Source organism: Coregonus lavaretus (genome assembly GCF_964263955.1).
Source record: "Coregonus lavaretus genome assembly, chromosome: 15".
Lineage (NCBI taxonomy): Eukaryota > Metazoa > Chordata > Actinopteri > Salmoniformes > Salmonidae > Coregonus > Coregonus lavaretus.
In genome coordinates, this window is record NC_140002.1 from 17,272,588 (window position 1) to 17,560,945 (window position 288,358).

At 43.2% G+C, this 288,358-nt stretch overlaps 2 protein-coding genes across 2 annotated transcripts in view; both read left to right on the top strand.

The window, feature by feature from the left end:
• Positions 1-30,379: 30,379 nt before the first annotated feature.
• LOC311142021 (protein turtle homolog B-like) lies at positions 30,380-239,788 on the top strand (the record flags this gene model as incomplete). The annotated part of the gene is made up of 21 exons (XM_084177567.1): positions 30,380-30,443; positions 90,821-91,012; positions 109,981-110,127; positions 136,630-136,781; positions 145,951-146,068; positions 149,512-149,653; positions 174,351-174,496; positions 179,254-179,396; positions 180,511-180,651; positions 180,896-181,015; positions 181,914-182,064; positions 186,695-186,818; positions 195,119-195,294; positions 195,695-195,921; positions 203,995-204,079; positions 207,703-207,867; positions 208,014-208,059; positions 221,517-221,603; positions 226,940-228,619; positions 238,348-238,478; positions 239,574-239,788. 21 exons carry the CDS (start codon positions 30,380-30,382, stop codon positions 239,786-239,788), a joined length of 4,452 nt encoding a protein of 1,483 aa, XP_084033693.1.
• Positions 239,789-256,830: 17,042 nt separating this feature from the next.
• The window catches only part of LOC311142740 (rho GTPase-activating protein 32-like), a 247,376-nt gene continuing 215,848 nt past the window's right edge, over positions 256,831-288,358 (top strand). The window contains exon 1 of the mRNA XM_084178401.1: positions 256,831-257,305. The gene's annotated coding sequence lies outside the window, so the exon portion shown is untranslated. The remainder of the gene's footprint in view (positions 257,306-288,358) is intronic.

A 288,358-nucleotide genomic window follows, 5' to 3' on the forward strand; every position in this document is an offset into this window, starting at 1 on the left:
GCCAACACAGCACACTCAAATTCCACAACTCCTGTCTTCTCACAACAGTTTCCCCAGTAGGGGAGAGTGGGTTAAGTTGAGCCAAAGAGTTAGTTGAGCCACCCCTTGTTTCTAAGAAACCATACACAAAATTAATAATGTGAACAACTATTTAGAAAGAGGTAATCATTTCATGGAATCTGTGAAGGAAGAAACCACATGGAATTTTTTTAAAGCAAGTTATGTCCAAAAAACTGATTTTCACAAAGTCATATGAATTGATGGTGTTATAGGTTTCATGATGCTTGTATCGAAACCAAAGTAGATCGTTGTAAGATTTTTTTATGTATCAGTTGGGGTCTCTATAGGCTATAATATGAGGTCCTAAACCTAGCATTAAAGTGCATCCTTCTAGGAGTGTGGGCTAGTAGTTTGCCTTGGGGTAAGTTGAGCCAATGGCCACCATACCCCATACAAATTACGATTACATTGTGTCTGTTATATGCATAATGTGCATAGTATTTTCGCAATGTGTCATGCATATGAACTCAAGATAGTGCATTTTTATTGTTACAGAGCATACATCATCATGCCCCATGTATACAAACATAAAACAAGCAGGGGTCTCGCCCCCATTGAGGTTCTTGAGATAGCAGCCAAGGAAGTGAGAGAAGGGAAGAAGTCCATTGGAGCAGCAGCAAGGGATGACAAAATAGAATGACACTGAAGAGGTACATTGACAAAAAATAAAACGAACATGCACCTGTGCGAAAGAGAGGCCATAATAGTGCAGCAGAGGCACACAAAGTATTGTCGGATGACATGGAGTCTGAGCTTGCTAAACATATCAAGAATCTAGCGGACCAGTTTCATGGGCTTAGTAGCCTCAAATGCAGAGAACATGCCTATGAATTGGCACATTTAAATAACATTCCTGTCCCAGACAACTGGTCAAGAAATGGAAGGTTAAGTGATTTTGAACAGAGAGATATATATCTGAAAGTAAGCATATATTTAAGATATACAATATACCATGTAATTCAACTTTGACCTACTAGCACCATCACTGAATGTCACAGGATACCTTCACCCACTTACCTCAAAGCAGCTCAATTTACCCTGTCCCTAAGCTCAACTTACCTCATACCCGGGGTAAGATGTGCCAAGAGACCACTTTTTTTGGCTCAATATCTGCAAGTCTACCTTTAAGGTGTTTTGGTTGTTTTTGGTTCTCTGCAAGGGCTGTTCAGAGTACAAAGGGTGGCATCTGTATTGTAATGACTCATTCAATAAGAGAAACCTCCAAAAACGACATTTTTTAAGATTGAAGTTCCAGAGGTCTTCCTCTCTAATACACAGCGTGTACACAAGGGTACCAGCCAAACTCAAAAAATGCCAGAACGAGAATTGTATTAGCTTTCTTGATCATAGATCAATGCCATCGACCACATGGGCTGGGTTAGATTAATTTGTCATTTATTTCTCTGAACGGTGCTAGCATGTTTGAGGAGTAACTAAAACTATAATGTTAACAGACCAACAGACATAGACAAAGATAACAAACTCCATTGTGTCAGAACCCAAACTGCAGGGATTCAGGGAACACCAACTAGCTCAATCAGAGGAGCACAGATCCTTCACTGCTCCATTCCTGTTGTAAAAGATTCCCTTGCAACCATGGGGGCACTGGGCTTAGCTTCAGCCAGCCAGCCGGCAAGCTGTTTATCGGCCCTCCCTTTCTATGTCTTACAATAACCAATCATTTGCATTTGTTGAGTCGACTGCAGTTAACATTTCACAAGGCACAGGACGGCCCAAATGGATCCCTGAGCGCGGATAAGTGACGGAGTCGCGCAAACGACTCTTTCACTGTCCTTTCGAAATATGCAAATCTTCTAATGGTGCGGAAAAACACAGAACTTCTGCGGGTACACAAAGAGACAAAAGTGTATTGTATCTTCGCAGATCTGTATTTTTTATTAATGTACACTACTAGTCAGAAGTTTGGACACACCTACTCATTCAAGGGTTTTTCTTTATTTTGACTATTTTCCACATTGTAGAATAATAGCGAAGACATCAAAACTATGAAATAACACATATGGAATCATGTAGTAACCAAAAAAGTGTTAAACAAATCAAAATATATTTTATATTTGAGATTCTTCAAATAGCCACCCTTTGCCTTGATGACAGCTTTGCACACGCTTGGCATTCTCTCAACCAGCTTCATGAGGTAGTCACCTGGATTGCATTAGTTAATTTGTGGAATTTATTTCCTTCTTAATGCGTTTGAGCCAATCAGTTGTGTTGTGATAAGGTAGGGGGAAAGATAGCCCTATTTGGTAAAAGACCAAGTCCATATTATGGCAAGAACAGCTCAAATAAGCAAAGAGAAACGACAATCCATCATTACTTTAAGACATGAATGTCAGTCAATACGGAACATTTCAAGAACTTTGAAAGTTTCTTCAAGTGCAGTCGCAAAAACCATGAAGCACTATGATGAAACTGGCTCTCATGAGGACCGCCACAGGAATGGAAGACCCAGAGTTAACTCTGCTGCAGAGGATAAGTTCATTAGAGTTACCAGCCTCAGAAATTGCAGCCCAAATAAATGCTTTACAGAGTTCAAGTATCAGACACATCTCAACATCAACTATTCAGAGGAGACTGTGTGAATCAGGCCTTCATGGTCAAATTGCTGCAAAGAAACCACTACTAAAGGACACCAATAAGAAGAAGAGGCTTGCTTGAGCCAAGAAACACGAGCAATGGACATTAGACCGGTGGAAATGTGTCCTTTGGTCTGGAGTCCAAATTGGAGATTTTTGGTTCCAACCGCCGTGTCTTTGTGAGACACTTTTTTGGTTACTACATGATTCCATATGTGTTATTTCATAGTTTTGATGTCTTCACTATTATTCTACAATGTAGAAAATAGTAAAAATAAAGAAAAACCCTTGAATGAGTAGGTGTGTCCAAACTTTGGACTGGTACTGTACGTATTAAAGCCTCTACTCATTATATTGTCATGCTAACATGAAAGTCAGCGTATCAAATTTGTTCGTTAGCTTTATGTTTGGAGCTCTCACTTTACCGACATGGGACTTAGAGAAAAGACTTTGGCGAAATGCCAAAGCAGTATGAGAATGTTTAAACTCCAACAGACATACAGTATTATGGTATGTAGGGTGAATATATCCAATACCTTGAAATCCCATGATGTATTGTAATTTCTTTAAAGTTGACTTGCAAAATGTATCTCCTCTCAAATAGGTGAATCGAGGGCAAAGCATTATACGCCTCTCATTCTTATGGGCCTCCGTTGTGTGTGACACTCCGGATTGGGGTTGAGGGGAGCAATCTGGATTGGCTGCTGGCTCTCTGCCCTGACCAACCTTTTCCCAAAACCCAGGAGAGCAGAGGGTCCAGCTGGTAAGAGGCCGCAACGAGGTCCCCCCGCTCCCCTATGGCCCACCATGGTGAGAGCACAAAGACTGAACAGCAGCCCGCCTTCACACACACATACACACACGCACAGACAGACTCACACACACAGTATCCAGGTCATGTGGCATGGTGACACATGTCTATGACAGACACTGGGATTCATTTCCACTGAGCCTTCCTATGTTGAGAGAAACACAAGATATGGCCCGATTTAACATCCGATGAACCTTACATTTGTGAGCTAGTACAAAACCTGGATCATCTTTTATAGTTGATGGGAGAGTATTGGTCTGCACATATTTGTTGTCTCTCATGGTCTGTCTCTTACATTTATTTTCACACAAGGCAAAGCAGTGAGGCTGTAGCTACAGTCCTATTGAGGACAATGGCTCAGCTCACAGCCAAGCACTTTGTAAGGAACACAAACTCCAAAGTATGAGTGCTGAACTAGAGTCTGTTGAAGCGGCTCATATGTTTTGGGGTCTTTTTGAATTTCCATTTTCAACTCGCTCGGCTATGGCTGTATGGACTTGGATGTGAAGTGCTCCTACTGTTTTTAGGACTTATATGTCTGTCCCCTGGGATGTGGGGACATGAGCCGTGTTGTCCTGATGAATCGTGACAATGCTTCAGGCTCTGTGTCTAGGGTTCTTGTTAATCATAATGTACTGGGGATTTGGGCATGCAGAGACGCATTAAGGCAGGCAATAAGGGCTGTAATATTACTGCTCTTACTTACAGGGTTGTTAGGAGAGCAAGCTTTTAGAGTGCCACTCAGAAAGGAAAAGGAAATGCTTTTGGCAAATATTCTCCCACCAACTGCATGCAGATAAAGTACAGAGACTTATGGCACATCCTGAAGTTCTGTAATTTTCAACTATGCAAAATCATCCCCAAAACAATGTTTTTTTCCATTGGCTATTGTGATACCCAAAATGGACTTTTGGAATTTACCATCTCTCACTTTGGCAAATGCCAACCATGTACTTACTGGGCATATTTGGTATGCCTATTCATATTTATATATTATTATCTTCCTCATCTATTTTTAAAGCATACAATGATAAATAATGAGTAGGACCATTAAGAGGTGGGATGCAAAAACATCAAGGGAACAGTTGAAGCCCAACTCATTACTTTTTAAAATCTTAATTATGCATACGTTAGATGTACTGTAGACAGGGCCGCCGTCAGAACGAATCAGTTGGACAGGCATTTGATTTCCATAGGCGGACACGTTTTTTTTTTCAAGGGACCTCCTACAGTGCATTCGGAAAGTATTCAGACCCCTTGACTTCTTCCACATTTTGTTACGTTATGGCCTTATTCTAAAATGGATAAAATTCATTTGCAGCTCCATCAGGGTTATCTTTGGTCTCTTTGTTGCCTCTCTGATTAATGCCCTCCTTGCCTGGTCCATGAGATTTGGTGGGCGGCCCTCTCTTGGTAGGTTTGTTGTGGTGCCATATTCTTTCAATTTTTTATTAATGGATTTAATGGTGCTCTGTGGGATGTTCAAAGTTTCAGATATTTTTTTATAACCCAACCTTGATCTGTACTTCTCCACAACTTTGTCCCTGACCTGTTTGGAAAGCTCCTTGGTCTTCATGGTGCTGCTTGCTTGGTGGTGCCCCTTGCTTAGTGGTGTTGCAGACTCTGGGGCCTTTCAGAACAGGTGTATACAGTGGGGAGAACAAGTATTTGATACACTGCCGATTTTGCAGGTTTTCCTACTTACAAAGCATGTAGAGGTCTGTAATTGTTATCATAGGTACACTTCAACTGTGAGAGACGGAATCTAAAACAGAATCCAGAAAATCACATTGTATGATTTTTAAGTAATTAATTTGCATTTTATTGCATGACATAAGTATTTGATACATCAGAAAGGCAGAACTTAATATTTGGTACAGAAACCTTTGTTTGCAATTACAGAGATCATACGTTTCCTGTAGGTCTTGACCAGGTTTGCACACACGGCAGCAGGGATTTTGGCCCACTCCTCCATACAGACCTTCTCCAGATCCTTCAGGTTTCGGGGCTGTCGCTGGGCAATACGGACTTTCAGCTCCCTCCAAAGATGTTCTATTGGGTTCAGGTCTGGAGACTGGCTAGGCCACTCCAGGACCTTGAGATGCTTCTTACGGAGCCACTCCTTAGTTGCCCTGGCTGTGTGTTTCGGGTCGTTGTCATGCTGGAAGACCCAGCCACGACCCATCTTCAATGCTCTTACTGAGGGAAGGAGGTTGTTGGCCAAGATCTCGCGATACATGGCCCCATCCATCCTCCCCTCAATACGGTGCAGTCGTCCTGTCCCCTTTGCAGAAAAGCATCCCCAAAGAATGATGTTTCCACCTCCATGCTTCACGGTTGGGATGACGTTCTTGGGGTTGTACTCATCCTTCTTCTTCCTCCAAACACGGCGAGTGGAGTTTAGACCAAAAAGCTCTATTTTTGTCTCATCAGACCACATAACCTTCACCCATTCCTCCTCTGGATCATCCAGATGGTCATTGGCAAACTTCAGACGGGCCTGGACATGCACTGGCTTGAGCAGGGGGACCTTGCGTGCGCTGCAGGATTTTAATCCATGACGGCGTAGTGTGTTACTAATGGTTTTCTTTGAGACTGTGGTCCCAGCTCTCTTCAGGTCATTGACCAGGTCCTGCCGTGTAGTTCTGGGCTGATCCCTCACCTTCCTCATGATCATTGATGCCCCACGAGGTGAGATCTTGCATGGAGCCCCAGGCCGAGGGTGATTGACCGTCATCTTGAACTTCTTCCATTTTCTAATAATTGCGCCAACAGTTGTTGCCTTCTCACCAAGCTGCTTGCCTATTGTCCTGTAGCCCATTCCAGCCTTGTGCAGGTCTACAATTTTATCCCTGATGTCCTTACACAGCTCTCTGGTCTTGGCCATTGTGGAGAGGTTGGAGTCTGTTTGATTGAGTGTGTGGACAGGTGTCTTTTATACAGGTAACGAGTTCAAACAGGTGCAGTTAATACAGGTAATGAGTGGAGAATAGGAGGGCTTCTTAAAGAAAAACTAACAGGTCTGTGAGAGCCGGAACTCTTCCTGGTTGGTAGGTGATCAAATACTTATGTCATGCAATAAAATGCTAATTAATTACTTAAAAATCATACAATGTGATTTTCTGGATTTTTGTTTTAGATTCCGTCTCTCACAGTTGAAGTGTACCTATGATAAAAATGACAGACCTCTACATGCTTTGTAAGTAGGAAAACCTGCAAAATCGGCAGTGTATCAAATACTTGTTCTCCCCACTGTATATACTGAGATCATGTGACAGATCATGTGACACTTAGATTGCACACAGGTGGACTTTATTTAACTAATTATGTGACTTCTGAAGGTAATTGGTTGCACCAGATCTTATTTAGAGGCTTCTGTTGTATTTTTGACTTTATGTTTTCTTTTACCCCATATTGTCAGGGTAGCTGTAGGTGGGTGTGGTGGTGGAATCAAGCGCAGGACGCACGAAGTAAGTCAAACAACTTTAGTGGTGTAGCAAATAGCACAGCACGAAAACAAATGCCCTGAGGCGAGAAACTCCGCACACAGGCGAAATAAAACGGGCGCACTAAACACGTGCGACAAAATACTCCAAAGTACAAATGGAGAGCAGCTCAACCGAGCAAACTGTAGAGACACAAGCCATACGCATGACAGTGAAAACAATAACACACAACACTAGACAAACACAACGAGAACTTATAGGACACTAATTACACTAAACGATAACAGGTGTAACAACAATCAGACAAAAGCAAACGAACATAGAAACATGCAACGGTGGCAGCTAGTATTCCGGAGACGACGAACGCCGAAGCCTGCCCGAGCAAGGAAGAGAGGCAGCCTCGGCCGAAACCGTGACACATATATAACTCTGTGTTGTTGTTTTTATCGCACTGTTTTGCTTTATCTTGGCCAGGTCGCAGTTGTAAATGAGAACTTGTTCTCAACTGGCTTACCTGGTTAAATAAAGGTGAAATAAAATTTAAAAATAAAATTCATAGCAAGGGGGGGTTAATACATATGCACGCACCACTTTTCCGTTATTTATTTTTTTGAATTTTTTGAAACAAGTAATTTTTTTCATTTCACTTCACCAATTTGGACTATTTTGTGTATGTCCATTACATGAAATCCAAATAAAAATCCATTTAAATTACAGGATGTAATGCAACAAAATAGGAAAAACGCCAAGAGGGATGAATACTTTTGCAAGGCACTGTATGTCTTTACGATAGATGTGGTACAAGAGTGGATGTTGTTAGAGGGGTTACATCCTGCCTGGACCTCACAATGGCTTCTAACTCTATTGCATCTATGTGTGAGTGTAATGTAATTAATGATTCTACAGTTGGAAGTGATCATTTCCTGATTTCGTGTATCATGAACTTTGATGTTACTATTCCAGATAGGGTACGATTCAGAAGATGGTGCTTTCATAAAGCAGACTGGGAAAAGTTTGGTGATCATTGCTTAAAGTCTGTTGGACAGTTGTCTTTAGAGAGGCTGGTTGATGTATGTGCTGCCTCTGTAACCTCTCTGATTTTGAGTGCTGCGAATGTATATGTAACAGTGAGTGAAGTGGGTGAGAAAAGAAAGGTGGTTCATTGGTGGACTGAAGAGTGGACTGAAGAGTGCACTGCGGCTATTCGAGAAAGAAATAGGGCTTACAGAGTGTTGCGTAGGAATATGACTCCTGAGAATCTAGTTGATTTCCAAAGGAAGAGAGCTTTAATACTTAGGGTCATTAAGTCTGTCAAGAGAAATGCATGGAGACAGTTCTGTTCTACAATAGGCAGGGGTACTCAGCTGGGGCATGTATGGTCTATGTTGAAGAAGATGACTGGAAGAAGCAAGTCCACTCGAATTTCAGTTTTGGTTGTGGGTCAAAAAATGGCCGTAACTGATCAAGAAAAAGCTGACTTGTTGGGGAAGACATTTCATAGTGGGGTTACTTTGGATGAAGTATATAAGCAATACAGGTGTGAGATTTTAAATGCTCATGTTAATGTGTATAAGAAAAGGGATCCTGTTGACTCTTCTTTGGATGCTGATTTTACCATACATGAGATGCATTCAGCCTTAATAGGCTGTGGATATACAGCCCCAGGTCATGATCAGTTGTGCTGTGTAATGTTTAAGCACCTACCTGATGAGGTCATACATGTTCTCCTGGGATTATTTAATAAGATTTGGAGTGAGGGGTTTATACCTTCTGGTTGGAAACGTGCAGTAATATTACCTTTTGTAAAGCTTGGTAAGGACCCTTCATGTGCTGATACTGATAGGCCAATAGCACTGACCTCTAACTTGTGTAAACTGATGGAAAAAATGATAGTCAATAGATTATCATATTTCCTGGAACATAGAGGTTTATTGAGTCAATGTCAAAGTGGATTCCGTAAAGGGAGATCTACTTTGGATGCATTAGTAAAGTTGAGCAATGAAGTTGAAAAAACTCTGGTCATGAATGAAGTAATGGCTACTATTGTTTTTAAATTGAAAAGGCTTATGACACTATGTGGAAAGAAGACATACTGATAAAGATGGAAAGACTTGGTATTAGTGGAAGATTATATAACTGGGTTTTGGCCTTCTTATTTAATCGCTCTTTTCGAGTTAAAATAGGATCCATTTTATCTTATGCCTATGGTATTCCTATGCCTATGTTCAACATTATGATTAACGATGTGTTTTCAAATGTAGGTAGTAGTATTGGGGCTTCCCTATATGCTGATGATGGAGCTATTTGGAAGAGGAGAAGGAATGTCTCATGTGATCAAATCTATTCAACAAGCTATAGTGGATTTTGAAAGATGGTCGATTGACTGGGGTTTTAAATTGTCAGTGGCGAAGTCTTGTTGTATGTTCTTCTCGAAGAAGAAAGTTGCTGATAATATACAGTTGTTTCGGTATGGGCAGCCTATGGGGAGGGTTTCTAAGTACAAATATTTGGGTCTATGGTTCAATGAGCGATATACATGGAAAGATCATGTCATAAATGTTGAAACAAAGTGTAAGAAGGTGCTGAATCTTATGTGCTCGGTCTCTGGTTATGAATGGGGTGCTGACAGACAATCTTTGATGGATATTTCTAGAGCTCTGATCAGGACGACAATTGATTACGGGTGTATAGTTTATGGAACAGCGGTGAAGACTTGGCTTCAGAAGCTGGACAGAATCCAGTATATAGCTTTAAGGATATGTATTGGTGCATTTAAATCAACATCTGTATGTGCCTTTCTAGTGGAGGCAGGTGAGATGCCTTTGGATATATTGCGTAAAAAATTGTCATTAGCTTATTGGGTTAGGTTGAAAAGCTGTGAGGTTGAGCATCCCACTGCTACTGTTCTAGATGACTGTTGGGAATATACTAGTAGACAAGTCAGTGGTTGTGGTTGGACAGTTGGAAAGCTTGCTGATGAGAGTGGTTTGAGGGAGTTAGAGGTTGTTCCTTCTGTGGTGATAGGGGATGTTGCTCCATGGTTACTCCCAGATCCTGTTGTTGATCTAACCTTGGTAGAGAAAAGGAAAGAGTGGTCAGAAGTCAGTGATATAGGGAAACTGGTTGACAATTACATTGGAAGAAGTATTTATGCTTTTTTACCGCTTTTCATAGATGGTGTCACGAATTCAGCCGAGGCTGCCCCATTTGTTTTGTCTTGTCTTGTCAATCACACACACCTGGTACTCATTCCCTCATTAGTCTGTGTATAAGTGTTCCCTCTGCCCCCTTGTCCTTTGTGAGTGATTGTTCATTGTGAGAGTGAGTAGCTCGGTTGAGCTACTCGTTCCTTGTATGTAGCCAAGGTGGATTTTTCCCTTGTGCTAGTTTCGTTTTGACGCTTGCTGCGCTTTATTCATGTACACTGAATAAACTCTGGATTTCGGTGTTTTACCTCCTGCGCCTGACTCGGTCATTCACACCTTATCACAGAATCACTCAACTCTATGGAGTCAGCAGGAGAGGAGCACATGCCTGGAATAGTGGCAAGGGTCCAGGAACATTCCACTATGCTGGCCAGCTTGGGGGAAGCGATGGATCGGGTTCCTCAGGTCGTCCAACGCCTGGAGAGAAGAGGAACCGATCCGTCAAGACCAGCTGGCCAACCGGATCCAGCCACCTACATCACAGCATCCAGAGGGATCCAGATATCTCGACCACGGGCGTTCGATGGGACGCCGGCTCTATGTCAGGGATTCCTTCTCCAACTGGAGCTGTACTGCTCCAGTGTCAGGCCGGCGCCATCAGATCGAGAGCAGGTGTCCGTCCTCATTTCCTGCCTCTCGGGGAAAGCCCTGGAGTGGGCCAACGCGGTTTGGAGATAAGGAGGAGCCGCGTTGGAGGACTACAGGGACTTCGCCTGCCTATTTCGGGCGGTTTTCGATCACCCGCCCGAGGGTCGAGGGGCGGGTGAGCAGCTGGTCCACTTGAGGCAGGGGACGAGGACAGTACAGGAGTTCGCGCTAGAGTTCCGGATTCTGGCAGCAGGATCCGGGTGGAACGAGCGGGCCCTGATCAACCAGTTCCGGTGCCATCTACGGGAGGACGTCCGACGGGAGCTAGCCTGCCGTGACACCAGTTTGTCTTTTACCGAACTGGTGGACATGGCCATTCGTCTGGATAACCTGCTGGCAACAAGAGGACGTCCTGGAGGAGGTCTGCCCGTTCCTGCCCCGACCAACGCGGATCCAGAGCTCATGGAGCTGGGTGGTACCGCGCACCGAGAGAGCGGAAGACGACAGCGCCAGTGCCAATCAGATGACACGAAGGGACATTCCACCACACGTTGTCGTCAGCGCTCTTTTGGGTCAGGAGGCTGCCGGCAGGGCAATCTGGCATCACCCCAGGTATTGAGCACCCACACTTGTTCAGAGCCCTCTGCTGCGCACTGTACCATACCCATATACTTCCCTGATTACATGAGAGTTCCCAAATGTAAGGCGCTAGTAGATTCAGGCGCAGCTGGGAACTTAATGAATAAAACTTTTGCACGCCGCCAGGGCATTTCATTAGTTCCACTATCCATTCCATGCCCCATCAGAGCACTTGATAGTTGACCATTAGGGTCCGGGTTGATAAAGGAAGTCACGGTACCAGTCACCATGATCACACAGGAGACGCATTGTTAGCAGGTCACTTTTGCCATCAGTGAGTCTCCTACTTTCCCTGTGGTGTTAGGTATTCCGTGGCTAGCACTCCACAACCCCACTTTCTCATGGCCGCAGAGGGTTCTCACGGGGTGGGCGCGAGAGTGTCAGGGTAGGTGTCTGGGTGTTTCCGTTGGTGCAACCACGGGGTGGAAAGTCCAGACGGTGCCTCCACCATGCGCATTCCCCCCAAATACCATGATCTGGCACACGTTTTCTCCAAGAATAAAGCAACTAAATTGCCACCTCATCGGGCGGGGGATTGCGCAATAAACCTTCGGGTAGACGCTGTACCTCCCAGGAGTCATGTGTAACCCCTGTCGCAGGCAGAGACAGAGGCTATGGAGACATACGTCACCGAGTCCCTGCGCCAGGGGTATATACGTCCCTCCACTTCACCCGCCTCCTCGAGTTTCTTTTTTTTGTGAAGAAGAAAGAAGGCGGTCTGCGCCCGTGTATTGACTATCGACCACTGAACAGGGAGATTATTAGATTTAGTTATCCTCTCCCCCTCATTCCGTCAGTGGTTGAGTCATTGCATGGAGCGCGCTTCTTCACGAAATTAGATCTCAGGAGTGCGTACAACCTGGTGCGTATCCGAGAGGGAGATGAGTGGAAGACAGCATTCAGCACAACCACGGGGCATTATGAATACCTGGTGATGCCCTATGGTTTGATGAATGCTCCCTCAGTCTTCCAGTCCTTTGTGAACAAGGTGCTTGGTCACGGTGTAGTGGTCTACATCGATGACATCTTGGTGTATTCCGCTATGCGCACCGAGCATGTGTCCCTGGTTCGCAAAGTACTGGCCCGACTGTTGGAAAATGACCTTTATGCTAAGGAAGAAAAGTGTATGTTTTTCCAGCAGTCCGTCTCCTTCCTCGGATACCGCATTTCTACCACAGGTGTGGAGATGCAGGGCGACCGCATTGCAGCCGTGCGTAATTGGCCGACTCCAACCACGGTAAAGGAGGTGCAGCGCTTCCTTGGCTTCGCCAACTATTATCGGAGGTTTATCCGGGGCTTTGGCAAGGTCGCAGCTCCCATTACATCTCTGTTGAAGGGTGGGCCGTCCCGGCTCCGCTGGTCTGCTGAGGCTGACAGGGCCTTCAGTAACCTGAGGGAACTGTTCACCTCGGCCCCGGTACTGGCCCACCCCGATCCATCACTACCATTCGTAGTGGAGGTGGATGCGTCCGAGGTTGGGATGGGAGCAGTCCTGTCTCAACGCTCGGATACGCCACCCAAGCTCCGCCCCCTGTGCGTTCTTCTCAAAGAAGCTCAGCCCGGCGGAGCAGAACTACGGCGTTGGTGATCGGGAGCTGTTGGATGTTGTCCGAGCTCTGACCATGTGGAGACATTGGCTCGAGGGGGCGAAACACCCATTCCTCGTCTGGACGGACCACCGTAACCTGGAGTCCATCCGGGCAGCGAGGAGGCTGAACCCTCGCCAGGCCAGGTGGGCCCTATTCTTCACCCGGTTTGATTTCACACTGTCATACATTCCGGGTATGAAGAACGTGAAGGCAGACGCACTGTCCCGGCTGTATGATACAGAGGAGAGGCCCAGAGACAATACCCCATACTGCCAGACTCATGCATTGTGGCGCCGGTAGTATGGGCGATGGACGCGGATATAGCGCAGGCATTACACACAGATCCATCTCCACCGCAGTGTCCAGCTGGGCTGCAGTACGTGCATGCGCTTATCTGTGATCGTCTGATCTACTGGGCACACACGTCACCCTCCTCTGGTCACCCAGGTATCGGTCGTACAGTGCGCTGCCTGACCGAAAAGTACTGGTGGCCTACCTTGGCTAAGGATGTGGGTGTATGTTTCCTCCTGCTCAGTGTGCACCCAGAGTAAGACACCTAGGCACCTCCCAGCGGGTAAGTTAAAACCTTTACCAGTTCCACAATGACCATGGTCTCATTTGAGTGTTGATTTTTTAACTGATCTGCCTCTCTCTCAAGGGAACACCACCATCCTGGTCGTTGTGGACCGCTTTTCGAAGGCCTGCCGCCTCCTTCTTCTGCCCGGTCTCCCCACGGCTCTGCAAACTGCGGAGGCCCTGTTTACACACGTCTTCCGGCACTACGGGGTACCAGAGGATGTCTGACTGAGGTCCCCAGTTCACGTCAAAAGTCTGGAAGGCGTTCATGGAATGTCTGGGAGTCTCGGTCAGCCTGACCTCTGGGTTCCACCCTGAGAGTAATGAGAAGGTGGAACGGGTAAATCAGGATGTGGGTAGGTTCCTGAGGTCCTATTGCCAGGACCGGTCGGGGGAGTGGTCGGTGTTCCTGCCATGGGAAGAATATGCCCAGAACTCTCTCCGCCACTCCTCTACGAACCTAACGCCATTTCAGTGTGTTTTAGGTTATCAACCGGTTCTGGCACCGTGGCACCAGAGCCAGACCGAAGCTCCTGCGGTGGATGACTGGTTTCGGCACGCGGAGGAGACGTGGAATGCTGCCCATGTTCACCTCCAACGTGCCGTGCGTCGTCAGAAGGCCAACGCTGACCGTCACCGCAGTGAGGCCCCCGTCTTTGTACCGGGGGATCGGGTCTGGCTCTCGACCCAGAATCTGCCCCTCCGCCTGCCCTGCCGGAAGCTGAGCCCATGGTTTGTAGGGCCGTTCAAAGTCCTGAGGAGAATCAACGAGGTCACATATAGGTTATTACTCCCCCCTGATTACCGTATTAACCCCTCGTTTCATGTGTCTCTCCTCAGGCCGGGGGTGGCTGGTCCGCTCCAGGAGTCTGAGGTGCGGGAGGTCCCTCCATCTCCTTTGGACATTGAGGGGGCGCCGGTGTACTCTGTCCGTTCCATACTGGATTTGAGGTGCCGGGTGGGGGGCCTTCAGTACCTCGTGGAGTGGGAAGGGTACGGTCCGGAGGAACGGTGCTGGGTCCCGGTGAGGGATATCCTCGATCCCTCTCTGTTGAGGGACTTCCATCGTCGCCATCCGACTCGCCCTGCTCCGCGTCCTCCTGGCCATCCCCGAGGCCGGTGTCGGCGCGCTGCTGGAGCTGCGTGTCATGGGGTGGGGGGTACTGTCACGAATTCAGCCGAGGCTGCCCCTCCTCCTTGCTCGGGCAGGTTTCGGCGTTCGTCGTCACCGGCTTACTAGCCACTACCGCACCATTTATCATCACTCCATTTGTCTTGTCTTGTCTTGTCAATCACACACACCTAGTACTCATTCCCTCATTAGTCTGTGTATAAGTGTTCCCTCTGCCCCCTTGTCCTCCTTTGTGAGTGATTGTTCATTGTGAGAGTGAGTAGCTCGTTTACTCTTTCCTTGTATGTAGCCAAGGTGGATTTTTCCCTTGTGCTAGTTTCGTTTTGACACTTGCTGCGCTTTATTCATGTACACTGAATAAACTCTGGATTTCGGTGTTTTACCTCCTGCGCCTGACTCACAAGTCATTCACACCTCGTCACACTTTCACCACTTTTAGTCTTGAAATCTTTGGTTGTTTACTACACTACTTTACTCACTCTGTTTAGCACATGGCCTCACATGAATCCTTAAAGAGATGGATGGGACTAAGGCTTAAGAGTGTGTGAATGATGCTGAATAGGTGTAGACAAAGAAGAGCTCTCCAGTAGGTGTACCAAAACATTCAAGGGCCATTTTCTAAAAAGTGGGGTTACAAGTTTATAAACTTTCAAAGCATAATTACTTTCCCATTGTTCCTCAACTGCAGTGTATGATATACAATTTTGTAGCTCTGAGTCTCTACTTTTATCCAATGTAAAAAACACAATTTAAAATATTGCTACATAAGACCGAATCGAGGCTGTGGGGCACAAATGGTGCAGTTCTATGCAATCTTATAGCCATACCAACTATATCAATATCAACCATCAGACAGGGCCTGCAACCGCCTTTTGAACGTAGCTTGTTTGAGATCTGGGCTATGCAGACAAATCCCGACATTCTGGTATTGTCAGGAGCGACATGTATGCGGTGAGTGAAGTCAAGCGCAGGACACAGAGATACTAGCAGACGTACTTTACTAATAGTAAAGAACAAAACAAAACCAACGAACCGGGAGGGAAAAAACAACATACACGTAATATGACAAAAGCGATGCCGATACCGCCTAGACACAAACAATAACACACAAATACCAAACGTGAGACAAGGGTAATTATAGGATCTACAATCAAACATAATAGACAACAGGTGTAACCACTCAAGACAAAACAAGACAAACATCGATCGGCAGTAGCTAGTACTCCGGGGACGACGAACGCCGAAGCCTGCCCGAGCAAGGAGTAGGAGCAGCCTCGGCAGAATCCGTGACAGGTATTGACTGAAACTTGGATCTCTGGGGATTTTCTGGACGCTGATATTAATATTGAGGGTTATCATGTGTTCAGAGCTGACAGACAGGGTAGAGGTGGCCATCTTCATAAAAAAATATTTATTTTACGAAATCAGAAGTTATTATCCTGGGTGACTTGAATTATGATTGAGAAATGCAGTTTTCAGACAATCTAAAAAAACATGTGTAATGATCTAAACCTAACCCAGCTGACTGATGACTAAGCCTACACTGGTGACTAAGCCTACACTGCCCAACCCTAAAGATCCTTCGAAGTCAACTCTGATTGATCTTATTTTAACGAATACACCAGAGAAATATGTTTCTACTGGTGTCTTTGCCCAAGACATTAGTGACTGTTGCCCAGTTGTGTTAGTGATATGAGAATACAAAAGTCTAAGCCTCGTGTCATCACAAAGAGGAAATGTAAAAACTTCAGTGAAGTCTTTTTTACACAATCTTTATTTTAGTGACCTTGATTGTATTTCAGCTATCCCTGAACCTGATTTAGCTTTGAGCCTTGTTTGCAGATGTCTTTAATACTATTGTGGATAATCATGCTTCCTTCAAATAATTAAGGGTTAAAGGTAGATTGAATTCCTGGTACACTCCGGAATTATCAGAAGTCATTCATAAAAGAGATTATGTTTGGGTCAAGGTCAGGAACACAGGATTAGGCCTGACTGGGAAGCTTTTAAGCAATTGAGGAATCATTGTGTAAAAAATATCTGAAAGGCTAAATCTGATTATTATGTAACCGCTCTTTCAGATTCTGTAAAACTGTCAAATCCCTGAAGGGTTCTACTTCCTCCTCTCTGCCACAACAAATTAATTCAGACACTGGCCTCATTACGGAATCACCATTTATTTCAGCGGGATATATCTTTGAAATAACTTCTAAGCCTATTCACAATGATATTGGGCTGGATGCTGTTAGGGGAAACTTGCTGAATGATTAGAGAAATTATAGTCAAAGCTTTTCTTTTAGGCTATTTACAGAAAAATAACTCCTGGGTGCTTTGCTAGCAATGGAAAACAAGAAATTCACAGGAGCTGACCAATTTGGATCCTGGTCTGCTTAAGTGTGCAACGCCCATCATTGTTGGCTCAATAACTCACATTTTTTATTTAACATTGTTATCAGAAAATATTCCAAAAGTATGGAAATCAGCTCTTGTGCTGCCACTCCATAAGGGCGGGGATAGTAGTGATCTTAATAATTATCGCCCCATTTCAAGGCTTCCTTGTCTAGCTAAGATTCTCGAATCCTTCGTAAATATACAACTTTGCTATTTTTTTATCTGAGAAATGTATTTTGAATGTAAACCAATCAGGGTTTAGGCCTGGACATAGCACTATTACAGCAACCACTTTAGTTGTTAATGATCTTATCAAAGCTTTAGACCCTAAAATGAAATGTGTTGCTTTGTTTGTGGACCTGTTAAAAGCTTTTGATAGTGTTAATCATGCTATTTTATTGACTTAAGTTGTCCTCGATAGGCCTGAGCTCTGACGCCTGTTCATGGTTTTATATTAGTGACAGATCTCAGGCCATTGTGAGTGATGGGGTTAAGTCTGCATTTCTTTAAGTGCATAAAAGTGTACCACAGAGGTCGATTTTGGGACCTATTCTCTTCACTATTTATATAAACACCATTGGTCAATCTGTTTAAAAATGTTAAACTTAATCTATATGTGGATGATACTATTATGTATGTTATTGCCCCAACTACTGATCTGGCTGTGTCAAAACTACAGTCAGATTGTATAGCTATGCAGGAATCCCTTGCTGATTTAAAACTTGAGCTTAATACGGGCAAAATGAAATTCATATAGTTTTTTACTCTCGTAAGAATGTTTCAGATTAATAAGATGTTCACTTACAGTGCCTTGCAAAAGTATTCATCCCCCTTGGTGTTTTTCCTATTTTGTTGCATTACAACCTGTAATTGAAATTGATTTTTATTTGGATTTCATGTAATGGACATACACAAAATAGTCCAAATTGGTGAAGTGAAATGAAAAAAATATATTGTTTCAAAAAATTATAAAATATAAATAACGGAAAAGTGGTGCGTGCATTTGTATTCACCCTCTTTGCTATGAAGCCCCTATATAAGATCTGTTGCAACCAATTACCTTCAGAAGTTGCATAATTAGTTACATTGCACACAGGTGGACTTTATTTAAGTGTCACATGATCTGTCACATGATCTCAGTGTATATATATACCTGTTCTGAAAGCCCCCAGAGTCTGCAACACCACTAAGCAAGGGGCACCACCAAGCAAGCGGCACTTTAAGCCGTACACTCCACAGAGCTGGGCTTTACGGAAGAGTGGCCAGAAAAAAAGCCATTGCTTAAAGAAAAAAATAAGCAAACACATTTGGTGTTCGCCAAAATGCATGTGGGAGACTCCCCAAACATATGGAAGATGGTACTCTGGTCAGATGAGACTAATATTGAGCTTTTTGGCCATCAAGGAAAACGCTATGTCTGGCGCAAACCAAACACCTCTCATCACCCCGAGAACATCATCCCCACAGTGAAGCATGGTGGTGGCAGCATCATGCTGTGGGGATGTTTTTCATCTGCAGGGACTGGGAAACTGGTCAGAATTAAAGGAATGATGGATGGCGCTAAATACAGGGAAATCCTTGAGGGGAAACCTGTTTCAGTCTTCCAGAGATTTGAGACTGGGACGGAGGTTCACCTTCCAGCAGGACAATGACCCTAAGCATACTGCTAAAGCAACACTCGAGTGGTTTAAGGGGAAACATTTCAATGTCTTGGAATGGCCTAGTCAAACCCCAGACCTCAATCCGATTGAGAATCTGTGGTATGACTTAAAGATTGCTGTACACCAGCGGAACCCATGCAACTTGAAGGAGCTGGAGCAGTTTTGCCTTGAAGAATGGGCAAAAATCCCAGTGGCTAAAGGGGCCAAGCTTATAGAGACATACCCCAAGATACTTGCAGCTGTAATTGCTGCAAAAGGTGGCTCTACAAAGTATTGGCTTTTGGGGGGTGGTGAATAGTTATGCACGCTCAAGTTTTCTGTTTTTTTGTCTTATTTTACATCTTCAAAGTGGTAGGCATGTTGTGTAAATCAAATGATACAACCCCCCAAAAAATCAATTTTAATTCCAGGTTGTAATGCAACAAAATAGGAAAAATGGCAAGGGGGTGAATACTTTCGCAAGCCACTGTACTAATGCTCTTGTTTCCATCATATCTTCCACAATAGTACCATTAGCATCTGTATGTGTGCTTCCTCATAAACTATTATGTGCATTAAAGTCGCCGCACCATATCTCTCTAGAGCCCAATTCTCCTGATATTTCATCAAACATCGCTACAGATAGTTGACGACAAGGGTTGTAAAAATTAACTAACTTAATATTACTACCTGCACTGTAGATGTCCTCCATCACACATTCATATTCAGATGGGACAGTTTTATTACGATATACAAGACCTTCTCTTATGAACATAGCACAACCACCACCCTGTCCAACTGATCTATCAGATCTGATTGAACAATAACCAGGAATAATAAAATCAAGATGTTGTCTAAGCCATGTTTCTTGAACACATATCACATCAGGTTTGATCTCTAAATCTATTACATATTTCTTAAACTCCTGACCGTTAGCAGTAAGGCTTCAGGCATTCCACTGAAAGATAACAAAAACTATAACTCTAATTATCATCATACTGAGACATTCCATCATTAGTGTTATTAGGAATCAACATATCAACAATCATGGCGACAGTAACATTTGTAATTTCTAAAAACTCTGTTGCTGCTTCCATAATGATCTTCAACTTGGCAGTTCTTCTTTCCACAAATGCAATCAGGTTGATTATCTTTCCAATGAAGGCTATAAAGTCAATCTGATTAACTATTAAGGTGTCCTTTGAAACAACACAAGAGCAAGATTTCTGAGCAGGTCTCGTATCCGTGTTTGGACAACATTTCCTACAGTAGGTCCAATTATTCCAGGAGTAACCCTATTATCTCCATCATTCTGCCTAATAGTTCGACCAACTGGTACCCCCCTCAGCTTAGCCGAAACTCCAGGGACATGACTTGTGATTTTCTTCCCCATGAGAGTTTTCAGTTTCAGAATCTCCCCTTGCTGAACATGGTCAGCACAGAATAATAACAGTCTACCATTACCAATGAACCAGGCTACTGTGACTTCCCCTATGTTAAAATGGCCAGCTTCTGTCTGCTGATTCAAGCCATCCCTTCTGGTTAGTTCTAGTGGGGCAGCTTAGTCTACCATTCAGAGGACCCCCACTTTTGTTTGTGTCTTATTGGTCAAGGCCAAATACTTATCACCACATCTCCTTCAGCCTATCAGTGGCCTTGATCCCCCGAACTTCAGTTTCAGTTAGTCTGTGACCCCAGCACGCTGTGTGGTCAGAAACATGCTTTCCCCATCCTGATGAGCACTTCCACAGTTTTCCCTCCTGCTGAACTTTACCTCCTGTGGACTGAATCCCTGTATGTCTGATGTTTAATTGAGCGTGCATCTAAACATAAGTGCCTTGAGATCTGTGTCATATTATGTGGAGCTAAGTTTTGTGGTCTATTGTGTGTAATTACCGTGTGTTGAGCTTGTTAGCTAGCTCCCGCTAGCGTTAGCACTACCGTTAGCATTTTGCATTGGAATGCATTGGCATTTTAGCATGACTGTTAGCGATTAGCCATTTATTAGCATTAATCATTTATGGTGCTAGGCTAATTTCTATTCTATATAAATCACTCATGCTCATTGTAATTATATTATGTATACATTCCAACATTACTGTAATGTTTATTTGAGCGCATTTGCCTGAGTATCCAATAGTCTGTTTAGAGTCCAATAGTCTGTTTAGACTATTGCCATGTGACTAGGCCTTATGCCTGCTGTAGTGTATAGCCCTTGCTGTCATATATTTACCTGTGCTAGCTTATACAGCCATGTCATCATATTATAGCAGTGTTATAGCCTACGTTTTCTTTCTCCTCTTTCCTTTCAGAACCACATACAGTGAGGGAAAAAAGTATTTGATCCCCTGCTGATTTTGTATGTTTGCCCACTGACAAAGAAATGATCAGTCTATAATTTTAATGGTAGGTTTATTTGAACAGTGAGAGACAGAATAACAACAAAAAAATCCAGAAAAACGCATGTCAAAAATGTTATAAATTGCTTTGCATTTGAATGAGGGAAATAAGTATTTGACCCCCTTTCAATCAGAAAGATTTCTGGCTCCCAGGTGTCTTTTATACAGGTAACGAGCTGAGATTAGGAGCACACTCTTAAAGGGAGTGCTCCTAATCTCAGTTTGTTACCTGTATAAAAGACACCTGTCCACAGAAGCAATCAATCAATCAGATACCAAACTCTCCACCATGGCCAAAGAGCCCTCCAAGGATGTCAGGGACAAGATTGTAGACCTACACAAGGCTGGGATGGGCTACAAGACCATCGCCAAGCAGCTTGGTGAGAAGGTGACAACAGTTGGTGCGATTATTCGCAAATGGAAGAAACACAAAATAACTGTCAATCTCCCTCGGCCTGGGGCTCCATGCAAGATCTCACCTCATGGAGTTGCAATGATCATGAGAACAGTGAGCAATCAGCCCAGAACTACACGGGAGGATCTTGTCAATGATCTCAAGGCAGCTGGGACCATAGTCACCAAGAAAACAATTGGTAACACACTACGCTGTGAAGGACTGAAATCCTGCAGCGCCCGCAAGGTCCCCCTGCTCAAGAAAGCACATATACATGCCCGTCTGAAGTTTGCCAATGAACATCTGAATGATTCAGAGGAGAACTGGGTGAAAGTGTTGTGGTCAGATGACACCAAAATGGAGTTATTTGGCATCAACTCAACTCGCCGTGTTTGGAGGAGGAGGAATGCTGCCTATGACCCCAAGAACACCATCCCCACCGTCAAACATGGAGGTGGAAACATTATGCTTTCGGGGTGTTTTTCTGCTAAGGGGACAGGACAACTTCACCGCATCAAAGGGACGATGAAAGGGGCCATGTACCGTCAAATCTTGGGTGAGAACCTCCTTCCCTCAGCCAGGGCATTGAAAATGGGTCGTGGATGGGTATTCCAGCATGACAATGACCCAAAACACACGGCCAAGGCAACAAAGGAGTGGCTCAAGAAGAAGCACATTAAGGTCCTGGAGTGGCCTAGCCAGTCTCCAGACCTTAATCCCATAGAAATCTGTGGAGGGAGCTGTATGTTCGAGTTGCCAAACGTCAGCCTCGAAACCTTAATGACTTGGAGAATATCTGCAAAGAGGAGTGGGACAAAATCCCTCCTGAGATGTGTGCAAACCTGGTGGCCAACTACAAGAAACGTCTGACCTCTGTGATTGCCAACAAGGGTTTTGCCACCAAGTACTAAGTCATGTTTTGCAGAGGTGTCAAATACTTATTTCCCTCATTAAAATGCAAATCAATTTATAACATTTTTGACATGCGTTTTTCTGGATTTTTTTGTTGTTATTCTGTCTCTCACTGTTCAAATAAACCTACCATTAAAATTATAGACTGATCATTTCTTTGTCAGTGGGCAAACATACAAAATCAGCAGGGGATCAAATACTTTTTTCCCTCACTATAGTTAATGTCAGTTCTCACTGGACATGCTTTTCAATTATCTGATCCATAAGTGGTCAGGTGTGTGTGAATGTGGACATCTTCTTCCATTAAACTCCCCTTAACCTGGACATCCGCCTCATCCTTGTTCTGACCGGACATTCTGTAGTGGTTGCTACCGGCCTTAAACCAGCACCTAAAGTTTCTTATTACATTCATGGTCCTTCGATTCTCTACAACCCTACCTCTATTTTTCACCCTATCTCTCTCTTAACGGCATTGGTTAATCGAATAGGGTGTAGATGATACCCCGTGGTTGCATCAAACACGATTACAACTTTCCACTCCGACACATCATTACTTTTGTTTTTCACTACCTTCAACCTCTTCATGGTCTCAACACTAGAACTGCCACTGCTGTCAGCTTCGCTTATAGCAGGGCTATTATTTTTTATTTTACTTTTCACCACAGACCATCCAGGTCCATGACTTTCATCATCCCCACCCATACCATCAGAACTATCATCCATGTCGACCACAGTCCAGCACAGCTGTTACTAAAACCGCCTACCACAATATAGAACCATTTCGCTTCCTTGTTTGAAGTCGAATCTCGCCTCTGCCTCCTGTCCTATTTCTCAATTGCCTAAATAGCTGCCAATCAGCTAACGAGACAGATTGTCTAGTCTTGGCCCAGGCTTGATTTCTTATCAAGAGGTCTGAGAGTACAGGAGAGTACCATGGGTTAGTTCGGGTTTTTGCCTCTGAATCGCTTGAAGGGGGCATGTTTATAAGCCAGAGAGGTCAAAATTGATGAGAAAAATTCAAGTGTCAAAACAGGGTCTGGTATGCAGCTAGTAGAAAAAAGCTCTGAATAATATAGATCATGAATGAACGCCTGGGGCAAGAATGAAAAAAACAAACATTCTCTTCACAATTATACAAGGGTCAGAGTTTTTCAATTTGGTATCTCTAATCCAAGCAATAGGGCAGTGGTCGCTGATATCATTAGCAAAAACACCACTAGCCAAATACTTATGGCAACGGTTAGTCAGGATAAGGTCAATCAATGACGAGTTTGCTCGGTTCTTTACATTAATCTGTGTGTGTTTCTTTATCAGCTGAGTCACAGTGAACTCAAGATGGACATTCTTACATTGATCTGAGGCATGTGTAAGCCAATCAAGATTTAGATCTCCTAACACAACCAGTTCAGATACCAGAAATGTTTTAAATAATCAGAAATAATACCAACAACCTCCACCAAAGCGGCTGGGGGGGGGGGGGCGGTAGATCGCAGTAATAAATATATGCATATTTTGGCTTATGGCCACTTTTATACACATATTTTGGGGACAGAGATGCTAAGAGAGCATGATGCCATAAGAGAAGATCTTACATAAATAGCCCCCCCTCCAACCTTTTTTTGTCTATCACATCTGAAAATGTTGTAGTCCGCAATGGCAACGTCCTTATCCATAATCAAATTATTTAGCCAGGTCTCTGAGATAACCAGAACATCTGGGCTAGTGTCATGCACCCAGACATCCAGAAAGTCCAGTTTAGACATCAGGCTTCGCACATTTCTATGTAAAAGTCCAAGCCCTCTGCGAGATTTGAAAACGGCAGGAGTATCCATGGTGACACAAGAGTCAATAGAACTGGATGAGCTAGCTACAATAGGCTTCCTGATTGGATTCAAAGTTGCAGAGCTAATAGTAGAATTCAGGTAAATGTACACAATATTACTGTTGACGATACCCCTATGCTTATGAGCACATGTAGCAAAATGATAGCTTGATATAAAGCTATAAATAGCATAGGTGGAGATAACAACAGTGGGTTCCTTAAAGGTGCTAACAGAGCTATGAATAGAAATTAAATTAACAAGCACAGAATTACTATTTACAATACCCCTATGAACATAGCAAGCTGTGGCGGAATGATATCGCTGCGATTTAATGGGAGTAAATACCTTTGAGGAGCTTGATTTGATCAGTCAATGCTTCAGGGCTGCCTTGTAGTGTTTGGACATGATCCAGGCACCCAAATGATTAGGGTGGATCCCATCCTCCTTATAGAGCATCCTCTGCTTCCAAAAGGTGTCAAAGTTGTCTACAAAAGTTACACCCAAGGAGCTGCAGTAGTCATGTAGCCAGTTTTGAAGTGCTAGTAGCTTACTAAAACGTTCACTACCTCGACCCAGCGAGGGCACATGGCCAGAAATGATAGAACGTTTTTTGGTATCCAGCAGAGACCCAATCAATTCTTTCAAATGCTGTTTCAGACGTTCCGAGCTAACATTCCTAAAGTCATTAAATCCCACATGGACTACAACAGCATCAATCTCTGTGTGCTGACATAGAACGGTGGGGAGCAGACTAGTAATATCCTGTCCTCGAGCCCCGGGGTAGCACAGGGCTTTTGCTCCAGAAACCGAGAGGTTTCTTCCCATAGAGCTGCCAAAGACAACAGTTGGCGAGATGGAAGAGGAAATCTGCCCATTCCCATGCCTCGCATGATTCAGGAGAACTGTCGAGGACCTGCGAGAGGTGGAATCTCACACGCCCGCAACTCTTGGCACCCTGTTCGAGCCCCCCATAACCAACAATGCCTCAATCACCATAGAAGCCACCGGAGAGGGACTCAGAACAGGGGACGAAGGCGCAGGTACCTCCAGATCCGATCTCGAAGCGGAAGCCCACCGGGATGAAGGCGGCGGAACCTCTGGATCCAGGGCGGCGAAGATGTTTGAAGTCTGTATCCGGTCCGGGCTTCCGGCCAAGGGGGCCCCAATTGCAATTGCTTTCGACTTCCACTGCGAGTGACGTGCCTCCATGGCTGGTTGGCAGGGTGAAGAATAGGAACATCCACTAAGTCATCCAGAAGCATCCTACTAATTCCATTTTCCAGGGAAGGGGGAGACCCCTTCGGGGAGGGATCCCTGCAGAGCACCGGCCAGTCGGTTATGGAGAGACGACATGGCTGCGACACTCCCATTAGTTCAGAGTGGCGTCCAGCTACTGGAGTAGAAGAGAAAGAGAAAGTAGGCGGACGTGGATTCCGCAGTAGCTTGTGTAAGTTCACTACTTGTTTGCTAAGAGTAGCCACTTCACCTTTGTAGCCCTCTGCGAGCAAACAGTTGCTACATTGAAATTCCGGACTGTCCACATTGTCCCGGAATAGAGCAAAATAAACACAGCTCCTGCAACGTTGAAACCATTCGTTAGCAACCTCCATTTGAAACTACAGGCTAGCTAGGCTAACTGGGCTTCCGTGTCTCTCTTCTTGACAGGAATTTACTAAAAGTTTGCTATAAGCTACAGTGGGTTGGCAAATACAGCCCGCACCCCACTTCCCGAAACAAGCACAGCCCGTAAAATGGCAAATACACAAGCAACACACACCTGAGTCACACACCAGTACGGCAAACAGAGAGAAAACGGAGGACTTGCTCACTGTATGCATCCTGGCTGCACATACATCAACTCGCAAGGTGGTGCTGTAGAAGCAAGCAGTAAATTGCGGGGCCGTGAGCCAAAACACCTGTCAACAAGTTAAGGAGAGACCGGTAGAAGGAGTATTCGCTTACCAACGAACAGCGTGGCATGAACGAGCAGCATGGCGTGAACAATACAGCATGTCAGATCACTAATCTTTGTGCCAGTTATGATTATTTTTATATGCGCATTTTCGTGGAACATTTACATAATAACGTTTTCATTTCTCAATCATTGTCACTGGGTAAATCATACAAATCTGAATTAAAATGATTTTAAAATAAATAAATAATTATTATTCAACTAATGCGAGAGCACCAGCCTCTGCCATATGGACACATTTATACACCGTGATCCATTGGCGGCTAAAGAAATGAGCGCATGGAACTCAGAGATAGCCTATAGGCCAATGCAGCAGTAGGTCTATAACTTCCATCTTTAACTAAGTAAAATACATACAGTGCCTTCAGAAAGTACTCATACACCATTACTTATTTCACATTTTGTTGTTACAGCCTGAATTTAACATTTATACAATGTATTTATTTTCTCACCATTCTACACACAATACCCCATAAAGACAAAGTGAAAACTTGTTTTTAGAAAATGTTGCTAATTTATTGAAAATGAAATATAGAAATATCTAATTTACTTAAGTATTCACACCCCTGAGTCAATACTTTGTAGAAGCACCTTTTGAAAGTGATTACAGCTGAGAGTCTTTCTGGGGGTATTCTGTGTAGGCCAGTGACAAAAAATCTCAATTGTATCCATTTTTTATTCAGGTTGTAACACAACAAAATGTGGAAAACGCAAAGGGGTGTGAATACTTTCTGAAAGGCACTGTAGGCCTAAAAACAGTAGAAAATATCCTGATGAAAATTCAGGTTCTTTCAATCACATTTATCTCTCTACTCTGCCTGTCTGCCTCCCTTTCTCTGTCTTGACTTGAGCTGTACCTAGAGAACTTGCAACATTGTATCAACTAGCCTATTCCGGTTCCTCTGAGTTTCTTGCGCCAGTGATCTCAGAACAGACAGCTGTTTTTTATGATGTTTCCACTGGATATATACTGTATATATATTTTTTTTTTTTTGCTCTTTCACACCGAGGCTTGGTGATTATCGAGTCCGGGAGAGTGTTGGAAAGAATGTTCAAATACTGTGAGGAACTATGATCATTCGCAATAGATGTGAAAAAAAAAAAAAAAGACTGTTGACTTACTCAGTGAGGTGAAGAGAAAAATGACTGAGAAGCTCAGCTTATTAGTGGTGGACGTGGTGAGTTAAGACAATCAGAAATTAGATATCCCCAAATAGGCACTTTCCTACATTTGCATGCAGCAGGCCAGGTAGGCCTACTTCTATCCGTGCTCAGGCGCATGCTCCCTCAGTGAGAAACCAGAAACATGCTCATTGCTTACATGGAGCACAGAGAAAGACAATGAAAAAATTGACAACTCGTAAAGCATGGTTATGAAATAAACCAAAACTTGTTTCTCACAAGTGTAGCAGGTTGTGAACAACTTTCCACTCCGAGAATGAGAAAAGTAGGTAAATTACTGTAATTAACTTTTAACAAGTGACACTGACTCTTACCAAACAAGAGACTGCCGTTATTTTTATATTACGTATCAGCAGGTCTTATTATTTTATATCATGCCTATTAATGAGTGCCTTTTAATCACGTGTGCTGTGTGTTGTTTACAACGATTGCCTTTTACTTAATTTCTGACATTCTCACGTGTGAAATTGAATTGCATGAACTATTTGTTTGCTTGAATGGTGTGCTGTGATCCCCCAGATTGGCATGGACTACATTAGGGATGGCCAACAGGCAGCCCGTGGTTTTGAAAGTCCTCGGATCAATTCCCCCCTCAAAACAAAGAAGTAGAATAGTAGAATACACAAGTTGCAATTTCGAAATGTTGTTGTGCATCAACAGTTTTTCTCATTGTGTCAGTCACTAATAGTGACTGCCCAGTTCCCAACAACTGGATGTTCTGGTTTTCTGGGGAAATGGAAAGAGAGCCTGTGATGCGACTTCCGCTTTTGGACATTAACAAGGCACTCCATCCTAAATCCTCCTACACATTTACTGGATTGGTTGAACAGCGCAGAAGAGAACCACCCCCAACAGTTTTTCTTCTTGTCGTCAACACCAGTATGTAGGGGATCTGGTTTCAGGCGTTTCTTTACGCCTCCTACATTAGGTTAACCTGTGATTGAAATGCACTGTATACAACATCGTGTGGTGGACACAAAATACAGATTTTTCGTGTGTTTGTCACTAATTTCGCATAAGTAATTTGTCTATTGCACGATAATATGTGATAGTGGGTTGTTTCATTAGGCAACCAGCAGAATATGAATCACTCCTTTAAAAGTTCAGAGCTTATTAAATGGCTTTAAACTGTACAATCAATCACGTTAGGCTAACAGTGTGCAAAAGTAAATCTTATATAATGACATGTTTACATTGATTAGGTAAAATATTTAGTTTTGTCACTTAGTTGAAAGGGCTGTAGTTTTGTAGGGCAATAAACATATATATATATTGTCATGCATTAAACTTTATTTGTCCCCGGTCCGAGTGCATTTTGATGCCAAATAATTATTGGGCCCAGCACGTAGAAATAAACATTGAAGATGAGAGATACAGTGCATCTTGGATAAGTGTCAACCTGACTGCTGCCCAGCTGTAAAATGTCATATAGAGGCTGGCATATTGAGGGTCAGAAAGCATTGGCAGACCACCAATGCTTCCATTAAAAACGGCTGAAGTCGCAAACCATTTCCACTGTACTAGGCCTACTAGTCCACAATTACAACTGAAGTAAGGATGTACTGTTATTTGCATAGTGCTCCTTTGCTAATCATACACAAGTTACTTTCCTACTAATTGTTTTAACACTTTTAATACTAATATTTTCTCCCAATAGTTTATAAATTGTGTATTATGTGGTTTAAAATCCACTGGACTAAACAAATATTATTAAAAGCTCTTATGATGGTATTTAAACCCTCACAAGTTCAAAAAAAGCTCATTACTCCAGATTAATTGGCACCTTTCAAAGTGTGTTCTGCATGTAGGCTACACTAATATACCTCTGAAATCTTCTGTCAACACTGGTAACGCATTCGGCTACAAATGCATTCATAAAGCCTTTATAACAGCCTGCATAGGACATTAACCAATCATATGGTATAGTACACACAACACAATCAAAAGCTCATCCAATAAATGCTGTAATTATATCAATGGTTAATAACTTATTACAAAAGTGTAATAGCCTACTATGACTGGTGAGCTAAATATTAGAATAGCTCTTCTCCGGTTAACGGTGGAGATACAGAATAGTTGTGCGCAAGCAATGACAATTTGACCTATGGAAAGGGAAACTATCCTCAGAAAACATGAATTAAACTACCGAGACGTGTTCTTCACGGACTTATGGCAGTATCGTTGGACGTTGGTGTAGCTCTACTATTGAACCTGCCAGTAAAGGGCTATATCAGGATGACGCATGTTGCGCTTCGGTTGATGGCAATATTGAATTTAATTTTTGAATGTTGAAAATAATGCAATATTCCTGAAAGCCATGAATCAGTAGAAACAATTTCAGTTAACGTCTGTGTCAATAAATGATTAGGGTATCATAAAGTAGCACTTTGGTCCTCTCACCGTCAAGAGTGTAGGCGCGCGCGCAGGTTGCACCTGCAAGTTTTTGCATAAAGTCCGGTGAAGATGGAATACATATTTGGAATCCTAACTCTCCGCTGGTGTTAGTGGGTGCAATTATGTTTGAGATAGGTCCTGGACCGAAGATGCAAGCTCCTCTATCTCTGTTATTGCGCATGATTCTGCGGCTTACAACTTCACGCTCCAACTCACCTTGAAACAGGGCTCGTCTGGTACTCTGGTAGTGCCTCCAGAGCGACAGTGGAGAAACCAATCCACGCCCCAAACCCTCCCACACTCACCAATAAAAATAACGCGGAGGCGGATCTAATAGCTAAATTGTCATGCTTGGTTTCATGTTAGATTTGCCATCTAGCACCGTCTGGTCTCCTCTCACTGTTGCAGGTGCTCTGTCTCAGCGAGAGAGGATGCGAAAGGAGTGCAGGGGAGGGATAGAGAGAAGGAAAGCGCCAGTGAAAAAGTCAGCAGTATGGTGCAGGGCATGATTAAAATGATATCAACAGCAGCAGATAGCGCGTTTATTGACCTGGGGGCTCCGCAATGAAAGGTTTATTGAAAGGGACACTTTGAGATATGATGAGCTTTCTTTTTGGTTGGCAATAGTACTATGATTTGGTATGTGGCCACTTTGATAGCAAGTGTATTCAGCACCCGAGGAACGGCAGCTCAAGGTGAGTTGAAGTGCAATATTTTATACTGCTTGTTGCTCAAGTTTTATTGTGGATATGTTAACTGAGGTATATGGCTTTCGGAAGATTGGTTGTTTGCCTGTCTTAAATGTTGTCCACAAATGTTTAACAAAAGTAGGCAAATTGAGATTTATTAAATTGGATATCCAATGTGTTAGAACTGCTTGCACCTGTTTCTAAGTGTCATGATTCCACCTGGTCTCAGAGTATTGCCTATTATTTTGTACGTAAATCCGAGACACTCAATTTAGTATGATATGTTACGTTTGGTTACATGATGAGACGAGCACAAATTAGGAGGAAAAGTAATACAAATTCATTTAATTAAGAATAGCCACTCCATGTCCGGTATCAAAATTAGGATAATGGGGGTGGATAATAAGAAATTAAGAGCACTAATCATGCTAAATATCACTAATATAATCACTAATATATCTAATAATATGGTTTGGGCATGGATTGTCATGGTGCTATAAACTCATTTGAATAACCCTCTTTAGGTAGCTGCAGAGGCGCGTGCAAAGCACCATCCTGATTCTCAATAGTGTCGTAAGCTACAGTAGGCATACTGACTGGACTATAGCTTTTTGCATGTTTAAAAACCAACCGAAATTCTTAGTGGTGTTGTAAATGGTTAGTTCAGAGTGTTATACTTTCTAAAACACCCGTCCTGTAGAGTTTCCTTATGACTTCCTTCATCGCGAAAGGCAGGCCTACTTGTATGTTTGTGCCACCAACTATGGTGATACAGAGTGTCTTGCCAATACAGGTAAAGTGATAAATGGATACATTTTCATCCCAATATACTGGTCTTATAAATGGATTCAATTAGCCCAGTACTTCCATCTTTGTCCACTGGGTGGAGGGCTTTTTGATAGTATCAAATTGCTGCGACATGGTACATGGAACAGTGTGTTGAAGTATGGTCAAACATGCCCAAGTAAGTTTATACTGCATATATCCATTGATAGTTGACAGTTCATTTTTGGATTGATAATCAAGAGGTCGAGTTTACGTTGATAGTTAGCCTTTGCTACTGTGTAGATAATAGTTACACGTAGCCTACAGCATTCATTACAGTAGTAGTATATCTTCCTCTCGCATGTAGTCCCATTCAATGCAGTAGCAGCCAGGCAGGCAGCAGACTGTTGTCATTGCCAAGAAGACGAGGACAGTACAGTGAGTGACACTGTGCTGCTGGTGTCATATGCCTCTGGGCGACTGAGGACTGACTGTCTGTCACCTTGCTCTGCCGCTCATGCGCTCTTCTGCATATGTTCCCCGTCTCCGGCGTTACGGACGGACAGTCACTGAGCTCTAGAGCTGTACACACTCACCTACACACACACACCAGCGGAATCTGCGCTGTACTCCGTCCTTCTGCCAGAACACTGCCATCTCAAGCTGTCAGCTGGCAAACACCACCCTCGACTCTGGCCAGCGATAACCCTGGACGCAAGCCAGACTGCTCTCTCTGTTCCTCTTTTCTATTCTCTCTGTCTCTCTCTGCCCCCCCCCACACACACACAATCTCTCACTCTCCCCATCTTAACTCTACTGTCTCTCTGTCTCCTCTCTCTTGTCTGTGCGTCCAACCCCCGCCCCCCTCACACCCTCCATCTCTCCCCCATTCTTTGGTCTCATGTCCTTTCTCTAAATTGTCCTCCCCTCTACCTCACTCGCTTCGTCTGTCTATCCCTCATTCTGCCTATCTCCCTAGCTCTCCACACAAACTCAATACCCCCCACCACCATTTAAGTTGGCTGGCTCTAAGCAATATGGGATGGCAGAGTGTGAGGCATGGGAGCATGGAGAGCATTGTTAATGGAGGCCTGGAGGGGTGCGTGGCAACCGTCTGCTCCTATCCACACTCCACTGGTTACGTCCCCCACATAGCCCCCCTGAGGGAATAGTGAGTCTTTAACCATGATATGAGCATATGTCCACTAACAGGATGGTGCGCTCGCCCCGTTAAACTGATTATGACTAAGCTGTGAGTTAAATGCCACTCTGGTGCTCGACCATAATGCACATGGCACGGGTACAGAGTGGGTGGGTTGTGTTGGGGCAAGGGGCGGGTTGGAACATCACTTGCCCCCCAGGATAGTTTCTCAGGTCTGTGTGTCTTGTGTGTGTGTGTGTGTGTGCGTGTGTGTGTGGGCGTCTGTGCATGTATTTGTGCTTGCACGAGTGGGCTATATGTCTTGTGTGTGTGCAGACCGTGTAGGGAGAAGAGTGTAAACACACAGGAAGAGATTTAGTTAAAGGTATAACGTTAGAGATTTCAGTTCCTAATACTTATACTGCCTCATAGAGCCATTGCAAAAAAAAATAAGCTTCAGTGGTATGTTTACACATTGCAAAAGAGCAGATTGGCAAGAGTGAGCGACTGTTGATGACCTCACAGAAACCTACAGAGTAGCAATCGATTTCATTGTTAAGGTTCGGTATTAGGTGTGTGTGTGTGTGTGTGCGCGTGAGAGAGAGAGACTAACTACATTTCCATCCAGTTTTTATGCGAGTATAGTCATACTGTATTTTAAAAAATCACGACAGCTGTGATGGAAACAGGTAGTTTCGGTACAATTTTAGATAATTTGTTCGTTCGATATGGTGGGATCTTTTTGTGTTGGTAAAATTCATAATGCAAGAAATGGTGGTGGAAACGCTTTTATTCGCAAATATTGATATAATAACCATATCGAAGTAAACTTGGAGTCACGCGATAATATGGTGTGTGGTCCTCCCACATTGACTCGGGAAACCATGCAGTTTATTAGGCTACAGATCAAATTCATTATGATGAACTTCACAGGGTGGTGAAAGTGCAAGGTGATGAGCTTATGCACACAAAAAATGACATTTTGGACAGTAATTACATTTTGGACAGAAGTTACACCTAATGGAAACAGGTAATTTTTACTATAGATTATTATTACAGATTTAATTAATTTACTTGTGTTATTCAAACACTATTGAATTGAGAAATAATAATTGGAAATGATTATGTCAGATTGACAAAATGTATTTAAGTATTCATGTTTCTAACACAACTGGGTCAAATACCTCCAAAATTCATCAATTACTCCTTTCCAATAAATATCAAGGGTCTTATTCTGGTGATGATCGATGCTTGGCTGCTGTATGACAAATACAAATCATCTCGCTCTTTTGTCCATAATAATCTCATCATGTAGTAGGCTACCCGCACTATCTGTGAGCTGTTGGCTAGAGCGCGCGTGCCAAGACCATATGATGCAACATTTTTTGTGACAAAACCATCAGTAGAGTTGAAAATGCGATGGAACCCAATTTAACTTGTATCGGTACATGGGAATTTAACTGCAAAAGTAATTTTTATGTGCACTACGCCATCACGCAGACTTTTAACAAGTCAGTTTTATGGAAACACATCTGGTGGGAAAATGCCCATATTGTTTTTATGTGTATTTTAGAAAATGTGCATGAAAATCGGTCACCAATTGGATGGAAATCTAACTAGTTAGAGTGAATTTGTATTTGCATGTGTGATGTATTCATATGTGTGTGCGTGAGGTGTGTGCATTTATGGCATTCTAAATAGAGATTAACATTGCTGACAGGTTTTAATCATGACTTGGATATTCAAGTGACATGGTCACTTTGTCAGTGGTCCAGATACACACAACAAATCACATAACATATGTTGTATTTCATACTACAGTATATTTTGTATCAGTAGCCCTTTACAGTCATACCCGTATACGGGTTGAAAATGGCAGCGTTGGGCACTGATAAGCACCTTCAACTTGAGTTACTCAATGAGAGGAGGCAGCACTGAGCTAGCCTGCAACGCCACTTCCTGGAGTAGCTCAAACTGAGCATGTTATGTCTCCATGGCTCAAAAGACCAATTAGTGGAGAAAATATCAGAATTGCATGTGTAAACGCAGCCCATGAGACGCCATCTTAACCAAAATAATTTGGCTTCAATGTGCTATTGAGTCTTCACATAGGAATGTATGGTGACGCGTGATTGATAGCTTTGTCCATTCATATACTGTATACAGTCATTGGTTTTGACTGACAGACGTTTTGAACTTGAGCACTGCAAGCGACAAGAAGTTGCCGCATCCATTCAGCTAATTGGGCAACTTATGCAAATGTTTTGTTGTCCAAGTGAGGGAAATGCTGTAAATTAAGAGGACTCGATGTGTTTTGAAAGATGAGACGTTGAGGATTATAATAAATACTGCTTTGACCATGGTCTTGGGAAGATTATTATTTGTATATACTGTATATTTTTTGAATTATCAGGGTTGCTGCAGCACCCTCAGCACCCCTACTTCCTGCGGCTATGGCTTTGACATCATACAAGCTAGCCAAACACAGTGGGTGTTTCTCAGTATGCATACTACAGTGCTCCACACTCTCATGCTCCAAGTCCATTCTCCGACCACGTTCTCTTGAGTACGTTCTTGGGAGGACAAGAGTGTGAGAAAGCATAAAACAATACATTTGAGAAGCACTCACACGCCCCCTACTGTATTACCTCACGCTTCAGCTCCATATTCACTGAACCTTCTTCCAAGATATACACAAAGCAAACGTTTTAATTCATAATTATCAGCTAGATATGTGAATCGTAATAATCTAGCTAGCCAGCTAGTTAAACAGAAAAAAATGACCTACAACTAATGTTATGAAAGGTAGATGTACATTTTTCATGGGTAGCTACCAATTCTTCGTGGTTAGCTAGCTAGCCAGTTAGCCCTATTGACTTACTATGGACTTACCCATTCACTGAACTGTCTTCCAGCCAGGACAACAATGGCAATCGAGACGAAACAAGTTTTACACAAAGCAACTGTTTTACTTCATAACTATCAGCTAGCTATATGTGAATTGTAATAATGTAGCTAACCAGATAGTTTAACAGGCAAAAATGACCTAGAACTAATATTATGCAAGATAGATTTCAATTCTTTGTGGGTAGCTAGCCAACAATTATTTGTGTCTATCTGGCTAGCTAACAGTACTAGTAGCTAGCCAGTTAGCCCTATTGACTTATTATGGTCTTGCGATCTACGGTATGTAGGCAGGTAAACATGCCAAAATTAACACAGCATGTATTTATTAACGTATCAAGATAAAATATTGTAGTCAGGCAACATATGAGATGTGACTAGGCAACATTTCATTCTGAAGGCGGAGTGTATTTTCTCTCGCTTCAGCTTAAATAATGTCCGCCATTGATTTCAAGAAATTCTGCGTCATTTTTTACATGGTTGCGTCATATTTCTTTGCATACTTTCCGTTGAAGCTTACATCGATGCATGCTTCAAAATATGTGCAAACGGAGTATGCATTCGAGAAGTGCCCACTGTGCTCCGTTTTCGCATACTTTGATTTGGACTCATACTCCGACCCTCCCGTGCTCCAATTTGCGTGCTCGGAGCACGGTAATATGCATTTTGAGAAACATCCAGTGAGCCCAAATGTGCACTTCACATTTCCATATCATAAAACCTATGTCATATACAGTGTCAACGTTTATGATTACTATGTTTGATGTACAGTTACAAGAGGACAGGCCGTCATATACTGGGTTGTTCTGAACAGAATGAGCCTATGTTTGTCTATTGTGAAGAAAATTTGACGGGGAACACACACCTGAATTCAATCATAACTACTTTCTATGCGCACTAAAATTACAATCTGTTTCTCTGAATTGCCTTATGAAAGCCTAACACTGTAAGATCGTATTTTATAACATAGCTAGTCATGTTGGCAATAGAACAATCTTTCAGTTGATGCCCACCTGACCCAGATTGTGATTTATATTTGGCTGTTTTTGGATTGCGTGAAAAACAACAGTAATTGTGTGATGGCGGGGATGCAGAGTTGTGTTCCAAACAAAACAACTGTGCTTGTGCTAGTTCCTCAAAGGCACAGCTAGGAGAGCTTAAAAAACACCTTATAGTTGAAGACTCTTCTTTGAGTCATAAAAGTGCATTGAAATTACTTAGGAAATGTGCACACTTTGGAGAGGTGTGGGTCACTTGGAGACACCAGTTAGTCCTCTCACTCAAACCCTTGTCAGTTGTTGTCTTATGTTGCACCTACCCCACATTTTCCATGAATATTCTTATCATGTTACTGATAGTGTGTAGCTCAGTTGGTAGAGCATGGCGCTTGCAACGCCAGGGTTGTGGGTTCGATTCCCACGGGGGACCAGTATGAAAAAAAAAAATTATGCACTCACTAACTGTAAGTCGCTCAGGATATGAGCGTCTGCTAAATGACTAAAATGTAAAATTGTATCCAGAGTATTTTAAAATTTTGTTATCAACAAATGCGGCGAAAAGTACAGTAAATGTAAAATGCACATAAAATCAACAGTGTACTGTTTCTGTTAAAATCAAATCAAATTGTATTGGCCACATGCGCCGAATACAACAGGTGCAGACATTACAGTGAAATGCTTACTTACAGCCCTTAACCAACAGTGCATTTATTTTTAATAAAAAAAGTTAAACAAAACAACAACAAAAAAGTGTTGAGAAAAAAAGAGCAGAAGTAAAATAAAATAACAGTAGGGAGGCTATATATACAGGGGGGTACCGGTGCAGAGTCAACTAGTTGAGGTAGTTGAAGTAATATGTACATGTGGGTAGAGTTAAAGTGACTATGCATAAATAATTAACAGAGTAGCAGCAGCGTAAAAAGATGGGGTGGGGGGGCAGTGCAAATAGTCCGGGTAGCCATGATTAGCTGTTCAGGAGTCTTATGGCTTGGGGGTAGAAGCTGTTGAGAAGTCTTTTGGACCTAGACTTGGCACTCCGGTACGGCTTGCCGTGCGGTAGCAGAGAGAACAGTCTATGACTAGGGTGGCTGGAGTCTTTGACAATTTTGAGGGCCTTCCTCTGACACCGCCTGGTATAGAGGTCCTGGATGGCAGGAAGCTTGGCCCCAGTGATGTACTGGGCCGTACGCACTACCCTCTGTAGTGCCTTGCGGTCGGAGGCCAAACAGTTGGCATACCAGGCGGTGATGCAACCAGTAAGGATGCTCTCGATAGTGCAGCTGTATAATTTTTTGAGGATCTGAGGACCCATGCCAAATCTTTTCAGTCTCCCGAGGGGGAATAGGCTTTGTCGTGCCCTCTTCACGACTGTCTTGGTGTGTTTGGACCATTATAGTTCGTTGGTGATGTGGACACCAAGGAACTTGAAGCTCTCAACCTGTTCCACTACAGCCCCGTCGATGAGAATGGGGGCGTGCTCAGTCCTCTTTTTTTTCCTGTAGTCCACAATCATCTCCTTTGTCTTGGTCACGTTGAGGGAGAGGTTGTTATCCTGGCACCACACGGCCAGGTCTCTGACCTCCTCCCTATAGGCTGTCTCATCGTTGTCGGTGATCAGGCCTACCACTGTTGTGTCGTCGGCAAACTTAATGATGGTGTTGGAGTCGTGCCTGGCCATGCAGTCATGGGTGAACAGGGAGTACAGGAGGGGACTGAGCACGCACCCCTGAGGGGCCACTGTGTTGAGGATCAGTGTGGCAGATGTGTTGTTACCTACCCTTACCACCTGGGGGCGGCCCGTCAGGAAGTCCAGGATCCAGTTGCAGAGGGAGGTGTTTAGTCCTAGGATCCTTAGCTTAGTGATGAGCTTTGAGGGCACTATGGTGTTGAATTCTGAGCTGTAGTCAATGAATAGCATTCTCACGTAGGTGTTCCTCTTGTCCAGGTGGGAAAGGGCAGTGTGGAGTGCAATAGAGATTGCATCATCTGTGGATCTGTTGGGGCGGTATGCAAATTGGAGTGGGTCTAGGGTTTCTGGGATAATGGTGTTGATGTGAGCCTTTCAAAGCACTTCATGGCTACAGACGTCAGTGCTACGGGTCGGTAGTCATTTAGGCAGGTTATCTTAGTGTCCTTGGGCACGGGGACTATGGTGGTCTGCTTGAAACATGTTGGTATTACAGACTCAGTCAGGGACATGTTGAAAATGTCAGTGAAGACACTTGCCAATTGGTCAGCACATGCTCGGAGTACATGTCCTGGTAATCCGTCTGGCCCTGCGGCCTTGTGAATGTTGACCTGCTTAAAAGTCTTACTCACATCGGCAACGGAGAGCGTGATCACATAGTCATCCGGAACAGCTGGTGCTCTCATGCATGCTTCAGTGTTGCTTGCCTCGAAGCGAGCATAGAAGTGGTTTAGCTCGTCTGGAAGTCTTGTGTCACTGGGCAGCTCGCGGCTGTGCTTCCCTTTGTAGTCTGTAATAGTTTTCAAGCCCTGCCACATCCGACGAGCGTCAGAGCCGGTGTAGTACAATTCAATCTTAGTCCTATATTGACTCTTTGCCTGTTTGATGGTTCGTCGGAGGGCATAGCGGGATTTCTTATAAGCGTCCGGGTTAGAGTCCCGCTCCTTGAAAGCGGCAGCTCTACCCTTTAGCTCAGTGCGGATGTTTCCTGTAATCCATGGCTTCTGGTTGGGGTATGTACGTACGGTCACTGTGGGGACGACATCATCAATGCACATATTGATGAAGCCAGTGACTGATGTGGTGTACTCCTCAATGCTATCTGAAGAATCCCGGAACATGTTCCAGTCTGTGCTAGCAAAACAGTCCTGTAGCTTAGCATCTGCGTCATCTGACCACTTTTTTATTAACCGAGTCACTGGTGCTTCCTGCTTTAGTTTTTGCTTATAAGCAGGAATCAGGAGGAGTTATGGTCAGATTTGCCAAATGAAGGGCGAGGGAGAGCTTTGTATGCGTCTCTGTGTGTGGAGTAAAGGTGGTCTAGAGTTTTTTTTAAAGTCCCCGGCCACTAGGAGCGCTGCCTCTGGATGAGCGTTTTCCTGTTGACTTATGGCCTTATACAGCTCATTCAGTGCAATCTTAATGCCAGCATTGGTTTGTGGTGGTAAATAGACAGCTATGAAAAATATAGATGAAAACTCTCTTGGTAAATAGTGTGGTCTACAGCTTATCATAAGATACTCTACCTCAGGCGAGCAAAACCTCGAGACTTCCTTAGTATTTGATTTTGTGCACCAGCTGTTGTTTACAAATATACACAGACCGCCACCCCTTGTCTTACCGGAGTCAGCCGTTCTATCCTGCCGATGTAGCGTATAGCCCACTAGCTGTATGTTGTCTATGTCGTCGTTCAGCCACGACTCGGTGAAACATAAGATATTACAGTTTTTAATGTCCCGTTGGTAGGATAACCGTAATCTTAGGTCATCCCATTTATTCTCAAATGATTGAAGATTGGCTAATAGGATTGATGGGAGAGGCAGTTTACTCGCTCGCCGTCGGATCCTTACAAGTCCACTACTACTACTAGTACTACGTCCACGATATCTCCATCTCTTCCTCATGCGAATGACAGGGATTTGGGCCTTGTCGGGTGTCTGTAGGATATCCTTCGCGGCCGCCTCATTGAAGAAAAAATCTTCGTCCAATACGAGGTGAGTAATCGCTGTCCTGATATCCAGAAGCTCTTTTTGGATATAAGAGACGATGGCAGAAACATTATGTACAAAATAAATTACAAATAACGCAGAAAAACACACATAATAGTACAATTGGTTAGAGGGCTGTAAAACGGCAGCCATCTTCTCCGGCGCCATTAATTCACTCTTGTATTGAACTGTTGTGTCCTTACCTTTGGTCTAATACTTTTTCCATAATCTCCCAGCTGTTCCCTTTCAATTGCTACCATGCTTATGCATTTCATATTTCTTCTGTAAGAAACATTTCAATTTAGCCCTATCCATATAGGCCAATTCTCACGAGTGTAAAGGGTTAACAGCTTTTCCCCCATTGATATATGGTATGGCTGCACAGCTCCTCACTTTAAGATGTTGGATGGGCTATGATATCTTATCTGGCCCCGATTCCATTTCTACGCTCTCAGCACTTCAAAGACTGCTTCCTGTCTGCAATGTACTTCCTACAGTATGCTCTCTTGCCCTCTTCTGGTATCATTGCCAGGTGTGTGCGTGTGTGTGTGTGTGTGTGTGTGTGTGTGTGTGTGTGTGTGTGTGTGTGTGTGCGTGTGTGAACATGAGTGTGTGTGTGCAGGTCAGAGTGAGGATCCTGTCTGGATATGAGGGTGGGAAATTGGGATTGGGAAAATGGCACAGAAGCAACCCTATGCCCTCAGATAAAGTATTCCTCTAATGCCTTCCTTCAACTGCCCTGGGCCAGGTTTCCCTATAGCAATTAAACTTAGGCTTACGAGTGTTTTAATGATGCATCTTTCCTACAACAGCCGAAGATGTAACATGCATTTCCCAAAACACCACACAGAGAGAACATTCGCTAAGTCCGTTGTTGACTCATTTTCAGTTATTTGAAAAGGAAATAATCTCCCAAATATCACTATTTCTAAAACAAGCCATAGAAAGTTGGTTGCAATTTCAATTTAATCCTCCAGAAACGACAGAACAAATAATGCAACAAATATTGTGGTTAAATTCAAATATACTAATTGACAAAAAACCTTTATTTTTTGACAGAATGTTTAAAAAAGGTATAATCTTCGTAAATGATATCATCGGTAGGACTGGTGGAGTTATGTCGCACATGCAGCTAACAAAAACATATCGAAATGTCTGCTCTACCCAAAATTACAACCAAATAATTGCAGCCTTACTGCAAAAGTGGAAGAGGAAAGTGGAAGGGGGAGAAAGTAAGGAACTTGTCTGTCAGCCTTGCATTAAAGAACATAATTGGTTAAGGAAAACTGTGATAAATAAATAAGTATATCAGTTTCATTTAAGGACCAAAGGATTGACAGCCGTCCCATATAGATTGCAAAATAGTTGGGAAGAGATTTTTGACGTACCGATCCCATGGCATAGTGTTTATGAACTGACACGCAAAACGACACCGGATTCAAAAATTAGAATCTTTCAATTTAAATTATTATATACAATTCTTGCTACCAATAGAATGTTATTTATATGGGGGATACAATCTTCCCAGCTCTGCAGATTTTGCTGTGAAGAGACAGAATCATTAGATCATTTGTTTTGGTTCTGTCCATTTGTAGCTTGTTTTTGGACACAGGTCCAGGAATGGCTAAAATATTGCAATATTTACCTGGAGCTAACCTTGCAGATAGCATTACTGGGTGATCTGAAAAGTCATAGTCAATCGATCAATAATATAATAATACTTTTAGCAAAAATGTTTATTTTTAATTCACAATCTGTAGAAGCAATGAGAATAGAAAGGTTCAGAACTTTTGTAAAACATCACAGTACGGTTGAAATATATATGGCAAATAGAAATCCTATATGGATGGTGTTAAGAGATAGATGGGTGGTGTTGAATGGAGTTGAAGGATGGGACTAATAACAAATAACAACAAATAATAACAAGATAACTAAAAATGTAAGCATACTGTGTCCATAATAAGTATATAGGTTGTATGTTGGGAGCTTTTGGGAAAGAGCACAGTTAGAAATATATGGCATATAGAAGCAAACCGGATGGACATCATGAAAATGATCGGAGAGGTTGAGAGTAGAAGAAGTTCAGGAGCAAAAACAAAAAAAACAAATAAAATATAATTATTGTAAAATTGACTGTGTCCATAAGGTGTATATAGTAAGTATAGGCTGGAAGTAGAGGCCTGGGCATTGTTGTTCACTAATTTACCCCAAGTAGGGAAAGGATGGCAGGGTTGAAAAGTAATAAAGGGGAGTATATATATAAAAAACATGGGGGATTGGAAGTGATGCAGACAATTACATTGATAGAAGTTACAATCTATCTGTAATATTAAGCTGATCTACCCCCCCCCCCCCCCCAAAAAAAAATATAATAATAATAAGTCCGTTGTTGAGGCACATGTCAATACTGATAGGATCGAAAGAATGGCAGCGCTGCTCTCGGATCAGCGTTCTCCTTTTCAAATCTTACCTTAACATTCAAATGATTCCACAATACTGACGATGGATCAGCTCCTAGAGAGATATCACCTATGGCTACAAATATTGAGGCAGCTTATTCTAACGCTTACCGTAATGTACTAAATCAAGATCATTGCGCACGTTAAAACACTATATATACAAAAGTATGTCGACACCCCTTCAAATTAGTAGATTTGGCGATTTCAGCCACACCTGTTGCTGACAGGTGGATAAAGCACACAGCCATGCAATCTCCATAGACAAACATTGGCAGTAGAATGGCCTCACTGAAGAGCTCAGTGACTTTCAATGTGGCACCGTCATAGCATGCCACCTTTCCAACAAGTCAGTTCGTCTAATTTCTGCCAGGCTAGAGCTGCCCCGGTCAACTGTAAGTACTGTTATTGTGAAGTGGAAACGTCTAGGAGCAACAACAGCTCAATCACGAAGTGGTAGGCCACACAAGCTCACAGAACGGGACCGCCGAGTGCTGAAGCGCGTCGCACGTAAAAATTGTCTGTCCTCAGTTGCAACACTCACTACCGAGTTCCAAACACAGGAGGTTGGTGGCACCTTAATTGGGGTGAACAGGCTCGTGGTAATGGCTGGAGCAGAATGATTGGAATTGAGTGGAATTCCATTCGCTTTGTTCCAGCCATTATTATGAGCCGTCCTCCCCTCAGCAGTCTCCACTGGTTCCAAACTGCCTCTGGGAGCAACGTCAGCACAATAACTGTTCGTCGGGAGCTTCATGAAATGGGTTTCCATGGCCGAGCAGCCGCACACAAGCCTAAGATCACAATGCCAAGCGTCGGCTGGAGTGGTGTAAAGCTCGCCGCCATTGGACTCTAGAGCAGTGGAAACGCGTTCTCTGGAGTGATGAATCACGCTTCACCATCTGGCAGTCCAACGGACGAATCTGGGTTGGGCGGATGCTAGGAGAACGATACCTGCCCCAATGCATAGTGCCAACTGTAAAGTTTGGTGGAGGAGGAATAATGGTCGGGGCTGTTTTTCATGGTTTGGGCTAGGCCCCTTAGTTCTAGTGAAGGGAAATCTTAATGCTACAGCATACAATGACATTCTAGACAATTCTGTGCTTCCAACTTTATGGCAACAGTTTGGCGAAGGCCATTTCCTGTTTCAGCATGACAATCCCCACATGCACAAAGCGAGGGCCATACAGAAATGTTTTGTTGAGATCGGTGTGGAAGAACTTGACTGGCCTGCACAGAGCCCTGACCTCAACCCTATTGAACACCTTTGGGATGAATTGGAACGCTGACTGCGAGCCAGACTTAATCGCCCAACATTAGTGCCTGACCTCACTAATGCTCTTCTGGCTGAATGGAAGCAAGTCCCTGCAGCAATGTTCCAACATCTAGTGGAAAGCCTTCCCAGAAGAGTGGAGGCTGTTATAGCAGCAAAGGAGGGACCAACTCCATATTAATGCCCATGATTTTTGAATGAGCTTTTCGACGAGCAGGTGTCCACATACTTTTGGTCATGTAGTGTATATTGAGGCAAAAATTACAAACAGTAACATACAAATATCTAAATAAAACTCAATTGAATGAACATGAAATTGATTTCAATATCATTGAAATATATAGGTCTATGTAGCCTATACTGTATTTATCTTTTAATACAGTCATCTCTGTTTTCCTTTGAAGCTTCTTTATATCCTTCGCTTGTTAGTAACAATTACAAAGAAATGGGCAACTTTGTATATGTAGTCATATTCGTTCTGAAGTTAACGGCGGTCACAGAAAGACAGATAAACATCTGGATTTTGCATTTAGGATAAAAAAGCCTCTAACGCCGGTCTACGAGTTGTCTAAGGCAAGTCGTTAAATAACGAGTGGTTTCAAGAGCAACTTTAGCAATGATGGTTTTGGGAAACAACTGAGATATTTAACGCTGCTCCTATGAAGGTTCTAACAATGAACTTGGCCTTAAAGAGAAACCTGCCACATCATCATGATGATACAAAATGATGATGTGGCTGGTAACACTTTGTTTCTTGAAAGTCCAGTATCTTGAAAACTTGACTGCTGACATCCAAAACATTTTGGGACTGTATCAACAGTGGACTAATGAAAAAAATACTAAAAGATCGTTTTCGAGTGGAGAAAATGCTTTTGGGAAACCGGGCCCTGGTTTGGAGGTCGCACTTAGCAGTAGCTCTCGAAGAGTGAGACCTTGGCCAGTATTTGAACCTGCATAGGTTCATAGGTCCTTCAATACATTTTTGTAGAGATATTTTTGCACATGGTTCTTTATTATGCTACTACGCATCTAATGAGTAGTTAACCAGTATGAGAAAGAAGTCAGTTATGGAGAGATGTGGGTCACTGCTTATTAAGATTTTCTTGAAATTTTTCTTAAATGCTTAAGGAATTTGGTAGAGCATTAAGAGCATAGAGCATTAAGGAACACATAAAGCTACTTTTCATCTTTCCTCCAGTTCACGGTTGTTTATGCTCGTTAGCATGGTAATCTGCTTTGGACAGAGTACATGTCCCATTAAAGGGAGTCCTTCACTCTGTTTGAGCTTGATGGGAAGTACAGTAGCAGCCTCCCCTCTCGCCCAGGGCCATAAAAGTCACCAACCTTCAGACATCAATCTGCTGGTATTTGGACTACGAAAGATTGACTCAGGGGTCCTCAGCCTCCTGGGATCCAGACTCCATTTTGGGTCACTGAGAGAACCAGTTCTCTGGTTGAGGTGACTTCTTGGACCACCTGATGCTAGAGAGCACTGGTGAAAGATGCTCCAGATAAAGATGGATGGGGGCCTTGTCGAAAATCTTCAATTATGCATGATTCTACTCCACAGAGCTTTAGTGTAGTAGTAAGGTCAGTGTGTTACTATTTCGGTCTTGTCAACACTGAAAACCACCCAGTTCACGTTAGCAACATAGTAAATTGCTATTTTATTCATGTTGCAGGAGTGGATAACACCCACTATTTTACCTGTCTGTTTCCCCTCTCCATGTCTGCTAGACGTTTAACCATTTGGAGTAGAAAATTGCTAATTGATCGATAAGGTAGCACATGTAGCCCTGTCTCAGTGTTTCATGTTGTTAGTATGATTTCTATGATTAGCTATAGCCTTGTTGGAAGATGTATTTTGCAGCCAGGAGTGCTAGGACAACTTGTCAAACTGCCTCAAGGTCAAGCAAGTGTCTTGTGTCTCAAAGGACAAAGCTGTGGCATTCAATGTCTTAACAATATCTTGCTCTTCAAACAATGTCTTTCCACAGCAAAGGAAGACAGGAATCCACATTACATTTTTTGTCTGGCAGATTAGTGGCTTCATGCATGCGTGCATGTTCTCAAGTGTTTGGCGCCCCACCGCCCAAGTCTCTGCAGGGAAAAGCTCAAGTCTCTACAGGGAAAAGGACTTCCTCACCTTGTAACTTCCTGCATGCCTTAAATTGTGTATCAGCCAGGAGAGAAGGTGGAGAAGAGGAGTCTGGGTGCACTGGTGCTTTTGTGTGGAGGGAGACGTTCAAGTAGTGTCTTGGCCCGTGTACTGATCTCCTGAAGGATGGAGACAGGTGCTTAATGCTACACTTGCCTTAATATGCATTGACAGGCCCACTCCATGGCCCACAGAAACCTGCGGTGGGATTGCACATGGAGCCGCAGTTGCTACAGGCCTATTACCTGACTCACAGTCGACTGAAAGTGTGTTTTAGAGGAGCATTTGCACCCTCATATGTTTGCGAAACATCTCCTCTTGTCGCAGCTCAGTCACATTTAAGCCGTCCAAGCTTGTAATCACTTGGGCCAAAGGCTGCAAAGTGAGAATACAGATCAGGCATATTGTCCAGAATATCAATTGTTGTGGCAAAGGCATTGGCTTTTTCAAGGGTGAGAAGTCCCACACCCTGTTTGAACTAAGCGTCTTTCTTGGCTTTTCAGTTCATTGACTGCTTGGCTGTCGATGACGTGAGTACTCTCCTCACTCCTACTGAACTGTCCTGTCTTGATGGGCACAAGCTTGATGTGGGTTGCTAAACGCCATGCGCTGGTGGTTGGCCATCTTGCCTGTGCTGCAGTGATCCGTTTGAACTCATTTAAACCATGAGGTCACTACCCAGGCCACCAGGGCCCCCATGGAGGGCCAGGCTGGTAAGGTAACGCTCCTCTAACTGTGTTTGTTTGAGATCACACCAATATAGAGGGATTCTACAGTGGGGACTATGTATTAGTAGGACAAAATATAAATAACAGCCAGGCCCTGCCAGGGTCCGTGGATTGTAGAGCGCTGTTGTCGATTTCACAAAGGTGAACATCGATTCATTCTCTGTTGGTGCCATGGACCCAAGTGACTAGCGTTTGCCTACCCAGTACCCAATAATTGAGTGTCAGGGAAGTGCATGGGTTAAAATGTTGTGATGTTCTCCATCAGAGATCAAATCAGATCAGCTGTAGGCAACATCTTGAGTTTCATCACAATCTTCTGTATTGCAATGTTTTATGGCATACATTACTGTTTCTATGCGTTTTAATGTTACATTAATTCCACTATGTTACATTTATCCCATTGATCAGTGCTAGACCCCTAGTAAAAGGGCGGGTGAAAATGATTAATATTACCTGACAGGAACAGCTGGGATGAATTAGACCCATCCAGTGTCAAATCCACATTTGCTGATTAAGGCTAAAGTATTGGAGGTAATGGAACTGGACATCATATAGCAGTGGCCTACTGATTAATAGTGTTGGGCCAGTAATCGAAAGGCTGCTGGTTCGAATCCCCGAGCAGACTAGTTGAAAAATCTGTTGATATGCCCTCGAGCAAGGCACTTAACCCTAATTGCTCCTGTAAGTCGCTCTGGATAAGAGCATCTGCTAAATAACTAAAATGTAAATATAGCTGAAATGTCTGTCCAGAAGTTGAAAGCCTAGTTCTCTATAGTCTGATTGTCTGTCCCTCAGCCAAGTTCTTTGTCAATTATCTGCCGTATAGGATGAGGAGCATACAGTCCAGTGATGGCTCAGTGTGTGCACCCAATGTGTTTCTTTTGGTGTGTGCATATGACATGTGTGCATCATTTTTTTTGTATGTGTACGAGTTGTGCACATGTGTCGGTATGTGCGGAAGTGGGTACATAGGTCTGTGTGCTGAGGGGTGACTGTTGTAGATTTGTTTCTATTGCATGCATGCGCCTTTGTGAAGTGTGTGTGTGTCTGAGTGTGTGTATTAGAGCTTATGTGTGAGGGTTCATATGCATCGATGCGATGAAAAGCCTCACAACTCCAAGCCTCCATCTGAATTTAGCAGAGGCTGGCATTTGCGGCAAATGCAGAAACACAGGTCCCCAAGCATGGCAGCCCACTAATTGCCTGTAATCCACACCTCTTTGGCAGCGGCCTCGCCTATATCCAGCAGCATGTATTACTCGCCATCATACTGTACACTCAGTCCCACACACTAAACTACCTGTTTTTTGGAGTATATGCAACCAAGCACCACCACTACCTCTAGCCGGGGTTATCTGGCAGCTTGGGCCAACTCTGCGGCAGCTGTCCAGACGCAGAATAAGAAGATTAAGACATCTTATCCTCCATGCCCGCAGTTTGAGGGCCCATGATTAGAATTTCACGCTAGTGTTCGTTACCTAATTGGCCTGTGTGCTTCATTTGCTTCCGGCCTTCGGTTGTGGTGGTAACAAAATTGGGAAGCGCGGGAGAACAAAACTGCATTCCGTGGCAATCCTATTTTAGAAACAGCTTGCGATGTGCTGTCTGTGCACAAACTCGTGCCAATATACTGATGTTGGAGGGAGCTGTGTTGCAGATTACAATTAGACGCCTGTTGGATTTAGGCCAGTGTATCTCCCCGAAAAAATTATATCAGGGGCTAGTGGGCTTTGGTGTTCTGCTATTGATGACCTATTGAATTTAAACTAACACTTGAGAACTGATTATTGATGTAACTTAACTACACTATCTGATAGACCAGTCAGTAACGTCCCACAGAACACTATGGTACTGGTCTATGGACAGGGGGGTTTAGAAACACTCATAATTTAAAATAAATATATATATACACTACCAGTCAAAAGTTTAGACACCTATTCATTCAAGGGATTTTCTTAATTTTTACTATTTTTTACATTGTATAATAATAGTGAAGACATCAGAACTATGAAATAACACATATTGAATCATGTAGTAACCAAAAAAGTGTTAAACAAATCTAAATATATTTTATATTTGAGATTCTTCAAATAGCCACACTTGATGACAGCTTTGCACACTCTTGGCATTCTCTCAACCAGCTTCATGAGGTAGTCACCTGGAATGCATTTACATTAACAGGTGTGCCTTGTTAAAAGTTAATTTGTGGAATATCTTTCCTTCTTAATGCTTTTGAGCCAATCAGTTGTGTTGTGACAAGGTAGGTGGGTATACAGAAGATAGCCCTATTTGGTAAAATACCAAGTCCATATTATGGCAAGAACAGCTCAAATAAGCAAAGAGAAACAACAGTCCATCATTACTTTAAGACATGAAGGTCAGTCAATACGGAACATTTCAAGAACTTCGAAAGTTTCTTCAAGTGCAGTCGCAAAAACCTTCAAGCGCTATGATGAAACTGGCTCTCATGAGGACCGCCACAGGAAAGGAAGACCCAGAGTTACCTCTGCTGCAGAGGATAAGTTCATTAGAGTTAACTGCACCTCAGAAATTGCAGCCCAAATAAATGCTTCACAGAGTTCAAGTCACAGACACATCTCAACATCGACTGTTCAGAGGAGACTGCGTGAATCAGGCCTTCATGGTCGAATTGCTGCAAAGAAACCACTACTAAAGGACACCAATAAGAAGAAGAGACCTGCTTGGGCCAAGAAACACGAGCAATGGACAGATGCATATCTGTATTCCCAGTCATGTGAAATCCATAGATCAGGGCCAAATGAATTTATTTCAATTGTCTGATTTCCTTATATGAACTGTAACTCAGTAAAATCTTTGAAGTTGTTCTATGTTATGTTTATATATTTGTTCAGTATATATACAATGCCTTCGGAAAGTATTCAGACTCCTTGACTTTTTCCACATTTTGTTACATTACAGCCTTATTCTAAAATGGATTAAATATACAAAAATTCTCAGCAATCTAAACACAATACCCCATAATGACAAAGCGGAAACAGGTTTTTAGAAATGTTTGCAAATTCATAAACAATAAAAAAACAGAAATACCTTATTTACATAAGTATTCAGACTCATTGCTATGAGACTCGAAATTGAGCTCAGGTGCATCCTGTTTCCACTGATCAGCCTTGAGATGTTTCTACAACTTGATTGGAGTCCATCTGTGGTACATTTAATTGATTGGACATGATTTGGAAAGACACACACCTGTCTATATAAGGTCCCACAGTTGACAGTGCATGTCAGAGCAAAACCCAAGCCATGAGGTCAAAGGAATTGTCCATAGAGCTCCGAGACAGGATTGTGTCGAGGGAAGGGTACCAAAAAATGTATGCAGCATTGAAGATCCCCAAGAACACAGTGGCCACCGTGGCCATCATTCTTAAATGAAAGAAGTTTGGAACCACCAAGACTCTTGCTAGAGCTGGCCGCCCGGCCAAACTGAGCAATCGGGGGAGAAGGGCCTTGGTCAGGGAGGTGATCAAGTACCCGATGGTCACTCTGACAGAGCTCTAGAGTTCCTCTGTGGAGATAGGAGAACCTTCTAGAAGGACAACCATCTCTGCAGCACTCCACCAATCAGGCCTTTATGGTAGAGTGGCCAGACGGAAGCAACTCCTCAGTAAAAGGCACATGACAGGAAACCTGGCACCATCCCTACAGTGAAGCACTCCCGAGTGGCGCAGTGGTCAAAGGCACTGCATCACAGTGCTAGCTGTGCCACTAGAGATCCTGGTTCGTATCCAGAGTCTGTCGTGGCCGGCCGCGACCGGGAGACCCATGGGGCGGCGCACAATTGGCCCAGCGTCGTCCAGGGTAGGGGAGGGAATGGCCGGCAGGGATGTAGCTCAGTTGGTAGAGCATGGCGTTTGCAACGCCAGGGTTGTGGGTTCGATTCCCACGGGGAGCCAGTATGAAAAATAAAAAAATAATGTATGCACTCACTAACTGTAGGTCACTCTGGATAAGAGCGTCTGCTAAATGACTAAAATGTTTTTTTTTTTAAATGGTGGTGGCAGCATCATGCTGTGGGGATGTTTTTCAGTGGCAAGGACTAGGAGACTAGTCAGGATCGAGGCAAAGATGAACGGAGCAAAGTTCAGAGAGATCCTTGATTAAAACCTGCTCCCGAGCGCTCAGGACCTCAGACTGGGGCGAAGGTTCACCTTTCAACAGGACAGTCTCTGAATGTCCTTGAGTGGCCCAGCCAGAGCCCGGACTTGAACCCGATCGAACATCTCTGGAGAGACCTGAAAATAGCTGTGCAGCAACGCTCCCCATCTAACCTGACAGTGCTTGAGAGGATCTGCAGAGAAGTATGGGAGAAACTCCCCAAATACAGGTGTGCCAAGCTTGTAGTGTCATACCCAAGAAGAGTCGATGCTGTAATCGCTGCCAAAGGTGCTTCAACAAAGTACTGAGTAAAGGGTCTGAATACTTATGTAAATGTGATGGAACTCGGTAGTGAGTGTTGCAACCTAGGACAGACGATGTTTACGCATTACGCGCTTCAGCACTTGGCTGTCCTGTTCTGTGTGCTTGTGTGGCCTACCACTACGCTTCTGAGCCGGTGTTGCTCCTAGACGTTTCCACGTCACAATAACAGCACATACGGTTGACCGGGGCAGCTCTAGCAGGGCAGAAATTTGACGAACTGACTTGTTGGAAAGGTGACTTTCTATGACGGTGCCACGTTGAAAGTCACTGAGCTCTTCAGTAAGGCCATTCTACTGCCAATGTTTGTCTATGGAGATTGCATGGCTGTGTGCTCGATTTTATACACCTGTCAGCAACGGGAAGGGGTGTCCACATACCTTTGTATATATATAGTTATATATATATTTTGTTTAAAAATATTTGTTTCTGTTTTATTGATATACCCTAGACAGAAATGAGCAGGGAGACAAATAGAGGGAACAGGGACCGGTGGGGCAGGGATTCTATCCCACACAGGTCGGGGATCACATAAGCCTCATCCAACCTCATGCATAATATTGTCATTATTTTTTACATTTGTCATTCAACACTCCAGACTGTGACTCGGAACTGCGAATCTCCTCAATGCTGAACTTTGTCAGTGGGAGGCAGACAGTTTTATCCTCGATACACGGTGTCCTTCTTTTAGAGGTTGACTGAAGCTGGAGGCGTCTGCCTGTCTCAAGTCCTTTTTTTCTCTCAGAGGAATCCCGGGTTGTCAGTGTTCTTGTTCCCATCAGAGCCCTGGGCAGGCTCACACAGAGACACACTCACAGAAACAAACACAAGGAGAGAACACTGCAACACTGCTTTCTCTGTCATCGCTCTGTGAGCCCAGCCACTGTCAATCACTCACACAGACAGAAAGGCATGCAGGCAGGCAAGGCGGTTAGAAGAGCCTTTGAACTGCATGCGCTCACTCACTTCGGTCAATGCTTTTCTCCATTTGCTAGGCAGAGCAATGCTCTTTGGAGTCTGTGTGTGTGTGCGTTCATGCACGCGTGTGTGAGCCCTGAGTGCGAGTGTATCTGCAGGTTTGCAGTGTACAGTATCTGTGCCAGTGTGTATATCTGTGTGTTGTGTGTAGCTTGCACAGGGCATTTTGGCACTGTGTCTTCCCATACGCAGAGCGTTTGCGTGCACAGTGCTGTGCCTCTTCCTCCGCCCCCCAACCCCCCTGGCTGGCCCGCTTCCTCCCCCGTCTCATCTTACAGCTGGCCACTGATGCAGCGCAGTCAGCTTCCTCCTTGCCGGCTCCTCCAGCCCCATTAAACATTCATGGGACCCAGGCCATGAGATACCATGGCCCAGCCCCACTGCACTGCACTCAGCCAGAGAAATTAGCTCGCCTCCCTCCCCTCGGCAAAGACCCGGAGCCCTCCAATTCATCCATAGACGGTCTGGATTGAATAAGACACGTTTCTGTATTCCAGAAAGGGACGCAATGGAGTGTGCTCCATAGTGGTGTATTTGGCTGGTCATCGTAGAATAAGACTGGTTCTCCATTGGCATATGAGAAACTACAGTAGTAGAATATCTCTTGAATAGATTCACCTTGCAGTGCATTGATCTGTGCAGTAAGCGATGCACATCTTCCTGTCATTCTCTAGAAACGGATCTATCCTACAGTATGTCGGCAACTTTCATCCATCCACCCCCCCCCCCCCCCCCCCACCCCCCTATCCATCTACATCTCTCTGCCGTGCTGTAGATGGGTCCAGTAGTTAAATGAAGGGCCTCCACTCTTGACTTCACCATCCCTGCTCTCTGTATTGAAAGTACTGGGTCTGTGGCTGTGGTAAGCAGAATGTGTACAAGTGTGTCTGTCTGTCTGTCTTCTCAGGTTCCTAACCTCTTTGGCACAGTGTTTAACTGGACATAACTGTACACACATACTTATCCAGCACACACCACAGCTTTTGGACGCATGCACACACACACACACACAGACACACACACACACAGACACACACACACACACACACACACACACACACACACACACACACACACACACACACCCTGTGGTAGTACGGGTTGGCTTTTGGATACATGAGCTACTCTATCACACTGAGAAGTCCCAGAGCACCAACAGGAGCAGACCTCAACATCACTCTCATTCTGTTTACGCGGACCCTCAACAGGCTCACAGCCAGGGTCAGAGCCAGAGTTAAAGGAGTATGTGTGTGTTGGCCTTGATTATGTGTGTGCCATTGGAAGTGGTCAGTTATTGTTTTATGTCGCTTTACTTACTCAAAATCCACCGTAACCTCACTCCACAGCTAGCTTGAAATGTCGCAGATGGAGCTATCCAATTGGTACCTATGTGTAGCTCAAACGGTTTGAACGTTGTCAAGCAGGCGGTCACGTGTGTTGGCGAGGTAGAGGAGTCTGGTTCAAGCCCATTCAGAGGCAAGTTCAAGGATGCACTGCTATATGCTAAGCTAGCACGCTGGTGCCGTTTACCTGGATCTAGAGTTGGGGTCGCTGTGGAGCGAGTTTAAAGGGGGTTAGTGTAACAGAGTTAAGAGTGTACCGTAAGCTTTACAATTGGTACTTTTTGTTAGGGCTGTGTTGATCATGGAATTTTGGATGACGGTTATTGGCCAGCCAAATGACCGCGGTCACCGCAATAACCCGTTTGAATAGAAAAAAAAGTAAAAAAATACACATTTTCTCCTCTCCTCCGCTCCTGGCTGCATGTGGTGCCATAGAAATAAAATGAATAGAACAGGCTTCCCCATTCAAGTCAATGATGGCATAATGAGTGGACTGGCGGCCATTGAGAGTGTACCCATAGGAGCAAAGCAGGAAGTAAAAGCAGGAAGCATACCCATCGATATGTGCTGGGATTTGTTCATTCAACTCAACTGACATACCAAAAAAATACATTCCATTGCATGAGCAATTACCATGGACATTTTTGCATCACAATACCAGGCAGCCAATGCGAGTGTACCCAGTTTACCAGTCAAATTGCCAGGATTAGAGGTTTCAAGCAAGGAACTTCCTGCACCTTCGTCGCTGGGGGTGCCTGTGCCTGCGGCCGCAGTGTCTACTACTACGATTTCAAAGTGGACGTCGGCAACCTTCCGTCCCTGCTCTGGATCAAGCGGGATTCTCCATCTGTCGGAGGCCTGCATCCTGTGAAGCGTGGGAGTGGGCGGATTTCCTCGTCTTTCTCGCCAGCCGTGATTTTGGGCAGCTCCATGGTAAGAAATGTGACCGTTCCTGGTGCAAAAACAATGTTCTATCCCGGAGCTCGAGTAAATTACATTACTAAGCTGCTCCCGAATGTACTACGTCAGGACATGGAAATCAATTCTATCATAGTCCATGTGGGTTTTAAAGACATTATGAAGGGCAGCTCTGAACATTTGAAACTGGATTTTAAAGAGCTGATTGACTCTCTGCTAGACACTAACAAAAAAACCATAATATCTGGCCCTGTGCCCTCTCTGAATCGTGGCATTGAACACTTTAGCAGGATTCTTGCTCTTCACAACTGGCTACGTGATTGGTTGACAATTTCGATACCTTTTGGAAACTAAACACGTTTTATAAGGAGGATGGGATCCACCCAAATCATTTGGGTTCCTGGATCCTTTCACAGCATTATAAGGCTGCGTTGAGACAATGACTTAGCAATGACCCAAGCCCAGCTCAGCTAATCCCTACCACTGTGACGCAGAGTTGTCGGTAGACACAATGTAGGTAACCTGGTTTGTGTCCCTCTAGCTGCCCTGGGTGCCTCTGCTGATCCTGCAGCTGTTGTGTGCAGTGATCATGTGCCTAGGAACCAGATTTATACTGTGTCGGTAAACACAATGTGGGTAACCTGGTTTGTGTCCCTCTAGCTGCCCTGGGTGCCTCTGCTGATCCTGCAGCTGTTGTGTGCAGTGGTCATGTGCCTAGGAACCAGATTTATACTGTTAGCACTGAGCCAGTGTGCAAATGTACATTACATCAGGGGCATCGGTAGACACAATGTGGGTAACCTGGTTTGTGTCCCTCTAGCTGCCCTGGGTGCCTCTGCTGATCCTGCAGCTGTTGTGTGCAGTGATCATCTGCCTAGGAACCAGATTTATACTGTGTCGGTAGACACAATGTGGGTAACCTGGTTTGTGTCCCTCTAGCTGCCCTGGGTGCCTCTGCTGATCCTGCAGCTGTTGTGTGCAGTGATCATGTGCCTAGGAACCAGATTTATACTGTTTGCACTGAGCCGGTGTACCCGAGGAGGCAGTCCACTGTGTGCAGCTCACCCTGCACTAACATAAAGAACATGAGCACATCTCCTGCTGCTAAGCCTCCCAGTAAAGCAATAAAAACAAGTAAGCATCCCAGAAGAAAAGTGCTCAAAATAGCCTACGTTAACATATGTAGCTTAAGAAACGAGGTTCATGAAATCAATAATTTGCTAGTAACAGATGGCATTCATATCTGACTATCTCTGAAACTCACTTAGATAATACCTTTGATGATACAGTGATAGCAATACAAGGTTATAACATTTACAGAAAAGATAGAAATGCCAATGGTGGAGGTGTTGCTGTTTGTATTCAGAACCACATTCCAGTGAAGATTAGAGAGGATCTCATGTTAAATACTGTTGAAGTAATATGGCTACAGGTTCATCTGCCTCACCTAAAGCCAATTCTGTTGGAAAGCTGCTATAGACCACCAAGTGCTAACAGTCAGTATCTGGATAACATGTGTGAAATGCTTGATAATGTATTTGAAATCAATAGAGAGGTATACTTTCTGGGTGATTTAAATATTGACTGGCTTTCATCAGGCTGCCCACTCAAGAGAAAGCTTCAAACTGTAACCAGTGCCTGCAACCTGGTTCAGGTTATCAGTCAACCTACCAGGGTGGTTACAAACAGTACAGGAATTAAATCATCAACATGTATTGATCATATCTTTACTAATGCTGCAGAGATTTGTTTGAAAGCAGTATCCAAATCCATTGGATGTAGTGATCACAGTATAGTAGCCATATCTAGGAAAACCAAAGTTCCAAAGACTGGGCCTAATATTGTGTATAAGAGGTCATACAATAAGTTTTGTAGTGATTCCTATGTTGTTGATGTAAAGAATATATGTTGGTCTGTGGTGTGTAATGAGGAGCAAACAGACACTGCACTTGACACATTTATGAAATTGCTTATTCCAGTTACTAATAAGCATGCACCCATGAAGAAAATGACTGTAAAAACTGATAAATCCCTGTGGATTGATGAGGAATTGAAAAATGGTATGGTTGAGAGGGATGAGGCAAAAGGAATGGCAAATAAGTCTGGCTGCACAGCCGATTGGCAAACGTATTGCAAATTGAGAAATCATGTGACTAAACTGAATAAAAAGAAGAAGAAACAACACTATGAAACAAGGATAGATGACATAAAGAATGATAGTAAAACACTTTGGAGCACCTTAAATGAAATTTGAGGGAAAAAGGCAAACTCAGCTCCATCATTCATTGAATCAGATGGCTCATTCATCACAAAACGTATGTGTTATGGCTTTACACCCCCTGCTATAATGTGGATAAAGAGTTACTTGTCTAACAGAACACAGAGGGTGTTCTTTAATGGAAGCCTCTCAAACATAATCCAGGTAGAATCAGGAATTCCCTAGGGCAGCTGTCTAGGCCCCTTGCTTTTTTCCATCTTTACTAATGACATGCCACTGGCTTTGAGTAAAGCCAGTGTGTCTATGTATGTGGATGACTCAACACTATACACGTCAGCTACTACAGCAACTGAAATAACTGCATTAGTTTCGGAATGGGTGGCAAGGAATAAGTTAGTCCTGAATATTTCCAAAACTAAAAGCATTGTATTTGGGTCAAATCATTCACTAAACCCTAAACCTCAACTACAGTTGAAGTCGGAAGTTTACATACACTTAGGTTGGAGTCATTAAAACTTGTTTTTCAACCACTCAGTGTAATGAATACTCGGACAGAGTTGTAAGATCCAATCGCAGAATTGCGATGCTTTATTAGAGTACAGACAAGGGAATAGCTTAATCGTGGTCGGGCGAGCTGTGGTCAAAACCGGGCCAGGCAGAGACAGGCAGAGGTACCAAGGGAGCGGGCGTAGTCGTAGTCGAGGGCACAGGCACAGGATCAGAGTACGGTAATCACTGGGATAGACAAGCAGAGGATTAAGCAATTCGGGGAGTCAAACAACGAGGCACAGGTCGGATACACTGGTAATCAAAAACAACAAACTCTCTCTCTCTCTCTCTCTCTGAACAAAACGCTTAGCAAGTCACAATGGAACAATACCTCGCACCGACTGAACTTCTGAGCACACCTTATATCCTACAGTAATTACTGACAGGTGTGCTCAGAACTCAGGTGAAACAGATCGAGTCTGATGACTCCCCCTCTCTGTAGATCGGGGAAGTGTCAGACTCTGTCTAGACCCAGCCAAACCCCGATCCCTTACAGTATCCCCCTCCCCAGGGCCGGCTCCTGACGGCCTTCTACCTCTACCGGGTGGTCTTCCTCTGGGTCAGGGTCCTGGATGATCTGGGTGTTCAGCATGGAAAGTGGCCTTGAGAGCGGGATCCAGTATGTCCTTAGCAGGGATCCAGGACCGTTCCTCAGGTCCATATCCCTCCCAGTCCACGAGATATTCGATGCCCCCTCGTCTCCGTCTTGACTCCAGTATCTCGTGGACTGTATAGGTGGTGTCCTGTTCATCCTCCAAAGGTGGTGTAGTAGGTTGTTGAGCGATTGGGGGGTACATCGGGCTATAGTGGACAGGTTTCAACAGGGAGACGTGGAACGTAGGGTTTATCCTGTAGTGTCGAGGGAGTAACAGACGGTAGGTGACAGGGTTAATACGTCTTAGTACCTTGAAAGGCCCGATGTACCTGGGTTGGAGCTTCTTGCAGCTCCGTCGGAACCGCAGGTCTCGGGTAGACAGCCACACTCGTTGCCCGGGTTGATAAGTGGGAGTAGGTCTCCGGCGTCGGTCGGCGTAGGTCTTTTGCTGTTGTGAGGCCTGACTGAGATGTTGATGGGCCGTCTCCCAGACCTGCGCACTCCGACGGAACCACTCGTCCACAGCCGGTACCATACCGGGTGCGGTATCCCACGGGAACAGGGGTGGTTGATACCCTAGAACACACTGGAAGGGCGTTAGACGTAGGGAGGTGTGAATGAGTGAGTTCTGAGCATACTCTACCCAAGGAAGGAATCGGCTCCACTCTTGCGGCTGCCGCGAACATTGTTGCCGTAGATATTTCCCAATTTCCTGGTTGAGCCGTTCTGTCTGCCCATTGGCCTGGGGATGATATCCGGAGGTGAGGCTCACCGAGATGCCCAAGCGTTCGCAGAATGCCTTCCATACCCGGGATACAAACTGGGGTCCCCGGTCGGAAACAATATCCTCCGGAACACCAAACTGCCGGAACACCTGGTTAAACATAGTCTCAGCCATCTGAGTGGCGTTAGGTAAACGGGTCATGGGTACTAACCGGCACATCTTGGAGAATCGATCGATGACCACGAGAATTACAGTATGGCCCTCTGATTCTGGTAGATCGGTAACAAAGTCCATAGCAATGTGCGACCAGGGTCGTTGAGGAGTTGGCAATGGCATCAGCTTACCCTCCGGTAGTGCACGAGGCGCCTTGGACTGAGCACATACTGGGCAGGATAATACATAGTCTCTGACGTCATCTGTGAGGGAATCCCACCAGTATTTTCGGCTGATGAGTCATGTAGTTCGAGTGATTCCGGGATGACCAGATCCCAGCGACGTGTGGCACCATTCCATCAGTTGAGGTCGAAGCGGAGCTGGTACAAACACCTTAGACACCGGGGTTTCTGGAGGGGCTGGTTCCGCTTGTAGGCTCTCCTGAATAGTGTCATCGATAGCCCACCTCACAGGACCAGCACGGCAACTCATGGGGAGGATAGGTTCTGGTTCCACGGGTCTTTCCGCGCGCTCGAACCGTCGGGAAAGCGCGTCCGCCTTACCATTCTTGGACCCGGGGATATAAGAGACAGTGAATCGGAAACGGTTGAAGAATAAAGACCACCTTGCCTGTCGGGAGTTCAGTCGTTTAGCACTGTGAAGATACTCCAGGTTGCGGTGGTCCGTGAGCACTTGGAACGGATGATCTGCTCCCTCCAGCCAATGTCTCCACTCCTCCAGTGCTAACTTCACCGACAGTAATTCACGATTTCCCACGTCGTAGTTCTGCTCGGCCGAATTCAGCTTCTTAGAAAAAAAAGCACAGGGTCGTGATTTAGGCGGCTCACCTTGGCGCTGGGATAGCACGGCTCCAACTCCAACCTCCGAGGCGTCCACCTCCACGATAAACGGCAAGGTAGGATCCGGCTGACATAAAATGGGAGCGGTGGTAAAGCGTTGTTTCAACGTCTCAAAAGCACGCACTGCCCCCTCCGTCCAGTTCAGACCACGACCCTTGTAGCTGGTCATCGCCGACAGCGGAGCTGCGGTTGTGCTGAAATTACGCACGAACCGTCTATAGTAATTGGCAAACCCTAAGAATCTCTGGAGCTCTTTCACCGTCTGGGGTTGAGGCCAGTCTCGTACAGCTTGCACCTTGGATTCATCCAGTTTTACCCCGTCGGGAGTGAGTATGGCCCCAAGGAAGGAAATCGTAGTGACATGGAATTCACTCTTTTCGGCCTTCACGAACAGAGAGTGTTGTCGGAGTCGGTCCAGAACCTGTCGTACATGGGACACATGTTCACTCAGAGAGTTAGAGTAGATTAGGATGTCATCAATGTACACTATAACAAAGCGATCAATCAAGTCCCTGAAAATGTCATTCATGAACGCCTGGAACACAGAGGGCGCGTTGGTAAGTCCATAGGGCATGACACAATATTCATAATGTCCTCGATGGGTGATGAAGGCGGTCTTCCATTCATCCCCTTCTCTAATGCGCACCAGATTGTACGCACTCCTGAGGTCCAGTTTACTGTAGATGGAGGCCTGCCCCACCTGCTCGAGGGCTGCTGGAATCAAAGGAAGAGGGTAACGATTTTTAATGGTAATATCGTTCAAACCTCGATAGTCTATACAAGGACGCAGTCCGCCATCCTTTTTCTTAACGAAGAAGAAACTGGATGCGGCGGGAGACGTAGATGGGCGAATGGCCCCTTGCTGTAGTGCCTCATCAATATACTTGCTCATAGATTCTCGTTCCGGCTGTGACAAAGGGTAGATTCTTCCGCGAGGAGGTGTAGCCCCAGATAGCAGATCAATTGCGCAGTCCCAGGCCCGATGCGGTGGTAACACGGTAGCCCTCTCCTTGGAGAACACCTGCGCGTAATCCTGGTACTCTGTTGGAACAACAGTAGACACCGCACCCTGCGCATCCTCCACAGTAGACGTTTTGCAAGGTAAATTGAGGCACTCTGCCCTACATACCTCACTCCAAGCAGTGATATCGCCAGATTTCCAGGAGATGACCGGATCATGGGTAACGAGCCAGGGGTGGCCGAGAACTAGCGGCTCCCGTGGAGCGGAGATGACGAACAGAATGATGTTCTCATGGTGCAGGGAGCCCACTTGTAACTTTATTTCCTCGGTACGGTGCATAATGAACCCAGTGCCCATGGGCTCACCGTCTAGCGCATTGACTCGCAGGGGAGGTTGAATTGGGATAAGTTGAACTCCCAATTCTTCAGCGAGACCCACATCCATAAAACTGGCAGCCGCCCCGGAATCAATAAGACCTTCCAACCTGCGCACTCTCTCTCCAACAGATAAGGTAACTGGCACATACATTTGTTTAGATGTAATGTTGAAAACGTCAGTCTCACTCACCGGTTTGGCAGTTCCGAGGCGATATTCTGGGGTACGGTTTGGTCATACCGGACATTGCCGAATGAAATGACCCGACTGACCACAATACAGGCATAGTCCGTCTTGCCGACGTTGTTGTCTCACCGAACCTTGTAGGGGTGACCGTCCCAGTTGCATGGATTCCTCCTCAGATTCTCTCCTCCGCTCTGTCGATTGCTTAGGACCAGTGACCGAGGGCTCCCGGACTGTGGATACCTTGTGTTGCACTATCAGATTATCAATAGAGATGGCTATGTTGATAAACTCATGTAGCGCAGTGATATCTCCCCGACAAGCCAACTCTGTCTGTACTTCTTTGCGCAGCCCTCTTCGGAAAACGGTGAGCAAAGCCGTCTCGCTCCATCCGCTACCGGCTGCTATAGTACGGAACTCTAAAGCGTAATCGGCTACTGTGCGACGGCCCTGCTGAAGTTCGCATAGTTGGTCTCCCACGCTACGCCCAGATACTGGGTGGTCGAACATCTCTTGGAACAGTCTTTTAAACTGAACTTCCGCATTCAACTCGGGGACCTCAGCTGCCCAAAGCGCAGTAGCCCAATCCAGTGCTCTTCCCGTTAGCAGAGAAATCATGAAATCCACCCTGCTACGGTCATCGGGAAACATAGTACAATTATAGGACATATACAGGGACGTCTGGAGTAGAAACCCCTGACATTTGCCAGGTTCCCCGTCGTACCTTGTCGGTAGAGAAATCGGAGGTGCATGACGAGGACTGACCGTGCTCGGGGTGGTGCCTTCAGCCGCACCAGCGTTGAGTAGCTGCAGGAGTTCATCCATCCGTTTCTCCTGTATCTCCCATCGCCTCTGTAATTCCGCTGGATCCATGGTTGGGCGAGGTATTCTGTAATGAATACTCGGACAGAGTTGTAAGATCCAATCGCAGAATTGCGATGCTTTATTAGAGTACAGACAAGGGAATAGCTTAATCGTGGTCGGGCGAGCTGTGGTCAAAACCGGGCCAGGCAGAGAGAGGCAGAGGTACCAAGGGAGCGGGCGTAGTCGTAGTCGAGGGCACAGACTCAGGATCAGAGTACGGTAATCACTGGGATAGACAAGCAGAGGATTAAGCAATTCGGGGAGTCAAACAACGAGGCACAGGTCGGATACACTGGTAATCAAAAACAACAAACTCTCTCTCTCTCTCTGAACAAAACGCTTAGCAAGTCACAATGGAACAATACCTCGCACCGACTGAACTTCTGAGCACACCTTATATCCTACACTAATTACTGACAGGTGTGCTCAGAACTCAGGTGAAACAGATCGAGTCTGATGACTCCCCCTCTCTGTAGATCGGGGAAGTGTCAGACTCTGTCTAGACCCAGCCAAACCCCGATCCCTTACACTCCGCACATTTCTTGTTAACAAACTATAGTTTTCGCAAGTCGGTTAGGACATCTACTTTGTGCATGACACAAGTAATTTTTCCAACAATTGTTTAGAGACAGATTATTTCACTTATAATTCACTGTATCACAATTCTAGTGTGACAGAAGTTTACATACACTAAGTTGAAGGTGCCTTTAAACAGCTTGGAAAATTCCAGAAAATGATGTCATGGCTTTAGAAGCTTCTGATAGGCTAATTGACATAATTTGAGTCAATTGGAGGTGTACCTGTGGATGTATTTCAAGGCCTACCTTCAAACTCAGTGCCTCTTTGCTTGACATCATGGGAAAATCAAAAGAAATCAGCCAAGACCTCAGAAAAATTCTTGTAGACCTCCACAAGTCTGGTTCATCCTTGGGAGCAATTTTCAAATGCCTGAAGGTACCACGTTCATCTGTACAAACAATAGTACACAAGTATAAACACCATGGGACCATGCAGCCGTAAACTTCCGACTTCAACTGTACATATCGTAATGAATAATGTGGAAATTGAGCAAGTTGAGGAGACTAAACTGCTTGGTGTAACCCTGGATTGTAGACTGTCATGGTCAAAGCATATTGATACAACAGTAGCTAAGATGGGGAGAAGTATGTCCATAATTAAGCGCTGCTCTGCCTTCTTAACAACACTATCAACAAGGCAGGTCCTACAGGCCCTAGTTTTGTCGCACCTACAGTCGTGGTCAAAAGTTTTCAGAATGACACAAATATTAATTTTCACAAAGTCTGCTGCCTCAGTTTTTATGATGGCAATTTGCATATACTCCAGAATGTTATGAAGAGTGATTAGATGAATTGCAATTAATTGCAAAGTCCCTCTTCGCCATGAAAATTAACTTAATCCCCAAAAAACATTTCCACAACATTTCAGCCCTGCCACAAAAGGACCAGCTGACATCATGTCAGTGATTCTCTCGTTAACACAGGTGAGAGTGTTGACGAGGACAAGGCTGGAGATCACTCTGTCATGCTGATTGAGTTAGAATAACAGACTGGAAGCTTTAAAAGGAGGGTGGTGCTTGAAATCATTGTTCTTCCTCTGTTAACCATGGTTACCTGCAAGGAAACACGTGCCGTCATCATTGCTTTGCACAAAACGGGCTTCACAGGCAAGGATATTGCTGCTAGTAAGATTGCACCTAAATCAACCATTTATCGGAACTTCAAGGAGAGAGGTTCAATTGTTGTGAAGAAGGCTTCAGGGCGCCCAAGAAAGTCAGGACCGTCTCCTAAAGTTGATTCAGCTGCGGGATCGGAGCACCACCAGTGCAGAGCTTGCTCAGGAATGGCAGCAGGCAGGTGTGAGTGCATCTGCACGCACAGTGAGGCGAAGACTTTTGGAGGATGGCCTGGTGTCAAGAAGGGCAGCGAGGAAGCCACTTCTCTCCAGGAAAAACATCAGGGACAGACTGATATTCTGCAAAAGGTACAGGGATTGGACTGCTGAGGACTGGGGTAAAGTCCTTTTCTCTGATGAATCCCCTTTCCGTTTGTTTGGGGCATCCGGAAAAAAGCTTGTCCGGAGAAGACAAGGTGAGCGCTACCATCAGTCCTGTGTCATGCCAACAGTAAAGCATCCTGAGACCATTCATGTGTGGGGTTGCTTCTTAGCCAAGGGAGTGGGCTCACTCACAATTTTGCCCAAGAACACAGCCATGAATAAAGAATGGTACCAACACATCCTCCGAGAGCAACTTCTCCCAACCATCCAAGAACAGTTTGGTGATGAACAATGCCTTTTCCAGCATGATGGAGCACCTTGCCATAAGGCAAAAGTGATAACTAAGTGGCATGGGGAACAAAACATCGAAATGTTGGGTTCATGGCCAGGAAACTCCCCAGACCTTAATCCCATTGAGAACTTGTGGTCAATCCTCAAGAGTAGGGTGGACAAACAAAAACCCACAAATTCTGACAAACTCCAAGCATTGATTATGCAAGAATGGGCTGCCATCAGTCAGGATGTGGCCCAGAAGTTAATTGACAGCATGCCAGGGTGGATTGCAGAGGTCTTGAAAAAGAAGGGTCAACACTGCAAATATTGAGTCTTTGCATAAACGTAATGTAATTGTCAATAAAAGCCTTTGACACTTATGGAATGCTTGTAATAATACTTCAGTATACCATAGTAACATCTGCCAAAAATATCTAAAAACACTGAAGCAGCAAACTTTGTGAAGACCAATACTTGTGTCATTCTCAAAACGTTTGACCACGACTGTAGACTACTGTTCAGTAGTGTGGTCAGGTGCCACAAAGAGGGACTTGGGAAAATTGCAGTTGGCTCAGAACAGGGCAGCACGGCTGGCCCTTGAAAGTACACGGAGAACTAACATTAATGACATGCATGTCAGTATATCCTGGCTCAAAGTGGAAGAGAGATTGACTTCATCGCTGCTTGTTTTTGTAAGAGGTGTTGACAAGCAAAATGTACCGAGCTGTCTGTTTAAACTACGATCACACAGCTCGGAAACCCATGCATACCCCACAAGACATGCCACCAGAGGTCTCTTCACAGTCCCGAAGTCCAGAACAGACTATGGGAGGTGCATAGTACTACATAGAGCCATGACTACATGGAACTCTATTCCACATCAGGTAACTGATGCAAGCAGTAGAATCAGATTTAAAAAACAGGTAAAAATACACCTTATGGAACAACAGGGACTGTGAAGAGACACACACAAGGGTATAGACACATGCATATGCACACATTGTGATATTGTTGTATGGTGGTATTAAAAATTGTATTTTAGATAGGTAGTGGTGTAATAATGTCATAGGGGTTCGATAGGGTTCGATAGTGTCCTGTAGGGTTGTGGGTTCGATTCCCACGGGGGGCCAGTATGAAAAATGTATGCACTCACTAACTGTAAGTCGCTCTGGATAAGAGCGTCTGCTAAATGACTAAAATGTAAAAATGTAAATATGATGTACTGTTTTATATTTTGTTTTATATGTAATGTAAGTGCTTTATATGTTTGGACCCCAGGAAGAGTAGCTGCTGCCTTGGCAGCAGCTAATGGGGGTCCCTAATAAATACAAATACAAATACAAAATTAAAATACTAGAAAGGACATGAACCTTCTTATGATGGTATGAAGGTCAGCCATTTTGGTCAGGGAGTGGGTCAACCATGGTTTGCCAGTGCTGTGATAAGATAGTGTATTCAATCTCTCCCTATCCCAGTCTGTTGTCCACACTTGTTTCAACATATCCACCATTATTCCTGTACCCAAGAAAGCGAAGGTAACTGAACTAAATGACTATCTCCCCGTAGCACTCACTTCTGTCATAATGAAGTGCTTTGAGAGGCTAGTTAAGGATCATATCACCTCCGCCTTACCCAACACCCTAGACCCACTACAATTTGCATCAGGGGCGCAACTTTTTATATCCAGTCAGATAAAGACTCCAAGCAGCCTACCTGACCGCTCGGAGCCGTACGCATGGTCCTAAAGCACACCGTTGCCTCGTTTTGTATCACATTCCAATGATAAACTGTGGGGGGACAAAAATGCTATTTCAAAATGTGGGGGGGGCATGTCCCCCGACCCCCGTGAAAGTTGTGCCCCTGATTTGCATACTGCCCCAACAGATCCACAGATGACGCAATCGCCATCGCACTGCACACTGCCCTATCCCATCTGGACAAGAGGAATACCTATGTAAGAATGTTGTTCACGACTAGAGCTCAGCCTTCAACACCATAGTGCCCTCCAAGTTCATCACTAAGCTTGGGGCCCTGGGTCTGAACCGCGCCCTTTGCAACTAGGTCCTGGACCTGACGAGCCAACCCCAGGTGGTGAAGATATGCAACAACACCTCCGCTATGCTGATCCTCAACACGGGGGCCCCACAAGGGTGCGTGCTCAGTCACCTCCTGTACTCCCTGTTCACCCCTGACTGCGTGGCCACGCACGTCTCCAACTCAATCATAAAGTTTGCAGACAACACAACAGTGGTAGGCCTGATTTACCAACAATGATGAGACAGCCTACAAGGAGGAGGTGAGGGCCCTGGCGGAGTGGTGCCAGGAAAATAACCTCTCCATCAACGTCAACAAAACGAAGGAGTTGATCGTGGACTTCAGGAGACAGAAGAGGGAGCACACCCCTATCCACATCAGTGCAGAGAGTGAAAAGCTTAAAGTTCCTCTGCGTGCACATCACTGACAACCTGAAATGGTCCATGCACACAGACAGTACGTTGAAGAAGATGCAACAGCGCCTCTTCAACCTCATTCGGCTTGGCCCCTAAGATCCTCACAAACTTCTACAGATGCACCATTGAGAGCATCCTATCGGGCTGTATCACCGCCTGGTATGCCAACTCCACCGCCCACAGCCGCAGGGCTCTCCAGAGGGTGGTGCGGTCAGCCCAACGCATCACCGGGGGCACACTGCCTGCCCTCCAGGAGATCTACAGCACCCGGTGTCACAGAAAAGCCAAGAAGATCATCAAGGACATCAACCACCTGGGCCACTGCCTGTTCACCCCGCTATCATCCAGGAGGCGAGGTCAGTACAGCTGCATCAAAGCTAGGGACCGAGAGAATGAAAAACAGCTTCTATCAAGGCCATCATACTGTTAAATAGCCATCACTAGCACATTAGACTGCTGCTGCTGCCTATTGAAATCACTGGACACTTTAAGAAATAGAACACTAGTCACTTTAATAATGTTTACATATCTTACACTACTCATCTCATATGTACAGTGGGGAAAAAAAGTATTTAGTCAGCCACCAATTGTGCAAGTTCTCCCACTTAAAAAGATGAGAGAGGCCTGTAATTTTCATCATAGGTACACGTCAACTATGACAGACAAATTGAGAATTTTTTTCTCCAGAAAATCACATTGTAGGATTTTTTATGAATTTATTTGCAAATTATTGTGGAAAATAAGTATTTGGTCATCTACAAACAAGCAAGATTTCTGGCTCTCACAGACCTGTAACTTCTTCTTTAAGAGGCTCCTCTGTCCTCCACTCGTTACCTGTATTAATGGCACCTGTTTGAACTTGTTATCAGTATAAAAGACACCTGTCCACAACCTCAAACAGTCACACTCCAAACTCCACTATGGCCAAGACCAAAGAGCTGTCAAAGGACACCAGAAACAAAATTGTAGACCTGCACCAGGCTGGGAAGACTGAATCTGCAATAGGTAAGCAGCTTGGTTTGAAGAAATCAACTGTGGGAGCAATTATTAGGAAATGGAAGACATACAAGACCACTGATAATCTCCCTCGATCTGGGGTTCCACGCAAGATCTCACCCTGTGGGGTCAAAATGATCACAAGAACGGTGAGCAAAAATCCCAGAACCACACGGGGGGACCTAGTGAATGACCTGCAGAGAGCTGGGACCAAAGTAACAAAGCCTACCATCAGTAACACACTACGCCACCAGGGACTCAAATCCTGCAGTGCCAGACGTGTCCCCCTGCTTAAGCCAGTACATGTCCAGGCCCGTCTGAAGTTTGCTAGAGTGCATTTGGATGATCCAGAAGAGGATTGGGAGAATGTCATATGGTCAGATGAAACCAAAATATAACTTTTTGGTAAAAACTCAACTCGTCGTGTTTGGAGGACAAAGAATGCTGAGTTGCATCCAAAGAACACCATACCTACTGTGAAGCATGGGGGTGGAAACATCATGCTTTGGGGCTGTTTTTCTGCAAAGGCACCAGGACGACTGATCCATGTAAAGGAAAGAATGAATGGGGCCATGTATCGTGAGATTTTGAGTGAAAACCTCCTTCCATCAGCAAGGGCATTGAAGATGAAACGTGGCTGCGTCTTTCAGCATGACAATGATCCCAAACACATCGCACGGGCAACGAAGGAGTGGCTCAGTAAGAAGCATCTCAAGGTCCTGGAGTGGCCTAGCCAGTCTCCAGACCTGAACCCAATAGAAAATCTTTGGAGGGAGCTGAAAGTCCATATTGCCCAGCGACAGCCCCGAAACCTGAAGGATCTGGAGAAGGTCTGTATGGAGGAGTGGGCCAAAATCCCTGCTGCAGTGTGTGCAAACCTGGTCAAGACCTACAGGAAACATATGATCTCTGTAATTGCAAACAAAGGTTTCTGTAGCAAATATTAAGTTCTGCTTTTCTGATGTATCAAATACTTATGTCATGCAATAAAATGCAAATTAATTACTTAAAAATCATACAATGTGATTTTCTGGATTTTTGTTTTAGATTCCGTCTCTCACAGGTGAAGTGTACCTATGATAAAAATTACAGACCTCTACATGCTTTGTAAGTAGGAAAACCTGCAAAATCGGCAGTGTATCAAATAATTGTTCTCCCCACTATATATATATAATTTTTCATTTTTAAATAGCACCCCTTGTGTGCACTTCTGGTAATACTGTACACCCCGGGTAGGGTACAGAAACAGTATGACGGTATGAACATTTTAGATACCGCCCAACCCTAAGGGCTACTGCTTCTGCCGCCGGGCTAAAGTTAGCAAAGTTGTTTCCCTGAGCCGCGTGGGGAGGATCAAGAACGAGCTCCTCTTCCTCCATGAAAAAGTTGCAGACTAAGAGGATTAGACACGGTCAACATTTTGCCAACAATATGGGATTTGTGTCCTTTGTCTGCCATAGATCCCATCAGGTTTTATAATCTTATTTAGGAGAATGTGTTTATCTCTGCCATTGTGAGGTTTGCAATCCCCCCTCCCTGGACGCTGGCAGAGAGTACATGCTGATGAGGCACACTTTTAGCCGTTTATGGCTGGGATAGAGGTTTGAGCCAAAGGGATGGCCTGTGACATGGTGTGTGTGTAACGGCTGAGCGAAAAAGAGTCTGAGATGAACAGAGAGAGAGAAAGAGAATGAGATCCCGCTATAACCTGGCTCTCCATTTAGGCTCCCACGGTTTCTGGAATGCCTCTCTTCCCTCGTCTCGTTCCCCCCGCTGACGTGACCTTCACAGAGGCGTGACAGGCACTCCATTATGACCCAATCAACGGCCGTGACCAGACGAGCAAAGTCACATCCTTGAGTGGGAGACACCTTTCATTACCATTACGGAGACCGCTGGCCGGTGGTGCCCCTGTTGGAGCACCGGCAGCGTGATTGATATGACCAATGTCTCCTTGCTGCCCTCTATTGCAACGCCACATCTTGATATACTTTCTGTAGATTCTGGGCTGAACAAATACTAGTAATTTCTGAAGAGATAAGGGTTATACTAGGGTTGCCATACAGATCGATATTGACAGTCATAATCACTTCCCTGGTTGACATTGACAATGCAATGTTTGAAATGGGCGATTCCACTGCAGGATAGGCCGAAAATATTTTGGGTATCTCAGATTGTTCTGGCAATTCTCACAGAAACTTCATTGGGAGAACGAATGTTTGACATGCTTTTTACATTTGTATCACAATTTTCTTTTTGAAAATCATAAAAGTGGTCATTTTAGGCCCTTTATAGACCTATACATGCCTCCTGTAAGACCCTATGATCTGTGAACAGTACATGATACAGACAACATCTTGTTGTCATTATACTCCTTATAGTGTGCTCTAAACTTGGAGCATGCAACAACGCAGCATGCAACAATTTCAAATATTTATTCAGTTACAGTTCATATAAGGAAATCAGTCAATTGAAATAAATTCATTAGGCCCATTAGGATTTCACATGACTGGGAATACAGATATGCATCTGTTGGTCACAGATACCTTTTAAAAAATGTAGGCGCGTGGATCAGAAAACCAGTCGGTATCTGGTGGGTATCTGGTGTGACAATCATTTGCCTCATGCAGCGCGACACATCTCCTTTGCATAGAGTTGATCAGGCTGTTGATTGTGGCTTGTGGAATGTTGTCCCACTTCTCTTCAATGGCTGTGCAAAGTTTCTGGATATTGGTGGGAACTGAAACACGCTGTCGTACACGTTGTTCCAGAGCATCCCAAACATGCTCAATGGGTGACATATCTGATGAGTATGCAGGCCATGGAAGCTTCCAGGAGCCATGCATTATCATCCTGAAACATGAGGTGATGATGGCGGATGAATGGCATGACAAAGCCCTCAGGATCAATTCAAATTGCCATCGATAAAATGCAGTTGTGTTCGTTATGCCTGCCCATACCATAACCCCCACTGCCACCATGGGGCACTCTATTCACAACGTTGACATCACCAAACCGCTCGCCCACACAACACCATGCTGTCTGCCATCTGTCCAGTACAGCGTGCCAGTGGCCATCGAAGGTGAGCATTTGCCCACTAAAGTCGGTTACGACACCAAACTGCAGTCAGGTCAAGACCCTGGTGAGGATGACGAGCATGCAGATGAGCTTCCCTGAGACGTTTCTGACAGTTTGTGCAGTTTTATCAGCTGTCTGGGTGGCTCGTTTCATACCATCCCGCAGGTGAAAAAGCCGGATGTGGAAGTTCTGGGCTGGCGTGGTTGTGAGGCCGGTTGAACGTACTGCCAAATTCTCTAAAACGACTTTGGCAACAGCTTTGGTGGACATTCCTGCAGTCAGCATGCCAATTGCATGCTCCCTCAAAACATGAGACATCTGTGGCATTGTGTTGTGTGACAAAACTGCACATTTTAGGGTGTCCTTTTATTGTTCCCAGCACAAGGTGCACCTGTGTAATGATCATACTGTTTAATCAGCTTCTTAATATGCCACACCTGTCAGGTGGATGGATTATCTTGGCAAAGGAGAAATGCTCACGAACAGGGATGTAAACAAATGTGTGCACAACAGTTCAGAGAAATAAGCTTTTTGTGCATATGGAACATTTCTGGGATCATTTATTTCAGCTAATGAAACATGGGACCAACACTTCACATGTTGAGTTTATATTTTTGTTCATTGTAAATCAAAACGTGTCAACACGGCTCATAGTGTGCTTACAGGAGGCATGTACAGTGGGGAAAAAAGTATTTAGTCAGCCACCAATTGTGCAAGTTCTCCCACTTAAAAAGATGGGAGAGGCCTGTAATTTTCATCATAGGTACACGTCAACTATAACAGACAAAATGAGAAAAAAAAATCAAGAAAATCACATTGTAGGATTTTTTATGAATTTATTTGCAAATTATGGTGGAAAATAAGTATTTGGTCAATAACAAAGGTTTCTCAATACTTTGTTATATACCTTTGTTGGCAATGACACAGGTCAAACGTTTTCTGTAATCTTCACAAGGTTTTCACACACTGTTGCTGGTATTTTGGCCCATTCCTCCATGCAGATCTCCTCTAGAGCAGTGATGTTTTGGGGCTGTCGCTGGGCAACACGGACTTTCAACTCCCTCCAAAGATTTTCTATGGGGTTGAGATCTGGAGACTGGCTAGGCCACTCCAGGACCTTGAAATGCTTCTTACGAAGCCACTCCTTCGTTGCCCGGGCGGTGTGTTTGGGATCATTGTCATGCTGAAAGACCCAGCCACGTTTCATCTTCAATGCCCTTGCTGATGGAAGGAGGTTTTCACTCAAAATCTCACGATACATGGCCCCATTCATTCTTTCCTTTACACGGATCAGTCGTCCTGGTCCCTTTGCAGAAAAACAGCCCCAAAGCATGACGTTTCCACCCCCATGCTTCACAGTAGGTATGGTGTTCTTTGGATGCAACTCAGCATTCTTTGTCCTCCAAACACGACGAGTTGAGTTTTTACCAAAAAGTTATATTTTGGTTTCATCTGACCATATGACATTCTCCCAATCCTCTTCTGGATCATCCAAATTCACTCTAGCAAACTTCAGACGGGCCTGGACATGTACTGGCTTAAGCAGGGGGACACGTCTGGCACTGCAGGATTTGAGTCCCTGGCGGCGTAGTGTGTTACTGATGGTAGGCTTTGTTACTTTGGTCCCAGCTCTCTGCATGTCATTCACTATGTCCCCCTGTGTGGTTCTGGGATTTTTGCTCACCGTTCTTGTGATCATTTTGACCCCACGGGGTGAGATCTTGCGTGGAGCCCCAGATCGAGGGAGATTATCAGTGGTCTTGTATGTCTTCCATTTCCTAATAATTGCTCCCACAGTTGATGTCTTCAAACCAAGCTGCTTACCTATTGCAGATTCAGTCTTCCCAGCCTGGTGCAGGTCTACAATTTTGTTTCTGGTGTCCTTTGACAGCTCTTTGGTCTTGGCCATAGTGGAGTTTGGAGTGTGACTGTTTGAGGTTGTGGACAGGTGTCTTTTATACTGATAACAAGTTCAAACAGGTGCCATTAATACAGGTAACGAGTGGAGGACAGAGGAGCCTCTTAAAGAAGAAGTTACAGGTCTGTGAGAGCCAGAAATCTTGCTTGTTTGTAGGTGACCAAATACTTATTTTCCACCATAATTTGCAAATAAATTCATAAAAAATCCTACAATGTGATCTTCTGGATTTTCTTTCCTAAATTTGTCTGTCATAGTTGACGTATACCTATGATGAAAATTACAGGCCTCTCTCATCTTTTTAAGTGGGAGAACTTGCACAATTGGTGGCTGACTAAATACTTTTTCCCCCCACTGTATACTGAGATCATGTGACACTTAGATTGCACACAGGTGGACTTTATTTAATTAATTATGTGACTTCTGAAGGTAATTGGTTGCACCAGATCTTATTTAGGGGCTTCATAGCAAAGTGGGTGAATACATATGCACGCACCACTTTTCCGGTATTTATTTTTTAGATTTGTTTTTAACAAGTCATTTTTTTAATTTCACTTCACCAATTTGGACTATTTTGTGTATGTCCATTACATGAAATCCAAATAAAAATCCATTTAAATTACAGGTTGTTATGCAACAAAATATGAAAAACGCCAAGCGGGATGAATACTTTTGCAAGGCACTGTATGCCTATTCAGTCTACGTAGCTAAAGGTAACGGTTACCTTGCTGCTTGTAACATCAAAGTGAGTTATGATACCTGTGAGTTTTATTCACAGGGCCAAGTGAGAGATTGTTATTTGGGTTCAGCTATGATAGTACCATTTGGAGGAAACCTTCCTTTAGTCTGCTCGCTAACAGTTTGCCTCTCTGCAAGCTGCCCCCCTGGTACACCGTCTCTGCCCTGTTGCCCTCTACCTACCTCAGAACAGACTCACATGCCAGCTTATTAGATACACCCATCTAGTACCGGGCGGACCCCCCTTTGCCTCCAGAACAGCCTGAATTATCTGGGGTATTCTACAAGATGACGAGGTAAGTACTCGTTACATTTTGAATGCATAGCAGGACAGGAAAATGGTCCAATTCACGCAAGAGAACATCACTGGTCATCCCTACTGCCTCTGATCTGGCAGACTCACTAAACACACATGCTTCGTTTGTAAATTATGTCTGAGTATTGGAGTGTGCCCTTTGCTGTCCGTAAATTTAAAAAACAAGAAAATGGTGCCGTCTGGCTTGCTTAATTATAGTTTTACTTTTACTTTTGATACTTAAGTATATTTTAGCAATTACATTTACTTTTGATACTTAGAACCAAATACTTTTAGACTTTTACTCAAGTAGTATTTTACTGGGTGACTTTCACTTTTACTTGAGTCATTTTCTATTAAGGTATGACAATTGGGTACTTTTTCCACCACTGGTTGTGCGTTCCGAGATGCTGTTCTGCAGACCACTCTTGTACTGCACCGTTATTTGTCTGTTCGTGGCCCGCCTGTTAGCTTGCACGATTCTTGCCATTCTCCTTCGACCTCTCTCATCAACAAGCTGTTTTCTCCCCCATAGGAATGCCGCTGACTGGATGTTTTTTGTTTGTCACACCATTCTCGGTAAACCCTAGACACTGCGTGAAAAGCCCAGTAGGGCAGCCGTTTCTGAGATACTGGATTCGGCGTGCCATACCACTCTCAAAGTCGCTTAGGTCACTCGTTTTGCCCCTTCTAACGTTCAATTGAACAGTAGCTGAATGCCTTGATGCCTGTCTGCCTTCTTTATATAGCAAGCCACGACCACGTGACTCACTGTATGTAGGAGCGATCCATCCATGAACGGGGTGGTGTACCTAATAAACTGGCCGGTGAGAGTACATGGTTCTTCACTGTGTAGTTGGACTTGGGTACCACTAGAAATGTCATGTTATTTCTTCATGTATTGTCTCTGGTTGGAGTCGTAGCTAGCTTGTGTGCTTTGGGTGGTACCCTTATGCTGGCTGGGTTTGCAGAAAGGGAGGTAGTATATACATTTGCATAGTGTTATGTAGTGTCAAACTTGACCACTCAATTGCCAATCTTTAAGCCCAACAAGAGTTTAGACCAGTTGTGCCAAACACTGGTCAAGGGCTAATAGTGTCTGGAGATTTTACTTAGTCAATGATTGGCCAAACTTTCAAATTTAATTTGGTTCTCTTCATCTTGGACATCTCATAGAATGTTGTACATTGAAGATTTGTGACGTACTCAACATTTCGACTGATATCATGTCATGCAACCATGCATTCTTCAAGTCATTCCACTACAAGTTATGTGTTCCCTAAAATCCTTGTCAAAGGTGAATCAGACCAATACCTCCAACAGTAACCCTTGAGTGAAGAACCTTATGAGGCCAAACGTTTTGGCGCTGTCAATAAAAGACGCACACTGCATTAGTGTCCATTCATAGTGCCTCTCCACTGCCTACTTTTATTGATGGTATTGATGCTCATCTTATCTGCCCTAACGACTTCCTTAATACAAATTCACACCCTCTTTCAGTGCTCCTCTGCTCTCAGAGTGCGGACAGATCCTATCTCACATAAGCTCCAATAAATAACCATAGTAGAGTAGCATGTTAGCGTTGATGGACCTCTAATTACGAAAGATGGGAGGAGGCAGTGAATAACTCAACCATGCAGCGTTGATTAGCATTTTAGAACCCGATGAGCGGCTGCTCCTTTGCGCAGGTTGATTACTTCACCTTAACCTGTTCACCGCTTCTGCAGCGGCATCCTTTATGATGGATATTGCTTCTGACAGCTCTGTTAATGCCATCTCCTTGCCCCAATTCCCTCTACTTTGCCATGTGGTCCCCCCTGCCATCTCATTTCCCTATAATGCTCTTATATGATGTGCATGACTTCACTTTGCAGTTGCCCTGTTGATTCATGGTGCCTACAATCCTTGGAGGACATTGGTGACTCTGTTGATACTGAGTAAAACAAACTGTGTCACTGGACTAAGGTCAGACAGAGGGGTTGTTAATATTCCAGGAAATTATGTTCTCTGGTTTTTAAGCTTTACTGACCATCTGAAGCTTTACAGCAAAGTCAGCAGGTCAGAAAACATTGCAGAAAAGTATATAAGGAGATTTGCTTGAAAGAATCAGTATGGTCAAAAATCTTACTCCCCACTCTAATTTGCATACAGTGCAATTTATTACCATCAAGCCTAGGGAATTGTGTGACAGTGAGCAGTATACCATCACCTGCTGATGAATGTAAAGGCTTGGGACTGCCGAGATATCAGGAGCAATTAAAAAGACTGCAAATGAACTGGAAAACTGTATTGCTCTTAAACAGAGTTTGCACTTATCAGGAGTCAACTGTATTCAGGAGGCAACAGAGAACTTGCATGCAGAAATTTCAGAGGAAGTGGTATTTGAACCTGTTGCCTGCTTCCATTAAAGATCACACCATGGAGTGTCTTTGAAGAGGACAAAGAAACTGGGTCTGATTTTGAGCCTCTTACCCCCTAGTGTCTGGACAGAATTAAGGCCAATAGAATTGTTTGGAGTTGCACTGACAGTCCCGATTCTCCACCCTTTTCCCGAAGTGTGCATTCAAAGGCTATCTTGCATGGATAAAAAAATATACACTACCTGTCAAAAGTTTTAGAACACCTACTCATTAAAATAGCCACCCTTTGCCTTGATGACAGCTTTGCACACTCTTGGCATTCTCTCAACCAGCTCCACCTGGAATGCTTTTCCAACAGTCTTGAAGGAGTTCCCACATATGCTGGGCACTTGTTTTTATATTTTTACATTTTTAGTCATTTAGCAGACGCTCTTATCCAGAGTGCATACTATTTTTTTATTTTTTTTTCATAATGGCCCCCCGTGGGAATCGAACCCACAACCCTGGCGTTGCAAGCGCCATGCTCTACCAACTGAGCTGCTTTTCCTTCACTCTGCGGTCCGACTCATCCCAAACCATCTCAATTTGGTTGAGGTAGGGGGATTGTGGAGGCCAGGTCATCGGATGCAGCACTCCATCACTCTCCTTCTTGGTCAAATAGCCCTTACACAGCCTGGAGGTGTGTTGGGTCATTGTCCTGTTGAAAAACAAATCATAGTCCCACTAAGTCCAAACCAGATGGGATGGCATATCGCTGCAGAATGCTGTGGTAGCCATGCTGGTTAAGAGTGCCTTGAATTCTAAATAAATCACAGACAGTGTCACCAGCATAGCACCCCCACACCATAACACCTACTCCTCCATGCTTTACGGTGGGAAATGCACATGCGGAGATCATCCGTTCACTCACACCGCGTTTCACAAAGACACGGCGGTTGGAACCAAAAACCTCAAATTTGGACTCCAGACCAAAGGACCGGTCTAATGTCCATTGCTCGTGTTTCTTGGCCAAAGCAAGTCTCTTCTTATTATTGGTGTCCTTTAGTAGTGGTTTCTTTGCAGCAACTCTGGGTCTTCCATTGCTGTGGCGGTCCTCATGAGAGCCAGTTTCATCATAGCGCTTGATGGTTTTTGCGACTGCACTTGAAGAAACATTCAAAGTTCTTGAGATTTTCCAGATATACTGACCTTCATGTCTTAAAGTAATGATGAACTGTTGTTTCTCTTTGCTTATTTGAGCTGTTCTTGCCATAATATGGATTTGGTCTTTTACCAAATAGGGCTATCTTCTGTATACCCCACTACCTTGTCACAACACAACTGATTGGCTCAAACACATTAAGAAAGAATGAAATTCCACAAATTAACTTTTAAGAAGGCACACCTGTTAATTGAAATGCATTCCAGGTGACTACCTCATGACGCTGGTTGAGAGAATGGCAAAAGTGTGCAAAGCTGTCATCAAGGCAAAGGGTGGCTATTTGAAGAATCTCAAATATAAAATATATTTTGATTTGTTTAACACTTTTTTGGTTACTACATGATTCCATATGTGTTATTTCATAGTTTTGATGTCTTCACTATTTTTCTACAATGTAGAAAATAGTTAAAAAAATTAAGAAAAACCCTTTTTAGTATATGCTTACACCAATCTTATGCTTTTAAATCCATGACGGGGAGTGTGCAAGTGCACACTTCTGGAAAAGGGTGGAGAATCAGGACAGTCAGTGCAACTCTATTGCCAAACAGAAACAATATAGATGATCTCTGCAGAGACATCACAGCTAAGGGTGAGTACAGCTAATCCAGATAGTTTGTTGGTATTTGAGGTTTTAAAAAAAACGCAAACATCTGAAAATAGGTGATGAGGAATCTCTTGCTTCACTGAAGATAGTGATACAATGTACTACATTCAATCCTCGAAATATGGTTTTTCTGTGGGAGTACTAGGCTTGGTTGTGAGGGTTATTGTTAGGCTTCTCAACTTTCACATGGACCTGTGATTTTTGGCACAGGTTAGTGACTGGTAGCCTGGTGGGCACAGCTAGCATCGGTGTGTAACACTTAAAGACGCTTTATTCTGCAGGTGACTTAATCCACTTTATTTGATTAGGTTGTACACTTTTCTGACTTAAAGAGAACAGATACAATCAATGGCACGTTTTGGGAAATCTTCGAAAATATACCAGAGTTCAGTTGACTAGAGGACTCTGCTCTCTGAAGAAGCTAGGCTAGTATTCAACAACAAAATGTTTGCCTAATCAGGACCGAAATCTGTGAGTACAAACTTAAATCCAACTGTAACTGACAACAAGGAGATTGCTCGAAATATAATGAACAGATATACTCACTGAAGTATTAAGCTTGGAACACATAACAAAGCATGAGGGACAAATAAATGTTGACCTAAATGCTTACTGTTCTAAAACATTAAAGGAGACAATGACTCTAAGAGTGCAATTACCAAGCGCTCTATGATTAATGGTTGTACCGTATCCTCCTTGGCATGTCTAGGCCTGACATCCTGGGTTATATTTACTCGACTCTTACAAAGGCAAAATGCTTGCTTTTCTTCATCATTAAACGCTAACAACAAACACTTAAGACCTAGCGCTCTAAGTATAATGAGAGGAAATGACTTAATTGGGTGCTTCCTCAAGGCAGCCGGCTGAGTGTTGGGCCTGGAGTAGTAAGTATAATTAATACTGTGTGTACAGTGTGTTCTGGAGGGCATCATCACTGGGACCTCTCCACGGGACCAAAGGCCTACACACCATGACCCTCAAAGGAGAGAGCCCAGAGAATACCCCCCCCCCCGGCTCCAGATGGGGAACTGTGCAGTATTATTAAGATGCAGCTTTGCAGGCCGCAGTCTTATTTCCTCTTCTAGAGCCGTTGCTCATGCCGTAATGGTTAGATGCGCTAATGATGCTAGGGGAGCTGACTCAATACTCACTCATGCAGAGAGAAACAAAAATATTGGTTTTCACTTATGAGGCCTTACAGCCTTTGTTGGCTGGTAACTGGTAATTCATTGAGAGAAAAAAGACAGCATGTCCCGATGTTCTTGCCAAAATGCCATAATGTAGATGTACAGCAGAAAGGTTTTACACTCCAATACAGGAGTTAAAAAGAAGTCACACCGTGTCTCCTTTCTCTAATTGAATTCCAGTTCCTTCTGTTTATAAGCATCCTAGATAAGAGTCACCTGCTTACAGTAGCAGTCAAGAAACATCCAGAACAGGACAGCAACATTCCTAGTACTCTTGCAATATACTTTGCTTTTTAGAATCAATCTGTTGCTAGAAACAACTAATCCGGGACAGATGAGGTTGTAAGAGTGCGGTGCACTGTGCTTAATTAAAAGGACCAGGCCTGTGTGAATGGGGGTAACATATGCTGAACTGATATCAATGCAATTGGAAACCAATGGACATGTGTCCCTTGAGTTCACTGTACTAGCGATTAATGCAAGGCCTTGTGCATGAAGCCATTAACAAATTGGAGACAAGGTAAGAAATGTTTCAGGCCAACATTACTGTACAATCAGTTTGAAGGGTACATATATGTTTTATGTCCAATGGTCAACTAATTGGCAGATGAATTCAGTGAGGAACATGAAAAGCATTTGGCCGATTCCACGCCAGGATAGCCCAAAAATATTTTTGGTATCTCAGTTCTGGAAATTCTCACATAGAAACTTAATTTGGAGGAAGGATGATTGACATGCTTTTTATATTTGTATCACAAACAAAACATGAAAATGGCCATTTTAGGCCCTTTTTAGACCTATACAGTGGGGAAAAAAAGTATTTAGTCAGCCACCAATTGTGCAAGTTCTCCCACTTAAAAAGATGAGAGAGGCCTGTAATTTTCATCATAGGTACACGTCAACTATGACAGACAAATTGAGATTTTTTTGAGCATCAATACCATCAATAAAAGCAGGCAGTGGAGAGGCACTATGAATGGACACTAATGCAGTGTGCGTCTTTTATTGACAGCGCCAAAACGTTTGGCCTCATAAGGATCTTCACTCAAGGGTTACTGTTGGAGGTATTGGTCTGATTCACCTTTGACAAGGATTTTAGGGAACACATAACTTGTAGTGGAATGACTTGAAGAATGCATGGTTGCATGACATGATATCAGTCGAAATGTTGAGTACGTCACAAATCTTCAATGTACAACATTCTATGAGATGTCCAAGATGAAGAGAACCAAATTAAATTTGAAAGTTTGGCCAATCATTGACTAAGTAAAATCTCCAGACACTATTAGCCCTTGACCAGTGTTTGGCACAACTGGTCTAAACTCTTGTTGGGCTTAAAGATTGGCAATTGAGTGGTCAAGTTTGACACTACATAACACTATGCAAATGTATATACTACCTCCCTTTCTGCAAACCCAGCCAGCATAAGGGTACCACCCAAAGCACACAAGCTAGCTACGACTCCAACCAGAGACAATACATGAAGAAATAACATGACATTTCTAGTGGTACCCAAGTCCAACTACACAGTGAAGAACCATGTACTCTCACTGGCCAGTTTATTAGGTACACCACCCCGTTCATGGAAGGATCGCTCCTACATACAGTGAGTCACGTGGTCGTGGCTTGCTATATAAAGAAGGCAGACAGGCATCAAGGCATTCAGCTACTGTTCAATTGAACGTTAGAAGGGGCAAAACGAGTGACCTAAGCGACTTTGAGAGTGGTATGGCACGCCGAATCCAGTATCTCAGAAACGGCTGCCCTACTGGGCTTTTCACGCAGTGTCTAGGGTTTACCGAGAATGGTGTGACAAACAAAAAACATCCAGTCAGCGGCATTCCTATGGGGGAGAAAACAGCTTGTTGATGAGAGAGGTCGAAGGAGAATGGCAAGAATCGTGCAAGCTAACAGGCGGGCCACGAACAGACAAATAACGGTGCAGTACAAGAGTGGTCTGCAGAACAGCATCTCGGAACGCACAACCAGTGGTGGAAAAAGTACCCAATTGTCATACCTTAATAGAAAATGACTCAAGTAAAAGTGAAAGTCACCCAGTAAAATACTACTTGAGTAAAAGTCTAAAAGTATTTGGTTCTAAGTATCAAAAGTAAATGTAATTGCTAAAATATACTTAAGTATCAAAAGTAAAAGTAAAACTATAATTAAGCAAGCCAGACGGCACCATTTTCTTGTTTTTTAAATTTACGGACAGCAAAGGGCACACTCCAATACTCAGACATAATTTACAAACGAAGCATGTGTGTTTAGTGAGTCTGCCAGATCAGAGGCAGTAAGGATGACCAGTGATGTTCTCTTGCGTGAATTGGACCATTTTCCTGTCCTGCTATGCATTCAAAATGTAACGAGTACTTACCTCGTCATCTTGTAGAATACCCCAGATAATTCAGGCTGTTCTGGAGGCAAAGGGGGGTCCGCCCGGTACTAGATGGGTGTATCTAATAAGCTGGCATGTGAGTCTGTTCTGGGGTAGAGGTAGGTAGAGGGCAACAGGGCAGAGACGGTGTACCAGGGGGGCAGCTTGCAGAGAGGCAAACTGTTAGCGAGCAGACTAAAGGAAGGTTTCCTCCAAATGGTACTATCATAGCTGAACCCAAATAACAATCTCTCACCTGGCCCTGTGAATAAAACTCACAGGTATCATAACTCACTTTGATGTTACAAGCAGCAAGGTAACCGTTACCTTTAGCTACGTAGACTGAATAGGCATACAGTGCCTTGCAAAAGTATTCATCCCGCTTGGCGTTTTTCATATTTTGTTGCATAACAACCTGTAATTTAAATGGATTTTTATTTGGATTTCATGTAATGGACATACACAAAATAGTCCAAATTGGTGAAGTGAAATGAAAAAAATGACTTGTTAAAAACAAATCTAAAAAATAAATACCGGAAAAGTGGTGCGTGCATATGTATTCACCCACTTTGCTATGAAGCCCCTAAATAAGATCTGGTGCAACCAATTACCTTCAGAAGTCACATAATTAATTAAATAAAGTCCACCTGTGTGCAATCTAAGTGTCACATGATCTCAGTATACAGTGGGGGAAAATAGTATTTAGTCAGCCACCTATTGTGCAAGTTCTCCCACTTAAAAAGATGAGAGAGGCCTGTAATTTTCATCATAGGTACACGTCAACTATGACAGACAAATTTAGGAAAGAAAATCCAGAAAATCACATTGTAGGATTTTTTATGAATTTATTTGCAAATTATGGTGGAAAATAAGTATTTGGTCACCTACAAACAAGCAAGATTTCTGGCTCTCACAGACCTGTAACTTCTTCTTTAAGAGGCTCCTCTGTCCTCCACTCATTACCTGTATTAATGGCACCTGTTTGAACTTGTTATCAGTATAAAAGACACCTGTCCACAACCTCAAACAGTCACACTCCAAACTCCACTATGGCCAAGACCAAAGAGCTGTCAAAGGACACCAGAAACAAAATTGTAGACCTGCACCAGGCTGGGAAGACTGAATCTGCAATAGGTAAGCAGCTTGGTTTGAAGAAATCAACTGTGGGAGCAATTATTAGGAAATGGAAGACATACAAGACCACTGATAATCTCCCTCGATCTGGGGCTCCACGCAAGATCTCACCCCGTGGGGTCAAAATGATCACAAGAACGGTGAGCAAAAATCCCAGAACCACACGGGGGGACCTAGTGAATGACCTGCAGAGAGCTGGGACCAAAGTAACAAAGCCTACCATCAGTAACACACTACGCTGCCAGGGACTCAAATCCTGCAGTGCCAGACGTGTCCCTCTGCTTGAGCCAGTACATGTCCAGGCCCGTCTGAAGTTTGCTAGAGTGCATTTGGATGATCCAGAAGAGGATTGGGAGAATGTCATATGGTCAGATGAAACCAAAATTTTTGGGAAAAACTCAACTCGTCGTGTTTGGAGGACAAAGAATGCTGAGTTGCATCCAAAGAACACCATACCTACTGTGAAGCATGGGGGTGGAAACATCATGCTTTGGGGCTGTTTTTCTGCAAAGGGACCAGGACGACTGATCCGTGTAAAGGAAAGAATGAATGGGGCCATGTATCGTGAGATTTTGAGTGAAAACCTCCTTCCATCAGCAAGGGCATTGAAGATGAAACGTGGCTGGGTCTTTCAGCATGACAATGATCCCAAACACACCGCCCGGGCAACGAAGGAGTGGCTTCGTAAGAAGCATTTCAAGTTCCTGGAGTGGCCTAGCCAGTCTCCAGATCTCAACCCCATAGAAAATCTTTGGAGGGAGTTGAAAGTCTGTGTTGCCCAGCGACAGCCCCAAAACATAACTGCTCTAGAGGAGATCTGCATGGAGGAATGGGCCAAAATACCAGCAACAGTGTGTGAAAACCTTGTGAAGACTTACAGAAAACGTTTGACCTGTGTCATTGCCAACAAAGGGTATATAACAAAGTATTGAGAAAATTTTGTTATTGACCAAATACTTATTTCCACCATAATTTGCAAATAAATTCATAAAAAATCCTACAATGTGATTTTCTGGGGGAAAGAATCTCATTTTGTCTGTCATAGTTGACGTGTACCTATGATGAAAATTACAGGCCTCTCTCATCTTTTTAAGTGGGAGAACTTGCACAATTGGTGGCTGACTAAATACTTTTTCCCCCACTGTATATACACCTGTTCTGAAAGGCCCCAGAGTCTGCAACACCACTAAGCAAGGGGCACCACCAAGCAAGCGGCACCATGAAGACCAAGCTCTCCAAACAGGTCAGGGACAAAGTTTTGAAGAAGTACAGATCAGGGTTGGGTTATCAAAAAATATCAGAAACTTTGAACATCCCACGGAGCGCCATTGAATCCATTATTAAAAATTGAAAGAATATGGCACCACAACAAACCTGCCAAGAGAGGGCCGCCCACCAAAACTCACGGACCAGGCAATGAGGGCATTAATCCGAGAGGAAACGAAGAGACCAAAGATAACCCTGAAGGAGCTGCAAAGCTCCACAGCGGAGATTGGAGTATCTGTCCATAGGACCACTTTAAGCCGTACACTCCACAGAAGAGTGGTGAGAAAAAAGACATCGCTTAAAGAAAAAAAGAAGCAAACACGTTTGGTGTTCGCCAAAAGGCATGTGGGAGACTCCCCAAGCAAATGGAAGAAGGTACTCTGGTCAGATGAGACTGAAATTGAGCTTTTTGGTCATCAAGGTAAACGCTATGTCTGGCGCAAACCCAACACCTCTCATCACCCCGAGAACACCATCCCCACAGTGAAGCATGGTGGTGGCAGCATCATGCTGTGGGGATGTTTTTCTTCGGCAGGGACTGGGAAACAGGTCAGAATTGAAGGAATGATGGATGGCGCTAAATACAGGGAAATTCTTGAGGGAAACCTGTTTCAGTCTTCCAGAGATTTGAGACTGGGACGGAGGTTCACCTTCCAGCAGGACAATGACCCTAAGCATACTTCTAAAGCAACACTTGAGTGGTTTAAGGGGAAACATTTAAATGTCTTGGAATGGCCTAGTCAAAGCCCAGGCCTCAATCCAATTGAGAATCTGTGGTATGACTTAAAGATTGCTGTATACCAGCGGAACCCATCCAACTTGAAGGAGCTGGAGCAGTTTTTGTCTTATTTCTTGTTTGTTTCACCCCCAAAAATATTTTGCATCTTCAAAGTGGTAGGCATGTTGTGTAAATCAAATGATACAAACCCCCCAAAAATCCATTTTAATTCCAGGTTGTAAGGCAACAAAATAGGAAAAATGCCAAGGGGGGTGAATAGTTTCGCAAGCCACTGTAAATACATGGCAGGATAATAAGGCCATGACTACACTGTAGCAGCGATTCAGGAGGGTTTAGATGCTCTCTGTGCACCCCGGCAGAATCTCCTTTGAATTGAAAATGAGTGAGTGATACTCGTTGGAGGGTATGTGAGCCAAGTAGGTCAAATCCTGGCCTTCCCTCTGTGCTTCATTCGTTTCCATGATATTTGGGTTATTGACAGTCGACATACACAGATGAGTAGCGCAATTAGTCTGGCCACGGAGGTGAAGCAATTCCATATTAAATTGCCCAGTTCTTCTTCTACTGCTTGCATTTTTCCTTCCCTTTTGATGAAATTAAACACCGCTAACGGACTGTTTCAGATCTCATTCTCTTTCACGGTGTGTGTCCCGCTGGATTTATCTTCCCTGCGAGTGATAATTGCACAGTCAGGCACAATGAATCCAGTTTCTATGGTTTTGCAAATGTTCCCTTTATTGATCTAAATCTGAGTCGTGCTGCCTTTGATCTTTGAGTGCTCAGCCTATTGGCTGCCACTACTCCTCCGGCACTTTTGGGTTAGGTAATAAAGAAGCCATTTTGAAGTATACTGAACAAAAATATAAACACAACATGTAAAGTGTTGGTCCCATGTTTCATGAGCTGAAATAAAAGATCCCAGAAATGTTCCATATTCACAAAAAGCTTATTTCCCTAAAATTTGGTGAACAAATGTGTTTACATCCCTGTAAGTGAGCGTTTCTCCTTTGCCAAGATAATCCATCCACCTGACAGGCGTATCAAGAAGCTGATTCAAAAGCATGATCATTACACAGGTGCACCTTGTGCTGGGGACAATAAAAGGCCACTCTAAAATGTGCAATTTTGTCACACAACACAATGTCACAGATGTCTCTAGTTTTGAAGGAGCGTGCAGTTGGCATGCTGACTGCAGGAATGTCCACCAGAGCTGTTGCCAGAGAATTGAATGTTAATTTCTCTACCATGAGCCAATGTCGTTTTAAAGAATTTGGTAGTACGTCCAACCGGCCTCACAACCACAGACCACGTGTATGGCGTGTGGGCGAGCGGTTTTCTGATGTCAACTTTGTGAACAGAGTGCCCCATGGTGGTGGTGGGTTTATGGTATGGCCAGGCATAAGCTACGGACAACGAACACAATTGCATTTGATCTATGGCAATTTGAATGCACAGAGATACCGTGATGAGATCCTGAGGCCCATTGTCGTGCCATTCATCCGCCACCATCACCTCATGTTTCAGCATGATAATGCACAGCCCCATGTCACAAGAATCTGTACACAATTCCTGGAAGCTGAAAATGTCCCAGTTCTTCCATGGCCTACATACTCACGAGACATGTCACCCATTGAGCACGTTTAGAATGCTCTGGATCGACGTTCCTTTTATGAACTGTAACTCAGTAAAGTATTTGAAATTGTTGTATATTTTTGTACAGTGTAGTTTTACTACCCTATTTTGTGGTCCTCTAAATTAATAGATTTTGACTGTGCTCTATCATCAAATTAGTTTCCACCTTTTAGGTTAATACCCACTTAACTTTTAGGCTAATACCCACTTAATTTTGAGCAATTAAGTTAATTTTCAAAAATTCTGCCAACTAATTTTCTTTATTTTTTTTAAAGACAGTTTAAAGTGTAGACTGTAGAGTTTACATTTCAGCTCAACTTCTCCACCATCTACCACTATTTCAGCTTCCTGAACGTAATAATTATTTGTATTCAGTGCAAGCTAGCATATGGACTTTAATATTCAACAATGGTCTCTCTCAGTGAGTTTGGAAAGTCTTGCATATTTAATTTACAGTGGGGAAAAAAGTATTTAGTCAGCCACCAATTGTGCAAGTTCTCCCACTTAAAAAGATGAGAGAGGCCTGTAATTTTCATCATAGGTACACGTCAACTATGACAGACAAAATGAGAAAAGAAAATCCAGAAAATCACATTGTAGGATTTTTAATGAATTTATTTGCAAATTATGGTGGAAAATAAGTATTTGGTCAATAACACAAGTTTCTCAATACTTTGTTATATACCCTTTGTTGGCAATGACACAGGTCAAACGTTTTCTGTAAGTCTTCACAAGGTTTTCACACACTGTTGCTGGTATTTTGGCCCATTCCTCCATGCAGATCTCCTCTAGAGCAGTGATGTTTTGGGGCTGTCGCTGGGCAACACGGACTTTCAACTCCCTCCAAAGATTTTCTATGGGGTTGAGATCTGGAGACTGGCTAGGCCACTCCAGGACCTTGAAATGCTTCTTACGAAGCCACTCCTTCATTGACCGGGCGGTGTGTTTGGGATCATTATCATGCTGAAAGACCCAGCCACGTTTCATCTTCAATGCCCTTGCTGATGGAAGGAGGTTTTCACTCAAAATCTCACGATACATGGCCCCATTCATTCTTTCCTTTACACGGATCAGTCGTCCTGGTCCCTTTGCAGAAAAACAGCCCCAAAGCATGATGTTTCCACCCCCATGCTTCACAGTAGGTATGGTGTTCTTTGGATGCAACTCAGCATTCTTTGTCCTCCAAACACGACGAGTTGAGTTTTTACCAAAAAGTTCTATTTTGGTTTCATCTGACCATATGACATTCTCCCAATCCTCTTCTGGATCATCCAAATGCACTCTAGCAAACTTCAGACGGGCCTGGACATGTACTGGCTTAAGCAGGTTACTTAGGTCCCAGCTCTCTGCAGGTCATTCACTAGGTCCCCCCGTGTGGTTCTGGGATTTTTGCTCACCGTTCTTGTGATCATTTTGACCCCACAGGGTGAGATCTTGCGTGGAGCCCCAGATCGAGGGAGATTATCAGTGGTCTTGTATGTCTTCCATTTCCTAATAATTGCTCCCACAGTTGATTTCTTCAAACCAAGCTGCTTACCTATTGCAGATTCAGTCTTCCCAGCCTGGTGCAGGTCTACAATGTTGTTTCTGGTGTCCTTTGACAGCTCTTTGGTCTTGGCCATAGTGGAGTTTGGAGTGTGACTGTTTGAGGTTGTGGACAGGTGTCTTTTATACTGATAACAAGTTCAAACAGGTGCCATTAATACAGGTAACGAGTGGAGGACAGAGGAGCCTCTTAAAGAAGAAGTTACAGGTCTGTGAGAGCCATAAATCTTGCTTGTTTGTAGGTGACCAAATACTTATTTTCCACCATAATTTGCAAATAAATTCATTAAAAATCCTACAATATGATTTTCTGGATTTTTTTTCCTCAATTTGTCTGTCATAGTTGACGTGTACCTATGAGGAAAATTACAGGCCTCTCTCATCTTTTTAAGTTGGAGAACTTGCACAATTGGTGGCTGACTAAATACTTTTTTCCCCCACTGTATAGTTCTAATCTCTTGAGGAGCGTGATTGAGGGTGCTTCAAACTTCAGGCACAGTTCAGGAACAGTTCAGAAGTTAATGGTTTGTTTGATAAATGTAGCTATTAATATAATCATAATGAAATACTGTACTCTTAAAATTGCTGGACACTGATAAAGAACATGTGGGTTGGGCTCATTAAATTCAGACAGAGACACCATTGAGTGACAGCTGTCCAAATGTCGACCTTACAGCCAAGAGTGATAGAACATCTCATCTTGGAGTCTTCTTGAACACAGACAGCCATGCTCAAACATTAGAGCCCACTCTATAGGCTGTGAACCTCTCTGGAAGGATATGCTCTACTCTCCCCTCCTGCAGCTTGGAGATTAAAGCATTTGACCATCCCTTTCCGGGCAAAATCCTAATGGAGGAGAAGAGGAGTTTATTATCTCTCATTTCTCCTCCCTCTCTCCCTCCCTCTCTCTCATCAGTATAAACTGTGAAGTCATACCTTCCAGAGGCCTGTTTTCGCTCGCTGGTGATGTCACCTGCAGCCAATCAACACGTAGCACTGGGCTATGTAGGGGAGGCAGGGGGAGTCTTGGGTATATGCGCTCTCCCTCAGCCCCCGTTATTTATCTGCCTCTGCCACTGCCAAGCACAAGAAGAACACACACACACAGATCCATATAGTAAGCCACCATCCAGCAACGTTTCAGCAACCGTAAATATGCCTGTTATAGTTATAGTGTTCAATGTAAGTGAAAACACACTTTGCTTCCGGTTGTAAAGCCAATCCATACTTGAATTAGTTGAGGATCGATGCTCTGGTAGAACAGATAGCCCTGTGGACATGTGGACACACAGTTTTACACTATATATACAAAAGTATGTGGACAACACTTCAAATTAGTGGATTCGCCTATTTCAGCTGAACCCGTTGCTGACAGGTGTATAAATCGAGCACACAGCCATGCAATCTCCAGAGACAAATATTGGCAGTAGAATGGCCTTACTGAAGAGCTCATTGACTTTCAACGTCATAGCATGCCACCTTTCCAACAAGTCAGTTCGTCAAATTTCTGCCCTGCTATAGCTGCCCTGGTCAACTTTAAGTGCTGTTATTGTGAAGTGGAAACGTCTAGGAGCAACAACGGCTCAGCTTCTAAGTGGTAGGCCACACAAGCTCACAGAACAGGTCCGCCAAGTGCTGAAGTGCGTAGCGTGTAATAATCGTCTGTCCTCTGTTGCAACACTCACTACTGATTTCCAAACTGCCTCTGGAAGCAACGGCAGCACAATAACTGTTCTTCGGGAGCTATATGAAAGGGGTTTCCATGGCCGAGCAGCCGCACACAAGCCTAAGATCACCAAGCGCAATGCCAAGTGTCGGTTGGAGTGGTGTAAAGTTCACCGCCATTGGACTCTGGAGCAGTGGAAACACGTTCTCTGGAGTGATTAATCACTCTTCACCAACTGGCAGTCCGACGGACGAATCTGGGTTTGGCGGATGCCAGGAGAACGCTACCTGCCAGAATGCATAGTGCCAACTGTAAAGTTTGGTGGAGGAAGAATAATGGTCTTGGGCTGTTTTTCATGGTTCGGGCTAGGCCCCTTAGTTCCAGTGAAGGGAAATCTTAACGCTACAGCATACAATGACATTCTAGACAATTCTGTTCTTCCAACTTTGTGGCAACAGTTTGGGGAAGGCCCTTTCTTGTTTCAGCATGACAATGCCACCGTGCACAAAGCGAGGTCCATACAGAAATGTTTTGTTGAGATCGGTGTGGAAGAACTTGACTGGCCTGCACAGAGCCCTGACCTCAATCCCATCGAACAACTTTGGGATGAATTGGGACGCCGACTGCGAGCCATGCCTAATTGCCCAACATCAATTCACGACCTCACTAATGCTCTTGTGGCTGAATGGAAGCAAGTCCCCGCAGCAATGTTCCAACATCTAGTGGAAAGCCTTCCCAGAAGAGTGAAGGCTGTTATAGCAGCTAAGAGCGGACCAACGCCATATTAATGCCCATGATTTTGGAATGAGATGTTCGACGAGCAGGTGTCCACGTACTTTGATCATGTAGTGTATGTCTTGTAAAAAGTAAATAAGGAAGTTAAGATATGTTCCATCAAAGTTTACAGCATGTAATGAAAGTGCAGTAAATGTATAGTGTGGGTGTCTGTGTGTGTTTGTGCTCGTGTACTTTATATTTCTTAAGTGAGTGTCTCAGACTCGTAGAAAGCCTCATGCCACGGCAGCAATGGTTATCAAGACAAAGTGCACAGTTTTTGTTTGATTTCCACACACAGAGCTATGTCCTTTATATTCCATTCCTAAAACTATTGGTCTCGGCTCAGGATGGAATTTGTTGTTGCCACCTTGAGTTATGACACCCTTGATTCTCTGTCATCACAAACAGGCTGTGCTCTACGTGAGAGAAAAAGTAAACCAGGGTGGTGGAAGTGGAAGAGGCTACTTAAAAGGGAGATATTCTAACAAATAAGAGAATCTTATGGTTGAATAGGGTTCCGTGGCCCTATCAGTGTAATTTGGGTTAGGTCCTCTGTTTATGTTGTTTGAGGATGTACCACTGTATATCATGTTTTGTGAATATTGTACTTCATTAACATTTTCAAGGAGGCTTTCTTAACTTACATTTCTCTATGTGAAAAAACTAACGAAATGTTTGTGGTTGATGTTGTAACTCTAAGACACAATGTGGATATGCTAATGAACGATTACCCTTTTGCTTCTAGGTTGCTTTCTAGGTTGCGTTCGGTTGGTTATTTCACCACCATTAAGTAACGTCCCTAGCTGTTTACAAGGATACTCACAATGCCCCCCCCCCCCCCCCTCTCCGTTTCCCAGGTGCCCACGGCGTGCGAGAGGAGCCCCAGTTTGTGACGGCGCGCGCTGGAGAGAACATCATCTTGGGATGCGACGTGGCCCACCCCCTGAACGGCCAGCCCTACGTGGTGGAGTGGTTCAAGTTCGGAGTGCCCATCCCCTTCTTCATCAACTTCCGCTTCCACCCGCCTCATGTGGACCCAGAGTACGCCGGTAAGAGGACACCTCTCCCTCTTCATTAGCCCCAAACCACGGGTGTCAAAGTCGTTTTGGCGTTGGTCAGTTTTGTCAATGTAATTGTGTACACCTATTTAGCCTATTTACTTACAGCTTACACTGAGTGTACAAAACTTCCTAATATTGAGTTGCAAAACCCCCCCCCCTTACAAGGTGTCAAACGCATTCCACAGGGATGCTGGACTATGTTGACTCCAATGCTTTCCACAATTGTATCAAGTTGGCTGGATGTCCTTACGGTGGTGGGCCATTGTTGATACACACGGGAAACTGTTAAGTATTAACAAAAAAACAGCAGCGTTGCAGTTTTTGACACAAACAAGTGACATCAATAAGGGATCATAGTTTTCACCTGGTCGGTCTAGGTCATGGAAAGAGCAGGTGTTCTTAATGTTTTGTACACTAAATGTAGTTACTATATGTGCTGCAGGTGGTGGCGTTACCTGCTACACCAGTCTAGGGCATGAATTCAAAGTAAATCTGTTTAGGCAATTACTATAGATACTCTGTATCTCCCCCCTCCCATCTCCCTTTTCATTCATCTGTCTCAATATGTATTATTTTTCAAATGATCAGATTTCAGATTCACAAGATCGGGTGTGTGTAAGGAAGTTTGGGATTTTCTCTGCAGTCTAGGGGAGGTTGTCTCTGTATAGCACATTACATCAACTCTCACACTCTCACAACCCTCCCCGAACACCCACAGTGGGAAACAAATGTTCTGTAAGAAATAGCCCCTTCTCAGGTGCGAGAAGTGTGATACTGCTTGTGACACATATGACTGACTGCCAAAGGAGCTGATCTCTGCTTTAGCTATGAGACCATAATATTGTTGTTCTTTGACAGGTGTTAATAGATATAATGAATGGGTGTAAAATGTGTTTCAAACCAGATAGACATCATGAAAATAATCGGAGGAAGTTCAGGAGTAAAAACAAACAAAATATAATTATTGTAGAATTTGACTGTGTCCATAAAATGTATATAGTATGTATGGGCTGGAAGTAGAGGCCTAAGCGTTGTTGTTCACTGGTTTACTCCAATTGGGGAAGGGGTTGTGGGGTTGGAAAGTAATGAAGGGAAATATAATTTAAAAAAGGATATGTGTGTGTGTGTATATATATACAGTGGGGGAAAAAAGTATTTAGTCAGCCACCTATTGTGCAAGTTCTCCCACTTAAAAAGATGAGAGAGGCCTGTAATTTTCATCATAGGTACACGTCAACTATGACAGACAAAATGAGAAAAGAAAATCCAGAAAATCACATTGTAGGATTTTTTATGAATTTATTTCCAAATTATGGTGGAAAATAAGTATTTGGTCACCTACAAACAAGCAAGATTTCTGGCTCTCACAGACCTGTAACTTCTTCTTTAAGAGGCTCCTCTGTCCTCCAACTCGTTACCTGTATTAATGGCACCTGTTTGAACTTGTTATCAGTATAAAAGACACCTGTCCACAACCTCAAACAGTCACACTCCAAACTCCACTATGGCCAAGACCAAAGAGCTGTCAAAGGACACCAGAAACAAAATTGTAGACCTGCACCAGGCTGGGAAGACTGAATCTGCAATAGGTAAGCAGCTTGGTTTGAAGAAATCAACTGTGGGAGCAATTATTAGGAAATGGAAGACATACAAGACCACTGATAATCTCCCTCGATCTGGGGCTCCACGCAAGATCTCACCCCGTGGGGTCAAAATGATCACAAGAACGGTGAGCAAAAATCCCAGAACCACACGGGGGGACCTAGTGAATGACCTGCAGAGAGCTGAGACCAAAGTAACAAAGCTTACCATCAGTAACACACTACGCCGCCAGGGACTCAAATCCTGCAGTGCAAGATGTGTCCCTCTGCTTAAGCCAGTACATGTTCAGGCCCGTCTGAAGTTTGCTAGAGTGCATTTGGATGATCCAGAAGAGGATTGGGAGAATGTCATATGGTCAGATGAAACCAAAATAGAACCTTTTGGTAAAAACTCAACTCGTCGTGTTTGGAGGACAAAGAATGCTGAGTTGCATCCAAAGAACACCATACCTACTGTGAAGCATGGGGGTGGAAACATCATGCTTTGGGGCTGTTTTTCTAAAAAGGGACCAGGATGACTGATCCGTGTAAAGGAAAGAATGAATGGGGCCATGTATCGTGAGATTTTGAGTGAAAACCTCCTTCCATCAGCAAGGGCATTGAAGATGAAACGTGGCTGGGTCTTTCAGCATGACAATGATCCCAAACACACCGCCCGGGCAACGAAGGAGTGGCTTCGTAAGAAGCATTTCAAGGTCCTGGAGTGGCCTAGCCAGTCTCCAGATCTCAACCCCATAGAAAATCTTTGGAGGGAGTTGAAAGTCCGTGTTGCCCAGCGACAGCCCCAAAACATCACTGCTCTAGAGGAGATCTGCATGGAGGAATGGGCCAAAATACCAGCAACAGTGTGTGAAAACCTTGTGAAGACTTACAGAAAACGTTTGACCTGTGTCATTGCCAACAAAGTGTATATAACAAAGTATTGAGAAACTTTTGTTATTGACCAAATACTTATTTTCCACCATAATTTGCAAATAAATAAATTAAAAATCCTACAATGTGATTTTCTGGATTTTCTTTTCTCATTTTGTCTGTCATAGTTGACGTGTACCTATGATGAAAATTACAGGCCTCTCTCATATTTTTAAGTGGGAGAACTTGCACAATTGGTGGCTGACTAAATACTTTTCTTCCCCACTGTATATGTGTGTGTATGTGTGTGTATGTGTGTGTATATGTGTATGTGTATGTGTGTATATATGTATATATGTATATGTATGTATGTATGTATGTATATATGTGTGTATGTGTGTATATATATATATATATATATATATATATATATATATATATATATATTGTGAGAGAAAAAAACATATGGGGGATTGGAAGTGATGCAGACAATTACATTGATGGAAGTTACAATCTATCTGAAATATTAAAGCTGATCTACCCCCTAATTTTACAGGTGCATTTGCTCCTAGGTGATATATTTCACTATAAAAGGTATCCTGGAATGATCACAGTGGAAAACAATCTGCTTCCCTTTGAGTTAAATCCCTTAAAAATAACATCACTCCCATTAGATGCATTATACTGTTAATATGCCATATATGATTAGCACACTATAATCCCTATTTGGTTGGGAGCCAGTCAATAGATTATCTGCAGTCTGCATCAGACAAAGTGGAGATTTCTGTTAAAGTGTCTTTACAATGCAGAGCCAGGCTCCCACAGCAAAATCTCTAGGATTTGGAGTTGGAGGCAGTTGCTATGAATGCCCTCATTATAATGTATTATAAACGACTGATTATGACCGATAATCCAGGCATGAAACAGAATAGTTAATACTGTAGCCAGATAGCTGACTGAGCAGCCAAGTAGCAAGTCACTTGAGTGTTTGATGTCACGTGGTTCCATCAGAGACATACTGTACAGTCGTGGTCAAAAGTTTTGAGAATGACACAAATACTAATTTTCACAAAGTCTGCTGCCTCAGTTTTGATGATGGCAATTTGAATATACTCCAGAATGTCATGAAGAGTGATCAGATGAATTGCAATTAATTGCAAAGTCCCTCTTTGCCATGAAAATGAACTTAATCCCCCAAAAACATTTCCACTGCATTTCAGCCCTGCCACAAAAGGACCAGCTGTGATTCTCTCGTTAACACAGGTGAGAGTGTTGACGAGGACAAGGCTGGAGATCACTCTGTCATGCCGATTGAGTTAGAATAACAGACTGGAAGCTTTAAAAGGAGGGTGGCGCTTGAAATCATTGTTCTTCCTCTGTTAACCATGGTTACCTGCAAGCAAACACGTGCTGTCATCATTGCTTTGCACAAAAAGGGCTTCACAGGCAAGGATATTGCTGCTAGTAAGATTGCACCTAAATCAACCATTTATCGGATCATCAAGAACTTCAAGGAGAGAGGTTCAATTGTTGTGAAGAAGGCGTCAGGGCGCCCAAGAAAGTCCAGCAAGTGCCAGGACCGTCTCCTAAAGTTGATTCAGCTGCGGGATCAGGGCACCACCAGTGCAGCGCTTGCTCAGGAATGGCAGCAGGCAGGTGCGAGTGCATCTGCACGCACGGTGAGGCGAATACTTTTGGAGGATGGCCTGATGTCAAGAAGGGCAGCAAAGAAGCCACTTCTCTCCAGGAAAAACATCAGGGACAGACTGATATTCTGCAAAAGGTACAGGGATTGGACTGCTGAGGACTGGGGTAAAGTCATTTTCTCTGATGAATCCCCTTTCCGATTGTTTGGGGCATCCGGAAAACACCTTGTCCGGAGAAGACAAGGTGAGCACTACCATCAGTCCTGTGTCATGCCAACAGTAAAGCATCCTGAGACCATTCATGTGTGGGGTTGCTTCTCAGCCAAGGGAGTGGGCTCACTCACAATTTTGCCTAAGAACACAGCCATGAATAAAGAATGGTACCAACACATCCTCCGACAGCAACTTCTCCCAACCATCCAAGAACAGTTTGGTGATGACCAATGCCTTTTCCAGCATGATGGAGCACATTGCCATAAGGAAAAAGTGATAACTAAGTGGCTCGGGGAACAAAACATCGAAATGTTGGGTCCATGGCCAGGAAACTCCCCAGACCTTAATCCCATTGAGAACTTGTGGTCGATCCTGAAGAGGCGGGTGGACAAATAAAAACCCACAAATTCTGACAAACTCCAAGCATTGATTATGCAAGAATGGGCTGCCATCAGTCAGGATGTGGCCCATAATTTAATTGACAGCATGCCAGGGTGGATTGCAGAGGTCTTGAAAAAGAAGGGTCAACACTGCAAATATTGAGTCTTTGCATAAACTTAATGTAATTGTCAATAAAAGCCTTTGACACTTATGGAATGCATGTAATTATACTTCAGTATACCATAGTAACATCTGACAAAAATATCTCATAACACTGAAGCAGCGAACATTGTGAAGACCAAAACTTTTGACCACGACTGTATTATATACTGAACAAAAATATAAACGCATCATGTAAAGTGTTGGTTCCATGTTTCATGAGCTGAAATAAAATATCCCAGAAATGTTTCATAGGAACAAAAAGCTTATTTCTCTCATATTATGAGCACACATGAGTATTGTTTACATCCCTGTTAGTGAGCATTTCTCCTTTGCCAAGATAATCCATCCACCTGACAGGTGTGGCATATCAAGAAGCTGATTAAACAGCATGATCATTACACAGGTGCACCTTGTGCTGGGGACAATAAAAGGCCACTCTAAAATGTGCTGTTTTGTCACACATCACAATGCCACAGATGTCTCAAGTTTTGAAGGAGCGTGCAATTGGCATGTTGATTGCAGGATTGTCCACCAGAGCTGTTGCCATAGAATAAGCTGCCTCCAACGTCGTTTTAGGGAATTTGGCAGTATGTCCAACCGGCCTCACAACCACAGACCACGTGCAACCACGCCAGCCCAGGACGTACACATCCGGCTTCTTCACCTGCGAGATCGTCTGAGGGGGTGCTGAGGAGTATATCTGTTTGTAATAAAGCCCTTTTGTGTTGGGAAAAACTCATTCTGATTGGCTGGGCCTGGCTCCCCAGTGGATGGGCCTGGCTCCCAAGTGGATGGGCCTGTGCCCTTGCCCAGTCATGTGAAATCCATAGATTAGGGCCTAATTTATTTATTTAAGTTGACTGATTTCCTTATATGAACTGTAACTCAGTAAAATCTTTGAAATTGTTGCATGTTGCGTTTATATTTTAGTTCAGTATAGATAGAGAATCTATTGGATTCTGGCCTCAATGTCAGTCTCTGTGAATCAAGACTCTTTATAACAGGAAATAAGAGCAACGGAAAGGAATCCATAATCATGAGAAAGATGTGTTCCCTTAATAATTCGTCTGAATTATGTAAATACGAAAAATATCGAATTTCACTTATTTAATAGATTTGTATTAAGCCATTGAAACTCATCAATGGCCTTTAGACAATCACTGCCCTTTAGGAAAAGGACAGACAACCTCTCAGAATAGCTCTGCTGACTTGAATAAGCTGTGGACAATCGGTTGGGGAAGAATACCCACCCAGGTGGTATGCCATTGCACTTCAAACAGGAGCAGACATTGAAAGGCCTCCAGACCAGAGAGGTGACGGGTCAAAAGTGTGTCGGACCATGTGTTTTTTTCTTCTTCATCTGGGCGATTGGAACATTACAGAATCGATACGGAGCAAAGACAGAAAGGGCGTGTAGTAATTTACTGAGCATGTCCATTCTAGAAAAGCAAAAATAAAACCTGATAGTTTATCAGTGGTCTTCAGGGGCAGGATATGCTATTTTAATGGTCGGTCCTCACAGTGAATGTTAATGAGAGCGGATGAGGATTTCTACATCAGGCCAAAGTCTGAGCAGTTCTGTCGGTTAGGTTACATCGGAATCTACAACAGGGACACTGAGGACACAGCATGGCTCTTTATGTATTGCTCCCTATTTGATTAGGTTGAAGCTGCAAACTATACTGAAGAAAAATATAAAACGCAACATTCAACAATTTCAACGATTTTACTGAGTTACAGTTCATATAAGGAAATCATTCAATTGAAGTTGTCATGATTTAACTGGATTAGAACCCAAATGCAGACAAGTACACCAAGCCAGAGAAGGTTTAACAGGTTTATTTACAATGTTCAAAAAGTCCAGGTTTCCAATAATAGGGGAAGAGCAAGTCCAGGTTACAGGGAGGGTAACAGATCCAGGTCAGGGCAGGTGTGGTACCGTAATGTCCTAGTGTCCGTGGTGAGTCCAAAAGGGAGGTCCGGTAGTGGGGAGCAGGATGGTGGTGGCAGGAGTGAAGCGGAGGCAGAAGTCAGGTTCCCATAATCTGTGGCACAGGAGAAAAGTAAATAGAACCGGCCAAAAACACAAAGAGCGAAAAAAAACAGGTTGAGTCGGCAGCGAGACTAACATGGTCGTCTTGACTATGATCTGACGATGAGTGGAAAGTTTGACCGGGTCTTAAAGGCTGAGGTGATTATGGTGAATGAGCTGCAGCTGGAACCCTGACTCCCGCACACCAGACTTCACTCCTGCAATCAAGGACAGACAGAGGGGAGGGGGAGAGCAGAGAGAGAGCTACCTAGCAGCAGTAGGCCTAACAGTACCCCCCCCTCTACGGACGCCACCTGGCGACCGACAGGGTTTATCAGGATGTAACCTATGAAACTCACGGACCAGAGCAGGATCCACAATGAAGCTCCTGGGCACCCAGGAACGTTCCTCAGGACCATAACCCTCCCAATCCACCAGGTACTGGAAACCACGACCCCGGCGGCGAACATCCAGAAGTCGCCGGACAGTGTAGACCGGACCCCCACCCACGATCCTGGGCGGAGGAGGGGGACGAGAGGGCGGGCACAGAGGGATAACCGACACAGGCTTAATCTGGGAAACATGAAAGGTGGAATGAACCCGTAGGGAGGCAGGAAGCTGTAGCTTAACCGCGCAGGGGTTAACAATAGACAGTATCTTGAACGGTCCTATAAAACGAGGCGCCATCTTCTTAGACTCCACTTTCAATGGAAGGTCACGTGACTTAAGCCATACCTCTTGACCAGGAGAGTAACCGGGAGCCTGGGACCGATGACGGTTGGCTTGCCTCTGCATGTACGCCGAAGCTCGGGACAGAGCTACCCTGGCCTTCCTCCAGACCTTGAAGCAGCGGCGCATGTGGGACTGCACCGAGGGTACCGCCAGTTCCCTCTCTTGAGAAGGGAACAGGGGAGGTTGATAACCCAGAGCACACAGAAAGGGAGACAAACCAGAGGAAGCGTTAGTCAAGGTGTTATGAGCATATTCCACCCAGGGAAGCATGGAGCTCCACGACCCAGGGTTAGACCCTGTGACACAGCGGAGAGCGGTCTCCATCTCCTGGTTCGCTCTCTCGGCTTGCCCGTTGGTCTGGGGGTGATATCCAGAGGACAGGCTGGATGTAATGCCCAAAGCTTTACAGAAAGCCTTCCAAACCTGGTAGACAAACTGGGGACCCCTGTCAGAGACAATATCTGTGGGTAGACCATGAGAGCGGAACACATGTTCAACCAAAATATCAGCCGTTTCTCGGCAGTGGGCAGTTTAGGTAGGGCCAAAAAATGAGCAAACTTAGAAAAACGATCAATCACAGTAAGAATGACAGTCTTTCCAGACGAGGGGGGAAGTCCAGTGACAAAATCCAAGGCAATGTGGGACCAGGGCCGGCTGGGTATTGGCAGAGGTCTTAGATGACCAGCGCTGGCCTGGGTGGAGTTCTTACTACGTGCACATACCGTACACGCAGCAATGAAGGCTCGAGTGTCCGCCTCCATCCTGGGCCACCAGAACTTCCGTCGCACAAAGTCAAGGGTCTGAGTAACTCCAGGGTGACAGGTAAGGGGAGACGAGTGAGCCCACTGAAGTACCTGGGAGCGAACAGACTCCGGGACAAACAACCGGTTAGGAGGACCGCTCCCAGGGTCAGCTTGATGATGTTGAGCCTGTCTAACAATCCCTTCGATGTCACATGTAATGGCCGCAATACTGCAGGTAGGAGGCAAGATGGGTTCAGGGTTACTACCAGTATCAACAGCAGAAAAAACACGAGACAGGGCGTCAGGTTTGACATTGCGTGACCCAGGACGGTAAAACAGAGAAAAATTGAATCTACCAAAAAATAGTGCCCACCTGGCTTGACGGGGGTTGAGCTGCTTCGCTGACTGGATGTATGCCAGATTCTTATGATCCGTCCAAACGATGAAGGGTTGTTCCGCCCCCTCCAGCCAATGCCGCCACTCTTCGAGAGCCAGCTTCACGGCGAGCAGTTCACGATTGCCAACATCATAATTCCTCTCTGCCTGAGAAAGTTTCCGTGAAAGGAAAGCACAGGGATGCAGTTTGTTATCTTCCGGTGAACGTTGTGACAACACCGCACCTACCCCAGTGTCGGATGCATCCACCTCCACGACAAACTGGCGGTCGGGGTCCGGCTGCATCAGAATGGGAGCCGAGGCGAAGCAATGTTTCAGTTCTTCAAACGCTGCTTCGGCCCCTTCATTCCAAGCGAACGGTCGTGCGATGGAGGTGAGAGCGGTGAGTGGCGCCGCAATGCGGCTGTAGTCCTTGATGAACCTCCTGTAGAAATTCGCAAACCCCAGGAATCGTTGAAGTTGTTTGCGGGTGGAGGGGGCTGGCCAGTCCGTGACAGCAGAGATCTTAGCTGGGTCCATCCGCAACTCCCCCTGAGCTATTATGTAACCCAAAAAAGAGGTCTCAGACACATGAAATTCACATTTCTCCATCTTCACAAACAGTTTGTTCTCCAACAACCTTTGCAACACCTGGCGCACATGCAGTTCGTGTTCCTGGGAGGACTCTGAAAAAATCAGGATATCATCCAGATAGACAAAAACAAACCGATTCAACATGTCCCGAAGGACATCATTGACTAGTGCCTGAAAAACGGCAGGGGCATTGGACAACCCAAAAGGCATAACCAGGTACTCAAAATGTCCCAAAGGTGTGTTGAAGGCAGTCTTCCATTCATCACCTTTACGAATGCGCACCAGATGATACGCATTTCGTAGATCCAGTTTAGTGAAGATAGTTGCACCATGAAGGAGGGGAAAAGCAGAGTTAATTAAAGGCAGAGAATATTTGTTCTTAATGGTGATGTTGTTAAGTCCACGGAAATCAATACAGGGTCTGAGGGTCTTATCCTTCTTAGCAACAAAAAAGAATCCCGCTCCTACAGGTGACGAGGAAGGACGAATAATACCTGCCGCCAAGGAGTCCCGAATGTAGTTCTCCATAGCCTCCGTCTCCGGGCGGGAAAGATTGTACAGGCGACTGCTGGGGAGAGGGGCTCCTGGCTGGAGGTCAATGGCGCAGTCGTAAGGCCGGTGAGGAGGAAGAGAAGTAGCTCTGTGTTTGCAGAAAACGGATGCCAGGTCATGATACACGTCAGGGACAGCAGAAAGATCCATGGACTCCAGTGGAGGTTGAGGCACAGTGCTGGCAGGGGTCTGAGCAGAACACAAACAATTCACATGACAAAATGTGCTCCATGAAACAATTCTACCGGTCACCCAATCAATGTGTGGATTGTGTCTTATGAGCCAGGGGATACCAAGGACCAGGGGGGTCTGTGGGCAGTCAATTATATGGAACTGAATGTTCTCCTGATGATTACCCGACACTCTGAGACAAACAGGAACAGTCTGATGAGTAATACGGGTCAACAATTGTCCATTTAGACCCTTAGCCTGCAGTGGACAGTCCATAGGAACAGTCTCTAACTCCATTTGTTGAGCCAACTCTCGATCCAAAAAGCTTTCATCGGCACCAGAGTCAACCAGCGCACTAACAGAGAAATTCTGGGACTGCCACTGGAGGGATGCCTGGAGCAGAATGCGGGGAGAAGAGGAAGAATCCGCTGCTCGGCTCACCAAAACTTCTCCCAATAATGATGAGCCGGCCCTTTTCCCGGACGAACTGGGCAGGAAGGAACGAAATGACCAGCTTCTCCACAATACAGGCAGACCCGAGCCTGAATACGACGTGCACGCTCCTCTGAGGACAACCGTGCACGACCCACCTCCATGGCTTCGGGTTCAGTGCTCCTCGTATCGACTCGGGAAGACTCGGCTTTCTCCGTAGGGAAGATGCGGGGAGGAGTTTGTTGACGACAGACCAGTTGCTTGGAACTAACACTCCTCTCCCGGCGGCGCTCCCGAATCCGATTATCCAACCTGATGGTGAGTGAAATAAGATTATCCAGCGTAGGCGATACATCATATGACACCAACTCATCTTTTAAAGTCTCAGACAAAGCATTGATGAACACCGCTCACTGCCGCTAACGTCCGAAACTCCACTGCCATCTCCGCCACACTGCGAACCCCCTGCCGAAGAGACAACAACCGTTTCGCAGCCTCCTTGCCCCGTACGGGGTGGTCAAAAACCTTCCTCATCTCAGTGGAGAAGGCCACGTAAGCGTTGCAAATGTCCGACTGACTCTCCCAGACCGCGGATCCCCAGGCACGAGCGGAACCGCTAGTAGAGTTGATAAGGTAGGCAATACGGGCTCTTTCTGAGGCATAGGTGAGGGGCTGTTGTTCAAACACTAACGAGCATTGAGTCAAAAATTCACCACAGGTTCCCATGTTCCCATCATAGCGCTCTGGAGCAGGAACAAAAGGCTCTCTGATCTGGGCTGGAGGGCCAGGAAAAACAGGTGGAGCAGGAGAAGGGGCAGTTTGTATGCCATGCCCGAGGGTTGCATTATTAACTTGGGTAGTAAGGACAGACACCTGATTGGTGAGTAATTGAACCTGATTAAACAGCACCTGTTCTCAGCAATAGTCTTAAACAGGGTATCATGTTGGCCAAGTAAAATGTCCTGATTGGCTATAGCAGTCCGAATTTGAGTGCACTCTGGGGTGGTATCCGAGCTACTGCCTGCTGGGTTCATGTTGGTCAGATCATACTGTCATGATTTAACTGGATTAGAACCCAAATGCAGACAAGTACACCAAGCCAGAGAAGGTTTAACAGGTTTATTTACAATGTTCAAAAAGTCCAGGCTTCCAATAATAGGGGAAGAGCAAGTCCAGGTTACAGGGAGGGTAACAGATCCAGGTCAGGGCAGGTGTGGTAGCGTAATGTCCTAGTGTCCGTGGTGAGTCCAAAAGGGAGGTCCGGTAGTGGGGAGCAGGATGGTGGTGGCAGGAGTGAAGCGGAGGCAGAAGTCAGGTTCCCATAATCTGTGGCACAGGAGAAAAGTAAATAGAACCGGCCAAAAACACAAAGAGCGAAAACAAACAGGTTGAGTCGGCAGCGAGACTAACATGGTCGTCTTGACTATGATCTGACGATGAGTGGAAAGTTTGACCGGGTCTTAAAGGCTGAGGTGATTATGGTGAATGAGCTGCAGCTGGAACCCTGACTCCCGCACACCAGACTTCACTCCTGCAATCAAGGACAGACAGAGGGGAGGGGGAGAGCAGAGAGAGAGCTACCTAGCAGCAGTAGGCCTAACAGAAGTAAATTCATTAGGCCCTAATCTATGGATTTCACATGATTGGGAATACAATATGCATCTGTTGGTCACAGATACCTTTAAAAAAAAGTTGGGGCATGGATCAGATAACCAGTCAGTATCTGGTGTGACCACCATTTGCCTCATGGAGCGTGACACATCTTCTTCGCATAGAGTTGTTCAGTCTGTTGATTATGGCCTGTGGAATGTTGTCCCACTCCTTTTCAATGGCTGTGTGAAGTTCCTGGATATTGGCGGGAACTGGAACACGCTGTCGTACATGTAGATCCATAGCATCCCAAACATGCTCAATGAGTGACATATGGACAATTTCTTTAATCTTTTATTTCAGCTCATGAAACATGGGACCAACACTTTGCATGTTGTGTTTATCATTTTGTTCAGTGTAAATCACCATTTAGAGAATAATAGTCAACTAAATGAATATATGGCTAAATGGCATCGAAGTGATAAATTCCCCAATTGATTGTGATTCAAATTATTTTACTGGATCAAAGATGCCAATCATATGGACAGTGTTTTAGTGCGTCAAGAGACAAAGAATGGAGGTGGTAGAACATTTTCAATCTTCTAAAATAGCTTCCAGCCTTTATCTCTAGATCGTAGGCGCTTTTTTATTTGTTGTAATACCTTTCAAGGGATTTATGCTTCTCCTCTACAATCTTCCCCGTTGCTGTTTTTAGATGGCGCCTCACACGCCGGTACAAATTACATTTGACAATCCTCACAGAGATTGACAACCCTCGCTTTAAACTACAGCCAATTTTTCCCTGCTGCGCTACAGTAGCTACTGAACAGGGGCCCTTTTCAATTAATGCTACTGCTGGATCCGAAGCTCTAGTCGCCGCTAACTGACGTCTGCCTCCCTCTACTGTGAGTTACAATGGAACACAGTGAGGATGGAACAGCGCCGGAACAGAATGAGGGTCAGGGTCAAGGCTAGGGATCAATAGCACTTCTTATTCACACAGAGGCCTGAGTTGTGCCCATTGTAGATTGGGCTGGTGCTTTTTTCACCATGGAGGGCACTGAGGGGGCACTGCTTCCTCTCGGCAAAGGGCTGCCCTCCGTCTGTCGTGCCAACAGGGTGCGTCTTTGTTTCGGTGTCATGCCGTCTAGCCACCCCAAGCCAATGAAAAGGCTGTGTGTATTGGCAGCAAGGCATTTCCACTTTGTCTGAGAGAGGAACATTAATCTATGGTGTTTGGCTTGTTCCATTAGGAGCTACAAAGAGTTTGTCACATGCCACATTCTGGGTCTAAATGAGACCTCAGTTCAAACACCATCGACTTGGGTCATGTCTGCATTTGATTGTCTTCATAGAGATTATGATACACAGCCTGCTTTTGACTGCAAATGTATTAAGATCGCTTTAGAGAGTCTCTTTGTCGTTGCTGATGGTCAATATAGCAGACATACCAGATCCCCCAAAATAACATAAACCAACATATGGAATATTCCAATCTTCATCCCCTTGCAATTCCTGACAAATTTGCTGTCGAAGATTGCACATGGCAACCTTAGAGAGACATTGTCCCTGGTCTATCAGAATATCAATGGGATCCCCAAACTGATGACTTTCCTTACACTTGCCCTAATACCAAGTCAAACCTGATTTATCTCTCTATACCCTGTGTTTCTGTAGAAACAAACACTCAGCGTTGGATCAGGCATTTTTTTCTGAAACCAAAAGATTGCGTTATACTTGTTTCAAACATAAAGAGCCACAGTAACGGTTACATTTACTGTGGTAAAGATACAGGCCAGTCCACCGAGTAGAGGACTGTATTTACATGTACCTACACTTCCAGCGTGTCCCACAACTTTGGTACTATCTTCAACCTCCATGTCCTCGTAGTTTACGCCCTCTCTCCCATCCCCACTTAATCACCCAGATAAAAATACAGCTGACTTTTAAAGCTATCCTTCCTTTCTAATGGCCAGGCAGGCTGCGGCCCAGTTAACCTTCTGAAGTATCAATCTCCAACACTGAAAAAAAATATTTGCTCCGTTGTGAGAGCCAACCCGCAACCACAGCCACGCTCCAATATCAACGAGGAGAATCTCCAAGTTAGGCCAAAAAAAGACTAGAGTCACCTAAGTCTCTCAAAGCGACAACATCCGCGTTGCCCTTCCGTCAAAGTTTAGCAGAACTTATTAGGAATTCTCTCAGGTTTGCGTTGGAGCTAGTGTGAATTGTAGATGGCTCCTCTCGTGATATCACCCCGTATGACAATCACTAGGTGTGGCAGACTGACATGCACTGACAGATGTGAGGTAATTTGAGGAATGAGAGGAGAGAATAGGGAAAGGAGGGACAAGTGTAACAGCTGGACTTAGCTCAGAGAAGAGGGTCGACTTGAGTGGTGCTCTAGGCTTCATGCTGCAGCCCTACCTGTACACAGCAGGGATTTTGGCCCACTCCTCCATACAGACCTTCTCCAGATCCTTCAGGTTTCGGGGCTGTCGCTGGGCAATACGGACTTTCAGCTCCCTCCAAAGATTTTCTATTGTGTTCAGGTCTGGAGACTGGCTAGGCCACTCCAGGACCTTGAGATGCTTCTTACGGAGCCACTCTTTAGTTGCCCTGGCTGTGTGTTTCGGGTCGTTGTCATGCTGGAAGACCCAGCCACGACCCATCTTCAATGCTCTTACTGACGGAAGGAGGTTGTTGGCCAAGATCTCGCGATACATGGCCCTATCCATCCTCCCCTCAATACGGTGCAGTCGTCCTGTCCCCTTTGCAGAAAAGCATCCCCAAAGAATGATGTTTCCACCTCCATGCTTCACTGTTGGGATCGTGTTCTTGGGGTTGTACTCATCCTTCTTCTTCCTCCAAACACGGCGAGTGGAGTTTAGACCAAAAAGCTATATTTTTGTCTCATCAGACCACATGACCTTCTCCCATTCCTCCTCTGGATCATCCAGATGGTCATTGGCAAACTTCAGACGGGCCTGGACATGCGCTGGCTTGAGCAGGGGGACCTTGCGTGCGCTGCAGGATTTTAATCCATGACGGCGTAGTGTGTTACTAATGGTTTTCTTTGAGACTGTGGTCCCAGCTCTCTTCAGGTCATTGACCAGGTCCTGCCGTGTAGTTCTGGGCTGATCCCTCACCTTCCTCATGATCATTGATGCCCCACAAGGTGAGATCTTGCATGGAGCCCCAGACCGATGGTGATTGACCGTCATCTTGAACTTCTTCCATTTTCTAATAATTGCGCCAACAGTTGTTGCCTTCTCACCAAGCTGCTTGCCTATTGTCCTGTAGCCCATCCCAGCCTTGTGCAGGTCTACAATTTTATCCCTGATGTCCTTACACAGCTCTCTGGTCTTGGCCATTGTGGAGAGGTTGGAGTCTGTTTGATTGAGTGTGTGGACAGGTGTCTTTTATACAGGTACGAGTTCAAACAGGTGCAGTTAATACAGGTAATGAGTGGAGAACAGGAGGGCTTCTTAAAGAAAACTAACAGGTCTGTGAAAGCCGGAATTCTTACTGTTTGGTAGGTGATCAAATACTTATGTCATGCAATAAAATGCAAATTAATTACTTAAAAATCATACAATGGGATTTTCTGGATTTTTGTTTTAGATTCCGTCTCTTACAGTTGAAGTGTACCTATGATAAAAATTACAGACCTCTACATGCTTTGTAAGTAGGAAAACCTGCTAAATCGGCAGTGTATCAAATACTTGTTCTCCCCACTGTAAACACATATGCATGTACATACACTACCGGTCAAAAGTTTTAGAACACCTACTCATTCAAGGGTTTTTCTTTATTTTTACTATTTTCTACATTGTAAAATAATAGTGAAGACATCAAAACTATGACTTAACACATATGGAATCATGTAGTAACCAAAAAAGTGTTAAACAAATCAAAATATTTTATATTTGAGATTCTTCAAAGTAGCCACCCTTTGCCTTGATGACAGCTTTGCACACTCTTGGCATTCTCTCAACCAGCTTCACCTGTAATGCTTTTCCAATAGTCTTGAAGGAGTTCCCACATATGCTGAGCACTTGTTGGCTGCTTATCCTTCACTCTGCGGTCCGACTCATCCCAAACCATCTCAATTTGGTTGAGGTCGGGGGATTGTGGAGGCCAGGTCATCTGATGCAGCACTCCATCACTCTCCTTCTTGGTAAAATAGTCCTTACACAGCCTGGAGGTGTGTTGGGTCATTGTCCTGTTGAAAAACAAATGACAGTCCCACTAAGCCCAAACCAGATGGGATGGCGTATCGCTGCAGAATGCTATGGTAGCCATGCTGGTTAAGTGTGCCTTGAATTCTAAATAAATCACTGACAGTGTCACCAGCAAAGCACGCCCACACCATAACACCTCCTCATTCATGCTTTACGGTGGGAAATACACATGCAGAGATAATCCGTTCACAAACATCACGTCTCACAAAGCCACAGCGGTTGGAACCAAAAATCTCAAATTTGGACTCCAGACCAAAGGACATATTTCCACTGGTTTAATGTCCATTGCTCGTGTTTCTTGGCCCAAGCAAGTCTCTTCTTCTTATTAGTGTCCTTTAGTAGTGGTTTCTTTGCAGCAATTCGACCATTAAGGCCTGATTCACACAGTCTCCTCTGAACAGTTGATGTTGAGATGTGTCTGTTACTTGAACTCTGTGAAGCATTTATTTGGGCTGCAATTTCTGAGGCTGGTAACTCTAATGAACTTATCCTCTGCAGCAGAGGTAACTCTGGGTCTTCCATTCCTGTGGCGGTCCTCATGAGAGCCAGTTTCATCATAGCGCTTGATGGTTTTTGCGACTGCACTTGAAGAAACTTTCAAAGTTCTTGAAATGTTCTGTATTGACTGACCTTCATGTCTTAAAGTAATGATGGACTGTCGTTTCTCTTTGCTTATTTGAGCTGTTCTTGCCATAATATGGATTTGGTCTTTTACCAAATAGGGCTATCTTCTGTATACCCCCCTACCTTTTCACAACACAACTGATTGGCTCAAACACATTAAGAAGGAAAGAAATTCCACAAATTAACTTTTAAGAAGGAACACCTGTTAATTGAAATGCATTCCAGGTGACTACCTCATGAAGCTGGTTGAGAGAATGCCAAGAGTGTGCAAAGCTTTCATCAAGCCAAAGGGTGGCTATTTGAAGAATCTCAAATATAAAGTAAATGTTGATTTGTTTAACACTTTTTTGGTTACTACATGATTCCATATATGTTATTTAATAGTTTTGATGTAGTTGCAATGTAGAAAATAGTAAAAATAAAGAAAAACCGTTGAATGAGTAGGTGTTCTAATACTTTTGACCGGTAGTGTACACTGATAGACAGACTTGAGTACAGATGGACACATGGTGTTATGATGACAAAAACAGATGGATAGACACAGACTTGCACATTTGCACACAGGCTAGGAATAAAGTCAGTGGTTCTTTTAATAGTTATTTCCTATTTGCCCTCTTACTTCATTTGATATAACCTGATGTGTTACATAACGGAAGTCACTCAGAAACATTGACTCTGGGGAGCGCGTAATGAGCTGTGGAGGGCTTTTATAATGTTGATGTTGTGGGCTGTTGTGCCTTCAAAGCCCTTTGTTTAGCCCATATCGTCGGCCGCCATCTGTTATGAGGGGTTGCCAGATTGCCGAGAGCAAAATCATAAATACCCCCCCTGCCCTTTTCACTGCTTGACATGTAAAGAGTGAAAGCTGCTGTGACACTGGGCTGCTACACAACCCCTGTAGTCTTAGTGTTATGATGGATTCAGATGGGGCAGGCTATCGTGTCTCTGTGCTCCGTTTCTATGCGTCTAGTAGGGTGTTCGGAAGAGTTAAGAATGGCACTCGGCGCGCGTGCCATCCAAAATAAAACAAGCACATCTATCGGTATTTCTTAAGATTTTATAGAGCACAACGATATATACAGGGTCCCTTCTTTTCATTTGGCATGCAAATTGAATTGCTATCTAGCAAGCAAACGTCACTTGGGAGAATACTAAAACCATTTCAACTCACCATTCTTGGATCACTGGGAGCTATCCCTGATGCTAGCTGGCTAAAGAAACGAGGGGCTTTTGTTATTAGCCTAGTTATTTGACCATAGGCTATTTACTCACCTCACTTCTTTTCAAACTTCTCATGTCAATCGTGGTTAGTCAATGTGTTAAAATGGCTATTATTATTGCATATCATGTCCATGTAAGCTTGCTACTGTAAGTACAGTATTATGTGACTACTGTCATAATGTCTGAGACTTGATGCGTGTCCAGTCCATCCAATTGGCAAATGTTGTGGGAAATTACTTTTTTCACAAAAATGCTTCAGGGAGTAAGAGATGCACTACTGGCTCTCAGACTGGCTCACAGACTGGGCTGCACCGAGTTAATTGATTACCCATCCCGTGCGCTAGAAGAAGAAAAAAAAAGTACAGGTCCGGGGCCCGGTGGTTCGGAAAACCTGGTCTATATGATACAGTAGAGGGAGGATTATATACACTCTTAGAAAAAAGGGTTCCAAAAGTGTTCTTCAGCTGTCCCCATAGGAGAACAGATTTTGGTTCCAGGTAAAAACCCTTTTGGTTCCAGGTAGAACCCTTTTGGGTTCGATTTAGAACCCTCTATGGAAAGGGTTCTGCATGGAACCGAAAGCGGTTCTACCTGGAACCAAAAGTGTTCTACCTGAAACCAGAAAGGGTTCTTCAAAGGGTTCTCCTATGGGGACAGCCTCAGAACCCTTTTAGGTTCTAGATAGCACCTTTTATTCTAAGAGTGTACTATGGATACTGGATACGATGTTTCCTGGTTTGACCCCTGTTATTAATCTCTCTCCCCTTCCTTCCTTCCTTTCCCTCCCACAGGCCGAGCCAGTCTGCACGGCAAATCTTCTCTGCGGATTGAGAAGGTGCGTTCAGACGACCAGGGATGGTACGAGTGTAAGGTCCTGATGTTGGAGCAGCAGTACAACACCTTTCACAACGGCAGCTGGGTGCACCTCACAGTAAACGGTGAGTTAGGTGGACGTCACAAACACACACACGCAGGCACACACGCACTCACACACATGCACACACTCTATCACTCTCTCATACACACACATGCACACCCACCCCTCCACACACACGCAGACACCCGTCGTTGTGGTAACAGACACCTCAGACAGACACGCAGCCTCCTCCGGTCCCTGGTCACAGCACATTAGCTAAGTGTCATCAGTGCTGTATGACTTACCCAGAGCTCTGAAGAGGAGCCAGTCATTTAGGCCCCGGGCCCTTCCGCTCTACCACTGTCCCACTGTCACGCCTCTGCTAGACTAACTGAAACGGATTCATTGCAGCAGCTGTCTGCTGACTGGACACCCCAGACCTTACTGCTGTGGTTGGGTTGAATGTCCTATAATGAAACCTTAGTTACCATCATAGCAAGTGAGTTTGGCTTTGTCAATGGGTCTTCAATGAAGGTGATTCTGTTGTTTGGGGTGGGTGGTTTCATTTGGTACAATTGATTCTGTTTTGTCTACAGAGTAGATTTACTCTCTTGTGGTGGATGTTTTGTGTAGGACAGGCCTGGGTTGTATACTTATTCCAAATACTGTTTGAGAAACTTGCCTGACATGAAGAGTTTGCACTTTTTGGACTCCATTGCTTCAAGTCCACCTCAAGTATATGAAATATTTGAAATACATATTCGACTTGGGAATATGTCTGACATGGGCTAGCTTTAGAGTTCTACTTAGTCCTACATGGTAGCTGGGTTGCTAAGATACAGTGCCTTCAGAAAGTATTCATACCCCTTGACTTATTCCACATTTTGTTGTGTTACAGCCTGAATTCAAAATGGATTCAAATGAATTTTTTCTCACCCATCTACACACAATACCCCATAATGACGAAGTGAAAACATGTTTTAGAAATACAGAAATATATCATTTACATAAGTATTTACACCCCTGAGTCAATACATGTTAGAATCACCTTTGGCAGCGATTAGAACTGTGAGTCTATCTGGGTAAGTCTCTAAGAGCTTTGCACACCTGGATTGTACAATATTTGCACATTATTCTATTTAAAATTATTCAAGCTCTGTCAAGTTGGTTGTTGATCATTGGTAGACAGACATTTTCAAGTTTTGCCATATATTCTCTAGCCAATTTAACTCAAAACTGTAACTAGGCCACTCAGGAACATTCAATGTCGTCTTGGTAAGCAACTCCAGTGTATATTTGGCCTTGTGTTTTAGGTTATTGTCCTGCTGAAAGGTGAATATGTCTCCCAGTGTCTGTTGGAAAGCAGACTGAACCAGGTTTTCCTCTAGGATTTTGCCTGTGATTAGCTCTATTCCGTTTCTTTTTATCTTAAAAAACTCCTTAGTCCTTGCCGAAGACAAGCATACCCATAACATGATGCAGCCACCACCATGCTTGAAAATATGAAGAATGGTACTCAGTGATGTGTTGTGTTGGATTTGCCCCAAACATAACGCTTTGTATTCAGGACATGAAGTTCATTTCTTTGCCACATTTTTTGCAGTTTTACTTTAGTGCATTATTGCAAACAGGATGCATGTTTTGGAATATTGTTATTCTGTACAGGCTTCCTTCATTAGGTTAGTATTGTGGAGTAACTACAATGTTGTTGATCCATCCTCAGTTTTTTTATATCACAGCCATTAAACTCTGTAACTGTTTTAAAGTCACCATTGGCCTCATGGTGAAATCCCTGAGCGGTTTCCTTCCTCTTCGGCAACTGAGTTAGGAAGGATGCATATATATTTTTAGTGACTGGGTGTATTGATACAGCATTCAAAGTGTAATTAATAACTTCACTATGCTCAAAGAGATATTCAATGTCTGCTTTTTTTTTATCCATCTACCAATAGGTACCTTTCTTTGCGAGGCATTGGAAAACCTCCCTGGTCTTTGTGGTCACTGCTCAACTGAGGGACCCTACAGATAATTGTATATGTGGGGTACAGAGATGAGGTAGTCATTAAAAAATCATGTTAAACACTATTATTGCACACAGAGTGAGTCCATGCAACCTATTATGTGACTTGTTAAGCACATTTTTACTCCTGAATTTATTTAGGCTTGTCATAACAAATGGGTTGAATACTTATTTGTCAAGGGCTGATGTAATGTGGTGTGGGAGTCAGGCGCAGGACACCGAAGCTTAGTCCAACAGTCTTTACTAGTGAAACACTAGGCAAAATACAATAACGGCCTCAACACAAAACAGAGGCGAGCGATTACGCAAACTGTGCGTAAAACAACGAAAACAACAAACATAGAGAAACACGCAGCACTAACGGACAGGCGTAACAATAACACACCAACTAACCAACACAAAGCAGGCAACTTATAGGACACATAATCAGACACAAAACGGACACAGGTGCAATAGACAGACAAAACCAATCTAACATCGAAACATCTAACGGTGGTAGCTAGTACTCCGGGGACGGCGAACGCCGAAGCCTGCCCGAGCAAGGAGGAGGAGCAGCCTCGGCAGAATCCGTGACATTATTGACTCAAGACATTTCAGCTTTTCATTTGTAATTAATTTCTAAAATTTCTAAAAACATAATTCCACTTTGACATTATGGGGTATTGTGTGTAGCCCAGTGACACAAAATCTCAATTTAATAAATGTTTTATTCAGGCTGTAACTCAACTAAATGTGGGAAAAGTCAAGGGGTGTGAATACTTTCTGAAGGCACTGTATCTCAGCAACCCAGCCACCATGTAAAAACCTTGTTGTCACTGCCCGAATGCACGTTGATGATTTGTGTGCTCAATAAAGTGTCCCACTGTGTGAAACAATCATGCCTCCTCAGTGTGCTGGAAGAATAGTATTTTTAACTGATCCAGGAAACCAGTTTAGATAGAACACGGCCCTTGATTATTATGTTGCTGTCCTTGAAATCTGTGTTTGTCAAAAGCAAAACTTACCTCAGCATCAACTCCTCCTGACCCTGATCAGTAAGATTAGTTTCAAGATCAGATCAATGGATGAAATGTGGACACTGCCCTAACCGGAACTCACTATAGCCAGCCAGTGTGTGTGTGTGTGTGCTTGCCAGTGTGTGCTTGCGCGCGTGTGCTCATGTTTGTGTCTGTCTGTGAATGTGTGTGTACGCACGCGCCTGTGTGTGTTTGCAGTGCCTGCAGGCCTATTTGTGTACGCAGAGCCACCACTTAAACGCTAACCCAGTGGCAAAGTCATAAATATCCATTGTGGGGTTTGAAAATCTTATGAAATCTTTGAATTTGTTGCTCCATGACGTTGGTGAAGATCATGTGAAATTTGGTAGTTGGTCCAGCTATTTGGCTACCCTGTCAGTGAATAATGGATATCACTTTCAAATGCATTTCCTGTTTCTTGAAGTGCAAAAGATCTCAAGGAAGATACGGTACGAGAGACTAACCAACCCAAAGGAGTTGTGTAATCTACGCACGCACTATCGAGCAGCATTGTTGAGTCCCGTGTTTGATGCTGTAATCATCGGGACTAGATGGAGACGTCAATCTTCAAGTAGGTAAATGGAATCAACTCCAAGCCCTTCAAGCCGCACCGGGGCTACAGCACTGTGTTTTTGAATGTTTGAGGAGATGCCACTCAAAGAACTCATTACCATCCCTTCCAACATCGTGACTGCCTTCCTTATGCCTTCAAATAACACAGAAAATGCCTTACGTAATGCAATGAATATATTTATGGTGCCTCGTGCTGCCAGAACTCTCTCGGGGTTTGGAGCCGGCACATAATGTTGGATAAAGCAGCAGCCGCTGCCTGTTGTGCCCTGGTGGTCTCTGTTGTCGGGAGGCTATTTGGGGAAGTTGCTAATTAGCAATTAGCTTCAGTAGCGCTGAGTAACTGAGTGGGTTAGAGCCAGGTTAGCGTCCATAGCATTGAGTGGCAATCAGTTGGGCTATGGTTGAGTCCGTTGTGATGCTGATGTAGATGCTGCTGTTCAAGTTCCTGTGATATTCCTCGCCCTCACACCCTCCCGCACCCTGTCAACCAAGGTGTGAGCCAAGTGTTGAAAGGGGGAATGGGAGAGGGGTTGGTGGGAATGATGTCATGGGCTAGCTTCTCTGTGTAGAGAGTTTTTTATTTTTTTCTCCCAAGCTTCTGATCTCTGTGGGATAGGGGGGGTTCAGATCTCCAAGGCTTGGTCCCTAGACCCCCTCAAATAGCTCCTTCAGCTCCCCCCTCTCACCCCCCCATCCCTCCTTTGCTGCAGAGGTCTGCAGTGCATATAAGCTGCATAGCTTCTCTATATCTTCCCTCTCTCCCTCTCTCCCGCTCTTTCTCTCTCTCTCTCTCTCTCTCTTTCTCTATCTCTTTCTATTTATCTCTCTCCATCTGTTGTGTTCACTAGTTCTCTCTCTCATAGCTCTCTGAAAAATGTGTTTTTCTTTCTCCTCCTAGTGCTCTGAACAGCCCTATAGGATTAAAGAAACAGCCCAGACTGGAGGAGCAAAGGCCCAAGATTCTGCATTATGCTCCTTGCAACTATGATGCAAAAGGAGAAAAAAAGTATAAGACTGAGGAATCCACAATGATGATCATAACCAACTTTATTTGCGTCTTAAAATAGAGGAGACCTATTCACTTTGGTACAAGGCGACACGTGAGGAGTTTTTTAAATGAAAATGGACCAACTGCATAAAACAACATTCAGCTCAAACGTGGAGAACAACTTGAAAGGAATGATGGAAAGAAAGAAGAGGAATGTAAAGTAACTGGTGTTGGAGTGGCTTTGGAGCAGCGCTGCCACATCATCAGAACATGACGCCTCGCACCGAGTGGGAGGTTTCTCAGCACCGTCACACTACAAAGTGGAAGGGACCATTACTCACAACCCACTCGCATCAGTTCCCTGTGCAGGCAGACTCAACAAACCAGTTAAACCACACCTCTCAATCAAACAAATGATTCCTTCCTTCCTCGTCTGCAGCTTAGTTGTTATGAAAACGTTATAGCAGCACACTTCGAGACTGTACCACCCACAAATAGTTACGAGTATAGTGATAGCCTCTTAAAGGGGAAGTCACCAAAAATCAAAGTTGTCAGATTAAAAAAACTATCCTTTTAATTAAGAGATCTTAAAATAGATCTGAGAGCGTACACTTTTTTGTTGCTTTTTTGGAATTCTGTGCCTATGCATCAGACTGGAATTGCAGTCATGCAGATGTGGCAGAGGAACTGTGAAATATTTCATGTCTATGTGTTGTAGGATGAATGGAAACTCTTTTATCCTCCACTGCGTTTGATGTCGAAGAGCTAACATGTCAAAGCTTCTTCCCTGTTTCTTTGGTTGCACTTAAACCCCCTCCATACTAAGAAATAAGGAACTGGCTGTTCTTTTCGGGAGGACATCCTTCATGTATAGCTCCTCTAGTAATTATTTGATGCTTCTAACAAATGTTGAGAACCAACAGTGGAATTTTAGTCTAACAAAAACCTGTTTTATTCTACTCTATTCTACTCTTGTGTTTCCCGATTGCCTCACTGCTGAGAAGGTATAGCCTACCATATTGTAGTAGAGCTTTGTTCATTGATGTTTGTGATGGTCCTTTGTCTGGTCTTCCTGTGCAGACGTTTATTGGCCTGAGTCCACTTGAGAGTGCTTTCTTTCTCCACAAGGCTATTTGAATCCCTCTAAATTGGTCCTATGTGGTTTTCATTGCGATCCAGTCAATCAGAGCATTGACTATATGGAGTAACACAACACACAACTGATAATGCTTCTCATTTGTGTGTAGAGAATCTGTGCCTTGCAATCTCCTGACAGATTTACTTTTACCCCAAACTTGGCAGAGTGCTCAGCAACCTGTATTAACTCATTTTGCCCATTTAAAACCTAGCAAATCCAGCCATAACATCGGCCTTGCTATACAACACATGGAGCAGACAGGAGCAGTTGATGATGGGGTCAATCTGTTGTTCTGTCCCTCTCTGTCTGTGGTTCAGTCTAAAGAGTGGGTTTACACTGCAATACAGTACTCAGCATCTTTCTGCAATGTAGGGCCTACAACAAAAACATTTGGTATTCCTTTTAATTAATACATTTTTACCACCTTTGGAAAATTGGTACAACTATAAGCAAATAATATTTCTGCCACACACTACAAGTGCATCGTTTTGAATTCATTCACCTCCTCCTTGGGTAGCCCATGTCAACCATGTTGACCCATAGTGAGTGTGTGAAATTAGCCCCACCATGGCCCCTGGTGCTGATGGTAGCCAAATGACTGGGAAAAAGCTTCTGGATTACACATGCACGCAGATCGGTTCCGTCATAAGGTGATTATAGATATGTAGAATAGGAAAAAATAGGAATTAAACATGCGTGAAAGCTGTATGAGTCATTGGGTACATTTACATGCACACAATAATACGATTATTGTGAATACTCAAATTAATATAATAGTTAGATTAAAACGTTTACATGCTTTACAATAATATCGTTATCCCTAATAATCCTGTTTACATTGACACTTTTTAAATCATGCTAGCTGAAGGGACTCTGATAAAAGCAGAAAATCGCAAATCAAAATAAACGTTCTACCACCATGTTATTTTTGGGGAACTTATTTCATTCTGAGTTCAGACATACATTTATGACCGTTTGGGTCGTGCTTTAAAATTACGTGCAGCCTATAAAGGCTTCATAAAGCCTTCATAAATACTACAGAAATATGTCACAAATCATCTATAACCGTATGTCATGCTCTATAAAGGGTTCATAAATATGGCATAACTGTGTGAAATAACCACCGATGTAAAATGTGACACAACCCACTATGTCAAACTCAAATATTACATAAACCTGTGCTTTATAAAAAGTGGCATAAGCACCGCTTAATAAAGGCTTTATAAATCATATTAAATTGAGGCTTCACAAAACATTTATAACCTTGTCATGCATCTTGGTAGAGCATTGTAACGCCAGGATCTTGGGTTCGATTCCTGGGACCACCCACACGTAAAAATTTATGCACACATGACTGTAAGTCGCTTTGGATAAAAGCGTCTGCTAAATTGTATATATTATTTTATGTTACTCTAAAACATTTATAGGATGGCCCAACCTCTTTCCCTCTTGGGTGCATAGCCAATATTGGACCTGAATGCTGTGCTGCAGGATGACACACACTCTAAAGTGCAGTCATGCACAGCAAAGTATGGTCTTTTAAAGTCATTTTACATTTCTTGCCTAATTCTGTTTTTTTTCTTTAAAATTCTGTTTTCTCGGTTTTGTTTTCCCAGGCTTTGGATTTCCCAGTTTTTGCACACTTTTGGAATACAAATGAGATTTTCTCTGTTCACAAAAATGTTGATATTTGAGTGTAGTTGCCCTTTAATGCAGTGTACATGCCCTGCACTGTTGTTTGGTTAGCGGTATTTCTTGTAATGAATTCGCAAATCAAATGCCCACTTGTGATGCCACTGGACAGCGAAAAACGAGTAAGTTAACCTTTATTTATTGTAATATGAATTTGTTTATAGTAGTTAAGTGTTGCGTTAGATTACATAGCTACCTCAATCGTTATTTCAAATAATTTTGGTGACTTCACAGCAATCGCTAGCTAGCTAGCTAACAAAATGTTGCTAGCTAGCAGGCTCAGCTAAATAAAAATCCCCCTAGATACTGTCACGTCTCATAGTCACGTCATGAGATTTGTAAATGAAAGAGGAATATAATCATATGAATTGAATGGAGTTTCCCATCTCCCCTTTTAGAGTATTTCTGGCACAGCACAGAAATGCCCTTATCCAGATGGTGTGACAAAGGCATTTCCTAACAGACCTGTTAACTTTCTTTGTTGTTACTTTTAAGGTTGGAGCCAACATGCAGTACCTCCAGTAGGTAGAGAGGCAATAACCATTTGTCTGCCAGCTCAGGGACAAGCTACACTATTAACAGCCCTGTGTAATGTTCAATGTAATTGCATTGCTGGACTTTGTATAACACTTTTTTTTTTAAAGAAGGAAATGTATAGTTAAAAAATTTCTTTAATGTTTAATTTCTTTAGCTGATAATTAAATAATACATTTGTGTTTGCATCATTAAGCCTTTATGCATGTGTTATGAATGACCAAAGGTGACTGACTTCATAATAAGTACAGCGTCATATGATAAAGGCATTTATGTATGTGTTATAAATGACCAAAGGGTTCAGACTTTAAACTAAGTACAGTGTCATGTGATATAGACTCTTTATGGATGTGTTATGAATGACCGAAGGTGTCTCACTTCAAACTAGGTATTACAGGACACTACATAAAGTGTCACTAAATAGGTTATTAACATTCTGCTGATTTATGGAGGACAGCTACAAAGTCATAATTATGGCTAAACCTTGCCCATTTCCACAATTTATCTTCTTAAAACTGTATTTTAAACCTAACCCTAACTAATGAAGGACACGTTTGATGCGTTGGACCACCAGACCTTCCACGCATTTGGGCGGACGTGCCTGGGAACGAGATTAGGTGTAATGTGACTAACATGACTAAACTAGAGCGTGTGCCATCCTTCAGCACAACATGTCACCCTTTAAAATGTTTATATCATATATTCGACATAGTGGGTTATGTCACATTTTACAAAGTTATGCCACATTTTGAACCCTTTATAAAGCATGACATTTGGCTTTGTAACACATTTATGTTGTGCTTATAAAGGCATTATGAAGACTTTATGAAGCCTTTATAAGCTGAACTTAATTTAAAGTGGGACAAAGTTGGTCTGTGAAAACTATTTCTAAGATGCATACTTTCAGTTTTTCCTAACTCACTTCACTCAGGCAAAAGAGGGAGGCTCACAATTCTGGTGGTAGCACATGCGCAGATCCAGTACACAGCTGGAACTCCGATTGAGGTGTTTACATGTCCTAATAGTTTGAAAGATTGCTCAGAAATCCAGATATTTTAATCAACATGTGCTTACTTCGATTATGTCCTTACGCCGATTAAGATAAGTGGAGTAAGGTGTTTACATTACTAAAACCATAATCAGTTTAATATCGGATTATTAGGGTGCATGTAAATATAAGCTTGTGTGTGTCTCTCTCTCCAGGAGGGACAGCAGGGTTCCGTTTTGTCGGGAGACGCGCCAATTGTCTCAGAGGATGTTCTGTTCCGATCCCCATCGTCAAGCCCTGGGGCAAAGAGGATTTTATTTCTGAGATAAAATTGGGATTTGCATTTGTTTTGTGAGTAAAGCGGTCCAAAGCGATCTTTATCGCTTTTTGTTTTTGCGTAATTAGCTGCGGTGGTGTATCAGCACATCGGTTTGTTCGTTGTAAATTTGTTTCTCCATCTCTTTCTCTCATTTCGGCTCGGTTTTTGTACGAGCTTCCCTGCTTGTCTCACTGACAAAGTTTTTGGTAGATAAAGGCTCAAAGTTGCATGGTCTCTTTATATCGTTGTACTCGTAATGCCGGTTGTCTATTAACGTTGAAACATATCCCCCTCGATAGTTCGAACAATGGATATTGTCCCACACTGTGGGTGTGCATTTCAGACAGATCTGTATTCTGTACTATCTGCAGGGTCAAATGTGTGAAAACAGTATGATACTATTACTGCATGATGCAGCACTGGAGCACTACAAAAACAGCTGTTAGCCTTTCAGACATACTGTACCTACAGTGCAATGTCACCATTTCACTAGTTCAACTACCAGCCACTAGCAACCACAGGAGCAAAACTACTCTTTCTAGCGACCAGTAGGTAGATCTTTATTAGCCAAGATCTGATATTCTAATGTGTTTGGTAATGGTTCAACATTAAGTAGGTAAGTTCAATCAAGTACAGGCTTAACTGAATGACAAGAGAGACAGAATACAATATGGAATTTTATTTAATAGTTTGGGGTAGGCCTCATCTCCGAGGAATGTTCCTCAGAGCCAGATGCTGATGACCGGTTGCCCTGTGCTGGGCAGCTGGCATCGAACCTCCCCCTTCAGGTTATTATGCTGGTGGTGGTGGGAGGCGGAAGGTCGTTGGAAGACTGTTGCTGCAAAACATCAAGTGAGAGACAAGGGGTGAGTTTACATATATACTCCCTTAGATTTATGCCCATTGGTTGACAGAAAGGGAAGTGATTATTGCACGAGTGAGCCCATAGTTTAATCAGCAAGCGTGGTGGAATTGCCTTAAGTGTGACATGCTCATTGGCTGAAGTTAATAGGTGAATGACATTCCACGTGCTTGTTAATGGTAAAGAGGAAGAGAGACATGACACTACCCTGATGATGTAACATTATTAACACTACCATATAAATACCTGCTTTGCTGATGGGGTAACATGGAGACTCCCATATCAATACCTGCTATGCTTATGAAGTATATATAATAATAATATAATATGCCATTTAGCAGACGCTTTTATCCAAAGCGACTTACAGTCATGCGTGCATACATTTTTGTGTATGGGTGGTCCCGGGGATCGAACCCACAAGTACCATTATAAACACTAACATGGATACCTGCTATGCTTATATCCAATAATCATTACCATCTAAATACCTGCTATAATAATGAGGTAACATTAAAACTGCTACCTTATAAATACCTGCTATGCTGATGAGGTAACATTATAAACACTACCTTATAAATACATGCTAAGCTGATTGGTGAGATATGAACCGTAGTGAAATATAGAGGTTACTAGATGAATGAAGTGACAATCCATTCAGACCAGCCTTACTGATTGAACTTTTGTAACTACATTACACATCAAAACCGTAACATTAGGGTTTTGTTGTGTATTTCCTTCACTGGAAGGGACTGCCACCAGAAGATATTTTACATAATTTCTCAGGGAAAACCCTATCTTGAGATTTAAAAATGCTAATCATTTATTCAAGGTCACATTTACAATGAAAAGTGGACTTAGTGACTTACACTTCTTGTGATTGTGAAGTCCCATTACTGCTTCGTAGCTTCGGTCTAGCTTTGAGTTTTGCCATTGGGATGATCCCCAGAGTATAAGACTATATTATGCAAAATACCTATTGACCCCGGTTTGACTGAATGTCATCGAGGTTAGTCCAGTAGTGTACTGTAGTGTGTCAGTGACAAGTTTAATCAGATTCTCTATATCATGTAATGATGACTGCATATTGAGTATCTGCATTGATCCCGCTGCGTGCACACACACACACACACACACAACCACACTTCAGCATATGCACTTTGTCTTGACATGACGTCTCTGTGTGAGGATGGATGTGTCAAGGTCAAGTCAAAGTTGTTTCAACACAGAGATTCGTATTCTGACAATGGCACACACATATACATGCATTCCTTTATATATTATTTAGGTCCACAATGAAGCATTGTCACGTGAAAGAATGCACACACACACACTCTGAATTCCCCTTAACAAATAATAGTTTATTGTATTACACTGCTCTCTCTTTTGTTACACTCACCATGGTTTCGCAATGCTGAATGGCACTACGATAATGGGTAACAATACTGTATGACTGTCACGATCGTTATGAGAAGCGGACCAAGGCGCAGCGTGATAGGCGTACATACTTTTATTAAGTGTACACAACACGAACAAAAACAACAAAACGATATGTGAAGTCCTAGGTAATAACAACAAACCATACGGAACAAGATCCCACAAAACTAAAATGCCAAGAGGCTGCCTAAGTATGGTCCCCAATCAGAGACAACGAGCTACAGCTGTCTCTGATTGGGAACCACCCTGGCCAACATAGAAATAAACGATCTAGAACAAAACCCATAGAAAACTAAACATAACAAGTCCACACCCTGGCTCAACATTTAAGAGTCCCCAGAGCCAGGGCGTGACAATGACCCCATGCAATCATTCCGCTGACTCTCTGTGTATGAGCTAAATCCCATACATTGAGCTCGGGGTCTGGGATCATAGATTACATCTTATATTCAGATAGAGAGAGCTAAGCCCAGTTCATCAGGGACATCAGGGACATAAGACCAGCTAACGAGTCCTTGTCTGGCACAAGTCTGAATATGGGTTTATGGGTCAACAATGTCATCGTCACCCAGCTTATGTTTTTTTGTGGCTTGAATATGACTTCAAACTTCATACATTTCCCTTGTTAAGATTGTGAATGGCAAAGGGTACGTTACTCAGTATGAAACATTAGCCTATGCACTGCGTGTTGTATTTGGGGAACAAAACCTCCCTATTGAGAATGATTTAATGTCTAAAGTTGTTACACCGAGCTAGATGTATTTAGCTCCATTGAAATCCCCTAGAATCGCTTAAATATCCCTAAATATCCCTAAACAGTACCTCCTACTTCAAAATATAAACATTATTTTTACACATTCACCTCAGAGAGGCAGGTAGTCGTAACACAGGAATGCTGCAATTAGAGCATGAGTTGGCAGTTTGCCCAAAGCTGCTGAACGTGTTGAAGTTTCTCTTTGCTGGTAGCATATGTTCAGTCAGTGATACTCATGCATATTTAACAGAGAGGAAACTCCTCCAGGGCTGTGCAATAGCCTGAAACCATGAGCCAGGGACGCTGGGCTGGGCTGGGCTAACTCAAGATGGGCTAGTAAGGCTAGAGTCAAAGTTATAGTAGGCTGGGAAACCAGTGCTAAACCGTGGTAGCGTTGACTGTGCTGGATTTAAATGTACTGGTCTAGACTGTGCTGGGCTCATTTCTGCTACAGTTAGCTGTGCTAGGTTTTGCTGGGCAGGGTTAGCTAGATTCTCCAGGACAGAACGGAACTGGGGATTGAAACTCGACACCTCTGGTTGTTGGAGGACAGATGCAGATATTCAAAGTGTGTGTGTGAACATCTGCACACAATTTGCAGGGCTCGCAGCCACAAATACTTATTATAGCCTGCCTCCTCTCACGCTGTTTATTAATCCAACCCTGCGACACAAGCTTGCGATTTTATCACTCCCTCAAACACACACACTGCACGCACACACACTCCCTCTCTCTGTCTCTCGCTCCTGCACCCACTTTTCTTCCTCTCTCACAAAGATTATGTAATTCCTCCCTGCCGCCATTTCTTTTCTTTTCTTTTATTTCACCTTTATTTAACCAGGTAAGCCAGTTGAGAACAAGTTCTCATTTACAACTGCGACCTGGCCAAGATAAAGCAAAGCAGTGCGATAAAAACAACAACACAGAGTTACGTATGGGGTAAAACAAAACATAAAGTCAAAAATACAACATAAAATATATATACAGTGTGTTCAAATGTAGCAAGTTATGGAGGTAAGGCAATAAATAGGCCATAGTGCAAAATAATTACAATTAGTATTAACACTGGAATGATAGATGTGCAAGAGATGATGTGCAAATAGAGATACTGGGGAGCAAATGAGAAAAATAAATAACAATATGGGGATGAGGTAGTTGGGTGGGCTAATTTCAGATGGGCTGTGTACAGGTGCAGTGATCGGTAAGGTGCTCTGACAACTGATGCTTAAAGTTAGTGAGGGAGATAAGAGTCTCCTGCTTCAGAGATTTTTGCAATTCGTTCCAGTCATTGGCAGCAGAGAACTGGAAGGAATGGCGGCCAAAGGAGGTGTTGGCTTTGGGGATGAAAGTGAGATATACCTGCTGGAGCGCATACTACGGGTGGGTGTTGCTATGGTGACCAATGAGCTAAGATAAGGCGGGGATTTGCCTAGCAGTGATTTATAGATGGCCTGGAGCCAGTGGGTTTGGTGACGAATATATAGTGAGGACCAGCAAACAAGAGCTTACAGGTCACAGTGGTGGGTAGTATATGGGGCTTTGGTGACAAAACGGATGGCACTGTGATAGACTACATCCAATTTGCTGAGTAGAGTGTTGGAGGCTATTTTGTAAATGACATCACCGAAGTCAAGGATCGGTAGGATAGTCAGTTTTACGAGGGCATGTTTGGCAGCATGAGTGAAGGAGGCTTTGTTGTGAAATAGGAAGCCGATTCTAGATTTAACTTTGGATTGGAGATGCTTAATGTGAGTCTGGAAGGAGAGTTTACAGTCTAACCAGACACCTAGGTATTTGTAGTTGTCCACATACTCTAGGTCAGACCCGTCGAGAGTAGTGATTCTAGTCGGGTGGGCGGGTGCCTGCAGCGTTCGATTGAAGAGCATGCATTTAGTTTTACTAGTGTTTAAGAGCAGTTGGAGGCTACTGAAGGAGTGTTGTATGGCATTGAAGCTCGTTTGGAGGTTTGTTAACACAGTGTCCAATGAAGGGCCAGATGTATACAAAATGGTGTCGTCTGCGTAGAGGTGGATCTGAGAGTCACCAGCAGCAAGAGCGACATCATTGATATACACAGAGAAAAGAGTCAGCCCAAGAATTGAACCCTGTGGCACCGCCATAGAGACTGCCATAGGTCCAGACAAGAGGCCCTCCGATTTGACACATTGAACTCTATCTGAGAAGTAGTTGGTGAACCAGGCGAGGCAGTCATTTGAGAAACCAAGGCTATTTAGTCTGCCAATAAGAATGCGGTGGTTGACAGAGTCGAAAGCCTTGGCCAGGTCGATGAAGACGGCTGCACAGTACTGTCTATTATCGATCGCGGTTATAATATTGTTTAGGACCTTGAGCGTGGCTGAGGTGCACCCATGACCAGCTCGGAAACCGGATTGCATAGCGGAGAAGGTACGGTGGGATTCGAAATGGTCGGTGATCTGTTTGTTAACTTGGCTTTCAAAAACTTTCGAAAGGCAGGGCAGGTTGGATATAGGTCTGTAACAGTTTGGATCTAGAGTGTCACCCCCTTTGAAGAGGGGGATGACCGCGGCAGCTTTCCAATCTCTGGGGATCTCAGACGTTACGAAAGAGAGGTTGAACAGGCTAGTAATAGGGGTTGCGACAATTTCGGCGGCTAGTTTTAGAAAGAAAGGGTCCAGATTGTCTAGCCCAGATGATTTGTAGGGGTCCAGATTTTGCAGCTCTTTCAGAGCATCAGCTGTCTGAATTTGTGTGAAGGAGAAGCGGGGGGGGGAGGCATGGGCAAGTTGCAGCGGAGGGTGCAGAGCTGGTGGCCGGGGTAGTGGTAGCCAGGTGGAAAGCATGGCCAGCCGTAGCAAAATGCTTGTTGAAATTCTCGATTATTGTAGATTTATCAGTGGTGATAGTGTTTCCTAGCCTCAGTGCAGTGGGCAGCTGGGAGGAGGTGCTCTTATTCTCCATGGACTTTACAGTGTCCCAAAACTTTTTGGAGTTAGTGCTACAGGATGCAAATTTCTGTTTGAAAAAGCTAGCCTTTGCTTTCCTAACTGCCTGTGTATATTGGTTCCTAACTTCCCTGAAAAGTTGCATATCGCGGGGGCTATTCGATGCTAATGCAGTACGCCACAGGATGTTTTTGTGCTGGTCAAGGGCATTCAAGTCTGAGGAGAACCAGGGGCTATATCTATTCTTAGTTCTGTATTTTTTGAATGGGGCATGTTTATTTAAGATTGAGAGGAAATTACTTTTAATGAACAACCAGGCATCCTCTACTGACGGAATGAGATCGATATCCATCCAGGATACCTGGGCCAGGTCAATTCGTGTTTTAGGGAGCGTTTGACAGTGATGAGGGGTGGTCGTTTGACCGCGGACCCGTTACGGACGCAGGCAATAAGGCAGTGATCGCTGAGATCCTGGTTGAAGCGGATGTGTATTTAGAGGGTAAGTTAGTCAGGATGATATCTATGAGGGTGCCCATGTTTACGGATTTAGGGTTGTACCTGGTAGGTTCGTTGATCATTTGTGTGAGATTGAGGGCATCTAGTTTGGATTGTAGGATGGCCGGGGTGTTAAGCATATCCCAATTTAGGTCACCAAGCAGTACGAACTCTGAGGATAAATGGGGGGCAATCAATTCACATATGGTGTCCAGGGCACAGCTGGGGGCTGAGGGGGGTATGTAGCAAGCGGCAACAGTGAGAGACTTATTTCTGGAAAGGTGGATTTTTAGAAGTAGAAGCTCAAACTGTTTGGGCACAGACCTGGATAGTATGATAGATCTCTGCAGGCTATCTCTACAGTAGATTGCAACTCCACCCCCTTTGGCAGTTCTATCTAGACGGAAAATGTTGTAGTTGGGGATGGAAATGTCTTCCTAAGCCAGGATTCAGACACTGCTAGAACATCAGGGTTGGCGGAGTGTGCTAACGCAGTGAATAACTCAAACTTAGGAAGGAGGCTTCTGATGTTAACGTGCAGAAAACCAAGGCTTTTACGGTTACAGAAGTCAACAAATGATAGCTCCTGGGGAGTAGGAGTGATACTGGGGGCTGCAGGGCCTGGGTTAGCCTCTACATCACCAGAGGAACAGAGGAGGACTAGAATAAGGATATGACTAAAGGCTTTAAGAACTGGTCTTCTAGTGCGTTGGGTACAGAGAATAAAGGGGACAGATTTCCGGGCGTTGTAGAATAGATTCAGGGCATTATGTACAGACAAGGATATGGAGGGATATGAGTACAGTGGAGGTAAACCTAAGCGTTGGGTAACAATGAAAGAGATAGCATCACTGGAGGCACCAATTGAGCCGGTCTCGGCCTGTATGGGGGGTGGAACAAAGGAACTATTTGAGGCAGTTTGAGAGGGACTTGGGGTTCTACAGTGAAATTGTATAATAAGAACTAACTGGAACAGCAATAGGCAAGGCATATTGACATGGGAGAGAGGCATAAAGCAATCACAGGTGTTATTAGAGAGAGCTAAGACAACAACTGGTAATGGCGATAAAGTGGGGGCTGAGGCTAAACAGATATACAGGACAGGGTACCGTGTAAAGGAACAGTCCAGCAGGCATCAGCTGTGCAGCTGAGTGATCATAAGGTCCAGTGAACAGCAATATGTGAGTCCGAGAGCAGTTCGAATTGGTACTACAGCACAGCGATCAGGAAGCACGGCTGTCGTTTGCCTGTGCTAGCAGGCCGGGGCTAGCAGATGGATCTTCGTGGTCGTCGCGACGGGAAGCCTGTTGAAACCACAGACGATTACGTCGGCAGTCCAGTCGTGATGGATCGGCGGGGCTCCGTGTCGACTCTAGGAGGTCCCGTCCGGTTGACAGAGAGGTAGATAGCCGGGAGATGTGCCTGACTCAAGGCTAGCTCAAGGCTGATTAGCCAACAACAACGTTCATTTGGTTGCAGCTAGCTAGTTGCGATTATCCAGTGTTAAAGGTCCAGTGATTCAGTGATTCTGGCAGAAAATCCGATAGGTTCTGGGTCGATAACGCGCTGTGCAGACAGTGCAGACTGGCCGATAATAGTCCAGGCTAGAGCTGGCTGGTAGGTAGTGCAGGCCACGGACAATGGTGAAAAACCGCTACTGGTGGCTAATAGCAAGTAGCTAGTTAGCTGGTTAGCTGGCTACTCCCGTCCGGTAGACAGAGAGGTAGATAGCCGGGATATGGGCCTGCTCAAGGCTAGCTCAAGGCTAACTGATGCTTGCTTCGGGGGCAGTGGTGATTAGCCTACAGCAACATCCATTCGACATCCATTCGGTTGCGGCTAGCTAGTTGCGATTCGGTGTTAAGGTCCAGTGATTCAGTTATTCCGGCAGAAAATCCGATGTTCTGGGTGAAAACCGCTAACGGTGGCTAATAGCAAGTAGCTAGTTAGCTAGCTGGCTGGCTAGTTTCAACTGGAGATTCTAGATAAAGGTGAGTAAATAATAGAATCCGTTCTACATTTAGTGAGGCGGGTTGCAGGAAAGTATATTTAGTAGAAGGATGAAAAGTGTGATAGGGAAATATATACGTAAAATACAACAAAAAAAATACAAAAAAACAGGCTATTTACATGGACACACAAGAGAACACGACCGCACTGCTACGCCATCTTGGAAATTCCCAATTTAAATTGCTGGGGGACAATCCTCATCCAGCATTGATAAAGGGCAAGTGTGTGAAGCTGATCTTTAAAACACTTGCCTCTTTTCATGAAAGTGTGTGTGTGCACTTGTGTGTGGGTCTACTAGAGCCTTCAGGGTTTCCCAAGCAGATGAGAGACATAAAACACAGTGTGTGAAAGACAGGGTTCCTATGTCATGAAAATCCTGGAAAGGTCATGGAGTTTAAAATGGTGTTTTCCAGGCCTGGAAAAGTTTTGGAAAATGATAAAATCTGATTCTGATAATGTCATTTATTTAGACCCAGTTTTGAAATATTGTATCAAGCAAATAAAAATCAACTTACTGTATCAGCCAGGATCGGAATTACACTTTAGCACAAAACGCGCATCACCTGCATGTGTGCGAGATGAGTGGGCCATTGCTCAAGGAGACTAATATCTAGGTAGCCAATTCAAAACATATCTTGTACCCCGTAGTTAAATGTTAAGCTATTATACAGTGCATTCGGAAAGTATTCAGACCCCTTCACTTTTTCCACATTTTGTTAAGTTATAGCCTTATTCTAAAATGGATAAAATTATTTTTTTCCCTCATCAATCTACACACAATACCCCATAATGACAAAGCAAAAACAGGTTTTTAGCATTTTTGGCAAATCTATTAAAACAAAAAAACAGAAATACAGTACCTTATTTACATAAGTATTTAGACCCTTTGCTATGAGACTCGAAATTGAGCTCAGATGCATCCTATTTCCATTGATCATCCTTGAGATGTTTCTACAACTTGATTGGAGAGCCATGAGGTCGAAGGAATTGTCCGTAGAGCTCTGAGACAGGATTGTGTCGAGGCACAGATCTGGGGAAGGGTACCAAAACATTTCTGCAGCATTGAAGGTCCCCAAGAACACAGTGGCCTCCGTCATTTTGGAAACACCAAGACTCTTCCTAGAGCTGGCCGCCCAGCCAAACTGAGCAATCGGGGCAGAAGGGCCTTGGTCAGCGAGGTGACCAAGAACCCAATGGTCATTCCGACAGAGCTCCAGAGTTCCTTTGTGGAGATGGGAGAACCTTCCAGAAGGACAACCATCTCTGCAGCACTCCACTAATCAGGCCTTTATGGTAGAGTGGCCAGATGGAAGCCACTCCTCAGTAAAAGGCACATGACAGCCCGCTTGGAGTTTGCCAAAAGGCTCCTAAAAGACTCTCAGACCATGAGAAACAAGATTAGGTAAATCTACTGAAGAAAATTTGTGGGCTTGCTTCAGCTGAATAAAAAGATTTGTAGCCTACCATAGCCATTTGATCTTTGATATATTAAATGAGTGAATTATTTCAAAAGGCATAAAACTTATTTGGTTGTAATGTTGCAATGTTATACACCAAGGGTGATCAACCGTCCTCCAGGAGAGCTAATGGGTGTGCAGGTTTTTATTTCAGTCCCCCTCTAAGAAAACACATTTTAGAAATTAGCTGGTCAACCGGACCTTGATAAACTGGCTCTGATGTGTTTGAGCGGAGCTTGATCAAAAGCCTGCATACCCAGTAGATCTCCAGACTGAGTGTTGACCACATGTGTTATATACAGTTGCCTAACAGGTATTCTACATTGTGGGGGGTTAAGTGCCTTGTTCAATGACAGGATATGGTACATGGGATCAGAGAGCAGCCTCCCAGTGTCAATACCACATTGCACTTACTTTTTTTATACGTACATAGAGACGCCGCTAACGGTTGGTCATAGAAATTTGGTTAAAAGTCATGGAGAACTCATGGAAAAGTCAGGAAATTCCATCTGTCAAAATGTGTATGAACCCTGGAAAGAGTGCTTTGTCTCTCCCCAGCTTTCAGATGTAGCTTTAGAGAAGAACTAGAAGGAGAAGAGGGAGAATGAGCTCTTAGAAAGCCCCTCGCTGTGCTTGGATCAGGCCTTATAACTCCTCTACCAGAATACTATTTTAGTAGAAGCTCCAGGTGCTGTGTGGGGCCCGATGCCTAGCCAGGACCCACTAACACATGTGCACGCATCCGCACCAAAGGAGCTCCTTCCACAAATGGGGCTTTGATTCCTACCAGCTGCCCAGCCCTAGATGGTAAAGCCTGCTATGGGCCAGGCTATAAAACTAGCTGTTATCCTGCTAGGCCAGACAATAAAGCTGTCCTTTATAGTCCCATTTAAAACCATTTGGAGGATTCAGAGTACTAGTTCTGTTGTTTGGCCGGATGTAGTGTCTGTTGCATTGATTAATTTACACAAGTTTTTAATTGATTAATTTCAAACTGGCAAGATTTTAAAGGTATTTGAAAACAGGATCCACTTTCAAATATTGCTCCATGGTATAATACTACTACTGTACTACTAGTGCTACTACTAATACTACTACTACTACTACTTACAACTATTTGTTTACTACTAATAACACTTTTTCATGTGGAGGTGTATTAACGCAAAAGGCATCAGACTATTTAAAAGGTGCACTTTGAAACACTGCCACGTCCATTAGCGAAAGCGTTTAATTCCCACGTTGGCCACCTCCGGTGGCCTCCAGTTTATTTTTAGGGTCCTAGATGCAGCCGTAGCTACTGCATATGGATGCACTGTACATGTTTATGTCTAATCGAGCTCATCTCTCTCTCTCTCTCCCTCTCTCCCTCGCTCCCTCTCTTCCTCTCTTCCCCTCTCTCTCTGCCCTCGCTCTCTCCTCTCGCTCTCTTTCCTCTCTCTCTCTCTCTCTCTGATGTCTTGCTCACTTTTCTCTCTTCCACTCATCCACCTGACGCCACTAGTGCAATACTGTCAAAAATAACCATTGAAGGAGCGACAGAGAGAACAGGAGAGAGGCAGAAAGAAAAGAGAGAGGCTATGAACAGCAGCAATTAGCAAGACACGTTCCTGTCTCAAGTGGCTGTGTTGTGGTTGCTGACCTGATGTGACACAGAAAAGGAGGAAAGGGAGAAAGAAGGATAAGAATTGTAATAGCTTCAGGTTTGGCCATACTAGTGCACCACTACTTCGGTACCTGAGATGTGGATACTGACCTGCACTAACACACCTGATCCAACTAATCAACTGCTCATTGCATTTAGACTTGAATAGGTGAGGTAGTGCTGGACTGAAACAAAAACCTGCACGCACCATAGTCCACTGCCCACCTCTGCACTATAACACCAGTTGTAGCTAAGGGGTAAAGCCAAGGTGTTTTTCCAAAACCTTTGTATGCAGCAGGCTAGTGGAGATACAGAGAGCCAGTGGATGGACAGATGCTGTGCGCTCTTAATTGCCTGCTTTATTAGCGCCTGGCCAGGTGCTGTTGGTTGTATTAGAACATGAGGCACGAGTCCCGCGGGGACAGTGGGATCCAAATGATGCAATGTAATTGAGCTCTGTCTGGATAATACTATAGCTAGTATCTGTGATACTACAGCTACCTTGGTTGTTGCCTGCCTAAAGCATAAGTTAGTCATTCACAGATGTGTAATCTTTGTAACACTGTGTTGACGGTGGTGGCAGAATGTTATGAATCCCACAGAATATTGAGGTAAAATGGGCAGTAATTACCTAGAGTCCATCTTCCCATGCCTTTTTGTCCTTTTGCTAAGCCCTCATGGCATCCGTTTTGGCTCTGATACCATCATGCCTGACAGTTACCACATGGTACGTCTAAAAGAGTAGAGTCAAAGCCAGGTGAAGGTTTCAGCACATGCATTGTTATTTTTTTATTTTTTCATTTTTTTATTTTTTTGAGGGGGGGTAGATCAGCTTAATATTGCAGATATATTGTATCTTCTATCAATGTAATTGTCTGCATCACTTCCAATCCCCCATGTTTTTTATATATATACTCCCCTTTATTTATTATTACTTTTCAACCCCGCCATCCTTTCCCTACTTGGAGTAAATTAGTGAACAACAATGCCCAGGCCTCTACTTCCGGTCTATACTTACTATCTACACCTTATGGACACAGTTAATTTTACAATAATTATATTATATATATATATATATTTTTTTTTTGCTCCTGAACTTCTTCTACTCTCAACCTCTCCGATCATTTTCATGATGTCCATCCGGTTTGCTTCTATATGCCATATCTTTCTAACTGTGCTCTTTCCCAAAAGCTCCCAACATACAACCTATATACTTATTATGGACACAGTATGCTTACATTATTAGCTATCTTTGTTATTATTTGTTGTTATTTGTTATTAGTCCCATCCTTCAACTCTATTCAATACCTCCCATCTATCTCTTAACACCATCCATATAGGATTTCTATTTGCCATATATATTTCAACCGTACTGTGATGTTTTACAAAAGTTCTGAACCTTTCTATTCTCATTGCTTCTACAGATTGTGAATTAAAAATAAACATTGTTGCTAAAAGTATTATTATATTATTGATCGATCGACTATGACTTTTCAGATCACCCAGTAGTGCTATCTGCAAGGTTAGCTCCAGGTAAATATTGCAATCCTTTAGCCATTCCTGGACCTGTGTCCAAAAAAAAGCTACAAATGGACAGAACCAAAACAAATGATCTAATGATTCTGTCTCTTCACAGCAAAATCTGCAGAGCTGGGAAGATTGTATCCCCCATATAAATAACATTCTATTGGTGGCAAGAATTTTATATAATAATTTAAATTGAAAGATTCTAATTTTTGAATCCGGTGTCGTTTTGCGTGTCAGTTCATAAACACTATGCCATGGGATCGGTACGTCAAAAATCTCTTCCCAACTATTTTGCAATCTATATGGGACGGCTGTCAATCCTTTGGTCCTTAAGTGAAACTGATATACTTTTTTATTTATCACAGTTTTCCTTAACCAATTATGTTCTTTAATGCAAGGCTGACAGACAAGTTCCTTACTTTCTCCCCCTTCCACTTTCCTCTTCCGCTTTTGCGGTAAGGCTGCAATTATTTGGTTGTAATTTTGGGTAGAGCAGACATTTCCATATGTTTTTGTTAGCTGCATGTGCAACATAACTCCACCAGTCCTACCGATGATATAATTTACGAAGATTATACCTTTTTTAAACATTCTGTCAAAAAATAAAGGTTTTTTGTCAATTAGTATATTTGAATTTAACCACAATATTTGTTGCATTATTTGTTCTGTCGTTTCTGGAGGATTAAATTGAAATTGCAACCAACTTTCTATGGCTTGTTTTAGAAATAGTGATATATGGGAGATTATTTCCTTTTCAAATAACTGCAAATGAGTTGTTGTAATCTGAATAAAGGGAAAAAGGCCTTTCTTGAACATTGGGTGAGACAATCTTACTAATTTGCTTGAGAACCAGTTCGGATTTAAGTATAACTTTTGTATGACTGAAGCCTTTAGTGATAGGTCTAATGCTTTAATATTTAATAATTTCTGTCCTCCGAATTCATAATCATTATGTAAATATGCCCTTTTAATTTTGTCTGGCTTGCCGTTCCAAATAAAATGGAATATTTTTTTCTCATATAATTTAAAAAACTGTTCGCTAGGCGTAGGCAAGACCATAAGCAAATAGGTAAACTGGGATAATACTAAAAAGTTAATCAGGGTGATTTTTCCACAAATTGACAGATATTTTCCTTTCCATGGTAGTAAGATCTTATCTATTTTAGCTAACTTTCTATTAAAATGTATTGAAGTGAGATCATTTATCTCCTTTGGGATATGTATTCCGAGTATATCCACATCACCATCAGACCATTTTATTGGTAAACTACATGGTAATGTAAAAATTGTATTTTTTAGTGATCCAATACGTAATATAGTACATTTGTCATAATTTGGTTTTAATCCAGAGAGGTTAGAAAAGTTATCTAGATCCTCTATGAGGCTGTGGAGGGATTCTAGTTGTGGATTTAAAAGAAAACATGAATCATCAGCGTACAATGACACCTTTGTTTTTAAGCCCTGGATTTCTAATCCTCTGATATTATTATTGGATCTGATTTTAATAGCTAACATCTCGATGGCCACAATAAATAGATATGCCGATAGTGGACAACCTTGTTTCACTCCTCTTGACAGTTTAAAACTTTCGGAGAAATAGCCATTATTTACTATTTTACACCTAGGGTTACTATACATGATTTTGACCCATTTTATAAGAGATTCTCCAAAATTGAAATGCTCCAGGCATTTATATATAAACCCCAGTCAAACTTTATCAAATGCCTTTTCGAAGTCTGCTATGAATAGCAGGCCTGGTTTCCCATATTTTCCATAGTGTTCTATTGTTTCCAATACTTGCCTTATATTATCTCCAATGTATCTTCCATGTAAAAAACCTGTCTGATTAGAATGAATAATATCAGACAATACCTTTTTAATTCTATGCGCTATACATTTTGCTAGGATTTTTGCATCACAACACTGAAGTGTAAGGGACCTCCAATTTTGTAAATGGACTGGATCTTTATATTTTCCACTTGTATCCTGTTTCAGTAATAATGAGATCAGACCTTCTTCTTGAGTGTCAGATAATCTACCATTTACATAGGAGTGGTTAAAACATGCTAATAACGGTCCTCTTAGTATATCAAAAAAGGTTTGGTATACCTCGACTGGTATGCCATCCAACCCTGGAGTTTTCCCAGACTTAAAGTATTTAATTGCATCCAGAAGTTCCTCCTCTGTAATTTCACCTTCACATGAGTCTTTCTGTGTGGCTGTTAATTTGACATTATCAATAGAAAAAAAATCTCTACAATTAGATTCAGTTAGAGGAGATGGAGGCGACTGAAAAGAAAACATATGCTTAAAGTACTTTGTTTCTTCCTTCAAAATATAATTTGGTGAATTATGGGTGACTTCGTCAATTGTAACCAGTTCCATTAAGTTGTTTTTGGTAGCATTCCTATGTTGAAAATTAAAAAAGAATTTTGTGCATTTTCCCCCATATTCCATCCAGTTTGCTTCATTTTCATAATATATTACACTTGATCTTTCTTGAATAAGTTTCTCCATTTCTTTTTGTTTTTCCTCTAATTAGCACATGCATTATTGGACTAAGGTGTTGACTAGTGTCAGGCCCTGAAGTACACTACATTCAATCCCATAGAGGTAGCCTCTCGTCTAGTGATCACTGCAGTCTTTCTGTAGGAGAGTGCAGTACACTTTGTGACTGTTTTTCTGTAAATATTTAACTATGTTTGAGGCCCCAGATATTTTCGGGACAATCTTAACTTTTCCCCCAATAAGAGATTTGAAAGTCTGAAATAAAATGTAACCAATTACTGAAATAAAATCTGTCACTAATTACTGTTCCAAAAGGACACAGACAGGTGAGGAAATTTCAAACTTATTTTCCCATTATCTTTTCCTATTGTAAACGATGAGCTAGATCAAAGGCGCATGTGGAGGAGGCATACAAGATAATGTGGATGAAGAAGGAAATGCATTGCTTTACAATGACCATCAGGGTGTACACTTTCCATGCATACTTTTGGTGACTTGACCTAAATTGCATACACTATGAATATGATCATAGCTCATGATTTATGAGGGGGGGGGATTCTTATGACATTGCCAGCAGTAAGATTTGAGTTCAATTTCCAAAAAGACAAGAACTGTATCTTTCAAACGGTATGTCACATTCTATTTTCGGACAACAAAAAAACGGTTGGTCAAACTCGCCGGACCCGGTACCAGGCCAAAAACAACCACTCGGAGTTTAACAGGTTTAAAGGTCTTGATTGTTTCATTCATACATGAGATTATTTAAATATGTAATTCAAATCCCCAAACTTTTATAGCACTATATAATGCACCAGTTAGCATTTTGGCATGTTTTTCAAGATTCGAACATAAAATATCCTTTATAAAGCAAACATTATTCCTTAGGTCTTGCACAGCAAATACATCAATAGTTTAAGCATGTATTGTAGAACAGTGATTAAAATATTGTTGCATAAAATTGACAAAGAAATCTATCTTTAGGGGGATAGCCATCAGTGACGGAGTTGACAAGCCACTGACAGAGTTGACAACATATACTCTAAAACAGACACATTTTCCCCTCTAAAAATAAAAACTCAGTACAAACATTTGTAAAATATGGAAAATTATGGAGTTGACCAAATCTCCGGGCACATTTTTCAGGAATCATAGCTTTGAGATAAATATTATTTAAAGTCACAGAAGGCTATGGCAAGAAACTGCATAAGATCCCATCTTTTTATGAGAGTTTGAAATTGGGATCCTTTGTTCATGTGGGAGTAATGATTAATAAATGGTGTGCAAACTGTTTGTAAATGCCTTTATAAATGATTTATTACTAAACGTTAATATAAAATGTTACCAGGGTTCAGGCTATTACGTTAAATACAGGCGATATTTTGGTCCAAGCTTAAATTTCAATTAATTTATTTGCCATTTGCAGGTATTAACAGTAATGTATACAATGGAAATGTTTGTTGGAGCTTACTCACATAGTACAGTACATACACATATACAGTAAAAAGATCATAAAACACTACTACGATGTATTCATTACTTGTGTGTGGTAATGATTACATCGTCCAAGCAAAGTCTGTAAATATTCACTTGATTTTGCGCCTCTCCCAGCAACACATCTAACATTGGAACATTAGAGATATTTCCCTTTTGATATTTGGAAATAACATTTCTCTCACCATTTATTTTTATTGTCCTCTTTACAGCTCCCCCCAATTTCACGGACACGCCGCCACTGTACGTTGAGGCCAAGGAAGGCGGCAGCATCACCCTGAGCTGCGTTGCTTCCGGCAACCCCAAGCCCTCCATCAACTGGCTCCGGGAGGGCGAGCCCGTGGAGGACAGCAACAAGTACAAGGTAGGACCCCCACGTCACCACTTCCTGTGTTTGCCCCACCTACTAGATATTCACGTGATGATGGCCCAATGAAGTCTATAAGTAGTTCTACTAAGCTCAGTTGGGAGGACCATGCTAGAAAGGACAACATTGGCTACATCATCCAAACTGTTGCGCAAGTGCAGGAGCGGTTCGCGTTATATGTGGCAATAATGTTAGAAGATAGATTACTGGTAAACATTACATTTGACCTGCCCCATCTGTTGTCTACTCTATGGCTCTATTCATGGGATTGCATAGTCTGCTAGTTATCTGGAGACTTTCTATCCCATTCCATTCCATTTACAACTGGCCATGCATTAATTTCAGATAGAAATGGTATCTGGCTTTTTCGAGCATTAGGGAGTTTTGCGTCGTATTCACAGTATCAAATCAAATTTGATTTGTCACATGCTTCATAAACAACAGGTGTAGACTAACAGTGAAATGCTTCCTTACAGGCCCTTCCCAACAATGCAGAGAGAGGAATAGACAAATAATCTAAAAATAATAACACAAGGAATAAATACACAATGAGTAACGATAACTTGGCTATATACACGGGGTACCAGTACCAAGTTGATGTGCAGGTGTACGAGGTAATTGAGGTAGAGACTGAATGTACTGTATAGGTAGGGTAGAGTGACTAGGCAACAGGATAGATAATAAGCAGTAGCAGCAGCGAATGTGATGAGTCAAAAGAGTTAGTGCAAAAGGGGGTCAATGCAGATAGTCCAGGTAGCTATTTGGTTAACTATTTAGCAGTGTTATGGCTTGGGGGTAGAAGCTGTTCAGGGTCCTGTTGATTCCAGACTTGGTGCATCGGTACCGCTTGCCATTCGGTAGCAGAGAGAAGTCTTTGAAATTATTTAGGGCCTTCCTCTGACACCGCCTGGCATAGAGGCCCTTCATGGCAGGGAGCTCGGCCCCAGTGATGTACCTTGCCGTACACACTACCCTCTGTACCGCCTTGCGGTCGGATGCCAAGCAGTTGCCATACCAAGCAATGATGCAGCCAGTCAAGATGCTCTCAATGGTGCAGCTGTAGAACTTTGAGGATCTGAGGGCCCATGCCAAGTCTTCATGACTGTGTTGGTGTGTGTGGACAATATGAATTCCTTAGTGATATGGACACCGAGGTTCTTGAAGCTCTCGACCCGCTCCACTAAAGCCCCATCGATGTGGATGGGGGCGTGCTCGGCCCTCCGTTTCCTGTAGTCCACGATCAGCTCCTTTGTCTTGCTGATGTTGAGGGACAGGTTTTTGACCTGGCACTACACTGCCTCTCTATAGGCTGTCTCATTGTCGTCGGTGATCAGGCCTACCACTGTCGTGTTGTCAGCAAACTAAATGATGGTGTTGGAGTCGTGCGCATATTATGTGGTAAATGTGCAGTGATTGGTTGAAATTGTGAGCCCTCTTTTTGTACTGCGGTGATGGGTCATTTTTATGCAATAACATTTAGATGATTTGACTGTTTTATGCGGAAATAGTGCAGTGATTGGTCAAATGTGCAAGCCCTCGCATAATTTGTGGGGAATTGTTGATTTAGCAAAACATTTAACAATCACGGAATACTGGAGGAACTGTAACTACATGACACTGTAGCAGGCATCGCCGAATGTGTCAGTGTTATGTAACATTAAGTTTGAAGTGTAAATGATGAGAAAATGGACTTTGCCCTCCCTGGCGCTGCATCAGATATGTATCAGGGTGGAGAGCTGAACGAATTAACACTGGTTTGTGACAGATGATCATACAGTGTTTGTTCTATTGACTTTTGAGGGAGAGGAGTGGAGGAGTGCTCTTGTGTGGGTGTGTTTGTGTGTCTGTGTGTTTGTGTGTCTGAGTGTTTGTGTGTGAGTGTGTGTGTGTTCTTTTCAGCTGCTATCCATCTCCTCCTCTCCCTGAGACACATACACACACACACAGAGAAAAGAGAAAGAGAGTAAAAGTGTGTTTGTGTGTGAGAGCACGAGAGAGAGAGAGAGAGAGAGAGAGAGAGAGAGAGAGAGAGAGAGAGAGAGAGAGAGAGAGAGAGAGAGAGAGAGAGAGAGACCATATTAGAGACACATATTTCCCTCAGATTACAGCGATCCACAAAGAATTCGAAAACAAATCCAATTTTGATAAACTCCCTTATCTACTGGGTGAAAAACCACAGTGTGCCATCACAGCTGCAAGATTTGTGACCTGTTGCCACAAGAAAAGGGCAACCAGTGAAGAACAAACACCATTGTAAATACAACCCATATTTATGTTCATTTATTTTCCCATTTGTACTTTAACTATTTGCACATTGTTACAACACTGTATATATACATAATATGACATTTGAAATGTCTTTATTCTTTTGGAACTTCTGAGTGTAATGTTTACTGTTAATATTTATTGTTTATTTCACTTTTGTTTACTATCTACTTCACTTGCTTTGGCAATGTTAACATACGTTTCCCATGCCAATAAAGCCCTTAAATTGAAATTGAATTGAAATTGAATTGAGAGAGAGAGAGAGAGAGAGAGAGAGAGAGAGAGAGAGAGAGAGAGAGAGAGAGAGAGAGAGAGAGAGAGAGAGAGAGAGAGAGAGAGAGAGAACGGGGGGGCATTGAGGCGTGGGTAATCTGGCCTTTATTTCCCGCTCTGTCCTTGTACCAGCAGCTCCACTTTGATCTGAAAACCCCAGAACATCAAGTGATGATCACACTGGACTGGTGCAAGCAAAGTATCCAACACCTATTGCTTACACGCATTTGCACACACTTCCCAGTTGTAAGACCCCCAGGGCTACATAGCCATCCTCCCTTTCCACTCTTTCATCCTCTTTTTCCATTTCATCCACCCTTCTGTGCCAAATTACTTACACCCACCACCCATCCAATCCTGTCAGATTTACAGTACCACAAAGTGCCTTGTGGTAGTGTGCAAGCCATGGGGTCGTTTTGGAATGGGGCAACATTGTATTAAAAGAGTATAAGTCAAAGACTAGGGAGCCAGGTGGGGGTTGAAGCTGACCCAGCTATACATGAAATGCTCACACCTGATTGGATAATCCTATAGATCCTACAGTGAGGGAAAAAAGTATTTGATCCCCTGCTGATTTTGTACATTTGCCCACTGACAAAGAAATGATCAGTCTATAATTTTAATGGTAGGTTTATTTGAACAGTGAGAGACAGAATAACCCCCAAAAAATCCAGAAAAACGCATGTCAAAAACGTTATAAATTGATTTGCATTTTAATGAGGGAAATAAGTATTTGACCCCTCTGCAAAACATGACTCAGTACTTGGTGGCAAAACCCTTGTTGGCAATCTCAGAGGTCAGATGTTTCTTGTAGTTGGCCACCAGGTTTGCACACATCTCAGGAGGGATTTTGTTCCACTCCTCTTTGCAGATCTTCTCCAAGTCATTAAGGTTTCCAGCCTGACGTTTGGTAACTCGAACCTTCAGCTCCCTCCACAGCTTTTCTATGGGATTAAGGTCTGGAGACTGGCTAGGCCACTCCAGGACCTTAATGTGCTTCTTCTTGAGCCACTCCTTTGTTGCCTTGGCCGTGTGTTTTGGGTCATTGTCATGCTGGAATACCCATCCACGACCCATTTTCAATGCCCTGGCTGAGGGAAGGAGGTTCTCACCCAAGATTTGACGGTACATGGCCCCGTCCATCGTCCCTTTGATGCGGTGTGAAGTTGTCCTGTCCCCTTAGCAGACAAAGCATAATGTTTCCACCTCCATGTTTGATGGTGGGGATGGTGTTCTTGGGGTCATAGGCAGCATTCCTCCTCCTCCAAACACGGCGAGTTGAGTTGATGCCAAAGAGCTCAATTTTGGTCTCATCTGACCACAACACTTTCACCCAGTTCTCCTCTGAATCATTCAGATGTTCATTGGCAAACTTCAGACGGCCCTGTATATGTGCTTTCTTGAGCAGGGGGACCTTGCGGGCACTGCAGGATTTCAGTCCTTCACGGCATAGTGTGTTACCAATTGTTTTCTTGGTGACTATGGTCCCAGCTGCCTTGGGATCATTGACAAGATCCTCCCGAGTAGTTCTGGGCTGATTCCTCACCGTTCTCATGATCATTGCAACTCCACGAGGTGAGATCTTGCATGGAGCCCCAGGCCGAGGGAGATTGACAGTTATTTTGTGTTTCTTCCATTTGCGAATAATCGCACCAACTGTTGTCACCTTCTCTCCAAGCTGTTTGGCGATGATCTTGTAGCCCATTCCAGCCTTGTGTAGGTCTACCATCTTGTCCCTGACATCCTTGGAGAGCTCTTTGGTCTTGGCCATGGTGGAGAGTTTGGAATCTGATTGATTGATTGCTTCTGTGGACAGGTGTCTTTTATACAGGTAACAAACTGAGATTAGGAGCACTCCCTTTAAGAGTGTGCTCCTAATCTCAGCTTGTTACCTGTATAAAAGACACCTGGGAGCCAGAAATCTTTCTGATTGAGAGGGGGTCAAATACTTATTTCCCTCATTAAAATGCAAATAAATGTATAAAAATTTTGACATGCATTTTTCTGGATTTTTTTGTTGTTATTCTGTCTCTCACTGTTCAAATAAACCTACCATTAAAATGATAGACTGAGCATTTCTTTGTCAGTGGGCAAACGTACAAAATCAGCAGGGGATCAAATACTTTTTTCCCTCACTGTATATACAGTCGCTAGAGAAAGTCTACACACCCCTGCACAGTTGTCACATTTTGCTGCCTTAAAACTACAGTACATCTAAAAAGGAATTAAACTGAAACATTTTCCTACTGACCCACAACCTACTTCACATTTTCAAAGTGAAAGAAAAATGATGGTCCAGTCTCAGTCATGACTTACACAACCAGTCAAAAGTTTGGACACAGCTACTCATTCAATGGTTTTTCTTTATTTTTTACTATTTTCTACATTGTAGAATAATAGTGAAGACATCAAAACTATGAAATAACACATATGTAATCATGTAGTAAACAAAAAAGTGTTAAACAAATCAAAATACATTTTATATTTGAGATTCTTCAAATTGCCACCCTTTGCCGGTGTTTGGAGGATATATTGGCACGGGTGTTGTTAGGCCCGAGACAAAGTCAAGGGCCGGCAAACCGTGCCAATATATCCTCCAAACACCGGCTTCGAGGGCATTCTAACTTTTATACAACGGGTTACCAACATATTCAAATAATGATTGACATATTTTAATTAAAAATATTATTTTGGTGAATTTATTCATACTATTTTATCCTTCCACAAGATATAGTCCCGACACAAATCTAGGGTTGCTATGTATTTGTCACATGCACCGAGTACAACAGGTGTAGACCTTACCGTGAAATGCTTACAAGCCCTTAACCAACAATGCAGAAAGCTTAAATTATTGTTAATCTAACTGCACTGTCCAATTTACAGTAGCTATTACTGTGAAAAAATACCATGGTGTTGTTTGAGGAGAGTGCACAACAACAAAAAACTTATCACGGCAACTGGTTTGATACATTCACCTCTGAAGGTAAATAATGTACTTACATTCAGTAATCTTGCTCGGATTTGTCATCCTAAGGGTCCCTCCCAGAGATTAAATGTAGCATAGTTTTGTTTGATAAAATCCATTCTTATATTCAAATGTAGGAACTGGGTCCTACAGTTTGAACCCCTGCTGTCTCTGGCTCCACACCCACCCCGCCCGGCCATCTAGATGTGTGAAAGTTAGTGTATAAGCTAATGATCCATCATGTATGACATTCCTGGGAGTGTGTAAACGTACATTTTGTATTACCATATAATTTTTGTATGTTCTCTATAGTTATGTACTTGATAATGTATCAATTGACCAATTCGGCACATTTGGGCAGACTTGATACAAAATAGTCCAGTTTTGCAATGCTTCACTGGATCAATCTGACACTTTGCACACACACTGCTTCCATCTAGTTGCCAAAATCTAAATTGCGGCAGTCATTTTAGGCGAAAATTGAAAAAAAGGGTAAAAAAAAGGGTCAGATCCTTAAGAGGTACTCTCACGACTTCTCTTACTCTGTCTCTTGTTTTATGTCCACCATAAAGTGAGGCAGCTGGAAGATAGTGTCATCCTTGAAACCCCTCAGCTCCAGTGTCTTTGTTGAATTTTGCATGTCAGCCATTACAAGATGTTCTTAAAGGAACATCCAGTATTCTCTGTAATCAAGGACAATGAGCCTATGATTATCAGGTCATGCATTCACTCAATTTCACTGGCAGGTAAAATTGTACACTCATTCCAAATCATTGAGGACGCAAAATATGTTTTAATGTTTAGCTTTGGGTAACAGCTAGTTTCTGTGGGTGTGTCAGAACCTCTCAGACAGTTTATAATCCAATCAAAATAAAGCCAGTAATTGATTGACTCCTGTCTGAATGATGATTGGCTCTCACGCCTGCGAATTACACCAAGTGAAGCAATGCAACAGTACACTCCTCTTGAAAACCCATTAGAACACTCCTATTGAAAACCTATGAGAATACCCTACTTATGGGGACATTCAACTTTGCAGGTCAGCCTCGCAGGTCAGTGTTAAGACTAACGGTGCCCCTCCAAATTTGAATGGAGCATTTTAAGTCCTCAACACACACGCCTGCGCACGCACCCACACACAAACACTTTTTGTCTTCGAGGGCCCGGTGTCTCCTGTTTTTTATCCTCACCTTAATTAGGGGCTGATTTGGAGCTGAGAACAGACACAGCGTGGAATTGAGACTCAACTTTTAAGGTAGAAAAACTTCTGACAAACTTCAATCTGAGGGTGATTACCCAGGTGAACTATTTTTGCTATCCAGAAATGATTTCATATGGAGAGCAAGACCACTGTACTTGGCCTTTAATTGATCCGTTAGATATGGGGGAGAATGTGAGAATCAATGACTCTGGCTCTATTGAGTGAATGACTTTGTAAAAATCACTGTCTATACATAACACAAATAACTGTGAGATTGACTGAACATTAGCTTTCTGCTCAGGTTGTGTGTGGCACCACTATGGAAGTAGTGCAGTGTGACGTGATCTCCTCCACGTTGTTTCTTGTCAAGTCGTGTCCCATCCTGTCTCCTGGGGAACGAGAGAGAGAGGATTCATTTCTCACAGTGACAGCACTATGTGGCAGCCGTGGTTTATGTAGTGCTTGAGTAATGTGTCATTTACAGTCTTTCTGTTATAGGCTGTATGTGTCAGTTCTACTATATTTATCCCACAAGGGGCTAGGCAAGTAGTGCTAATTGGTACATTCATAAACATACATGTATACATATAAAACGATAACGCTAATAGTTACACTCATAAGAAATTATGTATTATATGATGTATTGATAAAACTGGTTAAATGCCCAGTCCAGTGGTTATTCCCAGCAAATATGACACCATTGGCCCCATGTGAGTATTCGGTGGGCAAGGTGGGCACGGGCTAGCCCACACCAGCCCAACACATGCTAGCCCACACCAATCCCACATCAGTCCAAAACAGGCTAGCCCACACCAGCTCAACACAGGCTAGCCCACACCAATCCCACATCAGCCCACAGGGGCTAGCCTACACCAGCCCAACACAGGCTAGCCCACACCAGCCCAACACGGACCAGCCCACTCCAAGCCCAATGGGCTAGCCCACACCAAACCCACACCAGCCCAACACAGGCTAGCCTACACCAGAGCAACACAGGCTAGCCAACAAAAGCCCAACATGGGCCAGCCCACACCAGCCCAACACAGGATAGCCCACGCCAGCCCAAGACGGGAAAGCCCACACCAAGTCCAACACAGGCTAGCCGACACCAAGCTCAACACGGCCTAGCCCACTCCAAGCTCACACCAGCCCAACACGGGCCAGCCCACATGAAGCTCATACTAGCCCGACACGGGCCAGCCCACAACAAGCCCAGCATGGACTAGCCCACACCAAGTCCAGCTAGAGGCGGGGGCTCATTTAGAATATTTTGTCCATAGACTGCTTACAGGGTAAGGAAACCAATATGTCATTTTGATGAACTATCCCTTAAAGTGTTCTGTTGTATAATGCCAATTTTTTCTTTATCTTGTACACTGCCAATGATGAAGTCTTTAAAAAGTGAATGTGACATATGAGAATCTTGACATTTTCTCTTGTAAAAATACAGGTAACAGCGGCCAAAATAAAGGAAAGACTTGAGTAAATGAGGGATACAAAGTATATTGAAAGCAGGTGCTTCCACACAGGTGTGGTTCCTGAGTTAATCAAGCAATTAACATATCATCATGTTTAGGGTCATGTATAGAAATGCCCAGTTGCCCATTATTTTGCCTACCATGGCTAGAAGACAACTTTGAAATAGGGCTCTCAAAGGAGCATAGGGGGTTTAAAGTGTGTGTGTGTGTGTCTCAGTCACCAGATTTCAACCCATATGACCACTTATGGGAGATTCTGGAGCGGTGCCTGAGACAGCGTTTTCAACCCACACCAACAAAACACCAAATTATGGAATTTCTTGTGGAAGAATGGTGTCACATCCCTCGAATAGAGTTCCAGACACTTGTAGAATATATGCGAAGGCGCATTGAAGCTGTCCTGGCGGCTCGTGGTGGCCCAATGCCCTATTAAGGGTTTCCTTTATTTTGGCAGTTACTTGTATATGTTTGATAGTAACAACTTGGTTGTCTGTCTGATACAATGTATTATGTTCCCTAAACACCTTTAAAGCTTGGAAATTATGCAATTTATTTATTTAATTAAATTGTAATCAATAAATGAATATTAAATAAATAGAAAAGGTGCATTGGCCCAATGTTGGCAGCCTACATGGGGCCAATATTTTTGTCCACATCGTGCCAATGTGCACATGTTTGCTGGGTTATTGGGACAATAAAAGGGTTACACAATAATTCCCACCATAATATTGGTTGGTATGAGGGATTATTTTGTGCCAATTTCAGTGCTTTATTGTTGTACAGATAGTGATCCAAAATGTATAAGTGAATGTGAGTGTCCAATGACCGTCATAGAATCTCTTCTAGAATGGAAATCCCAATTCAAGTCAATGTTCCGTGATTAGTGGACCGGCGGCCATATTGAGTGTACACTATGCCAGGAAGTAAAATCAGAAAATACAGTATTCAATCAGTAATTTTTCATGGTGTCCTCTCCCTCCCCAGGTGTCTGATGGGAGTCTGACGGTGCTGTTGGTCAGCCGCGAGGACAGAGGGGCATATACCTGCCGAGCCTACAGCATCCAGGGGGAGGTGGTCCACACCACACGCCTGCTTGTCCAAGGTAGCCTCACTACAACTCAACGTCTGTGTGTTTGTGCTTGTGTCTGTGTGTGGATGTAAGTGAGTGCATGTATAGATACGTGCAGCAGTGGGCGGGTGTGTATATCAGTCGACATGTACAGTATGTGTATCTTTGTGTTCGTTCTCTGCAGGGTATATGTGTCAGTGGACAGGTGTACGTATGTGCATGTGCATGAAGACGTGTAGGCAAGTGTGTGTGTGTGTGCCTATGAGGTCTACCACTATAGGAGCTAATTGGCTGCCATATGGAGCATGTCTGAGGATCAAAGCATTAACAAGCTCTCTGTATGTCTGTCTGTCTGTCTGTCTGATGATGTCTGATGATGCATGTTTTAAAGGTGGTGGTTTTTGATTGGCAGATGACTCTGGGGGTAGGGATAATTTTAATTTGGTGTCCCTTTTGGAAAGCCACTGAATCCGATCGCCACCAGATCAACTAAGCAAATCTACAGCGGGCAGCGTTTCCAGCTGTGCCCCTGCTATACACACACACCCACACTGGACTGGAGGGGGATGGACTGGAGGGGGATGGACTGGGGGGGGATGGACAACATTTTGTTGTGTTCAGCCTGAATTTATAATGGATTAAATTGAGATTTTGTGTCACTGGCCTACACACAATACCCCATAATGTCAAAGTGGAATTATGTTTTTAGAAATGTTTACAAACTAATGACAAATTAAAAGCTGAAATGTCTTGAGTCAATAAGTATTCAACGCCTTTGTTATGGCAAACCTAAATAAATTCAGGAGTAAAAATGTGCTAAACAAGTCACATAATAAGTTGCATGGACTCACTCAGTGTGCAATAATAGTGTTTAACATGATTCTTGAATTACTACCTCATCTCTGTACCCCACACGTACAATTACTAAGGTCCCTCAGTCAGGCAGTGAATTTCAAACACAGATTAAACCACAAAGACAAGGGAGGTTTTCGAATGCCTCGCAAAGAAGGGCACCTATTGGTAGATGGGTAATCTTTTTTTTTTAAAGCAGACATTGAATATCCCTTTGAGCATGGTAAGGTTATTACGCTGAACAAAAATATAAACGCAACATGCAATCTATGGATTTCACATGACTGGAAATACAGATATGCATCTGTTGGTCACAGATACCTTTAAAAAAAGGTAGGGGCGTGAATCAGAAAACCAGTCAGTATCTGATGTGACCACCATTTGCCTCATGCAGCGCGACACATCTCCTCGCATTGAGTTGATCAGGCTGTTGATTGTGGCCTGTGGAATGTTGTCCCACTCCTCTTCAATGGCAGTGCGAAGTTGCTGGATATTGGCGGGCACTGGAACACGCTGTCGTACAGGTCGATCCAGAGCATCCCAAACATGCTCAGTGGGTGACATATCTGGTGAATATGCAGGCCATGGAAGAACCGGGACATTTTCAGCTTCCAGGAATTGTGTACAGATCCTTGTTACATGGGGCTGTGCATTATCATGCTGAAACATGAGGTGATGGCGGCGGATGAATGGCACGACAATGGACCTCAGGATCTCGTCACGGTATCTCTGTGCACTTACATTGCCATCGATAAAATGCAATTGTGTTTGTTGTCCGTAGCTTATGCCTGCCAATACCGTAACCCCATCGCCACCAAGGGGCACTCTGTTCACAAAGTTGACATCAGCAAACCACTCGCCACATGACGCCATGTCTGCCATCTGCCGGCTACAGTTGAAACCGGGATTCATCCGTTAAGAGCACACTTCTCCAGCATGCCAGTGGCCATCGAAGGATGCACATTTTAGAGTGGCCTTGTATTGTCCCCAGTACAAGGTGCACCTGTGTAATGATCATGCTGTTTAATCAGCTTCTTGATATGCCACACCTGTCAGGTGGATTGGCAAAGGAGAAATGCTCACTAACAGGGATGTAAACAAATTTGTGCACAACATTTTGGAGAAATAAGCTTTAAGCCTTGAGACATTGATTGTGTATGTGTGCCATTCAGAGCGTGAATGGGCAAGACCAAATATTAAAGTGCCTTTGAACAGGGTATGGTAGTAGGTGCCAGGCGCACCGGTTTGAGTGTTTGAAGAACTGCAACGCTGCTGGGTTTTTCATGCTCAACAGTTTCCCGTGTGTATCAAGAATGGTCCACCACCCAAATGACATCTAGCCAACTTGACACAACTGTGGGAGGCATTGGAGTCAACATGGGCCAGCATCCCTGTGGAATGCTTTCGACACCTTGTAGAGTCCATGTCCCGACGAATTAAGGCTGTTCTGTGGACAAAAGGGGGTGCAACTCAATATTAGGCAGGTGTTCCTAATGTTTTGAACACTCAGTCTATTTTTTAGAGGCTATTTACAGAACATTTGTATAAAACCTGTATAAACTATATTCATAATTTTATGACAATATTTTAGGTTGACAGTAATTTTCTTGCATAAGTAAAATCAGGATTGTGCCATTCATTCCAATTAGACTTGTTTGGATTTTTCCCTGACCAATATGGCTGCCATATTCACCCCATTCTGGAACTTTGAGGGTTTATGACATAGCCCCTCTAGTAATTTAATAGGATCTCTATGGGAGCGGCAGTCTCCTCCTCTCATAGCAGGCCTTTCAACAGAGACAAGAACGACACGGGGGACCTGCAGGCAACATTAGACTTTGGAGAGGAACTGGGGGGACATGCAAAGAGTAGGAGCTTGCTTTAGCTCAGCCACAAGGGAAGACTTAGGCATTAAATCTATCTGCACTTGTGTAATCCACACAGACCCAGACTTGTACTTTTTGGTGCATTGAGGACGGGGGTGGCTAGTCAACACTACTGGGAGAGCTACTGGGGGTAAATAATAGATATTGTGGTTGCTCAATAAAATAAAACAGCGGGAGCATTCATCAGTGTGCAGGTATCTAATTCTTTATTTCATTAGAGTAGTTTTGGTACCTGCCGGTCTGGATGTGCGTACAATTTTGATTTACTGGGTGTGCAGGCTAATCCTTCCTCCTCTACAGCCTGTGTGCCAATATGATGTGACGTGGTCAGGTGGGAGGTAAAGTGATATCGGTGGGAAGCCTCCTCGTTGTCACACAAACACACACACGGACCTACGCCCCCTGTGGCCATTTTATGTATTTACCTGCCCAAGCTAAACACACAGGGATACCACCTTATTTCTGCTGAATAAGAAATTGGCCATTATGTTCAAATAGGATATTTTTTAGTTTGTTTATAATTAAAATTTGAAAGTGAAATTACCTACCAATCAGGTGAGGTTTTCATACAACCCTGCTTTGGTTTTTCCATATCACACCTTTGCATGTACTTTCGATGTAGTCTACTTCTATTCTGTAAATTTTTTCTCATATCTTCTCCTGTTTAATGTGTTTGAGTACGCATATAAAAAGTTAAAGTAACTAATTGCCGTTGTTTTGTGCTATGTGTCGCTCCAGGGCCACCATTCATCGTGTCCCCTCCCCAGAACCTGACGGTGAACATATCCCAGGCCGCCAAGCTGGACTGCCTGGCCGAGGCCTACCCTGGCAACCTCACCTACACCTGGTTCTGGGAGGACGACAACGTCTTCTTCAAGAAGTAAAGTGATGATCGGGCTCATTACTGTTCCATCCCCTATCCCCCACCACCCTAAACATGTGCTGTATAACTGCGGGACACATTGAATAGACTCCCGGGTTTGAGACCCCTTCTATACATGATCTGAGTTTTGTGATGCATTGTTGTTGTGAAATGTGTATACCATTCCACCACTTACAGAATTGTTTGTGTTTGTTCATTGTCCTTGTGCAGTCACGGCACGCAGTAACATTTGAGAGTCATGGAAGTACTCTGAAATAAAATCCCGCCCTGACGCACATACACAATGAATCTGGAACTCTCAACCTGTTAATGTAATCTAATTGTAGACCCTCACAGAGAGAGTATTAGTTATTGTGTTGCCCGCGTTATTGTGCTCCTGGAATTATGATGCCCTGCGATGGCATAACAGAAGTTCCTGAAATAGTGTCAAACAAGCTGCGGTAACCCACCGCAGGGACAGAAAAAACTTGAGTGCAAGGGAAGCTAGCCATCAATACTTGATAATACCCAACATCCAAGACTATCCATGGTAGGGGTTGTAATAAAAAACAGGAATATAATACAATACAACAATTAATAAATAAATAAACTTCAAATACAATATACCATTCAAGATAGGGAATGTTGTAAAATAATTTGTATTTCACTTTCTATTTATAGATAAAAGACAGCATTAGAAGAAAGGACAGAAAAGCCCAAAATGAGGCAGGAATCAACATGGTAGAGATAAAACCACAGTAAACAGAGGACATAGAAGGCACAGGATGGGGGGATGTGCGGTTGTATATGTAGGGGGGAGTGTGGCTGTGGTGGAAGATGGAGTGTGTGTTTGTGTGATTGGAAAAGTGTGTTTGTTTCGGGGGAAAGGGGGGTATCCGAGCTCCATCAGCTAGGACTAGACATTGGTTAATCAAATCTCCCCATCCTTATCCAATTTGGAATGCCTCCTCAAACAGCTACAACGCATTCACACATCAAGTCTTCTCTTGAGTTGGGCTCCGGGATGGAACAACTGTTGAACATCTGAACTTGTGGTTGTTTGTGGGGGAGTGGGTGGGAAAGTGTGTGTATGTATCCCACATCTGTTGCTATGGGGTAATGATGTTAGGGGCGGTATAGGGTGAATCACAATAATTGTTTGCCAAAAAAATAATTGCTTGCCAACAATGTAATTTTTGTAATGCCAGTCCTGGTTATAAGTAACAATCCTTTGTAGGAAGTACCTACATTATTATGCATATTATTATTTAATTGTGGAAATAAATTAAGATATGCAATCATTTTTTATATATATATAAAAAAATTAAATAACTGTATACAATATAATCGAGGTGAGGGCGTTGGAAATGCCTTTGGCTGTTAATCTGCTTCTGTTCTGTAGGTGGCACGGTCTGCTCCTTTCAAAGGTTGGGTCCCAATCTCTTTAAGGCCCTAGGATGCAGATGGACAGGGGTAGTCTGCCAGTCATGGGGGAATAGTGGGGGACGGCAACCCAACTTGGGATGGGGGGAGGTTTTAGCGGGTGGAATAGTGGAGAACAATTGGAGGTTTACTCAGTAGCAGTGCAAATATTATGGTACAGGAATATGAACACTCAATCATCATGGTACTTTTTAATGGTAAGTTTACAAACATATATTATGATAAATAGAATTTTAACTTGTATCTCATTATGGTAAATTGTGAAATAAGTATAGCCAGTTATAATTGTAATGGCTTAGCAGATAATAAGAAAAGACGATCAGTATTTACCTGGCTAAAAGAGAAGGAATATCATATCTATTGTTTACAAGAAACTCAATTTTAGATGAAGTTGTATGGGAAAAGGACTGGGGGGCGAAATGTACTTCTCCCATAGACAAAGAAACTCAAAAGGGGTGATGATATTAATTAACAATAATTTTGATCCGAATGTGCAAACTGTCCAAACAGATCCGCAAGGTACACTACATGACCAAAAGTATGTGGACACCTGCTCGTCGAACATCTCATTCCAAAATCATGGACATTAATATCAATCAATCAATCAATTTTATTTTATATAGCCCTTCTTACATCAGCTAATATCTCGAAGTGCTGTACAGAAACCCAGCCTAAAACCCCAAACAGCTAGTAATGCAGGTGTAGAAGCACGGTGGCTAGGAAAAACTCCCTAGAAAGGCAAAACCTAGGAAGAAACCTAGAGAGGAACCAGGCTATGAGGGGTGGCCAGTCCTCTTCTGGCTGTGCCGGGTGGAGATTATAACAGAACCATGCCAAGATGTTCAAAAATGTTCATAAGTGACAAGCATGGTCAAATAATAATCAGGAATAAATCTCAGTTGGCTTTTCATAGCCGATCATTAGAGTTTAAAACAGCAGGTCTGGGACAGGTAGGGGTTCCATAACCGCAGGCAGAACAGTTTAAACTGGAATAGCAGCAAGGCCAGGCGGACTGGGGATAGCAAGGAGTCACCACGGCCGGTAGTCCCGACGTATGGTCCTAGGGCTCAGGTCTCTCAGTTGGCTTTTCATAGCCGATCATTTAGAGTTGAAAACAGCAGGTCTGGGACAGGTAGGGGTTTCGTAGCCGCAGGCAGAACAGTTGAAACTGGAATAGCAGCAAGGCCAGGCGGACTGGGGGCAGCAGGGTGTCATCATGCCCGGTAGTCCTGACGTATGGTCCTAGGGCTCAGGTTCTCAGAGAGAAAGAGAGAACGAGAGAATTAGAGAGAGCATACTTAAATTCACACAGGACACTGGATAAGACAGGAGAAGTACTCCAGGTATAACCAACTAACCCCAGCCCCCCGACACATAAACTACTGCAGCATAAATACTGGAGGCTGAGACAGGAGCGGTCCGGAGACACTGTGGCCCCATCCGAAGAAACCCCCGGACAGGGCCAAACAGGAAGGATATAACCCCACCCACTCCGCCAAAGCACAGCCCCCGCACCACTAGAGGGATATCCCCAACCACCAACTTACAATCCTGAGACAAGGCCGAGTATAGCCCACAGAGGTCTCCACCACAGCACAAACCAAGGGGGGGGGGGGGCGCCAACCCAGACAGGAAGATCACGTCAGTAACTCAACCCACTCAAGTGACGCACCCCTCCCAGGGACGGCATGAAAGAGCACCAGCAGGCCAGTGACTCAGCCCCTGCAACAGGGTTAGAGGCAGAGAACCCCAGTGGAGAGGGGAACCGGCCTGGCAGAGACAGCAAGGGCTGTTCGTTGCTCCAGCCTTTCCGTTCACCTTCACACTCCTGGGCCAGACTACACTCAATCATATGACCTACTGAAGAGATAAGTCTTCAGTAAAGACTTAAAGGTTGAGACCGAGTCTGCGTCTCTCACATGGGTAGGCAGACTGTTCCATAAAAATGGAGATCTATAGGAGAAAGCCCTGCCTCCCGCTGTTTGCTTAGAAATTCTAGGGACAATTAGGAGGCCTGCGTCTTGTGACCGTAGCGTACGTATTGGTATGTACGGCAGGACCAACTCGGAAAGATAGGTAGGAGCAAGCCCATGTAACGCTTTATAGGTTAACAGTAAAACCTTGAAATCAGCCCTTGCCTTAACAGGAAGCCAGTGTAGGGAAGCTAGCACTGGAGTAATATGATCAAATTTCTTGGTTCTAGTCAGGATTCTAGCAGCCGTATTTAGCACTAACTGAAGTTTATTTAGTGCTTTATCCGGGTAGCCGGAAAATAGAGCATTGCAGTAGTCTAATCTAGAAGTAACAAATGCATGGATTAATTTTTCTGCATCATTTTTGGACAGAAAATTTCTGATTTTTGCAATGTTACGTAGATGGAAAAAAGCTGTCCTTGAAACAGTCTTGATATGTTCGTCAAAAGAGAGATCAGGGTCAAGAGTAACGCCTAGGTCCTTCACAGTTTTATTTGAGACGACTTTACAACCATCAAGATGAATTGTCAGATTTAACAGAAGATCTCTTTGTTTCTTGGGACCTAGAACAAGCATCTCTGTTTTGTCCGAGTTTAAAAGTAAAAAGTTTTCAGCCATCCACTTCCTTATGTCTGAAACACAGGCTTCTAGCGAGGGCAATTTTGGGGCTTCACCATGCTTCATTGAAATGTACAGCTGTGTGTCATCCGCATAGCAGTGAAAGTTAACATTATGTTTTCGAATAACATCCCCAAGAGGTAAAATATATAGTGAAAACAATAGTGGTCCTAAAACGGAACCTTGAGGAACACCGAAATGTACAGTTGATTTGTCGGAGGACAGACCATTCACAGAGACAAACTGATATCTTTCCGACAGGTAGGATCTAAACCAGGCCAGAACTTGTCCGTGTAGACCAATTTGGGTTTCCAGTCTCTCCAAAATAATGTGGTGATCGATGGTGTCAAAGGCAGCACTAAGGTCTAGTAGCACGAGGACAGATGCAGAGCCTCGGTCTGACGCCATTAAAAGGTCATTTACCACCTTCACAAGTGCAGTCTCAGTGCTATGATGGGGTCTAAAACCAGACTGAAGCATTTCGTATACATTGTTTGTCTTCAGAAAGGCAGTGAGTTGCTGCGCAACAGCTTTTTCTAAAATTTTTGAGAGGAATGGAAGATTCGATATTGGCCGATAGTTTTTTATATTTTCCGGGTCAAGGTTTGGCTTTTTCAAGAGAGGCTTTATCACTGCCACTTTTAGTGAGTTTGGTACACATCCGGTGGATAGAGAGCTGTTTATTATGTTCAACATAGGAGGGCCAAGCACAGGAAGCAGCTCCTTCAGCAGTTTAGTAGGAATAGGATCCAGTATGCAGCTTGAAGGTTTAGAGGCCATGATTATTTTCATCATTGTGTCAAGAGATATAGTACTAAAACACTTAAGTGTCTCTCCCGATCCCAGGCCCTCGCAGAGCTGTGCAGATCCAGGACAGCTAAGCCCTGGAGGAATACGCAGATTCAAAGAGGAGTCCGTAATTTGCTTTCTAATGGTCATGATCTTTTCCTCAAAGAAGTTCATGAATTTATCACTGCTGAAGTGAAAACCATCCTCTCTTGGGGAATGCTGCTTTTTAGTTAGCTTTGCAACAGTATCAAAAAGAAATTTTGGATTGTTCTTATTTTCCTCGATTAATTTGGAAAAGTAGGATGATCGAGCAGCAGTGAGGGCTCTTCGGTACTGCACGGTACTGTCTTTCCAAGCTAGTCGGAAGACTTCCAGTTTGGTGTGGCGCCATTTCCGTTCCAATTTCCTGGAAGCTTGCTTCAAAGCTCGGGTATTTTCTGTATACCAGGGAGCTAGTTTCTTATGACAAATGTTTTTCGTTTTTAGGGGTGCAACTGCATCTAGGGTATTGTGCAAGGTTAAATTTAGTTCCTCAGTTAAGTGGTTAACTGATTTTTGTCCTCTGACGTCCTTGGGTAGGCAGAAGGGGTCTGGAAGGGCATCAATGAATTTTTGTGTTGTCTGAGAATTTATAGCACGACTTTTGATGCTCCTTGGTTGGGGTCTGAGCAGATTATTTGTTGCGATTGCAAACGTAATAAAATGGTGGTCCGATAGTCCAGGATTTTGTGGAAAAACATTAAGATCTACAACATTTATTCCATGGGACAAAACTAGGTCCAGAGTATGACTGTGGCAGTGAGTAGGTCCAGAGACATGTTGGACAAAACCCACTGAGTCGATAATGGCTCCGAAGGACTTTTGGAGTGGGTCTGTGGACTTCTCCATGTGAATATTAAAATCACCAAAAATTAGAATATGATCTGCTATGACTACAAGGTCTGATAGGAATTCAGGAAACTCAGAGAGGAACGCTGTATATGGCCCAGGAGGCCTGTAAACAGTAGCTATAAAAAGTGATTGAGTAGGCTGCATAGATTTCATGACTAGAAGCTCGAAAGATGAAAACGTCATTTTTTTTTTTGTAAATTGAAATTTGCTATCGTAAATGTTAGCAACACCTCCGCCTTTGCGGGATGCACGGGGAATATGGTCACTAGTGTAACCAGGAGGTGAGGCCTCATTTAACACAGCAAATTCATCAGGCTTAAGCCATGTTTCAGTCAGGCCAATCACATCAAGATTATGATCAGTGATTAGTTCATTGACTATGACTGCCTTTGAAGTGAGGGATCTAACATTAAGTAACCCTATTTTGAGATGTGAGGTATCACGATCTCTTTCAATAATGGCAGGAATGGAGGAGGTCTTTATCCTAATAAGATTGCTAGGGTGGACACCACCATGTTTAGTTTTGCCCAACCTAGGTCGAGGCACAGACACAGTCTCAATGGGTATGGCTGAGCTGACTACACTGACTATGCTATTGGCAGACTCCACTAAGCTGGCAGGTTGGCTAACAGCCTGCTGCCTGGCCTGCACCCTATTTCACTGTGGGGCTAAAGGAGTTAGAGCCCTATCTATGTTGGTAGATAAGAGGAGAGCACCCCTCCAGCTAGGATGGAGTCCGTCACTCCTCAGCAGGTCAGGCTTGATCCTGTTTGTGGGTGAGTCCCAGAAAGAGGGCCAATTATCCACAAATGTTATCTTTTGGGAGGGGCAGAAAACAGTTTTCAACCAGCGATTAAGTGCTGAGACTCTGCTGTAGAGCTCGTCACTTCCCCTAACTGGGAGGGGGCCAGAGACAATTACTCGATGCCGACACATCTTTCTAGCTGATTTACACGCTGAAGCTATGTTGCACTTGGTGACCTCTGACTGTTTCATCCTAACATCGTTGGTGCCGACGTGGATAACAATATCTCTATACTCTCTACACTCGCCAGTTTTAGCTTTAGCCAGCACCATCTTTAGATTAGCCTTAACGTCGGTAGCCCTGCCCCCTGGTAAACAGTGTATGATCGCTGGGTGATTCGTTTTAAGTCTAATACTGCGGGTAATGGAGTCGCCAATGACTAGGGTTTTCAATTTGTCAGAGCTAATGGTGTGAGCCTTCGGCGTCTCAGACCCCGTAACGGGAGGAGTAGAGACTAGAGAAGACTCAGACTCAGACTCCGACTCGCTACATAATGGGGAAAACCGGTTGAAGGTTTCTGTCGGCTGAATGAGCGACACCGGTTGAGCATTCCAACAGTATTTCCCTCCAGAAGCCATGAGAAAGTTGTCCGGCTGCAGGGACTGTGCGGGGGGAGTTATACTAACGTTACTGTCTGTACTTACTGGTGGCACAGACGCTGTTTCTTCCTTTCCTACACTGATAATACTCTTGCCTAACGATTGCGTCTGAAGCTGGGCTTGTAGCACAGCTATTCTCGCCGTAAGGCGAGAATTCTCCTGTATATTATGAGTACAGCGACTGCAATTAAAAGACATCATGTTAATGTTACTACTTAGCTTCGACTGTTGAAGATGTTGATGAGCCATGTCCAGATAAAGCGTCCGGAGTGAAAAAGTTGAATAAGGGAAAAAAAAAAAAAAAAAAAAAAAAAAAAATTAAAAAGATTTAAAAAAAAGGAAAAAAAAAAAAAAAAAAAAAAGTTGCGATGGAAAAACGGAAAATAACGTAAAGTTGGCAGCTAAAACGCACAGGAAAATGACTCTTCTGTCTCGGGAAGATGACTCTTCTGTCCCCCCTTTGCTACTAAAACAACCTCCACTCTTTCCACTAGATGTTGGAACATTGCTGCGTGGACTTGCTTGCATTCAGCCACAAGAGCATTAGTGAGGTCAGGCATTGATGTTGGGCGATTAGGCCTGGCTCGCAGATGGCGTTCCAATTCATCCCAAAGGTGTTCAATAATTAAAGAGCAGCAGTAAAATAACAGTAGCAAGGCTATATTCAGGGGGTACCGGTACAGAGTCAATGTGCGGGGGCACAGGTTAGTTGAGGTAATTGAGGTAATATGGACATGTAGGTAGAGTTAAAGTGACTATGCATAGATAATAAACAGAGAGTAGCAGCAGCATAAAAGAGGGGATGGGGGGGGGGGGGGACAATGCAAATATTCTGTATAGCCATTTGATTAGCTGTTCAGGAGTCTTATGGCTTGGGGGTAGAAGCTATTAAGAAGCCTTTTGGACCTAGACTTGGTGCTCCGGTACCGCTTGCCGTGCGGTAGCAGAGAGAACAGTCTATGTCTAGGGTGGCTGGAGTCTTTGAAAATTTTTAGGCTCTTCCTCTGACACCACCTGGTATAAAGGTCCTGGATGGCAGGAAGCTTGGCCCCAGTGATGTACTGGGCCGTAAGCACTACCCTCTGTAGTGCCTGGCAGTCGGAGGCCGAGCAGTTGCCATACCAGACAGTGATGCAACCAATCAGGATGCTCTCGATGGTGCAGCAGTATTACTTTTTGATGATCTGAGGACCCATGCCAAATCTTTTCAGTCTCCTTAGGGGGAATAGGCTTTGTCGTGCCCTCTTCACGACTGTCTTGGTGTGTTTGGACCATGATAGTTTTGAGGGGACACCAATGAACTTGAAGCTCTTAACCTGTTCCACTACAGCCCCATCGATGAGAATGGGGGCGTGCTCAGTCCTCTTTTTCCTGTAGTCCACAATCATCTCCTTTGTCTTGATCATGTTGAGAGAGAGGTTGTTATCCTGGCACCACACGGCCAGGTCTCTGACCTCCTCCCCATAGGCTGTCTCATCGTTGTCGGTGATCAGGCCTACCACTGTTGTGTCGTCGGCAAACTTAATGATTGTGTTGGAGTCGTGCCTGGCCATGCAGTCATGGGTGAACAGAGAGTACAGGAGGGGACTGAGCACGCACCCTGAGGGGCCCCCGTGTTGAGGATCAGCATGGCAGATGTGTTGTTACCTACCCTTACCACCTGGGGTTGGCCCTTCAGGAAGTCCAGGATCTTAAGTTGCAGAGGGAGGTGTTTATTCCCAGGGTCCTTAGCTTAGTGATGATATTTGAGGTCAGTATGGTGTTGAACGCTGAGCTGTAGTCAAATAATAGCATTCTCACATAGGTGTTCCTTTTGTCCAGGTGGGAAAGGGCAGTGTGGATTGCAATAGAGATTGCATCATCTGTGGATCTGTTGGGGCGGTATGCAAATTGGAGTGGGTCTAGGGTGTCTGGGATAATGGTGTTGATGTGAGCCATGACCAGCCTTTCAAAGCACTTCATGGCTACAGACGTGAGTGCTACGGGTCGGTAGTCATTTAGGCAGGTTACCTTAGTGTTCTTGGGCACAGGGACTATGGTGGTCTGCTTGAAACATGTTGGTATTACAGAGTCAGTCAGGGACAGGTTGAAAATGTCAGTGAAGACACTTGCCAGATGGTCACTGCATGCTCGGAGTACACGTACTGGTAATAAATAATTGCCATATACATTTCTCTTACAGAATTCACATGGGCGGGGATATTGGAAATGTAATCAAAGCATATTGGAAGACAACTTGTTTTTAACCAAAAACTTTTTCCGACATAACATAGGTACAGCAGATCCCCTTATTGTATGTGACACTTTTAAATGTGCCTTTAGAGGCCATGCAATGAAATACTCATCTTTAAAACAAAAGCAATTTAGGTCAAAAGAGTACATATTAACAAAGGAAATAGAGGGACTAACAGTACAGATAGACAAAAAGAACTGGAGGAACTTATTCAAGAAAGATCAAGTGTTATATATTATAAAAAATAAAGCAAACTGGATGGAATATGGGGAAAAATGCACCAAATTCTTTTTTAATCTTCAACATAGAAATGCTACCAAAAATAAGTCACCCATGATTCACCAAACTGTCAGGAGGTGATGTGTACGCGGCGAGTGAAGTCAGACGCAGGACACAGAGAATCAAGGTTGACTACTTTACTGAGCGTTACGCACAAAACAAACGTCTCCAACACTGGAGGGAAAAACACCATATGCGTAATCCGAAGTAGTAGCTAGGCCGAACATCAACAAGACAATGAACAATAACACACAAAGCCCAAACGTAAAACAAGGGAACTTATATGCTACACAATCAACACTAATATGCAACAGGTGTACTAACTAGACAACACAAGACAAACACCGAAAACATCGATCGGCAGTAGCTAGTACTCCAGGGACGACGAACGCCGAAGCCTGCCCGAGCAAGGAGGAGGAGCAGCCTCGGCAGAATCCGTGACAGTACCCCCCCCCCTTGACGCGTGGCTCCAGCCGTGCGCCGACCCCGGCCTCGGGGACGGCCAGGAGGACGCGGAGCAGGCCGAGTGGGATGACTCCGGTGGAACTCCGTCAAGAGGGAGGGATCTAAGATGTCCCTCCTAGGCACCCAGCACCGTTCCTCCGGACCGTACCCCTCCCACTCCACGAGATACTGCAGACCCCCCATCCGACGTCTCGAATCCACGATGGACCGGACTGAGTACGCCGAAGCCCCCTCGATGTCCAGTGGGGGCAGAGGAGCCTCTCGTATCTCATTCTCCTGGAGTGGACCAGCTACCACCGGCCTGAGGAGAGACACATGGAACGAGGGGTTAATGCGATAATCATTGGGCAGTTGTAACCTGTAACATACCTCGTTCAATCTCCTCAGGACTTTAAATGGCGCCACAAACCGCCGACCCAGCTTCCGGCAGGGCAGGCGAAGGGGCAGGTTTCGAGTCGAGAGCCAGACTCGATTTCCAGGTGCATACACTGGACCCTCACTGCGGTGGCGATCGGCGCTCGCCTTATGCCTACGGATAGCCCGCTGCAGATGGACATGCGCACCGTTCCATGTTTCCTCCGAGCGCCGAAACCATTCATCCACCGCAGGAGCCTCGATCTGGCTCTGATGCCAGGGTGCCAGAACCGGCTGATACCCCAACACACACTGAAAAGGAGTCAGGTTAGTAGAGGAGTGGCGAAGTGAGTTCTGGGCAATCTCTGCCCAGGGGATATACCCCGACCACTCCTCCTGCCGGTCCTGGCAATAGGACCTCAGAAACCTACCCACATCCTGGTTTACTCTCTCCACCTGCCCATTACTCTCAGGGTGGAAACCCGAGGTAAGGCTAACCGAGACCCCCAAGCGTTCCATAAACGCCCTCCAGACTCTAGAGGTGAACTGGGGACCCCGATCAGACACTATATCCTCAGGTACCCCGTAGTGCCGGAAGACGTGAGTAAACAGGGCCTCAGCAGTTTGTAGGGCAGTAGGGAGACCCGGCATTGGAATGAGATGGCAGGCCTTAGAAAACCGATCCACAACGACCAAAATAGTGGTATTCCCCTGGGAGGGGGGAAGGTCCGTGACAAAGTCCACCGATAGGTGAGACCACGGCCGTTGTGGAACGGGTAGGCGTTGTAACTTCCCCCTGGGCAGGTGTCTAGGTGCCTTACACTGAGCGCACACCGAGCAGGAGGGGACATAAACCCTCACGTCCTTTGCCAATGTTGGCCACCAGTACTTTTCACTAAGGCAGTGCACTGTCCGGCCAATACCAGGATGACCAGAGGAGGGTGACGTGTGAGCCCAATAAATTAGTCGATCACGGATCTCGAGCGGCACGTACTTCCGCCCCTCCGGACACTCTGGAGGAGTAGGGTCGGTACGTAACGCCCGCTCGATCTCCGCATCGGCCTCCCACACCACCGGTGCCACCAGACAAGACTCTGGAAGTATGGGAGTGGGCTCAATGGACCTCTCCTCTGTGTCATATCGCCGGGACAGCGCGTCTGCCTTAACGTTCTGTGACCCTGGTATATAGGTGAGCTTAAAGACAAACCGAGCCAGAAACATGGCCCACCTAGCTTGACGAGGGTTAAGTCTCCTAGCTGCCCGGATGTACTCCAGGTTACGATGGTCAGTCAGAATGAGAAAAGGGTGTTGAGCCCCCTCAAGCCAATGCCTCCCCACCTTTAGGGCTTGGACCACAGCTAGCAGCTCCCTGTCCCCCATGTCTTAATTACGTTCCGCCGGGCTGAGCTTCTTAGAGTAAAAGGCACAGGGACGGAGTTTATGAGGCGTGCCCAAGCGTTGAGACAGTACAGCCCCAATACCCGCCTCTGACGCGTCCACCTCCACTTGGAACGCCAAAGAGGGGTCCGGATGTGCCAGCACTGGAACCGAGGTGAACAGGTCCTTCAGATGTCTAAACGCCCTGTCCGCCTCAGCCGACCACTGCAAACGCACCGGGCCCCCCTTTAGCAGGGAGGTGATGGGAGCTGCTACCTGTCCAAAACCCCGGATAAACCTCCAGTAGTAATTGGCAAAACCCAAAAACCGCTGCACCTCCTTAACCGTGGTGGGAGTCTGCCAATTACGTACGGCTGAAACGCGGTCAATCTCCATCTCCACCCCTGACGCGGACAACCGGTGTCCCAGGAAGGAGATGGACTCCTGGAAAAACAGGCATTTCTCAGCCTTCACATACAAGTCATGCTCCAACAGCCTATCCAACACCCGACGCACCAGGGCCACATGCTCGGCTCGTGTAGCAGAGTATATTAGAATGTCGTCAATATACACCACTACACCCTGCCCATGCAAATCCCGGAAAATCTCGTCCACAAATGATTGGAATACTGAAGGAGCATTCATTAACCCGTATGGCATGACGAGATACTCATAGTGACCCGAGGTGGTACTAAATGCTGTTTTCCATTAATCTCCCTCCCTAATGCGCACCAGGTTGTAAGCACTCCTGAGATCCAATTTTGTGAAGAATCGCGCTCCGTGTAATGACTCCGTCATACTCACAATCAGAGGGAGAGGATAACTATATTTAATAGTAATCTGATTGAGACTACGGTAATCTATACACGGGCGCAACCCTCCATTCTTCTTCTTCACAAAAAAGAAACTCGAGGACGCAGGAGAAGTGGAGGGCCGTATGTATCCCTGTCCCAGAGATTCGGCGATGTATGTTTCCATAGCCGCCGTCTCCTCTTGAGACAGAGGATACACATGACTACGCGGAAGTGCAGCGCCTGCCTGGAGGTCTATCGCACAATCCCCCTGTCTATGCGGTGGTAATTGAGTCGCCCTCTTCTTACTGAAGACGAGTGCCAAATCATTATACTCAGGAGGAATGTGCAGTGCGGGTACTTGGTTCGGACTCTCCACCGTTGTCGGAAACACCTACACACCGCCAGACACACTGATCAGACCACTCCCTGAGAGCCCTCTGTTGCCACGAAATGTTGGGGTCATGAGATATTAACCAAGGAAGCCCCAGCATCACGGGAAACGCAGGAGAGTCGATCAGATACAACTGTATAATTTCCTCATGACCCCCCTGCGTCTTCATCTTAAGTGGCGCCGTGACCTCCCTAATCAATCCTGACCCCAAAGGACGGCTGTCTAGGGCATGGATAGGGAAAGGCACATCTACTGGTAGGAGGGGAATACCTAACTTGTAACAGAAATTGCGATCAATAAAATTCCCAGCTGCGCCTGAATCGACTAGCGCCTTATGCTGGGAATGAAATGAAACCTGGGGAAATTCAACTTGGATACACAAGTGGACAACAGAGAGCTCTGGGTGAGTTGGGCGCTTACTCACCTGGAATGACTCATCAGTGCGTGACCTGCTGCCTCGATTCCCAGGAGACCCTCCCCAGCACTGAACCGCAGTGTGTCCTCTACGGCCACAGCTGGTGCAGGGGACGGCCTCTCTCCGGGTCTCACTCCTCCTCTCTCTAGCACCAGCACCCCCGAGCTCCATAGGGCTCGGCTCGGAGGTGCTGGGGGATGGAATGGACGGCCTTAACTCCGGACGTCCGCGGGTAGCCAGCAGGGTATCCAGACGGATCGACATGTCCACCAACTGATCGAAGCTCAAGTTGGTGTCGCTGCAGGCCAACTCTCTGCGAACATCCTCCCGTAGGCTGCACCTATAGTGGTCGATGAGGGCCCTCTCATTCCATCCCGCATTGGCCGCCAGAGTCCGGAAATCCAGGGCGAAATCTTGCGCGCTCCTCTTCCCCTGTCGGAGGTGGAACAGACGCTCCCCCGCCGCTTTCCCCTCTGGGGGATGATCGAAAACCGCCCTGAAGCGGCAGGAGAACTCTGCATAACTGATGGTGGCGGCGTCTATTCCCCTCCATTCGGCATTGGCCCACTCCAATGCCTTGCCGGATAGACAGGAGATGAGGGCGGAAACGCTCTCGTATCCCGAGGGCGCCGGGTGAATGGTTGCCAGGTAGAGTTCTACTTGAAGCAGGAAACCCTGACACCCGGCTGCGGTGCCATCATAAGCCCTCGGGAGCGAGAGCCGAAACCCACTGGACTCCGGAGATGGAACGATGGGTCTGGCCGATGGTGGTGGTATTGTAGGAGGAGGTGTGGGCAAACCTCCTCTTTCCCATCGGCTCAAAGTGTCCTATCACATCCTGCATGGCGGTGCCGAGTCTTCGGATCATGGCGTCTTGGCTGCTGACGCGCTCCTCTAAAGACTCCGTTGGTACCGCTGGTCCTGCTTACTCCATGGTGGTGTGTTATTCTGTCAGGAGGTGATGTGTACGCGGCGAGTGAAGTCAGACGCAGGACACAGAGAATCAAGGTTGACTACTTTACTGAGCGTTACGCACAAAACAAACGTCTCCAACACTGGAGGGAAAAACACCATATGCGTAATCCGAAGTAGTAGCTAGGCCGAACATCAACAAGACAATGAACAATAACACACAAAGCCCAAACGTAAAACAAGGGAACTTATATGCTACACAATCAACACTAATATGCAACAGGTGTACTAACTAGACAACACAAGACAAACACCGAAAACATCGATCGGCAGTAGCTAGTACTCCGGGGACGACAAACGCCGAAGCCTGCCCGAGCAAGGAGGAGGAGCAGCCTCGGCAGAATCCGTGACACAAACAATATTTTGAAAGAGGAAGCAAAGTACTTTAACCATATGTTTTCGTTTCAGTCTCCTCCATCTCCACTAACCGAAGTTAATTACAAGTTTAATTTTTCTATTAATAATGTAAAATTAACCTCTCCGGGATCGGTGTCCCGTATACGGGACGGTTGAGCTAACATGAGCTAATGTGATTAGCATGACTGTTGTAAGTAACAGCAAACTTTCCAGGACATAGACATGTCTTATATGGGCTGAAAGCTTAAATTCTTGTTAATCTAACTGCACTGTCCAATTTACAGTAGCTATTACAGTGAAAAAATACCATGCTATTGTTTGAGGAGAGTGCACAACCACAAAAAATGTATCACGGCAACTGGTTTGATACATTCACCTCTGAAGTGAAATAATGTACTTACATTCAGTAATCTTGCTCTGATTTGCCATCCTAAGGGTCCCAGAGATAAAATATAGCATATCTGTGTTTGATAAAATCCATTCTTATATTCAAATGTAGGAACTGGGTCCTACAGTTTGAACCCCTGCTGTCTCTGGCTCCACACCCACACCGCCCGGCCATCTAGATGTGTGAAAGTTATTGTATAAGCTAATGATCCATCATGTATGACATTCCTGGGAGTGTGTAAACTTAGATTTTTTATTACGATTTTTGTATGTTCTCTCTAGTTATGTACTTGAAAATGTATCAATTGACCAATTCGGCAAATTTGGGCAGACTTAACACAAAATAGTCCAGTATTGCAATGCTTCACTGGATCAATCTTAAACTTTGCACACACACTGCTGCCATCTAATGGCCAAAATCTAAATTGCGCCTAACCTGCAATATTATATTGTGGCCTTTCTCTTGTATTTCAAAGATGATGGAACAAAAAAATATATATAGAAAACGCATGTTTTTTTGTTTGTAATATCTTTTACCAGATCTAATGTGTTTATTCTCCTACATTAATTTCACATTTCCACAAACTTCTAAGTGTTTCCTTTCAAATGGTATAAAGAATATGCATATCCTTGCTTCAGGTCCTGAGCTATAGGCAGTTAGATTTGGGTATGTCTTAAGGGTCCGATCCTGAAGAGGTTAACAGCTGTACTGAAAGATTCATGTGAAGACCAAATTACAGAGGAGGAACTTATTGATGCAATTAAAGCCTTTAAATCAGGGAAAATTGAAGGGCTGGATGGCATACCAGTTGAGGTACATTATGTACTCAGAGGACCATTATTAGCATGTTTTAACCACTCCTATAAAAATATATAGATACTCAACAAGAAGGTCTGATTTCACTATTACTGAAACAGGACCCAGGTGGTAAATATAAAGATCCAGTCCATTAAAAAAATTGGAGGCCCCTTACACTTCAGTGTTGTGATGCAAAATTCTAGCAAAATGCATAGCGCATAGAATTAAAAAGGTATTGTCGGATATTATTCATTCTAATCAGACAGGTTTTTTACATGGAAGATACATTGGAGATAATATAAGGCAAGTATTGGAAACAATAGAACACTATGGAAAATATGGGAAACCAGGCCTGCTATTCATAGCAGACTTCGAAAAGGCATTTGATAAAGTACGACTGGGGTTTATATATAAATGCCTGGAATATTTAAATTTGTGAGAATCTATTATACAATGGGTTAAATTTATATATAGTAACCCTAGGTGTAAAATAGTAAATTATGGCTACTTCTCAGAAAGTATTATACTGTCAAGAGGAGTAAAACAAGGTTGTCCACTATCGGCATATCTATTTATTATGGCCATCACAATGTTAGCTATTATAATCAGATCCAACAATAATATCAAGGGGCTTGAAATCCAGAGCTTAAAAACAAAGGTGTCATTGTACGCTTATGATTGATGTTTTCTTTTAAATCCAGAATTTGGATCCCTCCATAGCCTCATATAGGATCTAGATCATTTTTCTAACCTCTCTGGATTACAATCAAATTATGAGAAATGTACTATATTACGTATTGGATCACTAAAAAATACAACTTTTACATTACCGTGTAGTTTACCAATAAAATGGTCTAACGGTGAAGTGGACATACTAGGTATTCATATCCCAAAATAAATAAATTATCTCACTACAATACATTTTAATAGAAAGTTTGCAAAAATAGATAAGATCTTGCTGTCATGGAAAGGAAAATAGCTGTCTATTTGTGGAAAAAATCACCCTGATTAACTCTTTAGTCATATCCCAGTTTACCTAGTTGCTTATGGCCCTGCCTACACCTAACAACTTTTTTTATTTTTCATTAAATGAGCAAGAAATATTCAATTTTATTTGGAATGGCAACCCAGACAAAATTAAATGGGCCTATTTATATCATTAATATGAATTCGGAGGGCAGAAATTATTAAATATTAAAGCATTAGACCTCTCACTAAAGGCTTCAGTCATACAAAAAGTATACTTAAATCGGAACTGGTTTTCTAGCAGATTAGTAAGAATGGCTCACCCCGTGTTCAAGAATGGCCTTTTTCCCTTTATTCAGATTACAACCTCACACTTTCGGATATTTGAAAATGAAATAATCTCCAAAATATCGCTATTTTTAAAGCAAGCCATAGAAAGTTGTTTGCTATTTCAGTTTAATCCTCCAGAAAAGACAGAACAAATATTACAACAAATGTTATGGTTAAACTCGAATATACTAAAAAACTGTATAATCTTTGTAAATTATATCATAAATAGGACTGGTGGAGTTATGTCACACATGCAGCTAATAAAAATATATGGAAATGTCTGCTCTATTCAAAATTATAGCCAACTAATTGCAGCATTACCGCCAAAATGGAAGTGGCAAGTGGGAGGGAGAGAAAGTAAGGAACTTGTCTGTCGGCCCTGCATTAAAGACCAAAATTGGTTAAAGAAAATTGGGATAAATAAAAAAGTATACCAGTTTCATTTAAGGATAAAACAATTTGACAGCTGTGCCGTACAGGTTGCAAAATAGCTGGGAAGAGATTTTCAATTTACCGATTCCATGACACATGATTTATGAACTGATACACAAAATGACTCTGGATTCAAAACTTAGAGCTTTTCAATTGAAATTACTATATACAATTATTTCAACCAATATAATGTTATATATATGGGTGATACAACCATCCCAGCTCTGCAGATTTTGCTGCAAAGAGACAGAATCATTTGATCACTTGTTTTGGTACTGCCCATACACAGGAGGTTGGTGGCACCTTAATTGGGGAGGACAGGCTCATGGTAATGGCTGGAGCACAATCAGTGGAATGGCATCAAATACATCAAACACATGGTTTGATGCCATTCCATTCACTCTGTTCCAGCCATTATTATGAGCCGTCCTCCCCTCAGCAGCCTCCACTGAAATAGTTTGTTTTTGGTCGCAGGTTCAGGAATGGGTGAAGAATTATAACATTTACCTGGAGCTAACTCTGCAGATAGCACTGCTGGGTGATTTGAAAAGTCATAGTCAATCGATCAATAATATAAAAATACTCTTACAGTATATATATATATATATATATATATTTTTTTTTTTACCATCTGTAGGAACTATGAGAATAGAAAGGTTCAGGACTTTTGTGAAACAGCACAGTTGTAAAATATATGGCTAATATAAACGGGATGGTGTTCAGAGATAGATGGGGAGGGTTGAGGGGAGCTGAAGGGTGGGACTAAAAATAACAAAAAACCTAGATAACTCATGTAAAGAATACTGTGTCCGTAAAATGTATATAGTATGTATAAGCTGGAAGTAGAGGCCTAAGTACTGTTCTCCATTAGTTTACTCCAATTAGGGGAGGGATGATAGGGTTAGGGGAAAATAATAAAGAAGGAAAATATATTAAAAACAGATATTTACCAAAAAATATATGGGGGAATTGGAAATGATGCAGACAATTACATTGATAGATGCCACAATATCTGCAATATTAAAGCTTTCACCCCCTAACTTTTTCTTATAATAATAAAGGTAAGGAAGGTACTTGCACAGTGTAGCCTATGTAAGCAAAGTAGGGAATGAGGATAGACAGTCAGAGGGAAAAGAGTTAGACTGAAGTGGAGGGAGGTCGGGAAGGAGGTAGAGAGACGTGAGAGAAGGAAGATACTGAAAATGAGAGAGTCAAAGTCAGGGAATGTGGAAGAGAGAAAGTGAGAACGGTATGGACAGCGTCACCACAATGGAGACAGAAAGACAGTAAGCAAAGAAAGATAGAGATGGAAAAAGGTAGAAGGCTGATAGATAGATGACCCACCTCTTCTGTGACAGGAATATCTAGTGACACAGTGCTTGTGCCGTTCTACGCTCCACTATCTATGATTACGGGCCTCCCACCTAGCCCCCAGCCATCCCACATCCACTCATGCGTGGCCTGTACACTCTATAGAAAAAATAGGATCTTACAGGCTTTTTCAATGAACTTTTTAAGTGGAGGGAGATGGGGAGGGAGGAGAGACAAGGGAAGAGCCCTTGTTTGGCTATAAGGAGACAGTTTCTCTGTTATTGTAGCCCAGGGAAGTTGAGACAATGGTATTAATACACAATGATATTAGAAAATGTATTTAACAAGCTATGCCACCTGGACATTGCACCTATTAAACATTTGTGTGTAAAGCCACATTTCAGTTTATTGGTCGCGTAGACAGATTTGATGATTTTATCACAGGTGCAGCGAAATGCTTGTGTTTCTAGCTCCAACAGTGCAGTGATAATACAGAGAAAACAATACAAAACAATACGCACATAATCCAAAAGTAAAAAGAAAGAAATGAAGAAATATCAGAACAAGCAATGTCAGAGTCCAGAATATAGATATAATTTATATACAGTACCAGTCAAAGGTTTGGACACACCTACTCATTCAATGGTTTGTCTTTATTTTTACTATTTTCTACATTGTAGAATAATAATGAAGACATCAAAACTATGAAATAACACATATGGAATCATGTAGTAACTAACAAAGTGTTAAACAAATCAAAATATATTTTATATTTGAGATTCTTCAAATAGCCACCCTTTGCCTTGATGACAGCTTTGCACACTCTTGGCATTCTCTCAACCAGCTTCATGAGGAATGCTTTTCCAACAGTTTTGAAGGAGTTCCCACATATGCTGACTACTTGTTGGCTGCTTTTCCTTCACTCTGCGGTCCAACTCATCCCAAACCATCTCAATTGGGTTGAAGTCGGGTGATTGTGGAGGCCAGGTCATCTGATGCAGCACTCCATCACTCTCCTTCTTGGACAAATAGACCTTACACAGCCTGGAGGTGTGTTTTGGGTCATTGTCCTGTTGAAAAACAAATGATAGTCCCACTAAGCGCAAACCAGATGGGATGGCATATCGCTGCAGAATTCTGTGGTAGCCATGCTGGTTAAGTGTGCCTTGAATTCTAAATAAATCACAGACAGTGTCACCAGCAAAGCACCCCCACACCATCACACCTCCTCTTCAATGCTTCACAGTGGGAACCACACATGCGGAGATCATCCGTTCCCCTACTCTGCCAAAAATCTTAAATTTGGACTCATCAGGACAGATATCCACCGGTCTAATGTCCATTGCTTGTGTTTCTTGGTCCAAGCAAGTCTCTTCTTCTTATTGGTGTCCTTTAGTAATGGTTACTTTGCAGCAATTCGACCATGAAGTCCTGATTCACGCAGTCTGTTACTTGAACTCTGTGAAGCATTTATTTGGGCTGCATTCTGAGGTGCAGTTAACTCTAATGAACTTATCCTCTGCAGCAGAGGTAACTCTGGGTCTTTCTTTCCTGTGGCGGTCCTCATGAGAGCCAGTTTCATCATAGCGCTTGATGGTTTTTGCGACTGCACTTGAAGAAACTTGAAAAGTTCTTGAAATGTTCCGTATTGACTGACCTTCATGTCTTAAGGTAATGATGGACTGTCGTTTCTCTTTGCTTATTTGAGCTGTTCTTGCCGTTTAATGGACTTGGTCTTTTACCAAATAGGACTATCTTCGGTATATCACCCCAACCTTGTCACAACACAACTGATTGGCTCAAACACATTAAGAAGGAAAGAAATTTCACAAATTAACTTTTAACAAGACACACCTGTTAATTGAAGTGCATTACAGGTGACTACCTCATGAAGATGGTTGAGAGAATGCCAAGAGTGTGCAAAGCTGTCATCAAGGCAAAGGGTGGCTACTTTGAAGAATCTCAAATATAACATATATTTAACATTTTTGTGGTTACTACATGATTCCATATGTGTTATTTCATAGGTTTAATGTCCTCACTATAATTCTACAATGTAGAAAATTGTAAAAATAAAGAAAAACCCTGGAATGAGTAGGTGTGTCCAAACTTTTGACTGGTACTGTATATATATATATATATATATATATATATATATATATATATATATATATATATATATATATATATATATACTGAACAAAAATATAAACGCAACATGTAGAGCATTGTTCCCATGTTTCATGAGCTGAAATAAAAGACCCCAGAAATCTTCCATACTCACAAAAAGCTCATTTCTCTGAAATGTTGTGTACAAATTTGTTTACATCCCTGTTAGTGAGCATTTCTCCTTTGCCAAGATAATCCATCGACCTGACAGGTTGTGTCATATCAAGAAGCTGATTAAACAGCATGATCATTACACAGCTGCACTTTGTGCTGGGAACAATAAAAGGCCACTGTAAAATGTGCAGTTTTGTCACACAACACAATGCCACAGATGTCTCAGGTTTTGAAGGAGCGTGCAATTGGCATGCTGACTGCAGGAATTTCCACCAGAGCTGTTGCCAGAGAATTGAATGTTCATTGCCAGAGAATTGAATGTTCATTTCTCTACGATAAGCCGCCTCCAACGTCATTTTAGAGAATTTGGCAGTACGTCCAGCTGGCCTCATAACCGCAGACCTTGTGTAACCACGCCAGCCCAGGACCTCCACATCCGGCTTCTTCACCTGCGGGATCGTCTGAGACAAGCCACCCGGACAGCTGATGAAACTGTGGGTTTGCACAACCGAAGGATTTCTTTACAAGCTGTCAGAAACCGTCTCAGGGAAGCTCATCTGCTTGCTCGACGTCCTCACCAGGGTCTTGACCTGACTACAGTTCGGCGTCGTAACCTTCGATGGCCACTGGCACGCAGGAGAAGTGTGCTCTTCACGGATGAATCCCGTTTTCAATTGTGCCGGGGCAAATGGCAGACAGCCATTGGTCAGCCTTGGTCAGGGAGGTGACCAAGAACCCGATGGTCCCTCTAACAGTGCTCCAGAGTTCCTCTGTGGAGATGGGAGAACATTCCAGAAGGACAACCATCTCTGCAGCACTCCACCAATCAGGCATTTATGGTAGAGTTGCCAGACGGAAGCCATTCCTCAGTAAAAGGTACATGACAGCCCACTTGGATTTTGCCAAAAGGCACCTAAAGAACTCTCAGACCATGAGAAACAAGATTCTCTGGTCTGATGAAACCAAGATTGAACTCTTTGGCCTGAATGCCAAGCGTTATGTCTGGAGGAAACCTGGCACAATCCCTACGGTGAAGCATGGTGGTGGCAGCATCATGCTGTGGGGATGTTTTTCAGTGGCAGAGACTGGGAGACTAGTCAGGATCGAGGGAAAGATGAACGGAGCAAGGTACAAAGAGATCCTTGATGAAAACCTGCTCCAGACCTCAGACTCAGCTTCACCTTCCAACAGGACAACGACCCTAAGCACACAGCCAAGACAACGCAGGAATGGCTTTGGGACAAATCTCTGAATGTCCTTGAGTGGCCCAGCCAGAGCCCGGACTTGAACCCGATCAAACATATCTGGAGAGACCTGAAAATAGCTGTGCAGCGACGCTCCCCATCCAAGCTGACAGAGCTTGAAGGGATCTGCAGAGAAGAATGGGAGAAACTCCCCAAATACAGGTGTGCCAAGCTTGTAGCGTCATACCCAAGTAGACTCGGGGCTGTAATTGCTGCCAAAGCTGCTTCAACAAAGTACTGAGTAAAGGGTCTGAATACTTATGTAAATTTTATATTTCTGTTTTTTTGTTTTAATAAATTAGCAAAAATGTATAAAAACCTGTTTTTGCTTTGTCATTACGGGGTATTCTGTGTAGATTGATGAAAAAAACAACAATTTAATCCATTTTAGAATAAGGCTGTAAAATGTGAAAAAAGTGATGGGTTCTGAATACTTTCCGAATGCACTGTATATAATGGTGTGTATAGACAGTATGGAATTGAAAAGGTGTAGTAGTTGTATAGGATGAGCCATGACTAGAATACAGTATAGACATACAGTGCATTCGGAAAGTTTCAGACCCCTTGACTTTTTCCACATTTTGTTATGTTACAAAAAAGAAGTCAAGGGGTCTGAATACTTTCCGAATGCACTGTATAAAGCGGGTAAAACCGTATGTAAACATTATTAAAGTGACCAGTGTTCAATGACTCTATGTACATAGGGGAAAGCAGTCTCTGCAGGGTAGAGTGCTGGGTGGTAGCCGGCTAGTAACAGGGATTATGGTTCAGAGCAGGGTATTGGGCGAATGCCAGCTAGTGGTGATTGTTTAACAGTCTGATGGCCTGGAGATAGAAGCTGTTTATAAGTCTCTTGGTCCCAGCTTTGATGCACCCACCTGTACTATCTCCTCCTTCTAGATGGTAGCTGGGTGAACAGGCCCTGGCTCGGGTGGCTGAGGTCCTTGATGATCTTCTTGGCCTTCCTGTGACACCGGGTGCTGTAGATGTCCTGGAGGGCAGGCAGTGTGCCCCTGCAGTTGCGGACGGTTTCAATTGCCATACAAGGCTGTGATACAGCTCGTCAGGATGCTCTCAGTGGTGCGTCTGTAGAAGTTTGTGCGGGTCTTAGGGGCCAAGCCAAATTTCTTCAGCCTCCTGAGGTTGAAGAGGTGCTGCTGCGCATTCTTCACCACATTTTCTGTGTGAAGGGACCATTTCAGGTCGTCAGTGATGTGCACGCAGAGGAACTTGAAGCTTTTGACCCTCTCTACTGCGGCCCGTCACTGTGGATTGGGGCATGCTTTCTCTGCTGTCTCCTTTAGTCCACGATCAGCGCCTTTGTTTTGTTGATGTTGAGGAAGAGGTTATTTTCCTGGCACCACTCCACCAGGACTCTCACCTCCTCCCTGTAGGTTGTCTCATAATTTTTTGTAATCAGGCCTACCACTGTTGTGTCGTCAGCAATTGATTTGGAGACGTGGGTGGCCACGCAGTCATGTGTGAATAGTGAGTACAGAAGGGGGCTGAGCACTCACCACCTGGGGTTGGCCCGTCAGGAAGTCCAGGACCCAGTTTCACAGAGCGGGGTTCAGACCCAGGGCCCCAAGCTTAGTAATGAGCTTGGAGGGCACTATGGTGTTGAAGGCTGAGCTGTAGTCGATGAACAGCATTCTTACATAGATATTTATCTTGTCCAGGTGGGATAGGGCAGTGTGCAGTGCAATGGCAATTACGTCATCCGTGGATCTGTTGGGGTGGTATGCAAATTGTAGTGGATCTAGGTTGTTGGGTAAGGTGGACGTGATATGGTCGTTAACTAGCATCTCAGAGCACTTCATGATGACAGAAATGAGTGCTACGGGGCAATAGTCATTTAGTTCAGTTACCTTCGCTTTCTTGGGTACAGGAACAATGGTGGACATCTTGAAGCAATTGGGGACAACAGACTGGGATATGGAGAGATTGAGGATGCTCTGAGGACGCAGCTTATTTCAGCACCAATATTCAGCATTATTTTTCAATGTGTCAATGGGACAAATCCTAATTTCCACTTAAGTTGAATTTTAACTTAGTCTCCCATTGACATTAATGCACGATTAAGTAAAAATGTGTCTTGTGGAAGTTAAGACTTGCCCCATTGAGTCCATGATGTGGTTATAGACACTACTTTGATGCTCTTCCCTCCCTCTCTTCCTCCCTCCCTCTCTCTCCGTCACTCCTCTGCAGTGGCCTGAGGGACAGGGTCAGTATTCTGGTGGACGGCTCGCTCATCATTGGTAGTGTGAAGCCAGAGGATGCTGGGAGATTCACCTGCAGCCCCAGCAACAGCCTGGGCCGGCCCCCATCCGCCTCGGCCCAGCTCACAGTGCAATGTGAGTGTCTCACCCTATCCTCTACAGTCAACCCATACCCCCTACCCCTTATTATTAGAATTATTTTGGGGTGCTTATATTTGTCCTGTTACACACAAGTGTAATGGAAATGTTTTTCTTGCATATCCCAACTCCCCCTGAGACACCCGCAGGGAGTGGGGTCACGGCCAGGGTCACCATTGTACAGCTGCCCTGGAGCAATTAGGGTTAAGTGCTTTGCTCAAGGGCACAGTGACAGATTTTTCACCTTGTCGGCTACGGTATTCGAACCAGCGAACTTTCGGTTATGGCACAACGCTCTAACCTCGAGGCTACCTGCCACCCTGCACTTGTCAAGATATGGGTCGTGTTCATCAGAGCACACAGAGCTAGCGGGTGTACACTACAACAAGATCCATCCTACTCTAAGAAACATAACTAATTCTACTCATCAGCCGCACTTAGGACATTGATTGACTAATCCTAGATCTGTGCCTATAAGAGCAACTTGAACCTGCAGCTGTGCTATAGAGCATTCCCACTGCAACTGTGTACACTCAGTCCTGCTGATGCTGTTCTCTACTTAATGAGTTTTATACTACCTAACCACCCTAATGAGCCACAAGCCAAAGACCAGTTTCCATAATACTGTATGTACATTTAATGGACGATAAAGCTTTTTGAATACAGGAAATATGGCATGATATCTGGCCATGGTATGCACCAGGGATCATCAACTAGATTCAGCCGCAGGCTTATTTTTTCTTGAGCGGATGGTCAGTGGGCCGGAACATAATTACAAATAATTTCTAGACTGCAAATTGACCACAAGAAGCCCAAACAGATATAATATTTGACTAAAACATAATAATTTCAAACCTTGCTTTCATTTGTATACGATCACATATATATCTCTATTATGCGTGGGAATACTTTGGAACAGATTTCCAAAATAAAAATCACTTGGAGCTGATTTGCTGTTGTTTTTACAGTCTTTTATGTCAAACAATGTATTTATTTTTATTAAATCATGCCGCCAGTTGGGGAACCCTGGTGTAGACTAAGTTAGATCAATCAATCAATCAATTTTATTTTATATAGCCCTTCTTACATCAGCTAATATCTCGAAGTGCTGTACAGAAACCCAGCCTAAAACCCCAAACAGCTAGTAATGCAGGTGTAGAAGCACGGTGGCTAGGAAAAACTCCCTAGAAAGATAGAACCCCTCTCTCTCTATCCACTGCATAATTGGAGGTTACACTGTTCTGTGGTCTCCGAGCCAATTCCAGACCCCCCCACCCCATATGCCAGGTGGGCATATTAGCCCCAACCGTGATCCCATCCAACCACTACACACACTGTGTCTCTAAACCTCAACACACACACACACCATTCCCAGGAGCCCTGCGGGTTAGAATTGAAACAGTGACCTTGAAGTGACTCTTCTTCAGTCATTTGAGTCACTTTCACTTTCACCAATGGTCTCCTCGTATTAAATGCTCGCTTTCTTTCTTTTTCAGTCACACAGGCTTTGTGTTTGATCAGAATTAATCAATATTACACGCAACCCGCCTTTCACTCGTGAGTCGTGACATTCAAAAACTCAGCCCTGTCATTCCCCCGAGGTAAATCAGATGTATTGTAATCTAAATGAATGGAGGCGAGGATGAGTGTTGAGCACCGGTAATACCCATCCATCACAGAGATGTGGCCCCGCGTCGGCGGGTAGTGACTCGTCTGGGTAGCCAAGGCAACAGACATTTTGCATTCACCCGCTCTATCTCCTTCTCCTCGGCTCTAAATTAGATTTTTTTCCCTCAGGGCCCAAGCAGGGGAAAGCAGCACCAGTCATGAGGGAGGGAGGGAGCATTACATCATCGCTTTCAGAGACTAGATACTTTTTTGACACAGGCTGCAGAGATAGAGGGAGCTTTTTTCTCTCAAGTAGTGACCACTACTTTTCCCAAAGCAAGTCACTGCTAGAGCCAGGATGCAGAGAGAGAGAGATTGATAGCTATCTAGCGCTGTTCTATTTTTAGACTTTGGATGATATTCTTGTCTGCTCGCCTGCCACTGAGGTCTTTGTTGAGAGTTGGGGCTGAGTAGTAGTGGTATAGTGTGATAACTACTGTATCTCCAGGGTTTTTAGGGTGGTAGGATGTAGATAGACACTGCAGTATACTGCACAGGCAATGCCTGAACTACCAGGGGATGCTTTCTATCTCCATCTCTCAATCTCTCTCTTTCTCTCTCTCTGTCAATTGTTTTTATTCAACATTTATTTAACTAGGCTAGTCAATTAAGAACACATTCTTATTTACAATGACAGCCTACCAAGAGGCAAAAGGCCTCCTGCGGTGACGGGGGCTTGGAATATAATATAGATATATATAGATAGATAGATATATTCTCTCCATCTCTCTTTCTGTTTATTCTTCTCCTCTCATCATCTCCTACCTCTCTGAATCCACATTGTCTACCTAATCTTTCTCTCTCTCTCTTTCCATCGCTCCTTTTCTCTCTCTTCTCCCTCCCTGTCTTCCTTTCTTTTCTTCCCCCTCTCTTAGCTGTATCCCCCCATCTCTGTGCCCTCTCTTTGGGGGGATGGTTGGGCTGCATGCTGCCATGCTTCTATACCTGCCCCAGGAGAGCAGTGCCATGGAGGCAGCCACACACACTCACACACACATATACAAACACACACACTCTAATGCTCACACACTCAGACACGTCACAACACACACCACATACACACACAAACACACACACAGACCAAATTTGGCCACCGTGACCGGCTGTTTCGGTGCTGCGTGCGTGTGTGACAGGACCTGCAAAAGAGAGAAGGAGGAGGGGGAGAGGTGACATCATCCTCTGTGGAAACTCTCTCCTCTGCAGTGACGTCAGCTCCAGACGCTCGGCGGGCCAGGCAGGGAAGCATGCAGACAGGTAGCGTGGGCGATAGCGGCCACACTAGACCACTGATGGCACTGCAGCACTACGACAAGATTACAGGCTGTGAGAGAGAGAGAGAGAGAGAGAGAGAGAGAGAGAGAGAGAGAGAGAGAGAGAGAGAGAGAGAGAGAGAGAGAGAGAGAGAGAGAGAGAGAGAGAGAGAGAGAGAGAGAGAGAGAGAGAGAGAGAGAGAGAGAGAGAGAGAGAGAGAGAGAGAGAGAGAGAGAGAGAGAGAGAGAGGAAAGTAATTACATGTGTGGATATGTGCATGTTAGAGAAAGTGAGAGTGTGTGTATGCGAGCTGTATCGAGACTGGCACTACCCCCCTCATCTTTCCTATAAATAGACTGTGGCACCTGGCCAAGCATTATGTTTTTTTTCGAAACCACTCCTTTCCGAGCTGCACCGGCCGTCGGATGGATATCCATTAGCTCTTTGTGGAGCGTGGCTTTGTGGCCATATTTACAGGGCTTTGAGCAGATGACAATGTCTGAATCTGCCATTAGACCATGGATATTATCCACATCAGAACCGACACAATCTGAGACCTGTCCGGTAAAAGGTTAGATAACACTGAGGGAAAGAATGCAGACGAGTTTGTTGGTTTGTGGGTTGTCACTAGTTACCACAGCCACAAAGTCATAAACCCCACCCATTTTGACAATGTATCTTCTTAAATTTGTATTTTAAACCTAACCCTAACCTTAACCACACTGCTAACCTTATGCCTAACCTTAAATAATGTTTACGATCAAGCAATTTTGACTTTGTTGCTGTGCTATCTAGTGTAAACCTAGTTTGTGCCGTTGTGGTGTAATATAAGGGGGTGTAGTGGCGAATCTGTCACCCCCGCCACATAGTGACACTAAACGAGATCACATTGGTACACTGTTACTCACAGAATACACTATATAGGGCTTTTCACACTACTGAGCTGAACTATGCCAAGCCAAACCAAGTTGGACTGAGCTGACTTGCTTACACAGCCACCAAAGTGTAAAAATATGAACTATTCATATAAAATATTCAAGTCAGCACAGTTTGCTTCGGGTTAGCACGATAGTGTGAAAAGGGTATATGGTTCTTTGAATTGGCCCACTTTGACGTAATTTCGCTAAGCAGCCCTACTGTTCTCCTGCTTCAGGGGTTGTTCAAAGTTAAAAGCTGGTGCATTGACTTTCAGTTCCAACTCCTCTTTCCTGTCGTCTCTCCTTGTTGCCAGATAAAGTTAAATTAGCCGTGACTCCAGACAGACTGCCTCAGCCATGGAAGCCTCTGTCTGAATACTGAAGAGGACATCCTTCTCTATAATAATTTTAATCCACACGTTGATACCATTCTACATATTTGGCTGTCTCAGATTCCCCTTCCTTGTGAAATGAATTGACATACTAAAAACGTATTTCCCTGTTCACTAGTCAGTGTTTACTCATCCACTCTAAACACACACACAAATGAACAGCTACTGCTCTCAGACCAGCTGCTACAAAAGCACACAGTTTAACATGTTACGACAACCCTGTGCTCATTAAACCTGTTATTTCCCCTGGCTCTTGCTGCAGTACTGGTCCCATAATCACTATCAATGTTACTCCACTATAAAGATAATGTTGTAGTATGATATTTATGTTGAGGCCTGGATGGTCTAGCTAGCGGTCAGTGCCGCTGCCTACACCATTGTATGTTTGCCTGTGTCAGCGTGGGTTCAAATCCAGCCCACTGCCTTTGTGACAAACTCTCTACCTTTCCCACCATCTCTCCTATGTCCAATAAAAACATTAATAAAAAATAATATAAATTAACTGTATTTTTCTTTCTCGCCCCAGACCCTGCTCGTGTCAAAGACATGCCACCTGCTATCTATGTGGCCATCGGCCTGCCAGGCTTCATCCGCTGCCCGGTGGACGCCAACCCGCCCGCCACGCTGGTCAAGTGGACCAAAGATGGCAACCCTCTCCGGATAGAGAAGGTGAGTCGAGGGTCGTATTCATTAGAGCACACCGGAGCAAAACGTTTTGCAATGGGTAAAAAAAAAAGTCCCTCCCTGTTTCATTCCCTTTGCTTGCGTTTGGTTCCTAATGAATGTGACCCAGAACGTTCAGAGAGAAATGTATCGTGTAGAACCGGTATGATTATCTGTTAGGTAGGAATAGGGGATGGTGTCAGCTCCATTCGTTCTATTTCTATCTGCAATATACAGAACGTTTGACATCACTGAATACATAATCGCTCGTGGACAGATGCATAGGATGGTATGTTATCGTAGCGTCTGAAACAGACTGTGGGATGCGACGACTATTGAGGAACGTTGTTCCAGTGCGCAGATTTTTCGTCACTGACCATTTGGACAAATTACGATTTTGCTGGTGTTCTCATCTTTCGAATTTCGGAAGAGGAAGGGACATTTGGCCCATATCTATTTAGAGGGGTGGAGACTTTGCTAGTCTCATTAGTATATTTTCTTATACATCTCCCTCCAGAACTTCATTAAGCAATGCAATGCAATTACGGAAGATTTTAGTTCTGGGTTTCTGAGATAACTGAATACAGCCCAGTGGAGTAGGGTGAAAACACTGATCTAAAGTAAGTTTTGTGTTTTCCCCTAATGGTTAAGTTTAGGGCTAAGGGATAAGCTGATCTGTGCCTAGAAGGGCAACATCTACCTGGCTTGGGGATGGCAGACTGGGAAATCCCCTCAAGCTTTGAACTGCAACAAAGGTGATGAACTGAGCTAACTGCAGGGCTACTTTAGTGGGTAATTTCTACACTTCACATGTGCATTCCTAGTTTCAGGCTTCTAGGGGTGGATCATTTGTTGTATATATCCTAGACAAAATATAGCTGTTCCTTTGCTGTTTCCTTCCACTACTTCTTGACTTTGACTTCAGTCCCCTTTGATTCACAACTTTTAACTATTGAGAACAATGGGGGGACCGAACATACCTCTCACTTCCTATTCCATCGGGCAGCCACAGTCTCCTCAGCTCTTCTATGCAGGATGACGGGATAGTGCTGTGCCACTGGTGAGCTCAGCCATACAAACATTGTGATGTCATAGCGTTAGCCCCTCTTTGTTCCCTCAGTACCCTGGTTGGAGCCAAATGGAGGACGGGAGCATCCGCGTGACTGAGGTGACGGATGACTCTCTGGGCACCTACACCTGCATGCCTTACAATGCCCTGGGCTCCGAGGGTTGGTCCGATCCCACTCCCCTGGTGCTAAAGGTATGCAGGCTGATGCTAACGCTAATTAACGTAGCATACTAGTTAGCATAGCAATCATTATGCATTTTCTATGGGAAGACTAGCATGCTGCGAGTTAGCCTACGTTTATGCTAACTGTGCTAGTTAGTGTTGCAATTCCCATGCATTTTCTATAGGAAGACTAGCATGCTGCACGTTAGCCTAGTGACTACACCCAGGCTCAGGCCTAATCGCACTCTTATTGGGGAACACTTTCTCTGGGCAGGATCCCCCCAAGTTCTCGATTGTTCCCGGAGGGGAGTACAGGCAGGAGGCTGGGAGAGAGCTGGTCATCCCCTGTGCGGCTGACGGAGAATTTCCCTATCCCAACATCACATGGAGGAAGGTAAATGACCCCCACCACCACCCAAAGCACTCATGTTGTGGCCTGGTCTAACAGTCTATTACTTTATAATAGGACAGAGCTACAGCTCCTCTTCTCTATCATTTCACTCTAAAGTTATTGGGATCTGGTACCACATTGCTGTACACTCACACAATCTATTTGGCATTGATATTTAATGGTAACAAAGCTACTCGCTGTCAATAATTCCCCAAATGATGTGATGTTAGGTGACCATTATTGAGTAATGATAACAGGTGGTTATTACTACCACGTAATTTCTAATGGTGTTTATTTCCTAACGATTGTTGATATTGGAGTCATCTTCTTTTCCATCTTTGCCACAAAGAATGAGATGAGATTGCAATCAAACTGGCTCCTAGAAATCCCAATGTTTTAATTGCATTTTAATGGTGGCATTATCAGTTGAAACAAACTCATTAGCATTAACCTTAAATTGTCTCTTGATTACGGAGCTTCTTAATCTCTCCAGTTGAAAACAATGTGATTTGCAGTTGTTTGTCTCCCCTTACCGTCGTCGTGATGCTGTCTGTCTGTCTGTCTGTCTGTCTGTCTGTCTGTCTGTCTGTCTCTCTCTCTCTCTCTCTCTCTCTCTCTCTCTCTCTCTCTCTCTCTCTGTCTGTCTGTCTGTCTGTCTGTTTGTCTGTCTGTCTACTAATCTACTGTCTGTCTGTGTGTGTCACTGTCTGTCTAGCTGTTTTCCTTTTTGTCTGTCTTCCTTTTTTTCTATCAGTCTTTCGTTCTCTGTCAGTCTGTCTGTCTATGTGTCTGTCTACTAATCTACTGTCTGTCTGGAAGCTATGTGGGTGGACGATAAAGTCCTTCCTTGCCAGGACCAGTACAGTATGTGACTCAACCTTCTTCTCCTCTCTCTTTTTAGGTAGGGAAGCCCAGCAAAAGCAAGCACAATGTCCTCCCCTCCGGCAGCTTACAGTTCAAGTCCCTGAGCAAGGAGGACCACGGGGAGTGGGAGTGTGTGGCCACCAACGTCGCCACAAGCATCACTGCCAGCACGCACCTCCTAGTTATTGGTACGAGCCACTCTGCCGTACACATGCACAGGAACAGTCACAGGCACACACATACAAACACATCATACCTGGGTTCAAATACATGTGTATTTGATTATTTGTTATTAAAATACGTATTTTCAAATACTTTCCTATAAATAGCCTACTATTTGAAAGTATTTTCAAATACTTATTTCAAAATACATTATTTCAAATACCAAACAGACCTGGTTCAAATGCATGGGAGTATTTAAATATTTGTATATATACTGTGTATTTGAGTATTTTCAAATACATGCCAATATTTTTCAAGTGTATTTACAAATACATTCTAATATTCAACTGCTTGTTTTTTCAAATAAAAAATATAAAAATACTTCAGATCCAAATGTCTTTGAAGCAGGTAGTATTTTAACCCAGGTCTGAGACACACACACAGAGTTCGGTTTGACATCTGTAAGTTACAAACCTTATCACCATTTACGTGGGCCCTGTTTGAAAATGTCAAGAAGTCCTCAAAGTTATCCCTGCTTTGACACGGTTGGACAGGTGAAAGCAAGGGGAAGTGAAGAACCTTAAAGGCCCAGTGCAGTCATAATTCAGTTATTGTACAACAGTGTGGTCCTCTGTAGCTCAATTGGTAGAGCATGGCGCTTGTAACGCCAGGGTAGTGGGTTCGATCCCCGGGACCACCCATACGTAAAAATGTATGCACACATGACTGTAAGTCGCTTTGGATAAAAGCATCTGCTAAATGGCATATTATTTGATGAAACTAAAACTATAAAAGTGTGAAAATATGTCATCAGTGTTATTTCCTGATAGTTGCTGGTTGAAAATACAATTTACACAGGACCTTCTAATCAGCAGGTTTTACATGAGTGGAGTTTTGGTTTGCCTGGTGACATCACCAGGTGGTATAAGTTATTATACAACGGGTGAGTCTAATCCTGAATGATAATTGGTTAAAACCGCATTCCAGACGGTGTCTATTCCACAAGTTACCACCGGCTAAATCTATTACGTTAAAATGCCTATCTACTCTGTTCCATCTGACTGCGTAATCCACTGTCTCATCAGCCCAGCCAACCAATTTATAAACTTGATCTCCACTATAAAAAACATCTAATTCATTATCTCACATTTCTTTTAGAATAACATTTAGTTTTCAACAGCGGAGATTTGTATAAACCTTGCTGTCTGTCTCCGACATTTGCAACATTGTTTCAATATTCAAATTCGATCTCCAGCTGTCCCATAGTAATGAACGTGTCGGGAGTCGGGACGAGATGGACAGGCAGTGTTTCTCAGCCAGTCGAAATCATGAATCAGGTGGCATAATTTTTATGGATATATACAAAGAAATATCAATTGAAAAAAGGTAAAATGAAACAAAGTGCAGGTAGCCAGCAGTCTTTCCAGCTTCCGTTTGAAGTGATTGTGTTAGCTGTGTTGTTGGCTAGCTCCTCTGAACAACAGTGTCCTGACAAGTGAGCACATTTTCTATGCCAGGTGAAATCGCATCTCATTAGCTCATTGTTATGGATGTATCCAAATAAATGTCACTAGAAAACAGCTTAAACAAATGCAAATGTGGCTACTTTGCTGTTATTCTGGCTGCACTTTTTGACTTGACTGTAAGTTAGCCATAGTTGGCTAGCTAGCAAGCAAGGGATAAGAACGTTGCCAGCCAGTATGGCAATGGAACATTTAGAACGAACGACTGTCCATAGATACAGAACAAAAAGACTGAAAGACTGGGTCGCGTCTCTGGCAACCGAACCAATAGAACGAACGACCAGCCGGCTTGGGTAGCATCCTAGATTTGTGTCAGGACTATATCTTGTGGAAGGATGAAATAGTATGAATAAATTAATCAAAATAAAGTTTTTAATGAAAATATGTCAATTATTATTTGAATATGTTGGTAACCTGTTGTATAAAAGTGATAATTCCCTCGAAGCCGGTGTTTGGAGGATATATTGGCACGGTTTGCCAACCCTCGACTTTGTCTCGGGCCTAACAACACCCGTGCCAATATATCCTCCAAACACTGGCTTCTCGGGCATTATCACTTAAATAGACGAATAACAAAGACAGTTCCAAACCTCTATAATGCCCAATAACAGCTAGTTTTCAGGTTACATATCCTTCCCATTAGGCTCCTCCAATTAGGCCCCTCACTAAGACTACTCCCAGACAGTCCTAGAAAAACTATTGCTTGAGAAAAAAAAGTATGCTTATTTTAGAAATTTTTTATGGAAAACAATTACAGTAAGGTACTTAATTGTTACCCAGAAATGATTTGATATAGAGTTAAAAACGGCTGCCTTGCGTCATTTAACACCAAGGCGAGTCAATCCAGTTAAATTTGAATCTGCAATATAAGTAGTCTAGTAGAAGTAGTCCAATACTAGGACATCACATCCAAAGGTAACCAATCCGAAATGCTAATTTTCCTTATCTGTTGCAAAACGTTTTAAAATGGTTTCCGTTGCATGCCATAATGAATACGACCCTTGTGTGCTCTGAAAGGGTAGTAAAGAGAGGCAGGGCTTTGCAGAACGGCAGCGACGGCGGCATCCAAGCGTCAACTGCTGACAATTTTCCAAAGCTTGATGCGTCAGCCAAAGCACCTGAGGGACATTTTGCAAGGTCAACGACGTGGCATGCCAGCATCCGCAAATCACAAATGAGCAAACTGGGCTCGCAGCATTAAGGAAGTAGACACAGAGACTGTTTCCACTGCTGAAAGCTCTAGTTTGTCTGATAAATAAAGACAACCGATAGATAAACTCTCACTTATTGTGTCTAGGCCATTCAATAACAATGATGCCTTTTTGGAACAGTCTTAGTGTCCCTAGCTGCAGCTGGCTATGGAGAAAGACCACTCAGTCTTCAGTTAGCTGGCCACTTGCATTCTTGCATTCAATGGTCAAGCAACTGTAAATGGCACAATTCACAGGTGTTCAATTGGCCAATGGAATTCTCTCCAATGTTTTCATGTATTTGGTGGGTGATCAGATTATGGCCAAATCATTACTCTCTTTCAGCACATTTTCGAGTATAATTGGTAGGGAATATTTTTTACTTTTGTTCGAATATGGCCAGAGATTTCTCAAATCGTCTACTACAGACACAACATAGCAAGAACCCTATAAGACATTCTGACGTTCTACAGTTACAAGGTCAACCAATTAAGATACATTCTCCTCCATTTTCTTGGACAGCAGCAAGGCTTCCTGGCACAGGAGGTTGGTGGTACCTTAATTGGGAAGGACGGGCTCGTGGTAATGTCTGGAGAGGAATAAATGGAATGGTATCAAATATATCAAACACATGGTTTCCGTGTGTTTGATGCCATTCGATTTGTGCCGTTCCAGCCATTATTATGAGCCATCCTCCCCTCAGCAGCCTCCACTGCTTCCTGGATAATTTGTCTGCCTTCCAACCCCTACATCCTTTTGTCTGCTGAAACGTTTTGGTACTAACATCTGGCGTCATTACGAAGTGACACGACTATACGAGATCACACCTGTTATGACAGATGCTGATGTGTGATTGGAGGATGAAAGGGAAGAGGGTTTTAATTATTTGTCAAGTCTGACCTCACTGGTGACCATTTAAAGATGTTATTAAAGTATGTGTGGGCTTGGAATGGGGCTAACCCGAGCCAACGTGTCATGTAGGAATAATCTAGTGAGCCATAACCAATCCAGCTAGCTAGCTCGTCAGTCACAAGAGACTATCATAGGAATGACTGTAGTTACAGTACATGACTACAGTATGATATTGTCTCACTATCAAATTATATAATCTCCTGAGTTCTGCCCAGAGTCACCTGTATGCAGGTGTAGAGAAGTTGGCTGCACGCACACACACGCACACATACAAACACACACACACACACACACACACACGCACTTACACCCTCAGTATGGCTCTGATCAGGTCTGGTCCAGCTGGCTCACAGGCCTAAGCCTGTTCTTTAGGCAGCATGCCAGAAGTTGTTGTGACACTTAATTTCAATGAACCGGTTACACCTTGACCAGGCCACACCAAATCCACATATAGGAGACCACTCTAATGAAACTCAGAGGCCTACCATCTGACTGTAGTCTTTACACAACCACTCAGAGGCCTACCACTTGACTGTAGTCTTTACACAACCACTCAGAGGCCTACCACTTGACTGTAGTCTTTACACAACCACTCAGAGGCCTACCACCTGACTGTAGTCTTTACACAACCACTCAGAGGCCTACCACCTGACTGTAGTCTTTACACAACCACTCAGAGGCCTACCACCTGACTGTAGTCTTTACACAACCACTCAGAGGCCTACCACCTGACTGTAGTCTTTACACAACCACACAAAGCCTACACATATCAGAAAGAGCTGACTTCCTTCCAGGCCAACTCAGGTGTGTGTGTGTGTGTGTGTCTGTGTTTTTGTGTATGTGTGTGTGTGTGTGTGTGTTTGATTTGTGTGTGTGTGTGTGTGTGTGTGTGTGATTTAAGTACATTTACATTTACATTTACGTCATTTAGCAGACACTCTTATCCAGTGGTTTATGCTTCATGTTTCACTCTCTTTCTCTCCCACCCTCCTCACTATCGCCACTCTCCACTTGACTCCTCCCCTCCCCAGGCACAAGCCCCCATGCCCCGGCCAACGTCCACGCGGCGGTCTCCACCACCTGGGCCAACGTGTCATGGGAGGCTGGCTATGATGGCGGCTTCGAGCAGACATTATCAGTCTGGTACGGCCATGTGTGAGTCATCCCAGCATGCTTTGCTTCCTGCTTCTTCTTTCTTCAAACTTTTTTCCCTCTGAGGCTACATCCCGATTCTCTACCCTTCTCCCTCCAGTCAATGCTTCCACACCAATACAGTGCTTTGAAGTAGATGACAGGGAGAGTACAAGTGAACACGTCTTGAAAAGGGTGGAGAATCGGGATGCAGCCCAACTGTTTTTTGGGAAACCAAGCTCCTCTCTGCCCCCTTCTGCTGCTCTTCTTCCTAGGGGAGACTGCTTCACCTTGGCTGGGGAAGAGGGGTGTTGGATGGGGTAGCGGGGTGGAAGTTGCCCCTTGACACTGTCAAGTTCAGTCGAGTTCAGTCTCGTGTTTTAAGATTAGGGTTTGGGTAGGGGTAGGCTGTTCCTAGACCTGTGCCTTAAAAAAAGGCAACTGTTACCCAGAGCGGTTGGGGAGGGGTGGGGTTAATACATGAGAGAGGGGACGGGCATAGCGTAACATGCCGTTGAAGTCATCCCAAATTCTTGGAGGAATCAGTAATCTGCATAAAATCCATTAGACGCTATGCCTATACAACTCCAATACGGTTGGATTGAGACAAGCACAAAAAATGCCTAATTCAAAGCATTTAAGACACCAAATGACCAATATTTTCAGTGGAATCTCATGGAAATGCCCTGTAGCTACACACCGATGTTCAGAACGAGGCAAAAATAGCCCGGTAAACCGTTTCAACAATAGTTTGACTTTATCGCCAATATTTTTCACCCATTGATTTCTCACATAGTATTCACCAAATAATCATGCTTATAACATCTACCAACACATGCTCAATTCCTAGCAGCACTACAAAATTACACATTATCCCCAAGCAGCTCACATAGTACTGCTGGGCCTGTATTCATAAAGCGTCTCAGAGTAGTAGTGCGGATCTAGGATCCGTTTTGCCTTTCAGATTATAATAAATAAGCTTACATGGACAGGGGGGACCTGATCCTAGATCAGCACTCTGAGATGCTTTGTGAATACTGAACCTGAAGCATCATCCACTGAGCTCCTTATAGACCACCACCACATCACTCACAGTCCAAACCAGACCAGACCTGCCGCAGGATATTCTGCCCTGTCATTAGCTCATCCTCCTACTCCCAAACAGACAAACAGCCAATGGGCTCGCCCCTTACTTAACGACCACAGATAAAAACTAACGAGAATAACTATCAGACTGTTACAAATTCTAGACGGGGGAGTTGTTATTAAAAGTGAATATAAAGTCCCATATTAAGAAACGAGGAGAATAATTATCGAGAAGCATACGGCGCAATTAGCGTGCTCTTTAAGTACTCTGGTCCTCTAAAAAAGTAATGATATATTCATGTGCTATAAAAGCTGTGTCGTGCCCACCCCCCATGCCCCCCTTCTGCCCTTATGCCACACCAACGGACGCGTCATTAGACATCTCATGTTTGCGTCGGAGGCTCCGTCGCACCCTCCCTCGCCGACTTCTGAGGACACTTACCATGTCAAGTAGTTTTTATTAATAGAATGCTGTACAACATAAGTGGTTAGTTACTTAAGTTCATTAATATGCCTGTGCTTCACATTAGACAAGGTTTTTACACTATCACATATCCATTGTGCTAGTACTGAGATGCATCACATTTAGTGGAACTATTTTGCAGTATTATCAATCAAATCATCATACTATTTGAATGTTTCTTTTCTGCCTGAAAGGGAAGTTGTGAGATGACTGATTCCTTTAGAAGTGCTGTCTTTTAGTTTCTATATTAGCAGCAGGCAAGGTGTGCCATCAGATATATTTACAACACACTGGAATTACTGCCACAAATCTTTATGGCATCATCTGGCCCCCATCGTCATCAACAACACAGCTGTCAGTTCATTCCACCGCAATACGAGATATTCGCGTGTTTGCCGATCACACACAAAACAATGCTGATCACTCAAAGGTTTCTATTTAGCCAAATAAGAGAAAACAGAGCTTCTCCTCCACTGACTCCACACTATCCAACCAACTGGCCCCCTTTACCCTCTCTCTCTCTCTCTCTCTCTCTCTCTCTCTCTCTCTCTCTCTCTCTCTCTCTCTCTCTCTCTCTCTCTCACACTCTTTCTCTCTCACTCTCTCTCGCCTAGTGCCTAGACCTCCACCTACCTGCTCTCCCTACAGTTGATGCAACGCTAGCAATTATCAACCTTCCACTTCCAATATTCCTGCCAAATATCACTATTCTATAGCCCCCGCTGCTCTTAACGCTATAGAATGCTCTATAAAAAGCATGCTGGGTCACAGTTTTTTGTATGTTTGTTTGTTTGATTATGTTTCAGGTGTGAAGGACTCACAGAAACAGCAGCTCATATTCATTTGAAACGTTGATCGGGAAACTGTTGGCCACAAATGTGCCACAAACCCAGTGTACACCAGCCTCATATAACATTGTGTATTCTAACTCTGTGTTAGGTGACGAGGCTGTTATAACAAGTCATAAGCTCCATTCATAACCCTATGTATTCTGTATGTAGACCTATAGGCCCAGACAACCTATTCTAACCCCATGTCAGGACATTAGGTGGTTATAGCAGGTGGTAAGCCCCATTTATAGCTCTGTGCTCTGGATGCAGTCAGTCATTGACTCTATCGATCCTGTCAGATCTCTTTAGTTGGCCCGCTTTAACACCTTAAATCAGGTCACTATGGCGTTATAAAAAGTCTCAAGCCCCATATAGCTATCTCCTCTGCCTCTCCAGAGTGTTAAAGCATGGTGGTGTGTGAGACTGCCAGGTCGCTGGGTGATGCGGAGCGGGTAGGCGTTGTCACGCTTACCATGGTAACTCAACAGGCGGCTGACATTGGACTGCATCCCAAATGGCACCCGATTCCCCATATAGTACACTACTTTTGAGCGTCAAACAGGGAGCTGGATTTGGAGGACAGTGTCAGTATGCAGTGATCACGGTCAAAAAGCTCCCTTCTGCCGGCCGGGAGATTAAGACCAACGCTTCTCATTCCAAGGTCCTCTAGCAAACATGCTTGGCAGGCCTCCACTGTGATGCGTTTACACACGTGTGCACGTGCACGCGCACACACACACACACACACACATAGTTGTACACACACAGTCGTAGAACACAGACACAGACGCACGCATTCGCGCGCACACACACACACACTCATAAGCTTTAATGTGTATTGCCACAAACTTCAACGTGTACACACTTTTATATGCTCACACAGGCACCTGTACACACATTTACACACACTTGCATGCATGAACTCACACGTGAACACGGCCTGGCACATGCGTGATTGACCTGTTATCGAACCTGAGGGTTTAGTTCCACTTAGATGACAGCGTTAACTTGCTGAGCTAAAGGTTAGCCTCAGTCAACAATAAAAACAAACATGGCATGCAAAATAATTATCACACATTAACGCGCGCACTCACACACACACACACACACACACACACACACACACACACACACACACACACACACACACACACACACACAGGTTCTACACACAAGTTCCATCTCCTTCTGAGTATTTCTGAGTATATCATTATCAGCACTCTAGCCGTTGTGCTTGGAAGACAGCTTTAGATAAAATAAAAAACCAAACTTTTTCCCCAGACACCACTCTCAAGTCCTTCTCAATTAAATGGTATTTCTTTAAGTTGACTTGTGAAAATTGATACAGGATGAAGCAGAATTGTCTAAAACTCAAATGTATGAAATATTCATAGTACCCTGAGTAGTACTGCCCCACATATTGAAATCCCCCCCAAAAAAGTAATAATAAATTAGCCTCAGCGGGAAGGACGTACAGTCTTTATTTGTCTCATGTGTCAATCAAAGATGGAACCGCCCCCAAACAGCCCCCCGCGACCACATTACAAACACACCGACAGGCTAGCCACCATATCCTATTACAATGACTGCCACCATATGATTTACTCACTGACAGCCAATACATTATGGACACACTGACAGGCAGTGAACCGTGATATACACACTGACAATGAAAATATTGTGTTATATCAAATATATATATATATATACAGTGGGGAAAAAAAGTATTTAGTCAGCCACCAATTGTGCAAGTTCTCCCACTTAAAAAGATGAGAGAGGCCTGTAATTTTCATCATAGGTACACGTCAACTATGACAGACAAAATGAGGAAAAAAAATCCAGAAAATCACATTGTAGGATTTTTTATGAATTTATTTGCAAATTATGGTGGAAAATAAGTATTTGGTCAATAACAAAAGTTTCTCAATACTTTGTTATATACCCTTTGTTGGCAATGACACAGGTCAAACGTTTTCTGTAAGTCTTCACAAGGTTTTCACACACTGTTGCTGGTATTTTGGCCCATTCCTCCATGCAGATTTCCTCTAGAGCAGTGATGTTTTGGGGCTGTCGCTGGGCAACACGGACTTTCAACTCCCTCCAAAGATTTTCTATGGGGTTGAGATCTGGAGACTGGCTAGGCCACTCCAGGACCTTGAAATGCTTCTTACGAAGCCACTCCTTCGTTGCCCGGGCGGTGTGTTTGGGATCATTGTCATGCTGAAAGACCCAGCCACGTTTCATCTTCAATGCCCTTGCTGATGGAAGGAGGTTTTCACTCAAAATCTCACGATACATGGCCCCATTCATTCTTTCCTTTACACGGATCAGTCGTCCTGGTCCCTTTGCAGAATAACAGCCCCAAAGCATGATGTTTCCACCCCCATACTTCACAGTAGGTATGGTGTTCTTTGGATGCAACTCAGCATTCTTTGTCCTCCAAACACGACGAGTTGAGTTTTTACCAAAAAGTTCTATTTTGGTTTCATCTGACCATATGACATTCTCCCAATCCTCTTCTGGATCATTCAAATGCACTCTAGCAAACTTCAGACGGGCCTGGACATGTACTGGCTTAAGCAGGGGGACACGTCTGGCACTGCAGGATTTGAGTCCCTGGCGGCGTAGTGTGTTACTGATGGTAGGCTTTGTTACTTTGGTCCCAGCTCTCTGCAGGTCATTCACTAGGTCCCCCCGTGTGGTTCTGGGATTTTTGCTCACCGTTCTTGTGATCATTTTGACCCCACGGGGTGAGATCTTGCGTGGAGCCCCAGATCGAGGGAGATTATCAGTGGTCTTGTATGTCTTCCATTTCCTAATAATTGCTCCCACAGTTGATTTCTTCAAACCAAGCTGCTTACCTATTGCAGATTCAGTCTTCCCAGCCTGGTGCAGGTCTACAATTTTGTTTCTGGTGTCCTTTGACAGCTCTTTGGTCTTGGCCATAGTGGAGTTTGGAGTGTGACTGTTTGAGGTTGTGGACAGGTGTCTTTTATACTGATAACAAGTTCAAACAGGTGCCATTAATACAGGTAACGAGTGGAGGACAGAGGAGCCTCTTAAAGAAGAAGTTACAGGTCTGTGAGAGCCAGAAATCTTGCTTGTTTGTAGGTGACCAAATACTTATTTTCCACCATAATTTGCAAATAAATTCATAAAAAATCCTACAATGTATTTTTCTGGATTTTTTTTCCTCATTTTGTCTGTCATAGTTGACGTGTACCTATGATGAAAATTACAGGCCTCTCTCATCTTTTTAAGTGGGAGAACTTGCACAATTGGTGGCTGACTAAATACTTTTTTTCCCCACTGTATATATATATATATAGCTACATTTCAACAGAGAAGATTAGATGCACCAACAGTGTATATACGGTAATATACTCACTGACAACAAGCATAATGTACACAACCACAAAAGCCAACGAAGCATAATAAATCCACTGACAGTGACGTAATATACACACCCTCATAGTGAATGCATCATAATATACACACCCTCATAGTGAATGCATCATAATATACACACCCTCATAGTGAATGCATCATAATATACACACCCTCATAGTGAATGCATCATAATATACACACCCTCATAGTGAATGCATCATAATATACACACCCTCATAGTGAATGCATCATAATATACACACCCTCATAGTGAATGCATCATAATAAACACACCCTCATAGTGAATGCATCATAATATACACACCCTCATAGTGAATGCATCATAATATACACACCCTCATAGTGAATGCATCATAATAAACACAACCTGACGGTTATCATGTCACTTCACATATGCACGATGGCCAAGACCTGAGAGTCACTAGTTGCCGCCTAGGACGCGACCCCGCAATGATTTCCTGGGATTGGGAACGGCGGGAACACCGTCTGCGCGTGGCGTGTGCTGTAAATCACAGGGAGGTGTGTTGACAGTCAGCACAAAGTAAACACATTGTGATTTATCCCAGCCCCTAACCCCCAGCCTCTATCATGTACACCATCATGCAGCTATACATGCTTGTCTGTTATGGGAAGTTATGCCTACGTATTACATGACACGTTGACATTGTATACGAGGATCATGACTCCCCCCTCAGGTTGATATACAATGAGGGAAAAAAGTATTTGATCCCCTACTGATTTTGTACGTTTGCCCACTGACAAAGAAATGATCAGTCTATTAAAAAAAAATCAGACGGGCATGTATATGTGCTTTCTTGAGCAGGGGGACCTTGCGGGCGCTGCAGGATTTCAGTCCTTCACGATGTAGTGTGTTACCAATTGTTTTCTTGGTGACTATGGTCCCAGCTGCCTTGAGATCATTGACAAGATCCTCCCGTGTAGTTCTGGGCTGATTCCTCACCGTTCTCATGATCATTGCAACTCCACGAGGTGAGATCTTGCATGGAGCCCCAGGCCGAGGGAGATTGACAGTTCTTTTCTGTTTCTTCCATTTGCGAATAATCGCACCAACTGTTGTCACCTTCTCACCAAGCTGCTTGGCGATGGTCTTGTAGCCCATTCCAGCCTTGTGTAGGTCTACAATCTTGTCCCTGACATCCTTGGAGAGCTCTTTGGTCTTGGCCATGGTGGAGAGTTTGGAATCTGATTGATTGCTTCTGTGGACAGGTGTCTTTTATACAGGTAACAAACTGAGATTAGGAGCACTCCCTTTAAGAGTGTGCTCCTAATCTCAGCTTGTTACCTGTATAAAAGACACCTGGGAGCCAGAAATCTTTCTGATTGAGAGGGGGTCAAATACTTATTTCCCTCATTAAAATGCAAATCAATTTTAAAAAAATTTGACATGTGTTTTTCTGGATCTTTTTGTTGTTATTCTGTCTGTCACTGTTAAAAAAAACCTACCATTAAAATTAATAGACTGATCATTTCTTTGTCAGTAGGCAAATGTACAAAGTCAGCAGGGGGATCAAATACTTTTTTCCCTCACTGTACATGTTAGTGTATAGTGTTATCTTTCTGACCCCTGTTTATAGTAAGATAAACCCACGGTCCCACAGTGGTCTCATACGTTGCTATCTATTTAGGCCTACACGATGTTACAATATGAATGGAGACTGATGCCATGCATACTCACTGGAAAGTATAAGAACTCATTCACCTAAATTACTTTTTCAGGGAGATCTGTTTCAGTCAATGTCAGAAAGGTGGTGTTGTACCGAAAGCATGGCCCATCTTTAGCTTCCATGGGAATTTGCACGGCTGAGCGCAGCATGGGCTTACCACCATCAACTGTATTACTGTGTGAAATCATTTGACTGAAATACTGTGAAATAACATGCTGTAAATGAAATGCTCTAACAGAAATGATCTTACTGAAATGATACGGACATAATGACATCACTGAATTGACTGGACTGCAATGGTGTATCACTGAAATGACATTCCAGAAATCCTGTTACAGAACTGACAGGACAGAAATCCTGTTACAGAACTGACCGGACAGAAATTATTGTTACTGAACTGACAGGACAGAAATCATGTTACAGAACTGACCGGACAGAAATGAACGTTACTGAACTGACAGGACAGAAATGAACGTTACTAAACTGACAGGACAGAAATCCTGTTACAGAACTGTCCGGACAGAAATTAACGTTACTGAACTGACAGGACAGAAATGACCGTTACAGAACTGACAGGACAGAAATGACCTTTACTGAACTGATAGGACTGAAACGACCGTTACTGAAGTGACAGGACAGAAATGACCGTTACTGAAATGACCGTTACTGAAATGACAGGACAGAAATGACTGTTAATGAACTGACAGGACAAAAATGACTGTTACTGAACTGACAGGGTGTATTGACTAAAAGGGCCTCTCCATTTCCACTCCTATGTGTATTTCTCTCATCCCCCTCTCCCATGCCTGTTCTCCTATCTTCTTTCTTGCGTCCCCCTCTTCCTCGCAGGGTGAAGAGGGAGCAGCTGGGCCCACATGACTGGCTGTCTATGCTCGTGCCTTCTGGCCAGACGTGGCTGGTAGTGCCCGGCCTGGAGCCCCAGACGGCCTACCAGTTCAGTGTCCTTGCGCAGAACAAGCTGGGCACGGGCCCCTTCAGCGAGGTCGTCACTGTGAACACACTAGGTGGGTATTACGGTATTCACCTCTGACCTACAGTATATGACCTATTGGACTGGGGAAGAAAGTGAGGCATGAGTGATCTTACCTGGCGTGAACACTGGTGTGACTACAAGATGGCAGCTAGGGAAAAGTTGTGATGGTAATTAATTGAATGATGTGTGGTTTTGTTGTTAATAGTGATGTATGCAGTGGTGTTGGTGGCAGCAGCTGTAGTAGTAATATGTTGTGGTTTTAAAAGTTGCCCATCGACTTTCTAAAGAACTCGTGCCAACAATTGCAGTTACACTGCTACTGCATTTGAAATACAGCTCTCTAACCCCTCCCAGTCTCTCTTTCTCTTTCCAACTCTCCATCTCACCCCCTCTCTCTCTTTATCTCTCTCTCTCTTTTTCTCTCCGTCCAGTATTTCCTATAAGTACCCCTGAACCACTGGTGCTGCTTACCTCACCACGATGCCTCATAGCCAATCGGACGCAGCAGGGCGTCTTGCTCATGTGGATCCCGCCGGCCAACCACACGGCTCCGATTGAACGCTACGTCATGGAGTTCCGCCTGGGGGAGAGGTGGGATGTCCTAGACGATGCCATCCCCGCCGGAGAGACAGAGCTGCTAGCCAGAGACCTCATTCAGGTAGCTTACTGTTTCATACAGAATGACGGGTGGCCAGTTATCCGCAGGGCTGGTGTGGGCGCAGGCTTTATTCCAGCCAAGCTCATTAACACACCTTCATCCAACACTATGGTTATGACTACACTACATGACCAAAAGTATGTGGACACCTACTCGTTGAACATCTCATTCCAAAATCATGGGTATTAAATAGGAGTTCTGGGAAGGCTTTCCACTAGATGTTGGAATATTGCTGCCGGAACATGGTTCCATTCAGCCACAAGAGCATTAGTGAGGTCGGGCACTGATGTTGGGCAATTAGGCATGGCTCGCAGTCGGCGTTCCAATTCATCCCAAAGGTGTTATTTTTTTTATTTTTTTATTTATTTTTTTTGGGGGGGGGGGGATGGATCAGCTTAATATTGCAGATAGATTGTATCTTCTATCAATGTAATTGTCTGCATCACTTCCAATCCCCCATGTTTTTTTTTTTTTGTATATATATATTCCCCTTTATTACTTTTCAACCCCACCATCCTTTCCCTACTTGGAGTAAATTAGTGAACAACAACGCCCAGGCCTCTACTTCCGGTCTATACTTACTATCTACACCTTATGGACAGAGTTAACTTAACAATAATTATATATATATATATATATATATATATATATATATATATATATTTTTTTTTTTTTTTTTGCTCCTGAACTTCTTCTACTCTCAACCTCTCCGATCATTTTCATGATGTCCATCCGGTTTGCTTCTAAATGCCTTATCTTTCTAACTGTGCTCTTTCCCAAAAGCTCCCAACATACAACCTATATACTTATTATGGACACAGTATGCTTACATTATTAGCTATCTTTGTTATTATTTGTTGTTATTTGTTATTAGTCCCATCCTTCAACTCTATTCAATACCTCCCATCTATCTCTTAACACCATCCATAGAGGATTTCTATTTGCCATATATATTTCAACCGTACTGTGAGGTTTTACAAAAGTTCTGAACCTTTCTATTCTCATTGCTTCTACAGATTGTGAATTAAAAATAAACATTTTTGCTAAAAGTATTATTATATTATTGATTGATTGACTATGACTTTTCAGATCACCCAGTAATGCTATCTGCAAGGTTAGTTCCAGGTAAATATTGCAATCCTTTAGCCATTCCTGGACCTGTGTCCAAAAACAAGCTACAAATGGACAGAACCAAAACAAATGATCTAATGATTCTGTCTCTTCACAGCAAAATCTGTAGAGCTGGGAAGATTGTATCCCCCATATAAATAACATTCTATTGGTAGCAAGAATTTTATATAATAATTTAAATTGAAAGATTCTAATTTTTGAATCCGGTGTCGTTTTGCGTGTCAGTTCATAAACACTATGCCATGGGATCGGTACGTCAAAGATCTCTTCCCAACTATTTTGCAATCTATATGGGACGGCTGTCAATCCTTTGGTCCTTAAGTGAAACTGATATACTTTTTTATTTATCACAGTTTTCCTTAACCAATTATGTTCTTTAATGCAAGGCCGACAGACAAGTTCCTTACTTTCTCCCCCTTCAACTTTCCTCTTCCACTTTTGCGGTAAGGCTGCAATTATTTGGTTGTAATTTTGGGTAGAGCAGACATTTCCATATGTTTTTGTTAGCTGCATGTGCGCGACATAACTCCACCAGTCCTACCGATGATATCATTTACGAAGATTATACCTTTTTTAAACATTCTGTCAAAAAATAAAGGTTTTTTGTCAATTAGTATATTTGAATTTAACCACAATATTTGTTGCATTATTTGTTCTGTCGTTTCTGGAGGATTAAATTGAAATTGCAACCAACTTTCTATGGCTTGTTTTAGAAATAGTGACATTTGGGAGATTATTTCCTTTTCAAATAACTGAAAGTGAGAGGTTGTAATCTGAATAAAGGGAAAAAGGCCTTTCTTGAACAGTGGGTGAGACAATCTTACTAATTTGCTTGAGAACCAGTTCGGATTTAAGTATAACTTTTGGATGACTGAAGATTTTAGTGATAGGTCTAATGCTTTAATATTTAATAATTTCTGTCCTCCGAATTCATATTCATTATATAAATATGCTCTTTTAATTTTGTCTGGCTTGCCGTTCCAAATAAAATTGAATATTTTTTTCTCATATAATTTAAAAAACTGTTTGCTAGGCGTAGGCAAGACCATAAGCAAATAGGTAAACTGGGATAATACTAAAGAGTTAATCAGGGTGATTTTTCCACAAATTGACAGCTATTTTCCTTTCCATGGTAGTAAGATCTTATCTATTTTTGCTAACTTTCTATTAACATTTATTGAAGTGAGATCATTTATTTCCTTTGGGATATGTATTCCGAGTATATCCACATCACCATCAGACCATTTTATTGGTAAACTACATGGTAATGTAAAAATTTTATTTTTTAGTGATCCAATACGTAATATAGTACATTTGTCATAATTTGGTTTTAATCCAGAGAGGTTAGAAAATGTATCTAGATCCTCTATGAGGCTGTGGAGGGATTCTAGTTGTGGATCTAAAAGAAAACATGAATCATCTGCGTACAATGACACCTTTGTTTTTAAGCCCTGTATTTCTAATCCTCTGATATTATTATTGGATCTGATTTTAATAGCTAACATCTCGATGGCCACAATAAATAGATATGCCGATAGTGGACAACCTTGTTTCACTCCTCTTGACAGTTTAAAACTTTCTGAGAAATAGCCATTATTTACTATTTTACACCTAGGGTTACTATACATGATTTTGACCCATTTTATAAGAGATTCTCCAAAATTGAAATGCTCCAGGCATTTATATATAAACCCCAGTCGAACTTTATCAAATGCCTTTTCGAAGTCTGCTATGAATAGCAGGCCTGGTTTCCCATATTTTCCATAGTGTTCTATTGTTTCCAATACTTGCCTTATATTATCTCCAATGTATCTTCCATGTAAAAAACCTGTCTGATTAGAATTAATAATATCCGACAATACCTTTTTAATTCTATGCGCTATACATTTTGCTAGGCTTTTTGCATCACAACACTGAAGTGTAAGGGGCCTCCAATTTTGTAAATGGACTGGATCTTTATATTTTCCACTTGTATCCTGTTTCAGTAATAATGAGATCAGACCTTCTTCTTGAGTGTCAGATAATCTACCATTTACATAGGAGTGGTTAAAACATGCTAATAACGGTCCTCTTAGTATATCAAAAAAGGTTTGGTATACCTCGATTGGTATGCCATCCAACCCTGGAGTTTTCCCGGACTTAAAGTCTTTAATTGCATCCAGAAGTTCCTCCTCTGTAATTTCACCTTCACATGAGTCTTTCTGTGTGGCTGTTAATTTGACATTATCAATAGAAAAAAAATCTCTACAATTAGCTTCAGTTAGAGGAGATGGAGGCGACTGAAAAGAAAACATATGCTTAAAGTACTTTGTTTCTTCCTTCAAAATATCATTTGGTGAATTATGGGTGACTCCGTCAATTGTAACGAGTTTCATTAAGTTCTTTTTGGTAGCATTCCTATGTTGAAGATTAAAAAAGAATTTTGTGCATTTTTCCCCATATTCCATCCAGTTTGCTTTATTTTTATAATATATTACACTTGATCTTTCTTGAATAAGTTTTTCCATTTCTTTTTGTTTTTCCTCTAATTTATTCTGAGCCTCTCTGTTACAGTTTTTATTGCCATCTATCTGTTCTGTTAGACTTTCTATTTCCTTTCTTAGTATAAACTATTTTGACCTAAATTGCTTTTGTTTTCGAGATGAGTACTGAATTGCATGGCCTCTAAAGGCACATTTAAAGGTGTCCCATACAATAAGGGGATTCGCTGTACCTATGTTATGTTGGAAAAAGTCAGTTATAAATTCCTTTGTTCTAATTATAAATAAATTATCATCCAATAGGCTTTGATTAAATTTCCAATATCCTCGCCCACGTGGAAATTCAGTAAGAGTAATGTATATGCCTATTATATGATGGTCCGACCGCATTCTGTCCCCTATCAACACTTTTTTTTACTTTTGGTGCCAACAAGAATGAGATAAGAAAGAAGTCAAGACGACTAGCTTGATTCAGTCTCCGCCATGTATATCTCACTAGATCAGTATATTTAAGCCTCCATATATCTACTAGTTTTAATGTATCCATGACATTCACAATTTCCTTAAGAGCATGTGGGTGATTGTTTGTGGTGTGATTTCCTTTTCGGTCCATTGAGCTATTTAAAACAGTATTATAATCCCCCACCATAATAATATTGTCTTGAGTTGCTTGCAGGCTTGATAATTTATTATATATATTGTCAAAGAATTGTGGATCATCAGCCCAAAGGTGTTCGATGGGGTTGAGGTTAGGGCTCTGTGCAAGCCAGTCAAGTCCTTCCACATCATTCTCGACAAACCATTTCTGTATGGACCTCGCTTTGTGCACGGGGGCATTGTCATGCTGAAACAGGAAAGGGCCTTCCCCAAACTGTTGCCACAAAGTTGGAACCACTGAATAATCTAGAATGTAATTGTATGTTGTAGCGTTAAGATTTCCCTTCACTGGAACTAAGGGGCCTAGCCCGAACCAGGAAAAACAGCCCCAGACCATTATTCCTCCTCCACCAAACTTTACAGTTGAAACTATGCATTGGGGCAGGTAGCGTTCTCCTGGCATCCACCAAACCCAGATTTGTCCGTCGGACTGCCAGATGGTGAAGCGCGATTCCAATGCTCCAGAGTCAAATGACGGCGAGCTTTACACCAATCCAGCCGACGCTTGGCATTGCACATGGTGATCTTAGGCTTATGTGCGGCTGCTCGGCCATGGAAACCCATTTCATGTGCTGACATTGCATCCAGAGGTAGTTTGGAACTCGGTAGTGAGTGTTGCAACCGAGGACAGTCAATTTTTACGTGCTACGCGCTTCTGTACTCGGTGGCCCCGTTCTGTGAGCTTGTGTGGCCTACCACTTTGGGGCTGATCCAATACATTCCCACTTCACAATAACAGCACCTACAGTTGACCGGGGTAGCTCTAGCAGGGAAGAAATTTGACGAACTGACTTGTGGAAAGGTGGCATCCTATGAAGGTGCCATGTTGAAAGTCACTGAGCTCCAGTAAGGCCATTCTACTGCCAATGTTTGTCTATGGAGATTGCATGGCTGTGTGCTCGATTTTATACACCTGTCAGCAACGGATGTGTCTGAAATAGCCGAATCCACTAATTTGAAGGGGTGTCCACATCCTTTTGTTTATATAGTGTATGATGATTGGGGATGGGAGTCAGTTGTGTAGAAAAAAATATGTTCTTCAAAGAAAACAACTATATAACACTTACACTGAGTGTACAAAGCATTAGGAACACCTGCACTTTCGATGACATAGACTGACCAGGTGAATCCAGGTGAAAGTTATGATCCCTTATTGATGTCACCAATTAAATCCACTTCAATCAGTGTAGATGCCTTGAGACAATTGAGGATTGTGTATGTGTGCCATTCGGAGGGTGAATGGGCAAGACAAAATATTTAAGTGCCTTTTGAAGGGGCATGGTAGTAGATGCCAGGCGCACCGGTTTGAGTGTGTCAAGAACTGCAACGCTGCTGGGTTTTTCACGCTCAACAGTTTCCCGTGTGTATCATGAATGGCCACCACTCAACAGACATCTAGCCAACTTGACACAACTGTGGGGAGCATTGGATCAACATGTTCCAGCATCCCTGTGGAACGCTTTCGACACCTTGTAGAGTCCATGCCCCGACAAATTGAGCCTGTTCTGAGGGCAAAAGGGGGTGCAACTCAATATTAGGAAGGTGTTCCTAATGTTTTGTACACTCAGTGTATATGAAAATGATTATTTCATCTTCCTTGTCAGACCCAAGCCTGTCTGATATTTCAAAGAAGTCATGAAACGTTTTAGGATGCTTCTCAAGTGGTACCATATTCCTTATACAGTGAGGGAAAAAAGTATTTGATCCCCTGCTGATTTTGTACGTTTGCCCACTGATAAAGACATGATCAGTCTATAATTTTAATGGTAGGTTTATTTCAACAGTGAGAGACAGAATAACAACTAAAAAATCCAGAGAAACGCATGTCAAAAATGTTATAAATTGAGTTGTATTTGAATGAGGGAAATAAGTATTTGACCCCTCTGCAAAACATGACTTAGTACTTGGTGGCAAAACCCTGACCCACAGAGGTCAGACGTTTCTTGTAGTTGGCCACCAGGTTTGCACACATCTCAGGAGGGATTTTGTCCCACTCCTCTTTGCAGATTTTCTCCAAGTCATTAAGGTTTCGAGGCTGACGTTTGGCAACTCGAACATTCAGCTCCCTCCACAGATTTTCTATGGGATTAAGGTCTGGAGACTGGCTAGGCCACTCCAGGACCTTAATGTGCTTCTTCTTGAGACACTCCTTTGTTGCCTTGGCTGTGTGTTTTGGGTCAGTGTCATGCTGGAATACCCATCCACGACCCATTTTCAATGCCCTGGCTGAGGGAAGGAGGTTCTCACCCAAGATTTGACGGTACATGGCCCCGTCCATCGTCCCTTTGATGCGGTGAAGTTGTCCTGTCCCCTTAGCAGAAAAACACCGGAGTGTGTTCACGGCGGAGTGTGTTACCAATTGTTTTCTTGGTGACTATGGTCCCAGCTGCCTTGAGATCATTGACAAGATCCTCCCGTGTAGTTCTGGGCTGATTCCTCACCGTTCTCATGATCATTGCAACTCTACGAGGTGAGATCTTGCATGGAGCCCCAGGCCGAGGGAGATTGACAGTTCTTTTGTGTTTCTTCCATTTGCGAATAATCGCACCAACTGTTGTCACCTTCTGACCAAGCTGCTTGGCGATGATCTTGTAGCCCATTCCAGCCTTGCGTAGGTCTACAATCTTGTCCCTGACATCCTTGGAGAGCTCTTTGGTCTTGGCCATGGTGGAGAGTTTGGAATCTGATTGATTGATTGCTTCTGTGGACAGGTGTCTTTGGATACAGGTAACAAACTGAGATTAGGAGCACTCCCTTTAAGAGTGTGCTCCTAATCTCAGCTCGTTACCTGTATAAAAGACACCTGGGAGCCAGAAATATTTCTGATTGAGAGGGGGTCAAATACTTATTTCCCTCATTAAAATGCAAATCAATTTATAACATTTTTGACATGCATTTTTCTGGATTTTGTTGTTGTTATTCTGTCTCTCACTGTTCAAATAAACCTACCATTAAAATTATAGACTGATCATTTCTTTGTCAGTGGGCAAACGTACAAAATCAGCAGGGGATCAAATACTTTTTTCCCTCACTGTATGTAGTGTACTACTTTTGACCAGGGCCCATAGGGCTCTTGTTAAAAGTAGTACACTGTATAGGGATTAGGGTGCCATTTGGGACGCATCCTTAGTCTCACATAAGTACACCATTTGGGGAGAGTGATGTGTTAAAGTATAGAAATGTATTTTTCCACCAACGTTGAAAAAAATCTATATTATTTGGTTGTATGTCGGATTGCGCTCCTGGCGTGAAATGTTTAGTGTGTTTTTTTGTCTCATTCTAGCCATCACTCACAGGATGCATCCTAAATGGCACCCTATTTATTTTATAGTGCACTACTTTTGAACACGGTGCAAGTTGTATACTAAATACCCTATCAGCACTATAAATGGAATAGGGTGCAATTTGCGACGAAGTCACATTCTATGCATGTACTTTATTCTAGCATGACTCCCAACACCCACACACACTTCTCTATCACTCATTACACCTATACTGGAGCACATTTCTGCAGCTCGCTTTTTACTCAAGCTATTGAGGTAATTGGACCACTAGGGACTGTATATGTTGCCCTGCCTTTCTCTTCTTCACTAACATACTGTTAGTGATGCGACACATTTTCATGCCCTCTTTGACAGGTCGATTTCCTTGTGGTTTTCCTCCTAAAATGAACAAACTGGTTTCTTTTTTGTAAACAATAGTTTTTATTGACTGTAAGAAGAGTGTGACAGATGTTGCACTAACACAAATACAGTGTTTCCTCTGCCCCTGTCTTACTCTCATCTCCCTGGTGTGTGTGACTTAGGAGGCATGGTATGAGTTCCGGGTCATGGCGGTCATGGAGGAACTGGTCAGCGAGCCCAGTAACACAGTAGGAGTGTCCAGTACAGGTGAGTGAACGACACACCTCTGCATACACATACACGTCTATGGACACCCCTTCATCACACAAAACATATCTAGGATTTGCGAGACAGAGGCATGGGGCAGGTGGCAGACTAAAATGTAGATATTACAGACATTAACTGAAGACATGACAAAACAATGCAAATGGGGAAATAATTGAAGCGATTCATCCTGTAAATAAAAAACTGTAATGGAATTTGGTGGAGTGGTAATTTAATGACCCATTTAAATCCCACATAAAGTGGGGAAAAAAAGTATTTAGTCAGCCACCAATTGTGCAAGTTCTCCCACTTAAAAAGATGAGAGAGGCCTGTAATTTTCATCATAGGTACACGTCAACTATGACAGACAAAATGAGAAAATAAATCCAGAAAATCACATTGTAGGATTTTTTATGAATTTATTTGCAAATTATGGTGGAAAATAAGTATTTGGTCAATAACACAAGTTTCTCAATACTTTGTTATATACCCTTTGTTGGCAATGACACAGGTCAAACGTTTTCTGTAAGTCTTCACAAGGTTTTCACACACTGTTGCTGGTATTTTGGCCCATTCCTCCATGCAGATCTCCTCTAGAGCAGTGATGTTTTGGGGCTGTCGCTGGGCAACACAGACTTTCAACTCCCTCCAAAGATTTTTTATGGGGTTGAGATCTGGAGACTGGCTAGGCCACTCCAGGACCTTGAAATGCTTCTTACGAAGCCACTCCTTCGTTGCCCAGGTGGTGTGTTTGGGATCATTGTCATGCTGAAAGACCCAGCCACGTTTCATCTTCAATGCCCTTGCTGATGGAAGGAGATTTTCACTCAAAATCTCACGATACATGGCCCCATTCATTCTTTCTTTTACACGGATCAGTCGTCCTGGTCCCTTTGCAGAAAAACAGCCCCAAAGCATGATGTTTCCACCCCCATGCTTCACAGTAGGTATGGTGTTCTTTGGATGCAACTCAGCATTCTTTGTCCTCCAAACACGACGAGTTGAGTTTTTACCAAAAAGTTCTATTTTGGTTTCATCTGACCATATGACATTCTCCCAATCCACTTCTGGATCATCCAAATGCACTCTAGCAAACTTCAGACGGGCCTGGACATGTACTGGCTTAAGCAGGGGGACACGTCTGGCACTGCAGGATTTTAGTCCCTGGCGGCGTAGTGTGTTACTGATGGTAGGCTTTGTTACTTTGGTCCCAGCTCTCTGCAGGTCATTCACTAGGTCCCCCCGTGTGGTTCGGGGATTTTTGCTCACCGTTCTTGTGATCATTTTGACCCCACGGGGTGAGATCTTGTGTGGAGCCCCAGATCGAGGGAGATTATCAGTGGTCTTGTATGTCTTCCATTTCCTAATAATTGCTCCCACAGTTGATTTCTTCAAACCAAGCTGCTTACCTATTGCAGATTCAGTCCTCCCAGCCTGGTGCAGGTCTACAATTTTGTTTCTGGTGTCCTTTGACAGCTCTTTGGTCTTGGCCATAGTGGAGTTTGGAGTGTGACTGTTTGAGGTTGTGGACAGGTGTCTTTTATACTGATAACAAGTTCAAACAGGTGCCAATAATACAGGTAACGAGTGGAGGACAGAGGAGCCTCTTAAAGAAGAAGTTACAGGTCTGTGAGAGCCAGAAATCTTGCTTGTTTGTAGGTGACCAAATACTTATTTTCCACCATAATTTGCAAATAAATTCATTAAAAATCCTACAATGTGATTTTCTGGATTTCTTTTCCTCATTTTGTCTGTCATAGTTGACGTGTACCTATGATGAAAATTACAGGCCTCTCTCATCTTTTTAAGTGGGAGAACTTGCACAATTGGTGGCTGACTAAATACTTTTTTCCCCCACTGTAACTGTATGAAAATGATCATGCACAATATATACAGTAAGAGATCCAGAGGGATTGCCAATTCTTATCTGTCAAATGTGACAATGACCATAGGAGTTAGCAAGACAGCACTAACACATCTGGGACCAGGCACGAATACTTCCTGGAACAGCCTGAAAAGTATGACATCACCAAACCCCCTTTCATATTCCTCCTATGTACATTCCACATAAGATTTCCATCTTCGGTGCTGTGAGGTTGAGATACTCCCTACCCTGTGATGCTGCTCTGGTGTGGAGGTCACAGGGAACATATTGTCACAGAAATTGTAACTGTGAGCAACTGTGAAGGCATCGCCAGAGCTGCAAAAAATTCACAAGCGCTTACTTCCTAAACTTGGAAGTACTTTGCTGCCCCCTCATGATGAATTACTTGTACTACATTTCTTTTTATACAGTATTTGAACACAGTCATGCTGAATGACGTTATTTCAAATTCTCCCCAAGATAAAATGAGGAGGGTGGGAACATATCCACTATCCAGTTGTCTTGACAGTCTGTGGTCATGGAAGGATAGTAGATGAGGAAAGGAGTTTCCTAATCCATTTCCATTAAGTGTCTATCGCTTTAGGACCATAAATGATGAGTCGCTGAATCAGGTGAATTAGACAGCCAGTTGGTGTGGTGATTGGCAGGGGCCAGCTAGACACACACACACACACACACACACACACACACGGACATGAACACACACACAGTTGGTGTGGTGACGGTGTCAGAGGAAGGCCCTAAAAATTGTCGAAGACTCCAGCCACCCTAGTCATAGACTGTTCTCTCTGCTACCGCATGGCAAGCGGTGCCGGAGCGTCAAGTCTAGGTCCAAGAGGCTTCTGAACAGCTTCTACCCCCAAGCCATAAGACTCCTGAACAGCTAATCATGGCTACCCGGACTATTTGCATTGCCCCCCCCCCCCCCCCCCTTTACGCTGCTGCTACTCTCTGTTTATTATCTACGCATAGTCACTTTAATAACTCTACCTACATGTACATATTACCTCAATTACCTCGACTAACCGGTGCCCCCGCACATTGACTCGGTACCGGGACCCCCTGTATATAGCCTCGCTATTATGGGGGGGCACCGGTTAGTCGAGGTAATTGAGGTAATAGGTACATGTAGTACTTTCTTAAAACTGCATTGTTGGTTAAGGCTTGTAAGTAAGCATTTCACTGTAAGGTCTACACCTCTTGTATTCGGCGCATGTGACAAATACATTTTGATTTGATTTGATTTGACTGGAAGAGGCCTGCAGATGTCAGGCCCTCCCATACGTAATCAGTTACATTCTCCTTAAAGTCCAAGCCTAGTACAAAGGCTATGTAGAGTTACTCAAGTCATTTACACAATGTAATACACTTTTTTTGCTCACAAGATTGCATGTTTAATGGCTAGACTGGAAAGATTTGCTTTCTAAAATACCAATATGCTTAGTTTACTATACCAATTTAAAGCTAATATACCATAAATACTTATTATTGTGGGTGGATATCGGTCACAGTATTGTTTTGGGTCAAAGACCTGTCCAAGCCTATAGCCTCCTGGCAGACAAGTCACGTCATGTCTCGCTCTCCCACTCTCCCTCTCCCTCTCTCTTCCTGCGTCTCTCTCCCTCTCTCTCCCTCTCCCCCCTCTCCCTATCCTACACACCCCCAAAACACTCTTTCTCCCCTCTTGCCCCTCTCTCTTTCTTTCTCTCTCTTTCACTCGCCCCCCCCTCCTCTCCCCCAGACTTCTTCCCGCCCCCGGAAATGGTAGATGAGGGGGGGCTGGCGCGGCCGGTGGTGGCTGGCATCGTGGCCACCATCTGTTTCCTGGCGGCTGCTGTCCTCTTTAGCACACTGGCAGCCTGCTTCGTCAACAAGCAGCGCCGACGCAAGCTCAAGAGGAGGAGAGGTGAGACACATATAGAGACACACAAGAATTCACAGACAGACACACATACATTTGACAGCTGATATAGCAATATAGTGCTCTCTTGACTTCTCATTGAATTGACATCGAATTTAACATTGAATGAATCCCCCCCACCTCTTTTTCAGACCCCCCTCTCTCGATAACACATTGCAGAAAAAGCGTGGAAACTCCGTAAGTAACCCTAAGCCAACAACGTTTTAATCTTTTTTTTCTTACTTTGCTGCAAATTATGCAAATCAAGGGCAGGGTGCACTGCATCACAACTCAAGGCTTCTGCAGACACGCCCATCAAATAGAGAAAGCCTATTGGCAGGACCACCAATTACTGGCCAGCAAATTAAAATCATGTTGTCCATAATTCCCAACAAAATGTGGCGTAGAGAAAACACATTCGGCTACCTGTTTTCATTCATGTACTTTTAATAGACTAGTAGAGCTGAGCTTGTACACAAGCTTGTGTTTGTCACGGCCCAGGAAGTTCAATCCATCGTTATTGACCTTGTTTTCCTAATAACAGTTGGACTGAACGATCAATACCTGTTGGTCACAGAGAGGTTGTCATGGCCATGTTCACAAACATTGGTGTCTAATCTAGCAACCAAGTCTTTGTGTGCGTTCCCTATATAGTGCATTACTTTTGACCAGAGCCATATGGGGTGCTGGTAAAAAAGTAGTGCACTATAAAGGGAATAGGGTGTAATTTGAGCCGCAGCCCAAGACTTTTAGTATTAAAAGAAAAAAAACCTACATAGAGACATCAATCAAAATCCCTGACATGAAAGGCAGAACATTTGATCATTATTTGACAGACATACTGTTAGATTGGAGAAGTGGTTCTCCCTCAGTTCTTTCCAAGGGCTTCATTTGGCTCCTGTGGCCTCATTAAAATAGCATCTTAATTGCCACATAGATTCTCTCTTTCTCACACTCATTCCTTCTGTGGGCTTTGAGGACTGAACAAGCATATACCATTGAGCTGCATTCCATAGAAGTAGAAAATATTTTGATCCCCTCACTTACAGAGCATGTTTTGTTGAACTCCTGGTGTAGTGGTACTAACATTGCATCAGGACGCACAACCAACATTTTAGGAGAAGAGAATGTGTTATGTCTATAAAGTTGTGTTGTTTTGAATGTCATGTAAGAGATAAAAACAAAACAAAGTAACAGGTAAGTATCCGATTTGTCACCTTAGCCTGTTATTTTTCCAAAAGCTGCCACTTGATTCTGATTCCTGTGTTTAGCCATCGTCTTGGGGCTCCATTTGACCCTTTCAATACTAAAGTGCCGACCCGAACCATAATGTGCTGGTTCGGACGTTTTCCTTCCACATTGTCCTATCCTGCAACGTTTCAGCAACTATGGTGTGTATGTAACCAGGCCAGCCCAGTACAGCTCCGCTTGGCATGGCTCGGCTCAGTAGTAGTGCGAAAAGGGCAATAGGGTATATAGTCAAAAGTTAGCTTTTTTTCTCTCGTGATAATTCAATCTTAACCTAACGTAGCAGGTGTAAAAAAACGCCTGAGCGACGTTCCAACAACCATTTTTCAGGGGAAACGGAAGTTAGGTTGAAAATACTGTATCCCTTAAAAACGGATGTTAGCGCTTTTCTGGCGACCCCACATAGGCTAATCCAACCTAGATGATGTGCAATTATAAATCAGACCACTAGGACACACAGAAGAGCTAACATGCTATTGCTAACCCATATCCTCAGTTCATGGAAGAAAGATGAAGTCAGGTGAAAGCTATGATCAGAGACCAGCTTCAGATACTGAAAGGAGTTAAATCCCTCTCTCGCCCTCTGTGTTAGTATTGGTATAGGGTGAAATTGCTGATCTTCAGTCGCTGATCTTGGGTCAGTTTTGCTTTTCCACACCAATGGTTAAGGTTAGGATTGGGGGAGGGGAAGCTGATCCTAGATCTGTAACTAGGGGAAACTTCACCCCGGAACGTAAGTATTCAGCCTGGACTATGTTCTGTTCTGTCCCCTATGCCTATCTCCTCTACGCTCACTATGTGTTTGACTATAGGTTAGCAGAGGCTCTGGCTGAAAGGCTGCGGTTGAAAAGTGGCTCACTGGCAAAGTACGGCTGGTACATACGAGTTTCCAGAATCCCCTGATTTGTTCTTGTTTTCTCATTATTATTATTTTCTACACTGACAACAATGTTGTTCTTTGATCCTTGTCGAAAATACTTTTTTGGCGCTGGCAGGAACTTGAGCTGTAAACAAATCCAATTAAAGTTTACCATAGTAAAAAACATGCATGCTGTGAATTATGTTTCCTAGCTGTGAATTATGTTTCCTAGCTGTCTTTTTTCATTCATTGGGGACTGCTTCTTCACACCATCCCACCATACTACCCATGCTTCTGTGCAGTGGCGTGTCCAGAACATTTTGAATGGGGCAGCCAAGGTGGGGCAGCGACACAGTTTAGGGGGGCCATAACATTTAGAAACTAGGTGGATAATAATTATGATTGTTCAACACATTAAATGCTTCAGCTTAGGTTTCGTAAATCATAAATCAATTCAAAAAGTATTGTTACAGTGTTTGCATTCAAGGTCAGGATTTTATATAAGAGTATTAGCATACAGCAGTAAATTCACTTGAAAGTGCCATCCAAAGTGCCTATGTGTGCACGCTTGCGCCAATCAGATTTCAGAGGAGGCCGTGGCCACCCTGGCCCACAGGCACTAACTTTACTCAGCTCAGCAGTTTACCATAATACACTAAAACACTTTACTTATCAATGTTATCATGATGAGTTTTCAAATGTTCCCCAAACTCTGAAATCACACACAATAACAACTGACCAAACTGCTGACTGAGCCTAATGAGATAAAATCTCTTATTCTTTAATTCATTATTCTTTAATTAACCACTCTTTTGTGTGTTTTCTCCCCCCAGTTCTAATAACTGCTACCTTTGATAACTTTTGGATAATGGTTTACACAACGTGTCAAGCAGCAATCTCTTGCATTGTACATATGATCCTATTATTTGTGTAATATGCAGTACTCATCATCAACAATGTTGCATACTTTCCATCCACTTGTCATTGAAGACAAAGTGAAGGAGTATGCGTTGACTATCTTTATGCACTTGAATGTTATCTTCCAAATCTCTCTAATCACTGTCCATATTATAAGGCTTGAACATAGTCACAGAAGAAAGAGGACAGAAATTCTAAACAATACATGTTTAATGTATTTTTATCAATGGGGTATTTCTATCTAATGCTAAATTTTTCTTGGATGGCAAGCTGTCATTACTGGCTTCTGTAAATGTTGGCACAAGCCAATTGCACTCCAGCTCACTAAGTCACGTTAGAGTAATAGAACAATGAACCTCCCAACAGTGTTGCTCTAAAATGAATGTATTAACCTCTTCTGACACTAAGAATAATAAGAGCACAGGGCCTAAGACATGCAACTAAGACATTGCTGATATGCCTTTGGTACAGTTTGTTTGTAAGTGTCTGTCCTATAGTTAAATCAACTATTAAAGGGATAAATTGTGCCAGCAGTTACATGTACAGACCATGCTGATTTTAACGTAACAGCTCTGTTCTTTTCACTTGCACTCAAAACTTGCAGTCAAAAGTGTAGACACACTTACTCACTTTCTATATTTTTTACTATTTTCTACATTGTAGAATAATAGTGAAGACATCAAAATTAAGAAATAACACATATGAAATCATGTAGTAACCAAAGAAGTGTTAAAAAATCAAAATATATTTTATATTTGAGACTCTTCAAATAGCCACCATTTGCCTTGATGACATCTTTGCACACTCTTGGCATTCTCTCAACCAACTTCACCTGGAATGCTTTTCCAACAGTCTTGAAGGAGTTCCCACATATGCTTAGCACTTGTTGGCTGCTTTTCCTTCACTCTGCCGTCCGACTCATCCCAAACCATCTCAAGGTTGAGGTCGGGGGATTGTGGAGGCCAGGTCATCTGATGCAGCACTCCATCACTCTCCTTCTTGGTCAAATAGCCCTTACACAGCCTGGAGGTGTGTTGGGTCATTGTCCTGTTGAAAAACAAATGATAGTCCCACTAAGCCCAAACCAGATGGGATGGCATATCGCTGCAGAATGCTGTGGTAGCCATGCTGGTTAAGTGTGCCTTGAATTCTAAATAAATCACAGACAGTGTCACCAGCAAAGCACCCCCACACCATAACACCTCCTCCTCCATGCTTTACGGTGGAAACTACACATGCGGAGATCATCCGTTCACCCACACCGCGTCTCACAAAGACACAGCGTTTGAGAGCAAAAATCTCCAATTTGGCAGGTCTCTTCTTCTTATTGGTGTCCTTTAGTAGTGGTTTCTTTGCAACAATTCGACCATGAAAGCCTGATTCACACAGTCCCCTCTGAACAGTTAATGTTGAGATGTGTCTGTGACTTGAACTCTGTGAAGCATTTATTTCGGCTGCAATTTCTGAGGCTGGTAACTCTAATGATCTTATCCTCTGCAGCAGAGGTAACTCTGGGTCTTCCATTCCTGTGGTGGTCCTCATGAGAGCCAGTTCCATCATAGCGCTTGATGGTTTTTGCAACTGCACTTGAAGAAACTTTCAACATTTTTGAAATGTTCCGTATTGACTGACCTTCATGTCTTAAAGTAATGATGGACTGTCGTTTCTCTTTGCTTATTTGAGCTGTTCTTGCCATAATATGGACTTGGTGTTTTCCAAATAGGGCTATCTTCGGTACACAACCCCTACCTTGTCACAACACAACTGATTGGCTCAAAAGCATTAAGAAGGAAAGAAATTACACAAATTAACTTTTAAAAAGACACACCTGTTAATTGAAATGCGTTCCAGGTGACTACCTCATGAAGCTGGTTGAGAGAATGCCAAGTGTGTGCAATGCTGTCATCAAGGCAAAGGGCGGCTATTTGAAGAATCTCAAATATAAAATATATGTAACTTATTTGGTTACTAAATGATTCCATATGTGTTATTTCATAGTTTTGATGTCTTCACTATTATTCTACAATGTAACAAATAGTAAAAATAAAGAAAAACCCTTGAATGAGTAGATGTGTCCAAACTTTTGACTGGTAGTGTGTGTGTATATATATATATATATATGTATATATATATATATATATACAGTGCATTCGGAAAGTATTCAGACCCCTTAACTTTTTCCAAATGTTCTTACATTACAGCCTTATTCTAAAATAGATTAAATTGTTGTTTTTTTCTTATCAATCTACACGCAATACCCCATAATGACAAAGCAAAAACAGGTTTTTTGAAATGTTTGCCAATTTATAAAAATACAACAACTGAAATATCACATTTAAATATGTCCCCAAGAACACAGTGGCCTCCATCATTCTTAAATGGAAGAAGTTTGGAACCACCAAGACTCTTCCTAGAGCTGGCCGCCTGGCCAAACTGAGCAATCGGGGTAGAAGGGCCTTGGTCAGGGAGGTGTCCAAGAACCCGATGGTCATTTTGACAGAGCTCCAAAGTTCCTGTGTGGAGATGGGAGAACCTTCCAGAAGGACAACCATCTCTGCAACACTCCACCAATCAGGCCTTTATGGTAGAGGGGCCAGACGAAAGCCACTCCTCAGTAAAAGGCACATGACAGCCCACTTGGAGTTTGCCAAAAGGCACCTAAAGGACTCTCAGACCATGAGAAACAAGATTCTCTGGTCTGATGAAACCAAGATTGAACTCTTTGGCCTGAATGCCAAGCTTCACATATGGAGGAAACATGGCACCATCCCTACGGTGAAGCATGGTGGTGGCAGCATCATGCTGTGGGGATGTTTTTCAGCAGCAGGGACTGGGAGACTAGTCAGGATCGAGGGAAAGATGAACGGAGTAAAGTACATAGACAACCTTCATGAAAACTTGCTCCAGTGCGCTCAGGACCTCAGACTGGGGCAATGGTTCACCTTCCAACAGGACAACGACCCTAAGCACTCAGCCAAGACAACACAGGAGTGGATTCGGGACAATTCTCTGAATGTCCTTGAGTGGCCCAGCCAGAGCCCGGACTTGAACCCGATCGAACATCTCTAGAGAGACCTGAAAATAGCTGTGCATCAACGCTCCCCATCCAACCTGACAGAGCTTGAGAGGATCTGCAGAGAAGAATGGGAGAAACTCCCCAAATACAGGTGTGCCAAGCTTGTAGCGTCATACCCAAGAAGACTTGAGGCTGTAATCGCTGCCAAAGGTGCTTCAACAAAGTACTGAGTAAATACAAGAAAGGTAAATACCTGTCAATTTGTGGAAAAATCACCCTGATTAACTCTTTAGTATTATCCCAGTTTACCTATTTACAGTGAGGGAAAAAAGTATTTGATCCCCTGCTGATTTTGTATGTTTGCCCACTGACAAAGACATGATCAGTCTATAATTTTAATGGTAGGTTAATTTGAACAGTGAGAGACAGAATAACAACAACAAAAATCCAGAAAAACTAATGTAAAAAATGTTATAAATTGATTTGCATTTTAATGAGGGAAATAAGTATTTGACCCCTCTGCAAAACATGACTTAGTACTTGGTGGCAAAACCCTTGTTGGAAATCACAGAGGTCAGATGTTTCTTGTAGTTGGCCACCAGGTTTGCACACATCTCAGGAGGGATTTTGTCCCACTCCTCTTTGCAGATCTTCTCCAATTCATTAAGGTTTCGAGGCTGACGTTTGGCAACTCGAACCTTCAGCTCCCTCCACAGATTTTCCATGGGATTAAGGTCTGGAGACTGGCTAGGCCACTCCAGGACCTTAATGTGCTTCTTCTTGAGCCACTCCTTTGTTGCCTTGGTCGTGTGTTTTGGGTTATTGCCATGCTGGAATACCCATCCACGACCCATTTTCAATGCCCTGGCTGAGGGAAGGAGGTTCTCACCCAAAATTTGACAGTACATGGCCCCGTCCATTTTCCCTTTGATGCTGTGAAGTTGTCCTGTCCCCTTAGCAGAAAAACACCCCCAAAGCATAATATTTCCACCTCCATGTTTAACGGTGGGGATGGTGTTCTTGGGGTCATAGGGAGCATTCCTCCTCCTCCAAACACGGCGAGTTGAGTTGATGCCAAAGAGCTCGATTTGGTCTCCTCTGACCACAACACTTTCACCCAGTTCTGCTCTGAATCATTCAGATGTTCATTGGCAAACTTCAGACGGGCCTGTATATGTGCTTTCTTGAGCAGGGGGATCTTGCGGGCGCTGCAGGATTTCAGTCCTTCACGGCGGAGTGTGTTACCAATTGTTTTCTTGGTGACTATGGTCCCAGCTGCCTTGAGATCATTGACCTGATCCTCCTGTGTAGTTCTGTGCTGATTCCTAACCGTTCTCATGATCATTGCACCTCCACGAGGTGAGATCTTGCATGGAGCCCCAGGCCGAGGGAGATTGACAGTTATTTTGTGTTTCTTCCATTTGCGAATAATCGCACCAACTGTTGTCACCTTCTCACCAAGCTGCTTGGCGATGGTCTTGTAGCCCATTCCAGCCTTGTGTAGGTCTACAATCTTGTCCCTGACATTCTTGGAGAGCTCTTTGGTCTTGGCCATGGTGGAGAGTTTGGAATCTGATTGATTGATTGCTTCTGTGGACAGGTGTCTTTTATACAGGTTATCAAGCTGAGATTAGGAGCACTCCCTTTAAGAGTGTGCTCCTAATCTCAGCTCGTTACCTGTATAAAAGACACCTGGGAGCCAGAAATATTTCTGATTGAGAGGGGTCAAATACTTATTTCCCTCATTAAAATGCAAATCAATTTATAACATTTTTGACATGCGTTTTTCTGGATTTTTTTGTTGTTATTCTGTCTCTCACTGTTCAAATAAACCTACCATTAAAATTATAGACTGATCATTTCTTTGTCAGTGGGCAAATGTACAAAATCAGCAGGGGATCAAATACTTGGTGGTGGTCCTCTGTAGCTCAGCTGGTAGAGCACGGCGCTTGTAACGCCAAGGTAGTGGGTTCGATCGCCGGGACCACCCATACACAAAAAAATAAATAATGTATGCACGCATGACTGTAAGTCGCTTTGGATAAAAGCGTCTGCTAAATGGCATATTATTATTATTATTATTTACTTTTTTCCCTCACTGTACTTATGGTCTTGCCTACACCTAGCGAACAGTTTTTTTAATTATATGAGAAAAAAAGATTCCATTTTATTTGGAACGGCAAGCCAGACATAATTAAACGGGCCTATTTATATAATGAATATGAATTCTGAGGACAGAAATGATTAAATATTAAAGCATTAGACCTATCACTAAAAGCTTCAGTCATACAAAAATTATACTTATATCCGAACTGGTTCTCTAGCAAACTAGTAAGATTGTCTCACCCAATGTTCAAGAAGGGACTTTTTCCCTTTATTCAGATTACAACCCCTCACTTTCAGGTATTTGAAAAGGAAATTTTCTCCCAAATATCACTATTTCTAAAACAAGCCATAGAAAGTTGGTTGCAATTTCAATTTAATCCTCCAGAAATGACAGAACAAATATTGCAACAAATATTGTGGTTAAACTCAAACATACTAATTGATAGAAAACCGTTATTTTTTTTAGAAAATGTTTTTAAAAGGTATAATCTTCGTAAATGATATTATCGGTAGGAATGGTGGAGTTATGTCGCACATGCAGCTAACAAAAACATCTGGAAATGTCTGCTCTACCCAAAATTACAACCAAATAATTGCAGCATTACCGCAATAATGGAATAGGAAAGTGGAAGGAGGAAAAAGTAAGGAACTTGTCTGTCGGCCCTGCATTAAAGAACATAATTGGTTAAAGAAAATTGTGATAAATAAAAAAGTTTACCAGTTTCATTTAAGGACCAAAAGATTGACAGCCGTCCCAAATAGATTGCAAAATAGTTGTGAAGTGTTTATGTTTATGAACTGATACGCAAAATGACGCCGGATTCAAAACTTAGAATTTTTCAATTTAAATTATTATATAAAATTCTTGCTACCAATAGAATGTTATTTGGTTGGGGGATACAATCTTCCCAGGTCTGCAGATTTGGCTGTGAAGAGACAGAATCATTAGATCATTTGTTTTGGTACTGTCCATTTGTAGCTTGTTTCTGGACACAGGTCCAGGAATGGCTGAAGGATTGCAATATTTGCATGGAGCTGACCCTGCAGATAGCACTACTGGGTGATCTGAAAAGTCATAGTCAATCGATCAATAATATAATAATACTTTTAGCAAAAATGTTAATTTTCAATTTACAATCTGTAGAAACAATGAGAATAGAAGGGTTCAGAACTTTTGTAAAACAGCACAGTACAGTTGAAAAATATATGGCAAATAGAAATCCAATATGGATGGTGTTAAGACATAGATGGGAGGTGTTGAATGAAGCTGAATGATTGGACTAATAACAACAACTAATAACAACAAGATTACTAGTGTAAGACATGCTGTGTCCATAATAAGTATATAGGTTATATATTGTGAGCTTTTGTGAAAGAGCACAGTTAGAAAGATATGGCATATAGAAGCATACCAGATCGACATGATCGGAGGAAGTTCAGGAGTAAAAACAAACAAAATATAATTATTGACTGTGTCCATAAAATGTATATAGTATGTATAAGCATGAAGTAGAGGCCTAAGCATTGTTGTTCACTAGTTTACTCCAATTAGGGAATTAGGGAAGGGATGGTGAGGTTGGAAATATATATTTTTTAAGGATATGTATGTATATACAGTGGGGAGAACAAGTATTTGATACACTGCCGATTTTGCAGGTTTTCCTACTTACAAAGCATGTAGAGGTCTGTCATTTTTATCATAGGTACACTTCAACTGTGAGAGACGGAATCTAAAATAAAAATCCAGAAAATCACATTTTATGATTTTTAAGTAATTAATTTGCATTTTATTGCATGACATAAGTATTTGATCACCAACCAACCAGTAAGAATTCCGGCTCTCACAGACCTGTTCGTTTTTCTTTAAGAAGCCCTCCTGTTCTCCACTCATTACCTGTATTAACTGCACCTGTTTGAACTCGTTACCTGTATAAAAGACACCTGTCCACACACTCAATCAAACAGACTCCAACCTCTCCACAATGGCCAAGACCAGAGAGCTGTGTAAGGACATCAGGGATACAATTGTAGACCTGCACAAGGCTGGGATGGGCTACAGGACAATAGGCAAGCAGCTTGGTGAGAAGGCAACAACTGTTGGCGCAATTATTAGAAAATGGAAGAAGATGACGGTCAATCACCCTCAGTCTGGGGCTCCATGCAAGATCTCACCTCGTGGGGCATCAATGATCATGAGGAAGGTGAGGGATCAGCCCAGAACTACACGGCAGGACCTGGTCAATGACCTGAAGAGAGCTGGGACCACAGTCTCAAAGAAAACCATTAGTAACACACTACGCCGTCATGGATTAAAATCCTGCAGCGCACGCAAGGTCCCCCTGCTCAAGCCAGCGCATGTCCAGGCCCGTCTGAAGTTTGCCAATGACCATCTGGATGATCCAGAGGAGGAATGGGAGAAGGTCATGTGGTCTGATGAGACAAAAATAGAGCTTTTTGGTCTAAACTCCACTCGCTGTGTTTGGAGGAAGAAGAAGGATGAGTACAACCCCAAGAACACCATCCCAACCGTGAAGCATGGAGGTGGAAACATCATTCTTTGGGGATGCTTTTCTGCAAAGGGGACAGGACGACTGCACCGTATTGAGGGGAGGATGGATGGGGCCATGTATTGCGAGATCTTGGCCAACAACCTCCTTCCCTCAGTAAGAGCATTGAAGATGGGTCGTGGCTGGGTCTTCCAGCATGACAACGACCCGAAACACACAGCCAGGGCAACTAAGGAGTGGCTCCGTAAGACGTATCTCAAGGTCCTGGAGTGGCCTAGCCAGTCTCCAGACCTGAACCCAATAGAAAATCTTTGGAGGGAGCTGAAAGTCCGTATTTCCCAGCGACAGCCCCGAAACCTGAAGGATCTGGAGAAGGTCTGTATGGAGGAGAGGGCCAAAATCCATGCTGCAGTGTGTGCAAACCTGGTCAAGACCTACAGGAAACGTATGATCTCTGTAATTGCAAACAAAGGATTCTGTACCAAATATTAAGTTCTGCTTTTCTTATGTATCAAATACTAATGTCATGCAATAAAATGCAAATTAATTACTAAAAATCTTACAATGTGATTTTCTGGATTTTTGTTTTAGATTCCGTCTCTCACTGTTGAAGTGTACCTATGATAAAAAATTACAGACCTCTACATGCTTTGTAAGTAGGAAAACCTGCAAAATCGGCAGTGTATCAAATACTTGTTCTCCCCACTGTATATATATATATATATATATATATATATATATATATGTATATGCGTATATGTATGTATGTGTAGATCTCGCGATACATGGCCCCATCCATCCTCCCCTCAATACGGTGCAGTCGTCCTGTCCCCTTTGCAGAAAAGCATCCCCAAAGAATGATGTTTCCACCTCCATGCTTCACGGTTGGGATGGTGTTCTTGGGGTTGTACTCATCCTTCTTCTTCCTCCAAACACGGCGAGTGGAGTTTAGACCAAAAAGCTCTATTTTTGTCTCATCAGACCACATGACCTTCTCCAATTCCTCCTCTGGATCATCCAGATGGTCATTGGCAAACTTCAGACGGGCCTGGACATGCGCTGGCTTGAGCAGGGGGACCTTGCGTGCACTGCATGATTTTAATCCATGACGGCGTAGTGTGTTACTAATGGTTTTCTTTGAGACTGTGGTCCCAGCTCTCTTCAGGTCATTGACCAGGTCCTGCCGTGTAGTTCTGGGCTGATCCCTCACCTTCCTCATGATCATTGATGCCCCACGAGGTGAGATCTTGCATGGAGCCCCAGACCAAGGGTGATTGACCGTCATCTTGAACTTCTTCCATTTTCTAATAATTGCGCCAACAGTTGTTGCCTTCTCACCAAGCTGCTTGCCTATTGTCCTGTAGCCCATCCCAGCCTTGTGCAGGTCTACAATTTTATCCCTGATGTCCTTACACAGCTCTCTGGTCTTGGCCATTGTGGAGAGGTTGGAGTCTGTTTGATTGAGTGTGTGGACAGGTGTCTTTTATACAGGTAACGAGTTCAAACAGGTGCAGTTAATACAGGTAATGAGTGGAGAACAGGAGGGCTTCTTAAAGAAAACTAACAGGTCTGTGAGAGCCAGAAATCTTGCTTGTTTGTAGGTGACCAAATACTTATTTTCCACCATAATTTGCAAATAAATTCATTAAAAATCCTACAATGTGATTTTCAGGATATTCTTTCTCATTTTGTCTGTCATAGTTGACGTGTACCTATGTTGAAAATTACAGGCCTCTCTCATCTTTTTAAGTGGGAGAACTTGCATAATTGGTGGCTGACTAAATACTTTTTTCCCCCACTGTATATGCACAAAAAAAAAACATATGGGGGATTGGAAGTGATGCAGACAATTACATTGATGGAAGTTACAATCTATCTGCAATATTAAAGCTGAACTAACCCTAAAAAAAGAAAAAAGAAAAAAGAAAAAAAAATGGAGTACTGAGTAAAGGGTCTGAATACTTATTTAAATGTTATATTTCAGTTTATAAATGTCTAAAAACGTGTTTTTGCTTTGTCATTATTGTGTGTAGATTAATGAGAGGAAAAAATAATTTAATCAATTTTAGAATAAGGCTGTAACGTAACAAAATGTGGAAAAAGTCAAGGGGTCTGAATACTTTCCGAATGCACTGTCTATATATATATATATATATATATATATATATATATATATATATATATATATATATATATATATATATATTCCTTTGCTTATTCTCCATCCCACCAATATGAACTATTAACTGCTAATAGGTTTAGGATTGAAAGTAAAAAAGGAGGTTTGGAAATGTCTCCCAAAAGACATAGAAACAAGGGTGTGTGTGGTGCTGCAACCAAAGCCAAACGGAGGGATACCCACATTCCTTCTGAAATGCATTACTTTCACAGTGCTCAGTATGTCTTCCTAGCATGTGTGGGTGTCTAATGATATGCCGTATGACTCATTGTGCCTAATAAATGAAGAACTTGTCAGACGTGCACCGTACAAATATCTTCTTGTGTCTTTCGCTCCTTCCCTGTTTTCTCTGTTTCTAGCGCTTTCTATATCTTTCTCTTTCCTCTCCTCCCTTTTCTCTCAGTCTTGCCTCCCTTTTGCTTTCTGCTTCTGTTTCTCTGACTCAACTTATCCCCATCTTTCTCCTTCCTCTTCCTTTTCTTAGACTCTTTTTCATCTAATTTTTCGCTTACTCCGTTTCTCTGACTGTATCTCTTTCTCCCCATCTCCCTGTCTCCCTATCTCTCTCCATCTTTCCATCCCTACCCAGCCTTTTATTTTAGATTCTCTCACACCCTCTGTCACTCACTCCGTGTTTCTCTGACCATCTCTTTCTCTCTCCCTCCCTCCTCTCTTTCTCTCCTCTATCATCCCTCACTCTCTAACTCTCTTTCTCTGTTTGGACATGGAAGCTCGGGAGCCTCATTGACAGCATTCCTCCTCCTCCCTCTTCTCCCCTCTTTCTCTTCCTCCTCTCCCGTCTCTGTTGTATTCCCACCGCAGGACTCCTCTTAGCCCATTGCCCGGCATAGAGCCCTACTGTGAGGGGCCAGACGCCAGCAGCTACCAGCCCCCGCCCTCCAGCCCTCAGTGAGTGTGGCTACCTGCACCTTGTTCAGCCCGCCCCTCAGTCAGTGTGCTGCTGGCTGGCTTGGCCGCATGCTTCATGTGCTGGGCACAGTCACGCGGTCACACGCCGGTTCAAGCAGTTGGGGCCCTAAGCACCCTCGCAGTCCACTCACGGGAGATGCAAAATTATTGAATAGATACAGCTGTAAAAAGATATGCACTAAGCAACCTACCTGGGGTCATACTTGTTTTATAGTCCCCGGAGATGTCATAGTCTTAGATGTCCAGCAGAGGGTGACATGTGTACAGCATTGTTGGGTAGAAAGTGGCCTTTGAGAAAGCTGTTGAGCTGAATTTAAATACATCCGAATCAAGACCAAAGCCCTAGATCCCGATATCTCCAAAATTTCCAGAAATGGGCCAACTAGCAATTTAGACCAGTACTATTAATGGTCTCCCCGAGGTGCATGCAAATGTAGCATGATAGCACCGCAAACTGAGAAGTATTTTCAGCCAAGGATTTTCAGCGGTCAGACTGCTCCAAACTCTAATTAACATATAAGTCACGGTATGTGGTGTAACTACAGTGAATTACACTGAGTGTACAAAACATTAAGAACACTTGCTCTTTCCTTGACATAGACTGACCAGGTGAATCTAGGTGAAAGCAATGATCCCTTATTGATATCACTTGTTAAATCCACTTCAAATCAGTGTAGATGAAGGGAAGGAGACCGGTTAAATAAGGATTGTTAAGCCTTGAGACAATTGAGACATAGATTGTGTATGTGTGCCATTCAGAGGGTGAATGGGCAAGACAAAAGATTTAAGTGCCTTTGAACACTGCTGTGTTTTTCACACTCAACAGTTTCCCGTGTGTGTCAATAATGGTCCACCACCCAAAGGACATCCAGCCCACTTGACACAACTGTGGGAAGCATTGGAGTCAACATGGGCCACCATCCCTGTGGAACGCTTTCGACACCTTGCAGAGTCCATGCCCCGACGAATTGAGGCTGTTCTGAGGACAAAATCAAATCAAATCAGAGGGTGCAACGCAATATTAGGAAGGTGTTCTTAATGATTTGTACACTCACTGTATATAAATAACACAAGTGCCCGATTCGACATTAGACAGGAGGCCATTGTATTCAGTTTTCCCGAGATGGTACAACTTGCCCCTGATGCTGACCACCATGCTGGACATGTAAGATGAAACCACTCCAGTGTTCAGAATGGACAACATTTTTTACTCTCCTTTAAATCGACATGCGACTCCGTCCCATTGAGGATTTCCACTGGGCGTACATACCCAGTATTCTCTCTTCCCATCTCGTGGTTTTCATTGGTCGGGCTGCTGCTGCTGCTTCTCCTCACGCCCCACCCCCTAACTTCCCTCCTGTGCTATGCACTGGGAATATAACAGGAACATTAGAGGAACATATCGCCACTTGGCATGAAGCTCACGGGCATAGCATCCCATGCACTGGCCTAACCTGTTTAAAACCTAGCACAGGTGGACCAATGGCGTTTTAAGTTTGGGATGGCTATACAAAGGGAACAGGTCTGGTGTACAACAACTGGAAAGCAATGGGTTTGGTTAATTGATTACATCAGAGAGACCATTGGAAAATGGAGTATCTTTTGTTCTACTTCAAATGAGATCAATTTTCAACAGAAGCTGACAGTTATTCAGTAATTATGACAATGTGCTTTTACTGCCCCATTATCTGTTACTTTCATTTCTAGTCAAACGTGTTGTCCCTGCATCAATGTGTACAATGTGTGGGGAGTTTTGGCAAATGTAACTTTCTTTCCCTATCAAAAGAGTTATTTGAAGTCTGGGCTATCCGACTCCAAAAACACCCCTAGTAGTCTTTAGTTTTGGGGAAGGTTAGGTTACCACATAATTCAAATAACTCTGTGGCAGTTACATATGTCAAGACCCACCTACACAGTTTACATATACATGCAGGGGCAGCACTTTTGACTGGGAATGTAAGTTACAGATTGTGGCTTTAAACATAGCAAATATGTTGCCATAAAAATGTCAACATCATTCAGTTCTTAATTTAACTGCGAATTGAAAGTACCGGTAACAATTTACTTAAAGTGTGCAGGTGTAATGCATTATGCTGTTAGAATGCATCATAAGACTTGTCATAAGCATGTATGGCCCCCTTATGATTATCTTCTTATATTGCTCTCATAATCATCCTTACTAAATAATTTTGAGTCACTTTTAAGAAAATGTCCTACACTTCCTACTTAGATGGACATATTATAAGCACATTATAAGAAATAAAGGTTCATACATGATTATAACAAACATGCAGGCTTTCATCAAAGTGTTACCAAAGTACCTGCATTCTTATTTTTACAGCATCCATTTTAGACTTTTGGAAATGTTCATGTGGCTGCCTGCAGTACGTAGTCACACAGTACATTGTGGTTCTATGTCAGTTATAACATAAATATGAAATCTAATCAAATTTCACTGTGGTCTCTCACCAGTCTGTCCTATCTTCAGACAAGGAAGTTTTTTCACTGTTCCTTTGTTGTCAATAACAATAGCTATTGTTTTAGGCAAATGGACAGCATACTGTAGAACTCTCCCTCATGTTGGAATGTCACAAAAAGTCTTAGCTGAATGTACCTTGTGTCCTTCCAGATTGTTTGCAGCCGAGCGGCCCCTGAATCTCTTTGTGATGAACCCGCCCCTGCACACACGAGCTTGACCTAACCCTGCCCAAACTAGAAACCCTTTCTTATTTTCTTTGTGAATTGATTTCATGTGATTTAATTTCATGTGATGCGTTTTCTCCGGGCAGTTACTCTTTTCAATGCTTTGCTTTTTTCCTCTCAGCTATTCTGTTAGATTCCTTGAAAAGTCAAAGAGTATTCAGTGTTAAGTTTAGTAGAGTGAGTATGTGTAATGGTAAGCATACAGTGTTGGTGCCAAATGGTGCTCCTGTTACTGCATACAAGCACATGGCACAGTATATACAGTACATACAGTAACATACTAGAAGTATAATGTTGTATTTGTGACCATCTGTAATTTTACAGCGTTGTAATCAAACCAGTGAATCTATATGACCAGGAGAACCCTTATGAGGTTGTCACTTTTACATATGTGTATTGTCCTCATCTGCTGGACTGCTACAATTCATGCTATAACCAGTGTTAATACATCTTTGTCTCATAATAATATGAGCGGTGACAATCTGAACATGAAAAATGGCACATTCAGCAAATGTCAAATACTGTATTCAAAACTGATTTTTATAGAAACAAACAAGCCAGCATATTACATTTTATAGCTGTAACAAGAATTCTATCTAGACTGAAGTATGTGTATAGCATTGCTTGTAATAGCTATTTCTATGTTTTAGATATTGAATATTTAGCTGGAAGCATCTTGAATGTGGGTTGTGTTCTGCATCCAGCGGAGGCAGATGTGTTTGCCTGTGTCACGCACTCTACTTGAAGACCCTGCACCACAACAGTCAGTGCCTTCATTTACATTTACATTTTAGTCATTTAGCAGACGCTCTTATCCAGAGCGACTTACAGTTAGTGCATACATTATTCCCCCCATGGGAATCGAACCCACAACCCTGGCGTTGCAAACGCCATGCTCTACCAACTGAGCTACATCCCTGCCGGCCATTCCCTCCCCTACCCTGGACAACGCTGGGCCAATTGTGCGCCGCCCCATGGGTCTCCCGGTCGCGGCCGGCTACGACAGAGCCTGGATTCGAACCAGGATCTCTAGTGGCACAGCTAGCACTGCGATGCAATGCCTTAGACCACTGCGCCACTCGGGAGAGAGAACGTACATGCCTCATACGTAGCAGAGAAAGAGAACGTCATTGCTTTTCAATGCGGGTCCTCGACTGTCAGTTGCCTTGGAAACTCAGCCCCTCCATTGCCACCTCAGCCATCACAAGCACAGCTAGGCCTTAGTGATTCAGCAAAAAAGAGAGACTGAAAAGCCTCAGTCTTGCATTGTATTTTGGTACTCTGAATAAAGTATTATCAACACGTCCAGATTTTTCTCTTTTCTTTTCTGGAAAATGCTTGTTATTCCTCATTTCTTGGTGTAACATAAATACTCTCTTGACTAAATGGGCTTTCAAATGTCTTCCTAATGAATAAAACCCATACAACTAATAACACACGTAGTCCAATTTCTACAATGATGACCTTAGAATGTACTGTATTCTAAGTGGATATTCTTAAATTCAAATCACAATTTGAAATACAGATAACATGCATGTCACCACCACAAATAAATATAGTGAGAACGAGGCTCGAGAGTATGTGGTCCAGGGAAGGTTGAGTAATGACAAGACTTATCGAGAAAAAAGGAGGGGGAAAAGGGACAGATGCCCACTCTGCTAAAGATGGTGACCTGAGTCATCAAGATAGCCGTGTCTGGGCAAGGGGAATGTGTGGGTGTGGTGGGGGGCATGTTAGTCATTGCCTCTGGTTGGCTCTATCAGAGGTTTATGAAAATCTAAGTAAATGGAAATGTCAGGTGATACAACACACACATTAAGCATTGTTATTCCACTGAGAGACACTTAATTAATGTGACTGACTTCACATCAATTACATGACTGAACAAAAAAGACTGTACAATGAAAATATTACTCAATCAGAAACTAACAGGCAGAAATGATTTATAATCAGCACAGTCTCCTCATGAGCTGTTCAAGTGATGCAGTTGAGCAAATGGAATGTTAATAGACAACATAGACTGTTAACCCTGAACCTAAAGATACTTTACTCAGTGGGTCATCTGACTCCATACCAAGACCATGCACCTATGACTCAATAGTGTCTGCATAACATTTTATTTATAATGTTGCGTAGGAGAGCAGTCCAAAACTCTAAAGTTACTGCTGCACATGGTCCCTCCATCTCCATCCTCTATTCATAACCAAATGATAAACATTCAATCCCTGCCTCGTCAGATCAAATCATTGGCGCATCGTAGCAGTGTCTGAAATCCCCATTTAAACTTCAGGCTCAAACTAAACTTATAACATCACATCATCTGACTTTCCAGTTCAGATAAACAATTATGGCAATATTTATTTTGTTACCTAAATATGAAACACTTATAGTCAGAGCTTGGCTCTTTAAAAAAAAAAAAAAATGGATATATGGGTGGTGTCATCTCTGACTGGAGACTTTATTTTATTTATTTTATCATTATTTTCTGTTAAAATGTTGCCAGGCAGTAAAGGCATTGAAGGAGGTGCTTAGTTTGGGTGTTTGCTGAGTAAAGTTAAAGGAGGTAGGGGAGCAGGCATTGACTGGCCTTCTGTCTTTCCATTGTTTCTCAGGTCCTCCTCTGGTAAGGTGAGTCCGGAGAGTATGCGTTCCATGGGACCACCATCAGAGTGTTCCGAGGATGGCAATGGCATGAGCATGAAGAAGATCCCCCCGAGTCCTGCGAAGAAGGAAGAACTCTCTCTGTACAAGAAAACCAAGCGAGCAATAACGAGCAAAAAGTACAGTGTCTCCAAGTATGAAGTGGAGGCAACCACGCCCATCGAGCTGATCAGCCGAGGCCCTGACGGACGCTTTGTCATGGACCCCAGCGACATGGAGATGATTTCCGTCAAGCCACGGCGAATTGAGGGCTTCCCCTTCGTCGAAGAGTCGGACCGCTATCCCGAATTCCGCCAGTCGGATGAGGAGAACGATGATCCCGGGCCCATGCCCCCCGTCATGGCAACCCTTCGACCTCACCAACTCTCCCCCATCTCCAGCCAGGAGTCTTACCTGCAGCCACCAGCCTACAGCCCCCGCTTCCAGAGGCCCATGGAAGGTATGACCATCATGGAGAGCAGTCGGCTCCAGGCCATGGGGCAGATCCAAGGCTCCCTGCACCATAGAGCCTTCCCTCACAGCCACGGTCACTTCTACGGGTACCTTGGCAGCCCTGGGGAACCCGACCCTCCACCCCCTTTCTATATGCTTGACACCAGCCCTCTGAGCTCTGTCATGTCGTCACCCCCTTATCACCCCGAAGGGCCCTTTGGTCACCCCCACATCCCTGAGGAGATGGGGGAAGGAGATATTCATCACTATGCCGTCTCAAGCTTTCCCCTTCCCCTGACACTCACCTCTTCCTCTCGCTCCCCGGAGATCTGGCACAGACCCGATTTTCCCTTTGCAAGTCTGGAAAGGCCCCACTTCATTTTCCCACCCCACCACCCTTTGCATCTACACCGGGAACCCTTCTTTCCTCCTCCCCATGTTCTTCCCCCTGGTGTTCTCCAGCCCTCCTCTCTCCAGGTGCCATCCTACTCCGGTGTCCTGCAGCTGGAGGCCCCAAAGAGCCGTCCAGGCAAGTCTCCCAGCAAGGTCAAGCCTCAGGGCCTTCCAGCCAAGCGTTTAGCTATGCAAGAGGCGCAGAGTCTAGGCAAGCTAAGACACACAAGCCACAGTATGGGTGTGCCGGTTTTGCCTTACCCCGACCCAACAGCCCTCATGGGCGGCCCTAGCACATTCAGTAGCCTGGACACCCGGTGGTTCGAGCCCACCCCCCGGCTCAGCCCCAGGCAGGCTCGTAGGATGGAGCCTAGCATGATGGTCCTCCAACCTTCCCGCCTCTCACCCCTCACCCAGAGTCCCCTTAGTTCCCACGAGGGCTCCCCAGAGATTGTAGTGCGACCGCGTCCCCGTCCCAGCTTCGTCCAGCCCTCCATACCTCCAGAGATGTCCGAGATCACCCTGCTTCCCCCCTCTTCAGTCAGCTTCTCCCGGAGTTCCTCTCCCTCTTCCTCTCCCGCCCATGGTCAGGTTAGCAGGAGGGCAAGTCCCAGCTACCGCTCCCACATGGCCTTTGCCACCTCCGTCACAAGCTACCCGTCCCAGTCCCCGTCACCCCCCATGGAAAGCAGCAACATGTTTGGGCAGATCCCAAGTGATCCCATTGGGCAGATACCATCCCAGAGGAGAACTGAGGAGGAGGTCCTACCGTCCGAGCCCTCTCCACCCCAGTTGTCAGCTTCAGGGTAGGTGCACTAGGCCTTCAGGGAGGGATTTATTTGTTATCTGCCCCATTACCAATTGCTTTAACTTGTTAGGTTGCCTTGAGTTCTGAACACAGTTACATTGAGGAAAATGTTGGTTCTACTTTTAAAAGCTAAATGCACTTGTCAGGAAAATTGGGGTTGGACTACATACCAATGTCAATTTTTAGAGTAAAATATCGATTGCTTTTCTTTTTTTAACTTGACATAAGACTTCATCAAAGGATAGCATTTTTGATGATAAATTGACTAGGGACTCTTACATTATTCCTTGCAATGTCATTTTGCTGTATAGATTTATTTGATGGGCTTGGGAGTTCTGCCGTTTTCAACTCGATCAATGCTGCTTTTCATGTCAGACATCAACTTTCAAACATCCATCCATTGAATCTGTGAAGCACTGTACCAAACTTGTCTTTTGACAAATCCCGATTGCTCATTTTCTTCTAAATTCGGACTTGGTGGATCAACTCCTTTGTGACCTGACAAGAGAAATAATTTGCTTCACAGATTACCTTACAGACCTTTCGGGGCTACAGTAAGTCTTTGGAGAAAATGACATTATTATCTAAACCATTTCAAATGCATTGTGCAGTTTGTTTGATACAAGCCCCTAAAAGCCTGAAATCAGAGGGACATCACCACAGGATCCCTGGTTTTCCATGTGTGTCATGCTTTACCCTGCTTTCACCCAACAGGAGGAATCCCATATGTGCATCTGAATTGACTCTCAGATAAAACAAACACCATTGCTGTGTCTAACTCTTAGGCCTTTTAGGACTCCTTATTTATCATGCAGAGGGTGCTTTTAGGATAGTCCATCTCAGCAGGCACAGGGGGGCCCATTCTCGTCCTTAGTAACCTGACTGCATGAACCGCCTCTTCCCTGAACCTTCCACCCCAACCCCATCCCTCAACCACCCCTCCATTGCCCCCAGGACATCCCAGGTCTGACTGCCAGGGGAGGCTTGTTGGGCAAAGCGTGTTGCAGGGATCTGTCCGCTTTCATGTGTTGCAATGTCTCCATCATTATTGATTAGGGGCAGCTGGTCGTTCTTCATGGCTCCTGGAGTCTTACCTGCTTTGTTTTTGATTGATCTCAGCTATCTGGGCAGCGTTGTTGTGACCAGGTCCTCTACACCACAATAGGTAAGGGTTGGATCCATGTCTGAAAGGGGGGGGGGGCAGCAGGTGGGGCTTTGAATCACCTCGTCCTTTAAAGGGGAATACGAGTCTTTCGGTCTTGCTTTGTTTAGTTTGTTACTTCAATCAACTTGCAGTTCATTTCCCTTTTTTCCTTTTTTCAAAGTAACTATGCATTTTGAGTTCTACAGTCTGCAACAATGTATGCATTCTGACATAAATATGCATATGTCACCCTTTATGATAATTGCGTTGGAGGTTAGACACATACAGTGCCTTCAGAAAGTATTCATACCCCTTGACTTATTCCACATTTTATTGTGTTACAGCCTGAAATCAAAATTGATGTTTTTTCTCACCCATCTACACACAATACCCCAAAATGACAAATTGAAAACATGTTTTTAGATATGTTTGCAAATTTATTGAAAATTAAATACACAAATATCTTATTAACATAAGTATTCACACCCCTGAGTCAATACTTTGTAGAAGTACCTTTGGCAGTCTTTCTGGGTAAGTCTCTAAGAGCTTTCCACACCTGATTGTGCAACATTTGGCCATTATTATTTTAAAAATTATTCAAGCTCTCATTGCTAGACAACCATTTTCAGGTCTTGCCATAGATTTTCAGGAAGATTTAAGTCAAAACTGGGCCACTCAGGAACATTCACTGTCTTCTTGGTAAGCAACTCCAGTGTAGATTTGGCCTTGTGTTTTAGGTTATTGTCCTTCTGAAAGGTGAATTAATCTCCCTGTGTATAGTGGAACCAAGTTTTCCTCTAGGATTTTGCCTGTGCTTAGCTCCATTCCTTTTTTTTATCCTAAAAAAACTCCACAGTCCTTCACGATTACAAGCATACCCATAACATAATGCAGCCACCACTATGCTTGAAAATATGGTGAAATCTCTGAGCGGTTTCCTTCCTTTCCGGCAACTAAGTTAGGAAGGACACCTGTATCTTTGTAGTGACTGGGTGTATTGATACTCCATCCAAAGTGTAATTAATAACTTCATCATGCTCAAAGGGATATTCAATGTCTGCTTTTTTTTCTGCTTTTTTTTACCCATCGACCAATACCCATCGACCAATTCTTTGTGAGCCATTGGAAAACCTCCCTGGTCTTTGTGGTTGACTCTGTGTTTGAAATTCACTGCTCAACTGAGGGACCTTTCCGATAATTGTATGTGTGGGGTACAAAGATGACGTAGTCATTCAACTTATTATGTGACTTGTAAAGCACATTTTTACTCCTGAACTTATTTAGGTTTGCCATAACAAAGGTATTTAATACTTATTGACTCAAGACATTTCAGCTTTTCATTTTTAAATGATTTGTAAAAAGTTTGAAAAAATATTCCACTTTGACATTATGGGGTATTGTGTGTAGGCCAGTGACAACTTTGTTACAAGGATTATTATATTATTTAACAAATCATAGAACATATAGTGTAAAATAGAGTAACACCATAGATTCAAGTCACACAAACATACCTATTGATTTTGTTTGGCCAAACTATTGGCTTGGTTCAGACAAAAAAAATCTCCATTTAATCAATTTTAAATTCAGGCTGTAACACAACAAACGGTGGAAAAAGTCAAGGGGTGTGAATACTTTCTGAAGGCACTGTATCACGGACACAACTGCATGCTTGAGATGTATGCTAACAACACTTGTCATTTTTCGATGAGGATTGTTTTGGTTAACTACCATGACAGCTGACACGTACACAAAAAAAGCTGAAAGAAAGTCCTTGCACAAGCAAGGCCCAGACAAAAATGTTGTCTGTTCTGTTGACTACAGAAGCATTATTATGTATAATGGTGTTACCTTGGAAGCTTAACTGCACTTATCCTTACTTTTTTGTGCCTTCTTTTGTGTCTTCAATAAGAATGAGCAGTAGATATCAGAGGAAATAAATATGTATCTGACAAAGACGATTACAATTGTAACAGCCCTTTTCTAAGCCTACTCAAGTGTACAGTGGGGAAAAAAAGTATTTAGTCAGCCACCAATTGTGCAAGTTCTCCCACTTAAAAAGATGAGAGAGGCCTGTAATTTTCATCATAGGTACACGTCAACTATGACAGACAAATTGAGATTTTTCTTCTCCAGAAAATTACATTGTAGGATTTTTAATGAATTTATTTGCAAATTATGGTGGAAAATAAGTATTTGGTCACCTACAAACAAGCAAGATTTCTGGCTCTCACAGACCTGTAACTTCTTCTTTAAGAGGCTCCTCTGTCCTCCACTCGTTACCTGTATTAATGGCACCTGTTTGAACTTGTTATCAGTATAAAAGACACCTGTCCACAACCTCAAACAGTCACACTCCAAACTCCACTATGGCCAAGACCAAAGAGCTGTCAAAGGACACCAGAAACAAAATTGTAGACCTGCACCAGGCTGGGAAGACTGAATCTGCAATAGGTAAGCAGCTTGGTTTGAAGAAATCAACTGTGGGAGCAATTATTAGGAAATGGAAGACATACAAGACCACTGATAATCTCCCTCGATCTGGGGCTCCACGCAAGAGCTCACCCCGTGGGGTCAAAATGATCACAAGAACGGTGAGCAAAAATCCCAGAACCACACGGGGGGACCTAGTGAATGACCTGCAGAGAGCTGGGACCAAAGTAACAAAGCCTACCATCAGTAACACACTACGCCGCCAGGGACTCAAATCCTGCAGTGCAAGACATGTCCCCCTGCTTAAGCCAGTACATGTCCAGGCCTGTCTGAAATTTGCTAGAGTGCATTTGGATGATCCAGAAGAGGATTGGGAGAATGTCATATGGTCAGATGAAACCAAAATAGAACTTTTTGGTAAAAACTCAACTCGTCGTGTTTGGAGGACAAAGAATGCTGAGTTGATATAACAGCGCCGGAGAAGATGGCTGCCGTTTTACAGCCCTCTAACCAATTGTATTATTATGTGTGTTTTTCCGCGTTATTTGTAATTTATTTTGTACATAATGTTTCTGCCATCGTCTCTTATAACCAAAAAGAGCTTCTGGATATCAGGACAGCGATTACTCACCTCGTATTGGACGAAGATTTTTTCTTCAACGAGGCGGCCGCGAAGGATATCATACAGACACCCGAACAAGGCCCAAATCCCCGTCATTCGCGTGAGGAAGAGACGGAGATATCGTGGACGTAGATCGGGGTGCCTTGTAAGGATCCGACGGCGAGCGAGTAAACTGCCTCTTCCATCAATCCTATTAGCCAACGTTCAATCATTTGAAAATAAATTGGATGATTTAAGATTACGGTTATCCTACCAACGGGACATTAAAAACTGTAATATCTTATGTTTCACCGAGTCGTGGCTGAACGACGACATTGATAACATACAGCTAGCGGGCTATACGCTACATCGGCAGGATAGAACGGCTGACTCCGGTAAGACAAGGGGTGGCGGTCTGTGTATATTTGTAAACAACAGCTGGTGCACAAAATCAAATACTAAGGAAGTCTCGAGGTTTTGCTCGCCTGAGGTAGAGTATCTTATGATAAGCGGTTGACCACACTATTTACCAAGAGAGTTTTCATCTATATTTTTCATAGCTGTCTATTTACCACCACAAACCAATGCTGGCATTACGATTGCACTGAATGAGTTGTACAAGGCCATAAATCAACAGGAAAACGCTCATCCAGATGCAGCGCTCCTATTGGCCGGGGACTTTAATGCAGGGAAACTTAAATCCGTTCTACCTCATTTCTACCAGCATGTTTAATGTGCAACCAGAGGAAAAAAAACTCTAGACCACCTTTACTCCACACACAGAGACGCATACAAAGCTCTCCCTTCTCCCTCCATTTGGCAAATCTGACCATAACTCTATCCTCCTGATTCCTGCTTATAAGCAAAAACTAAAGCAGAAAGCACCAGTGAATCGGTTAATAAAAAAGTGGTCAGATGACGCAGATGCTAAGCTACAGGACTGTTTTGCTAGCACAGACTGGAACATGTTCCGGGATTCTTCAGACAGCATTGAGGAGTACACCACATCAGTCACTGGCTTCATCAATAAGTGCATCGATGATGTCGTCCCCACAGTGACCGTACGTACATACCCCAACCATAAGCCATGGATTACAGGAAACATCCGCACTGAGCTAAAGGGTAGAGCTGCCGCTTTCAAGGAACGGGACTCTAACCCGGACGCTTATAAGAAATCCCGCTATGCCCTCCGACGAACCATCAAACAGGCAAAGAGTCAATACAGGACTAAGATTGAATCGTACTACACTGGCTCTGACGCTCGTCGGATGTGGCAGGGCTTGAAAACTATTACAGACTACAAAGGGAAGCACAGCCGTGAGCTGCCCAGTGACACAAGCCTACCAGACGAGCTAAACCACTTCTATGCTCGCTTCGAGGCAAGCAACACTGAAGCATGCATGAGAGCACCAGCTGTTCCGGATGACTATGTGATCACGCTCTCCGTAGCCGATGTGAGTAAGACTTTTAAGCAGGTCAACATTCACAAGGCCGCAGGGCCAGACGGATTACCAGGACGTGTACTCCGAGCATGTGCTGACCAACTGGCAAGTGTCTTCACTGACATTTTCAACATGTCCCTGACTGAGTCTGTAATACCAACATGTTTCAAGCAGACCACCATAGTCCCCGTGCCCAAGGACTCTAAGATAACCTGCCTAAATGACTACCGACCCGTAGCACTGACGTCTGTAGCCATGAAGTGCTTTGAAAGGCTGGTCATGGCTCACATCAACAGCATTATCCCAGAAACCCTAGACCCACTCCAATTTGCATACCGCCCCAACAGATCCACAGATGATGCAATCTCTATTGCACTCCACACTGCCCTTTCCCACCTAGACAAGAGGAACACCTACGTGAGAATGCTATTCATTGACTACAGCTCAGCATTCAACACCATAGTGCCCTCTAAGCTCATCACTAAGCTAAGGATCCTGGGACTAAACACCTCCCTCTGCAACTGGATCCTGGACTTCCTGACGGGCCGCCCCCAGGTGGTAAGGGTAGGTAACAACACATCTGCCACACTGATCCTCAACACGGGGGCCCCTCAGGGGTGCGTGCTCAGTCCCCTCCTGTACTCTCTGTTCACCCATGACTGCATGGCCAGGCACGACTCCAACACCATCATTAAGTTTGCCGACGACACAACAGTGGTAGGCTTGATCACCGACAACGATGAGACAGCCTATAGGGAGGAGGTCAGAGACCTGGCCGTGTGGTGCCAGGACAACAACCTCTCCCTCAACGTGACCAAGACAAAGGAGATGATTGTGGACTACAGGAAAAAAAAGAGGACTGAGCACGCCCCCATTCTCATCGACGGGGCTGTAGTGGAACAGGTTGAGAGCTTCAAGTTCCTTGGTGTCCACATCACCAACGAACTATCATGGTCCAAACACACCAAGACAGTCGTGAAGAGGGCACGACAAAGCCTATTCCCCCTCAGGAGACTGAAAAGATTTGGCATGGGTCCTCAGATCCTCAAAAAATTATACAGCTGCACCATCAAGAGCATCCTGACTGGTTGCATCACCGCCTGGTATGGCAACTGCTTGGCCTCCGACCGCAAGGCACTACAGAGGGTAGTGCGTACGGCACAGTACATCACTGGGGCCAAACTTCCTGCCATCCAGGACCTCTATACCAGGCGGTGTCAGAGGAAGGCCCTCAAAATTGTAAAAGACTCCAGCCACCCTAGTCATAGACTGTTCTCTCTGCTACCGCACGGCAAGCGGTACCGGAGTGCCAAGTCTAGGTCCAAAAGACTTCTCAACAGCTTCTACCCCCAAGCCATAAGACTCCTGAACAGCTAATCATGGCTACCCGGACTATTTGCACTGCCCCCCCACCCCATCCTTTTTACGCTGCTCTTACTCTGTTAATTATTTATTTATAGTCACTTTAACTCTACCCACATGTACATATTACCTCAACTAGCCGGTGCCCCCGCACATTGACTCTGCAACGGTACCCCCCTGTATATATAGCCTCCCTACTGTTATTTTATTTTACTTCTGCTCTTTTTTTTCTCAACACTTTTTTTGTTGTTGTTTTATTTTTACTTTTTTGTAAAAAATAAATGCACTGTTGGTTAAGGGCTGTAACTAAGCATTTCACTGTGATGTCTGCACCTGTTGTATTCGGCGCTTGTGACCAATAAAATTTGATTTGATTTGATTTGATTTGAGTTGCATCTAAAGAACACCATAACTACTGTGAAGCATGGGGGTGGAAACATCATGCTTTGGGGCTGTTTTTCTGCAAAGGGACCAGGACGACTGATCCGTGTAAAGGAAAGAATGAAAGGGGCCATGTATCGTGAGATTTTGAATGAAAACCTCCTTCCATCAGCAAGGGCATTGAAGATGAAACGTGGCTGGGTCTTTCAGCATGACAATGATCCCAAACACACCGCCCGGGCAACGAAGGAGTGGCTTCGTAAGAAGCATTTCAAGGTCCTGGAGTGGCCTAGCCAGTCTCCAGATCTCAATCCCATAGAAACTCTTTGGAGGGAGTTGAAAGTCCGTGTTGCCCAGCGACAGCCCCAAAACATCACTGCTCTAGAGGAGATCTGCATGGAGGAATGGGCCAAAATACCAGCAACAGTGTGTGAAAACCTTGTGAAGACTTACAGAAAACGTTTGACCTGTGTCATTGCCAACAAAGGGTATATAACAAAGTATTGAGAAACTTTTGTTATTGACCAAATACTTATTTTCCACCATAAATAGCAAATAAATTCATTAAAAATCCTACAATGTGATTTTCTGGAATTTTTTTTCTCATTTTGTCTGTCATAGTTGACGTGTACCTATGATGAAAATTACAGGCCTCTCTCATCTTTTTAAGTGGGAGAACTTGCACAATTGGTGGCTGACTAAATACTTTTTTCCCCCACTGTATATTATAGGTTGTCCAGGCTGTAGTAGTTTGTCTCTCTCGTCTAGTCTTGTGGGTTGTGGCAATGATCACTTTGTTATGTCCTCTTTGACTTGTTACATTCTTAGCATTCCTCTCAAGCAGTAGATATACTAACCTTTCTTACTCAAGCTGCTTTTGTATTATACACCAATTAAATATTTTGGACCTATGCTCTTAGGAAATATTTGATATGATTGGCCATCTGAACTCCCTTCACTCCAGTCAGTATGAAACAAAACACGCAAATAACAGTAATTACACTTGTATGTTTGGACTGCAGAACAGTTCTCACTACCATGTGAAGCAAGTGTCCTTCCACACCTGTTGACGCACTTTATTGATATTGTGGGGAAAGTAGCATTAGCCCAGGGTGTGAGGGGGACCAAACGCCCCCTGGTTTTAGGTCCACAGTCCTATGAAGTGCTTATATAATAATATAATATATGCCATTTAGCAGACACTTTTATCCAAAGCGACTTACAGTCATATGTGCACACATTTTAAGTATGGGTGGCCCCAAGAATCATTCCCACAATCCTGGCGTTGCAAGCGCCATGCTCTACCAACTGAGCCATACAGGACCACTTTTCAGAGTATTCCCCTTTAAAGTCCTGTTCCATGTGCAAACTGCCATGCATGCCATCGCTAAATATTGCTATTCAGTTCCCCAAAAAATAACAAATATTTTAATAAACTCTTGTTACATTTGTTGTCAGAGTGCTTCGTTTTGGTTTTGGCTTATTTTTCATTATGTGACTGTTCCCAAGTAGCCATTTTCCCCTCCCGCCATCTCTCCCCCTGTCAGCATGGTGAAGCCCATTGTAGACAGTATCCATGTCTATGAATACATATTGATGATGCTTTGTCGCTCAGCTGTGATTTTCCCCATCTACTAACCGCCTTCAATTTCTCTCTGCAGCCACAGCTGGAGGACATCCACTTTGTAATGCAATTTGTTTTCCGTGCCTTGTGAGAAACTGGTGTGTTGGTGACAGAATTTGTGGGCTGCCGTTTTAATGTGCCTCAGTATCTGGATAGGAAGACTGTAGACATTATTAGAGATGGCTGAGAATACTCATTCATGTTCTACAAATGACAATATTGTTTCAGATTTGCAACTGTTATTTTCAGATTAAAAATAGTAAAATAAACCATTAAAAAGTGTTGCTATAAACACTTAAGCTTGAAATCAAATTCCTTTTGAATGTTTTTTGTTTGTTGTTGTTTTGTTTCACTCCCCTTTGAAAATAATGCAAATATTTGTTCTAAAAGTTTAAGCACTGTAATAATCTTGTATACCTCACCTTGGGATAAATTGCCGTATCACAACTTTGTTACAAGGATTATTATATTATTTAACAAATCATAGAACATATAGTGTAAAATACAGTAACACCGTAGATTCAAGTCACACAAACATACCTATTGATTTTGTTTGGCCAAACTATTGGCTTGGTTCAGTCAGAAACCTCAGGTGTGTCACATTGCTCGAATCGTTAGGTAATGTGAAGCTGAATTCATAAGGTTTGATTCTTGGACTTTGAGGGCCTCTCATGTAGACGGAGAGGTCCACTAGACAGATGTTCCTCAGGGTTACGTGTCTTCTCCCTCCTTTTTTGTTCAGAAATCGTCGAGGTGAGCCAATTGCCCCTGCGGGGTCTGAGAGGTTTGATGCATTGAGATACCAACGTATTAAAAAGGCCAAGAAGATGATGGTGGTCAACAACAACAACTCCAAGTCCAGAAGAAACACAGGTGAGTCCTCTGACGTTGTGGATGTATGGTCCTGACGAAGGACAATGATTGATTAACATGCACATTTTGTGGCATACCGCTCTTTTGACAGATATTGTGTCTAGCAGACTCAGATTTGTTTTCAGTAGCCATATATCTTTTAAGAGACTTCATCACAACATGATTAACAAGGACTTCCTCTTTTACAGGCGTCAATGAAATTACATATATGCATCATACGATGCTATCTACTCAGCGGCACGCCACTATGGTGTGATAAGGTACCATAGTGTGATACTTTCCCCATCTCTGTTACCCTGCCGTAGTGATGGTAACACCAAGGTAGTTCCCTCAATGAGTTCTGCAGTTCTCCAGAAACCTAACTTTGACACCAACTTCCTCCATAATCATGACATAATTTCTAATAATACTTACAAAGGTATCAAATGACTACATGATCAGTTAATGCAATTTATCTTTTGAATCATACAATTCAATGTCTCACTTATTCATGTTGCATTTCCAACTCATGAACTTAATTGAACCATTGTAAGATAACTATGTTTTTGGTGCCCAACATCTATCTTATTTTGGTGCCAAACATGTAGGTGACAAATTGTAGAAGTCCTTTATTGAATTTGAAACATTCAAACCAATAGTGTCATTCTTCTTGCATTGAAATGCATTTTATGGACTGTTGGTTAGGTAGCATTCGCTAAACCTAAAACCTACTGTAGCTACCCAAATGTGTTAATTTCTTATTATTGAGGATGGGGGTGTTTTGATAATGTATCCCGAGTAACGTTTACATTTTGTTGATTGGGAAGTATCCACTCTCCTAGAGTATTGTGCGCAAATAACCGTAATGTGGTGGTATGGTATGGTGAGTGGTACAGTGTAAAGTATTTACCTTGGATTGGAACTGAGCTCATTCTCTAAATCAACCACCCTGTTTTCTGACCCATGGTTTCCTGTGTGTTTTGCATGCCTCACTTTCCGGCCCAATGTCTGTCTGATAGCACCCAGGACCCTTACTCTCCACCTCTGCCCTCTTATCCTGACCTAGGGCTCTCTCACTGCTGACCTGCATGTCGCTATCCCCCTCCTATCCTCCAGGTGTCTCCACCTCTCAGACCCAGCAGGACTACACCTCTCAGGGACTCCATGCCGAAGAAGCTCTCTACCTCCGCAAGAAGAAGAAACGGCCGGTCAGACAGGACCCGTATGCCCGCTTCTCCGCTCTGCTGTACCGCCGCCCGCCCCGGGAGGACCAGAAGGCCATTTTGGCCAGCATGGACAACATGGACCCAGACCATGTCACTCTCCTCTGACACCGTGGGGGAGTCAGGTTACACTCTTCCCCCAAAATGCCACAAAACCCCACCTGGAAAATGGCCCCTCAGTCTAAAATGTTGCTCATTCCCCAGCATCAATCAATGGTTTGAAGTTCCTTTTTAAAAGAAATTGAAAGTAAAACAGTGGCTATCCAATGTCTCCAAAGTTTTACTCCAGTGCAAAACATTTCATTTGAGGGAAGCAATACTGTGTGCTTCAACATAGATTCCTTTCAAACAAATGTTCTAACCATTTGGAAAAGAACCCATCTGTCTTGAGGTTTTCATTTTCTATCTCATCTTTATACTTCAGTACAGGCTTAGCTCATGGCCCCATTGTCAAAACAGCCCATGAAGCCTAGTTAGGTCTCAGTTTACAGCACCTTGCTCACCCGAGTATCCTCACCTGCCTCACTCTGCCAGCCCTCTATCACCTCCCAGAGACTCTCCCATCCACACAAGGTTCTCACTCACATCCTACAAAATATACCTCAGAGCACAGGACATGGCACCACAACGACAAGGCTCAGCTAGTTGAACACAAATGTACTGGCGTATATGTTTTTATGATCTTATAACTTATTTAAGCAGGGTTTTGTTGAAATTTGACACAATTTTAATAACTCCAAATTTAAAAATCCAATTGGTCACAATATATACCAAAATATGGTTAGGTTGATGTAGGTCTACTATCAGTTGTAGAATGATATCATGCAGATAAAAAATCTATCCCTGGTCTCTGGTCTGTTGACACACCATAAATGAAGTGTTCATAATGGCTATTAGGGAAATGGAGCATGTTATGCTTTACATATTTGATATATGTGCCGTTTAGTTATTCTTTATAAACATAAATTCAATTTTATTCTCCCTTAACCCCATAAAGGAATGGTCAGTAATTCCCCTTATGGGGAAGATCTGTCATAAAGTAAGCACAAAAGCTCATAGATCTATTTTGAATAGGGCGAGGGGAAGGGATTAAATTAGGATTATGCTCCATTTGAACAGAACAGGTACTACACTGTAGGCTACTGTACATCTCTCAAGGCATGCAACCTCACACACTCTATACAACACATGCTACTGCCCTAGTTACTATTCAGGTTGGACTTTGGGTGTGTCTCATCGTCTGGGAAAGGAGTTTGCGCTGGAGCAAAATTTTGGCTTTTGCCATTTTGCTAAATAATGTTTGTTTTTCTCTTTATTTGATGCCATCTTCACTTCTACTATTACACTTACTGTAGCGTTGTGGATAGTTCCGAGGGCTCCATATCCTATTTAAAAAGTACTATAGTAATGCCAAAAATACTACAACTTCCTTAATCAATAAAAACATCAAATGTACTGTAATGAGAGGAGGATAGGATTTTGTGCCATAGTATACTATAGTATTTTTTCATTCATATGGGAGGGCCTGATTTGATGAACAAGAGGCTTATGATGGCCTTTATAGGGCTTCTTCTAGTTGCCTGCTTCAGTTTTGTTTATTTGTTGGGGTCTTTTTTTGTAATTCTTTTCTCAATTGTTTATGAAAGTAACTGCCTTTGATGGCCATTTGCTTTTTCTCTTCATGTGCTTGGAATTCCACATGGTTGTGATGAGGAGAATGTCTCGACACTTGTCTATTCTCCTCTGGAAAGATCAATGGAGGAGCTTCTTGTGGCATAACAGGGCTAAGAATTCCACATGGTTGTGATGAGGAGAATGTCTCGACACTTGTCTATTCTCCTCTGGAAAGATCAATGGAGGAGCTTCTTGTGGCATAACAGGGCTACGCAGAGCGACTAAAGGTTTTATTTTTTCAAAAATGTGTTTTTCTGTCATTGAAGGGTGCTTCTTTTTTATAAATTGACATGTATTATCATGTCGATATAGACATATCTGGGCTCATTAAGGCTGAACTGTGTGTGTCATGGCAATGGGGGGTGATCTGGTGGTGGTCAGAAAAGGAGAGGGGTGTTTGGAATGGTTTCACCCATACATGTAGGAGCACAGGTGCTGCTGTGCACTTGAGACCAATTGCTCATATGTTTTGGTTCAACTGTTTGGCTCACTGTTGGTTTGATATTTCTCTCATTGGGTATCTTAAAGGTAAACTCCACCCAAAAACTATATTTTGGTATTTGTTTCATTACTCCATTGTTGACATAGTCAACATTTTGGGACTATGTCAACAATGGACTAATGAAACAAATACTAAAATATAGTTTTTGTGTGGAGTTTTCCTTTAAGAGTTGCAACTTCAGGTGCTAACAAACTCATCGAATCTGAAAGTGGTATTGCTACTTGCAGAGTGATGAGCGATTTCAGAGGAATGACAGATACCACAAATATGAAATTATACTGTAATTGATCATACTTTATGTTTTAAGATTGGTGCAGTACAACCATACGCCTTTCAACATCCATCTTAGTGCTTCTTAAGCAGGATGTGTAGATTGAGTCCTAGAGAGTCTGAATCATGGATGACAATGCTCATGTTTAATTAATTTTTTTGGCGTGTAGAACTTATATATTTTGCCTGCATATGTATTTTACATCATAAACAGATGACATATTGTGGAGGGATAGATGCCTAGTCATGTACCTTAAAGAGTTGAAAGAAAGACAAAAAAAAATAGCTAAAGAAGAAAGTCTCAAAGTTATTCTACTATGGTTTTATGGAGCCAGGTTACAGTGTGTTCTGTTGGACTTCAAGTCAGAAACCTCAACTGAGGAACAAGTTAGAACTTGTATCAAATTGCCACAATTTCTTGACTTTTGTTTGACAGTACAGGACTTTTTGGACGGTTTATTATCAATTTGTGGCTAAACTGAACCCGAGTATTACATTTGGCGTAGTTGGCAGGATCAGGATATTCTATTTGTTAGTAAATCCCCCACATTGCACTTGTAAACACATGACATTGAGTACGGTGACATGCACACAATAATATGATTATTGTGGATAGTCAGATTAATATAATAGTTTGATTAAAATATTTACATATTTTCAAGAAGAACAATTTCCCTAATAATCCTGTTTACATGGACACATCTGAAATCAGGCTGCCTGATGGCACTCTGATAAATTTAGAAAATCGGCAATCAGAATAAACGTTCTAACACAGTGACCATGTTATTTTTGGGAAGCCTATTTGATTCTGAGTTCGAACATATAAAGTTTGTACTACTTCTAAGACGCAGACATTCATTTGTTCCGAACTCACTTCACTCGCGCTAAAGAGGGAGGCTCGCTCGGCTGGTACTAACACATGCACAGATCAAATACACTGCTGGAACGCCGATTAAGGTGTTTACATGTCCTAATCATTTGAAAGATTGCTCAGAAAACCAGGTGTTTTAATCGGCGTATGCTTACTTCGATTTTGACTTTACGCCGATTAAGATAAGCAGAGTAAGGTGTTTACATGACTATTGCATAATCTGCCTACTGCCATAATCAGTTTAATATTGAATTATTACTGTGCATGTAAACGTACTCACAGTATAGGCTGAAACTTTAAATAATTAGTATACGATTGCCTTCTGAAACTGGTGAAATATTCCTTAATTTGTGCTGATCCAACAGGATTTATTGATGCTGTAATCAAGGTGCTTTGTTATGGCAGTAACATTCAGAAATATGTTGTGGTTTCTCTCCTTTTTTACAAGAAAATATGTATCTGCTTATTATTTAGGAATGTAAGTTGTTAGCATTTATTTTCAAACCCTCCCTCAGAAGAATTATATCAATATGATGATCCAAAATGCAAGGAACATATTCTATTATAGAAAATATATAAAATTTATAAAAATATATTCTACATACAATTATAGCATATATTGCACAATATATTATGAAAAATTATATATTTTAAATGAATTGGACAATATATGCATGCAATTACATATATGCGTATATATATTTTCCGATATTTTGGATTTCATATATGAAAATAATATTTATGTAGAGTACTTTTTCCACAAGGGTGACTACTTGCACAAAAGCAATTGGCAGTGGTTCAGGTAACTGCCTTAGGGCATTAATATCATTGTTGAGGTAACTCACACTTCAAAGAGTATCAACTCTCAACTATTATCCTGGGCCTGGTTTCCCAAAAGCATCTTAAGGCTATGTTCATCTTTGAAAATGTAATCCTCTTTCAGATACTCATTTTACTTTTTACATAAGTTAAATGAACTTCTTCAAGTCATATATTATTGACACTTAGCTTCGTTTGTTTATGAGAGAAACCAAGTCCGATTTACAATTGCACAATTCTTTCACTGAATTGAACCATCATCCCAGTCAAAAACCTTGTCAGCAAAAAGAAACCTATTGAATGACCATGGTCATTTTAGACACTTGCCAACATCGAAACACAAACTGAAGTAACTAAAGTAATATATTGTTACATTATTTACACAGTACATATTTATATTTACATTATATTTACACATTTACATTTACAATTGGCCCTTAAAGTATCAGCAGAATAACGCAGAAATCTGAATAATGCAAACTGGCCTTTTGCCTTCTCCACCCAGACGGACCCTTTGCAGATATTTGTAGAATATACCCCGAAGGCCAGCAAGGGCTGTGTGCATCATATTCTGTTGTTTCTGTACATGTGTCTGTTATGTAGGCTGAATGGAGAGAGGTTGATAAACACCTCTCCAAAGTTGATAAGTAGCACACAACTAAATAAGTATGTCGAATAACAGTAGTGCTCTTCCTTTCAGCAAGCACATTAATAATCACCAACATTCAAAAAGTTTAAATATTGACCATAAATATCCAGATAGTGGGAATAAGCCCTTTGCTATTTTTCAGAATGTAGTTATTAAAAAATTAATGGCTTTCCCAAGGCCTAAGACATGAGACATCTGAAAAATAGACTTTTTGAGATGTGCACAGTCAGATTTTTTTGAAGAGTTTAACAAATACTGTAAAGCATGAGGGAAGGGGAGCAGTAGAATGCCCCTCTTAAAAAGACAAATATATATATATATACCATTTAATGTGCAATGGATATGGATAAAATGTACATAGTGTATAGCAGAGAGATCATTGCATGTTAAAGTGTCTGAATGTTGCTGTGAAAAGAGAGAATGCATATACAATACTGAATATATATGAGAAGAGAGGATGTGTAAAAAAAACAAGAACACTCATTTAGAGGTCATTATAATCATCAATATTTTGGGGAATATTATACATATATTGCCAATATACTGAGTCAGTGGAGTGGTGCTATTGAGTGTGGAGTGGTGTCGCATGAGAGGGATTTAGATATCACAAAACCGACAAACCTGAACCTTTGAATGAAATAATAGCATTTTGCCAACATTGAGATGCAATCAAAGCACATACATTGATCCACCTCTCCCACAGTTGGGATTTGAAGCAGAGAGTACTATTGTAAATCACAATGGGCAGAGGTTGAAAATATGTGGCTCTGGAGAGAATTGGAATGATTTAAATGCCATCGCCTGGATAGGGTCACTTCCCATTCAAGGGGTTGTGGACCAGTGATTGGTTGTCTTAGGCGAAAATATGATACTAGCCTAATATTTTTGCTGTAATTATGAGTTCAGCGAATAAGACAAAACAAGTTGCTGCCTAATCATGCCACGGACTAATCAATGTACCATTTATAATGCTGAAATGCATTCTTTAAGTTCAAGTCAAGTCAAAATGTTTTAATAATAATATGTACTGTATAGATATATTTCTTTGAAATTTCATGACTCAGCACTAAATATGACATGTAATAACCAAGCTTTGTGTGTTGTATGTGAATACACTCTGATTTGACTGTATCATAATAATAATATAATATTTGCCACTTTTATTTTACGTATGGGTGGTCCCAGGAATTGAACCCACTATCCTGGCATTGCAAGCACCATCCTCTACCAACTGAGCTACAGAGGACCATAGCTGAACTGATTATACAGTGTATTACTTCACCTACTCAATCATGTGTAACTGGGATTGCCCTTTGTTTTTACAGATATTTGGGGCATTTGTGTAAATGACTTTAGGAGATATACAAGCAGTTATATGATATAGTGGCCCACATCCAAACTGTACAGCTGTAAATTTTACAGTTAACAATGACATGATACTGTCTGTCAAGCATAGCAATAGCAATTTTTATGGTGTATCTGGACCATCCTCAGAGGTCATCTGATATCAGTCATATTGTTTGCAACCTAGGGGTCGGCAAAATAACACCATGTAAGAGGAACTGTCATCATAGTCGTTTGCTCTATGGAAGAGGAGATGTTCGGTCCTTATTTCTTACAGGACTGATATGGTTGGTTTGAACTAAGATATGAGCGCAATTGTGGTTTGCTTTCCCCAAGGAGTAATGCTACTACTTCTTAGCAGAGCATAGCACATTACAGAGCCTTGTAAAGCCCCTATGTCTTTTGGTCTTTGATGGTTGTTGTATGCCTAATTCATTAAATGAGTCTGAAGAGTAAGAACCTCTGGTGCTAAAACACAAGTTTTCAAGGACAGTGTTTTATGAGTAATTATTTTTACTTCCTCTGGTAGAGCACACTTATTATATGTTGTTATTTTGAATATACCACTGGTACTCTCCCATACCCCAATCTGAGTTCCACACAAAATGATGTAAAAACCAAAACATAGCTGTATAACAAAATGCCAAACCATTATGCCACCCCAAGAAAAATATATTATGAGGTATTTGAAAACACTGCACAGTACTGTACTGTACACAGTCAAGTCGAGGCCAAGCAAGATGTACAGTATGATATACAATCAACCTTGTGGGTTACTAATAAACAGAAATGTGCTAAGACTCAAAATACTACAGCAGATGCTAATTAAAGCATACACTTTGTTCACACAGTGTAAATAATGTTTTAAAAAAGCATACCTTGTCATATATATTTTTTGTATATGAGAATATGATACACACAGAGTATATTGCAGAGTGAGTGGGAACTGAGTAGTGTACAGTCTGTTTCAGTGGTACATTGTGACATGTAGCAGACCACTAGATCTCTATGTGAGTGACTGAATTATTCTAAATGCTACAAATTAGTTGTAATAATTTAATATTATAAATCAAACAGATATAGAATACATTTGGGGTCAATGGTTTCATGGTGTATTATTTTGTTATTTTATTTGTATATCCATTTGTTGCTTTTTTAGCTAAACAGAATCATACAAGTACCGGTAGATAATATTTATATTCCACTGACACATAAATGCCTTTGAGGCAAACCATTTAAGTTCTGTACAAAACAAAATAAGTAACAAAAAAAGGGTGCAAATGTCATCGGTTTATTACAGACTAAGATAAAGATACAGGGTTTTACAACTTGTTAAGCATAACTGGAAAGCATTGGAATTAATTATTTACTTAATTTTACCGGCAATTAATCATTCCTGCCAAGTTTATCTTGGGATACGCTAACATGGCTAGCTTGGCCAATTGGGATCATGTAGAACTATGTGGCTCTACAATAGGTCCATCATTATACCAGTCTTTTCCCAAGACTGCCACAGATCCTCAACTCCAAATGTTACTGGCCCGCTTAAGAACCCTGTATCTTGTCTTAGACTCAATTGGCTTTTGGAAAGAGGGAGAGTTTTCACGCAGGTGTTCATTTGCGTTCTGTATAGCAGAAGATTACAATATACTGTATGTGTAATCTATATTCCTTTAGTCAACAGATTGTGCAAGTAGAGATATTTTACAGCGTATGTGTACGTAACAGATATTCAATGCTGCTTTGAAAAACAATTTTAGGGGTTCCTAATGTTTTTATGACAGCAAAGTAAGTGTGTTTCCAATTTAGCCACATTGTTTATGCTGTAATGTATATTTTTCTGCCTCTAGCTCACAATAGGTGCAAAGATTTGATTAGTAGAGTTACAGCAGACTATAAAGATGACATAAGTGGGGAATATTGACTTGGCTATTCCATTGCACACATTCTGACAACAACTGGTGCTATTATCAATCCATTTTGTGGTGCTTTAGGTGGTGAGTTAACTCCTTGCTTCACACACCTTGTGAGCACCCTGTTTTTTACCAACAAACAATGTTGTAGTCTACTGTAGAACCGTCCTGAAACTGTACATTGTGGTTAGACGTTTGGGCAATGAACAAATCCTTCTTGGTGTTGTACTGAAGTTGTATTTGTTATGGTATTTGACATACAAAGATAGCAAATTCATTGAAAGTTTAGTAGGATATCAAATGAGGTAAACCTTTAGACGTAGGCCCATTGTTAGTTAGTACAGGTACAGTACAGAGCAGAGGTACGTTTCTGGTCAAAGAAAACATGAAAAAGTACTTTGCGTCATAATTATTTGGCAAAGATTCATTGTTTTTTGTGTGTGCGTGTACTGTATGTAATGGATATTGCTGTGTCAGAGGAATTTGTGTTGCTGCTTCAGGGAATAGTCAGATGAGATGAACTTACATCCTCAGTGTCCATTTTATGAGAAGGCAAGTTGATGTGGCATAGATTGGAAACACATTTCATTATTATGACTCCATGTCGTTCTTGGTACAGAGTACATGGGTGTTGATGCTGGACAAAATGAGACATTGATTGCTCTGTCCTGTATGTCAAAGTATTGGTGGTCATTATACAGTTTCACACGTTTTTTACAGGTTTGACTGATTGACAAGTCAGTTTACAAGCACTCAACTGCAGTAATGTTCATCCTTTTGGTGTAGCCTCTGTGTATGATTTAATTCCATGCCATCCATCCATCTTTTCACAACATTATGCATCACTAAATGCAATACAAGTGTACAAAGGACTGTTCAGATGTACTTAGCTAAATATTGTCCCATCCTCATTTGGTCTCTCTCTCTGAATGTTTGGGTAACGTTCAATTCCATCTACTGCACAGTAGGGTTGTGTTATGGGGCTTCTTAAAAAAGCCTGACACAACTCATTACCTCAGAATGCCTTGTTGTGGATATCTTCACATAGAGATGTTACTATCAAATGTTCACCTTCATCCGGCCATTTGAGAGCATTCTATACTCACAATCATCATGCTGTACACATTCTAAATCTGCCAGCACAGACACAATATCTAGAATGTATCTACTTCTTCCTCACTTTTGGTCATCCCAGATATTCTAAAGCATTCCATAAACTGACAAAATGTTATTTCTAATGTACTGGTATGTTTGGTGTTGAAATTTGCAGTAGGTTTACTGATGTATATTACATCACTTTTTAGTTAGAGTATTGTTTAGTGTTTTATAAAATAATTTTTGAGTGATTTCTAAGCAAATGGATCAATGTCATTTAATGTACCTGTTCATTCAAAACATATTTTATAGACCATTTTTTATATTTATTTTCAAAGTGACTTTGACACCAAACCATTTCAATTACATTGATTTTATTTTTTCGTTTACTGACACAAGTTATTTATTAGCTTTTCTACATAAATAATTCACAAATACAAGAGGCACCCAGAGGGTTAATTCCACACCATTTTCTGGTATTATTGTTATATGAATTTCCCTGATACATTTCCTTTTCTGTAGTGCTGAACAAAAGCCTTGTGTCATATGCTTTTTCTGTTTTTACCACCCTTACTCCCGTGCTCTCTGGGCAGACCAATGCCTCCCCCAGGAATGTATGGAAAGCTTTAGAAAGTGCATAATACTTACACATGCCTTCTCAAATGAGAACTTGTCATCCTGCTTCACTGACTGTAATATGAATCGTGATTAATCAATCGGTTGGATAATTGTGTTCAGAAATGCACAGAGTGACAGAAGTCATCATTCACTGCCACTGTATGGATGTTTTGGGTTTTCGTTTGAAATTATGATTCAGTCATGAAGGAACGAGACAAAGACATCTAGAATGTGTGACAGCCGATGCAGCTTTACAGGGGATACTTGTTATGTACAAACATGTTTCCTGTTGTCTGTGATTGATAGTGGAGCAGGATGGCGAGTAGTCTCTCGTCCAATCTTACGTCAACCTTTAGCCCCTTACCCCCAACAGGAACTTGTGTAGATGTCAAAGGATAGGATAGGTTCAAGCAGGTGCAGAGCTTGGGTTTCGCTACAGGGGGGACGTAAACATTTGAGGGGCCCCCTTTTAAAAGTTTTTTACAATTTGGGCTAATAACTTCAAAAGTAGCTGGTATCATAAATGCATTAATGTTTGAATGGTCGTCAGTCGTCATTAAGTAGGCTATACCTGTACCCTGATTATGGAGTGCACAGATTGATAAAAGGCAATGCGCAACGAGCAGCTAAAGTCAAAATCATGGAGAAATAAATGAGGCCTAGCTAGGCTACACCTTGTTCTTCAGAATAGTCGGACGGCAACAAAATCACATCAATCATGTAAGATCAGGTAGACAGCTGTCTTCACAACATAAGCAGCAGAACCATCCACATCAATTCGATATTGCTTTATCAAATCACATTTTATGCGTCACATGCTTCGTAAACAACAGGTGTAGAGACTAACAGTGAAATGCTTACTTACGGGCCCTTCCCAACAATGCAGAGAGAAAGAAAATAGAGAAATAATAGAAAAGTAATAACACGTAATAAAAGTGATAATAAGTACACAATGAGTAATGATAACATGGCCATTTACATGGGGTACCAGTACAGAGTCGATGTGCAGGGGTACAAGGTAATTGAGGTAGATATGTACATATAACTAGGAATAAAGTGACTAGGCAACAGGGTAGATAATTAACAGTAGCAGTGTGATGAGTCAAATAAAGTTAGTGCAGAAAGGGTCACTGCAGTTAGTCCGAGTAGCTATTTAGCAGTCTTATGGCCTTGGGGTAGAAGCTGTTCAGAGTCTTGTTGGTTCCAGACTGTGTGCATCAGTACCTCTTGCCGTGCGGTAGCAGCCAGAACAGTCTATGACTTGGGTGGCTGGAGTCTTTGACAATTTTTAGGGCCTTCCTCTGACACAACCTGGTATAGAGGTCCTGGAATGCAGGGAGCTCAGCCCCAGTGATGGACAGGGCCGTACACACTACCCTCTGTAGCGCCTTGCAGTCGGATGCCAAGCAGTTACCATACCAAGCGGTGATGCAGCCAGTCAAGATGCTCTCAATGGTGCAGCTGTGTAACTTTTTGAGGATCTGAGGGCCCATGCCAAATCTTTTCAGCCTCCTGGATGGGAAAAGTGGCATTGTCGTGCCCTCTTCACGACTGTGTTGGTGTGTGTGTACCAGGATAGATCCTTAGTGAATTTGAAGCTCTCGACCCGCTCCACTACAGCCTCATCGATGTGAATGGGGGCATGCTCTGCCCTCAATTTCCTGTAGTGCACAATCAGCTCCTTTGTCTTGGTGACATTGAGGGAGAGGTTGTTGTCTTGGCACCACACTGCCATGTCTCAACATTGCCGGTGATCAGGTCTACCACCGTCGTGTCATCAGCAAACTTAATGATGGTGTTGGAGTCATGCGAAGCCACGCAGTCGTGGGTGAACAGGGAATACAGGAGGGGACTAAACAGGCACCCCTGAGGGGCCCCCGTGTTGAGAGTCAGCATGGCGGATGTGTTGTTGCCTACCCTCACCACCTGGGGGCGACCCGTCCGGAAGTCCAGGATCCAGTTTCAGAGGGAGGTGTTCAGTCCCAGGGTCCTTAGCTTAATGATGAGCTTGGAGGGCACTATGGTGTTGAAAGCTGAGCTGTAGTCAATGAATAGCATTCTCACATAGGTGTCCTTTTGTCCAGGTGGGAGAAGGCAGTGTGGCATGCAATAGAGATTGCGTAATCTGTGGATCTGTTGGGGCTGTATACGAATTGGAGTGGTTCCAGAGTGTCTGGGATGATGGTATTAATGTGAGCCATGTGAGCCATGAAAATGTCAGTGAAGACACTTACCAGCTGGTCAGCGCATGCTCTGAGTACGCATCCTGGTAATCCGTCTGGCCCTGCGGCTTTGTGAATGTTAACCTGTCTTACTCACATCCGCTACAGTAGTCCGGAACAGCTGGTGCTCTCGTGCATGGCTCAGTGTTGATTGCCTCGAAGCGAGCGTAGAAGGCATTTAGCTTAGTAGGATTCGATCTTAGTCCTGTATTGACGCTTTGCCTGTTTGATGGCTCGTCGGAGGTCGTAGCGAGATTTCTTATAAGCGTCCGGATTAGTGTCCCACTCCTTGAAAGTGGCAGCTCTAGCCTCTAGCTCAGTGCGGATGCTTCCTGTAGTCCATGGCTTCTGATTGGGATATGTACGTAGGGTCACTGTGGGGACGACGTTGTCGATGCACTTATGAAGCCTGTGACTGATGTGGTAAACTCCTCAATGCCATCAGATGAATCCCGGAACATATTCCAGTCTGTGCTAGCGAATCAGTCCTGTAGTTTAGCATCCGTTACATCGGACCACTTCCGTATTGGGCGCATCGCTGGTACTTCCTGTTTGAGTTTTTGCTTGTAAGCAGGAATCTGGACGATAGAGTTATGGTCAGATTTGCCAAATGGAGGGCGTGGAAGAGCTTTGAATGTGTTTCCGTGTGTGGAGTAAAGGTGATTAAGAGTTTTTTTCGCCTCTAGTTGCACAGGTGACATGTTGGTGGAAATGCGGTTAGACAGATTTCAGTTCCCCTGCATTAAAATCACCGGCCACTAGGTGCTTCTGGATGGGCATTTTCTTGTTTGTTTATGGCCCTATACAGCTCGTTGAGTGCAGTCTTAGTGCCAGCATCGGTTTGTGGTGGTAAATAGACAGCTACGAAAAATATAGATTAACTCCTTGGTAAATAGTATGGTCTACAGCGTATCATGACGTATTCTAACTCAGGCGAGCAGAACCTCGAGACTTCCTTAATATTAGAGATTGCGCATCAGTTGTTGTTAACAAAGAGACACACACCTCCCCCTTTAGCTTACCCGAAGCTGCCATTCTGTCCTGCCGATGCATAGAAAAACCAGATAGATGTATGTTGTCCATGTCCTTGTTCAGCCATGACTCAGAGAAATATAGGACATTACAGTCCTTCAGGTCCTAGTGGTAGGATCATCTCAAACCAAGCTCGTCCAGTTTGTTCTCCAGTGATTGTACGTTCGCCAATAAAACGGAGGGTAGAGGCGGTTTATTCACTCACTGACATAGTTTCGTCAGAGTGCCCGCACGTCGGCCTCGCTTACGTCGCCTCTTTCTTCTATGCATCTCAGGGATTAGGGCCTGGTACGGGGGTGAGCAGTATGTCCTGTGCTGACGACTCATTGAAGTAGAAATCTTCATCCAAATCGTGGTTAATGATTGCTGTTCTGTTGATGCAAGCATTATGTACAAAATAAGTTAAGATCAGCGCAAAAAAACACACACAAAATAGCAGAATTGGTCAGGAGCCCGTAATACGGCAGCTATCCAATTCAGCTCCATTCTATATGCCTGTAGTCAAGCACAAGGAACTGAATCACATGTGCATGTTAGGCTATAGTTCAACCTTAATAAAAATAGCCAATTTTTGCTTTCAGAGGCCATTCAGAAATACATTTTTAATTTCCTAATGTTTCTTAAGACCTGCCTAAACACAAACAATGGATTATTTCTGTGATGGTATACATTAAATGGATTTATTAGACTGTTTAAAATGTAGACAAAAGGCGTCATTGGCTGTTATTTGTATAGGCCTACATCAAGTCCCGGCGGTGTGTTAACTAAATTTAAACTATTAAACGTATTAAATAACTTACTAAACATAAATATATTAATAATCATTTTGAAGACCCTGGTCCCTCCCCCACCAGCAGCCAACCAGAAGTACAGCCGGCAGTCCCTGGCCAGAGGACCCCTCAAGGGGGTATAGCGACAGAAAAAGCTGTACATAGTGGCAGGTAGCCTAGCGGTCAGATCGTTAGGCCAGTTACCGAAAAGTTTCTAGTTTGAATCCCCACGCAGACTGGGTGAAATCCAGGGTCACGGTCAAGAATGGCTGATCCCTGGCAGTGACCCCACTCTCCAAGGGTGTCTCAGGGGGAGTGGGTTATGCAAAAAATACATTTCCATTTTACACCACACACTTGTACAAATATAAGCATCCCCTATTTGAGCTTTATAAAATAAAGATAAATAAAATAAAAACCAGCTCAGATCAATTCCAGGATTTAATTAATGAAATCATATTATATATACATTTTACCATGTTTTATAGTGTTAAATATAGTTTATTTCTTTGATCTTTGGTACATCATCGTATATTTTAAGTGCGTGGGCCCTAGGGCAGTTGCACCCTTGGGCCCTAGAGGGGTCGCACCATTCCCCCCCGTGGTAGCTCTGCTTGTGGGTGCTCTACCTATCTGATGCTTTGAGATCTACACAGGTGCCCAGGATCTACATTATAATATAATATAATATGCCATTTAGCAGACGCTTTTATCCAAAGCGACTTACAGTCATGTGCGCATAAATTTGTACGTATGGGTGGTCCCGGGGATCGAACCCACTACCCTGGCGTTACAAGCGCCATGCTCTACCAATTGAGCTACAGAGGACCACAAGTCTTGGCGTCTGTTGTCAGTCAGTTGAGTGGCTAGCTGAGGAACGCTCATGCTCTACCAATTGAGCTACAGAGGACCACAAGTCTTGGCGTCCGTTGTCAGTCACTCACTGACATAGTTTCTGTTCTCTGTTCTCTTATATCGAGGCGGAGTTTAGTTTTGATAACTGGTCGCTGGATTTACTAGCAAAAACATTGAGTCACCACCAGTTGATTCTTGTAAAAATGTCAATTCTGAAAACGCTTACCTGTACCTATGTTTGTCCTGTACAACTGCGGTCCTTCCGTGGGGTGCTGAAATCATACTTTTAACAAAAACGAATATTGAATACAACCACCTACTTTTTCCTCATTTGTGTTGCTTAACTCAGCGTGAATAGAGCCCCACAGTGGAGGTGTCATAATACCCATAAAACCTAGCAGTCAAACAGGGAAATGGTTCCAATCATTTTTTGACCATTCATTTTTCCCATAGGGGATTTTAGAAACACTTAAAATAAGGGCTGTGTTTCGTGTAGGATTACCCTGGCGTGAAGTTTTGATAACCATGTAAATCTCTCAGACAACTTTTATCAATATATTCGGCTCTATTTACTCTCAGATTCGAAAATGATAATTAGCATCAAAGTAGACATCATGCAAGACTACAAATCCCTGCAAGCTCCTGCACGTCCTCTCTAGCTGACACCTTTGCTAACAGGTATTGGGCCAATTTAAAACTTACACAAGACAGTTCACAGAATTGTCCATTCAAAGAAATGTTGCCAATTTATTCATTACTACATTTAGCTAACATTAGGTAGTTAATCCAGAGATTATTACCTTTGCCACAATTCGGCAGTCTCGTCCAGATCATCATGGCATTTGTAGTTCTTTATGTTAGCGACATTCGCAGCTAATTAACGTTTCATTTTTTGGGGGTAAATACAGGCGAATATATTGATAAGTCACCTTGTCCTAGAGAGATTTACACGTTATCAAAACGTCACGCCAGGGTAAGCCTACATGAAACAGCCCTTATTTTAACTGTTTCTAAAATCCCCTATGGGAAAATTAATGGTCGAAAAACGATTGGAACCATTTCCCTGTTTGACCGCTAGGTTTTATGGGTATTATGACTCATACTGTGGTACTCTATGTGCATGTGCCAATTGAATATCAATTGACATAATAAGTAGTATGAGCAACACAAATGAGGAAAAAGTCAGTGGTTGTATTCAATACAAGCTTTTATTAAAAGTATGAATTTTAGCACCCAGCGGAAGGACCACAGTTGTACAGGACAAACATAGGTACAGGTAAGCATTTTCAGAATTGACATTTTTACAAGAATCGACTGATGGTGACTCAATGTTGTTGCTACCAAATCCCATGACCAGTTATCAAAACTCAACTCTGCCTCGATATAAGAGAACGGAGTTGAGCGTTCCTCAGCTATTGAGTGGCCAGAGGCTCATGGGAATTAGCAATTAATGTCTACTGAGATGTGTGCCCTGCTGCCCAAGATAGTGTTGTATTGGATAACAGTACCAACTAAAGGCCCCTTTCCCTCTCACCCATTCCATGCTGACTCTGCAGAATTGATTGAGTTGACATGTTCAGATGCTAAAGTCTCATGTAACCTTTACTCTGCTTCAGATATGTTTTGTATTTTGATATAATAAAACTTAAACAAATTGCTTTTTGTTTTTTTCGTCATTTGTACTCTTATTTGCCCACAGGCACCAAAAGGCTACTGTACTGCCTTTGGGGCCCCAGACGAAGCTAAGCCTTTCCTGAGGCAATTTGGTGTGGTGGCCAAAACAACGTGTGTTACTCTATCTAAACATGTTGCAATTAAGGATTGATGTTTAGGTAGAGCGCCAGACTGCGTTTACCCATTACCTCGTGACAGAGGTAGGCCTATGTACTGTCAAAGGAAAGCATTGACAAGACAATATGGACAGCTGCTTCAGTCATTTTGAAGCAAACTATCAAAGGAGGCTTACCTGTCAGTAGTACCTGCAATTGTTCTAACTTCTTATGGTTTATGTTTCAACTCAATTCAAGTCAACTTAGGTTATTTTCCAGGCAACATGTACAGTCACTACAATGTAAAGTATGGTAACCTTTAGAGGATGCTATTACAGACAAGCTCCAGAGGATGGCAGAGTAGTAGTGTAAAAATACACTACAAAGATAATCGTTTCAGAGCTGGGTTTCCAACATAATTTGTGTATATAGTGTATTATAAAAAAAATGCATGAAGAAATGGAGCCAGACAGATTTTCCCAACATAAAAGGAGTATAGGTTATTTGAGGATTATATATTTTTCATTTCAACAAACGTCTTCAGTACATACAATATTTAGCTTACATCTTCCAAACTAGTAAAATATAAAGTGGCTATTTTGTTCATTTGTCCATTAGTGTTTTCCAAAATTGCAATATGATTGAAGAGCAATGTCCTGAGAAACCGAGCATGTTAATTCTCATCTACATGCGCTCATTCCACGAGAGCGCGCACAGTCACGAATGGTACACCCTCTGCGCGTTCACGATGTCCTCAGATTCTCTCTTGGAAGTGGTGGTGCGAATGTTTTAATGCGAGCCTCCAGTTTGATAGCAAAGTTTACCTATAAAACTGTCCTTCAACTGCCTACAAAGGGAATTTCAGTCAATGTTTTCTCATTGTGAAGTACCATCACATTTTTAAGGCAGTTTAGATTTACTTAAACACGACAACAGCTGGTTGAACGCAATCTCCAGCGGGAGTTTTTGAACACACGGACAGCGAGGTTGAGGCGATTTTTTTTTGGGACGTACCAGTTCAGGAGAAATGTTGCTAGCTAGCTTAACATTAGCTATATATAAAACAATTATCTCGCGTCTTTTGTTTGTTTTATAATGCGGTGTTTTGGCTCCGAGGGATCAAGCGGTGTTTCTGCAGCTGGCGTGGAAGACACCAGGAGGAGAAAACAGTGGTGAAAGCAAGAGTGATAACCCGAAAAACGTCATATCATCAGACACACCGGTAAACAGACATTTCTCTCACTTCAGTTAACGTTATCAAACGTTTACATGCACACTAATAATTCCATATTAAACTGATTTATGGCAGTAGTCCGAGTATGGAAATAGTCATGTAAACGCATTACTCTGTTTATCTTAATCGGTTTAATGTCAAAATCGAAGTAAACATACACCGATTAAAACGCCTGGTTCTCGGGAGTAATATTTCGAATTATTAGGACATGTAAACAATTTAATCTGCGTTCCAACGGTGTATTTGATCTGCGCATGTGCCAAAACCGGTAGCGCAAGCCTCCCGCTTATGCGCGAGTGAAGTGAGTTAGGAAAAACTGAGAGTATGCGTCTTAGAAATTGTTTTCACATAAACTTTATATGTCCAAACTCAGAGTCAAAAAGGTTTCACAAAAATAACATGGTCACGGTGGTGTAACGTTTATTTTGATTGGCGATTTTCTGCATTTATCTAAAGACCTAGACTGAAGACCCGATGTTAAATTGCATAGAATTCTAAGTCGGCAGAAATGAGCGTTTGGAACAGGAACGTTTCCTCTCACGACCTCTACAAGCCAGAAGGGTGAATAACATGATAATTCACCGGTTGTCGGTGTGCTTGGTCCTTTGACAGGTAGGAATGTGAGACAAAATATCCACAGATTAGTGTAGCAACCTGACCTAGAGTATGTTGGTCAGTATATCGTTTGTATTTCCGATTTTTATTTTCAATACTGATACTGATGCAATTCGTACTGTGACTAACCGAACTGCCAGGCAAGGTAACATGCATAGGTCGACTACATTCGGCTATTGTTTACATATTGTGCAATAGAGCCCCACAGTGGAGGTGTAATAATACCCATAAAACCTAGCGGTCAAACAGGTAAATGGTTCCAATCGTTTTTCCACCATTAATTTTCCCCATAGAGAATTTTAGAAACACTTAAAATAAGGTTTGTGTTTAATGAAGGCTTACCCTGGCATGATGTTTTGATAACCATGGAAATCTCTCTCAGACAAGTTGCCTTTTATCAATATAATTGCCGCTATTTACTCTCAGATTCGAAAATGTTAATTAGCATAAAAGTAGACATAATGCAAGACTACAAATCCCTGCAAGCTCCTGCATGCTAACAGGTATTGTGTCAATTTAAAACTTGCAAAAGACAGTAAACAGAATTGTCCATTTAAATAAATGTTGCCAATGTATTCATTACTACATTTAGTTAACATTAGATAGTTAATCCAGAGATTATTACCTTTGCCTCGATTCAGCAGTCTCGTCCACATCGTGGCATTTGTAGTTATTTATGATAGCCACATTAGCAGCTAAATAGCATTTGGGGGGGTAAATGCAGGCGAATATATTGATAAGTCACCTTCTTCTAGAGATATTTACACGGTTATCAAAATGTCACACCATGGTAAGCCTACACCAAACACAGCCCTTATTTTAAGTGTGTCTAAAATCCTCAATGGGGAAAATGCATGGTGAAAAAACGATTGGAATCATTTCCTTGTTTTACCGCTAGGTTTTATGGGTATTATGACTCATACTGTGGTACTCTATGCGTCAACAGATTGAAAATAAAAGAGACAGAACCTACCTGTGCCGCAAAAAGTTGAGTAAACAACACTTTCCTGTGGATACCCTATCGCCGCCACCTACCGCCAAAAGGACCAACAGCATGTACAACTGGTAAAGTAAGTGTACAGTGAGGGGAAAAAAGTATTTGATCCCCTGCTGATTTTGTACGTTTGCCCACTGATAAAGACATGATCAGTCTATAATTTTAATGGTAGGTTTATTTGAACAGTGAGACAGAATAACAACAAAATCCAGAAAAACGCATGTCAAAAATGTTATGAATTGATTTGCATTTTAATGAGGGAAATAAGTATTTTACCCCTCTGCAAAACATGACTTAGTACTTGGTGGCAAAACCCTTGTTGGCAATCACAGAGGTCAGACGTTTCTTGTAGTTGGCCACCAGGTTTGCACACATCTCAGGAGGGATTTTGTCCCACTCCTCTTTGCAGATCTTCAAGTCATTAAGATTTCGAGGCTGACGTTTGGCAACTCGAACCTTCAGCTCCCTCCACAGATTTTCTATGGGATTAAGGTCTGGAGACTGGCTAGGCCACTCCAGGACCTTAAAGTGCTTCTTCTTGAGCCATTATTTTGTTGCCTTGGCCGTGTGTTTTGGGTCATTGTCATGCTGGAATACCCATCCACAACCCATTTTCAATGCCCTGGCTGAGGGAAGGAGGTTCTCACCCAAGATTTGACGGTACATGGCCCCGTCCATCGTCCCTTTGATGCGGTGAAGTTGTCCTGTCCCCTTAGCAGAAAAACACCCCCAAAGCATAATGCTTCCACCTCCATGTTTGACGGTGGGGATGGTGTTCTTGGGGTCATAGGCAGTATTCCTCCTCCTCCAGACACATGGCGAGTTGAGTTGATGCCAAAGAGCTCGATTTCGGTCTCATCTGACCACAACACTTTCACCCAGTTCTCCTCTGAATCATTCAGAGGAGATGTAGCTCAGTTGTAGAGCATGGCGTTTGCAACGCCAGGGTTGTGGGTTCGTTTCCCACGGGGGGCCAGTATAAAAAATATGTATTCACTAACTGTAAGTCGCTCTGGATAAGAGCGTCTGCTAAAATGACTAAAATGTAAAAAAATGTAAAAAAATTGGCAAACTTCAGACGGGCCTGTATATGTGCTTTCTTGAGCAGGGGGACCTTGCGGGCGCTGCAGGATTTCAGTCCTTCACAGCGTAGTGTGTTACCAATTGTTTTCTTGGTGACTATGGTCCCAGCTGCCTTGAGATCATTGACAAGATCCTCCTGTGTAGTTCTGGGCTGATTCCTCACTGTTCTCATGATCATTACAGCTCCACGAGGTGAGATCTTGCATGAAGCCCCAGGCAGAGGGAGATTGACAGTTATTTTGTGTTTCTTCCATTTGCGAATAATCGCACCAACTGTTGTCACCTTCTCACCAAGCTGCTTGGCGATGGTCTTGTAGCCCATTCCAGCCTTGTGTAGGTCTACAATCTTGTCCCTGACATCCTTGGAGAGCTCTTTGGTCTTGGCCATGGTGGAGAGTTTGGAATCTGATTGATTGATTGCTTCTGTGGACAGGTGTCTTTTATACAGGTAACAAGCTGAGATTAGGAGCACTCCCTTTAAGAGTGTGCTCCTAATCTCAGCTCGTTACCTGTATAAAAGACACCTGGGTGCCAGAAATCTTTCTGATTGAGAGGGGGTCAAATACTTATTTCCCTCATTAAAATGCAAATCAATTTATAACATTTTTGACATGCGTTTTTCTGGATCTTTTTGTTGTTATTCTGTCTCTCACTGTTCAAATAAACCTACCATTAAAATTATAGACTGATCATTTCTTTGTCAGTGGGCAAATGTACAAAATCAGCAGGGGATCAAATACTTTTTTCCCTCACTGTATATGGCTATTTTGCCTATATGCAAAGTTGCATTAAAGCTGCAATATGTAACTTTTTGGGCAAATTCACATAGAAATGTAAGTTACAGACCTCTCATTCGCATCGAAAGCAAGTCTAAGAAGGGGTAGATATATTCTATGTGCGCTATTTCAATGCTTCCTGTTCATAAGTTTCGTTTTTGCGTCTTTTACTTTCTGTTTTGTACACCTGCTTCAAGCTGCTGAAAATACAATATTTTTGGTTATGGAAAATATATTTCACAGCGGTTTAGATGGTACAATGGTTCTCTACACCAGGGGTGGGCAAACCTTTTGGCTCAAGGGCCACATTGAGTTTTTGAAAACAAGTGAAGGGCCACATACTATATGCGTGACAACATGTGAAGCCTTTATTCATTTTCACATTGACACGCACCTACTAGTGTACTGTAGGTGTACATATGCTTGCATCTGCTACAAAACCATGGTGCTTGCCTAAGGAGCTATGAGGGGAACGGCACCTCCTTACCTTCAGGCTCTGATCAGACCCTACACCCAAACAAGGGCACTACGTTCATCCACCTCTGGCCTGCTAGCCCTCCTACCTCTACGGAAGCACAGTTCCCGCTCAGCCCAATCACTACGGAAGCACAGTTCCCGCTCAGCCCAGTCAAAGCTATTCGCTGCTCTGGCACCCCAATGGTGGAACAAGCTCCCCCACGACGCCAGGACAGCGGAGTCACTGACCACCTTCCGGAGACACTTGAAACCCTACCTCTTTAAGGAATACCTGGAATAGTATAACAGTAATCCTTCTACCCCCTCCCCCACTCCCCATAAAAATCAAAAAGGGGGGTGGTTGGCCCACTGGCTATCCTAAGTTGAATGCACCAATTTGTAAGTCGCTCTGGATAAGAGCGTCTGCTAAATGACTTAAATATAAATGTAAAACAATTATACCCTTGTACCATCTCTACCCTTGTTTTTTTGTGAACACATTTTTAAAAGACATTTCACAAAATGTATATAATTTATAACATCACAGACAGTCAAACACACACACAGATCCTGCATCTCTACCCTTGTAAAGTACAATCAAACTTAGTCACAATATGCTAACTTAAAAATAGATATATGTTATATGACTGGAGACATGCAAAATTTAACAGCAGATGTGTACAAAAAAACGATTCTAAAATTTGAGTGGAACATATAGTAAGAGTATCCGTTTCATTTGGAATTATCTGTTTTTGAAAGCATATTAAGGAACAATTCTCATCTCCATTGTGAGCCATATTTACAGTTATCCAATCACTGCAGCGTAAATCTGACTGATTTAGTTATTACCTGCATTGCTGGATAATTCTCACTGCATAACCATCACCATGAAGAAGCATAATCCTTGCCTACCTCAGTCAGTTATTTGAGTCTTAATGTGAACAATGGGTCTGGTCACCTCTCTTGGCAAGGGTATCAAAGTCTGGTGTCATCTTTGATATAGAGATTCTCAGAACAGCTGACAAGTGGTCATTTGTTAAATATGACCTGTGATGGGATTTGTTGTAATTCATGACTGAGAACGTTTGTTCACACACGTGGACCTGACTAAAACAAGCATCCTTTGGGCGTGCTTTTTGATATTTGAAAACGTTGTTTCATTCAGTGAACCATAGAACTGGTCTATTGTTGCTGTTTTGTACTTCTCCTTCAAAGCACTGTCACATTGGATGTCAATGAGCTCCAATTGTGTGTCTGGTGGTGCTTTCTCAACGTCGAAAGACGGGCATGATACAAGCCTGAGAAGCGGCGGGAATACGCAGCATGCAGGTCGATCAAAGTGCTATTGTATGTTTCAGTGCGGCACTGCGATGTGGGGCGCGTTCAGTGCGGTCAGTGTCAGAAAATGAGCGAGAGACCGGCTGCTTTCTGTTTATTATCTATGCATAGTTTTTATCTATGCATAGTCACTTTAAAAACTCTACCTACATGTACATATTACCTCAATTATCTCGACAAACGGTGACCCCCGCACATTGCCTCGGTACCGGTACCCCCTGTATATAGCCTCGCTATTGTTATTTTTACTGCTGCTCTTTAATTATTTGTTACTTTTATTTTGTATTATTATTATTATTTTTGGTATTCTTTCATAAAACTGCATTGTTGGTTAAGGGCTTGTAAGCATGTGACAAATATGATTTGATCATTTGTCTGGAGAACAACATAAGTTTGGCCTTGAATGCTTTCACGTTGGAATACAGTTCATGCACAAAAACACAATTTCCCTGCAGTTTCACATTTAGATCGTTCAGATGCCCCAAAATGTCCACTCCGAAAGCAAAGTCGCCCAGCCAGTCTGTCTTTCAACTCGGAGAAGTCGTCAGCTTTACCAACCGTATCAAGGAACATACCTATCTCCCCTCTCAGTTCCCACACACGGCGAAATACTTTTCCCAGGCTTAGCCAGTGCACATTTGAATGGTACATTCCCCATGTAGCTCAGTTGGTAGATCATGGCGCTTACAACGCCAGGGTTGTGGGTTCGTTTCCCACGGGGGGCCAGTGTGAAAAATGTATGCACTCACTAACTGTAAGTCGCTCTGGATAAGAGTGTCTGCTAAATGACTAAAATGTAAATGTACAACAAGTCCTGGTGCTCTGCCTCTGTATCACTGAGCAGCTGAATGAACTGACGATGGTTAAACTCCCTTGCCCGTATAAAGTTGACAAGTCTTACAACCACTTTGACAACATTTTCCAGCTTTGACACACTTTTAGCATGCTTGCTTGAAAAATGACGATTGAGATTATATTCCTTAAAAACGGCAACACTTTCTTGGCTTTATGTCCAATATCTGTAAAAAAATATATATATATTTTTTGCTGTCCATTCTTCTTTAAACACACGACATTCAGAGTCCACTTTTCTCATTTTCGCAGCACTCATTTTTCACGTCAGAAGTCATCAAGCAATGAAGTGGCTATGATGACTGAGGACAATGTAGTACCCTGTAGCTCAGTTGGTAGAGCATGGCGCTTGCAACGCCAGGGTTGTGGGTTCGTTTCCCACGGGGGGTCAGTGTGAAAAATGTATGCACTCACTAACTGTAATTCTGAATCTGACTGTAGGCCCATATACAGTGTGCTGCTATGCTGCAGCGCCATCTATTGGAGGTTATATATCATGGAATGAGTAATTTATAATAATATTTAATACATTTAAAAAATGTCTCGCGGGCCGGATTGAAGTGCCCCCCCCTACTCTACACTATACTTGCTTGTTTTGTCACAAACTGAAAGGAGGACCATTTTAGCAACAAGGAAATGGCGGAGCGGTTTCTGCATAGTGCATCTTTTAAAAAATAACTTTTATAACCAAATATCATCAATTTTTGATGTAAATGTTATGTTATGGAAGGGTCCAGACACTTTTGTTTGTGATTTCACTTGTTTTAGAGAAACTTAGCTGAACCAGCAATTTAGTTTCCTCGTTGAGCTGTATGGGGACTCTGCAAAAACATGAACAAAGGCTCCACATACGTCCTTTTAGAAACAGAAAAGCTCTCAATATACATGCATGTCTTTACATGTACATTTTGTTGCGACTCGTGCGATACCTCTCTGTCCATTCTACAGGTAACTGCCAAAGTAAAGGAAACACTTGTTCTGGTGTCTCGTGGTGGCCCAACGCCCTATTAAGACACTTTATGTTGGTGTTATTTTGGCAGTTACCTGTAGCAGCAGGCTACACGGAGAATGGAACATCTGGATAGGGAAACGGCTCAAGTCGCACAAAATGTAATATAACGTTGCGGATAAAGTTCAGAATGACACAATTTCATGTGTACAACATCTAAAGACCTGCATCACTATACTGAGAGCATTTCTATTTCAGAAATGACATTTTTTTTAGAACATTTGTTAATGTTTTTTCAGTGTACCTGTACTGCACAACGAGGATGAGGAAATTAATCACTGGTTGCGGTACATTTCTCAAACAAGTGTAATCGCAAAAAAAAAGTGTCTCTGGACCCTTCTATAACATGCCATTTGGTTGTAAAAAAGCTAACTTCTTCTCCTTTAATCATCCAAAACACCTCTCTGCTTAAGCAAGTTAATAAATATGCAGTAAACGTTTTGCTCATGGTCAACCTGTGATTTATCTGGTTGTTTATCTTCCCTTATTATACCCCTTTGATATTACAAAGGGCTTCCATCCATAGCCTACAGTTTCAGCTAGTCCATGGCACCAATCTGTCTCTCACCCTAAAAGCACGTCAGCCTGCAAAGCACTCGAGAGTAGCACATCAATATTTTACAGAGTGAAGCTATTGGTTCAGAATGTAATAAAAATGTTCTCCAAAGTGTGCATTCACTGATATAATTTTTAGCAGAGAAGTGCATGAGAATTCCTTGCATTGCTATGACAAACTTGTGCACAAACACAGTCTGTCATTAGTGGAGTCTAATGGCCCTCCTTAAGATCTTTACATTATGCACTGAAGTCTCCAGGGTTTCCCTACACTTTGACCCTATCTAACAAGTAGTTCCTTACTCTTGAAAGACCAGATCATGTGATCACTACCAAGGGGCACTACCAAGCAACATGACTGGCACTAGTCAATCTTTGTTGGATTTTCCAATGCCACATCATCTAGGCCTGCATCAGCCATGATGGCTAAGAAAATACTGGGCCGGAATCAGAAATCAAATATATTTTATTGGGCACATGCGCCAAATACAACCGGTGTAGACTTTACAGTGAAATGCTTATTTCGAGCCCATTCCCAACAGTGCAGTTAAAAAGTAAGACAAATATTTGAGTACCGAGTCAATGTGCAGGGGTACGAGGTAATTGAGGATGTACATGTGGTAATACATGTACGTTGGTAATACAGTATGTACAGTGCATTCGGAAAGTATTCAGAACCCTTCCCTTTTTCCACATTTTGTTACTTTACAGCCTTATTCTGAAATGGATTGAATAATTTTTTCCCCTCATCAATCTACACAAAATATACCATAAAGACACAGCAAACATAGTTTTTTTAAAATAAATTTTAGCAATTAAATTGGAGAAAAAAAAACGGATATCACATTTACATACATATCTTGGGTATGACGCTACAAGCTTGGCACACCTGTTTTTGGGGAGTTTCTCCCATTATTCTCTGCAGATCCTCTCAAGCTCTGTCAGGTTAGCTGTGGAGCGTCGCTGCACAGCTATTTTCAGGTCTCTCCCAGAGATGTTCGATCGGGTTCAAGTCCAGGCTCTGGCTAGGCCACTCAAGGACATTCAGAGACTTGTTCCGAAGCCACTCCTGCCTTGGCTGTGTGCTTAGGGTCGTTGTCCTGTTAGAAGGTGAACCTTCGCCCCCAGTCTGAGGTCCTGAGCGCTCTGGAGCAGGTTTTCATCAAGGATCTCTCTGTACTTTGCTCCGTTCATCTTTCCCTCGATCCTGACTACTCTCCCAGTCCATGCCGCTGAAAAACATCCCCACAGCATGATGCTGCCACCAACATGCTTCACCGTAGGGATGGTGCCAGGTTTCCTCCAGACGTGACGCTTCGAATTCAGGCCAAAGAGTTCAAGCTTGGTTTCATCAGACCAGAGAATCTTATTTCTCATGGTCTGAGAGTCCTTTAGTTGCCTTTTGGCAAACTCCAAGTGGGCTGTCATGTGCCTTTTACTGAGGAGTGGCTTCCGTCTGGCCACACTACCATAAAGGCCTGATTGGTGGACTGCTGCAGAGATGTCCTTCTGGAAGGTTCTCCCATCTCCACAGAGAGACTCTGGAGCTCTGTCAGAGTGACCATCGGGTTCTTGGTCACCTCCCTGACCAAGGCCCTTATCCCCCGATTGCTCAGTTTGGCCAGGCAGCCAGCTCTAGGAAGAGTCTTGGTGGTTCCAAACGTATGATGGAGGCCACTATGTTCTTGGGGACCGTCAATGCTGCAGAAATGTTTTGGTACCCTTCCCCAGATCTGTGCCTCAACACAATCCTGTCTCGGAGCTCTGACATGCGCTGTCAACTGTGGGACCTTATATAGATAGGTGTGTGCCTTTCCAAATCATGTCCAATCAATTGAATTTACCACAGGTGGACTCAAATCAAGCTGTAGAAACATCTCAAGGATGATCAATGGAAGCAGGATGCACCTGAGCTCAATTTCGAGTCTCATAGCAAAGGGTCTGAGTACTTACAGTGGGGAGAACAAGTATTTGATACACTGCCGATTTTGCAGGTTTTCCTACTTACAAAGCATGTAGAGGTCTGTAATTTTTATCATAGGTACACGTCAACTGTGAGAGACGGAATCTAAAACAAAAATCCAGAAAATCACATTGTATGATTTTTAAGTAACTAATTTGCATTTTATTGCATGACATAAGAATTTGATCACCTACCAACCAGTAAGAATTCCAGCTCTCACAGACCTGTTAGTTTTTCTTTAAGAAGCGCTCCTGTTCTCCACTCATTACCTGTATTAACTGCACCTGTTTGAACTCGTTACCTGTATAAAAGACACCTGTCCACACACTCAATCAAACAGACTCCAACCTCTCCACAATGGCCAAGACCAGAGAGCTGTGTAAGGACATCAGGGATAAAATTGTAGACCTGCACAAGGCTGGGATAGGCTACAGGACAATAGGCAAGCAGCTTGGTGAGAAGGCAACAACTGTTGGCGCAATTATTAGAAAATGGAAGAAGTTCAAGATGACAGTCAATCACCCTCGGTCTGGGGCTCCATGCAAGATCTCACCTCGTGGGGCATCAATGATCATGAGGAAGGTGAGGGATCAGCCCAGAACTACACGGCAGGACCTGGTCAATGACCTGAAGAGAGCTGGGACCACAGTCTCAAAGAAAACCATTAGTAACACACTACGCCGTCATGGATTAAAATCCTGCAGCGCACGCAAGGTCCCCCTGCTCAAGCCAGCGCATGTCCAGGCCCGTCTGAAGTTTGCCAATGACCATCTGGATGATCCAGAGGAGGAATGGGAGAAGGTCATGTGGTCTGATGAGATAAAAATATAGCTTTTTGGTCTAAACTCCACTTGCCGTGTTTGGAGGAAGAAGAAGGATGAGTACAACCACAAGAACACCATCCCAACCGTGAAGCATGGAGATGGAAACATCATTCTTTGGGGATGCTTTTCTGCAAAGGGGACAGGACGACTGCACCGTATTGAGGGGAGGATGGATGGGGCCATGTATCGCGAGATCTTGGCCAACAACCTCCTTCCCTCAGTAAGAGCATTGAAGATGGGTCGTGGCTGGGTCTTCCAGCATGACAACGACCTGAAACACACAGCCAGGGCAACTAAGGAGTGGCTCCGTAAGAAGCATCTCAAGGTCCTGGAGTGGTCTAGCCAGTCTCCAGACCTGAACCCAATAGAAAATCTTTGGAGGGAGCTGAAAGTCCGTATTGCCCAGTGACAGCCCCGAAACCTGAAGGATCTGGAGAAGGTCTGTATAGAGGAGTGGGCCAAAATCCCTGCTGCAGTGTGTGCAAACCTGGTCAAGACCTACAGGAAACGTATGATCTCTGTAATTGCAAACAAAGGTTTCTGTACCAAATATTAAGTTCTGCTTTTCTGATGTATCAAATACTTATGTCATGCAATAAAATGCAAATTAATTACTTAAAAATCATACAATGTGATTTTCTGGATTTTTGTTTTAGATTCCGTCTCTCACAGTTGAAGTGTACCTGTGATAAAATTTGCAGACCTCTACATGCTTTGTAAGTAGGAAAACCTGCAAAATCGGCAGTGTATCAAATACTTGTTCTCCCCACTGTATGTAAGGTATTTGTGTTTTTTTATTATTTATACATTTGCAAAAATGTCTAAACCTGTTTTCGTTTTGTCATTATGGGGTATTGTGTGTAGATTGATGAAAAAAACAATTTAATTCATTTTAGAATAAGGATGTAAAGTAAACAAATGTGGAGAAAGTCAAGGGGTCTGAATACTTTCCGAATGCACTGTACACGTGGGTAGGGGTAAAAGTGACTAGGCAATCAGGATATACACTGCTCAAAAAAGTAAAGGGAACACTAAAATATCACCCTAGATCTGAATGAATGAAATAATCTTATTAAATACTTTTTTCTTTACATAGTTGAATGTGCTGACAACAAAATCACACAAAAATTATCAATGGAAATCAAATGTATCAACCCATGGAGGTCTGGATTTGGAGTCACACTCAAAATTAAAGTGGAAAACCACACTACAGGCTGATCCAACTTTTATGTAATGTCCTTAAAACAAGTCAAAATGAGGCTCAGTAGTGTGTGTGGCCTCCACGTGCCTGTATGACCTCCCTACAACGCCTGGGCATGCTCCTGATGAGGTGGCAGATGGTCTCCTGAGGGATCTCCTCCCAGACCTGGACTAAAGCATCCGCCAACTCCTGGACAGTCTGTGGTGCAACGTGGCATTGGTGGATGGAGCGAGACATGATGTCCCAGATGTGCTCAATTGGATTCAGGTCTGGGGAACGGGCGGGCCAGTCCATAGCATCAATGCCTTCCTCTTGCAGGAACTGCTGACACACTCCAGCCACATGAGGTCTAGCATTGTCTTTTAGGAGGAACCCAGGGCCAACGCACCAGCATATGGTCTCACAAGGGGTCTGAGGATCTCATTTCGGTACCAGGCTACCTCTGGCAAGCACATGGAGGGCTGTGCGGCCCCCCAAAGAAATGCCACCCCACACCATGACTGACCCACTGCCAAACCGGTCATGCTGGAGGATGTTGCAGGCAGCAGAACGTTCTCCACGGTGTCTCCAGACTCTGTCACGTGCTCAGTGTGAACCTGCTTTCATCTGTGAAGAGCACAGGGCGCCAGTGGCAAATTTGCCAATCTTGGTGTTCTCTGGCAAATGCCAAACGTCCTGCACGGTGTTGGGCTGTAAGCACAACCCCCACCTGTGGACGTCGGGCCCTCATACCACCCTCATGGAGTCTGTTTCTGACCGTTTGAGCAGACACATGCACATTTGTGGCCTGCTGGAGGTCATTTTGCAGGGCTCTGGCAGTGCTCCTCCTGCTCCTCCTTGCACAAAGGTGGATGTAGCGGTCCTGCTGCTGGGTTGTTGCCCTTCTACGGCCTCCTCCACGTCTCCTGATGTACTGGCCTGTCTCCTGGTAGCGCCTCCATGCTCTGGACACTACGCTGACAGACACAGCAAACCTTCTTGCCACAGCTCGCATTGATGTGCCATCCTGGATGAGCTGCACTACCTGAGCCACTTGTGTGGGTTGTAGACTCCGTCTCATGCTACCACTAGAGTGAAAGCACCACCAGCATTCAAAAGTGACCAAAACATCAGCCAGGAAGCATAGGAACTGAGAAGTGGTCTGTGGTCACCACCTGCAGAACCACTTCTTTATTGGGGGTGTCTTGCTAATTGCCTATAATTTCCACCTGTTGTCTATTCCATTTGCACAACAGCATGTGACATTTATTGTCAATCAGTGTTGCTTCCTAAATGGACAGTTTGATTTCACAGAAGTGTGATTGACTTGGAGTTACATTGTGTTGTTTAAGTGTTCCCTTTATTTTTTTGAGCAGTGTATATTAAACAGAATAGCAGCGCTGTATGTGTGTGGCATCAATATGTGTGTGTGTTGGAGTGCCAATGGTGTGTGTGTGTGGGTAGAGTCTAGTGAGTGTGCATAGAGCCAGTGCAAGGGATTCAGTTCAAATGATTAAGATAAATAAATACATATATAATATAGGCGGTCAATGTAAATTGCCCTGGTAGCCATTTGATTAACTGTTCAGCAGTCTTGTGACTTGGGGGTAGAAGCTGTTAAGTTGCATTTTGGTCACAGACTTGGCATTCCGGTACCGCTTGCCATGTGGTAGCAGCCAGAACAGTCTATGACTTGGGTGGCTGGAGTCTGACAATTCTAAGGGCCTTCCTCTGACACCGCCTGGTATAGAGGTCCTTGATTGCAGGGAGTTCGGCCCCAGTGATGTACTTGGCCGTACACACTACCCTCTATAGTGACTTGCGGTCGAATGCAGAGCAGTTGCCATACCATGTGGTGATGCAGCCAGTCAATATGCTCTCAATGGTGCAGTTGTAGAACCTTTTGAGGATCTGAGGGCCCATGCCAAATCTTTTCAGCCTCCTGAGGGGGAAGGGGAGTTGTCGTGCCCTCTTCACGACTGTGTTGGTGTGGTTGGACCATGATAGGTCCTTAGTGATGTGGACACCAAGGAACTTGGAAGCTCTCAACCCGCTCTACTACAGCCCTGTCGATGTGAATGGGGGCGTGTTCGGCCCGCCATATCCTGTAGTCCACCATAAGCTCCTTTGTCTTGCCCAAGTTGCGGGAGAGGTTGTTGTCCTGGCTCCACACTGCCAGGTCTCTGACCTCCTCCCTAAAAGCTGTCTCGTCGTCGGTGATCAGGCCTACCACCGTCGTGTTGTCGACAAACTTAATGATGGTGTCGTGTGCGGCCACGCAGCCGTGGCTGAACAGGGAATACAGGAGAGAACTGAGCACGCACCCCTGAGGGGTCCCCGTGTTGAGGGTCAGCATGGCATATACAGTGGGGAGAACAAGTATTTGATACACTGCCGATTTTGCAGGTTTTCCCTACTTACAAAGCATGTAGAGGTCTGTAATTTTTATCATAGGTACACTTCAACTGTGAGAGAAGGATTCTAAAACGAAAATCCAGAAAATCACATTGTATGATTTTTAAGTAATCATTTGCATTTTATTGCATGACAAAAGTATTTGATACATCAGAAAAGCAGAACTTAATATTTGGTACAGAAACCTTTGTTTGCAATTACAGAGATCATACGTTTCCTGTAGGTCTTGACCAGGTTTGCACACACTGCAGCAGGGATTTTGGCCCACTCCTCCATACAGACCTCCAGATCCTTCAGGTTTTGGGGCTGTCGCTGGGCAATACGGACTTTCAGCTCCCTCCAAAGATTTTCTATTGGGTTCAGGTCTGGAGACTGGCTAGGCCACCCAGGACCTTGAGATGCTTCTTACGGAGCCACTCCTTAGTTGCCCTGGCTGTGTGTTTCGGGTTGTTGTCATGCTGGAAGACCCAGCCACGACCCATCTTCAATGCTCTTAATGAGGGAAGGAGGTTGTTGGCCAAGATCTCGCGATACATGGCCCCATCCATCTTCCCCTCAATACGGTGCAGTTGTCCTGTCGCCTTTGCAGAAAAGCATCCCCAAAGAATGATGTTTCCACATCCATGCTTCACGGTTGGGATGGTGTTCTTGTGGTTGTACTCATCCTTCTTTTTCCTCCAAACACGGCGAGTGGAGTTTAGACCAAAAAGCTCTATTTTTGTCTCATCAGACCACATGACCTTCTCCCATTCCTCCTCTGGATCATCCAGATGGTCATTGGCAAACTTCAGACGGGCCTGGACATACGCTGGCTTGAGCAGGGGGACCTTGCGTGCGCTGCAGGATTTTAATCCATGACGGCGTAGTGTGTTACTAATGGTTTTCTTTGAGACTGTGGTGCCAGCTCTCTTCAGGTCATTGACCAGGTCCTGCCGTGTAGTTCTGGGCTGATCCCTCACCTTCCTCATGATCATTGATGCCCCACGAGGTGAGATCTTGCATGGAGCCCCAGACCAAGGGTGATTGACCGTCATCTTGAACTTCTTCCATTTTCTAATAATTGCGCCAACAGTTGTTGCCTTCTCATCAAGCTGCTTGCCTGTTGTCCTGTAGCACATCCCAGCCTTGTGCAGGTCTACAATTTTATCCCTGATGTCCTTACACAGCTCTCTGGTCTTGGCCATTGTGGAGAGGTTGGAGTCTGTTTGATTGTGTGGACAGGTGTCTTTTATACAGGTAATGAGTTCAAACAGGTGCAGTTAATACAGGTAATGAGTGGAGAACAGGAGGGCTTCTTAAAGAAAAACTAACAGGTCTGTGAGAGCCGGAATTCTTACTGGTTGGTAGGTGATCAAATACTTATGTCATGCAATAAAATGCAAATTAATTACTTAAAAAATCATACAATGTGATTTTCTGGATTTTTGTTTTAGATTCCGTACCTATGATAAAAATTACAGACCTCTACATGCTTTGTAAGTAGGAAAACCTGCAAAATCGGCAGTGTATAAAATACTTGTTCTCCCCACTGTATGTTGTTGCCTACCCTCACCATCTGGGGGCGGCCCATCGGGAAGTCCAGGATCCAGTTGGAAAGGGAGGTGTTCAGTCCCAGGCTCCTTAGTTTAGTGATGAGCTTGGATGGCACTATGGTGTTGAACGCTGAGCTGTAGCCAAAGAACAGCATTCTCACGTAGGTGTTCCTTTTCTCCAGGTGGGAAAGGGCAGTGTGGAGTGCAATAGAGATTGCTTCATCTGTGGATCTGTTGGGGCGGTATGTGAATTGGAGTGGATCCAGGGTGTCTGGGATGATGGTGTTGATGTGAGCCATGACCAGCCTTTCAAAGCTTTTCATGGCTACAGATGTGAGTGCTACTCATTTAGACAGGTTACCTTGGTGTTATTAGGCACAGGGTCTATGGTGGTTTGCTTGAAACATGTAGGAATTACAGACTGGGTCAGAGAGGTTGAAAATTTAAGTGAAGACACTTGTCAACTTGTCAGCGCATGCTCTGACTGCGAGTCCTTTTAATCTGCCTTGTGAATGTTAACCTGTTTTAAAGGTCTTACTAACATCTGCTACGGAGAGCGTGATCATACAGTCGTCCGGAACAGCTGGTGCTCTCATGGATGGTTGTGTTGCTTGCCTCGAAGCGAGCATAGAAGGCATTTAGCTCGTCTGGGTAGGCTCACGTCACTGGGCAGCTCTCGGCTGGGTTTCCATTTGTAATCCGTGGTAGTTTGCAAACCCTGCCACATCCGACGAGTGTCAGAGCTGGTGTAGTAGGATTAGATCTTAGTCCTGTATTGACACTTTGCCTGTTTGATGGTTTGTCGAAGGGCGAAGCGGGATCTCTAAGCGTCCGGATTAGTGTCCTGCTCCTTGAAAGCGGCAGCTCTAGCCTTTAGTTCAGTACGGATGTTGCCTGTAATCCATGGCTTCTGTTTGGGGTATATACAGACACTGTGGGGACAACGTTGTTGATGCACTTATTAATGAAGCCGGTGACTGATGTGGTAAACTCCTCAATGCCCTCGGATGAATCCCGGAACATATTCCAGTCTATGCTAGCGAAACAGTCCTGTAGTTTAGTATCCGCTACATTGGACCACTTCCGTATTGGGTGTGTCACTGGTACTTCCTGTTTGAGTTTTTGCTTGTAAGCCGGAATTACATTTTATATTCAGGAGGATAGAGTTATGGTCCGATTTGCCCAATGGAGGGCGAAGGGAGAGCTTTGTATGCGGCTCTGTGTGTGGAGTAAAGGTGATCTAGAGTTGTTATCCCTCTAGTTGCACGGGTGACATGCTGGTAGATTGAGGTAAAACGGATTTCAGTTTTCCTGCATTAAAATCACCGGCTCTGGATGAGCATTTTCTTGTTTGCTTATGGCCCTATACAGCTCGTTGAGTGCTGTCTTAGTGCCAGAATCGGTTTGTGGTGGTAAATAGACAGCTACGAAAAATACAGATTAAAACACTCTTGGTAAATAAATTAGTATGGTCTACAGCTTATCATAAGGTATTCTAACTCAGGCAAAAATAACCTTTAATATTAGATTTCGTGCACCAGCTGTTGTTAATAAAGAGACACACCACCACTACCCCTGATCTTACCGGACTCTGCCATTCTTTCCTGCCGATGCTAGATTTATATTATCCATGTCCAGCCATGACTCCGAGAAGAATAGTATATTACAGTTCTTAATGTCCCGTTGATAGGATAGTCTCGAACGGAGCTCGTCCAGTTTATTTTCCAACAATTGCACATTCGGCAATAGAATGAGGGTAGAGGCGATTTATTCATTCACCGCCATAGGCTCACCAGGGTGCCCGTGCGCCAGCCTCTATAGTGCAGTCTTCACCATCTACGAGTGTCGGGATTAGGGCCTGGTCCAGGAGAATCAAAATGTCTTTCGCCTCTGACTCGTTGAAGTAGAAGTCCTCATCCAAATCGAGGTTAGTGATAGCTGTTCTGATGTCCAGAAGCTATTTTTGGTCATAGGAAACGGCTGTCCTTCCCTCCAGCGTCATCTTCATTCCAATTGTGCGTCCTTACAAACGAGCACAGTTGGATAGTTCCTGTCTAGTGGTTAATTGGCCAACTATGGAACCATAGACACTTCTTAGGATAGTTATCCATGACCATGTTTCATTGAGGCTGCAATTAATTAAGGAGATGTTTGTCACAGGTGTTAATGTAGTAGATTATCGTTTGATGTGCCTGTTTCTCTAATACAGGAGTCTGGCTGCGGTAGATTATGGACACAGTTTACAGTGAACTGATGCAGTATTGGGTGATTCATATCCCATCATTTACACTCTACTTTGAAGTTAGAGATAAAATGAGTTACTTATCTCACTGCAAAAACAATGGAGGCCATCTTTCCAATTCCTGTTTTCCACACACAGACTGAGTCATACCAAATAGCTGCCACTGTGCCAATGACAAAGCAGAAACTTTAATAGTCACCATATTTATTTTAGTGGCATCAATTGGATGTAAAGCGGGATTTATGATGTATCCGTGGATTAGCTAGTGTTTAATTGGCCTCTGTCTTCCTGGTATAGTCTCAGAAAATGGCCCTGTAATCTACTCAAAGCCAATGGTAGTGATTTGGAATCGTTTTAGCTGAACAAGACATTGCTTTGTCTTCAGAGAGAAATAATTCGGAAACCTCATATTTGCAGTAGTCATTAATTTGTGCAGCTCCTCACTCATTGTGAGTTCATCCATTTGGCTAATTGTCAGTGGACTTAACTGGGATACTGAGAGCAGGGTGTGTCGGTTTTATGGCTCTCCTTTCTAAAATGTAGGCTAGAGTTCGACAAGATCATTGCTTAGTGCCCTATTCTGGACTAGGTGTTTCAATAACCATATTCTATTGAGGTGACAAAAGACCAGTAAGAACTGCTTTGATTCCATTAATCTCAAATGCCAGCGCTTTTACGCCCTTGACTGGATTCTCAAAATAAAATGTCAAAAGATTCTGATAGCTTTGTAGGCTGTGTGCAAGTGATCAGCCATGCCAAAATTCTTATGAATTGCCATTCACATACCTGCCCACTGTGCCCAATATGAGAGTTTAGTGAAAGCTGCTCACAGAAAAAGATTAGAATTGACAGGCCTTGACTGCCAATTGCGCACTCATTGACCTGCTGACAAAATATGGAGTGGACCTCAATCTCCACTCCTGTCCTCCCACTAAGGACCTCCTGTTGCATCATGTCTTCAGGGTGGCAGGCAGAGCTCACTAGTGTGGATATAAACGGCTCTGCATCTGTCTGCCTCTGCTCTTCATTTATTTATGTGTGCTGCCCCGGCAGGTTATTTAAAACGGGCCAGGCTAATGCAGCCCCCCTTTTCAACGAGCTAAAGAATGTCAGGCCTTTAGGGAACCAGCGACTCAATTCCCCTCTCTATTCAGTATGCCTTCTGCCATGGTTGATTAATACTAAGAAAATAAGATGCAATGTCATCGCCTCAGTGAACTGTCAGTCCAACTGTCCAAGCACTGGGAGCAGACTACAGCTCCGATGAAGTGGTGCAAATTGGTCATTGAACCAGATATTGGACTTAGTTGGCTTGAATTTAGATTTTTATGAAGTTGGACAAATTGCATATTATTTTCCTATACTCTAAAAATATGTTTAATCCACAGAACATGGCTGTCAACTTCTCACTGTTAGCTTCGCTAACTTCAGCTTTATTAAAATAAAAGGAGACACTGCCTGTTCTACTACATTGAACTGCCTTAATTTGCTGGACCCCAGTATTTTGTGTTTAGACATTGCCATTGTAGCAGATGTCTGACTATTTCCATAAGCTTGAATCATTTTGGCATTTGTTTGCATTTTCTTATTTACCTGGGAAAAGGCCCCTAATTGTAGCGTTGCTCTGTCGCCAGTGTAGACCATGTGTAGAATGTAGAAACTGAGAACACTAGAGCTGTGTTCGAATACTCATACTAACCATACTATTTGTGACATGAATTGAATATGTAGTATGCTTATTGGTCATAGTATGGATATAGTTAGTATGCCAAAAGTTCCCGGATGTCGTACTAAATTCCCCAAAATACGAAGTATACATGCAGTGGACACTTTTTCTGTACTTTTAGGGCCCATAATGCGATTCTTCAGAAAATGGGCGTGGCTTCACAACGTTTTCAGATTTGAAGAAAATGGTGGAAAATATGCAGCCGAAGTCCAACGAGAGAGGATATTTGTACATTTTTTGGGGGGGTCATTTAGCAGACGCTCTTATCCAGAGCGACTTACAGTTAGTGAGTGCATACATTTTCATACTATGGATACAAATTCATTGCTTTAACTAATTATGACAAATGTTAAGAAAATGTTGAGCAATGTAATAAAGTAATGACTTTTCAAGTAAGTTACGTTACATGTTATGTTGGCTGACAATTTGTTAGCTACGCTATCCTTACGAACCGCATAGCATTACAGCAGTATGTACCGGTATATTAGCTAGTTACCTAACGTTAGTTGGCTACTAATACATGGAACTTGCCAGGCAGTATATTAACTATCTGCTATCTAACTAACATCCCAACATTTATTGACTTGATTATTCACATAATTCTTAGCTAAGTGGTATAGTCGTTGTGCGTTTCAATGGACATTGTTAATTCTGGCTATCTACTCCGATTTCAGAGCACTCTCATGCAGAATAACTGATGAATTAATGAACGCTCAACACCCGTTGAATATGGCCGGTGTCAGTAAACGTAGGCAAAAAAAAGCTTAATTGAATTGTTGCCAGCAGCACAGTTTGTCACCGACGCTCTGGATAACATGAAAAACAGCCTAACCAGCTCTGCTAGGGGGAGTAAAATGGTCAGAGTGAGGTGTTCTCTCCAGAGCATATGAGTGGAGCGGGAGCGAGCGTGGAGCGTGAGCGGACGGATTTTGAACAGAGCGCAGAGCGGCATTTTTAAAAGGACGGAGCGTCGCCCTATGTCCCGCTCCAATTTCGCTCGCTCACACCAAGAGTCTGAAGCATGCTCAAGCCTGACCCAGAATCCATCTGTTTAATTTAATTTGTGTCGTCCAAGAATTTGTATTTTATAGAGCGAGGAGCAGCAGCAGCAACAAGAGAAAAACGTTGAGGAATTCAAAAGTTTATTCACTGCAGGCAAAGGCCCAACCATAACAAGGGAGAGAAAAAGAGAGCTGGATGTAGCATTTTTTAAAATGATTTTCATGGACTATGAACCGCTGAGTAAAGGAGAACGCGAAGGGATGCAACACTTCCCCCCCCCCCCCCAAGAAACTATGATAAATCAGTACTTTACTTTGTCAAATGTACATCTGAGATGCCCCATTCACATGCTTCAGCTGGCGATCAAAAACGCAGTTAATGACCACGACAACATTAATAGGCTGTTAGTGAAAGTCGGGCACCTGGTGAAAAGTGTACGCAAGAGCACAGAGGAAACCGACCAATTAGGTGTCCGCCCCACAAATGCCTGCGCCATTCGATGGAGCAGCCAGCTGCGGATGATTCAGTCGTTCATCCGGTTGTTCCAAAAAGACCCGTTATGGCAAAACAAACTCAAGTCTAATGTTGCTAACATCACCCTGAATCAAGTACCGCAGCTGACGCACCTTGTCCGTGTGCTGACACCACTAGCAGACCTCACAGACAAAATGCAGAAGGAGCTGGGGAACCTGGGGATGATCCTCCCTGCTGTCACAGAAATCAAATCCCTGCTCACCGATTACACTCACGCTGCACTTCCAATGGGCATCGCTGCTTTTGCAGAAACATTGGCAAACAACGTGTCAATTCGCTATGGAATATACTATACTGATTAACATCTCATTTTAGCGTCAGTGTTAGATCCCCGTTTCAAGACAGAATGGATAATCCGAGATTAGTCTGTATGCAACAAATTCGGGGAGATAAAGTAAGGCTGTGGTTTAAGCTAAAAGTGAAATACATGCAGATTTTTTTCCTTTTTTGGAGTGAGCGGGGGCGATTTGAGTGGAGCGCGATGCAAACTGCGTTGAGCGCTGAGCGATAATGAGCGGACTGGCCTGATGTGGCTTTGAGCGGGGGGAGCGGAGGGGTGAACAACTCCGTGAGCGAGGAGCTGAGATTCTCACCGCTCCACTCCGCTCATATGCTCTGGTTCTCTCATTTGTGTCTGGAAGTAGCTAGCCAAAATTAGCCAGTTAGCTTGGGTGCTTGACTGCCTTTGAACGCTCGGATCAACCCTACTCCTCGGCCAGAGCGTCCAGTATACGCTCCGAGAGCGAAATGCTCTGGATTTACGAACGCCCAGAGCGCACTCTGGCACTCCATATTGAATTTACGAACACACCCGAAATCGTGAAATGTTTAGCTAGTCATTTGTTATGCTAACAAGCTAGCAAGAGGTTGCATGGCAACAGCACCAACTTCCGGTAGACAGGCGAAGCTCTAGTACGCTCAACTGAAACGATACCGTTCGTTTACAGTATACTAAAATTAACTAATATTATGTAGAATATACTCTATGTATGTAGTATACAGTATGTTAGTATGGGTATTCAAACACAGTTTAGGCCTATATGCCACACTTGCCTGTCTTTATTTTTTATTTTTTACGTAGGCTACTAAATGTCAAGCTTCCTTTTAATATCTGTCTTGCATCCCACTAGTGGATATCACTATATTTGATTCAAGAATCATGGTGTGATTGGTTAGATAATCTTATCTAGGCCTAGTCCATAGAAATATGAATGTAAAACATAATACATTATTCAAGATTATGTAGAACATAATGAAAATGTACAGGATATGACTTACTTCCATACTGAGGTTAAGGATTAGGCTAGGTTGAGACAAATCTTACATTCAACCCCTTCCCACCTCTTCAGCGCGAGTTCAGGTTTCTCTAAAACAAGCATTACACAAACTAAGCTTTGTGGAAATTATAATACTTTATCTCTTTGAAATGGATGTTGCAATTTGGAGCATTGCACTCTTGAAATTCCACAGTCTAGTCTAAGCTTGTCACATTTGTGAGAAAAGACAGACAATGGATGATTTTACACAACAGCCTCATTGCTCTACTTTTATTAGCATCGTGTTATTGACTGCTGCAGTCCTGTAGACTGGAAAAAGCGGTACTAATCCTCTCAACTGAACACATTTGCTATTACATTTATTATAGATGCCATGTTTGTGTAGCAGATGAATGTTCCTCATTTAAAAGGGCTGCTGGTATAAAAACATAAGCTAAAAGCATTTGTGTTATGAGAACAGGCCATTCAGCTCATCTAGCCTTCCCGTTAACCTATCTCTAAGTGACAGTCTCTAATGAACATGGAAACAAATGTGTTTTCAGGTTTAGGGCAGTATCAGGATGCTCGCAAAATCTTTATAGGACATTCATAGTGGTGTCTGTGTCATGGTTAGTTAGACAGGTGACTGGCTGTTACTCATCAGTTAGCTAAGAGTGGGGTGTGCAGAGGCTCTGCTGGCTCCTCGTTAGCTGGTACTCCAGGGTTCCTGCAGGCCCCATGAGGGATGAGGGGGAGATATATTGTGCGTAGCCACCGAGACACAAGAATTTATCGACAGATTCTTGAGTCGGTCTGTCGCATTGCAGCCTGACCTGAGATACTTGGCAAACGAGCAGAGAGAGTGAGGAGTCTTATGGGAACGAGAGTGAGAGATTGCGAAAGAACAACAAGGCGCTATACCTACGCCTCAACAATAGGAGCTCACCTAACTGTGTGGCAGCCAAATCACTTGAAGGACTTCACCTCTTCTTTGTGTTTCAGCACTTTGTGGCGTCCGCAATTAGGCTAGGTTTTGCTTGGTGTCATAATGACCGAAGTGCTATGCTTTTGGAAACGCTTTGGCAAGCGCAGCATTCTAAACAGACCTTACAGGGCACTTTTTCAAAGACTACATCAGCTCTCCACTCGTAAATGTGGGGCACAAGGACGCTGATTCTTTAGCTGATGTGCTTTAAAAGCAGACTTCCGTTCTATTCTGGTACTGCTCTCTGTCCAAAGGCTTCCGTTTGATATGTTTTCCTGGCCCAGAAAAGGGATGCTATTAGCTAACGGGGTGCATACACCCTATCTGACTTAAACACAACCCTTTTCAATTGACCTGCTTTTTGCTAGCTAACGCTAGCAGACAATTCTGTAAATAAGGTGCCTTTTTATACCAATAGTAGTTAACTTGTAATGAAAAAATAAAAATGTAAATTGCCATCACATGCGTTAACCTGGCTAGGTAGCTTGGCAACCACCAAGGCAAATAAACTAATTAAGGTGTTAATGAGCAAAACAAGCATAAACTAGTGAACATAAGCTTGCGTTTAATCATATGTTCTAGATATTCAAAATGGATTGGCTCTAAACAGCCCTGCAGTCATATTATGCAACTGACCACACTCCTTTGTACAGTTGTTATGTCTGTGAGTGCTAATACACGCAAGGGCTCCTTGTTTGTCTTCGGCCTCTGCTGGTGCACACAAAGGCAGATGTGACCCCTGACCTTGGCCCTGGATGCTGGAGGAGCATTGTGTGGGCCACCGCGCCCATTGTGGCTCCCCTCTGCGTGTTCGTTAATTACACAACTGGCATAGCCCAGTGTCCCGGGCCCCGACCCCACACATTAACGGAGCTGCTAACTCACTCTCCCTTCAGCCTCCCAGGCCGCACATACACCGACTTTTGAGGATGCCATGGAATTCGCTACCGGGATTCCATTCCCGTAAAGAATTCCTGCATTGAGAGGGGAGGTTGGAAAGCTGCCAGGAATTTCCTACAATGGAGAGGAGGGAATAATGAGGCAGCAGCATTGACAAAACAAATTCTCATTCAGGGCCTTGATTGGCAACATGGTGTGAAACTGTGTGGCAGCGCTTAGGGAGCCACAGAGCAGATACCTGAGCAGGATCTTCCACCAACACACTCACAATCCCAGCCGTTGTGCTCCCAGTGCAGGGGAGGCATCCAGTCATGCGGTTGGCTCTCAACGCCACTTGTACCAGAAGGAGGAATTTCAGATCGCTTTTTAGTAACCAAAAACTTAGTTTAAAGATCTAAAACCTAGAAAAACTGCGTATTGGTAGTCTATTTTCCAAGTCTTCTCTATCTGTTGTGGTTTTTCCTGAGGTTATCATGCTAATGTTTTCAGTGGGGAATCCCATCCACATGCACTTGTGCCCCCCAGCTAAGTGTTTAGCAGATGTGTGGGAAGCCATTTAGGGTGCAGGTTTTACCCAGTCATAGAATAAATACACTGCAGTCTGAAAAAGTACAGAACACGGGGTGAAAAGGTTTAAAGTGCACCGGCTCTACATTTGGGAGAGTTGTTGAGTGACTAAGTGAGGAGATCAGTGAAATTGGGTGAGATTATTGCTGTAGCAGTCATGAAATTTTGTCTGCTGATTATTGTCATGCAAAAGACTGCCTGTCTCACGGTAATTGACCGTTAGTTAACATAAACATGTTTAGCATCTCCAGGCTCTGATGCGCACCTTTGGAACATTTACATTAAAAAAAGTGATGGTGAATGTTAAAAAATCTATTGCACCATGCCATAGGCTGTAGACTTGTTCATTTAGCAGACAAGATATGCTTATAAGTCCCGTGCCATTATTTTATATAATATGATTTTATAGTAGGAAGAATATATTTTAAACTTAACTGAATAAAATAGAATGGATATTTTTCCCATTCCGGAGTGAGAGTGCACACATATGAAGTGGCTATGTTGAGCGTAAAAGTAATCATTTTAAACAGGTCCTATATGGTATATTTAGAGTTATTTGGGAACTTTAGTTGTGAATGATTCCAACCTTAGAATGCCTTAGAAATCAAAATATACAGTGCATTCGGAAAGTACTCAGACCCCTTGACTTTTTCCACATTTTGTTTTTACAACCTTATTCTAAAATTGATTAAATTGTTTCCCCTCCCCCTCAATCTACACACAAAACGGAAATATCACATTTACATAAGTATTCAGACCCTTTACTCAGTACTTTGTTGAAGCGATTACAGCCTCGAGTCTTCTTGGGTATAACACTACAAGCTTGGCACACCTGTATTTGGGGAGTTTCTCCCATTTCTTCTCTGCAGATCCTCTCAAGCTCTGTCAGGTTTGATGGGGAGCGTCACTGCACAGCTATTTTCAGGTCTCCAGAGATGTTAGGTCGGGTTCAAGTCTGGGCTCTGGCTGGGCCACTCAAGGACATTCTGAGACTTTTCCTGAAGCCACTCCTGCGTTGTCTTGGCTGTGTGCTTATGGTGGTTGTCCTGTTGGAAGGGGAACCTTCGACCCAGTCTGAGGTCCTGAGCTTTGCTCCGTTCATCTTTCCCTCGATCCTGACTAGTCTCCCAGTCCCTGCCGCTGAAAAACTTATCCACAGCATGATGCACCTCCCTGACCAAGGCCCTTATCCCCCGATTCCTCAGTTTGGGCAGGCAGCCAGCTCTAGGAAGAGTCTTGGTGGTTCCAAACTTCTTCCATTGAAGAATGATGGAGGCCACTGTGTTCTTGGGGACCTTCAATGCTGCACAAAGTTTTTGGTACCCTTCTCCAAATCTGTGTCTCGACGCAATCCTGTCTCGGAGCTCTATAGACAATTCCTTCGACCTCATGGCTTGGTTTTTGCTCTGACATGCACTGTCAACTGTGGGACCTTATATAGACAGGAGTATTCCTTTCCAAATCATGTCCAATCAATTGAATTTACCACAGGTGGACTCCAATCAAGTTGTAGAAACATCTCATGATTGATCAAAGGGAACAGGATGCACCTGAGCTCAATTTTGAGTCACATAGCTAAGGGTCAACTATATATAAGATATATTATGTAGACTGACATTTGGGTGGGTTCAATTGGAGAGCCCCCCCCCATGTCTTACCTACTGCATACCCTGGGAACCGGTAGCGAGTGATTCGTTTTGATGGGTGTTGCATACCCTGGGTGCAGTGGGGGTTAGATTCAGGAAGTAGGTTACAGTGTCCGGGGGTGTTTGTCACTTACTGCCACTGCATGTTGCAGCCACATTAATCACTCCAATGTATTTTAGGCGCACACATGCTACTTTCATTTATCTTTGGCAGGTCTACTGAAGTGAATGTCATAAGCTCCTGAGTGGCGCAGTGGTCTAAGGCACTGCATCGCAGTGCTAACTGTGCCACTAGAGATCCTGGTTCGAATCCAGGCTCTGTCGCAGCCGGCCGTGACCGGGAGACTCATGGGCGGCGCACAATTGGCCCAGCGTCGTCTAGGGTAGGGGAGGGAATGGCCGGCAGGGATGTAGCTCAGTTGATAGAGCATGGCGTTTGCAACGCCAGGGTTGTGGGTTCGATTCCCACGGGGGGCCAGTATAAAAAAAAAAAAAAAATGTAATCACTAACTGTAAGTCGCTCTGGATAAGAGCGTCTGCTAAATGACTAAAATGTAAAAAATGTAAATGTAAGATTACATGCTTTGGCAACTCTCCTCGTCGGTCCAGTTATGACTGTCACAGAGATAGGCCTAGTACTGATGTTGCTGTCGGTGAAAACAATTAAAATAGGGCTGCCCTAGAGGATTTGAATTAGGTGACCATTTGAAAACAAGAACAAGTTCATGTTTCCTAACATGGGAGGATATTTTTAAAGGAATTAATCATCAAATGTCCCAGTCAGTCGGCTTGTCTCCTTTTTTTTTTTGTTGAGATTTCTGCTAAAATATTCGGGGACTTCTTTCGTAGGCTGCCCGTATCCCGAATAATTTGCGTACTTTTGTTTCTTTTGTTTTTGCTTCATTAATATCTGCCAGGATATTAGTAATCCCTCTGTCTGAAGGCTTTCCCTCTCTGGTTTGGAATCCAACCCACTCCCTTCTAAAGGGTCAAATGTGGGACAGCAACACCTCCGGGTAATGGCATCATCACTCACACACTCAGATTTGAATGTGGATAGGATGATGCTGCGAAATTAGTCCTGAATTCTGGCATGTGTTTAGAAAGTCAAGTTTCTTGTGAACATCATTGGAAAATAGTCTCATCCACTCAATTTCCGTAAGACTATCATCTCTCTTTACTCACTTGCTATGTCTCTTTTTTAGAACTATCATACCAGCTTGACCCAGTGTACTCTCCATCTATTAGCCTACCTTACTGTCTATCACTTTTGGGTGTGTATTCAAAACACTCTGAACGCGTATTCAGTATTCAGTGTGTTTGTATTTTCAGCCTTCAGCAGAGAGACTCCAGCAGAGATACTTGTCAGTATGTCACTGGAGGGTGGTCTTTCTTTCGAGTGACGATGCCATTACCTGGCTTTTAACTGTAGCTTTTACGATAGGATTGCACTCGACACTGTCTGCAGAAGTAGAGTAAGCATCATTTCCATATGGTAGTGCAGGTGAAAGTAATGCGCTCATAAAAACGAAGAGTTACTGGCTGTCCCCTCTCTCTCCCTCCTGAAGTGAAAGACGTGGCTCAGCTCTGCTCCCACCTGAAGCACTTCACAGGTTGAGGATGAGCCTGTTTGATAGTCTCGTTCCACTCCTCTCCCAGTCCCTCCCTCCACTCAAATAGAAGGCTTTATCTGAGAGGATCTGTTCCATTGTAATTTCCAGAGTGGGTTTCCAACTGCACCGTTATTCAAATCAAGCTACACCGTGCCTGATCCTTCAGCTGTGGGGAGAAGAGGCAATTTGAGCGATGAGTCATCAGTGGAGAAGCGTCCCTGAGTCCCAGGCCTGACAACCAGGGCTTATTATTCTTCCTGCTGCTCCTAATTTGTCTGAAATGCAAATGGTGTCGTGTTTGTGTTGTGCGTGTGTGTCTGTGCAAGGGAACGGATTGCAGCTCCACCCTATGTGCTGTGACTAAGAGGCTTGAGGAAGCTGCGAGGTGGATGTTGGCATTGGTGCAATTTACAGAGGAGCTACATCCCCATTGGCTGTTTTTAAAATGCAACTCCAGGGCCAGAAACCATTGAGGAAGTGGCAGTCTTATTGGATTGTACGAGGATATTTCTTTAAGCAAAAACATAATTTCCCCCTCTACCTCTGGAAGAAATTCAGAAGTTAAGGCACTCACTTGTTAAGCTATATAGCACCTTGGAAAATCTACATTTGGTATGGATGGAGCGTGCATCGTTCTTGGAAGGACTGGTAATAACTAGAAGCTTCCTCAATCTCAAACAGGGGTGCTGGATGGTAGTTTCAAGCCATCTGATATTCTGTGCTCTTTGTCTGTAGGCTAAAAACAAACTCCATAATCTCTCTGCAATTTAGCCATTATGTCTAATGTTGGAAATGATCAACCAAATGGCCCCTGTAATGGAAAATATAAAACGACCTGCTTTAAAAAAATATATAAAACGACAGCTACTTTGCCGTCCTGTTATGTGCCACTTAGGGTGCTGTTTTGATGAGGCAGCTGTCTGGATGTGGCTGGATTTCAGTGAGCCCGCTAATCCCCGACACATGTAGCTAATTGGATTGGAATCTGCAGACCGACGGGTCAGATTAAGTCAGGGATGCATGAGTGTTTGGGTGATGGTTATCACCAGTTTTGTAGGAGTTGGACTCAAGTCTTCAATTGCTGGACTCAAAACTCTATAGTACATGACTTGGACTCTGCAATTTAGACATGAGCAGTATGAAAGCCTAATGCATCACATATTTTTTGTTATTTGTATCATAAATATCCTACACACTGTAACTAACTATAGGAAATTATCACTAATGACACCCAACCCGACTATCACTACCTACATCATGTGGACTCGAGGACTGATGCCTCGGACTTCGGCTTGGACTTTTGTGTATTAAAACTCAATAGTGACTCCGAATATTTTTCACTACAACACTGGTTTCAAGATACTCACAGTGTAGGGCTATCTCTTACACTGTTTTGATTTTAGTGTTTGACTAAAAATCCAATTGGTCCACCAGCCCTCATCCTGTATTTACTGATGCAGAGTGCATTCGGCTTAACAGAATGACAATCTAATTGCATGCCATTTGTATAACATAGCCTAGAGTGTGTTGAATAGCAATCATACCATGATTAGCAATTAGACCTCTATTCACTTCGTGAACAACTAGCCTAACCATTGACTAACCAATTAGCTACGCATATCAGCCATAGCTACTCTTTGTTATACAAAAATAAATGACGAGACGGGAAATGCTTAACAAAATGTTCAGTTTAATCCATTGCTTATTTGATGAATGGCTAAGTATTTTTGTGTACCTGAAGTACCCTAACACAGAAACTTAAATTCATAATTAGGCTATTCTTAGTGGAGGGAAAATAAACCATAATAATTCTCAAATCTTTAAAGTCCATTGCCGTTAGGCTATGCTTATCATATATATATTTTTCTTCTGAGGATGTGTGAAAGCTAGTGTTGAAATGCTAAAAATGGTGTCACAGGTCATACCCCGGGGGGCAGACCCCTGGTTTAGGGCTTAGTCTGGCAAAGGGATCATATTTATTTACAGTGGTGCTGGTAGATGAACATTTTGTCTGACCAAGATGTTCACTCAAGCATGAAGCCACATGAGAATGCTCTTTAGAGGCTGACCCTGATCTCTTCAGTCCCTCTGGCGCGACGTGAAGTTGAATGATCAGAACTGTTCTTCGAGAGACATTCGTACAAAACTAGGGATATGGCTATTGATTTAATAATGGATGTCTACATTTCCCATTCCTGGGAAAATGCACAATTAGCACTGTTACACAGGGAATTTTCTGAAAGGATAGGAGAGGTGCATTCCACAAAAGACGTAATCTCTTACCCATTTTAGTGCTGGGTGATATCTCGATCTTTATGGGCGATTCACGATGTCTCGATTTTATAATGTTTTTCTCTAAATAGCCTTTGTTGTACAATTAAAGTTAAAATACACTGCGTTTCAAACAGTCAGCAATAATCTAATAAATTCAGGGCTTGTGAAATTATACCTAGGCTAAATATAAGCCTTCCACAACCATAAGAACCACTAATAATGTATTTATTTTATCTAAATAGTTGAACCTACTTTTTTTCAATAATTACTGATCTGGCTTTCAAGTCTATGAAAATGTCATATTTGTAACAAATTTAACCAGAACCAAGCTTAATGCACATTCACTAATGACTAACTTGTAGCAGGCATTATAGAAAATTAACAAAGATCTCATAAACAATCTCTCAAGCACAAGCCCACGTGCTAGTGAGTAGCCAGCTAATCTTTATTTCCAGTTTATCCAACTTGGATCTTTTTGCTAGCTAACAAGGCAGAAGAGTTGAATTGTTATGAACACACCCTTCTGTTCATCTCCAACTGTTTGAACAGCATGCTTGCCTGACCACTTTGTTTAGATGTTGAAATCAAGTGGCCTACCTTATTTCTCAGAATGAGACCGAGTTGCCAATACCTTTTTATATAATTATGTTTAATAGATATTGCACATTTATAAAACACATACTAGAAAGCTAGTATAATAG